The sequence below is a fragment of the Staurois parvus genome, unplaced genomic scaffold (genome assembly GCF_062004578.1).
Source record: "Staurois parvus isolate SC_StPar_1 unplaced genomic scaffold, SC_StPar_1.0 ptg000254l, whole genome shotgun sequence".
Lineage (NCBI taxonomy): Eukaryota > Metazoa > Chordata > Amphibia > Anura > Ranidae > Staurois > Staurois parvus.
The window spans coordinates 2133506-2356571 of record NW_028318050.1 but is presented as its reverse complement, the minus strand read 5'-3'; the positions used below and the strand labels follow the sequence as shown (position 1 = coordinate 2356571).

The 223066-nt window shown below is 45.6% G+C and overlaps 1 protein-coding gene across 1 annotated transcript; it reads left to right on the top strand.

Moving 5' to 3' along the window:
- Window positions 1–98116: 98116 nt before the first annotated feature.
- LOC149459582 (uncharacterized) lies at window positions 98117–210465 on the top strand. The gene is made up of 4 exons (XM_089680967.1): window positions 98117–98597; window positions 161509–161777; window positions 210113–210337; window positions 210449–210465. The coding sequence occupies exons 1-4, from the start codon at window positions 98125–98127 to the stop codon at window positions 210463–210465; spliced, it is 984 nt and encodes a 327-aa protein (XP_089537093.1). The 5' UTR covers window positions 98117–98124.
- Window positions 210466–223066: the final 12601 nt, after the last annotated feature.

Below are 223066 nucleotides of genomic sequence, written 5' to 3'. Positions count from 1 at the left end.
CCTCGACCATTACACAGTGCTGGCTGGCTGGCTGCTGATTGGCTGATGCGATCACATGTCGTTGAGGAATGCATTATGGGGCAGCGCGCCTTGTCTGCGCGCCTTCCCCGACATCCCCGCTCCGTCGCCGCACATGTCAGCCGCCATTTTCGGAAAAATTTCGATTTGCGCGTCCAAATTAGGCTGTTTTTCGGATTCGGCACGAATCGAAATTTTTCCGATATTCGACTCGAATTCCACTTCGGATACTTCGATTCGCTCATCTCTAGTATCCACCATCAAGCAAAAACAACAAAGATTCAGCCTCCTGGCTTATACTCAATTTGATGTCTGTCTCCTGCAGACTTATCCCAAATTATGGCTCTCGCACACAGCTGGCCTCTAGCACACAGCTAGTCTGGCTTCCACCTCTCCTTGGTGGAGCCCTCCTGACTCCTGTCTGCTGTGGTGGAGCCCAAAACCCTGGTCCTGACTCTATGAAAAGGCCCGCACACACCTGTGCAATCAGTCTCCTGGCCATTTCCAAAACCTGGTCCCAGGATTGAAGATTTCATCCCTCCCAGATCTCTTTGAAGTCTCCAGACTCCAGATCCCAAAACGGACTTAATAAACAAAAGGAGGAAACCGAAAAGCCAGTTTCCTCTGCAATACATCAACCCTCTGGAGCCCCTCAACCTGCCTGGTTGAGAATCCTGGGTGAAATAACTTTTCCACATTGTGACAGATCACCACACTGTCACATATCCCCCCCCCCACTTTGTTTTGATCCCGTAGGGGGCAGAACACACAAGCCCAAATGCTTTAATTTGGCACCTCTGTGCCACCCTTCACCCATATGAGCCCATTCCTGACTGACATTGCTTTCAAGGGAAACTTTCCTTCCTGTCTTATGAGGTGACTTTCCCTGTGATCTCCTACTACATGGACTTGGGCCCTATAAAGACACTGTGCCTTTTTACGGGTACGCTTCCAAAGCGTTGCCTCTCTATTTTCCTTGCGGCCACCCAAGTCACCTTCCCATTAAGGAACTTCCAAAACTTGGTACCTTTCTGAGGATGAGGTTGACGCCTGAGTTTTAGGTGTCGGATAATATTAAAGCTACGCTGCACTTTCGACAGACGGTTTCTCTTTACCTTTGAAGGGGTCACGCTTTTAAACACAAAGTGTGGGCTTTTTTATTGGGGTTACCTTAGTCCCTCTCTGCATTCTATGTACAGGCATCTTCTTACTGACAAAACCTAGCTCTGTTTGTTTCCCTCCGTACACTGCATGCTTCCTTTTGTCACTGACATTCTCAGAAGACAGCAATGTCCTACTCTCCTTCTGAAGGACACACAGATTGTCTTGCACTTCAGATGTTTTTATGTCAGGGGACCTCTTTACATATTCCACTTCCTCCAAGTTTTCCCTTGGGGAAGATATGCCATTTAAAGTTTCCCTTGCCAGACTTCCCTCCTGAATCTGTAGGGGGCCTAATTCTACTGCAGCTTTTAGCTCAGATGTGTCTACCACATCCATTACCCACCACATCACATGTTTCAGGGTTATCCGCACACATGACCTTCAGGTCCATCATTAGGTTTATGGTCACCCACAGAAACTAAATGATCGACATTTACCAGTGCCTTGCACCTTTCCTCATCAGTTTCATAAATAACATTTACAAGGGCCTTGCATTTTTCCTCATGGTCAGAAACATCCACACCTTTGTCAGAACTCATTTCAGTATTTGGCAGGGCAGTGGCTGGAGACCAAGAGCACACAGCGGAGTGGTTGTCTCCCATGGCAACGTCACTATTCACCAGCTCCACTGGCACATGAACCTCTTCCAGCAACTGTCCTGACACCTGACCGTCATAACATAATTCCACATTTTGGTTACTGACCCCAATCACTTGATTTGTGCCATCTGACCCTTCCACCAACACCAGCTCATTTGGTATCACACTATTCATTCCCACACCATTGGATCCTTTGTGGTTTGTGGGCACGATCTCTGCTATGTGCTCAATCTCACTTGGCCCTTCCATATTGGGAGGGAGACCATCTGCAGCAACAGCAAGTGTGCCCTTGTCTATAAGCTGCTCTACAGTCCCTCCATTTAGCACAGCAGAAGTCGTGTCCACTCCATTGTTGGCAACAGAGGTCCCTTTCAACAAAGCCAACAGGTTTTCAGCCCATCTGTCCCAGTCTACTTTCTCTGCCCTCAAATCAGAGGTACTACGCAGTACTCCAACTGCCGGAGGAGACACAGGACAGAGTGGCTCAGCAGACACATCACATATCTCACTTTTGTTCAAACCAAACTGTGGCACTAAATTTTTAACCTCAACAGGTTGCAATACCACACCCTCCCCACCGTGCTCTGATGGCGCTTCATTCACCTCAGGAACACTTCCAAACATTCTATTGTCAGTACTGACAGACTCCGTTCACCCATTATCATCATGAGCATTTTCAAATATTTCAGTTTTAGCATTTAACTTATCACTTGGTTAAAGTACGTTCTTGTCCAGAGCAGCACCATAGTTGTCCAAGGCAACCTCTGGCTCCAACACACAGAGCTCCCAGGAGGTTTCCATGGACACCTTTGCAGCCTTGGATACCATTGCCAAGGGCAATAACATATCTTTAATCATATTCACATCAACACTGTTATCCTTAGTGAGCTGTGCTAGCCCATCACCAACCACAACATTACATTTACCAACAGTAACCCTTTTGTCGGCATAACCATCAGCATTCTCACTGCATATAGACATGACTATGGCTGTTGCGGGTAGTCCCTGGCTATTACCCAGCTGTGCAGCCTGTAAGCCATGCCTCACAGCACTCCCTCTCTTTAAAGGGACACTATTTTCAGTTTTAGCAGCTCCATAGCTGACCTGGGAAATCCTCTGCTCCGTCACTGAGGGCTCCTGGGAGGTTTCCCTGGACATCTCTGCAGCACCTGGCACTAGGGAACACGGTGCCATGACAGTTTTGGTCACCCCTAGTCTAACTTCCCCAGCCATCTGCTGGATTATAGCAGGTACATGCAGAGTCCCCATGTCCTTTTCCATATTTAGTCCTGCTAATCATTGGGCTGTTCCCTGTGCCTCCCCACTACTCAGGGTGGCACACAGCAGCCAGTCCATGTCCATCTGTATTGTGGAACTCCCTGAAGGACACACTCTCACTTCCTTGGACTCAGTCCCACAAACTGAAACAGTCTTACCATTTCCTGAAGCAGGTGTCATAGCCTTCATTTGAGTGCGTAGTCTCTCCTCTGTGGTGTCTCCACAGGATGACTTCCCCATGTGGTAACGGGGCAACACTGCAGCCATTCCGGACCAACTTACACCCCCTGCAGGTAACACCAGATCCCTGTTGCTAGGGGTAACAGACTCGCTCTCAAAAGGCAATTGGCTATACCTCACGTCGGATGCAGACTGTTGTGCCCTCTGTTCAGGGCTGACCACTTCACCTAAGCGGCTGTAACACAAAACCTTGCATTTCTTGGGCTTTCTGATCTCTTGGCCTTCCAGTGACACCTCTCCCAACCTAGAGCATTGCTGGCCAGCCATGACACGCCAAACTTCCCTTCGAAGAAGGATTTCCTCTTTAAAGGTGCAGTAGTCATCCTGGTCCCAATCCATCAAATGGTAAATCTACCGGAACTCCCTCGGTAATAAGGATTGCAGCAACTCTGGCCACTGGTCCCTAGGTCAATTTCTCTGTGTAGCGCCGTTTTCAAATCTTTCAAGGAAGTCCCCAACCTCCTCTGTAGGTAGCATGGGTTGCATGTAATCAGAGGCCCAGAACTCAGCACCTCTTACCGTAGACTTTACATTGCAGCTATTGCTACGAGCAACCACACTTCTCTCAAACTTGTGGTCAGCCTGTTGCTCATTCCTTGAGCTCAGAGCTGGCTTGCCAAACACAGATGTAGTCCTTTGCTTTGATATGCAAATTTGCAATGGAAGCTGAGACAAAGGGCATTTGGAGACAGCGTGCCCCCACTCCCTGCACCACAAGCATCGCTCTTGCCAGCGTGTCTTGTCCAGGCTCCCCACATTGCAGCCTTTTTCCAGCTTAGGACTCTGCACATTCATAGCTGGTCTCCTTTCACCAGTGTTGCCAGTGGCAACAACATGCACTTCCCACTGTGGCAAACTCTGTTCATCCATGTATGGGGCTCGTTCTGGGGATAACAACCCCTCCAGCCTCAGGGCTCTGTCTCTCATTTCTGCTAATCTTGCTTCTTTTCTTTGCTTTGACCGCCCCATCTTCACAGTCACTTCACAACACTTTTGCACAGTCCAGCAACCGAGAAATGAAGCACTGTCCCTTTAAGGCAGGTTCTCTTTACTTGCACACACACCAATTGTGCTGTCCATTGCACAGAAACACAGTTCATATAACTGATGAGCTTACTTCTTTTGCAGGGATCTCCAATTCTGCCCACTGCATCTGCCACCATATGTGGGAACTCGCTTCAAAGTGGTAGAGCTTTTCTTTTAAAGCACACAGCAACTCGCTTCTTTTTAAGGGCCTTTTTTGCCCAATTTTATTTAAACGAATGTCCCGTAACATAAAGCTTCCCATGCAGGCGTATTCACCATCAAGAAAAAACCAACAAAGATTCAGCCTCCTGGCTTATACTCAGTTTGATGTCTGTCTCCTGCAGACTTATCCCAAATTATGGCTCTCGCACACAGCTGGCCTCTAGCACACAGCTAGTCTGGCTTCCACCTCTCCTTGGTGGAGCCCTCCTGACTCCGTCTGTCAGGGTGGAGCCCAGAACCCTGGTCCTGACTCTATGAAAAGGCCCGCACACACCTGTGCAATCAGTCTCCTAGCCATTTCCAAAACCTGGTCCCAGGATTGAAGATTTCATCCCTCCCAGATCTCTTTGAAGTCTCCAGACTTCAGATCCCAAAACGGACTTAATGAACAAAGGAGGAAACCGAAAAGCCAGTTTCCTCTGCAATACATCAACCCTCTGGGGCCCCTCAACCTGCCTGGTTGAGAATCCTGGGTGAAATAACTTTTCCACATCGTGACAGATCGCCACACTGTCACAGTACACAGAAAAGAAGCTGACTACTAATCAAATATCACAAAATATAAAGGACATAATAATACTCAAAAAGAATGATGTTACAATATAAAAATACAGTATATTACCAATACATAGAGACAACTACAGGAAAGAAAGTTACAGGAAAGAAACATAGAACAATGATGGTACATTACGCAGACATCGAGAGAGAGAGAGAGAGAGAGAGAGAGAGACTGGGGGTCTTATTTTGGTGTTATATACTCTTTGAAAAGACCATTCCTAGACTCACCCACCCAGGTAAAGTCATACCCTTCTACGTATCTTAAACTTTTCACGCAAATGTGCAGCCTCCCGGTGTCTGGGCCTAGACACCAAGCGGCCGCACATTTGCGTTCTATTAAAAAAGAACATATGTGCTGAGAGCACACGCCCTGCGCGCTCCCAGCACACTTGTCTGGTACTCACGGAAAGGTCCCAATCTCCTCTTGCGATAGGGACCTTTGCCGATCATGTGACCGCCATGACGGCGTGTCAGGGTGGTCACAGGACCCTAAACCCTGCCCTACCTCCTGGCTTCTGAAACCCTTAAAGGGCCAGGAGGTGCCGGTTTGTAGGGGTTAACCTCTAATGGGTGGGCTCAACACACTGGTCAGGTTAGGTCACCTGTTTTAAAAGACAGGAAGTCCCAGCTGCCTTACTTCCCCCTCACCTCAATCGAATCAGAGTTATTTGTCCTTTTATTACAGCAGTTCCTGTATTTTGCATGAACTGAGACTTAGATGAATACATCAAAATAGATTCTGAGCAAACAAAGAAGTCCTGGTGCCTCTGAGACATCACATTCGTACCATGAATGCCTGTACTTTGATGTTTCCTCGCCCCTCTGCCTTGGAAGGACGGAATTACACCATCGATAGTGGGATCTTGGTCTCTTTAGTCCCATAGCTTGGGAACACTGTGCGATGTTTGCAAAGATTGGATCAGACTGCCAGATGGCAAAGTTCAGCATGGTGAAAGATAGTTAAGGAAGGTCTAGTTGTTGCACCATTGTGTCAAGAGATGGCATGGTGGTTGTTCTTGTTTCTTCAGGTGGTGGTAGGGCAGGCCTCTGGACAATTATATATAGATACAAATAGAAGGAGAATGTCAATGTGTGGTTATTGGGGAAGTCAAGAGTGAAGCAGCTGTTTGGCCATTAAAGGTTATTAAGCATAGGGGTCCTAATGTGAGCATGTAAAGTGGGATCCCCACAGGATGCAGAGTCTGAGCAACAGCCAGTATTTACCAGAGCCCCTGAGGGTAGGGATGGATGATGCTGCATGCTATTGCAAGGTCTCAGTCCCTGGGTTCTCCCCACTCACTTACAGGGCTCGGGTTGAAGCCGTAGGCAGATTGAGGGATGTCCGCAGGAAGCAATTACAAGCCAATGGATTTCCTCCAGACTCTTGAAACTGAGTCAGGCCAGAACACCAAAGCCTTATAATTCTAAAGCTCATTTAACTTCTAGTTTTAAATTATGCAAAAAGAATGGAAGAATATTAAACAAGGAAAAAATGAGGGAACAGTAAAGATAATAAAAGGGACAGATTTAATGCTGCTCCAACTACTACTTTTATGTATTTCACTTTAAAGAGCAATCTGTATTCATAAATCAAAATTAAAATGTAAAATGAGGAAAAAAAAAATACATAGCTGCCCTGAAAACTATTGCTACTGTTTTAAAATCCCCAAAAAAAAAAAAAAAAAACATAAAGAACATTGCAGCAGTTACTTGACAAAAGGCAACTGGAGAGAGTAAAAAAAAATTGATTGAAAAATGTTTAGAATTTAGATAAACCTGACTACATTTTATAACTTCAATTTAGAGGCTTCTCCCTAAAACGCCGCATGCGCGGTTTAGCGGCAGTTGGTAGGCGTTTGTCGAGCGTTAAAAACGCCCCACAAACGCCTATAATGCAGTTTGAATGGTGTTACCGCTCCGCAAATGCCCCGCAACCACGTTGCAACCGCACCGTAAACGCCGGCCGGTCATTTGCGGAGTGGCACCATAGACTAGAATAGGAGGCTTCAACGCCTCCTGACTCGACCAGAGGCGTCCGTTTTGCCGTGACGCAACGTGACGCAAACGCTCCCGTTAGAACAGCACCATGTGCTGCAATGTGCAGAATTGGCAGAGGCGTTTGGGAAGCGGTAAAAATGCTTCCCAAAGGCCTCTCTGCTGCCTGCACACAACGCTAGTGTGAACGTAAACTTAAACAAAACAAGGCAAAAACAATAAAAAGGGGGAAAAAGGAAATAAAGAAGAACAAGAGTTTCCTTTTCCTTTAACCTTATGTTGTTTTAGAGTCCTCTCTTGAATGTGCAAATTCTTTTGTACTGGTCTGGGTTGAATCAGGCTCTTCATAGAGTAGTTTCTGAGTTATTGGCCTCTCTGTCCCTCAAGAGGAGATACCTCATTGAGGTACACATTCTCATAGCTTTTGCATTCATTCTCCTGATAGCGATGAACATTATTAATTGCATCAGGAAGAGCAACAGGGTTACACAAATCAGGAGAACAACAGGGTGGAGTAAGATGTTTAGGAAAGCTGTGGCTCTCGGACTGTACCTGAATAAACCTTCTCACCAGCATACTAAGGTATGCCTCTATTATATAATAGTGGGGGTTCAGTGAGCGCTAACTAATACAGCAGCTGATACACTAAAAAGGAAAACCATAAAACCTTAAAAATTACAAAACATAACAGATGGTTATCCATATAGACAGTGGCCCACTCATTCACTTAAGGGTGATCATTTTTTTGCACATAAGGGCATACACCATAAATGGGCATATTGAGGAACCACATAGGACTCTTTTAACTAAGGATGATGTATAGTTTTTATAATTTTCATAACATACGAACCATGGCTTTCCTCTAGGTGAGTGAGATGTCTCACAGACCTAGAATACATTTCCAACGGGTCCTTATATAAATTTTTCCTGCTCCTGCACCTATGCAAGCATAGTGAATGTGTACCATCTAAATCAGACCACACAAATATGGTGATTCTGTTCGCGCATGCGCACTCGTGCACCGACCCATGGCAATATGGCGCCGATCCGATGTTTTCAGTTCGCACATGCGCACTCACGCACCGGCCTACGGCAATATGGCGCCGACCCGTAGTGATCGGTGCTTCTCTCCTTTATCCAGGAGATATCACTTGCAGACATAGTATGTAGGAGGAGGAGGTAAGCTCCCCAACATCTGTTCACCGCACACCCCTGTTTATTAAGTTCCACCGCGGTTGCGCATGCGCGGTGGACTTAGACATGATTTTGAGCACAAGAAAATGGCGCCCGTACGCCCGCGCATGCGCAGTATGCGCCGGACCCCGGCAAAATGGCGCCCAATCACTTTTAATTCAGGCACATATAACACTATATATATAGCTTCTGTGACGTCCGGACAGCTATGGCTCTTATCCCTTCTGATGATGTACGTGTGATACGAAACACGCGTCAAGGAGGAGCCCCTGCTAGCCGTGACGTCAAGCCGCCGGATCAAGGAGGTCCGGCGGCCACTCATCTATACCAGCTGGTCAGTGTGCATTTTATCACATCCTTTGTGCACAAGGATTGATTTTACTACGATATTCATGTTAAGTGTTTCCTGTTCTAATTTCTAATAAATTCATTTAATATTTGACCTAAATACTACACTATGGGTACTCCTTTCTGCTCTATATCGAGCACTTAACTCTTCAGGACCACAAGGTGATTATCCCAGGGCCCTGAGTAACATTCAGCTGATCCTGTTTGGAGCCAGGTCTACTACAAGGGACCCCCAGATGCGGCACCCCCATCACGGAGTCATTCGATCCGAGCTTCTTTCCATCCACAACTGGAGTGACCTTTGGTGTACATGACACAAATGCGCAATTAAATTGTGCTTCTGGTGAGTGCGCAATGTACTCATTTTTCTGCATAACGCCGGACTATATTTATTACGGGGATCTTATCAAGCCTTTCTCAACTCATCTGTGGCCTTTTTGATCACTAAACTTTCATTGGACTATCATTTTATTGTTTATTGTGCATTTTTATTGTGCGTTTATATAGGGAAGTGAAGGCATGTGTGGTACACGCCTTTACTGCATCTTTATTGGGAAGGTCATACACATCATATGTGGCCTATACCGCTTGCCAAGATCTAAAGAACTTTGCACCACAAATACTGGTTCAACCATACGTTTATATCATTCTCTAGTGCTGCACTATCTGTTATGTTATGCCTCTATTATACATCTTCCTCTAATAGGTGCATTACTTGGATTAATCAATTTTGATCCCAAGATAACATCCAAATCTACCACTCCACTCCACTCCTAAGACATCCTGATCTCCAGCTCCCTTGTTACCTCCTCCCATGCTCAACATCAGGACTGCACCAGAACCTCTAGAACCCCCCCCCCCCCCCCCCGTATTTTCAGCTAGCTCATTCCATATTCACCACTAGGTGATTTTAGAAAACTAAGTTATTTATGGGAGCCTCATCTGCCTCCACCTAAAAACTATACCTCAGCCAGCTCCATCAGATCATTCTCCCGCAGCTATTACCTTTTGTACCACCCCCTCCCTTTAGGTTATAAGCCCCCTGAGCTAGGCCCTCCTATTAACACATTGCACAAACTGTTGGCACTATCTAAAACCTGTTGCCTAAAGTCTAACAACCAAACTTTTAACTCCTCCCCAAATCCCAAAGAAAGTTTATGTATTTTTATGGGGGTGTCAGGTTTGAGACCAAGCCTTTCTCTGAGGTAATAGGGGTACATCCCTGTGTCTCCACTATACCTATGCCAAGGACAGGAATGATGTGGAGTAGACTCCCTAAGGTAGTGTACCCCCCTGAGTACAGTGTTACCCATATACAGAATATAAGGCATCACCAGACATTTAATACCGGCACCAATACCCTTGCCAAGTATCCTAAATAAGGTTGGGACAATTCCTCAACATCTATTAGACATGACCTCTCTTTGTGCCAGCATTGCTGTCTCCTGATCCTGCCCTGTTTTCCTTGGCATAACACAGCATTCTCCATTCTCCAGCACCCATCAGTATCAATCATCTGAGGATGTCTAGACTCATAAACCATCAAAACATGATGGATTTGGGGGTGTAATATGGTAGAGTCTGATAGGCTAGTACCCAAACTGACTGTTTACCAGATGAAGGGGCAGCTTTACAAGTGCTTCTACCATCCAGTGATTTACTGATATTGGCACATACATGAGGGGCGGATGATTTCCCACTGAGCTCAGAAATACCCAAATCAGTCTTTATCATCTACTCTGGAAAATCATCGAGCTGCTTCGGGCAGCCGACAGACAATTGCTTCAGTTCACTTTCTGCATTCTTCAACTTTTGTGTCAACTGATCAATTTCCTCCTGTAATCTTTTGTTATCTCTTGTTAGCTGTTGGCGTCTAGCATCAGAATTAGTAACAGAGATTTTAAAGTACTCATGTCACTTTTGGATATTTCAAAAGCTTCCTTTAAGGATTTGTTTTGCAACTTTAATTCATATTGCTTAGCCATCCAACAGGCAGCAAAGATCAGTGGAGTCTTTCCCGCGTGCTTACAACTTTTCCTGCTAGGCTTTGATTTCCTATCCTCTTCTAACTCCAGTCTGGCCTTTCCCTGCCTTGCTGCTCTGCTTTCCTCTTTCTGTAATTCATCTGGGGGTTTTACTGGGTATCAGACTTGGCATTATCTTGTGGCTCTCCCTTTTTGTCAACTGCTGAAAGATAACAGTCCATATCAGCACTTATGCAGTTACCCCGGTCCTGGTCTGTGAAATGCTCAAGGCCCCAGTCCTGACAATTGCTCATTGTCCCCCAGTTCATCACTGCCACAACTCCGGGGTTTTGACTTTTGTGACTGTTTCTGCATGTATCTACATTCAATTGTTGTGTGGAATGATTTCTCCTTAAATTCCATTGACTCTAACAGCCATATACTCTGTCACGGAGCTGGTCCCCCCCCCCCATCCTACAGGTTTGCTGCTTGCCACCCCCCACCCCTCTCCTGTCCAGTCCATGCTGGGACTTCTGGTCCTCACTGTCAATAATACAGTCACCCCCAGTGGCCCCTCACCCGCCTGTTGCCGACAATGTGGCCCCCTGCCATGGGAGCATTCGTCTCCCCTGGCTGAGCGCCAGAAAGTCAGCCCCCCTGCTGTGGGAATCCACATGCAGGGTCCCTCCTGTCAACCCCCTCCCCTGTCCCTCCGTGCAGGTCTTACAGCGTTCCGTGCCTGACAGGGACAAAGGCCACGTTCCCTGTGCGGGTCAGGAGGGGGAGGGGCCCATTGCCATGGAAACCCAATGCTAAGTCTCGGGTTAACGCAGCAACGCGCCTCTGTACTTAGACAGAGCTAGGCCCCGGTCCTGGGGTGTTCTTCTGGCTTCTGTTAGTGAGTGAGGTCTGAGCTGCGGCCAGCCTCCTCATTGCTCCAATCTTTCTCCTTTCCTCTCATTGGCTCCACTGCCTGCCAGTCTGCTGCTGGATCCCTCCCGTGTGGGGATAACTCTTTGCTGCCTGGAGCTCCTCACTGTGGATGAACCCTCTAATGCCGGTGAGCCTGCTGCCTGGTTCTCTCCCCCGTGTGGACTTAACTCATGCGCCTGGCGGACTTAACCCTTTGCCCGCAAACCCGGCAGACTTAACCCTTTGCTGCCCATGAGCCTGGCGAATTTAACCCTTTGCTTCCCGTGAGCCTGGCCGACTTAACCCTTTGTTGCCTGGAGCTGCCTGTGTGGATTGACCCTGTGTTGGCTGTGTGGATTGTAACCCTCCATGTCCAGCTTCCCGCATCCAGTAAGAGGACTAACCCCATGCTGCCCGAAAGACTGAGCCCAATTCTCCCCATGAACCCCAATTCTCACAGAACTTCCACCCCACTGTCCTATTGAACCCTGTGGACTATCGGCCCCCTGTTGTTCCGTATTGCCTTCCAGAGAACTTTACTGTGTTGCTGTGTCTAGTGTTGATCTGTGGACTAACGGATCTATTGTCTGTACCCCAAAAACCTCTCCAATAAATGCCTGCACATTGGGTTCCGTGCAGTCTGTCTCTGTGTGCTCTCTCTCTGCGCTCCTGGTACTTGACATACTCCAAGAATCTCTTTCATTTGGGCATGTCATCTTTCTATGATGGTCATACCAGAGACCCTCTTAAACCTTAAGACTAAAAATACCTCTTTCAGAAAACTTCATTCCAGTCCAGCGCTCCCAATTTTACAACCCAGGGTCCATATTTGCTGGTCATCTCTTCCTTTCGGGTCAGTTGGCAGAGTTTACCACACTTAGAAGCCCTCCTTGAGTTGATACTGTTACCCATCCTTACAGATACTGGACCCTGGAATAATTTCCCAACCTTAAGTGGTTGCCCCCAGAGGTAGCTAATCTCAGGCCACTGATTGGGTTGACAGGTACCGCCCCTGTCACCATTGCTGCTTTTCACTACTTGTCAGAACAAACTTTTAATTTTTCCCTGTTCTGACTATAGCGCTTCAAACAGCCTGGGGATCTCCCAAATGTGTCAATAGTTCAATCCCCCCCCATGGACTTTTCTGAAGTATTCTGAAAGATTTTTTCCTAAATTGCTCCTATTATCCCAAGAAGGATTAGATCAAACTTGAATAATCAGAATGTGAGTGCTTGGAGTACAGCAGGCAGGTAATTGAGGCACAAATATTTGCAGTATGGTTTGTAGCAGTTACAATATAGCTGTTGCTCACAAATCTAACTAAACTCAGCAGTTAGGATGTTTCCTCATTCACAATTTTATTTCAATTATACTGTTCATAGTCAGTCTCATCAAAATATTAGTAAAGACAAAAGGTAAAAATGACATTGGACAAAGCTTACTAGTCCAGGTATTTCAGACAGACATGAAAGATAGACATGAAAACAAAGAAAGATGTAAATAATGCTCTGTATTCCACACAAGAACTAACATTTACCTAAACGTTCAGACTTCCTCACCAAGGGGCACCATTTGTTTTAGCGGTTTTGCCACCTCACTTATACCCTTGATGATAAATATAATAGGTGATTACAACCTTTTGTCTATACATGAATCTCACCAATCCTGATGTGGCTAATACTAGAGATGAGCGGATCGAACATGGCGAAGTGGAATTTGTTTCGAAGATTGGGAAATATTCGATTCGCGACGAATCCGAAGATTAGCCAACTTCGGATGCGCGAATCGAATTTTCCCAAAAATGGCGGCGACATGTGTGGTGACGGAGCGGGGATCTCTGGGAAGGCGCGCAGACAAGGCGCGCTGACCCATAATGCATTCATTCATGACATGTGATCGCATTAGCCAATCAGCAGCCAGCCAGCCAGCACTGTGTAATGGTGGAGCTATAAATCGCGGCCATCTTAGAATTCTCCATTACCCTCCGGTCATTCAAGAGAGACAGACCTGTCTGTATGAAGGGACAGAGTTAGGGCCACAGAGACTTTAGGGCCACAGAATCGTTACTCAGGGACACAGAATCGTTACTCAGGGACACAGAATTGTTACTCAGGGACACAGAATCGTTACTGAGGGACACAGAATTGTTACTCAGGGACACAGAATTGTTACTCAGGGACACAGAATCGTTACTCAGGGACAGACACAAAATTGTTACTCAGGGACACAGAATTGTTACTCAGGGACACAGAATCGTTACTCAGGGACACAGAATTGTTACTCAGGGACACAGAATCATTACTCAGGGACACAGAATTGTTACTCAGGGACACAGAATTGTTACTGAGGGACAGACACAGAATTGTTACTCAGGGACACAGAATTGTTACTGAGGGACACATAATCGTTACTCAGGGACACAGAATTGTTACTCAGGGACACAGAATTGTTACTCAAGGACACAGAATTGTTACTGAGGGACACATAATTGTTACTCAGGGACACAGAATTGTTACTCAGGGACACAGAATCGTTACTCAGGGACACAGAATCGTTACTGAGGGACACATAATCGTTACTGAGGGACACAGAATCGTTACTGAGGGACACAGAATCGTTACTCAGGGACACAGAATCGTTACTCAGGGACACAGAATTGTTACTCAGGGACACAGAATTGTTACTCAGGGACACAGAATCGTTACTCAGGGACACAGAATTGTTACTCAGGGACACAGAATCGTTACTCAGGGACAGACACAGAATTGTTACTCAGGGACAAAGAATTGTTAATCAGGGACACAGAATTGTTACTCAGGGACACAGAATCGTTACTCAGGGACACAGAATCGTTACTGAGGGACACAGAATCGTTACTCAGGGACACAGAATTGTTACTCAGGGACAGACACAGAATTGTTACTCAGGGACACAGAATTGTTACTCAGGGACACAGAATCGTTACTCAGGGACACAGAATTGTTACTCAGGGACACAGAATCGTTACTGAGGGACACAGAATCGTTACTCAGGGACACATAATTGTTACTCAGGGACACAGAATTGTTACTCAGGGACACAGAATTGTTACTGAGGGACACAGAATCGTTACTCAGGGACACAGAATCGTTACTCAGGGACACAGAATCGTTACTCAGGGACACAGAATCGTTACTGAGGGACACAGAATCGTTACTCAGGGACACAGAATCGTTACTCAGGGACACAGAATCGTTACTCAGGGACACAGAATCGTTACTCAGGGACACAGAATCGTTACTCAGGGACACAGAATTGTTACTCAGGGACACAGAATCGTTACTGAGGGACACAGAATCGTTACTCAGGGACACAGAATCGTTACTCAGGGACACAGAATCGTTACTGAGGGACACAGAATCGTTACTGAGGGACACAGAATCGTTACTGAGGGACACAGAATCGTTACTCAGGGACACAGAATCGTTACTCAGGGACACAGAATCGTTACTGAGGGACACAGAATCGTTACTGAGGGACACAGAATCGTTACTCAGGGACACAGAATCGTTACTCAGGGACACGGAATCATTACTCAGGGACACAGAATCGTTACGTTATTTTTGGGGTGCTTATAGAATTAAAGAGTATGTCAGACAACACGCAGAGGAGTGGCAGAGGAGGCAATGTTTCAGGAGCGAGCAGACGTGGCAGCAGAGGAAGGGGTCGAGGCAGCACTAGTCGCAGCCAGAGGCCAGTGCTCCCGGTGTCATCCAGCGGTCGTGTCTCCACCGACAACCCTGCCGTCATCGATTGGTTGGCTCGGTCGTCTTCCTCTTCCCAGGTCACCTCTGACACCTACAGCCAACGGTCGGTGTGTACGTCAGACACAACCGTTAGTTGGCATGGCCCGGGAGCAAGCCCACTGAAATCATGTGTCCTCTACCTGCCCCTGTCCTTTGGTGTTCCCTCACCAAGCGAAGTATCGCATGCTGTGGGCTCAGCCCCACTGTACAGTGAGGAAGAGCTAACAGAGGGCGGTCAGGAACGGGGGGAGACATCCGCCTCTTCAGCAGCCAGGCAAAGAAGTACTGGCGAGGAGAGTGGCTCGGTAGCCGGTCTAGAGACAGGTCTGTCTCCTGACCCACACGCAGCCGAGGGGGCTAGTAGTGAGGCGGAGACCCTAATTGATGATGATGAGGCTGATCGCACTTGGCAGCCTCGTCGTCATCAGGCTATTGCTTCCGCATCATCAGGAGAAGAGGGTGCCAGCTTGGCAGCGAGCAAAACAGTCGGTGGGTTGCCCAGGAGGCAGCAGGGTCGCAGCAGTGTCAGTGGAGCCAAACGGCCACGGAGTAGAGCACCAGCTCCACTGCAGCCTACCACCACGGCCAGTAGTGGTGCCGGTGTGCACGGAGGAAGTAGCAGTCAGCCAGTGAGGAGTAGCGGGGGCAAAGTTTCCTACTCGGCGGTGTGGCAATTTTTCGTCAAGCCGCCCGAGGAAGTAAACGTAGCCGTATGTCGACTATGTGGCCAGAAAGTCAAGCGTGGCCAGGGGGCCCATGTTGGGACTACAGCGTTCCGTCAGCATATGCAGCGTCGCCATTCGGTGGCCTGGGAAAACCGTGATAAAGATATGGCGGTTCTGCCTGCCCCAGCCCCCGCTCCATCACCCGCTCCGTTACTTGCTCCGTCACCCGACGTCGTCAATCGCCCTCTATCAGCCAGTCAAGGCTCCAACACCTCTGCTGAGGGGAGTTGTCGCTCGTTGGCATCTTCCGCTCGTTCAGATGCTCCTTCTCCTGCTACTCCTCTTCACGGATTCCGTCAGCAGTCTTTCTTGGAATCCGTTTCCAAGAGACAACAGTTTGTGAGCACGCACCCGACGGTGCAGAAGCTGAACGTCCTCCTGTCCAAGTTGCTGGTGCTGCAGTCCCTCCCTTTCCAAGTGGTGGACTCAGCACCTTTCCGAGAAATGATGGCTTGTGCCAAGCCGCGGTGGAGAGTGCCAAGCCAGCATTTCTTCGCCAAAAAGGCAGTGCCAGCCCTGCATTCACATGTAGAAGAGATGGTGGGCCAGTCTTTGAGCATGTCGGTCTCTGCCAAAGTGCGCGGCAGCGCCGACGTGTGGAGCTGTAACTACGGTCAGGGACAGTACATGTCATTTACGGCCCACTGGGTGAACGTGGTGCTGGCACAGCCGCACCAGCAACTTGGACAGGTCACACCGCTTTTGCCTCCACGTTTGCACGTCCTTGGTCCAGCAAAGATGTCCGCCTCTACCACCTATTCTTCCGCCGTGTCCTCAGCCACCACCCCCGTGCCAAGTCCCATTACCCGACCGGCATATCACATGTGCAGGGCGCAACGGTGTCACGCTGTGCTGCACCTGGTATGCCTTGGCGAACGTAGTCACACAGGGGAGGAACTTCTGAGTGTAATGAACAGAGAAATCGACAGATGGCTGTCTCCGCGCAAACTGAAAATCGGAACCATGTTGACCGACAACGGAAAGAACATGGTGTCTGCTCTGCGTCAAGGAAGGTTGTGCCATGCGCCATGCATGGCTCACGTGTTCAATCTGGTTGTCAAGCGGTTCCTAAAATCCACCATCCCACTGCAAGACATCCTTAAAATGTCACGTAAACTTTGCATGCATTTCAGCCATTCCTACACCGCAAAGCACACCCTCCTTGAGCTGCAGCGGCAGAACGGAATTGCACAGCATCGCCTGATCTGCGACGTTGCAACAAGGTGGAATTCAACCCTACATATGTTAGACCGCCTTTACGAACAGCGAAAGGCCATCACCGATTTCCTGATGTTACAAGCGGATAAAGGTACTCCCCTGTGTAACTTCGATGTCAGCCATTGGCAGCTCATGCGTGACACCTGCCGCTTGCTCAGGCCCTTTGAGGAGGCCACGCTATTCGTGAGTCGGCAGGACTATGGGATGAACGACGTCATTCCTCTGTTGCACGTCCTGGAACAAATGCTGTTAACAATGGCTGGTCAGGGTGCGGTAGACGTGGCGCACAGATCTCAACGCCACATGACCCCTGTGGGGGCAGGACAGGAAGAAGAGGAGGAGGTAGAGGAGGACATTGGTGCTCAGGAATTATTGAGTGAAATGGGTGGTTTTTCCACTCAGCGGACAGGAGTGGAGGAGCAGGAGCATCTGGTAGAGGAGGAGGAGGAGACAGAGGACCCAGACGCACCGTGGCAGTATGCTGTGGAGATGGAGGCAGGGAGTCCCTCGCATTCCTTGGCACAAATGGCCCATAGCATGCTCGGTTGCTTGCGTAGCGACAGCCGAATAATAACCATCAGACAGAGGGATGACTTTTGGCTGTCCACCTTGTTGGACCCTTGCTACCGTTCAAAAATGGTGGCCTTTTTCACACCTGCTGAGAGGGAGGCCAAAATTACGTACTATAAAAACCACCTATGTAGTCAGTTGGTCTCTGCCTTTCTGCGCCAACGTCCATCCTCAGACACTGTGGGCCCTGTGCGCTCGCGTTCCGCTGCCATGGCAGCAGGGGAGGGGTGGGGTGGTAGGAGCAGTGGCAGCTCCACCAGCAGCGGCTGCCTCAGTCTGCAGTCGATGATGAGTAGCTTTCTTCACCAGCGCAGTGAGGAAACTACTAACCAGCCGCAGCAGCAGCAGCATCAGGTGGACCTGGAGCAGGACCTCAAACAACAGGCTCGGGCCTACTTGGACAGCACCCTGCCAACCGAGGTAGACAATCCCCTTGACTACTGGGCAACGAAACTTGACCTTTGGCCCCAACTAGCTGAATTTGCCCTTGAAAGGCTGTCATGCCCGGCCAGTAGCGTGGCATCGGAGCGCGTGTTTAGTGCGGCAGGTGGTATTGTAACTCCGCGGAGGACACAATTGTCCACCCAAAGTGTGGAGAGACTCACGTTTGTGAAAATGAATCAGGCGTGGATTAGTCTGGGTTTCAAACCACCAGTTCATGACACAACTGACTAAATCCGCCATGAATCATGCCCCACACATGTTATTATTTTTAACATAGGCCTCTGTATGGCCTTCAATTTAAGCTGCTTACGCTTTGCCACTCTGCCATGGACCCCTGTACCGCCTCCTCTTGCTGCTGCCAGGTCCAGAGTGTGTCATGGGTCCCTGTATGGCCTCCCATTGCTGCTGACTTCATCGCCAGACTCTGCCATGTGCCACTTTCAGGTCTCCTTACACTGTTGGTGGGTTCCATTTTGTGATAGGGTGCTGTATGGCCTTCCATTGCTGCTGCCTCCACCGCCACCCTGCGCCATGTGCCTCTGTCGTCTGCTCACGCTGCTGACGGCTTCCGCTTTTTAACCGAGGCCTGTGTTTGGCTTCCGAATACTGCTGCCTACACCGCCACCCTGCGCCATGTGCCTCTGTCGTCTGCTCACGCTGCTGCCAGGTCCATACTGATTCATGGCCCCCTGTACCGGCTCCTCATCAAGAGTCCAATGGCAGAGTGGCGGAGCAGAAGCAGCTTCAATTGAAGGCCATACACAGGCCTAGGTTTAAAAGTCCCTCACAGTTAATTCCAATAACGAACTCTACTCCTCCGTGCAATCTACTTACGAGACCCTGGGCAGGTCTGGGTCCAATTTGTGGTAGAGACTGGTTTTGTTCAGCCATGCTTGAGCGAGTAATAACAGGTCTGTGCTGCCCTTTGGTGTCTGGCTTAATGCGCACAACACTGAACGTCCCAGCGTTTGTCAACGATTTGCCGTTAAGTGATGCAAACCCGCTGAACCACGTTCATGAGGAGCCGGTACAGGGGGCCATGAATCAGTATGGACCTGGCAGCAGCGTGAGCAGACGACAGAGGCACATGGCGCAGGGTGGCGGTGTAGGCAGCATTATTCTGAAGCCATACACAGGCCTAGGTTAAAAAGCGGAAGCCGTCAGCAGCGTGAGCAGACGACAGAGACACATGGCGCAGGGTGGCGGTGGAGGCAGCAGCAATGGAAGGCTATACAGCACCCTATCACAAAATGGAACCCACCAGCAGTGTAAGGAGACCTGAAAGTGGCACATGGCAGAGTCTGGCGATGAAGTCAGCAGCAATGGGAGGCCGTACAGGGACCCATGACACACTCTGGACCTGGCAGCAGCAAGAGGAGGCGGTACAGGGGCCCATGGCAGAGTGGCGAAGCGTAAGCAGCTTAAATTGAAGGCCATACAGAGGCCTATGTTAAAAAGTCCCCCCAGCAGCAGCGTGGGGAGACGACTATTAGTCGTCTCCCCACGCTGCTGCTGGGGGGACTTTTTAACATAGGCCTCTGTATGGCCTTCAATTTTAGCTGCTTACGCTCCGCCACTCTGCCATGGGCCCCTGTACCGCCTCCTCATGCTGCTGCCAGGCCCGTAATCTGCCATGGGCCCCTGTAACGCCTCCTCATGCTGCTGCCAGGTCCAGAGTGTGTCATGGGTCCCTGTACGGCCTCCCATTGCTGCTGTCTCCATCGCCACACTCTGCCATGTGCCACTTTCAGGTCTCCTCACACTGCTGGTGGGTTCCATTTTGTCATAGGGTGCTGTATGGCCTCCCATTGCTGCTGCCAGGCCCGTAATCTGCCATGGGCCCCCGTACCGACTCCTCATGCTGCTGCCAGGCCTGTAATCTGTCATGGGCCCCTGTACCGCCTCCTCATGCTGCTGCCAGGTCCAGAGTGTGTCATGGGTCCCTGTACGGCCTCCCATTGCTGCTGTCTCCATCGCCACACTCTGCCATGTGCCACTTTCAGGTCTCCTCACACTGCTGGTGGGTTCCATTTTGTCATAGGGTGCTGTATGGCCTCCCATTGCTGCTGCCTCCACCGCCACACTGTGGCTCCACACTCTGGTTTTGGCCCCGTGACTGCCCAAATGAGTGAAGTGTGCGGTGATTCTAAGATCGACGGCACTCATCTGCATGTCATACTGACTGACAGTATTATTTCTCTTCCCCAGCAGACTCCAAGGGCATTTAAATTAAAGGTACAGTGTTCTGCACTAATATAAAGGCTCTCTGAAGCCTAGAAACACCCTTTTTATAAGTTAAATTCGCAGCGAATATATTCGACTCAAATCAAATTTATTCCGCGAATTCGGCGAATAAGCCGAATCAAATTTTTGAATACTTCGCTCATCTCTAGCTAATACCAATAAAGTTAATACCAAATGAGCAAAAAATAAAGATCTATAACTGATTAAGCTGACTCCTAATCAATTATAACAAAATATAATGTAGACGGTAAAACTTCAAAAGCAGTGATATTACAATGCAAATACAGAATGTTACCAATACATAGAGACAACTACAGGAAAGAAACATAGAACAATGATGTCACATTGCGCAGACATCCTGATGACTGGGCTTCAAGAGAGAGAGAGAGTGGGTGTTCTATACTCTTTGAAAAGGCTACTCCTAGACTCCCCCACCCAGGTAAAGGCTATGTTCACACTAGCGTTGTGTGCAGGTGGCAGAGAGGCGTTTGGGAAGCGTTTTTACCGCTTCCCAAATGCCTCTGCAAATTCTGCACATTACAGCACATGGTGCTGTTCTAACGGGAGCGTTTGCGTCGCGTCGCGTTGCGTCACTGCAAAACAGACGCCTCTGGTCGAGTCAGGAGGCGTTGAAGCCTCCTATTCTCGTCTATGGTGCCGCTCTGCAAACGCCCGGCCGGCGTTTGCGGTGCGGTTGCGACGCGGTTGCAGGGCGTTTGCGGAGCGGTAACACCACTCAAACTGCATTATAGGCATTTGTGGGGCGTTATTAACGCTCGGCAAACGCCTAGCAACTGCTGATAAACCGCGCATGCAGCGTTTGCAGAGCGTTTGCCGAGCGTTAAAAAACGCTCCGCAAACTCCGGACCAACGCTTTCCAAACGCTATAGGGGCATTTGGCAAGCGTTGGTAAAACAGCCAAGTGTGAACGAGCCCAAAGTCACACCCTTCTGCGTATCTTAACCTCTAATGGGTGGGCTCAACACACTGGTCAGTTTAGGTCATCAGCTATTAAAAAAGACAGGAAGTCCCAGCTGCCTTCCTTCCCCCTCACCTCAATCGAGTCCTTTTAAGTGGCATCCCCCACAGTTGTTTGTCACATACCCCTGTAGTGCTATTTAACATGACAGCCAGAGAATTCCAAGGCTGGCTTTTACTTAGACCCCTATCAATAGTTCACAATAATGTTCATGAAGGTAAAAATATCCATTACAGTTATTATAGTGCAAACAATAAAAAACCCAGCGGTGAACAAATACCACCAAAAGAAAGCTCTATTTGTGTGCAAAAAAATAATTTATATTTCTTGAGTACTGTGTTGCATGACAAGGCAACTGTCAGTTAAAGTAGTGCAGTGCCGTATAGCAAAAAATGGCCTGTTCATGAAGGGGAGTAAAATCTTCCGGAGGGCAAGTGGTTAAAGTGTCACTAAACCCCCAACAGTACAATCAGTCTGTAGATGCAGTAAAGCATGCTTGTTATACTCACTGTGGAACCTAAGGGGGTAATCCTCTGCATTGTGTAAAAGGGCTGTTTGATCCTGTCTTCTCTGATCCTCCCCTTCTTCCAGTGTCCCCCTCTTATCTCCTGATAAGACATAACGTGAGGAGACACTCTGCACATGCTCAGTTTTCTGTGGATTGCTAAAGAGGTTTTTTGCTTTTTCTTGGGAAAGTGCATGTGATCAGCACAGGGCCAATCAGCACTGTCCAGACAGAAATCAGGGGTTCTGCACCCTCCTAGAGCAGAAAGAAAACTCCTCCTACAAGCTTTATCCAGTGCTCTGATGGCCAGTTATAGAAGTCACAAGACTGCTATATACTGCTGATGAGAAAAGGTATATAGCAGTTTATATTTACTAAAATAATTGCATTTCCCTGTTCTATGTACTGTGGGAGAGAGGATATAGTGAATGCGGGGTCCGGGGAGAGCGGATATAGTGAATGCGGGGTCCGGAGAGAGCGGATATAGTGAATGCGGGGTCCGGGGAGAGCGGATATAGTGAATGCGGGGTCCGGGGAGAGCGGATATAGTGAATGTGGGGTCCAGGGAGAGCGGATATAGTGAATGCGGGGTTTGGGGTTGAGCAGCACTTTAAGTCACAGCCGATACTCAGCGTATTGAGAACCACACCCACTATTTACAGCAACATACTGCGCATGCCGCACTCTCTTCTTCACAGGCCGGAGACTTATGATCTTGCAGGGAGCAGCTAAATATCACTGGGGTTTACGTCTACAATGATTGTACAGTGTATGCCAATGTATACTCGTTTCATCCATCACATTGACAGTCTTAATACCAGTTCACACTCCATGCATTTCAGTTGCTTTTTTCTGCATCCAAAACACACAGAAAGTATGTGATATGGTTGTCAATGTCATTGATCACATCAGTGCTCACAGTTCCAGTGAATTCCGGATGCAGGAAAAAAAGTTGAACAGGCTGCATTTACCGCACAGAACTGTACTGGAACTAAAATGCATCAGAAACACACCAAAAACGCACTGGAACCCACATGTCCCTGTTTAAATTGTAGAAAAAGAGAGGGGAAAAATTAACTAGAAAACATGAAAAACACACTGCAATGCGTCCAAAACGTGTATGCGGAAACATCCGGAACACATCTGGACTGCCTTTCTATAGTGTGAACCGTCCCTTACAGGCTTGATTGTGATTAGACGTGATTGATTTGCCGCCAGGTGATTGGCTGATTAGCAATTTGTGTTACCATTCAATTGAACAGGTGGACCTAATAAAGTGGCCAGTGAGTGTACAGTGAAGGAAATGCGTATTTGCTCTCCGGCTGATGTTGAATGTTCGCCCCTCACAAAGAAATGATCGGTCTAACAATGGAATGTTCGGTGTAACACTGAGAGACCGAATACAACAACAAATTCAGCAGAAATGCGTCTAACAAATGATGACTGATCTGCATGTTCATGAGGGAAAGAAGGATTTGATCCCCTGATTTCTCACTGTTCTCATGATCATTGACACTCCACGAGGTGAGATCTTGCATGGTGCACCAGACCTAGGGAGACTGACACTTGTTTTGTGTTTCTTCCATTTGTGAATGATTGCACCAACTGTTGTCACCTTCTCACCAAGCTGCTTGGCCATAGTTTGGTCGCCCAGTCCAGCCTTGTGTAGGTCTACAATCTTGTCCCTGACATCCTTGGACAGCTCTTTGGTCTTTGCCATGGTGGAGAGTTTGGAATCTGATTGTTTGATTGCTCCTGTGGACAGGTGTCTTTTTATACAGGTAACACAATGAGATTAGCAGCACTCCCTTTAAGAGACTGCTTCTAATCTCAGCTTGTTACCTGTATGAGAGACACCTGGTAGCCAGAAATCCTGCTGAATGATAGGGGATCAAATCCTTCTTTCCCTCATGAACATGCAGATCAGTCATCATTTGTTAGACGCATTTCTGCTGAATTTGTTGTTGCTATTCTGTCTCTCAGTGTTACAATACACCGAACATTCGATTTTTAGACCGATCATTTCTTTCTGAGGGACGAACACTCAACATCAGCAGCGGAGCAAATACGCATTTTCTCCACTGTATGTGGGTGCAAGTCCCCAAACACAGACAGTGTGGATTCGGGGACCCATACCCACACGGATGTAAGATGGGGAGCGCAGCTGTGTCTGTGCAGTGGCTGCATCCTAACTGACATGAAGGGGTATGCCTGCATGAGGATGTACTGAACACCCATACATCTCCTGCCCCTGGAGCAAGCATGGCCCTCACACTGGTGTATGCTTACGAATGCTCATGTGAACAAAGTCTAACAGTAACATACAGACATACATACAGTTGTGGCCAAAATTATTCAACCCCCACTGAAATTGAGTGTTTTGGCCAGTTTGACATTGCTTTTGATCATTCAGTCATCTTGCTTACATTTACATTAAAGAGGCACTTGTAGGTCAGACAAATATAACATAACAGTTATAATGAAATAACCACAAATGTCTTTTCTGTGCTCACAGCATTATCAGTTTTATTCAACCCCCAAGTGACATTCAATCTTAGTACTTAGTACAGCATCCTTTTACAGTTATAACAGCTTTTAAACGTGAAGCATAGCTTGACACAAGTGTCTTGCAGCGATCTACGGGTATCTTCGCCCATTCTTCATGGGCAAAGGCCTCCAGTTCAGTCACATTCTTAGGCTTGCGCACTGCAACTGCTTTCTTTAAGTCCCACCAGAGGTTCTCAATCGGATTTAAGTCTGGTGACTGCGATGGCCACTCCAAAATGTTCCAGCCTTTCCTCTGCAACCATGCTCTAGTGGACTTGGAGGTATGCTTGGGATCATTGTCCTGTTGAAAGGTCCAACGTCTCCCAAGCCTCAGGTGTGTGACGGACTGCATCACGTTTCCATCCAATATCTCCTGGTACTGAAGAGAATTCATGGTACCTTGCACACGCTGAAGCTTCCCTGTACCTGCAGAAGCAAAACAGCCCCAAAGCATGATTGACCCTCCACCATGCTTCACAGTAGGCAAGGTGTTCTTTTCATCATAGGCCTTGTTCTTCCTCCTCCAAACATAGCGTTGATCCATGGGCCCAAACAGTTCTAATTTTGTTTCATCAGTCCACAGAACACTATCCCACAACTTTTGTGGTTTGTCCACATGGCTTTTGGCATACTGCAGTCGACTCTTCTTATTCTTTGGAGACAGCAAGGGGGTACGCCTGGGAGTTCTGGCACGGAGGCCTTCATTACGCAGTGTGCGTCTTATTGTCTGGGCTGAAACTTCTGTACCCACATCTGACAAATCTTTTCTCAGTTCCTCAGCAGTCACACGGGGACTTCTCTCCACTCTACGCTTCAGGTAGCGCACAGCAGTCGAAGTCAGCATCTTCTTTCTGCCACGACCAGGTAGCGTTTCAACAGTGCCCTTTGCCTTGAATTTGCGAATGATGCTTCCTAAGGTGTCTCTTGGTATGTTTAACATCTTTGCAATCTTCTTATAGCCATTGCCCTTCCTGTGAAGAGAAATCACCTCTTCTCTTGTCTTCCTGGACCATTCTCTTGCCTTCACCATGTTTGTAACCACACCAGTAAATGTCTAGAAGGAGCTGAGTATCACAGTCATTTTAAAGCTGCCTAATTGGTGCTTATTATGCTTGATTGCTGCTCGGTGACATCCACAGGTGTTTTCAATACCTGATGGAAAGCACCTGTATGAACCTCTGTTCTTCAGAGTGGTAGTCTTTAAGGGGTTGAATAATTGTGGCAATGAAGAAACCACATAAGAACCATTTACTACTGTATTACATAAACAATTGATGTCATTTTAGTTGCATTTGGGTAGTTACAACGTCCTTGTAGGATTTGATTCTGAATACAATTCCAAATGTACACTATAGTCCCTAAACCCCTTTACAGCATTGGGGGTTGAATAATTTTGGCCACAACTGTAAATACAGTGGCAGTGAGTGGAGGATGATGGATCCACATTCCGACAGATCCCAGGCTGTAATTCCCCAGGAAATGGGGGGAGGTAAAACACTGACAGCAGGCAGCTCAACCTACACACACAGAGAACATGTGAACTGAGCAATCCCACACAGTGACAGATCTGACACACCACCACCACCAACAGATCAGCAGACTCAGCAGGCACTAGAAGAGCAGGCTTTGGGATCATGAGGATGTCATCACTCACCGACACATTGCACATGTGGTGGATAAATGGCCGGCTGGGTCACACTCACACAGACACGAGACATCAGAATCAGACATTATCTTCCTCCGCAGGTGCAGCTCCACCTCCACTGATGAATGGGAAGAGAAGAGCTGGAACTCCACAGTGATCAGCAGCCACTAACCGTCTTGCAGTAAGGGACTGCATCTGAGAGGAACACTGGAAGGAGCAGCAGCTCAGCTGCTACACTGGCCCCAGACACCTGACATCTTCCTCTGTCCTTCCTTCCTTCCTCTTTGCTGCCCCCTCCCCTCAGCTGGAGGATCATTCATGACGTGGTGGCATCCCACACAGAGAGAGTGCTGGCCTGTGCTGTGCTAAGGTGCCCCTAGGTAGCAGTACGCCCTAGGTGGATGCCTAGTTTGCCTAGTGTTAGCACTGGCCCTGGGGGCGGAGTGTACAGGGAGGGGGATAGTGTAAAACAGGAATAGGAGGTGTGTGTACAGGGGAAAAGGGGGTCAATGTACACAGGAGGGCAGTGTCTAGAAAGGGTGGGACAATGTGCACAAGGGGGGGGATTATAATTTGGGATAATTCCCTGGTTGTGTTTGCTGTTTCTAAGTAGACTAAAAAGCCACGCCCAATATCTAGCATAATCTAGCCACACTCACTTTTTGCTGTGGCACGCTAGGCACGACGCAGGCTTCCATCTCCCTGGTAGGGGTCCCAGTGCATTACTTTGTCCAGGGTTCCATGATACTATTATGACAGCCCTGTCCCTCCATGCACTAGATGCCCATCAAAGATCACCCTAGACCAGGAGTCTCAAAATGTTTAAAACAAAGGGCCAGTTTACTGCCCTTTAAACTTTAGGGGGGCAATATTGTAGCCAGTGGGAGTAGAAAATGCCCTGGCATCAGTGGGAGAAAACAATACTCTAGGCTTGGTGGTCATTGGGAGGAACAATGCCGATCGATGGTGCCAGTGGGGTAAATAGTTCCCCATTTCTGGTGTCAGTGGGAGGAACAGTGCCCCGTCACTGGTGCCAGTGGGAGGAACAGTGCCTCATCACTGGTGTCAGTGGGAGGAACAGTGCCCGTCACTGGGATCAGTGGGAGAAACAGAGCTCTGCAATTGGAATCAGTGGAAGGAACAGTGCCACATCGCTGGAGTCAGTGGGAGGAATAGTGCCCCATCATTGGTATCAGTCGGAGGAATAGTGCCCCATTATTGGTATCAGTGGGAGGAATAGTGCCCCATCATTGGTGTCAGTGGAAGGAATAGCGCCCCATCATTGGTGTCAGTGGAAGGAATAGCGCCCCATCATTGGTGTCAGTGGAAGGAATAGCGCCCCATCATTGGTGTCAGTGGGAGTTACAGTGCCCTGTCACTGGTGCCAGTGGGAGGAAGAGTGCCCCGTCACTGGTGTCAGTGGGAGGAACAGAGCTCTGTCATTGGAATCAGTGGAAGGAACAGTGCCACATTGGTGGAGTCAATGGGAGGAACAGAGCCCTGTTGTTGGGATCACTGGGAGGAACAGAGCCCCGCTATTGGGGTCAGTGGGAGGAACGGTGCCATGTCATTGGTGTCAGTGAGAGGAACAGTGCCCATCATTGGTGTCAGTGGGAGGAATAGTGCCCCATCATTGGTGTCAATGGAAGGAATAGTGCTTTGTGTCAGTTGAAGGAAAAGTGCCCCAAGGGCTGGATAAAAGCAAGCAAAGGGCCACATCCGGCCCGTGGGCCACAGTTTGGAGACCTCTGCCCTAGACCGTTCCTGCTTTCTTCATCAATTTTTTTGGACTTATCCAGCTTTTCCCCTCGGAGAAACAAGAAGAGCATCAGAGACTTTTTTTTTAGATTTGCACAGCTATAAACAACATACGATTCATTTGGCACAAATCTATAAACACCGGAGTGCTCCCAGAATCACTCTAATGATTTTATACTGTTTTATAAAAATTTCCTAAAAACTTCTACAATACATTTAAACCAAGACGATGGATTTAACCGTGAGAACTGGTCACCTCCCCATTCTGAGAGATCCAAATTATGATTGATGATATCATGCTTGGAAATATTTATCCAAATCATAACTGCCACCTCGTATGTAAGTACTGTATAGCATTTTTATCCAATTGCTTTGCACAGACCTCATTGTGCAGCAAACAAGATGTCCAATCCCATGTGATCTGCAATTATGTATCTTTGGTTTTCTGTCAGCACCTCTGCCTCTTCTTTTATTGATTCCAACACATGTCCTACCATGAGATTAGTTGTGTTAGTATAATCTTTCAATCTGTTCCCTAACTCAGAGTTTGTCTACCTTTTATCAGTCAGAACGCCCTTTTATTCTCAGTTCTGAGACACCGCAGTCTAAGGTTTGGTTCATGTTACTGAATGTTGGGGAACATGGTCAAAAATCGTTCAGGTAATGCATACATGCATGAATGCCATTCATCCCTGATGGTACCGCTACACACTGGCAAACGTGGTCCGTTCTCATGCAGGGCAATTTAAACAAAATGGGTCGGGGACTTCTTATCACATGGAAGTGAACCAAGGAATCGTTCATATGTCAGGTTGAAGGATGGTAAAACTACGTGGTTCAGCAGTATTTTTATCACTATGAGGAGGGTGGTATGCAGCAGCCATAGAGGCAGCAGGAAGACAACACTCCCAAACCAAAAATAAATGTTCTGTTCAGCATTCAAAACAAGTTAGTAGAACAAGAAAAGGAACATAGTTTCAAACATCCATAATAAAGAATGTGTCTCCTTTCAACAACAACAAACACCAAACTGGTTCTTCTAAAGAATAATAATAAAGATGTGAAAAATATACAAATCACAAATAATAGCGCAAACCAAATCACACAACTAAATATAACCACCACCAAATAAATGCATATTAATAGTGCAAACAAAGAATCAATAAATAGGGAATCTCAATATAGTCCATTCAGAAAAGTCCATATAAAAATGATCCTCAGTAAATGAAGTAATGAGATCCTCCTTCATAAACAATGTGGTATTCAGTGCTCAAAAACACCCCATCAAAATGCACACTCACCATGTGCTAGTAATAAACCAGCATGTTAGTATATATCCAGCATTCACCAAACAGACTTCAAAGGATGATCCTCATGTGTTGGTAATTACTCAGCATGAAGGAGGATCTCATTACTTAATTTACTGAGGATCATTTTCATATGGACTTTTTTGAATGGACTGAATTTTAGTGATTGTTTGTACAGTGATTGTATTCTACAGTGAAATCTGATGAGGCTCAGTTTCCCAACATACCTTTGCCTAAGAAAGGGCCTAATGTTGATAAAGCCAAAATGGAAATTATTAATTATAAAAAAAAGGTTGTAAATAAAAATAATAAAGCTCAAACTGTGAAGGAAAATGCACCTAATATTGAAACAAATTCTCCAAGATTTGCATTTTATATTCCAACGAGTAATCGTTTTGAACCATTGTACGATCATAGAGATCCACCTTTTTACCCCCCCAGACCTTTTTTTCGGAATTGGAGGAGAGGAAGGGGGAGAGGAAGGGGTTGGGGTTATTGTCCTTATGTGAACCCCCAATTGCACCCATATCCACCTTATTATCACCAGCAAGGGGGAGTGAACTTTCCACAAGAGAGGAGACTTTTAGATATAAGAAGAGAAGAAGGGGATGCAGGGCAGGAATACAATGTCAGAAAAATGTTTTATAAGTGATTTATGATTAATTTGTTCATGTTATGATTTATTATATAAGTTGTATGTTCTGTTTTTTTATTGATTTATATTTATATTATTTTAATCTTTATTGTAATATTATTTATGTAATTTTGGAATGTATTTATATAATTGTTTTTGATTATTTAGTTTAATTTTGAATATATGTTTTAATTATGTTTATATTGGTGCTATAATTATTCATTTAGATTGAATTCTACCTAGTGATAATGATGCACCCTCAGGTGTTTTTTGTGATTGGGCCAATTAGGAGATATTTGGGTCTATATAAGTGCTCTTTATGGAGAGCACACCATTCCCTCGGAAGAAGTCATTGGACGAAACGCGTCAGGTTGTGGCCTTCCTGTGATGTTACTACTCATGCTGATGCACGTGTCCGGATCACGTGATCGCGCTATTACCATCTTGAATGCGGGCTGGCTAATGAGACACAGGATGCAGAGACTGGAGCTCTGATATAACAAAACGCCTTGTTTTTATTTGCTCATTGTGAGTGTGATTTTAAGGGGGGTTTGTTTGGCAATAAATTTGTTGGATGATATTGCGCTATGGCGAGTATTTTCTTTACCCACATGTGCTAATCTGGATATGAGAGGATCTGCTCTGGAGTTTGTTTGGTGATATGCTGGATACATAGTAGTATGCTGAGTAATTACCAACACATGAGGATCGTCCTTTGAAGTCTGTTTGGTGAATGCTGGATATATACTAACATGCTGGTAAATTACTAGCACATGGTGAGTGTGCATTTTGATGGGGTGTTTTTGAGCACTGAATACCACATTGTTTGTGAAGGAGGATCTCATTACTTCATTTACTGAGGATCATTTTTATATGGACTTTTCTGAATGGACTATATTGAGATTCCCTATTTATTGATTTTTTTTTTGTTTGCACTATTAATATGCACTTATTTGGTGGTGGTTATATTTAGTTGTGTGATTTGGTTTGCGCTATTATTTGTGATTTGTATATTTTTCACATCTTTATTATTATTTTGAGTTTTTTTATAATAGCAGCATCCAGTCGTGTATTTCCTCTCTTTATTACATTGGCTCAATGATGTTAGTATAATAGAAGTGTTGTAATTATTGGAACATTTCTTTGGTAACTAACTTTTTAGTGATTGGTTCCTCTAAAGCACGCAGAATAAAAACCTTTTTTCTTACCTGGTTAAAGTGTTTTTCTTAGTTTTGCAGAGGGGAGAAGGATTACATGTGTACAGTATATGAAAAGGAAATAATGGCGCAGCTGAGTCCCTAGTGCAGGAGTATTGAATTATAAAATGCACCGAGGTCCGGGCAGTAACATTAGCATGTATCAGAGGCTAAGCGCTCACGCAAAAATGCTAAAAAACGCAGAAAAACTCACTTTTTTAACACAAATTTACACAGCTAATGCTATCAGCGTTATTAGAATGCCCCGTGTGCATGGAGCCCCGTGTGCATGGAGCCCGGTGTGCATGGATACCCTGAGGAAGTCACGTGCAAGCGTGACGCAACACGTCGGTACGCGGGGAGGAACTTCCGGTTACGCGGTGACCTCATTTCCGGCGTGGGGGCCATATTGGAACACCTTTCCAGATACCCATGCAGTACACCCATAGCATGTGGTAGAAAAGCGATTATGTACAGTTTACATGTGAGTGGGCATTTTATATTTATTTATTTATGCTGGATTAAACAGTTTGCACTATGGAGGATCTTTTTTGTCTCATTATGATCCTGGGAGATGCTTGCTGATAGCTGTGTGGAGGCTTGGGATTGAAGGACACATACCACCACTGAGGGGAAGCCTGTGAGTAGTCTGTCCTTAGTAGGATCGGGGTGATCCATAAAGCGAGCTGGCCCTTTGGGGTCGATGTAAGGAGGTGAGGGGGCATTTTGGCCACTGAGGATAGTCACCTATTGATCACCTACACATCACCAGTTGCATGAGAGTGGAGTTGGAGCACCATTTTATGTTTTGGGACGTTTTAGTTTTGATCATTTGTTTGTTGTTGGCTCTGGATATTTGTTAATGTTATTCAAATATTTGTTGTGTGTTGTATGACATGTAACACTGGTTGCACAGTTTATGTTCCCAAGAAGAGGGAATTCACGTGTTGCACTTATTAGTATATTTTTTTGGATCCCTCTAGTGTGGTTTTTTAGGGGGGATTAATTGTGCACTTATATCTATGTTGATCACATATGGATTATTGATACTATTATTTTGTTTGTTTTTAGCGCTACACTGTGTTATTCATTATAGTGGATATAGTGAATGCAGGGTCCGGGGAGAGCGGATATAGTGAATGCGGGGTCCGGGGAGAGCAGATATAGTGAATGTGTGGTCCGGGGAGAGCGGATATAGTGAATGCGGGGTCCGGGGAGAGCGGATATAGTGAATGCGGGGTCCGGGGAGAGCGGATATAGTGAATGCGGGGTCCGGGGAGAGCGGATATAGTGAATGCGGGGTCCGGGGAGAGCGGATATAGTGAATGCGGGGTCCGGGGAGAGCGGATATAGTGAATGCGGGGTCCGGGGAGAGCGGATATAGTGAATGCCGGGTCCGGGGAGAGCGGATATAGTGAATGCGGGGTCGGCGGAGAGGGGATATAGTGAATGCGGGGTCCGGGGAGAGCGGATATAGTGAATGCGGGGTCCGGGGAGAGCGGATATAGTGAATGCGGGGTCCGGGGTTGAGCAGCACTTTAAGTCACAGCCGATACTCAGCGTATTGAGAACCACACCCACCATTTGCAGCAACATACTGCGCATGCCGCACTCTCTTCTTCACAGGCCGGAGACTTATGATCTTGCACACAGACCCACTGCTCAACCTCACTGAGCATGTGCAAGCGGCACCATCTTGTGTCACTCTTGCAGTTTGAGAGATTTGACCCCACAAAGTAAAACAATGATCTATGTCCCTGGTTGTCTGTTACTGTACAGTAGGTGTGATATCAATTGAGGAGGATTCTGCTCTGTGGATACAAATGCCTTTCAGAGTCCTAAATGGATCGATAACATAAGGAGTGACCAGATGTCCTAATTACACCTGAAACTACAAAGAGTGATTTGAGTCATCTGCTGATGTTGAATGTTCGCCCCTCACACAGAAATGATCGGTCTAACAATGGAATGTTCGGTGTAACACTGAGAGACAGAATACAACAACAAATTCAGCAGAAATGCGTCTAACAAATGATGACGGATCTGCATGTTCATGAGGGAAAGAAGGATTTAATCCCCTTCACAAAATATGACTTAGTACTTGGTGGCAAATCCCTTGTTGGCAATCACAGAGGTTAGATGTTTCCTGGAGTTGGCCCCCAGGTTCGCACACATCTCAGGAGGGATTTGGGCCCACTGCTCTTGGCAATAAGGTTTGGTGGCTGACATTTGAAAACTCGAACTTTCAGCTCCTCCACAGATTTTCAATCGGATGAAGGTCTGGAGACTGGCTAGGCCACTCCAGGACCTTAATGTGCTTCTTCTTGAGCCGCTCCTTTGTTGCCTTGGCCGTGTGTTTTGGGTCATTGTCATGCTGGAACACCCATCCACGACCCATTTTCAATGCCCTGGCTGAGGGAAGAAGGTTCTCACCCAAGATTTGATGGTACATTGCCCCTTCCATGGCCCCTTGATGCGGTGCAGTTGTCCTGTCCCCTTAGCAGAAAAACAACCCCAAAGCAGAATGTTTCCACCACCATGTTTCACAGTTGGGATGGTGTTCTTGGGGTCATAGGCAGCATTCCTCCTCCAAATATGGCGAGTTGAGTTGATGACAAAGAGCTCTATTTTGGTCTCATTGCTATTCTGTCTCTCAGTGTTACAATACCCCTGTGACGGAGCATAGGCAGGACAGAACACACAGAGTAGATGGCAAACACACAAAGCTTTATTGAGGCAAACAGATGACAGTCACCGAATAGAGGAGTTTGTGGGGAGGGTGAATACGCCAGTCCAGGGTGACACGGAAGGACCAACACACTTAAAGTCCAACACCGAGAACCAAGGGAAAGTCTCTGCACCAAGTACTCCAACAGGGAGTTCGGTGTGAGTCTGGATCTGTGGAGTCTAGCAATCAGTCTTTCCCAGCTCTGGGAGAAGGGGGATCCTAGGCAGAATTGGGTCTCTGCCAAGCCTGGCCACGAAGGTCCCGGCCGCAGCTATCGGGCTCCTTCCGTCATCTACCCCGCGGTGAATGCTTCGGGAGCTCTGCATCAGCTTCTTAAAACTGGTCGGACCCCCCTAGTCACCTAGGCAACCGGGGGGGGGGGGAAGGTAGCATGGTTCAAGCTGGCCTTACGAATGCCTTTCATCTTTGCAGGAGGGGCACGGATGAGAGACTGCAGAGATAGAGCAGGGACAGAGCAAGGGCTGAGGGGGGGGGGCAGCTGTGACAACACCGAACATTCGATTTTTAGACCGATCATTTCTTTGTGAGGGGCAAACATTCAAAATCAGCAGGGGAGCAAATATGCATTTCCTTCACTGTATGTGGGTGCAGGTCCCCAAACACAGACAGTGTGGATTCTGGGACTCATACCCACACGGATGTAAGATGGGGAGCGCAGCTGTGTCTGTGCAGTGGCTGCATCCTAACTGACATGAAGGGGTATGCCTGCATGAGGATGTACTGAACACCCATACATCTCCTGCCCCTGGAGCAAGCATGGCCCTCACACTGGTGTATGCTTACAAATGCTCATGTGAACAAAGTCTAACAGTAACATACAGACATAAATACAGTGACATTGAGTGGAGGATGATGGATCCACATTCTTACAGATCCCAGGCTGGAATTCTCCAGGCAATGGGGGGGAGGTAAAACACTGTGACAGCAGGCAGCCCAACCTACACACACACAGAGAACACGTGAACTGAGCGATCCCACACAGTGACAGATCTGACACAACACATCACCACCAACACTGACACAGATCAGCAGGCCCAGCAGGCACTAGAAGAGCAGGCTGTGGGATCATGAGGATGTCATCACTCACTGACACATTGCACATGTGATGGATAAATGGCCGGCTGGGTCACACTCACAGAGACACGAGACATCAGAGTCAGACATTACCTTCCTCCGCATGTGCAGCTCCACCTCCACTGATGAATGAGAAGAGAAGAGCTGGAACTCCACAGTGATGAGCAGCCACTAACCGTCTTACAGTAAGGGACTGCATCTGAGAGGAACACTGGAAGGAGCGAAAGCTCAGCTGCTACATTGGCCACAGTCACCTGACATCTTCCTCTGCCCATTTGTTGGAATCAGTGGAAGGAACAGAGCCACATCACTGGATTCATTGGGAGGAACAGTGTCCCATCGTTGGTATCAGTGGGAGGAATAGTGCCCCATCATTGGTATCAGTGGGAGGAATAGTGCCCATCATTGGTATCAGTGGGAGGAATAGTGCCCCATCATTGGTATCAGTGGGAGGAATAGTGCCCTATCATTGGTGTCAGTGGGAGGAATAGTGCCCCATCATTGGTGTCAGTGGGAGGAATAGTGCCCCATCATTGGTGTCAGTGGGAGGAATAGTGCCCTATCATTGGTATCAGTGGGAGGAATAGTGCCCCATCATTGGGATCAGTGGGAGGAACAGAGCTCTATTGTTGAGATCACTGGGAGGAACAGAGCCCTGCCATTGGGGTCAGTGGGAGGAACAGTGCCACGTCATTTGGGTCAGTGGGAGGAATAGTTCCCCGCCATTGGTGTCAGTGGGAGGAACAGTGCGCCATCATTGGTGTCAGTGGGAGGAATAGTGCCCTATAAATGTTGTCATGGGAAGAACAGTGCCCCATTGTTGGTGTCAATGGAAGGAATAGTGCTTCATATCAGTCGAAGGAAAAGTGCCCCAAGTGCTGGATAAAAGTAAGCAAAGGGCCACATCCGGCCCGTGGGCCACAGTTTGGAGACCTCTGCCCTAGACCGTTCCTGCTTTCTCAATTTTCATCAATTTTTTTGGACTTATCCAGCTTTTCCCCTCGGAGAAACAAGAAGAGCATCAGAGACTTTTTTTGTAGATTTGCACAGCTATAAACAACATACGATTCATTTGGCACAAATCTATAAACACCGGAGTGCTCCCAGAATCACTCTAATGATTTTATACTGTTTTATAAAAATTTCCTGAAAACTTCTACGATACCTTTAAACCAAGACAATGGATTTACCGTGAGAACTGGTCACCTCTCCGTTCTCAGAGATCCAAATTATGATTGATGATATCATGCTTGGAAATATTTATCCAAATCATAACTGCCACCTCGTATGTAAGTACTGTATAGCATTTTTATCCAATTGCTTTGCACAGACCTCATTGTGCAGCAAACAAGATGTCCAATCCCATGTGATCTGCAATTATGTACCTTTGGTTTTCTGTCAGCACCTCTGCCTCTTCTTTTATTGATTCCAACACATGTCCTACCATGAGATTAGTTGTGTTAGTATAATCTTTCAATCTGTTCCCTAACTCAGTGTTTGTCTACCTTTTATCAGTCATAACGCCCTTTTATTTTCAGTTCTGAGACACCGCAGTCTAAGGTTTGGTTCATGTTCCTGAATGTTGGGGAACATGGTCAAAAATCGTTCAGGTCACGCATACATGAAGGAATGCCATTCATCCCTGATGGTACCGCTACACACTGGCAAACACGGTCCGTTCTCATGCAGGGCAATTTAAACAAAATGGGTCGGGGAATTCTTATCACATGGAAGTGAACCAAGGAATCGTTCATATGTCAGGTTGAAGGATGGTAAAACTACGTGGTTCAGCAGGATTTTTATCACTATGAGGAGGGTGGTATGCAGCAGCCATAGAGGCAGAAGGAAGACAACACTCCCAAACTGAAAATAAAATGTTCCGTTCAGCATTCAAAGCAAGTTAGTAGAACAAGAAAAGGAACATAGTTTCAATCATCCATAATAAAGAATGTGTCTCCTTTCAACAACAACAAACACCAAACTGGTTCCTCTAAAGCACGCAGAATAAAAACCTTTTTTCTTACCTGGTTAAAGTGTTTTTCTTAGTTTTGCAGAGGGGAGAAGGATTAGATGTGTACAGTATATGAAAAGGAAATAATGGCGCAACTGGGTCCCTAGTGCAGGAGTATTGAATTATAAAATGCACCGAGGTCCGGGCAGTAACATTAGCATGTATCAGAGGCTAAGCGCTCACGCAAAAACGCTAAAAACCGCCAAAAAACTCATGTTTTTAAAACAAATTTACACAGCTAATGCTATCAGTGTTATTAAAATGCCCCGTGTGCATGGAGCCTTGTGTGCATGGAGCCTTGTGTGCATGGAGCCTGGTGTGCATGGAGCCTTGTGTGCATGGAGCCCCGTGTGCATGGAGCCCGGTGTGCATGGAGCCTTGTGTGCATGGAGCCCCGTGTGCATGGAGCCCGGTGTGCATGGAGCCTTGTGTGCATGGAGCCCGGTGTGCATGGAGCCCGGTGTGCATGGAGCCTTGTGTGCATGGAGCCCGGTGTGCATGGAGCCTGGTGTGCATGGAGCCTTGTGTGCATGGAGCCCCGTGTGCATGGAGCCTTGTGCAAAAGTCGGATGCAAACATTCACTATATAAACTGAGAAATGTTTGAAGATTTTGCTTTCCTTTGAATGACTTCATGAATATTTGGTTGTAGTCGCACTGTTTCTGAGAACTGCTGTACATCTGTGTTGCATGGAGTCACCCAACTTCTGGCCCCTGTGATCAGGTATTCCAGCCCAGGATGATTGGACCACATTCCACAGTTCTTCTCTATTTCTTGGTTTTGCCTCAGAAACGGCATTTTTGATGTCACCCCACAAGTTTTCTATTGGATGAAGATCCGGGGATTGGGCTGGCCACTCCATAACATCCATCTTGTTGGTCTGGAACCAAGATGTTGCACGTTTACTGGTGTGTTTGGGGTCGTTGTCTTGTTGAAACCCCCATTTCAAGGGCATTTCCTCTTCAGCATAAGGCAGCATGACCTCTTCAAGTATTCTGATGTATTCAAACTGATCCATGATCCCTGAATGCAGTGTTCGGGTATACTGGATATAGTGAATGCGGGGTCCAAGGAGAGCAGATATAGTGAATGCGGGGTTCGAGGAGAGTGGATATAGTGAATGCGGGGTCCGGGGAGAGCGGATATAGTGAATGCGGGGTCTGGGGAGAGCGGATATAGTGAATGCGTGGTCCTGGGAGAGCGGATATAGTGAATGCGGGGTCCGGGGACAGCGGATATAGTGAATGCGGGGTCCGGGGAGAGTGGATATAGTGAATGCGAGGTCCGGGGAGAGCGGATATAGTGAATGCGGGGTCCGGGGAGAGCGGATATAGTGAATGCAGGGTCCGGGGAGAGCGGATATAGTGATTGCGGGGTCCGGGGAGAGAGGATATAGTGAATGCGGGGTCTGGGGAGAGCGGATATAGTGAATGCGGGGTCCGGGGAGAGCAGATATAATGAATTCAGGGTCCGGGGAGAGCGGATATAGTGAATGCGGGGTCCGGGGAGAGCGGATATAGTGAATGCAGGGTCCGGGGAGAGCAGATATAATGAATTCAGGGTCCAGGGAGAGCAGATATAGTGAATGCGGGGTCCGGGGAGAGCGGATATAGTGAATGCAGGGTCCGGGGAGAGCGGATATAGTGAATGCGGGGTCCGGGGAGAGAGGATATAGTGAATGCGGGGTTCGGGGAGAGCGGATATAGTGAATGCGGGGTCCGGGGAGAGCGAATATAGTGAATGCGGGGTCCAGGGAGAGCGGATATAGTGAATGCGGGGTTCGAGGAGTGCGGATATAGGGAATGCGGGGTTCGAGGAGAGTGGATATAGTGAATGCGGGGTCCGGGAAGAGCGGATATAGTGACTGCGGGGTCCGGGAAGAGCGGATATAGTGAATGCGGGGTCCTGGGAGAGCGGATATAGTGAATGCAGGGTCCGGGGAGAGCGGATATAGTGAATGCGGGGTCCGGGGAGAGCGGATATAGTGAATGCGGGGTCCGGGGAGAGCGGATATAGTGAATGCGGGGTCCGGGGAGAGCGGATATAGTGAATGCGGGGTCCGGGGAGAGCGGATATAGTGAATGCGGGGTCCGGGGAGAGCGGATATAGTGAATGCGGGGTCCGGGGAGAGCGGATATAGTGAATGCGGGGTCCGGGGAGAGCGGATATAGTGAATGCGGGGTCCGGGGAGAGCGGATATAGTGAATGCGGGGTCCGGGGAGAGCGGATATAGTGAATGCGGGGTCCGGGGAGAGCGGATATAGTGAATGCGGGGTCCGGGGAGAGCGGATATAGTGATTGCGGGGTCCGGGGAGAGAGGATATAGTGAATGCGGGGTCCGGGGAGAGCGGATATAGTGAATGCGGGGTCTGGGGAGAGCGGATATAATGAATTCAGGGTCCGGGGAGAGCGGATATAGTGAATGCGGGGTCCAGGGAGAGCGGATATAGTGAATGCGGGGTCCGGGGAGAGCAGATATAATGAATTCAGGGTCCGGGGAGAGCGGATATAGTGAATGCGGGGTCCGGGGAGAGCAGATATAATGAATTCAGAGTCCAGGGAGGGCAGATATACTGAATGCGGGGTCCGGGGAGAGCGGATATAGTGAATGCAGGGTCCGGGGAGAGCGGATATAGTGAATGCAGGGTCCGGGGAGAGAGGATATAGTGAATGCGGGGTCCGGGGAGAGCGGATATTGTGAATGCAGGGTCCGGGGAGAGCCGATATAGTGAATGCGGGGTCCGGGGAGATAGGATATAGTGAATGCGGGATCCGGGGAGAGCGGATATAGTGAATGCAGGGTCCATGGAGACCAGATATAGTGAATGCAGGGTCCAGGGAGAGCGGATATAGTGAATGCGGGGTCCGGGGAGAGCGGATATAGTGAATGCGGGGTCCGGGGAGAGCGGATATAGTGAATGCGGGGTCCGGGAGGAGCGGATATATTGAACGCGGGGTCCGGGGAGAGCGGATATAGTGAATACGGGGTCCGGGGAGAGCGGATATAGTGAATGCGGGGTCCGGGGAGAGCGGATATAGTGAATGCGGGGTCCGGGGAGAGCGGATATAGTGAATGTGGGGTCCGGGGAGAGCGGATATAGTGAATGCGGGGTCCGGGGAGAGCGGATATATTGAATGAAGGGTCCGGGGAGAGCAGATATAGAGAATGCAGGGTCCGGGGGGACCTGTTATAGTGAATGCAGTGTCCAGGGACAGCAGATATAGTGAATGCAGGGTCTCGGGAGACCAGATATAGTGAACGCAGAGTCCAGGAAGAACAGACATAGTGAATGAAGGGTCCGGGGAGAGCAGATATAGTGAATGCGGGGTCCGGTGAGAGCGGATATAGTGAATGCGGGGTCCGGGGAGAGCGGATATAGTGAATGCGGGGTCCGGGGAGAGCGGATATAGTGAATGCAGGGTCCGGGGAGAGCGGATATAGTGAATGCGGGGTCTGGGGAGAGCGCATATAGTGAATGCGGAGTGCGGGGAGAGCGGGTATAGTGAATGCAGGGTCTGGGGAGAGCAGATATAGTGAATGCGGGGTCCGGGGAGAGCGGATATAGTGAATGCAGGGTCCGGGGAGACCGGATACAGTGAATGCAGGGTCCGGGGAGAGTAGATATAGTAAATGCAGGGTCCGGGGAGAGCGGATATAGTGAATGCGGGGTCCGGGGAGAGTAGATATAGTGAATGCGGGGTCCGGGGAGAGCGGATATAGTGAATGCGGGGTCCGGGGAGAGCGGATATAGTGAATGCGGAGTGCGGGGAGAGCGGGTATAGTGAATGCAGGGTCTGGGGAGAGCAGATATAGTGAATGCGGGGTCCGGGGAGAGCGGATATAGTGAATGCAGGGTCCGGGGAGACCGGATACAGTGAATGCAGGGTCCGGGGAGAGTAGATATAGTAAATGCAGGGTCCGGGGAGAGCGGATATAGTGAATGCGGGGTCCGGGGAGAGTAGATATAGTGAATGCGGGGTCCGGGGAGAGCGGATATAGTGAATGCGGGGTCCGGGGAGAGCGGATATAGTGAATGCGGGGTCCGGGGAGAGCGGATATAGTGAATGCGGGGTCTGGGGAGAGCGGATATAGTGAATGCGGAGTGCGGGGAGAGCGGGTATAGTGAATGCAGGGTCTGGGGAGAGCAGATATAGTGAATGCGGGGTCCGCGGAGAGCGGATATAGTGAATGCGGTGTCCGGGGAGAGCGGATATAGTGAATGCGGGGTCCGGGGAGAGCGGATATAGTGAATGCGGGGTCCGGGGAGAGCGGATATAGTGAATGCGGGGTCCGGGGAGAGCGGATATAGTGAATGCGGGGTCCGGGGAGAGCGGATATAGTGAATGCGGGGTCCGGGGAGAGTGGATATAGTGAATGCGGGGTCCGGGGAGAGCGGATATAGTGAATGCGGGGTCCGGGGAGAGCGGATATAGTGAATGCCGGGTCCGGGGAGAGCGGATTCCAGTGAATTCCGGATGCAGGAAAAAAAGTTGAACAGGCTGCAATTTTACTGCACAGAACTGTACTGGAACTAAAATGCATCAGAAACGCACCAAAAACGCACTGGAACACACATGTCCCTGTTTAAATTGTAGAAAAAGAGAGGGGAAAAATTAACTAGAAAACATGAAAAACACACTGCAATGCGTCCAAAACGTGTATGCGGAAAACATCTGGACTGCCTTTCTATAGTGGGAACCGTCCCTTACAGGCTTGATTGTGATTAGACGTGATTGAGTTGCCGCCATGTGATTAGCTGATTAGCAATTTGTGTTACCATTGAATTGAACAGGTGGACCTAATAAAGTGGCCAGTGAGTGTACAGTGAAGGAAATACGTATTTGCTCCCCTGCTGATGTTGAATGTTCGCCCCTCACACAGAAATGATCGGTCTAACAATGGAATGTTCGGTGTAACACTGAGAGACAGAATACAACAACAAATTCAGCAGAAATGCATCTAACAAATGATGACTGATCTGCATGTTCATGAGGGAAAGAAGGATTTGATCCCCTTCACAAAACATGACTTAGTACTTGGTGGCAAATCCCTTGTTGGCAATCACAGAGGTCAGATATTTCCTGGAGTTGGCCCCCAGGTTCGCACACATCTCAGGAGGGATTTTGGCCCACTCCTCTTGGCATTAAGGTTTGGTGGCTGACATTTGGAAACTCGAACTTTCAGCTCCTCCACAGATTTTCAATTGGATGAAAGTCTGGAGACTGGCTAGGCCACTCCAGGACCTTAATGTGCTTCTTCTTGAGCCGCTCCTTTGTTGCCTTGGCTGTGTGTTTTGGGTCATTGTCATGCTGGAACACCCATCCACCACCCATTTTCAATGCCCTGACTGAGGGAAGAAGGTTCTCACCCAAGATTTGATGGTACATCGCCTCGTCCATCGTCCCTTTGATGCAGTGCAGTTGTCCTGTCCCCTTAGCAGAAAAACACCCCCAAAGCAGAATGTTTCCACCACCATGTTTCACAGTTGGGATGGTGTTCTTGGGGTCATAGGCAGCATTCCTTCTCCTCCAAACACGGTGAGTTGAGTTGATGCCAAAGAGCTCTATTTTGGTCTCATTGCTATTCTGTCTCTCAGTGTTACAATACACCGAACATTCGATTTTTAGACCGATCATTTCTTTGTGAGGGGCAAACACTCAACATCAGCAGGGGAGGAAATACGCATTTCCTTCACTGTATGTGGGTGCAGGTCCCCAAACACAGACAGTGTGGATTCGGGGACCCATACCCACACGGATGTAAGATGGGGAGCACAGCTGTGTCTGTGCAGTGGCTGCATCCTAACTGACATGAAGGGGTATGCCTGCATGAGGGTGTACTGAACACCCATACATCTCCTGCCCCTGGGGCAAGCATGGCCCCCACACTGGTGTATGCTTACGAATGCTCATGTGAACAAGGTCTAACAGTAACATACAGACATATATAAATACAGTGGCATTGAGTGGAGGATGATGGATCCACATTCTTACAGATCCCAGGCTGGAAATCTCCAGGCAATGGGGGGAGGTAAAACACTGTGACAGCAGGCAGCCCAACCTACACACACAGAGAACACGTGAACTGAGCGATTCCACACAGTGACAGATCTGACACAACACACCACCACCAACAGATCAGCAGACTCAGCAGGCACTAGAAGAGCAGGCTGTGGGATCATGAGGATGTCATCACTCACCGACACATTGCACATGTGGTGGATAAATGGCCGGCTGGGTCACACTCACACAGACACGAGACATCAGAGCCAGACATTACCTTCCTCCGCAGGCGCAGCTCCACCTCCACTGATGAATGGGAAGAGAAGGGCTGGAACTCCACAGTGATCAGCAGCCACTAGCCGTCTTTCAGTACGGGACTGCGTCTGAGAGGAACACTGGAAGGAGCGAAAGCTTAGCTGCTACACTGGCCCCAGACACCTGACATCTTCCTCTGTCCTTCCTTCCTCTCTGCTGCCCCCTCCCCTCAGCTGGAGGATCATTCATGACGTGCTGGCATCCCACACAGAGAGAGTGCAGGCCTGTGCTGTGCCAAGGCTTCCCTATGTAGTAGTACGCCCTAGGTGGATGCCTAGTTTGCCAAGTGGAAGCACCGGCCCTGGGGGCAGAGTGTACAGGGAGGGGGATAGTGTAAAACAGGAATAGGAGGTGTGTGTACAGGGGAAAAGGGGGTCAGTGTACACAGGAGGGCAGTGTGTATAAAGGGTGGGACAATGTGCACAGGGGGTGAATATAATTTGGGATAATTCCCTGGTTGTGTTTGTTGTTTCTAAGCAGACTAAAAAGCCACGCCCAATATCTAGCATAATCTAGCCACGCACTTTTGCTGTGGGACGCTAGGCACGACGCAGGCTTCCATCTCCCTGGTAGGGGTCCCAGTGCATTACTTTGTCCAGGGTCCCATGATACTATTATGACAGCCCTACCCCTCCATGCACTAGATGCCCTTCAAAGATCACCCTAGACCAGGGGTCTCCAAACTATTGAAATAAAGGGCCAGTTTACTGACCTTCAAACTTTAGGGGGGCCAGATTGTGGCCAGTGGGAGTAGAAAATGCCCTGGCATCAGTGGGAGAAAACAATACTCTAGGCTTGGTGGTCAGTGGGAGGAACAATGCCCCATCATTGAGATCAGTGGAAGGAACAAAGCCCATTTGTTGGAATCAGTGGAAGGAACAGAGCCCTGTTGTTGAGATCACTGGGAGGAAGAGAGCCCCGCCATTGGGGTCAGTGGGAAGAACAGTGCCACGTCATTGGGGTCAGTGGGAGGAACAGTTCCCTGTGATTGTTGTCAGTGGGAGGAACAGTGCCCCGTTGTTGGGGTTAGTGGGAGGAACAGTGCCCCATCATTTGTGTCAGTGGGAGGAGAAGCACCACATTGTTGGTGTCAGTGGGAGGAATAGTGCCCCATCATTGGTGTCAGTGGGAGGAATAGTGCCCCATCATTGGTATCAGTGGGAGGATTAGTGCCCCATCATTGGTATCAGTGGGAGGAATAGTGCCCCATCATTGGTGTCAGTGGGAGGATTAGTGCCCCATCATTGGTGTCAGCGGGAGGAATAGTGTCCCATCATTGGTGTCAGTGGGAGGAATAGTGCCCCATCATTGGTATCAGTGGGAGGAATAGTGCCCCATCGTTGGTATCAGTAGGAGGAATAGTGCCCCATCATTGGTGTCAGTGGGAGGAATAGTGCCCCATCATTAGTGTCAGTGGGAGGAATAGTGCCCCATCGTTGGTGTCAGTAGGAGGAATAGTGTCCCATCATTGGTGTCAGTGGGAGGAATAGTGCCCCATCATTGGTGTCAGTGGGAGTAATAGTGCCCCATCATTGGTATCAGTGGGAGGAATAGTGCCCCATCATTGGTGTCAGTGGGAGGAATAGTGCCCCATCATTGGTATTAGTGGGAGGAATAGTGCCCCATCATTAGTGTCAGTGGGAGGAATAGTGCCCCATCATTGGTGTCAGTGGGAGGAATAGTGCCCCATCATTGGTATCAGTGGGAGGAATAGTGCCCCATCATTGGTGTCAGTGGGAGGAATAGTGCCCCATCATTGGTATTAGTGGGAGGAATAGTGCCCCATCATTGGTATTAGTGGGAGGAATAGTGCCCCATCATTGGTATCAGTGGGAGGAATAGTGCCCCATCATTGGTATTAGTGGGAGGAATAGTGCCCCATCATTGGTGTCAGTGGGAGGAATAGTGCCCCATCATTGGTATTAGTGGGAGGAATAGTGCCCCATCATTGGTATCAGTGGGAGGAATAGTGCCCCATCATTGGTGTCAGTGGGAGGAATAGTGCCCCATCATTGGTATTAGTGGGAGGAATAGTGCCCCATCATTGGTATTAGTGGGAGGAATAGTGCCCCATCATTGGTATCAGTGGGAGGAATAGTGCCCCATCATTGGTGTCAGTGGGAGGAATAGTGCCCCATCATTGGTATTAGTGGGAGGAATAGTGCCCCATCATTGGTATCAGTGGGAGGAATAGTGCCCCATCATTGGTATCAGTGGGAGGAATAGTGCCCCATCATTGGTATTAGTGGGAGGAATAGTGCCCCATCATTAGTGTCAGTGGGAGGAATAGTGCCCCCTCATTGGTGTCAGTGGGAGGAATAGTGCCCCATCATTAGTGTCAGTGGGGAGGAATAGTGCCCCATCATTGGTGTCAGTGGGAGGAATAGTGCCCCATCATTGGTATCAGTGGGAGGAATAGTGCCCCATCATTGGTGTCAGTGGGAGGAATAGTGCCTTATCATTGGTATTAGTGGGAGGAATAGTGCCCCATCATTAGTGTCAGTGGGAGGAATAGTGCCCCATCATTGGTGTCAGTGGGGAGGAATAGTGCCCCATATTGGTATCAGTGGGAGGAATAGTGCCCCATCATTGGTGTCAGTGGGGAGGAATAGTGCCCCATCATTGGTGTCAGTGGGAGGAATAGTGCCCCATCATTAGTGTCAGTGGGGAGGAATAGTGCCCCATCATTGGTGTCAGTGGGAGGAATAGTGCCCCATCATTAGTGTCAGTGGGAGGAATAGTGCCCCATCATTGGTATCAGTGGGAGGAATAGTGCCCCATCATTGGTGTCAGTGGGAGGAATAGTGCCCCATCATTGGTATCAGTGGGAGGAATAGTGCCCCATCATTGGTGTCAGTGGGAGGAATAGTGCCCCATCATTCTTGTCAGTGGGAGGAATAGTGCCCCATCATTGGTGTCAGTGGGAGGAATAGTGCCCCATCATTGGTGTCAGTGGGAGGAATAGTGCCTTATCATTGGTATTAGTGGGAGGAATAGTGCTTTGTATCAGTGGAAGGAAAAGTGCCCGAAGTGCTGGATAAAAGTAAGCAAAGGGCCACATCCGGCCCGTGGGCCACAGTTTGGAGACCTCTGCCCTAGACTGTTCCTGCTTTCTTCATCTATTTTTTTTTCACTTATCCAGCTTTTCCCCTCGGAGAAACAAGCAGATCATCAGAGACATTTTCTTTATATTTGCACAGCTATAAACAACATACGATTCCTTTGGCACAAATCTATAAACACCGGAGTGCTCCCAGAATCACTCTAATGATTTTATACTTTTTTATAAACAATTTCCTGAAAACTTCTACGATACCTTTAAACCAAGACGATGGATTTAACCGTGAGAACTGATCACCTCTCCGTTCTCAGAGATCCAAATTATGATTGATGATATCATGCTTGGAAATATTTATCCAAATCATAACTGCCACCTCGTATGTAAGTACTGTATAGCATTTTTATCCAATTGCTTTGCACAGACCTCATTGTACAGCAAACAAGATGTCCAATCCCATGTGATCTGCAATTATGTACCTTTGGTTTTCTGTCAGCACCTCTGCCTCTTCTTTTATTGATTCCAACACATGTCCTACCATGAGATTAGTTGTGTTCAGGGGCAGACTGACCATTTGGAAACTTGGGCACTGCCCGAGGGCCGGGGTCAGTAGGGGGCCCCATGAGATGCCCCTGGTAACTTATTCAAAGGCTTTTTTGAGTTTGGGCAAGGATACAGGGGCCCCATGGTCCCCTATTGCCTGGGGGCCCCATGAGTTGTCAGTCCGCCCCTGGTTGTGTTAGTATAATCTTTCAATCTGTTCCCTAACTCAGTGTTTGTCTACCTTTTATCAGTCATAACGCCCTTTTATTCTCAGTTCTTAGACACCGCAGTCTAAGGTTTGGTTCATGTTACTGAATGTTGGGGAACATGGTCAAAAATCGTTCAGGTCACGCATACATGCATGAATGCCATTCATCCCTGATGGTACCCCTATGCACTGGCAAACACGGTCCGTTCTCATGCAGGGCAATTTAAACAAAATGGGTCGGGGACTTCTTATCACATGGAAGTGAACCAAGGAATCGTTCATATATCAGGTTGGAGGATGGTAAAACTACGTGGTTCAGCAGGATTTGTATCACTATGAGGAGGGTGGTATGCAGCAGCCATAGAGGCAGCAGGAAGACAACACTGTTCAGCATTCAAAACAAGTTAGTAGAACAAGAAAAGGAACATAGTTTCAATCATCCATAATAAAGAATGTGTCTCCTTTCAACAACAACAAACACCAAACTGGTTCCTCTAAAGCACGCAGAATAAAAACCTTTTTTCTTACCTGGTTAAAGTGTTTTTCTTAGTTTTGCAGAGGGGAGAAGGATTAGATGTGTACAGTATATGAAAAGGAAATAATGGCGCAGCTGAGTCCCTAGTGCAGGAGTATTGAATTATAAAATGCACCGAGGTCCGGGCAGTAACATTATCATGTATCAGAGGCTAAGCGCTCACGCAAAACCGCTAAAAACCGCCGAAAAACTCATGTTTTTAACACAAATTTACACAGCTAATGCTATCAGTGTTATTAAAATGCCCCGTGTGCATGGAGCCTTGTGTGCATGGAGCCCGGAGTGCATGGAGCCTTGTGTGCATGGAGCCCCGTTTGCATGGAGCCTGGTGTGCATGGAGCCTTGTGTGCATGGAGCCCTGTGTGCATGGAGCCCGGTGTGCATGGAGCCTTGTGTGCATGGAGCCTGGTGTGCATGGAGCCTTGTGTGCATGGAGCCTGGTGTGCATGGAGCCTGGTGTGCATGGAGCCTGGTGTGCATGGAGTCTTGTGTGCATGGAGCCTGGTGTGCATGGAGCCTGGTGTGCATGGAGCCCCGTGTGCATGGAGCCCCGTGTGCATGGAGCCTCGTGTGCATGGAGCCTCGTGTGCATGGAGCCTCGTGTGCATGGAGCCTGGTGTGCATGGAGCCTTGTGCAAAAGTCGGATGCAAACATTCACTATATAAACTGAGAAATGTTTGAAGATTTTGCTTTCCTTTGAATGACTTCATGAATATTTGGTTGTAGTCGCACTGTTTCTGAGAACTGCTGTACATCTGTGTTGCATGGAGTCACCCAACTTCTGGCCCCTGTGATCAGGTATTCCAGCCCAGGATGATTGGACCACATTCCACAGTTCTTCTCTATTTCTTGGTTTTGCCTCAGAAACGGCATTTTTCATGTCACCCCACAAGTTTTCTATTGGATGAAGATCCGGGGATTGGACTGGCCACTCCATAACGTCCATCTTGTTGGTCTGGAACCAAGATGTTGCACGTTTACTGGTGTGTTTGGGGTGGTTGTCTTGTTGGAACCCCCATTTCAAGGGCATTTCCTCTTCAGCATAAGGCAGCATGACCTCTTCAAGTATTCTGATGTATTCAAACTGATCCATGATCCCTGGTATGCGATAAATAGGCCCAACACCGTAGTATGAGAAACATCCCCATATCATGAGGCTTGCACCACCATGCTTCACGGTCTTCACAGTGTACTGTGGCTTGAATTCAGTGTTTGGGGGTCGTCTGACAAACTGTCTCCGGCCACTAGACCCAAAAAGAACAATCTTACTTCCATCAGTCCACAAAATGTTGCGTCATTTCTCTTTAGGCCGGTCAATGTGCTCTTTGGCAGATTGTAACCTCTTCAGCACACGTCTTTTTTCCAACAGTGGGACTTTGCGGGGGCTTCTTGCAGATAGCTTGGCTTCACATCGGCGTCTTCTCATTGTAACAGTCCTCACAGGGAACGTCACACCTTCTTTCATCTTCCTGGAGCTGATTGTTGGCTGAGTCCGCGCCATTTTGGCTATTCTTCTATCCATTCCAATGGTAGTTTTTTGCTTTCTTCCGCGTCTTTCAGGTTTTGGTTGCCATTATAAAGCATTTGCGGTCATTTTAGCTGAGCAGCCGATCATTTTCTGCACTTCTTTATATGTTTTCCCCTCCAATCAACTTTTTAATCAAGGTACGCTGTTCTTCTGAACAATGTCTGGAACGACCCATTTTCCTCAGAATTTCAGAGAGAAATGCACTGTAACCAGCATGTACAACATTTGCTGCCTTCCTTCCTTAAATAAGGGCAATAATTGCCATCTGTTTGTCAAAGAATGAATGACCTCACTAATAGAACTCCACACGGCTATTATATTGAACACGCCCCTTTCAATGAGTGATTCAATGACACAGAATCAGCAGCATGAATGTCATGACTGTTGGATTTCTATTACTCTGCTACACCTGCTAGGAAATTATCTGCCATGTAGAAATATCATTTCCACCAAAAACAGCGATTGATCCGGTTAGTGATGTCTGACTGCTATTATTTTGAACACAACTGTATATACATTTCTTGAGTACAGTGTTACACGGCAATTGTCAGTTAAAGTAGCGCAGTGCCGTATAGCAAAAACTGGCCTGGTCATGAAGGGGAGTAAAATCTTCCGGAGGGCAAGTGGTTAAAGTGTCACTAAACCAACAGCAGTACAATCAGTCTGTAGATGCAGTAAAGCATGCTTGTTATACTCACTGTGGAATCTAAGGGGGTAATCCTCTGCATTGTGTAAAAGGGCTGTTTGATCCTGTCTTCTCTGATCCTCCCCTTCTTCCAGTGTCCCCCTCTTATCTCCTGATAAGACATAACGTGAGGAGACACTCTGCACATGCTCAGTTTTGTGTGGATTGCTAAAGAGGTTTTTTGCTTTTTCTTGGGAGAGTGCATGTGATCAGCACAGGGCCAATCAGCACTGCCCAAACAGAGGTCATGGGTTCTGCATCCTCCTAGAGCAGAAAGAAAACTCCTCCTACAAGCTTTAACCTGTGCTCTGCTGGACACTAATAGAAGTCACAAGGCTGCTATATACTGCTGATAAGAAAAGGTATATAGCAGTTTATATTTACTAAAATAATTGCATTTCCCTGTTCTATGTACTGTGAGAGACCAGATATAATGAATTCAGGGTCCGGGGAGAGCGGATATAGTGAATGCAGGGTCCGGGGAGAGCGGATACAGTGAATGCGGGGTCCGGGGAGACCGGATATAGTGAATGCGGGGTCCGGGGAGAGCAGATATAGTGAATGCGGGGTCCGGGGAGAGCGGATATAGTGAATGCGGGGTCCGGGGAGAGCGGATATAGTGAATGCAGGGTCCGGGGAGAGCGGATACAGTGAATGCGGGGTCCGGGGAGACCGGATATAGTGAATGCGGGGTCCGGGGAGAGCAGATATAGTGAATGCGGGGTCCGGGGAGAGCGGATATAGTGAATGCGGGGTCCGGGGAGAGCGGATATAGTGAATGCAGGGTCCGGGGAGAGCGGATACAGTGAATGCGGGGTCCGGGGAGAGCGGATATAGTGAATGCAGGGTCCGGGGAGAGCGGATACAGTGAATGCGGGGTCCGGGGAGAGCGGATATAGTAAATGCGGGGTCCGGGGGACCTGTTATAGAGAATGCAGGGTCCAGGGGGACCTGTTATAGTGAACGCAGGGTCCAGGAAGAACAGACATAGTGAATGAAGGGTCTGGGGAGAGCGAATATAGTGACTGCAGGGTCCAGGGAGAGCGAATATAGTGAATGCAGGGTCCGGGGAGAGCGGATATAGTGAATGCAGGGTCCGGGGAGAGCGGATATAGTGAATGCAGGGTCCGGGGAAAGCGCATCTAGTGAATGCAGGGTTCGGGGAGAGCGGATATAGTGAATGCGGGGTCCAAGGAGAGCAGATATAGTGAATGCGGGGTCCGGGGAGAGAGGATATAGTGAATGCGGGGTCCAGGGAGAGCGGATATAGTGAATGCGGGGTTCGAGGAGTGAGGATATAGGGAATGCGGGGTCCGGGGAGAGCGGATATAGTGAATGCGGGGTCCGGGGAGAGCAAATATAGTGAATGCGGGGTCTGGGGAGAGCGGATATAGTGAATGCGGGGTCCAGGGAGAGCGGATATAGTGAATGCGGGGTCCGGGGAGAGCGGATATAGTGAATGCAGGGTCCAGGGAGAGAGGATATAGTGAATGCGGGGTCTGGGGAGAGCGGATATAATGAATGCGGGGTCTGGGGAGAGCGGATATAGTGAATGCGGGGTCCGGGGAGAGCGGATATAGTGAATGCGGGGTCTGGGGAGAGCGGATATAGTGAATGCAGGGTCTGGGGAGAGCAGATATAGAGAATGCAGGGTCCAGGGGGACCTGTTATAGAGAATGCAGGGTCCAGGGACACCAGATATAGTGAACGCAGAGTCCAGGAAGAACAGACATAGTGAATGAAGGGTCTGGGGAGAGCGAATATAGTGAATGCAGGGTCCGGGGAGAGCGGATATAGTGAATGCAGGGTCCGGGGAAAGCGCATCTAGTGAATGCAGGGTCCGGGGAGAGCAGATATAGTGAATGCAGGGTCCAGGGACACCAGATATAGTGAACGCAAAGTCCAGGAAGAACAGACATAGTGAATGAAGGGTCTGGGGAGAGCGAATATAGTGAATGCAGGGACCAGGGAGAGCGAATATAGTGAATGCAGGGTCCGGGGATAGTGGATATAGTGAATGCAGGGTCCGGGGAAAGCGCATCTAGTGAATGCAGGGTCCGGGGAGAGCAGATATAGTGAATGCAGGGTCCGGGGAGAGCGGATATAGTGAATGCAGGGTCCGGGGAGAGCGGATATAGTGAATGCAGGGTTCGGGTATACTTGATATAGTGAATGTGGGGTCCAAGGAGAGCAGATATAGTGAATGCGAGGTCCGGGAAGAGCGGATATAGTGAATGCAGTGTCCGGGAAGAGCAGATATAGTGAATGCTGGGATTGGGGAGAGAGGATATAGTGAATGCGGGGTCCAGGAAGAGAGGATATAGGGAATGCGGGGTCCGGGGAGAGTGGATATATTGAATGCGGGGTCCGGGGAGAGCGGATATAGTGAATGCGGGGTTCGGGGAGAGCAGATATAGTGAATGCGAGGTCCGGGGAGAGTGGATATATTGAATGCGGGGTCCGGGGAGAGCGGATATAGTGAATGCAAGGTCCGGGGAGAGCGGATATAGTGAATGCAGGGTCCGGGGAGAGCGGATATAGTGAATGCAAGGTCCGGGGAGAGCGGATATAGTGAATGCAGGGTCTGTGGAGAGCGGATATAGTGAATGCGGGGTCCGGGGAGAGCGGATATAGTGAATGCGGGGTCCGGAGAGAGCGGATATAGTGAATGCGGGGTCCGGGGTTAAGCAGCACTTTAAGTCACAGCCGATACTCAGCGTATTGAGAACCACACCCACCATCTGCAGCAACATACTGCGCATGCCGCACTCTCTTCTTCACAGGCCGGAGACTTATGATCTTGCACACAGACCCACTGCTCAACCTCACTGAGCATGTGCAAGGGGCACCATCTTGTGTCACTCTTGCAGTTTGAGTGATTTGACCCCACAAAGTAAAACAATGATCTATGTCCCTGGTTGTCTGTTACTGTACAGTAGGTGTGATATCAATTGAGGAAGATTCTGCTCTGTGGATACAAATGCCTTTCAGAGTCCTAAATGGATCGATAACATAAGGAGTGACCAGATGTCCTAATTACACCTGAAACTACAAAGAGTGATTTGATACTCTAAGTGGATTGGTGTTGCAAATCTATAAATCATTTGTATGATGCGGGAGCAGCTAAATATCACTGGGGTTTACGTCTACAATGATTGTACAGTGTATGCCAATGTATACTCGTTTCATCCATCACATTGACAGTCTTAATACCAGTTCACACTCCATGCATTTCAGTTGCTTTTTTCTGCATCCAAAACACACAGAAAGTATGTGATATGGTTGTCAATGTCATCGATCACATCAGTGCTCACAGTTCCAGTGAATTCCGGATGCAGGGAAAAAAGTTGAACAGGCTGCAATTACCGCACAGAACTGTACTGGAACTAAAATGCATCAGAAACGCACCAAAAACGCACTGGAACCCACATGTCCCTGTTTAAATTGTAGAAAAAGAGAGGGGAAAAATTAACTAGAAAGTATGAAAAACACACTGCAATGCGTCCAAAACGTGTATGCGGAAACATCCGGAACACATCTGGACTGCCTTTCTATAGTGGGAACCGTCCCTTACAGGCTTGATTGTGATTAGACGTGATTGATTTGCTGCCAGGTGATTGGCTGATTAGCAATTTGTGTTACCAGGTGGGCCTAATAAAGTGGCCAGTGAGTGTACAATGAAGGAAATGCGTATTTGCTCCCCCCTGATGCTGAATGTTCGCCCCTCACACAGAAATGATCGGTCTAACAATGGAATGTTCGGTGTAACACTGAGAGACAGAATACAACAACAAATTCAGCAGAAATGCGTCTAACAAATGATGACTGATCTGCATGTTCATGAGGGAAAGAAGGATTTGATCCCCTTCACAAAACATGACTTAGTACTTGGTGGCAAATCCCTTGTTGGTAATCACAGAGGTCAGATGTTTCCTGTAGTTGGCCCCCAGGTTCGCACACATCTCAGGAGGGATTTTGGCCCACTCCTCTTGGCATTAAGGTTTGGTGGCTGACATTTGGAAACTCGAACTTTCAGCTCCTCCACAGATTTTCAATCGGATTAAGGTCTGGAGACTCTAGGCCACTCCAGGACCTTAATGTGCTTCTTCTTGAGCCGCTCCTTTGTTGCCTTGGCTGTGTGTTTTGGGTCATTGTAATGCTGGAACATCCATCCACCACCCATTTTCAATGCCCTGACTGAGGGAAGAAGGTTCTCACACAAGATTTGATGGTACATTGCCCCGTCTATCGTCCCTTTGATGCGGTGCAGTTGTCCTGTCCTCTTAGCAGAAAAAACCCCCCAGAGAAGAATGTTTCCACCACCACGTTTCACAGTTGGGATGGTGTTCTTGGGGTCATAGGCAGCATTCCTTCTCCTCCAAACACGGTGAGTTGAGTTGATGCCAAAGAGCTCTATTTTGGTCTCATTGCTATTCTGTCTCTCAGTGTTACAATACACCGAACATTCGATTTTTAGACCGATCATTTCTTTGTGAGGGGCAAACACTCAACATCAGCAGGGGAGCAAATACGCATTTCCTTCACTGTATGTGGGTGCAGGTCCCCAAACACAGACAGTGTGGATTCGGGGACCCATACCCACACGGATGTAAGATGGGGAGCGCAGCTGTGTCTGTGCAGTGGCTGCATCCTAACTGACATGAAGGGGTATGCCTGCATGAGGATGTACTGAACACCCATACATCTCCTGCCCCTGGAGCAAGCATGGCCCTCACACTGGTGTATGCTTACGAATGCTCATGTGAACATGGTCTAACAGTAACATACAGACTGTGACGGAGGAGTAGGTAGGACAGAACACACAAAGAAGATGGGGAACACACAAATCTTTATTAAGACAACAAAATGACAGTCACTCGACGGGGAAATGGCAGGGAGAGTGATCTATGCGCACACTAGGGACGAGTCCTGGCACGGGTGGACTGGCCAATAGGGGGGTGACAGCGAGGAGGGGCTAAGATACTGGTAGCCCAGCACCAAGGGCAAAGGAAGAGTCTCTGTGGCGGATGGTAATTCCCACAAGGGGCAAGGGTCATCACAGGAACAGTTCGGGTAAAACAGGGGATCGTCCCAGAAGCAGTTCATGTAAAACAGGGGAAGGCATGTGTCCACGGATCCGACAGGGTGTCTGGTCCCCCAGGGATAAGGAAGTAAGACACAGATACCTGTTGGAAGTCCAGGACAGGCGGGGGGTCTCCAGCCGGCTGGCTTGTGCGGTCTTCCCCTCCTTTGGACTGGGGTCTTCGGCAGCAGACAAACAATCTCCCCTCCTAGGCTGAGGTCTCTGGCAACAAGCAGGCAGTCCACCCCTGGACTGGGGTCTTGGGCACCAGGCAGGCGATCTGCTCTGGGCTGGGGTCTCGGGCAGAGCCTGGTCACGAGGGTCCGCCTCAGCTGGGCTCCCTCCATGGCTGCACAGCGGACTGAGGTCTCGGGGAACAGGTAGCAACCTACCCCTGGACAGGGGTCTCGGGGAACAGGTGGCAACCTACCCCTGGGCAGGGGTCTCGGGCAACAGGCGGCAACCTACCCCTGGGTGGGGTCTCGGACAACAGGCGGCAACCTACCCCTGGACAGGGGTCTCGGGCAACAGGCGGCAACTTACCCCTGGACAGGGGTCTCGGACAACAGGCAGGCTATCTCCCCCCTAAGCTTGGGGGGCCCCAGGCAGAGCCTGGTCACGAGGGTCCCGCCTCACCTGGGCTCCCTCCGTGACTGCACAGCGGACTGGGGTCTCGGGCAAGAGGTAGCAACCTACCCCTGGACAGGGGTCTCGGGGAACAGGTGGCAACCTACCCCTGGGCAGGGGTCTCGGGCAACAGGCGCAACCTACCCCTGGGTGGGGTCTCGGACAACAGGTGGCAACCTACCCCTGGACAGGGGTCTCGGGCAACAGGCGGCAACTTACCCCTGGACAGGGGTCTCGGGCAACAGGCGGCAACATACCCCTGGACAGGGGTCTCGGGCAACAGGCGGCAACATACCCCTGGACAGGGGTCTCGGGCAACAGGTGGCAACATACCCCTGAACAGGGGTCTCGGGCAAAAGGCGGCCACCTACCCCTGGACAGGGGTCTCGGGGAACAGGCAGGCGATCTCTCCCCTAGGCTTGGAGGTCTCGGGTAGCAGGCAGGCGGCCTCCCCTTAGCTTGGGGGTCTCAGGTAGCGGACAGGCAGTTTCCCCTTGGCTGGAGGGTCTCATGTAGGGCCAGGCTGTCTCCCCTTAGCTTGGGGGTTTCAAGTAGCAGGCAGGGGGCAGCAGTGGGAGACTGACCTGTGGTGAGGGGTTCATGCAGAGCGTGCAGCGGGGATGCCTGCAGAGGCCCAGGCCCCACCCGATTGTTGGTGCCATGAGAACTGATCACCTCCCCGTTCTCAGATATCCAAATTATGATTGATGATATCATGCTTGGAAATATTTATCCAAATCATAACTGCCACCTCGTATGTAAGTACTGTATAGCATTTTTATCCAATTGCTTTGCACAGACCTCATTGTGCAGCAAACAAGATGTCCAATCCCATGTGATCTGCAATTATGTACCTTTGGTTTTCTGTCAGCACCTCTGCCTCTTCTTTTATTGATTCCAACACATGTCCTACCATGAGATTAGTTGTGTTAGTATAATCTTTCAATCTGTTCCCTAACTCAGAGTTTGTCTACCTTTTATCAGTCATAACGCCCTTTTATTTTCATTTCCGAGACACCGCAGTCTAAGGTTTGGTTCATGTTACTGAATGTTGGGGAACATGGTCAAAAATCATTCCCTGAATGCAGACATCAATCCCTGATGGTACCCCTACGCACTAGCAAACGTGATCCGTTTTCATGCAGGACAATTTAAACAAAATGGGTTGGGGAATTCTTATTACATGGATGTGAACCAAGGAATCGTTCATATATCAGGTTGAAGGATGGTAAAACTACATGGTTCAGCAGTATGTTTATCACTATGAGGATGGTGGTATGCAACAGCCATAGAGGCAGCAGGAAGACCTTTGATTTTCTATCAGCACCTCTGCCTCTTCTTTTATTAAATCCAACAAATGTCCTATGTATGCTGGTATTGGCAGAGCTCAGCTAAGAAGCATTTTGATGGAGGATAGAGAGGATCACTGCTGTGCTTACAGATGGGGGTGCAAGTTGTCACACAGTGCTTCCAGCTTCCTGAGGTCCTCAGCTGGCTTGGATTCAATGGTGGAAAGTGTGACTTCAGTACATTCAAGGGGGCATAATTATGCATGTTGGGGCTTTATCCCTTTGTCAACCCGGTCAAGAGCTTGATGAGGTTATAACCCTCCCATGCTCTATCCATTATGAAAAAAGTATTGCCTTTAGAGCCCTTATGCAACTTGTCATGTGACTTTGGGGTTCAAAGTCTCATGACAAGCCACCCCCCCCATGTTTCCCAATGGGCATCATTCATATCTGTGCAAACTCAAGTCACAGCATCTTCAAAGTAGTTCCTGCACTACTTTGGTCCGACTTTCATGTGACTTGAGGGTCATAAACTTTAATGTAAACCTTCCAAAGTCGCATGAAAGTTGCACCTGAATGTTGTACATGCAATTTGTGTGCTACTTTGTACAGCAGAAACAACTATCCTTGGTCAAAGCCAAAGTCACACCAAAGTTGCACTCATCCAAAGTCGTGTTAAAGTCGCACTGTAAAGCCACTTTGGAAATCGCAGGAGTGTGAATGGATCCTTAGTTACACTTGAATGCTATGTGTGATGTTCCACTCATATGCAAGTTGCTCCATCATACATTCCATTAACGTCCAATAGGTTACTCTTCAGAAAGGAGGACATAAAATCATAAACCTGTCAGGGTCTCGGCGTCTGATTAGCTGGCAGGTAGCAGTGAGAATGGAAAAGCAGGAAGCCTCATGTGACTTTAAAGCTGCCTGAACTCTGATGCATTTCATTTGTACCAGCAACCTTTATCAAGGACAGACACAAGAGCGGGACAGATCTTTATAAAGCCAACCACTATAAAGTTCAACCTCAAAGTTGCTGCATGAACAATGTCATCTTAAAAACTCTTTATGCAAAAGCCTATAAGATGAAATGAACATAAGAAAGAAAAAAGTATCAAAATAAAAAACTTTGATCAAATTTATTAAAAATATATATAATCTAAAAATTGTTGTTTAACCACTTAACCTCCAGAAGGTTTTACCCCCTTCCCTTTTTTGCTATTTTGCACTGCACTACTTTAAAGTGTTACTAAACCCTCAACAATACAATCAGTCTGTATATGCAGTAAAGCATGCTTGTTATACTCACTATGGAACCTATGGGGTTCTGCATTGTGTAAAAAGGCTGTTTGATTCTGTCTTCTCTGATCCTCCCCTTCTTCCAGTGCCCCCCTCCTATCTCCTGATAAGACAAATTGTGTGGAGACACTCTGCACATGCTCAGTGTGGTGTGTATTGCTAGACAGGGTTTTTTTTTTATCTTGGGAGAGTTCATGTGAGCAGCACAGGGCCAATTAACACTGTTCAGAGAAAGGTCAGGGGTTCTGCATCCTCCTAGAGCAGAAAGAAAATTCCTCCTACAAGCTTTAATCGGTGCTCTGCTGGACACTGATAGAGGTCACAAGACTGCTATATACTGCTGATGAGAAAAGGGCAAAAAAGAAAGCCAGAAGGAAGAAGTTGGTGGGAAAGAGTCCAGCTGTCCAAAGGTGGTGTGAGTCTATGTCTCCCTCACTAGGAAGAGCCTGGTGGATATTGGCAGGAGGCAACTGATAATCCTGTGAATACAAGACACCATTGCTGAAAATTTAGCGGGACTTTCATTTTTGTAGCGTGCAGCCAGGAAGTCAAGGAGTCCTCAAGCCAGGGCTGACTGACCATTTGGAAACTCGGGCACTGCCCGAGGGCCCGGGGTCAGTAGGAGGCCCCATGAGATGCCCCTGGTACCATTTTCATAGGCTTTTTTGAGTTTGGGCAAAGACACAGGGGCCCCATGATCCTCTATTGCCCGGGGGCCCCATGAGTTGTCAGTCCGCCCCTGCCTCAAGCTATTCAGTTCTACAGTTTTCTGGGCTATCCCATGCTCCCTATCCTCATCCAAGCTCATTGTTTCCAATATAACCCCCCTATTGCCAAAAGGAATCCCATAGACTGTTCTTTGGAACCATTGGAGGCATGCAGGAATTGCTGTGTGCCTGGCTGTGTGTGTTCTAAGAGGGAAATAGGACCACAATTCACCAGCGGCTCTTTGGGGTAGGTGTTCTACATAGAGATAAGCCCAGGAGATGTCATGCAGCTCCTTGGATTTAAAGTGGTATTAAACACATTTTTAAAAAATAAAAGAACAAGCATCCTCCTCCTCTCCAATCCTCCTCTTCTTGGGTTCACCAACGATGTTCCTTCCTGCTAAGTGCCTCCACAGCATGTAGCTTACAATGGGGGCACCCAATCAGGCATGCTCCTGAACTACTGCTCTGAGTGTCCATTCACACACAGAGCTGTGGCTCAACCCTGCCCCTTCTCTCACCTCATTGGTTAACTGGCTGTGATTGACAGTCTCAGCCAATGACGAGGGAGAGTCCCCACCAAGGCAAGACACTTGTGCGCCTTGTGACGGAACGCAGCGTATGAATTCAGTCCTTTATACCATGCTGTGACCGAAGGACCAGCCAATTTTGCACCGTGCTGTCACTTGTGTAACAATGCCACTCTCAGCTGCACCCTGCACAAAGATATTCCAGCTCACGAGACCACAGTCTTTGTGCCAGCAGCCTGAGAGCGATTCTTACTGGGTCAGGTTAATTACGCAATTAACCCTTCACACTGCCACCACCACCTTTTTACAGAGAAGGAGGAAACTCACAAATCTTAGCAGTAACATCATGATATTAGTATAAGCATCTGTAATCACCACAGACAGGGATATTCAGAGCATTATAACATACAGTATCACTCTTCAAGAGACAGGGATTCTTTAGTTTGCATTAAAAGCTTTAGAGCCAGTTCAACGCTTTTCAGAAAATAGGATTTATTACTAAAAAGGTGAAAAAGGTGCAATTAAAATATTTACAGAAAAAAAGATGTAACAAAGATATAAAGAGAACAATAAAACAGATAAATAAAAGAAAGGAGTTTGGAAGGCAGAATATTTGCAATGGCCTTGGTTTGAAGAGAGACCAATCGTCCGAACAAAAAGGTTGCCTTGGCTCTCAAGTCTCTTAGATGGTTCCTGATTGATGTTAAAAGGGAGAGCTCTCTTTCTCCAGGCCTGTCAGTCTTTTTCTATCATATCAAAGGGGTGTCTCCTGAGAACAAATGACCAATCATCCAGTTTGGGGGTGGGTGTTAGGCGGTAACCAAGGTTATGACCAAATTATTTATTATTATTATACAGGATTTATGGCGTTAACAGTTTGCTCAGCGCTTTACAATATAATGGGAGACAATACAGCAACAATACAGTTCAATACAAGAGGGTTAGGAGGGCCCTGATCCTGGGAGCTTACAATCTAGGAGGGAGGGGCTAGTGGCACAAAAAGGTAATAACTGTGCGGGATGGACTGGTAGGAGGAGTAAAAGATTCCATTATTAGCTGAGGGCAGGATAGGCTTCCCTGAAGAGATCGGTTTTCAGAGATCGCATAAAAGTGAGCAGAGTAGGCAATAGTCTGATAAATTGGGGTAGAGAGTTCCAGAGGATGAGGGAAGCTCTAGAGAAGTCCTGGAGATGAGCCTGGGAGGAGGAGACAAGGGAGCTAGAGAGCAGGAGGTCTTGCGAGGAGCGGAGAGTACGGTTTTGGTGATACTTAGAGACAAGATCGGTGATGTAATTTGGGGCGGAGTTACAAATGGTTTTATATGTTATTGTTAATGTTTTAAATTTTATCTGATGGGCAATGGGAAGCCAGTGGAGGGATTGGCAGAGAGGGGTGGAGGACACTGAGTGAAGGCCAGTGGAGGGATTGGCAGAGAGGGGTGGAGGACACTGAGTGGAGGCCAGTGGAGGGATTGGCAGAGAGGGGTGGAGGACACTGAGTGGAGGCCAGCGAAGGGATTGGCAGAGAGGGGTGGAGGACACTGAGTGGAGGCCAGTGGAGGGATTGGCAGAGAGGGGTGGCAGATATGGAATGGTTAGTAAGGTGGATGAGTCTGGCAGCAGCATTCATGATAGACTGAAGAGGGGGCACGGGCTGGGGGAATACTAAGAGCTCATTTTTGGAAAGATTGAGTTTGAGGAAGTGGAGTGACATCCATGCCGATATGTCACTTAGTAGGTTAGTAATGCGAGAGAAGACTGAAGGGGTGAGGTGAGGAGTAGAAAGATAGATTTGTGTGTCATCAGCAGTGGTGTATTTTGGTTTTGTGCTGCCCTAGGCAAGACTAAAATTGGGCACCCCCTGCATCTAAATTTGTCCCACCCTTTCATCTGCAAACTCCACCCCTTCCTCTTTAGGTTCCACCTCTTCCTATTAGAGCTCGGACCACTGACAACGATGGGGCGCTATTCCTTCCACTGACACCAATGATGTGGCACTATTCCTCCCACTGACTCCAATGATGGGGCACTATTCCTCCCACTGACGGGGCACTATTCCTCCCACTGACACCAATGATGGGGCACTATTCCTCCCACTGACACCAATGATGGGGCACTATTCCTCCCACTGACACCAATGATGGGGCACTATTCCTCCCACTGATACCAATGATGGGGCACTATTCCTCCCACTGACACCAATGATGGGGCACTATTCCTCCCACTGACACCAATGATGGGGCACTATTCCTCCCACTGACACCAATGATGGGGCACTATTTTTCCCACTGATACCAATGATGGGGCACTATTCCTCCCACTGACACCAATGAGGGGGCACTATTCCTCCCACTGACACCAATGATGGGGCACTATTCCTCCCACTGACACCAATGAGGGGGCACTATTCCTCCCACACTGACACTAATGATGGGGCACTATTACTCCCACTGACACCAATTATACTTACATCGCTGTGCTGACCCACGTTCCAGCCCGGGCTCCCTCCTTCAGGCACAGACACTTACCCATCAGCTGTCTTCCTTATCCAGCCATGCTCCTCCTCTTTACTGACTCCACCTGCTCCCTCACTCGATCTTCAATCTTCGCGCTGCCGCTCGGCTCCTCCTATCCAAGCTCCGCCTCCTCACCTGTGATTGTCTGCCTGTGTGCCTTTTCTGAGCTACAGATCTGGCGTCCACTCACCGGCGAGGAGGTGGAGCTTGCAGAGGGAGGGACAGGCTGCCATAGGCTGCTCAGTGATCCCAGGGGTGTGGCCAGATTCAAGGGGCGGCTTGTCATCCCGCCCACATTGTGATCAAGATCCAGGAAGATGAAAACACCGGACGGAAACCCTCTGCACCCCTCCTCCAGCAGCGCCTTGTGGACTGGATCGACGTGGGACACAAAGTCAGGTAAGACACAGCAGCCCCTGTCCCTTTCCCATGGAAGTGTCCCTTCCATGGGAAAGCGGGGGGCGGCACTGCCGCCATGCCGCCCCCCTGAAAAGTGCCGCCCCAGGCAAATGCCTTGTTTGCCTTGCGGCAAATATGCCCCTGGGACAAGTGAGGGGCAGTGGGACAGGAGGAGCGCAGTGGGACAAGTGAGGGTCAGTGGGACAGGAGAAGCGCTGAGGGACAGATAGGGGGCAGCGTGATGGGGAGGCATGGGACAGGATCGGGGCAGCGGAACAGGAGAAGCGCAGTAGGATAGGAGACACGCAGAAGGATAGGTGAGGGGCAGTGGGACAGGAGGAGCACAGAGGGACAGGTGGGCGGCAGCATAACAGGGGACATTGGACAAGATCGGGGCAGTGGGACAGGAGGAGCACAAAGGGACAGGTGAGGGGCAGTGGGACAGGAGGAGCTGAGAGGGACAGGTGAGGGGCAGTGGGACAGGAGAAGCATAGAGGGACAGGTGGGGGGCAGCGTGACGGGGGGCATGGGACAGGATCGGGGCAGTGGGACAGGAGTAGTGCAGTGGGACAGGTGAGGGGCAGTGGGACAGGAGGAGTGCAGTGGGACAGGTGAGGGGCAGTGGGACAGGAGAAGGAGCACAGAGGGACAGGAGGAGTGCAGAGGGATAGGTGGGGGGCAATGTGACAGGGGGCATGGGACAGGATCGGGGCAGAGGGACAGGAGGAATGCAAAGGGACAGGTGAGGGGCAGTGGGACACGAGGAACGCAGAAGGACAGGTGAGGGGCAGTGGGACAGGAGAAGCATAGAGGGACAGGTGGGGGACAACGTGACGGGGGGCATGGGACAGAATTGGGGCAGTGGGACAGGAGTAGCCCAGTGGGACAGGTGAGGGGCAGCGGGACAGGAGAAGGAGCACAGAGGGACAGGAGGAGTGCAGAAGGATAGGTGAGGGTCAGTGGGACAGGGGGCATGGGACAGGATCGGGGCAGCTGGACAGGAGCACAGAGGGACAGGTGAGGGGCAGTGGGGGACAGATGGAGGGTAGTGGGACAATGTGGGGGACAGGAGGGGGGGAAGTGGAACAGGTGGGGGGTAGTGTATTGGGGGGACAGTGAGACAGGAGTGGGAAAGCACCAGTCCTCCAAGCACTTACCTGTCCAGCAGTGGCTCCTCCAGATGGTGTCAGGATCACTACAGGAGGAGCGCCTGTGTCCCTTCTCCCCGAGGATCTCCGGCGGCGGCTGTAAAAGAGCGGGAGGGCTCCTCCACCCTGACCCTTGTCCTCTTCTTCTTCCTCCTTCGCTGGCACCTTCTGGCCTTCCTGCACATCTTGGCGTGCACTGACAGCGATCCCCGGCTCTCACGCGCTTCCAGCGCACACCGATGATCCGCCCATTACTCCGTTCTCCTCTGCACCCCTCCTCCGGCAGCGCCTAGTGGACCGGGTTGACATGGGATACAAAGTCAGGTAAGACACAGCAGCCCCTGTACCACGGAAGTGTCCCTTCCATGGGAAAGGGGGGGGGGCAGCTCTGTCACCGAGGAAAGCAACCCCAACACCAGCTTTTGTCACAACAGAATTTTACTTAGATGTGGCAAATAAACACAACCACAAATGCTGGAATATACAATAAATTTACATACACCCAGCCCAAAGGCTGAGACCCTTGTGCTGCACAGCACAGCGCCTTCTGATGGATGAAGGTAAAAAGTGTAATAATTTACCTACTGGGGGGCACAACTAAGCTGCCACACCTTACCTGTTATTACCCTAATAGAGCAGGAATCAGTGTATGGGTGTACGGTATGGGCTAGCCTGCGGTGCAGCACAACAGCTTACAATCTTACACAAATCTACAGTATTCCCCCTCCCATAACTGGTCCTGTAGCACGTGCCTGAGTATTCCTTCTGAGCAAAACGCCAGTCCGGCTTGAGTTGTGGGATTTTATCAGCTCTCCAATGTGAAATGTCACTTTAAGTTGTGGAGTCCTTCCAATGATCAGTAACAACACTTGTGGCCTGACACAAACAAAGACCCTAACTAACTATAGGCCTGTCTCAGTCCTATAGGGGCCAACACTGAAATGAGGTGCGTGCACGATCTTACCGACCCGGGTCTGTTTTGCATCCGCTGATGACTCTGAACAGAACAAATGTCTCTCCACTAAACGTGCGATATCACAGTATATATATTGCTTAGTTCCTCAGCTTCCCATCAGCTTACTGGCAGCAATCTTCCTTTCTTTGAACAGGGTTAGCGTCTTGAACACCCTCAGCTTCACTCAACTGAATTTCTGATTACGAGGGCTGTCCTCACACCTGGATGGCATCGGATTCTCAGATTACACAGCCCCTCTTCTCTCTCTCAAGCATGGCTGCTTTCCTCTCCTTTTCCTGTTCACTCTCCAAGTGTAAAACCCCACCCCTTCATGAATATAGAAATCTCTATGCAGTCTGAGGCTGTGTTAGAAAAAACAGTGACATCTTGTGGCTAAACTGCAGAATGTCAGTCAGAACATTTTGAATTTACTTCAATCAGTGTTCAATCAATGAAAGCTGTTTCCCCATCTCACAAATACGCCCCTGGTCATCAGCATAGAGATGGTACTTAAAGCCATGGGAGTTTATCAAGTGACCAAGGGAGGAGGTGTAGATGGAGAAGAGAATGGGTCCAAAGACAGAACCTTGAGGGACCCCAACAGAAAGAGGGAGTAAAGAGGAGGAGGCAGCATTATAAGTAATGCTGAAGGAGCACTGCGATAGGTAGGAGGAGAACCAGGAGAGAGCAGAGTCTCTGAGGCAAACAGAGTGGAGTTTTCATACTAAGGTCAATAACCCCCAATAGGTACAGGTAGCATCCTAACAACTGGCAGAGTAATATTTAGGATTATATTCCTAATGCAAAGATATCAAACATAGCATATCTTGCCACTCTGGATAAAAAAGACTGTTTTCTTCTCTCTTGTAGGGACTAACATAGTCATGTAAGGTGTCATGTGACTCATATTAAAATTATCTACCCAAATATATACTTCATATTAATGTGCCCAGTTCCAGCTGAAGTGTATGAATTTGTATGAAAAATGTCTCATGTGGAATGTACGTTTTATGGCACGCTTGAGCTCTAATGGCCTAACAGGTCATGACTGAGTTATTGTTTTACGATTGAGCAGAAGAAATTGTTTTTTCAAAGAAGACCCCCTGGAACTAGACTAATTAGTAAATAAAAATCAAAACAATGCAGCGCTGAAATTAAAATTGTGAAAATACCCATATACAGTGCATATTCATCAAACTTGTCAGTTCATGGTATAAATATATGAGAAGTCCTGTAATCAAAAAGGTGCTAAAATTGTAGAATTCACAAAGTTGTGGCAAACTCCTGGCTGTTCCGTGAGGAAATAGTACAATAATGCACTTACCAGAAGTACATACAAACTGAGCGTTGTATGTAAATATTCCACATGGACATCAGGATCTGGTCATCAGAATGGCGTCATCTAGGGCTGCAGCAGACTCCCAGGGATGGTGTCACTCACTCATGGGGGTCATCAAAGGCTCACCAGAAGGGTCCAACGCCGTCCAGATTCCTTAGACTCCTCCACCTTAGGTGGCTCAGAATAAAACGAGCCTAGATAAGGATGACATATTCTTTATACCCTCCTGCTGCCTCCTGGTATACCTACGTCAGCTATCCCAGAAGATTGTAGTTTCTATTGCCCAGGATGCTCTGTTCCTGCAGCATAAACGGAATGACGTAGCACCAGATCTCCATATGCTCATGCACAAGATTTTGGACCAGCTCTCAGAAGATGGAGGCACGGGATGGGTTCATTACTTATATGTGATAGCTGCATTCGTTTTTTTCTCCTTTTCCTTTTCACAATTTTAATTTCAGCGCTGCATTGTTTTGATTTTTATTTACTACAGAGGTGCTGAGGTATACCTTTCATGCTAGCGGCTTTGTATCATCTTATCAACTTTTTATAAGCATACATCTTTATTTGCGCTCGTTCATTTTACTCATTTAGACTAATTAGTGGTTTACAGCCATGGAGCTCATGTAGCTGTGTTTATTTAGGATAAGAGGCCCTTTTGGCCTCTGTTCACTTACAGCCTCACATTCCATTCAAAAGGAAGGAGGGAGGGCAGGAGAGAACACAGCTGAGACCTAACAAGATGGCTGTCACATACAGCATCCATGTCTCTAGAGCGCACAATCGTCACACGCATCGCTGGAACGCAATTGGGCTCAGGCATTAGGCTGCTGCACACAGAAGGCTTTCTAGAATACATGAAGGTAAAAATCTTGAGTCTTTAGAACCACTTTAACTCATAGGGGTTAATTTACTAAAGGAAAATAGACTATGCACCTTGAAAAGTGCAGTTGCTCCGAAGCTTTGTAAATGAGGTCAAGATTCACTTTGCAAGGAACACCCAATCATGTGCAAGGAAAACAACATTTATGCTTGCATATGATTGGATGATGTAAGTCAGCAGAGCTTCTCATCATTTACTAAGCTCTGGAGCAACTGCATTTGCAAAGTGCACAGTCTATTTGCTTTTAATAAATATACCGAATAGTGGAGTTAATTTACTAAAGGCAAATAAACTGTGCACTTTGCAAATGCAGTTGCTCCACAGATTAGTAAATTAGGTTACATAGTTAGTCTGGCTCAAAAAAGTCGATCCAGTTCAACCATTAAAAAAAAAAGTTATAATCCTACACTCACAATTGATTCAGAGGAAGGCAAAAAAAAAAGCAAAGCATGATCCAGTTTGCTCCTGCAGGGGATAAAATTCATTCCTGATCCCCCGAGAGGCAATCGGATATTCCCTGGATCAACTTTCCCTATAAATGTTATATCCAGTTATATTCTGTGTATCCAAGAAAGAATCCAGGACTTTCCTACAGCAATCCACTGAGCTGGCCACAACCAACTCTTGAGGGAGTCTATTCCACATTCTCACAGCTCTTACTGTGAAGAAATCTTTCCGTGTTTGGAGATTAAATCTCTTTTCCTCCAGACCTAAAGAGTGCCCCCTTGTCCTCTGTGATGACCTCAGGGGGAATAACTACACCGAGTTCACTATATGAACCACTGATGTATTATACATGGAGATCATATCCCCCCTTATGTATTACACATGGAGATCATATCCCCCCTTATGTATTATACATGGAGATCATATCCCCCCTTATGTATTATACATGGAGATCATATCCCCTCTTATGTATTATACATGGAGATCATATCCCCCTTATGTATTATACATGGAGATCATATCCCCCCTTATGTATTATACATGGAGATCATATCCCCCCTTATGTATTATACATGGAGATCATATCCCCCCTTATGTATTATACATGGAAATCATATCCCCTCTTATGTATTATACATGGAGATCATATCCCCCCCTTATGTATTATACATGGTGATCATATCCCCCTTATGTATTATACATGGAGATCATATCCCCCTTATGTATTATACATGGAGATCATATCCCCTCTTATGTATTATACATGGTGATCATATCCCCCCTTATGTATTATACATGGAGATCATATCCCCCCTTATGTATTATACATGGTGATCATACCCCCCCCCCTTATGTATTATACATGGAGATCATATCCCCCCTTATGTATTATACATGGTGATCATACCCCCCCTTATGTATTATACATGGTGATCATATCCCCCTTATGTATTATACATGGAGATCATATCCCCCCTTATGTATTATACATGGAGATCATATCCCCCCCTATGTATTATACATGGAGATCATATCCCCCCTTATGTATTATACATGGAGATCATATCCCCCTTATGTATTATACATGGAGATCATATCCCCCTTATGTATTATACATGGTGATCATATCCCCCCCATGTATTATACATGGAGATCATATCCCCCTCATGTATTATACATGGAGATAATATCCCCCCCATGTATTATACATGGAGATCATATCCCCTCTTTATGTATTATACATGGAGATCATATCCCCCTTATGTATTATACATAGAGATCATATCCCCCTTATGTATTATACATGGAGATCATATCCCCCTTATGTATTATACATAGAGATCATATCCCCCTTATGTATTATACATGGAGATCATATCCCCCTTATGTATTGTACATGGTGATCATATCCCCCTTATGTATTATACATGGAGATCATATCCCCCTTATGTATTATACATGGAGATCATATCCCCCCTTATGTATTATACATGGAGATCATATCCCCCCTTATGTATTATACATGGAGATCATATCCCCCCTTATGTATTATACATGGAGATCATATCACCCCCCCCCCTTATGTATTATACACGGAGATCATATCCCCCCTTATGTATTATACATGGAGATCATATCCCCCCTGATGTATTATACATGGAGATCATATCCCCCTTATGTATTATACATGGAGATCATATCCCCCTTTTTGTATTATACATGGAGATCATACCCCCCCTTATGTATTATACATGGAGATCATATCCCCCCTTATGTATTATACATGGAGATCATATCCCCCCTTATATATTATACATGGAGATCATATCCCCCTTATGTATTATACATGGAGATCATATCCCCCCTTATGTATTATACATGGAGATCATATCACCCCCCCCCCTTATGTATTATACACGGAGATCATATCCCCCCTTATGTATTATACATGGAGATCGTGTCCCCCTTATGTATTATACATGGTGATCATATCCCCCCTTATGTATTATACATGGAGATCATATCCCCCCTTATGTATTATACATGGAGATCATATCCCCCCTTATGTATTATACATGGAGATCATATCCCCCCTTATGTATTATACATGGAGATCATATCCCCCCTTATGTATTATACATGGAGATCATACCCCCCCTTATGTATTATACATGGAGATCGTATCACCCCCTTATGTATTATACGTGGAGATCATATCCCCCCTTATGTATTATACACGGAGATCATATCCCCCCTTATGTATTATACATGGAGATCATATCCCCCTTATGTATTATACACGAAGATCATATCCCCCCTTATGTATTATACATGGTGATCATATCCCCCCTTATGTATTATACATGGAGATCATATCCCCCCTTATGTATTATACATGGTGATCATATCCCCCCCTTATGTATTATACATGGAGATCATATCCCCCCTTATGTATTATACATGGAGATCATATCCCCCTTATGTATTATACATGGAGATCATATCCCCCTTATGTATTATACATGGAGATCATATCCCCCCTTATGTATTATACATGGAGATCATATCCCCCTTATGTATTATACATGGAGATCGTATCCCCCCTTATGTATTATACATGGAGATCATATCCCCCCTTATGTATTATACATGGAGATCATATCCCCCTTATGTATTATACATGGTAATTAGAGATGAGCGAATCGAACATGACAAAGTGGAATTCGTTCCGAAGATTTGGAAAAATTCGATTCGCGACGAATCCGAAGATTAGCAAACTTCGGATGCACGAATCGAATTTTCCCAAAAATGGCGGCAACATGTGTGGCGACGGAGAAAATGGACAGAGAAGATGGGGCGGGGATCTCTGGGAAGGCGCGCAGACAAGGCGCGCTGACCCATAATGCATTCATGACATGTGATCGCATTAGCCAATCAGCAGCCAGCCAGCACTGTGTAATGGTGAAGCTATAAATCGCGGCCATCTTAGAATTCTCCATTAGCCTCCGGTCATTCAAGAGAGACAGACCTGTGTGTATTAAGGGACAGAGTTAGGGCCACAGAGACTTTAGGGCCACAGAATCGTTACTCAGGGACACAGAATCGTTACTCAGGGACACAGAATCGTTACTTAGGGCCACAGCTATCAAAGAATCTAAAATTTAAAGTGACATACACCCTTTTTTTTTTTGGTGGCTGTCGTGCACAGTTGGTGCTGCAGTTTGCCGATTGTGCAAAATAAACTGAGTTTCTGCTTCACAACCACTATTGTACGTTCAAGGAGTTAAATCCATTTACACGCCGGGTGGCGGTAATATTTTTTGGGTGATTAGTGCATTCCAGTGACATAAACGTACAGTTTACAGCCAACGGCAAGCTGCAATTGACCGATTGTGCTAAATAAACTGACTTTCTGCTTCACAACCACTATTGTACGTTCAAAGAGTCCCTGTACGGCCTCCCATTGCTGCTGTCTCCATCGCCACACTCTGCCATGTGCCACTTTCAGGTCTCCTCACACTGCTGGTGGGTTCCATTTTGTCATAGGGTGCTGTATGGCCTCCCATTGCTGCTGCCTCCACCGCCACACTGTGGCTCCACACTCTGGTTTTGGCCCCGTGACTGCCCAAATGAGTGAAGTGTGCGGTGATTCTAAGATCGACGGCACTCATCTGCATGTCATACTGACTGACAGTATTATTTCTCTTCCCCAGCAGACTCCAAGGGCATTTAAATTAAAGGTACAGTGTTCTGCACTAATATAAAGGCTCTCTGAAGCCTAGAAACACCCTTTTTATAAGTTAAATTCGCAGCGAATATATTCGGCTCGAAGCGAATTTATTCGGCGAATTCGGCGAATCAGCCGAACCGAATTTTTGAATAATTCGCTCATCTCTAATGGTAATCATATCCCCCTTTATGTATTATACATGGAGATCATATCCCCCCTTATGTATTATACATAGAGATCATATCCCCCCTTATGTATTATACACGGAGATCATATCCCCCCTTATGTATTATACATGGAGATCATATCCCCCCTTATGTATTATACACGGAGATCATATCCCCCCTTATGTATTATACATGGAGATCTTATCCCCCCCTTATGTATTAATGTATTATACATAGATATCATATCTCCCTTATGTATTATACATGGAGATCATATCCTCCCTTATGTATTATACATGGAGATCATATCCCCCTTATGTATTATACATGGAGATCGTATCACCCCCTTATGTATTATACATGGGGATCATATCCCCCCTTATGTATTATACATGGAGATTGTGTCCCCCCTTATGTATTATACATGGAGATCATATCCCCCTTATGTATTATACATGGAGATCATATCCCCCTTATGTATTATACATGGTAATAATATCCCCCTTTATGTATTATACATGGAGATCGTATCCCCCTTATGTATTATACATGGTGATCATATCCCCCCTTATGTATTATACATGGAGATCATATCCCCCCTTATGTATTGTACATGGAGATCATATCCCCCCTTATGTATTATACATGGAGATCATATCCCCCCTTATGTATTATACATGGTAATCATATCCCCCTTTATGTATTATACATGGAGATCATATCCCCCTCATGTATTATACATGGAGATAATATCCCCCCTATGTATTATACATGGAGATCATATCCCCCCCTATGTATTATACATGGAGATCATTTACCCCCTTATGAATTATACATGGAGATCATATCCCCCCCTATGTATTATACATGGAGATCATTTCCCCCCCTATGTATTATACATGGAGATCATATCTGCTCCTTATGTATTATACATGGAGATCATATCCCCCTTATGTATTATACATGGAGATCATATCTCCCTTATGTATTGTACATGGTGATCATATCCCCCCCTTATGTATTATACATGGAGATCATATCCCCCTTATGTATTATACATGGTGATCATATCCCCCCTTATGTATTATACATGGAGATCATATCCCCCCTTATGTATTATACATGGAGATCATATCCCCCCTTATGTATTATACATGGAGATCATATCCCCCCTATGTATTATACATGGAGATCATATCCGCTCCTTATGTATTATACATGGAGATCATATCCCCCCTTATGTATTATACATGGAGATCATATCCCCCCCCTTATGTATTATACATGGAGATCATATCCCCCCTTATGTATTATACATGGAGATCATATCCCCCTTATGTATTATACATGGAGATCATACCCCCCCTTATGTATTATACATGGAGATCATATCTCCCTTATGTATTGTACATGGAGATCATATCCCCCCCTTATGTATTATACATGGTGATCATATCCCCCTTATGTATTATACATGGAGATCATATCCCCCCTTATGTATTATACATGGAGATCATATCCCCCCTTATGTATTATACATAGAGATCATATCTCCCTTATGTATTATACATGGAGATCATATCCCCCCTTATGTATTATACATGGAGATCATATCCCCCCTTATGTATTATACATGGAGATCATATCCCCCCTTATGTATTATACATGGATATCATATACCCCCTTATGTATTATACATGGAGATCATATCCCCCCTTATGTATTATACATGGAGATCATATCCCCCTTATGTATTATACATGGAGACCATATCCCCCCTTATGTATTATACATGGAGATCATATCCCCCCTTATGTATTATACATGGAGATCATATCCCCCCTTATGTATTATACATGGAGATCATATCCCCCCTTATGTATTATACATGGAGATCATATCCCCCCATATGTATTATACATGGAGATCATATCCCCCTTATGTATTATACATGGAGATTATATCCCCCTTATGTATTATACATGGAGATCATATCCCCCCTTATGTATTATACATGGAGATCATATCCCCCCTTATGTATTATACATGGAGATCATATCCCCCCCCTTATGTATTATACATGGAGATCATATCCCCCCTTATGTATTATACATGGAGATCATATCCCCCTTATGTATTATACATGGAGATCATATCCCCCTTATGTATTATACATGGAGATCATATCCCCCCTTAATCTCCTCTTCTCAAGAGAGAATAAATTCAGTTCCTCTAATCTTTCCTCATAGCTGATCTCCTCCATGCCTCATATCAGTTTGGTTGCCCTTCTCTGTACTTTCTCCAGTTCCCCAATGTTCTTTTTGTGAATTGGAGCCCAAAACTGAACTTCATATTCGAGATGAGGTCTTACTAATGATTTTACCAGGGGGGGGGGGATTTTCCTTGCTTTAGAATTGCATGCCATTATTAATGATTTGATCTAACAGAACCACATATCCTTCTGCACCACTGATTCCCCCAGTTGTACCCCCCTAGTATGATGCATGCATATTCTTAGCCCCAAGTACATAACCTTACATTTATCAACATTTATAACCCTCATTGGCCCCATAGTCTCCCAATTACACAGAGCATTGAGGCTGGCTTGTAAGTTGGAGACATTATTCCATGACACAGGACGTTATTCCATGGCACAGCTTGGTGTCATCTGCGAAGACTGAAATCCCCGACCCCATATTGTTTATAAATATATTAAAAATTAAGGGTCCCAACACTGAACCCTGGGGTACCCCACTAATAACACTGAACCCTGGGGTACACCACTGACACCCTAGACCATTCAGAGTATGAATCATTAACCACAACTCTTTGAATACGATCTTTTAGTCATTTTTCTATCCATTTACATACAGATTTTTCCTGACTTTACCTTACACATTAGCCGTGTGTGGGGAACTGTGTCAAAAGCTTTTGCAAAATCCAAGTATACCACGTCCACCACCACCCCTCTGTCCAGGTATACCACGTCCACCGTCACCCCTCTGTCCAAGTATACCACGTCCACAGCCACCCCTCTGTCCAAGTATACCACGTCCACCACCACTCCTCTGTCCAAATATACCACGTCCACCGCCACCTCTCTGTCAAAGTATACCACGTCCACTGCCACCTCTCTATCCCAGTATACCACGTCCACAGAAACCCCTCTGTCCAAATACACCACGTCCACCGCCACCCCTCTGTTCAAGTATACCACGTCCACCACCACCTCTCTGTCAAAGTATACCACGTCCACCGCCACCCCTCTGTCCAAATATACCACGTCCACCGCCACCTCTCTGTCAAAGTATACCACATCCACCGCCACCCCTCTGTCCAAGTAAACCACGTCCACAGCCACCTCTCTGTCCAAGCATACCACGTCCACCATCCCTCTGTCCAAGGTTTTGCTCACCCCCTCATAAAAAGAAATCATTTTTGTTTGACAACTTCTGTCTTTCATGAATCCATGCTGTCTGTTGCTTAATAATTTTTTTTCCAGCAAGAACTCCTCTCTGTGGTCTTTTATTAAACTCTCCAGTATCTTCCCAACTATAGAAGTTACACTACCAGGTCTATAATTACTTGGTAAAGATTTTGACCCCTTTTTAAATATTGGCCCCACATTGGCCTTACACCAATCCAGTGGTACTATGCCAGTCATTAAAGAGTCCCTAAAAATGAGAAACAATGGCTTTGAAATGACAGAGCTGAATCCTTTAAGGACCCGTGGGTGTATCCCATCCGGTCCAGGGGCTTTATTCACCTTTATTCTGTCTAAATATTTCTGGATCATATCAATTGTGAGCCAATGTGGATCATCTGGGGGGTGTCAGTACCACCCCCCATTATGGACAAGAGCTCCCCCATGCTCCTCTGTATACACAGAGCTGAAGAAGGGATTTCATACATTGTCCTTCTCTTTGTCCCCAGTCACCCCCTCTAGATGGTTCTGTAAAGGGCCTACATTCTCAGACCAGACATTTTTACTATTAAGATATTTGAAGAATTTTTTAGGGTTGGTCCTGCTATCTTTTGCAATCTGTCATTTGTTTTCAATGTTTGCGCCTTTATTTACTTTTTGCATATTTTGTTATATTTTTTTTATGTTTAAACAATGATAGCATTCCTTCGTTTTTATATTTAATAAAAGCTCTTTTCCTATTATTTTTTAGCTTTTGTAACTTTGGCTGCAAGCCACATAGGTTTGATTTTCATACTTGTTGCCCATGAGAATATATTTTGCAGTGTGTTCACGTACAGTCTTTATGAAGAACTCCCATTTCTCTGCTGTATTCATCAATGCCAATATTCCCTCCCAGTCTAAGTCTTGGAGAGCAGCTCTCAGCCTTTGAAAATTAGGTCTCTTAAAATTGTTTCAACAAAATCCTCCTGCGCTTAAAGGAAGTGAAGCCTGAAAAATAGCTGCTGACACTCTAGACTGATACCTTAACAGTGTTCAACAAATTTTAAAAAAGAATGCAGCGCTTAACTAAAATAAACCTCAAAATAATAAAAACAATAAGTAAATTGTGATAAAGTTACATATAGTGTCCAAAATAATGTGACCTATGGTCACCTAGGTGACCTATTAAAGTGATATACCACAATATGAACTGATCAGTAAAATAACATAACAAAGACCCCTATATATTAGGGGATAAAATACAAACGTGATAAGTGCCAAATGTGACCACACTACAAATCACATACATATATACAAAAAATCTCTAATTGTCCATGAATAAAAAAGTGAGTGCTTCAAATAATCAATAATCATGCAACGTGAAGATGGTGTTGAAATCCGTGAAAGTGTCAGCACACTTTATCCACAGTGGAATGCCTTCTTTAGGCGACCCAAAGGGCCAAATAGCTTTCAGGATCACACCTTGATCCTACTCCAATCCTGGCTGGTATTAATTCACCTGTAGTTCCTCTCCTACAATACTCCAGGTCTCTCAGGAAGGATAATTCTGTTAAATATGTATCTCACCAATAAACATGGTGAGCAAAAAAGAGATCTTCCATAGTGTAGTAATTAATGTAATAAATCTCCTTTATTAAGTATGAGAAAAATCCCACTCACATTTATGCAGTAAAACTCCTCACTGATATCCTTATGCTTGGGTGTACTGCATGGGTATGGGGTTTTCAGGGTGTGCAAAGATGGCGTCCAATGCTGGAAGTACGTCACCACGCACCAGAAGCTGCGTCTCGGTGTACCTACACGTTACATCACTAAACCTCGTGACTTCCTCGGGGTATCACCATAGGAACACAGCATATTATTTTTATAGGGAGCCTAACTGATGACGCTAGGGATAACACACCTCCATTCCTTCAGACTGGAGACCACGGCCATGTTATTGAAGTCCAACTATCGTTGGCCATATAAAGAGAGCTCCATTTGTCTACTATGCATTATGAATGAGGGAAATAAATTAATATAGCTCGACAATCTCGATAACCTGGTCCCGCTTAACCATAATATGCACACACTATTAAAGGAGAAAAGGCCCCATTAAGACCATAAAAATATGAAATTAAAAAACCTTTTAATATTATTAAACAAATATAAAATAGGGCATCAATAGTGTAATAAAAAATAGTTTTTATATGAAAATTTATTTATATAGAAAATAATAAATGGATAAAACAAAACTAACAAAAAAAACCTAAAAATAAATATAAAAAGGGGGATATGTCAAGGGGAGAACCTAATGGACATGGATAAAAGCGAATTCAATAAGAATAATATAATTTAATTTATAAATAGGTGTATCAAATATGGAATTTAACTGACCCTACTCATGAAGTATACCCACACATTTACAACAGATCACTGTACCATAATAAAATAAATATTAGTAAATGACAATATAAAATATATATATATAATAAAATATATATATATATTAATAGCCATATATATATAACATATCAATACAAAAAAAGGTAAGAAATACCATAAAAAACAGCCATAAAATTCAATAACAATCACTGATAAAACAATTGAGGTCGAACTCAACATTCAACCCCCGAGGAACATGCGTTCCCATGTGGTAAATCCATCTGGACTCTGCTTTACTTAAGGACCTAATTTTATTACTGTCTCTCCAATGTCGCTTGAATTTCTCTATACCCCAGAATTTCATCTTAGAGGAGTCTTTATTATGATGTGTAGCAAAATGTCTGGACACACTGGCCCTGATTTACTAAGACTTGCGTCTACCAGCAAACTCTGAACATTCAGGCAGACTCAGTTAAATCAATCAAGACCTGTCAGTCTTCTGAGCTGCGTCTAGCAATCTCATTGACGAAAGTCTACTTTACTATTAGTAAATGTGGAATCGCGTCTGGCACATTTTTAGGTGCAATACCAGATATGTTTGCTAGATGGCGCACAAGCGTGGGCTTTGTACCATAGGCGTTTTCCTGTTAGCATAAGAGAATACTTAGAATGTAACATAAAAACTACACCTATACTATAATTTTTTTTTTTTTTTTGCTGTTTCTCCAAAATGATCAGACAACTAATGCATTTACTAATGAATGTCATACATTCTATTTTCAAATGTTAAACATTTTCACACTTATATCTCAAATAATTGGGAATGTCTAGTTCTAAGTTCCCAATATAATGATATATCTTCCTTCTCTTTAATCATGTAACTATTCTATGTTAAGGTATTAATGCGCATGGGTTATACACATCACACATCTGGGGGTGCAGTGGTATGCTGGCAGCTATGGGTTAGTCATCCAGCTCCATCCATCCATCCATCCATCCATCCATCCATCCATCCATCCATCCAGGTGGGTGGCAAAATGGTAAGGGGAGGAATTAGCTCAGCCACAGGAGCCAGAAAGGTGCTTAATAATGTAATACACACATCCCAAGGGTGGTTTACCTTTCACGAGTTCATGCACTACTGTTCGTCATGGATAAACCACACGTGCCATTCATAGGCACTCTCTGAGTTGGTACTCTCACACGAAGGACATTCCATTATTCAGGAATAATTATAGGAACTTTTTTTTAGCACAATTTACCACTTTACATCATCATTAATGGGCAGCACAGTGGCTTAATGGTTAGCACATCTGCCTTGCAGTAAATGGGTCATGGGTTCGATTCCTGACTATGGCACCTCCTGCATGGAGTTTGTATGTTCTGCCTGTGCTTGCATGGGTTTCCTCTGAGTACTCCAGTTTCCTTCCACACTCCAAAGACATGCTGGTGTGTGTTTTGATTCCTGTCCGAATTGGCCCTAGTGTATGAATGTGAGTTAGGGACCTTAGATTGTACACCCCTCAAGGGTTAGGGACTGATGTGAATGTACAATATATGTGTAAAGCACTGCATAAATTGACAGCACTGTAAAAGTACCTAAAATAAATAAATTATTGCACTTTTTGGATTTTACATGCGTTGATGATTGATAACATGCATTTATAGCGCTACACTATTACTGTAACATATTTCTATTCTGGGACTGTTGCCAATACCCTGAGTGCTAGCTGCTACCTTCATATCTATACCTAGATTTATATAGATCTTGTGTAATACCATTTTAGTAGTCTATATAATTTGACCTGCGCTCGCTTTATCATTATTTTTAAACAATGTAACTATTCTACATTGCAGCTCAAACTGTGTCTCCTACAGTGGCTGAGTGGTTAGAGCTTAGAACTTACAGCACTTGTGTCATGGGTTCTAATCCCAGTCATGGCTGCATCTCAGTTTGCATGCTTTCTCTGCACGGGTGTGTTTCTGCCAACACTCCAAAGACATGTTGTTAGGTTAATTGGGCCTAGTATATGTGAAAAAACAAAAAATTAGTTGTTCAATTGGCTGACGTTACCACCAACAGCAAAAAAATTGTCTGATTTTCATCCTGTCTACGGCCGGCATTTTTACTTCTGTCTCTTGCAGAGAGCGCTGCTATTATATTTTACATGAAAAGTATTGCGGTTGCAACTTTGTATCCATTTCGGATAAAGATGTTGTTATTCGGATACAAATAGATATATTGTTGCAACCGCAAGACTTTTCATGTAAAATATAATAGCAGACTGGAATTCTTCTTCTTCTTCCCAACTTTACCAATAGAAAAAAAAAAATGTGCCAAAACCCCGATTAAACGGCCGACCAATTAACCCACTAACGGTGCAAAAATGGCCGATTTTTTTTTTCAGCTGATTTTCGACACATCTATGGCCTGCATTAGATTGTAAGCTCCTTGACATTTGTGAATGCCCAAAATATGGAGATCAATTTCCAGGGTTCTGTCAGTGCCAGGAATTTCGATCAATTAAGATTTTGGCTACTGACTAGAAAGTGGAAAGGGAGTGAATCTTACCTTGTCTTCTGACAAGTTTGAATTTTTCAATTTTCCTTCTGTTTATATTACATTACAACTTTATTTTCTCTAAGGCTGCGTTCACACTAGCTTTGTCAGCAGGCATCAGACAGGCATTTGGGAAGCGTTTTTTACGCTTCTCAAATGCCTATGAAAATTCTGCACATGGCAGCACACAGTGCTGTTCACACTGAAGCGTTAGCATTGCATCACAGCAAAACTGGCGCCTCATGTCGAGTCAGGAGGAGTTGAAGCCTCCCATTCAAGTCTATGGTGCCGCTCCTCAAACACCTGGCAGACGTTTGCGGTGCGGTTGCGAGGCGTTTTCGGAGCGTCAATACTATTTAACTTCATTACAGGCATTTGTGGTGCAGTTTTAACTCTTGGCAAATGCTTATCACATGCCTCAAAACCGCACATAGAGCGTTTCAGGAGCATTTGAGGAGCGTAAAAACCGCTTCCCAAACACCTGTCAAACACTATAGGGGCGTATGGCAAGAGTTAGAAATAAAGTCATGTGTGAACGAACCCTTGAACCTCTCTCCTTATACAACTTGACCCCTCCCCCACCCCCCCCTGTCATCACCTGTTCCCCACCCCCGTCATCACCTGTTCCCCTCTCCCACCCCCCCTGTCATCACCTGTCCCCCCCCGTCATCACCTGTTCCATCTGCAAATCTATGTATCCCCGCCCCACTCTTTTTATTTAACTATTTATTTATTGATCATGTTAATGTGTCTCATTTCCTATCACCTCCAGCTCAGATCTCATATTATTATACGATTCCTGATTGTATTTCACCTCTAGTCTGATGGAATTCACAATTCCTGGTCAGTCCCGTTCCCTGACCTATAATAACTTTTAAGACCAGTTCACACTACATGTGTTTCAGTTGCTTTTTTTGCATCCAAAACGCACAGAAAGAAGGTTATATGGTTGTCAATGTCATAGTTCACATCAGCGCTTGCAGTTCCAGTGCGTTGCAGGTGCTGCCAAAAATGTCGAACAGGCTGCATTGTTTATGCATAGAACTGTACTGGAACGTGGTAAAATGCCCTGGAACACATAAAAAACGCATCCAAAATGCACTGGAACACATCAAAAACGCATCCAAGATGCTCTGGAACACGCTAAACATGCATCAAAAAAGTGCATGCAAAAACGCATCTGGAATACATCTAGACTGTTTCTATAGTGTGAACTGGCCCTTAGGACTTGTTCTCGCCATTTGTGGTGCAGAAACACATGCAAGAGCATGTTTTTTCCAGCACAGCAAAGAAATTCAATGGCCTCTGCAGATGTGCGCAGGTACCATGATGAAAACTTAACTGCACTTCCACACGTCTAGTAAACACAGATGCATTCACAGCCACCAAAACGCATGGCACCACACTACTGTGCGGTTAGCTGCAACACACTTTTACAATAACATGCCTGCAGTATTTTTGCATGTTCCCACACGTTAGGCAGCCCATTGAAGTTAATGAGCTGAGGAAAAAAAGTAAAAAATGCCCCATTCACACAGGTCCTCTGTCCTGTACAGCATGAATGAGGGGGTTGTTTATGTGTCTGGAGCCACCTGTTACACTATGGGGACACAGCAGCTGTATGAACACAGGTTGTCATCTGACAGGTGTGCAGGCGTGGGGAAGTGGCCCTGAATGCTCACTGTCTGTGTTCAGGGCTGTACACCTGCACCCATATGCTTGTCAAATTATGACCTGCAGCAATTCCATAGTGTAACATAGGTTGCCTGCAAACGGCGACAGCCACAAAAACAAACCACTGATTCCCACTCTACAGGCCACAGCACCCATGTAAATGAGCCCCAAGACCTCCATTACACACACAGCTTTATTTATGAACTCAGTACAGTTTTATCATTTAGATTTCACAGGAATATGGTTGGGATTATGTCCATTAATAATGTTTTTAGTGTATTTTTACCATAAATATAATTTGGATATTTTCTCTGGCGGTGGGGGGCTGTCAGGTATGCTGTACGGGGCCCCATGACATCTAACAGTGGCCCTGGGTGTATGCTTGTGTCTGTGCCACCTGTATAGTTAGGAAGAACCTTGAACCTCTGCTATATACCGCAATGGATCTAGGAATTGGACATGTTTTCAACTGAAAATACAATTATTAGTAATGTTTCCCCAGCAAATGAGGATCAGCTCCTCGGTGGAGAACAGCGATCTCGCCATGTCCAGATGTGGTCTGGGATTCTACAAAAGAACAATTCACAAAACTAAAAAATAGACTTGTAAATTACCACTAAACTCTCCTAACTACGCTCCCATCCACTCACACTCCCCACTACCACTTCCGGGTGTGTGCAAAGGTCCTTCCGCCAACATCATGACATATTTCCGGTATGACAGCTGCTCTAGCGTCTCCTCCAACAGCCATCTTAGCGTTGATTTGTGCACCATAGCAGTTTTACATGCGGCTCCATTGTGTATATGACATTCGCAAATATATGTTTGCAGTTCTATTGTGGATTTGGCATTGGTGAATGTATGCTTGCAGCTATACTGTGTATATGACATTGGTGAATGTATGCTTGCAGCTATACTGTGTATATGACATTGGTGAATGTATGCTTGCAGCTATACTGTGTATATGACATTGGTGAATGTATGCTTGCAGCTATACTGTGTGTATATGACATTGGCGAATATATATTTGCCAGTAAAGGCCCAAAGTCAACATAAATTGGGGGCCCAATTTATTACTGTTAAGAGGATTGTAGGAAAAGAATAGCTAGCTGCACATTGAATACGACCTATTCATTGGTACATAACATGGTCTTGTGGTACAATAGAGGGCTTTTTGGTTTGTTATTTAGGACATACTTGCACATGTGCGCTCTAACAAGGAAGATTTGGGCATATTATATAGCTAGCAAAAATAAGTATTAGGGGTGCTAGTACATTTCAGATACTTATATAGCGCTGTCAATCTACACAGCGCTTTACATATATATGTGGTAAATTCACATCAGTCCCTAACCCTCAAGCGGCGTAATATCTAAGAGCCCTAACTTACATTCATACATATACTAGGGCCAATTTTGACAGGATCCAATTAACCTACCAGCATGTCTTTAGAGTGTGGGAGGAAACCAGAGTACCTGGAGGAAACAGGCACAGGGAGAACATGCAAACTCCAAGCAGGAGGTGCTGTGGTTGGGATTCAAACCAATGACCCTAATACTGCCAGGTGGAAGTGCTAACCATTTAGCCACTGTGCAACATTCAACTAGAGCATGAAATAATCCCCCTCAAAAAATACATAGTACAAATGTTTATTGATCAAATACACATTCCACATTTATTTGGACAGCAACAAAAAGCTACATTCAATATCTTGGTGTGAAAAAAAAAAAAACACAGGATTGATGTTGCTAAAATAGAACGGTCCTGCTCATAAGAGCTTACAATCTAAAAGATTATACTTGTAATGAACTGTGCTTTCACAGGGTACAGCAGGAAACCAATGGTTAATATCACTTGGGCTTAACCACAAGACAAGCTGAAGATCGAAATATCAATATAAAAATACATACATGCCAAAATAACACCTCCCACACATACATTTCTCACCATGTTTGTCTGAAAACTGCATTTCAGTCTAAATAAAGCAAACTTGGAAGAGCAGAGCAATGGGCATGTGTTAGGATTGCAATGCAAAGATAATAAACACAATCATTGTACAATAACACACAAACACACCTTAGAAGGAAGAACATGCAAAACATTTACAGCCCACATCAAAACACAGCGTGAGCGTGGTCTGGGGCAATTCACCACAATATCTCTTCTCCCCCCCCAAACACAGCGTGAGTGTGGCCTGGGGCAATTCACCACAATATCTCTTCCTCCCCCAAACCACCACAGACAAGGACTTGCAGAAATAATGTGCCTGTATAAGGCAAAAATCACCCACTACTGCAACTCTTTATAAAAGGTAGGCCACACTCACCACTGTCATTCATTTGGTCAGAGAAAGTGTTTGCACCTGATGAATCCTCTTCCCACCTGCGTTAACCCTTGGTATACAGGCCCCACAAATCAGAGTCAGAAAGAAAGCCACAGTGACGTGTACCTGTACAGCATACAACAGAACATTGAACAGGGATGTGAAAGGGAACGCTATTGGCAATATTTCTTGGCCCTATGGGCACAATTCACTCCAGATTATCGCATGAGTTAAGGCAGTCACATGACCACATCTCGCATGCAATACTGAAAATGTCAATTCACTTTTGCTAGTATGCGGCATTTCCCATAAATCGGAAAAACACTCAGGAAATCAAACATAAAAAGGCCTTACACCGCGGTCACATCAAAGCCGATTTAGAAATTGTGCGACGTACAGTGAAGATGCTGATTTCCTTACGATTTGCAAGACATCTGACACAGATATCTATGCAAATCGTCACAAAAGTAGTACATGTACTACTTCAGAAATCAGTGTCAGAAACGCACCCATGTGACTGCTCTAATAGCAGACAATTGGGTGTGACTTGGCATACGATTTGCAAGTCGCATGCTATGCAAATCACATGCCAAGTCGCATCCAGGGTGCACGATTTCAGGTGCAATTTGGGAATTGAAATTGTACCTAATATCCGATCTAATGAATGTGGATGTGAGTGTCTTAACGTAAGCAATTTGCTGCAGCACAATTTCAAAAGTAGTTCTCGTCTAACGTTTTCAGCATTTTGTAGTGATTTCACATATAGACTACAATAGAAATCACAATGCAAAACACAATTGAAAATGCAATTACTCAATGGTAAATCTACAGAAAACACGGTGAAATTGCCAACAAAAAGCACAATTTTAAATCACATCTAGTGTGAACCAAGCAGGCAATTCAACAAAGGAAATAAATCTTTGAAGGCATGCAGTACCTGCATGCTCAGATAAGGGTCTGTTATGGATTTGGGGGGGAACAAAAATGCCGTTATTTAATTTTTTTTTTTAATCCATTTCTTTCGCTCACTCTTCAAACTTTCCCAAAAGGAGGTGGAGTGCAAACCAGCATTATCCAATCAATCATTAGTCCAGGCCCTTATCTCATCCCATCGTTTGACATTCACATAAGGTGCTACTTTAAAGGTGTTTGAACAGACAAGGCCTCATTCTAATTCACATTCTAGGGATCATTTAAACAGAAAGCAAAGATGCTGCCACCAGCACATGTATGTTAGGGTAAAAACAGAAATGAAGAAAAAAGATGGATTGCATTCTATTTGTGACTTTTCAATTATCATTAATATTTATTAATACCATACAGTGCTGCATTATTCATATCTGAATGTCAGGCAGTCACACAGAGATCATGCAAATTCATTGCTGTGGTTGGGATTCAAACTTACAACCCTAGCGTTGTGAGGCAGTAGTGCTAACCACTAATCCACGGAGCTGTTGAATACTAATCCAGCCTGTATTTCTGTGGTGTGAATCAATCCTAAATCCCTGGGTAAGGTCAGTGTAACTAGCCAGATATCTCCAATGTGACACAAATGTTGTGCTATGTTGCCAATTCAGATGTATGTTGGTTCTATGTATCCCAATACAAAGGATTGCAATAGTATACAGGCGTACCTCAGTTTACCAACACCTCGGTTAATGTAATTTTCGGTTTATGAATGAAAATCCATTGAAAATAATGCCTCGGTTTACACAATTGCTAATAATTTTTTTCGCAATACAACGTGTATGTCGGCGCCGATTTTCAAATGCAAATGCCAGCGTTTTTTTTTTCTTCACTATAGTTCACAAGCTTAGAAGTCACTTTCCCTGAAGTTACAGAAAACTTTGTATCTTTTAATAAACTCAAAGTAAACATTGTTTCCTTTAGGGATATAAATTCCAAGAAAACTTTCTCTTTTAGCCGGAGGAAGTGACAGGTGAATTTCTGAGCTATAGTGAAGAAAAAAAAAGGGAAAATTACATTTAAAAACCAGCACCATAATAAATAAAAAACGGCATGGGGTCCCCCCTCCCATCCACACCAAGTCCTTCGGGTCTGGTATGGATATTAAGGGGTAACTCCACGCTAAAATTAAATAAAAAACAGCTTGGGGATCCCCCAAAATCCATACCAGACCCTTATCCGAGCATGCAGCCCGGCAGGTCAGGAAAGGGGGGACGACAAGCGAGCGCCCCCCCCTACTGAACCATACCAGGCCACATGCCCTCAACATGGGGGGGTGCTTTGGGGCAGGGGGGGCTCCCCCCCCAAAGCACCTTGTCCCCATGTTAATGGGGACAAGGGCCTCTTCCGTTAGTGGGATAATTGGTCGGCCATTTTTCGGGATTTTAGCATATTTTGTTTATCAGTAAAGTTGGAAATTTTTTTTTTCAAATTTACTAATAAAAAAAATGTGCCAAAATCCCGAAAAACAGCCGACCAATTAACCCACTAATGGCCGGAAAATCATTCGATTTTTTTTTTTGGCAGAAAAATCGGTCAATTTTAGACCCATCTATGGCCTGCTTTAGATGGGTCTAAAATCGGCTGAAAAAAAAATCGGCTGATTTTCGGGCCGTTAGTGGGTTAATTGGTCAGCCATTTTTTGGGATTTTGCCACTTTTTTTAATGGGTAAATTTGGATAAAAATCGTCCGATTTTGCAGATCGGCCAATTTTAGCGCCAATGATCGGCAAATTGGCTTTATACAGATAAAAAAATCTGCGCATGAGCCATGACCTGCAAAAAAAAGAAGAAAAAGAAGAAAAAAATTAAAAAGAAGAAGAAAAAAAAGAAAAAGAAGAAAAAAAAAGAAAAATGAAGGCCATAGATGGGGCGAAAGCTGACCGTTTATTTAAAAAAAAAAAAAACGAAAAATCGGTTGTTCAATGGGCCGACGTTACCAGCAATGGTAAAAAAAATTGTCCGATTATCGCCCCGTCTATGGCCGACAAATATAATAGCGAAGTAATTACTTCTGTCCCTACAGAGAGCTGCGCTATTATATTTGACATTAAAAAGTATAAAGGTTGCAACATTGTATCTATATGTATCCGAATAAAAACATCTATATCCAAAATGGATACAAATAGATACAATGTTGCAACCTTTATACTTTTTAATGTCAAATATAATAGCGGAGCTCTCTGCAGGGACAGAAGGAATGTTTCAGCTGTCATCGGGGTTTCCCACTGACAGCTGAATTTTAAATTATTTCCGTGAATTAAATAAATAATAAAAAAAACAGCGTGGGTCCCCCCCTCTCATCCATACCAAGCCCTTCGGGTCTGGTATGCATGTTAAGGGGTAACTCCACGCTGAAAATTAAAAAAAAAACAGCGTGGAGTACCCCCCAATATCCATACCAGACCCTTATCCGAGCATGCAGCCCAGCAGGTCAGGAAAGGGGGGGGACGAGCGAGCACCCCTCCCCTCCTGAACCATACCAGGCCACATGCCCTCAACATGGGGGGAGTGCTTTGGGGCAGGGGGGGCTCCCCCACCCCAAAGCACCTTGTCCCCATGTCCGCAGAGTAAGCCAAACACTGGCAGGCAGACCAGCAATGTCTATGGCCGCAGAACAAGGATAGCCAGCTGTCAGATTCTGACTGTTATGTCTGGTGTAGGTGGACAGCTATGCTTTTCGGGGGCCCTGCCCTGCCCCCTTTTATCAAGCAGCTCAGGGGAGGGGAGAAGACGGTATTTGTACAGAGCCAACACTAATAGGCAGTAATTGGGGGGAGAGGAGAGGGGACGTGGTAAAAGTTCATCCATTGTTACCTATGGTCCTTCCTTGGCTACCTTAGTCAGATACCAAGATTCCTCAGTGTACGTGAGCCTTTTTTTAATAAATGGTGTTTTTATGATCCAACACCTTATTTGTGCTCTTTTGTGTGGAGATCCATTCCAGATCTGTCCTAGGAGTTGAAGGAGTTTCCCCGATCCTCTCTTCCCATTCTTCTCTTCGACCTTTGACATATGTGCTTATGGCCATTATAACAATCTGAGGAGCACTGAGGACTGAGAATATGCAACAATGGATAGTTTTTTTCTTTTGGAAACATTACGGCTCACTAAGGTTGCTCTCCTAATATGGGTCAGTAAGGTCGCTGGCCCACTATGGCTCAGTAGGGTCACTCTCCCATTATGGCTGAGTAAGGTCGCTCTCCCAATATGGGTCAGTAAGGTTGCTCTCCTAATATGGGTCAGTAAGGTCGCTCTCCCAATATAGGTCAGAAAGGTCGCTCTCCTAATATGAGTCCGTAAGGTCGCTCGCCCAATGTGGCTCAGTAGGTTCACTCTCCCAATATGGGTCACTAAGGTTGCTTTCCCAGTATGAATTAGTAAGGTTGCTTGCCCAATATGGGTCAGTAGGGTTGCAGTCCCAGTATGGGTCAGTAAGGTCGCTCTCCCAACATGGGTCAGTAAGGTCGCTCTCCCAATATGGGAAAGTAAGGTCGCTCTCCCAATATGGGTCAGTAAGGTCGCTCTCCCAATATAGCTCAATAATGTCGCTCTCCTAATATGGGTCAGTAAGGTCGCTCTCCCAATGTAGCTCAATAATGTCGCTCTCCTAATATGGGTCAGTAAGGTTGATCTCCCAGTATGGTTTAGAAGGGATTGCTTGCACAATATAGGTCAGTAGGGTTGCTCTCCCAGTATGGGTCAGTAAGGTCGCTCTCCCAATATGGGTCAGTAAGGTCGCTCTCCCAATATGGGTCAGTAAGGTCGCTCTCCCAATATGGGTCAGTAAGGTCGCTCTCCAAATATGGGTCAGGAAGGTAACTCTCCCAATATGGGTCAGTAAGGTCGCTCTCCCAATATGGGTCAGTAAGTTAACTCTCGCAATATGGGTCAGTAAGGTTGCTCTCCCAGTATGGGTCAGTAAGGTTGCTTGCCCAATATGGGTCAGTAGAGTTGAAGTCCCAGTATGGGTCAGAAAGGTCGCTCTCCCAATATGGGTCAGTAAGGTTGCTCTCCCAATATGGGTCAGTAAGGTCTCTCTCCGAATATGGCTCAGTAAGGTCGCTCTCCTAATATGGGTCAGTAAGGTTGCTCTCCCAGTATGGATTAGTAAGGATGCTTGCCCAATATAGGTCAGTAGGGTTGCTCTCCCAGTATGGGTCAGTAAGGTCGCTCTCCTAATATGGGTCAGTAAGGTTGCTCTCCCAGAATTAATTAGTAAGGTTGCTTGCCCAATATGGGTCAGTAGGGTTGCAGTCCCAGTATGGGTCAGTAAGGTCGCTCTTTCAATATGGGTCAGTAAGGTCGCTCTCCCAATATGGGTCATGAAGGTCACTCTCCCAATATGGATCAGTAAGGTCGCTCTCCCAGAGTGGGTCAGTAAGGTTGCTTGACCAATATGGGTCAGTAAGGTTGCTCTCCCAGTATGAATTAGTAAGGTTGCTTGCCCAATATGGGTCAGTAGGGTTGCAGTCCCAGTATGGGTCAGTAAGGTCGCTCTCCCAATATGGGTCAGTAAGGTCGCTCTCCCAATATGGCTCAGTAAGGTCACTCTCCCAATATGAATCAGTAAGGTCGCTCTCCCAATATGGGTCAGTAAGGTCGCTCTCCCAATACGGGTCAGTGAGGTCGCTCTCCTAATATTGCTCAGTAAGGTCGCTCCCCTAATATGGGTCAGTAAGGTTGCTCTCCCAGTATGGATTAGTAAGGTTGCTCTCCCAATATGGCTCAGTAAGGTTGCTCTCCCAATATGGGTCAGTAAGGTCGCTCTCCTAATATTGCTCAGTAAGGTCGCTCGCCTAATATGGGTCAGTAAGGTTGCTCTCCCAGTATGGTTTAGTAAGGTCGCTCTCCCAATATGGGTCAGTAAGGTCGCTCTCCCAGTATGGATTAGTAAGGTCGGTCTCCCAATGTGGGTCAGTAAGGTTGCTCTCCCAATATGGGTCAGTAAGGTCACTCTCCCAATGTGGGTCAGTAAGGTTGCTCTCCCAATATGGGTCAGTAAGGTCGCTCTCCCAATATGGGTCAGTAAGGTCGCTTTCCCAATATGGGTCAGTAAGGTCGCTCTCCCAATATGGATCAGGAAGGTAACTCTCCCAAAATGGATCAGTAAGGTCCCTCTCCCAATATGGGTCAGTAAGTAAACTCTCACAATATGGGTCAGTAAGGTTGCTCTCCCAGTATGGGTCAGTAGAATTGAAGTCCCAGTATGGGTCAGAAAGGTCGCTCTCCCAATATGGGTCAGTAAGGTCTCTCTCCGAATATGGCTCAGTAAGGTCGCTCTCCTAATATGGGTCAGTAAGGTTGCTCTCCCAGTATGGATTAGTAAGGATGCTTGCCCAATATAGGTCAGTAGGGTTGCTCTCCCAGTATGAATTAGTAAGGTTGCTTGCCCAATATGGGTCAGTAGGGTTGCAGTCCCAGTATGGGTCAGTAAGGTCGCTCTCCCAATATGGGTCAGTAAGGTCGCTCTCCCAATATGGCTCAGTAAGGTCACTCTCCCAATATGAATCAGTAAGGTCGCTCTCCCAATATGGGTCAGTAAGGTCGCTCTCCCAATACGGGTCGGTGAGGTCGCTCTCCTAATATTGCTCAGTAAGGTCGCTCGCCTAATATGGGTCAGTAAGGTTGCTCTCCCAGTATGGATTAGTAAGGTTGCTCTCCCAATATGGCTCAGTAAGGTCACTCTCCCAATATGAGTCAGTAAGGTCGCTCGCCCAATATGGGTCAGTAAGGACTCTCTCCCAATATGGGTCAGTAAGGACTCTCTCCCAATATGGGTCAGTAAAGTCGCTCTCCCAATATGGGTCAGTAAGGTCGCTCTCCCAATATGGGTAAGTAAGGTCACTCTCCCAATATGGGTCAGTAAGGTCGCTCTCCCAATATGGGTCAGTAAGGTCGCTCTCCCAATATGGCTTAGTAAGGTCACTCTCCCAATATGGGTCAGTAAGGTCGCTCTCCCAATATGGGTCAGTAAGGTCGCTCTCCCAATATGGCTCAGTAAGGTCACTCTCCCAATATGGGTCAGTAAGGTCGCTCTCCTAATATTGCTCAGTAAGGTCGCTCGCCTAATATGGTTTAGTAAGGTTGCTTACCCAATATAGGTCAGTAGGGTTGCTCTCCCAGTATGGGTCAGTAAGGTCGCTCTCCCAAAATGGGTCAGTAAGGTTGCTCTCCCAATATGGATCAGTAAGGTTGCTCTCCCAATATGGGTCAGTAAGGTCGCTCTCCTAATATGGGCCGGTAAGGTCACTCTCCCAATATGGCCCAGTAAGGTCGCTCTCCTAATATGGGTCAGTAAGGTCGCTCTCCCCATATGGGTCAGTAAAGTCGTTCTCTCAATATGGATCAGTAAGGTCGCTCTCCCAATATGGGTCAGTAAGGTCACTCTCCCAATATGGGTCAGTAAGGTCGCTCTCCCAATATGGGTCAGTAAGGTCGCTCTCTCAATATGGATCAGTAAGGTCGCTCTCCAAATATGGGTCAGTAAGGTCACTCTCCCAATATGGGTCAGTAAGGTTGCTCTCCCAGTATGGATTAGTAAGGTCGCTCTCCCAATATGGCTCAGTAAGGTTGCTCTCCCAATATGGGTCAGTAAGGTCACTCTCCTAATATGGATCAGTACGGTTGCTCTCCCAATATGGGTCAGTAAGGTCGCTCTCCTAATATGGGTCAGTAAGGTTGCTCTCCCAATATGGGTCAGTAAGGTTGCTCTCCCAATATGGGTCAGTAAGGTCACTCTCCCAATATGGGTCAGTAAGGTTGCTCTCCCAATATGGCTTAGTAAGGTCGCTCTCCTAATATGGGTCAGTAAGATTGCTCTCCCAATATGGGTCAGGAAGGTTGCTCTCCCAATATGGCTTAGTAAGGTCGCTCTCCCAATATGGGTCAGTAAGGATGCTCTCCCAATATGGGTCAGTAAGGTCACTCTCCCAATATGGGTCAGTAAGGTCGCTCTCCCAATATGGCTTAGTAAGGTCGCTCTCCTAATATGGGTCAGTAAGATTGCTCTCCCAATATGGGTCAGGAAGGTTGCTCTCCCAATATGGCTTAGTAAGGTCGCTCTCCCAATATGGGTCAGTAAGGTCACTCTCCCAATATGGATCAGTAAGGTCGCTCTCCCAATTTGGGTCAGTAGGGTCACTCTCCCAGTATGGGTCATAAGGTTGCATGCCCAATATGAGTCAGTAAGGTTGCTCTCCCAATATGGGTCAGTAAGGTCACTCTCCCAATATGGCTCCGTAAGGTTGCTCTCCCAATATGGCTTAGTAAGGTCGCTCTCCCAATATGGGTCAGTAAGGATGCTCTCCCAATATGGGCCAGGAAGGTCACTCTCCCAATATGGATCAGTAAGGTCGCTCTCCCAATTTGGGTCAGTAGGGTCACTCTCCCAGTATTGGTCATAAGGTTGCATGCCCAATATGAGTCAGTAAGGTTGCTCTTCCAATATGGATCAGTAAGGTCGCTCTCCCAATATGGGTCAGTAAGGTCGCTCTCCCAATATGGCTTAGTAAGGTTGCTCTCCCAATATGGCTTAGTAAGGTCGCTCTCCCAATATGGCTTAGTAAGGTCGCTCTCCCAATATTGGTCAGTAAGGTCGCTCTCCCAATATGGCTCAGTAAGGTCGCTCTCCCAATATGGGTCAGTAAGGTCGCTCTCCCAATATTGGTCAGTAAGGTCGCTCTCCCAATTTGGGTCAGTAGGGTCACTCTCCCAGTATGGGTCATAAGGTTGCATGCCCAATATGAGTCAGTAAGGTCACTCTCCCAATATGGGTCAGTGAGGTTACTCTCCCAATATGGATCAGTAAGGTCACTCTCCCAATATGGGTTAGTAAGGTCGCTCTCCGAATATGGGTCAGTGAAGTCACTCTCCCAATATGGATCAGTAAGGTCGCTCTCCCAATATGGGTCAGTAAGGTCGCTCTCGCAATATGGGTCAGTAAGGTTGCTCTCCATATATGGGTCAGTAAGGTCGCTCTCCCAATAAGGGTCAGTAATTTCGTTCTCCTAATATGGGTCAGGAAGGTCACTCTCCCAATATGGGTCAGTAAGGTCGCTCTCCTAATATCTGTCAGTAAGGTCACTCTCCCAATATGGGTCAGTAAGGTCGCTCTCCCAATATGGGTCAGTAAGGTTGCTCTCCAAATATGGGTCAGTGAGGTCGCTCTCCCAATATGGGTCAGTAAGGTCGCTCTCCCAATATGGGTCAGTGAGGTCGCTCTCCCAATATGGGTCAGTAAGGTCGCTCTCCCAATATGGGTCAGTAAGGTCGCTCTCCCAGTATGGCTCAGTAAGGTTGCTCTCCCAGTATGGCTCAGTAAGGTCGCTCTCCCAATATGGGTCAGTAAGGTCTCTCTCCCAATATGGGTCAGTAAGGTCTCTCTCCCAATATGGGTCAGTAAGGTTGCTTGCCCAATTTTTTTTTTGTAGCAGCCATTGCAATTAAAATACTCCAACCCACATTGTAGTAAGTTATTGGGACCTAAATCGTAACATGACCGCCTGTCAAACATCCCAACTCTCTCCACATCTGCCGTCCTCCCAGTCTGATCCTCCTCTCTTCCCCGAATATTACCATCTTTTTGGCACAAGCATACATCTGCTATCTCTACAGTCAGTGACCTGACAAGCATGCAGCCCAATTCTGGGACTCGCCAGCAACAGGATCACAACGGGTAAAAACACTGGTCTTCTTGTGTGCATCACACATGAAACACATGATAACCCAACTGAAATATCGGTTCATCAAAAGAAAATATTTGAAAAGTCCTACAGTTAGTTTTATTAGAAATCAGCTCCAACATGCATAGATAAGAATGTCCCCTGCCAGCATGCTGCAAAGAAGGACCTTTGTTCTCTGTGTGGAAGCAGTGATCTCTCCACAGAGGGCCCATCCACCGCCTGCTGAGTCAGAGCTTTGAAATCAGCAGGGTGCATGAGCTTTACTGATTAGAGAGTTCTGGTTTTACTCAGCAGGGGGAGTGTTGGACTTCTGCAGAGAGACCACTGCTTCAGCACACAAAGCAAGAGTTCTTCTTTGCAGCATGCTGGCAGGGGGCATGTGCACCAAATCCCACTGACCATCAATGATAGAGGATGGGGCTTAAATTGCCATTGACTACTAATGATAGAAGGTGGGGTGGGGGGTTAAAATACCACTGACCACCAAGGATAGAGGGTGGAGAGGGAGTTACAATGTTGTTGACCACCAATGAAAAAGGGTAGGGTGGGGTTATAATGTTGTTGACCACCAATGATAAAGTGCAGGGTGGGGTTAAAATTCCACTGACCACAAATGATAGAGGGTGGGTCTTTAAATGCCACTGGCCATATATATATATATATATATGACATCTGGCCATTGCACACAATGCAATTTCAACTGCTCATTCCTTCAACTTTCTTCCACTTATAAGCGTGTCTTGGCTTTCATTGACCGACTTTTAAAGGGTAAGCACGCCTTTTTTTTTTTATCTTTTAACCACTTCAATGCCAAGACGTTTCTTCATTTCTGAAAGATTGTGGCTAGAAATGAAATCTCTCTGATGTCCAGTTACCAAAAAGGAGTCATTTTGAAGATCACTTTTTAAAATATGTTTTATAACAGAAAGTATCATCAGAAGCCGTCACACAATATCTTCCTCATTGAGACAAGAACAGGGCTGGAGAAAAAGAAATATTGTAAGGAAAGGAAATTCCTTTGATACTTCGTCCCATCCACTCGCCAAATCAATGATTTGCATTCAAACTCCATGGGCATCGCCTATTTACATTTGCTTTTTGCCTCATTCACACAGAACAAATGTACATGCACTTTTGCCGGGTGAACGACAGTGCAAATTTTTTAAAAATCAACCCCAAAGTGTATACCAGGGAAATTTTTTTTTGCCTTCTCTAAAAAATCAACGCATAACAAACACTCCTAATAATATAACAGATCAATAGGCCACACTTTAAAACTTGCACTTATCTTTAACCCTGTCACTGCCAGGCCTGGCTCTCCGCTTTTAAACTCAGGTGGACAAGCCGTTTTTGCAAATTTTCCATTGTTTTTTTATTTTTCAGAGTTTGTGCAAGACCAAAACCATCCCTCCCCCAAACCATATATTTTCTGAAAGTGAAGGACTGGTAAAATTAAAGGAAGGTACTGCTGATTATTTAGAGCCTGTGATATTTGCGCAAATGTTTCTCAAAACAATATTTTTGCTAAAAATACACTAAAATCACAATTGGTGGATACATACATAGCAAAAGTGACAAAATTCCTACTAAATATAAAGGCTAAAAGCTGTATTGAGGTAATAACAAATACTTGTAAATTTTAAATTGCGCTTCTTTGTGAAATGATGAAAATAGGAATGTGGGCAAAAGTGTAAATAAAAACAATTTAGTGTCAAAATCTGGAGGTTACCATATGTCACTTACAGCTTTCAGAATTTGAAAAGACCCCCCCCCCCCAAAACCATATACACTGCTCAAAAAATTGAAAAGAAGATTTTGAAAACCCATCAGATCTCAATGGGGAAGAATCATCTGCTGGATATCTATACTGACATGGATGGGGTGATGTGTTAGGAATGTAAGGACGCCCCATAATTTGATGGAAATGAAGATGATCGACCTACAGAGGACTGAATTCAAAGACACCCCGAAAATCAAAGTAAAAAAATGATGCAACAGGCAAGTCCATTTTGCTGAAATGTCATTGCAGCAACTCAGAATGGTCCTCAGTAGTTTGTATGGCCCCCACGTGCTTGTATGCATGCCTGACAACGTCGGGGGAGGCTCCTAATGAGACGATGGATGGTGTCCTGGGGGATTTCCTCCCAGATCTGGACCAGGGTATCACTGAGCTCCTGGACAGTCTGAGGTGCAACCTGGCGGCATCGGATGGACAAAAACATGACATCCCAGAGACGTTCTATTGGATTTAGGTAAGGCGAGTGTGGGGGGCCATTCAATACTATCAAATCCCTCATCCTCCAGGAACTGCCTGCATACTCTCCCCACATGAGGCCGGGTATTGTCGTACACCAGGACGAATCCAGGACCCACTGCACCAGGAGGAACCCAGGACCCACTGCACTAGGAGGAATCCAGGACCCACTGCACCAGCGTAGGGTCTGACATTGGGTCCTACGATTTCATCCAAATACCTAATGGCAGTCAGGGTGCCATTGTCTAGCCTGTAGAGGTCTGTGTGTCCCTCCATGGAGATGCCTCCCCAGACCATCACTGACCCACCACCAAAACGGTCATGCTGAACCATGTTACAGGCAGCAGAATGATCTCCACGGCTTCTCCAGACCCTTTCACGTCTGTCACATGTGCTCAGGGTGAACCTGCTCTCATCTGAAAAGCACAGGGTGCCAGTGGTGGACCTGCCAATTCTGGGGTTCAATGGCCAATGCCAATCCAGCTCTATAGTGCCAGGTAGTGAGCACAGGGCCCACTAGAGGACGTCGGGCCCTCAGGCCACCCTAATGAAGTCTGTTTCTGATTGTTTGGTCAGAGACATTCATACCAGTGGCCTGCTGGAGGTCATTTTGTAGGGCTCTGGCAGTTCTCATCCTGTTCCTTCTTGCACAAAGGAGCAGATACCGGTCCTGCTGATGGGTTAAGGACCTTCTACGGCCCTGTTCACCTCTCCTAGAGTACCTGCCTGTCTCCTGCAATCTCCTCCATGCTCTTGAGAGTGTGCTGGGAGACACAGCAAACCTTCTAGCAATGGCACGTATTGATGTGCCATCCTGGAGGAGTTGGACTGCCTGTACAACCTCTGTAGGGTCCAGGTATGGCCTCATGCTACCAGTAGTGACACTGACCCTAGCCAAATGCAAAACTAGAGAGAAACAGTCAGAAAAAATGAGTAGGGAATAAATGTCAGTGGCCTCCACCTGTAAAACTATTCCTGTTTTGGGGGTTGTCTCATTGTTGCCCATCTAGTTGCTAATTTCATGAACACCAAAGCAGCTGAAACAGATGAACAACCCCCTCTGCTACTTACCTGACCAGATCAATATCCCAGGAGTTTCATTGACGGGATGTTATACTCAGACTTAAAAGTCTTCCTTTCGTTTTTTTTAGAAGTGAATTTTCTGAAAGCTCATTTCCTGTAGAAAAAATAAAGTGCTACTAATTTTTTAGGCCCAGCAGTAGTTACGCAAAGGTTCATCAAATCGCTTTTTTACCAAAAATACAGTAAAATCATTAGTGCACACAAACACAACATTCCTGCTATATTGCTCTGAAGGTCTTGTTCACATGGGGCGTACTAATGTGTATGGTGGTAGAGGGCCATGTATACCCTCAAGGGGATGCCCATGTGTTCCATGCATCCCCATGCAGGCAGTCCCATTCATGTCTATTGGGATACATAGCCGCTGCTCCCAATCTGACATCTGTGTGGGGGTTTGGGTGTAGGACCCCGACCGCAGGCAGCATGAGCTCAGGGACATGGAACCAGACCTACATGGATGTCAAATTGGGAGCAACGGCTGTGTTCATGCAGTCACTACATCCCAAATGACATGAGTGGGACTCCCAGCACAGAACTGAGTGCTAGTAAAAATGATCCTGATACCCAAAACTGATACTTTGTGGTACAATTTACATCATACAAAATGACTGAGCGCAAATCACACTGCAAAGAATGGCATGTGGTATGAACAGAAATGCGGTGTGATTCCTGTCCAAATCTCATGCAGTTTCCCGCACCCCTCCTGTGTGAACCCCGGCTGAAATCACTATGACATTCCTGGATTCACATAGGATGTGGTGGGGGAAACTGCATGCAATTTTTACGGGAATCGCACTGCTTTCTTGTTCAAATTGCATGCCATTGTTTACAGTGTGATTTGCGCCCAGTCATTTTGTATGGACGCAAATTACGCTGTAAATTATTGGTGCATCCCTACTTACTATGTTTTTTTTATTATTATGATTATTATTTTTTGACAATTTTATTTTTAAATATTTTTTATTTTTTGGGGGGAGGGGGGGCTTTGGTGAGATATCAGGGGTGAAAACAGACCCCTGATATCTCTTTTTTGAGGCCAAGAAAGGGACTGGAGGCAGTCCCTTTCTCTGAAGCCTAAGCTGCATATTACATGAATGAATGAGGAGTCTGTATAGAGACACAGTTTACTATGCTGCGTTATCATTGGATATAGAAGTGATCATTAGTACTTCTAGGTATGGTAAACCTCTCACAGAGCTCACAGAACTCCCCCTGACAATATTGCCATCTGCGTTTTTCTCTAGGTGGGCAGCACCATCATTATTCAGGGTCACCATCCACTTCCTGGACTGAGATGCCAGCTCACAGACGACACATTCATAGACATCTGTGCAGTTCTTGGTTGTGTTCACAAATGTTTGTCACAGATCAGCCCCTTGCTGCAGCCTCTCACCTTTTGATTTGCTACAATGTTACAATGTTGCAATCTGATCAAGTGCGGGAGAGGAGACTAGGGGAATGCTCCCTCCTGACTGCAGCAGACTAAAGACATCAAGGCTGGATTTTTAGTGATAAAAGGTGGAGCTTTTCTGAACAATGACCCTGTCGCTGTACATTGTGACATATCAGGAATTATTCATACAGTCTGGTGCAGTTACTGACAGGTCCTCTTTACTTTTTACAAGTTTTTTACATGGATTTAAACATGACTGTCAGGTTTCCTCTGACACAAAACGAACATCTGCGTCTCTTCTAAATAACATGAAGGAATAGGTCTGCTTGATGTAAAAGTGAAAGCAATCGCACATATTTCTGGAAGGTGGAGCGACATTTCCACCCCCTCCCCTGTATACAGACATTATCCCAGGGAGAGGAGAAGACGAGAATACAACCATTACTAACCAGAGACCGGCTGTGATCAGACAGAGAAAAGGAGACAGAAGGAAATGGCAGCATCAGGGGAAGAGGGGGCAGCACCGAATGTGCAGGGAGCGGCACCAAAGGATTGGGGAGCAGCACTGAATGATCGGGAAGCGGCAGCGAATGATCGGGGAGCAGCAACAAATGATCAGGGAGCAGCATTGAATGATCAGGAAGTGGCAGCGAATGATCAGGGAGCAGCATTGAATGATCAGGAAGAGGCACCGAATGATCAGGGAGCAGCACCGAATGATCAGGGAGCAGCACCGAATGATCAGGGAGCAGCACCGAATGATCAGGGAGCAGCACCGAATGATCAGGAAGCAGCACCGAGTGATCAGGAAGCGGCAGCGAGTGATCAGGGAGCAGCACCGAGTGATCAGGGAGCAGCACTGAGTGATCAGGGAGCAGCACTGAGTGATCAGGGAGCAGTACTGAGTGATCAGGGAGCAGCAGCGAATGATCAGGGAGCGGCAGCGAATGATCAGGGAGCAGAACGGTAAGATGATCCAAGTCCGTTCTAAACATCTGTCTATACTTTGTAACATAAAGGCCCAGCAATCATTTCTATATGTACTGAGGAGTGCAGAAGAGTCTCTTTAAGGATGAGATAAGATCAGCCAGAAATTGTCAGCGGCCCAATCAGCTGCAGCCGTTGAATTTTGTTTTATGTGGCTGGGGGGGGCCCCGTGGTCACATTTGGAGAATGTCCTGGACCAAGTCTAACCATGTGGCCTTTTTAGGTTGATGATATCACCAGCCTCCCCGCTCCTTTTGTGAACACTCACAAATGAAGTCAAGGGACAGATGTTCTCTGGCACCCACAGATCGTCAGTCAGGAGAAAGAATAGAACTCTTTCTTTGTAAACAAGGCAGAGATCAGTTCTGACAGGGGGGAATTATTGACCCTGTGTCCCTGCACAGCAGGGAACATGATTCTTCACTTCCCATAGTACCAGCACCACCCAGTGTACACCAAGTACATAGCTAACCCTTTGATCCAGGGGAGCATTTACCAGGAGGTGGAATTTTTAAGGAAGCGTCGCCACTCCCCCTTTCCCGGAAGAAGGGACTCATGTGGCAGGTGACCAGGGTCGGTGCCAGGGCCAATCTTCAGAGAGAGTGGAGAGTCCACCTGAAGGGAGATAGGGCAGGCAGTCAGGCGAGGGGTGATGATCTGATAGCAGACAGCTGACCACGGCAGGGAGAGCTCACATACACACAATGGTGAAGTGCGGGAATTCCAGCACACAATATCTGCTGATCTCTATCTGATCCTTTGTGTATGCCTCCCAGCTGTCACTTGTCCTCCACTCCTCTCCCCCTGGATGATTGGTGTTTTTTTCCCCCCCAATGGCTGCCCCATGCTCCAGCCCCACCCCAACTGCCTCTGGGTCTGCTTGCAGTGAGATCACCAAGGAGCCGGTAAGCAGAAATCCGGGAAAGCACAGCTCCTAGGACAGGAGTGTAAGAAGAGGCTGCTGCTGAAGGAGAGGAACCTGGATCTCTCCCCCCTCTCTCTCTCCCCCCACTCTCTCTCCACCCTTTCTCCCCCCCCCCTCTCTCTCTCACAAATTTAAATTCAAATTAGCTTTATTGGCAGAACCAAATAACATGTTAGCATTGCCAAAGCAGTTTGTATGGGAAGGGGAGGGGATAAGGGGTAATATAACGAGGGATGGGGAAAGGTCCATGTAAAGGTTTTTAAGTCCTCAGTGTTTCATGTCCCTCTATTTTCACCATTGGCTCCTCTTCTCTAAGTAGAATTTAGAGTTTCCTCCTCTCTTCTATAGATGTGAAGTTAGGGATGAGAGCAGAGAGTCTCTGGAAGTGAGTGTCCCTCACTTATGAGTACTTGAGGCACAGTAGCAAGCAATGGTCCTCATCCTCCAGGACCCCCTGGTCACATTCCTGGCACAGTCTACTCTCCCTGGGTGTATAGGTCTGTCTGTGCCATCCTGATTTGATTTCCAGGCTGTGGGCACTCAGTCTGTACCGGCTCAGGGTCTGTCTGTCTTTGGGGTCTTGTAGGACCTCCAGGTAAAGGGCCAGTTTGTAGTCTCTGCAGTAATTGGTAACAGTTTCAGTTCTCCATTTCTCAACATATTTTTCTTGGGAATCATTCATTATGTTTTTTATTTGAGATTTTGTCAGACCAGGTTGTTGGGCATTTGGGATACACAAGGCGCTGATGAGTTGTTGCAGACCATATGGCTTTGACTAGTCCTTATTGGTTAGTAGGGCCTTATGGTGGTATGAGTTAGGACTGCTGTTTTGTAGATGGCCCCAGTATGATAGCACCCTCCTCTGTACTGCGAGAAGCAAAGGAAGTCTGCCCAGCTCAGACTGGCAAGCACTGTTGGTGGTGCTCCAATGGACTTGGAGGACGTGCTTGAAAAATTCCAGATGAAATATTTCTGGTGGGCTGGAGTCCCATTTGGATTGGTCTGGGTAGGTGACAGGACCACAAATTTCACTGCCATAAAGATAGCGCTTTATGGTGATAGCGCTATCAAAGTTCCTAAGCCAGACTTTTACTGGTGGTGTTAGGTGGTCCATCTGTCTCCTGATGGCGTAGAAGGCTCTGCATGCCTTGTCTTTCAGGACCTCTATGGCTGGCTTGAAACGTCCTGATTGGTTAATTTCTAGGCGGAGGTATGTGTAGGATGGAGGTATGTGTAGGATGGAGGTATGTGTAGGATGGAGGTATGTGTAGCTGTGGGATTCATCAAGAGTGCATTTGTTTAATGTAAAGGACGGGCTCTTAGTTTGTTTCGTGTTCTTCCTTTGGAACAGAATGATTTTTATTTTCTCTCTCTCTCTCTCTTTCCTCTCTTAATGTGGGGGTACAATTTTTGCATTGCCTATAACAGCACAAAAACAAAATACACCACTTTTTTGATCACCCTAGATGTTAACCCCTTCCCGATCAGTGTCATCTGTACAGTGATGGGGCACATTTATAGCACTGATAAATATAATAATATCACTGTCCCGTTACATGTCGCTGATCACCTCCAATACTAGTATAAAACAAAATAAAAATTCCAGTATATTTGTAGACGCTAAACTAATCAGTATACGCTTATTGGGATTTTGTTTACCAATAATAAGTAGCAGAATACATTTTGGCCTAAATGTATTTTTACATTGTTTTATAGCAAAAAGTAAAAAAAAATCTATATATATATACACACATACATACATATACACATATAAATACACACATATACATATATACATACATACACACACATATACACATATATATATATTGTGACAGTACGAAAGGCGAGGTGATTGATGGACGCTATGACCCTGATTTACTATTGTGCCTAGGTGAATATTCGTGGGCGAACGTCTAATTTTTATGAGCGACCGTCTACTTTTAACCCGCTAAGAGATTCACTACTGAGCAGCGTCAACAAGTAGACGCCCAATCGAATTTACTAACGAGACACACACCAGGAACAAGAGGCACGTCTAACACCATGAAAAATCACTTCAGAGACGTTCACTTTGAAATTTGTTTTGCCAAATATCAGGAATTCACTTTAAACAATATCTGTCATTTAAAAAAAAATTAAAATGTGTTAAAAAGTTTTTTTTTTAAGCAAAACGACACAGTGAAAAACTAGACGCTCGGGCAGTTTATTTGGCTGATACAAATGCGCATGTGCAGAACACATTTTAGACGTCCTCTGTGGGTGCTTGCTTTTTAGCCACTGTTCAATAGTAAATCTCTGTGTGGATTCCTCTGACAGCCGGCACTCGGTCGCGTCTCCTGTGTGTGGAGTCCTCTGACAGCCAACACTCGGTCGCGTCTCCTGTGTGTGGAGTCCTCTGACAGCCGGCACTCGGTCACGTCTCCTGTGTGTGGAGTCCTCTGACAGCCGGCACTCGGTCGTGTCTCCTGTGTGTGGAGTCCTCTGACAGCCGGCACTCGGTCACGTCTCCTGTGTGTGGAGTCCTCTGACAGCCGGCACTCGGTCACGTCTCCTGTGTGTGGAGTCCTCTGACAGCGGGCACTCGGTCGCGTCTCCTGTGTTTAACAAACAGCACTTGGCATATCTTTATGTATTCTAATTTGATTTCCTTAGTTCTATTGATTCTATTTTTGTTTCTTATCCTTTATAAGTATTTCTGTAATGATTTTACTTATTTCAAAGGTCTAGATAATATTTATTTTGACAGCTGAATGTAAATATAAAGGTCCGTAATAAAAAAAAAAAAAAAAACAGCGTGGGTCCCCCTCAATATCCATACCAGACCCTTATCCGAGCATGCAGCCTGGCAGGTCAGGAAAGGGGGGGGGAAAGCGAGCGGCCCCCCTCCTGAACCATCCCAGGCCACATGCCCTCAACATGGGGGAGTGCTTTGGGGCAGGGGGGCTCCCCCCCAAAGCACCTTGTCCCCATGTCAATGCGGACAAGGGCCTCTTCCCCACAACCCTGTCCGGTGGTTGTGGGGGTCTGCGGGCGGGAGGCTTATCAGAATCTGGAAGCCCCCTTTAACAAGGGGGCCCCCAGATCCTGCCCCCCCCCCCTACGTGAATGAGTCTGCGGTACATGGTACCGCTACTAATTCACAAAAAAAGCAAAAGTGTAGTGTAAAAAAACACAGTACAGGGTCTTTGACAAGTCCTTTAATAAAACAATGTCCCCCAAAGTAGATCCAGCGTCAATCACGGCGACCCGAAAAAAAAAAAAAAGCTCCACTCTAGACAGAGGCTACCAGCCTTATGCAGTGAGTCACTCTCTGACAGTTCTTATATAGGTAAGGGGCGGGTCCAGCCGGGGACATCATCCGAGTGACCCCGCCCCATGTCACATGCTTGCCGAGTGACCCTGCCCCATGTGACATCGTTGATGTCACATGGGGTAGGATCACATGCTTGATGTCCCCGGCTGGCCCCACCCCTTACCTATTTAAGAACTGTCAGCGAGCGACTCACCGCATAAGGCTAGTAAGCCTCGTCGAGTGCGGAATGGGTTTTCGGGTTTTTTCTTTTTTTTGGTCGCCGGTGCGTGACACCGTGATTGATGTTGGATCTACTTCGGGTGACATTGTTTTAATAAAGGACTTGTCAAAGACCCTGTACTGTGTTTTTTTTACACAACACTTTGTTTTTTTGTAAATAAGTAGCGGGACCATGTACTGCAGACTTATTCACGTAGGGGGGGGGGCGGGATCTGGGGGCCCCCTTGTTAAAGGGGCTTCCAGATTCTGATAAGCCCCCCGCCCGCAGACCCCCACAACCACCAGCCAGGGTTGTGGGGAGGAGGCCTTTGTCCCATCAACATGGGGACAAGGTGCTTTGGGGGGGGAGCCCCCCCTGCCCCAAATCACCCCCCCATGTTGAGGGCATGTGGCCTGGTATGGTTCAGGAGGGGGGGCGCTCACTCGTCCCCCCCTTTCCTGACCTGCCAGGCTGCATGCTCGGATAAGGGTCTGGTATGGATTTTGGGGGGGACCACATGCAGTTTTTTTTTTAATTTCAGCATGGAGTTACCCCTTAATATCCATGCCAAACCCAAAGGGCTTGGTGTGGATGGGACCCCATGCCTTTTTTTTTTTACATTTTGGTGTGGAGTTACCCCTTAAGATACATACCAGACCCGAAGGGCTTGGTGTGGATGGGAGGGGGGACCCCATGCCGTTTTTTATTTATTATGGTGCTGGTTTTTAAATGTAATTTCCCTTTTTTTTTCTTCCCTATAGCTCAGAAATTCACCTGTCACTTCCCCCAGCTAAAAGAGAAAGTTTTCTTGGAATTTATATCCCTAAAGGAAACAATGTTTACTTTGCGTTTATTAAAAGATACAAAGTTTACTGTAACTTCAGGGAAAGTGACTTCTAAGCTTGTGCACTATAGTGAAGAAAAAAAAAGGCGGCATTTGCATTTGAAAATCAGCGCCGACATACACTTTGTATTGCGAAAAAAAATTATTAACAATTGTGTAAACCGAGGCATTATTTTCAATGGATTTTCATTCGTAAACCGAAAGTTCCGTTCCCCGAGGTGTTGGTAAACCGAGGTACGCCTGTATAGTATTGTAATCCTTTGTATTGGGCTACATAGAACCAACATACATCTGAATTGGCAACATAGCACAACATTTGTGTCACATTGGAGATATCTGGCTAGTTACACTGACCTTACCCAGGGACTTAGGGTGGATTCACACCACAGAAATACAGGCAGGATTAGTATTCAACAGCTCCGTGGATTAGTGGTTAGCACTACTGTCTTACAATGCTAGGGTTGTTGGTTTGAATCCCAACCACAGCAATGAATTTGCATGATCTCCGTGTGACTATCCTAACATACAGATATAAATAATGCAGTGCTGTATGGTATTAATAAATATTAATGATAATTGAAAAGTCACAAATTAGAATGCAATCCTGTATAGGTGCTCGCTGTTTTTACAGTGCAAGTGATAGAAATGCGCACTAACCAGAAGCGTATTGATAATACGCAGGTATGTCAATATCCTGAAGAATCCCCTCTCTTTTCTGGTCAAAGTGCAGATTGGAACTGGAAAATGTAAGGATGAAGCACCCTCGTGTGGTAAAGATGAGATCCAACAGGCCAGAAGTATCCTTGCAGAGATATATGGAATGCAACATTCCCCCTTTCTGGAACTGATGTTAGGATCACACTGGGGCTGTAAAATTTGTAAAACTCCTCAGTTTTTAATGCAGCATTCTACAGCTAATGCTACTAGCGTTTTAGAACGTCCTGTGTGCATGAGGTCAAAGATGCGCAGCATCTTTTGGCGTGTTTTTTACACATAGGGCATCCATTCACAAGAATAGCCTGTACTTTGCTGACATACATTAGGACAATGTACAGGGGTGAATGAGGCCAGAGTCAGTCACACTGTGGACTGTCATGTGGGAGAGGAGAGCTGTATGGGACGTGTGAGAAGTGTCTCCTTTTCTCTGGCCTCATTCACCCCTGTACATTGTCCTAATGTATGTCAGCAAAGTACAGGCTATTCTTCATTTTTTTTTTTTTACCCTATCTTTTTTCTTCATTTCTGTTTTTACCCTAACATACATGTGCTGGTGGCAGCATCTTTGCTTTCTGTCTAAATGATCCCTAGAATGTGAATAGAGTGAGGCCTTGTCTGTTCAAACACCTTCAATGCTGCACCTTATGTGAATGTCAAACGATGGGATGAGATAAGGGCCTGGACTAATGATTGATTGGATAATGCTGGTTTGTACTCCACCTCTTTTTGGGAAAGTTTGTCAAACCAAGAGAAGAGTGAGCGAAAGAAAAGTGAGAGAAAAGGATTTAAAAAAAAAATAATGGCATGGAGTCCCCCCCCCCAAATGGATAACAGACCCTTATCTGAGCATGCAGATACCGCATGCCTTCAAAGATTTATTTCCTTTGTTGAATTGCCTGCTTGGTTCACACTCGATGCGATTTAAATTTTGCTTTTTTTTCACCGTATTTTCTGTACCAATGAGTTATTGCATTTTCAATTGTGTTTTGCATTCCGATTTCTATTGTAGGCTATATGTGAAATTGCTATAAAATGCTGAAAAGTTAGACAAGAACTACTTGTGCTGCAGCAAATCGCTTACGTTAAGACACTCACATCCACATTCATTAGATCCGATATTAGGTACAATTTCAATTCCCAATCGCACCTGAAATCATGCACCCTGGATGCGACTTGGCATTTGATTTGCATGCCCTGCGACTTGCAAATCGCATGCCAAATTGCACCCGATGTGACTGGGGGCTAATACCACAGTCACATCAAAGTGGATTTTGAAGTGGTGCGACTTACACTACGGTCACATCATGGGACTTACAGTGAAGTCACATGATTTCAAAGTCGGGGGACATGCTGATTTAAAGTGCGATATGCAACACATCTGACACAGATCTCTCTGCAAATTGCATGAAAAGTAGTGTATTCATTACTTTAGAAATTGTTGCGGCTCCAACCAAGTTTGAACCACACCAATATGAACGCTCCAATAGCGGTCACATTGAGTGTGACTTGGCATGTTATTTGCATGACATGTGAGTTGCAAATCATATGCCAAGTCGCACCCTATTGTCTGCTATTAGAGCAGTCACATGGGTGCATTTCCGACACTGATTTCTATAGTAGTACATGTACTACTTTTGTGGTGATTTGCATAGATATCTGTGTCGGATGTCTTGCAAATCACAAGGAAATCGGCATCTTCACTGTACGTCGCACAATTTCTAAATCGGCTTTGATGTGACCGCGGTGTAAGGCCTTTTTATGTTTGATTTCCTGAGTGTTTTTCCGATTTATGGGAAATGCTGCATACTAGCAAAAGTGAATTGACATTTTCAGTATTGCATGCGAGATGTGGTCATGTGACTGCCTTAACTCATGCGATAATCTGGAGTGAATTGTGCCCATAGGGCCAAGAAATATTGCCAATAGGGTTCCCTTTCACATCCCTGTTCAATGTTCTGTTGTATGCTGCACAGGTACACTTCACTGTGGCTTTCTTTCTGACTCTGATTTGTGGGGCCTGTATACCAAGGGTTACCGCAGGTGGGAAGAGGATTCATCAGGTGCAAACACTTTCTCTGACCAAATGAATGACAGTGGTGGGTGTGGCCTACCTTATATAAAGAGTAGCAGTAGTGGCTGATTTTTTGCCTTGTACAGGCACATTATTTCTGCAAGTCCTTGTCTGTGGTGGTTTGGGGGAGGAAGAGATATTGTAGTGAATTGCCCCAGGCCACACTCACGCTGTGTTTGGGGGAGGGGAAGAGATATTGTGGTGAATTGCCCCAGACCACACTCACGCTGTGTTTTGATGTGGGCTGTAAATGTTTTGCATTTTTTTCCTTCTAAGGTGTGTTTGTGTGTTATTGTACAATGATTGTGTTTATTATCTTTGTATTGTAACCCTAACACATGTCCATTGCTCTGCTCTTCCAAGTTTGCTTTATTTAGACTGAAATGCAGTTTTCAGACAAACCTGATGAGAAATGTATGTGTGGGGGATTTGGGAAGGTGGGAGGTGTTTTTATTTGGCACGTATGTATTTTTATATTGTTATTTTGATCTGCAGCTTGTTTTGTGGATAGATAAGCCTACTACGTAATTTATATTATTTGTTTCCTGCTGTAACCTGTGAAAGCACAGTTCATTAGAAGTATAATCTTTTAGATTGTAAGCTCTTATGAGCAGGACCGTTCTATTTTAGCAACATCAAACCTGTGTTTTTTTTTTTTTTAACCAAGAAATTTAATGTACCTACTTGTTGCTGTCCAAATAAATGTGGAATGTGTATTTGATGAATAAACATTTGGACTATGTATTTTTGGGGGATTATTTCATGTTCTGGTTGAATGTACTACCATCCCTAACACTTATTTTTTGCGAGCTATATAATATGCCCAAATCTTCCTGAGCGCACATATGCAAGTATGTCCAAACTAACAAACCAAAAGCCCCCTATTGCACCACAAGACCATGTTATGTACCAATGAATAGGTCGTGTTCAATGTGCAGTTAGCTATTCTTTTGCTATAATCCTTTTAACAGTAATACATTAGGCCCCCAATTTATGTTGCCTTTGGGCCTTTACTGCCAAATATATACTCGCCAATGTCATATAGAGCTGCAAACCTACATTTACCAATGCCAAATCCACAATAGAACTGCAGACATATTTGTGAATGTCATATACACAATGGAGCCACATGGGAAATTGCTATGGTGCACAAATAAATGCTAAGATGGGTGTTGGAGGAGGCGCTAGAGCAGCTGTCATACTGTAAATACATCATGATGTTGGCGGAAGGACGTTTGCACACACCCAGAAGTGGTAGTGGGGAGTGTTAGTGGATGGTAGTGTAGTTAGCGGAGTTTAGTGGTAATTTACAAGTCTATTTTTTAGCTTTGTGAATTGTTCTTTTGTGGAATTCCAGACCACATCTGAACATGGCGAGATCGCTGTTCTCCACCGAGGAGCTGATCCTCATTTGCCGGGGAAACATTACTAATTGTTGTATTTTTCAGCTGAAAACATGTCCAATTCCTAGATCCATTGAGGTACATAGCAGAGGGTCAAGGTATTCCATAGAAGTTATTTTTCTTCCTAACTATACAGGTGGCACAGACACAAGCATACACCCAGGGCCACTGTTAGATATCACGGGGCCCCATACAGCATACCTGACAGCCCCCCACCGCCAGAGAAAATATCCAAATTATATTTATGGTAAAAATACACTAAAAACATTAATGGACAACCATATTCCAACCAACCATATTCCTGTGAAATCTAAATGATAAAACTGTACTGAGTTCATAAATAAAGCTGTGTGTGTAATGGAGGTCTTGGGGCTCATTCACATGGGTGCTGTGGCCTGTAGAGTGGGAATCAGTGGTTGGTTTTTGTGGCTTTCGCCGTTTGCAGGCAACCTATGTTACACTATGGAAATGTTGCAGGTCATAATTTGACAAGCATATGGGTGCAGGTGTGCAGCGCTGAACACAGGCAGTGAGCATTCAGGGCCACTTCCCCACGCCTGACAACCTGTCAGATTAAAAACTGTGTTCATACAGCTGCTGTGTCCCCATAGTGTAACAGGTGGCTCCAGCCACATAAACAACCCCCTCATTCATGCTGTACAGGCCAGGGGCCCTGTTTGAATTTTTTTTTGAATTTTGTGGGTTTTTTTTGTTTTTTTTCCTCAGCCCATTAAATTCAATGGGCTGCCTAACGTGTGGGAACATGCCAAAATACTGCAGGCATATTATTTTCAAATTGTGTTTCACCTAACCGCACAGTAGTGTGGTGCCATGCATTTTTGTGGCTGTGAATGGGTCTGTTTTTAATAGACGTTTGTAGGTGCAATTACATTTTCAGCATGGTACCTGCACACATCTACAGAGGGCATTGCATTTCTTTGCTGTGCTGGAAAATGTGTGTTCTTGCATGCGTTTCTGCACCACCAATGGTGTGAACAAGTCCTAAGGGCCAGTTCACACTATAGAAACATAGTCTAGATGTGTTCCTGATGCGTTTTTGCATGTCCTTTTGGCATGCATGTTTTAGTGTGTTCCAGTACATTTTGGATGCGTTTTGGACACGTTGCATTGCATTTTTGTATCCCTTCCAGTTAGTTTTTTCTACTTTCTTTTTATTCAATTTAATTAGGGACATGTGCGTTTTAGTACATTCAAGGACGTTTCAATGTGTTCCAGTACAGTTCTGTGCAGAAACAATGCAGCATGGTCATCTTTGTTTACAGCACCTGCAATTCACTGAAAATGCAAGTGCTGATGTGAACTATGACATTGACAACCATATAACCTTCTTTCTGTATGTTTGTGATGCTGAAAAAGCAACTGAAACACATGTAGTGTGAACTGGCCCTAAAGATTATTAGAGGTCAGGGAACGGGACTGACCAGGGATTGTGAATTCAATCAGACTAGTGGTGAGATACAATCAGCAATCGTATAATAATGAGAGATCTGAGCTGTAGCTGATAGAAAATGAGACACATTCACTTGATCAGTAAATAAATAGTTAAAAAGAGTGGGGCGTGATCCATAGATTTGCATATGGGACAGGTGATGATGGGGTGGGGGAGGGGGTCAAGTTGTATAAGGAGACAGATTTAAAACAAGAGAAAAAAGTTACAATGAAATATACACAGCATGAAACTTGCACATTTCCTAATTGGCAGAAGAACAGGACGCAGGTAACATTCATCCACTTTCTAGTCATTAGGCAAAATCATAATTGATTGATCAATATTCCTGGCACTGATACAACCCAGAAAATTGATCTCCATTTTTTTTTAACGTTCATAAATGTCAAGGAGCTTATAATCTAAGGGCAGAAACTCAACCATGTAACTAGGTCCAACGAACCTAACAGCATGTCTTTTGAGTGTTGGCAGAAACACATTCATACAGGGAAAGCATGCAAACTGGGATGCAGTCATGACTGGAATTAGAACCCATGACCCAAGTGCTGTAAATTCTGATCTCTAACCACTAAGCCACTGTGGGAGACACAGTTTGAGCTACAATGTAGAATAGTTACATTGTTTAAAAATGATAAAGCGAGCGCAGGTCAAATGATATAGACTACTAAAATGGTATTACACAAGATAAATATAACCACGAACAGTAGTGCATGAACTCGTGAAAGGTCATCCACCCCTGTGACAGTGTACTACACTATTAAGCACCTTTCTGGCTCCTATGGCTGAGCTAATTCCTCCCCAGGACCATTTGGGCACCCACCCTGATGGATGGATGGATGGTTGGAGCTGGATGACTAACCCATAGCTGCCAGCATACCGCTGCACCCCCAGATGTGTGATGTGTATAACCCATGTGCATTAATACTTTTGTTCTGGTGAGTGTAGACCAGTCCCAAGGGTGGTTTATCTTTCACGAGTTCATGCACTACTGTCCGTCACGGAGAGACCACATGTGCCATTCATAGGCACTCACTGAGTTGGTACTCTCACACCAAGGACATTCCATTATTCAGGAATGATTATATGAACTTATTTTAGCACCATTTACCATTTTACATCATTATTGCAATTCTTTGCACTTTTTGGTTTTTACATGCGTTCATTATTGATCACATGCATTTATAGCGCTGCACTTGTCTTTAACATAGAATAGTTACATGATTAAAGAGAATGAAGATATATATTATATTGGGAACTTAGAACTAGACATTCCAAATTATTTAAGATATAAGTGTGAAAATGTTTAACATTTGAAAATAGAATGTATGACATTCATTAGTAAATGCATTAGTTGTCTGATCATTTTGGAGAAACAGCAAAAAAAAAAAAAAAAATTTGAATATAGGTGTACTATTTATGTTACATTCTAAGTCAGTGGTTCTTAACCTTGTTGGAGGTACTGAACCCCACCAGTTTCATATGCGCATTTACCGAACCCTTCTTAATTGGAAAAATAAAATATGATTTTTAAAATTCAAAACATAGGTATATATTTAGGTATATATCTATACATAGGTGCACAAAATGAACAAAACCGTTAAGAACAAAGAACAAAACCATTAAAACATGATTTTCACACAAAAACAAAAACATAATAATGAATATTTACTGCACGAATCATATGAGTCGGGTGTGGGTCTTCACCTCCGCTGAACCCACGAGACTGACTCACCGAACCCCTGGGGTTCGATCGAACCCAGGTTAAGAACCACTGTTCTAAGTATTCTCTTATGCTAACAGGAAAACATCAACACTACAATGCCTGCGCTTGTGCGCCATCTAGCAAACATAGCCAGTATTGCACCTAAAAATGTGCCAGATGCGATTCCACATTTACTAATAGCATAGTAGACGTTTGTCAATGAGATTGCTAGACACCGCTCAGAAGACTGACAGGTCTTCATTGATTTAAATGAGTCTGCCTGAATGTTCAGAGTCTGCTGGTAGACTCAAGTCTTAGTAAATCAGGGCCTATGTGTCACCTCGCATGCAATCATACTTGGGAGTTTAACCACCTCCCGCCCGCCATATAAGGAAATGACAGAAGCAAGGTGGTTCTCTTGCTCTGGGACGACGTCATATGACGTGATCCCATTCAAATCACGCATGCGCGGCTCCGGGAGCATGCAGCGCGGTGATCAGCAGTGCACTGTGTCCATCGGACACAGCGGATCACCAATCCACAGAAAGAGACGAAGATGTCGGCTTGGTCATGTGATCAGTTGTGTCCAATCACAGCTGATTGCATGTAAACAGGGAAATGCCGGTTATCGGCATTTCTGTCCTCACGAGCTGTCACTCTGACAGAGTAGAGGAGAGGAGAGCCGGTAATCATCATTCCTCGAAGGAGACATGGGCATATAATGGGTGGACACTTGGGTGTAGAGAAAACTAAGGAGAGGATAATCCAGAGATTCTTCTGGCAAGGCTTACATGCAGATGTCAAAGTGTATTGCCCAGAATGTCAGTATTTTGCACCTTCGCCCCATTTTTGCAATCCACTGGTACCTTTACCCATAATTGAAGTACTTTTTGAAAGGGTGGGCATGGATCTAGTGAGTCCAGTAGTAAAGTCTGCCTGGAGCCATCAGCACATACTGCTGATACTTGACTATGCCACCCGGTAGCCATGCCCTTGCGTAATACCTCTGCTAAGACTATTGCCAGAGAACTTGTCCGGGTATTTGGTCATGTAGGTATTCCAAAAGGGATATTAATGGATCAGGGCACGCCATTTATGTCCAGGGTCATGAAAGAATTATGCAAGTTGTTCAAAATTTCCCATCTCCGTACCTCGGTCTACCACCCCCAAACCGATGGTCTTGTGGAGAGATTTAACAAGACACTTAAGAATATGTTAAAAAAGGTGGTGGACAAAGATGGGAGAAATTGGGATTTTTTGTTACCATACCTCATGTTTGCTATACGAGAAGTACCTCAGGCGTCTACAGGTTACTCGCCTTTTGAACTACTGTATAGTAGACATCCCAGGGGGTTGCTAGATGTCCCAAAGGAAACCTGGTAGGGAGAGACCACGCCCTATAGAAGCATTACTGAGCATATTGCACAGATGCAGGATAGAATCGCAGCTGTCATGCCACTTGTACAGGAACATATGGAGCAAGCCTAGGAGGCCCAGAGAAGGATTTATAACTGGGGTGCCAGGATCCGTACCTTCAACCCTGGGGATAGAGTGCTAGTGCTAGTTCCCACCGTGGAAAGAAAATTCCTCGCCAAGTGGCAAGGTCCCTTTGAAATTAGGGAGAATGTAGGTGAAGTAAACTATTAAGTTTACCAGCCAGGGAAAAGGAAACCCAAGCAAATATATCATGTTAATCTCTTAAAACCTTGGAAGGACAGAGAGTTTACTGGCAGTACCAAGCCCCCAAAAGGACGTAATCCCCGTGGCCCCTCATGTACCTATAACTGAAACCTTGTCAGTAGTCCAACAGAATGACGTTAAGGAGTTTGTGAGAAAGAATGGAGATTTTTTTCTCTCACCTACCTGGACTGACTACAGTAATACAGCATGACATAGTTACCCAGCCCGGTGTCCGGGTAAATGTAAAGCCCTAAGGAATACCCGAGGCCAGGCGGGAAGCAGTGACAAAGGAAATAAAGGACATGTTAGAGTTGGGAGTGATTGAGGAATCTCACAGTGAGTGGTCAAGTCCCATAGTGTTGGTCCCAAAGCCAGATGGAACAATTTGATTTTGTAATGATTTCAGGAAACTGAACAGTGTATCTAAATTCGATGCGTACCCGATGCCTCGGGTGAATGAGCTCATTGACAGTTTGGGAACGGCTCGTTACATAACTACCTCAGATTTGACTAAAGGCTATTGGCAGATCCCCCTAACAGAATCTGCAAAAGAAAAGACGGCATTCTCTACCCCTGAGGGGTCCTTCCAATATAAGCGGTTTGGTTTGCATGGTGCTCCTGCCTCATTCCAAAGAATGATGGACCACATCACCGATATGCAGCTGCCTATTTGGACAATGCCGTCATCCACAGTCCAGACTGGGTGTCTCATTTGTCCCACTTGCAATCGGTAGTAAATTCGCTTAGGAAAGCAGGTCTTATCGCCAACCCCAAAAAGTGTGCCATAGGCTTGGAGGAGGCCAAATATCTTGGATACATTATTGGTCAAGGTCGCATTAGGCCTCATATCAATAAAATTGAGGCGATTCAAAAGTGGCCCCAACCTGTAAATAAAAAGCAAGTCCGGGCATTTCTTGGGATCACAGGATACTACAGGCGGTTTATTCCCAATTTTGCCACCATTGTAGCCTCACTGATCTGAGAAAAGGTAGGGGGTCGGTCATGATTGAGTGGAATCCTGAGGCGGAGACAGCATTTCAAAGGTTGAAACAAGCTCTCTGTGCCCAACCTGTACTTGTGACCCCAGATTTAACAACTGACTTTGTGGTACAGACTGATGCCTCTGATGTGGGACTTGGTGCTGTACTGTCCCAAATCAGAGAAGGAGAGGAGCACCCCGTGGTCTTCCTGAGTAGAAAGCTTAACAAACATGAGAGAAATTATGCAAATATTGAGAAGGAATGTTTGGCCATCAAATAGGCCTTGGAGGCCCTGAAATATTACCTGTTGGGAAGACAGTTCAAATTGGTTACTGATCATGCCCCGCTCAAATGGATGTGTGATGACAAGGAGAAAAACAGTCGAGTGACGAGATGGTTTCTTGCACTACAAGTGTTTAAAATTACAGTGGAGCACAGAGCGGGGAAACTGCAGAATAATATAGATGCCCTCTCCCTGGTTGGGGCAGTTGCTCAGCCGCAGTGGCTTGAGCGGGGAGGGGGGGTATGTGACAGTATGAAAGGTGAGGTGATCAATGTGTAACCTCGCATGCAATCATACTTGGGATTTTAAGGTGGAGTCCACTCCGGGTTTTCTGGGCCACAATGGCAGAGGTGGTTCCGGACCGGATTTTGTGCTCCACTGATGACCACCAGCAGGTGGTATAAATCAGGCAAGGCTGCAGCAAGGAGCTGCTTGTGGCCTGGAACTCAGAGAGCCATTCCTGAGGGAGCTGTGCATGAAAGTGTGTGTTATACCAATGAGGAAATAGTTTGCTTATTGTTTCATTTTTTTTGTTTTTGACAGGGAGAAGCCCTTCACCAGTGAGAGAGGAAAACTTCTATGTTTAGTTAGTGCCTGGATGGCAAGGGTTTATTTTCTGTTTATTTTTGATCTGTTGCAACCTTTGAATAAAATTGAAGACTAGTCGGATTTTAAAGCCTGCTGTGCGGTCTACCTTTTTCCCCAGAGAAGGTGATCCCCCACCTGAGCTAACCCCAATATAAATATATATATATATATATATATATATATATATATATATATATATTCATGTCCCTGTACAGTAGTTATGTCTTTAAAGTGCACTTTATAAAAAGTTTTGAACAGATAAAAGACTTTTTTCTTTTTCTGACCTCGAACGGATTAACTGGTTTTCAATGCATTCCTATGGGAAGCCGCATTTCGGTTTCCACATTTTTTTCAATACGAAAAGTCCCAGAGAACACATTAAATTCTTAAACCAAGGTACACCTGTATATAATTTGCTTTCTTTTAAATTGTCGATCTTTTACTGTTTATAACACAGAGTAGAAATCCCATTTGGTAATTAAATAACACTAAAAGAAAGCTCTATTTGTGGGTTAAAAAGGACATACATTTAATTTATGAAATAAACGAATGACCACGCATTGCAAAAAATGTCCTGGTCAGGAAGGGGGATAAATCTTCTGGAGGGCAAGTGGTTAAAGTATAACTAAAGACAAACTTTTTTTTTTTATAGTTTTGGATGGAGTGGAGATGAATTAGCACACCTGTCAGGTTATTATTGCTGTCCTTGTCCCCATTAGGGAGATTATCTCTCTCTATTTGTCCTGTTTACCATTATCGCTGAGAGTGAAAGTACAGGAAAATCCCAAATTGTGGATTGTCACCAGAACAGGAATAGAGGAGAAATCTTCCAATGAGGACTAGTTCTAGACAACCAGATTCTCTCACTTTGGAGGGATTTCCTCTCAATTCCTGTTTTGGCTATGGGACAGGAAAAAAAAACCCTGACAGGGGTTCTAACCCTCCATTATACTATACAAAATGAAAGAAAAACAAGGTTTCCCTCTATTTCTACTTAAGGTCACATAAAGGGGCTCTGGGAGATTATGTGAAGGGGTTAATAGAGGAGTTACTTATAAAGACACGGGGCCCGATGTACTAAAGACTGAGGTCGATATCCCATCATTTGATGGAGGAGATTTTAAAGTGAATTTTTCTTTTGTTTCATTTTGGTTTGTTAAAGCCCAACTCCGGGCAAAGAATGAACCCCTCCCCCACCCCCCTGTAACCTGCATGTAGTGTTTATCACCTTGTAAAGGAATGTATACTCTCCAAAGTTTGGGGACTCTCGCCAAAACCATTTCTTGATATGTGGAATGCTAATCCAGCGCTGCATATGTGCCCATACTGACAGTTCCCACTGACATCGCTCCTCTTCTGGATCCTGAGAGAACCCTGTCGCTGGACAGTCAATAGGAAGTGTCCATGTACACAGGCATTGACCTGGACACCAAAATAAAGGACCCTGCCTCCTGTAAACAGGAAAGAAGACTATATAAGTGAATATATCGGTGTACCAATAGTGTCTACAAAAACCCAAACGCCAAAATAATACACTTTCTCCCCTGAAAGTCCAAGGTGTGTTGTTGGCAGACCTATCGCAGCAATAGACCGAAATACACCCCTTCTTGTATCAGTGATTCAGGCTGGTGGTGGGGGGTGGAATGGTATGGGAGGAGATTTTCTTGGTACTAGCAAGGTGGACCTAATAAAGTGGCCAGTGAGTGTAGTTCACACACACATCTGATCTTGCTCATGGTTGGATATTTAATTGAACGAAGATTTAATTTATAAGGTTGGGCTCCTGAAAGAAGGGGGGGGGGAGGATAGAGAGCAAGCAAGAGATCTTAACAGAGATTGTTGCATAAGGAGTGAGATTTCCTTGCTCCGGCTTCCTAGGCACAGATATCAGTGCACCAAGGCACCAGTCTAAGGGGCTGGAGGCGCTGTCTGCCCTCCTGGGCTAGCTGCTGAGGCCTGCAGGAGGTTCATTGAGGCTCCAGCTCAGGGAGAACTGAGGGGCCTACTGCTAAAGTGTGGAGAACAGTCTGTCAAGAATCTGGCCTGTAGACTCATGGGGCAGGTTCTGTCTGATACTGGAAGGTGTATCTATGTACACAGGGACACAGTGAGAAGAGACCTGAGAGTGAGAGAACCTGGAGAGAAAACACTACTTTACTTCTTCCTTTGAGGGACTGTTCCAGATTGCTGGCTCCGGGCTGTTTTCAAAAGTGGATCTCCCTGAAAATGTACAGTTGTTAAAAATAATAGCAGTCAGACATCACTAACCGGATCAGTCACTGTTTTTTGGTAGAAATGATATCTCTACATGGCAAATAATTTCCTAGCAGGTGTAGTAGTGTAATAGAAATCCAACAGACCCAACAGTCATGACATGCATGCTGCTGATTCTGTGTCATTGAGACACTCATTGAAAGGGGCGTGTTCAAAATAATAGCAGTGTGGAGTTCTATTAGTGAGGTCATTCATTCTTTGAAAAACAGGTGGCAATTATTGCCCTTATTTAAGGAAGGAAGGCAGCAAATGTTGGGCATGCTGGTTACAGTGCATTTCTCTCTGAAATTCTGAGGAAAATGGGTCGTTCCAGACATTGTTCAGAAGAACAGCGTACCTTGATTAAAAAGTTGATTGGAGAGGGGAAAACATATAAAGAAGTGCAGAAAATGATCGGCTGCTCAGCTAAAATGATCGCAAATGCTTTAAAATGGCAACCAAATCCTGAAAGACGTGGAAGAAAGCGAAAAACTACCATTCAAATGGATAGAAGAATAGCCAAAATGGCGCGGACTCAGCCAACAATCATCTCCAGGAATATCAAAGAAGGTGTGATGTTCCCTGTGAGGACTGTTACAATTAGAAGACGTCTATGTGAAGCCAAGCTATCTGCAAGAAGTCCCCGCAAAATCCCACTGTTGGGAAAAAGACGTGTGCTGAAGAGGTTACAATTTGCCAAAAAGCACATTGACTGGCCTAAAGAGACATTTTGTGGACTGATGAAAGTAAGATTGTTCTTTTTGGGTCTAATGGGCGGAGACAGTTTGTCAGACGACCCCCAAACACTGAATTGTGGGGTGACATCAAAAATGCCATTTCTGAGGCAAAACCAAGAAATAGAGAAGAACTGTGGAATGTCGTCCAATCATCCTGGGCTGGAATACCTGATCACAGGGGCCAGAAGTTGGGTGACTCCATGCAACACAGATGTACAGCAGTTCTCAGAAACAGTGCGACTACAACCAAATATTCATGAAGTCATTCAAAGGAAAGGAAAATCTTCAAACATTTCTCAGTTTATATAGTGAATGTTTGAGTTTGTAAAGAAGAATACAAACACTGCGATTTTTTTTGAACCGTCTAATATTCACTTTTCTTCAGTTTTTTTAGAGGAACAACACAAAATTGATCTATTTTTCTTCATGTTTTGATTTGGAATAGAATGTGTCGTGTTCCCAATGCATTTGTGTTGATGTAAATAAAAGTATTAGAAGGATTTTCAGCTTTATTCACTTTTTTCAACACACTGCTATTGTTTTGAACATAACTGTATGTCTACATTTTCTGCTCTAGAGACCTCTCTGGAGAAGGGTAACTGCTACTACGAAGAATCCTTTCTTAAAGTGGTTGTAAATCTCAGACATGACATATGAACAAAGCATATCCCTCTATAGTGTGTACTTGTCTCAATTAAGAGCACTAAGTGTCATTTCTATCTGCTTCATCGTTCTTCTGCTATCAGCATGAACCACTTCTGACAAGTTTTCCTGACACCAAGAGAAAAATGCTGACAGAGTAGGTTGGTCCAGCACACAGCTTGTGATTGACAGCCTCAGCTCTTTTCCTGTGTGCTGTGTGGAGGGGGTGTGTACCTTCCCTCCAATAATCTCTTAGATCTCTCACTCACTGAGCCCTTGTTAAATATCGCGACACTTATATTATTTAAGTGTCTGTCTTAGGCGTTTGAGGTAAAGTGTTCTAGTGCCTGGCTGATTTAAAACAGTGTGACTTTTATTTAATTCACACTTGGCATCAACATAAAATGAATACAAAAGATAAAATAAAATACAGAGTAAAATATAACAAAAGTTGTAGATTATGGAAAAAGAAATAAGCTTTGGAGAAATGTCTAATCTCTTGCCTGTTCTATGACAAGTGTTTCAGTCTCGGCAAGGAAGACAACAGGTGTATCAAGGCTTTGTAGGCCTTAAGAAAACAAAAATGTCAGTGCGTGTCAGCTGTATAATGTATCGATGTGTGTCTGTGAGTGAGTGTATGTGCCTCTCTATCTCTAAGGCACATCTTATATATATTTTACCAGACCAACCCACTAAACAGTTATTTCCTAATTCAGTGTGAGCTAAATAAGTAAAAGCCTTTTTTGTACTTCTTCTATACTTATAACTCTTAGGGTGACGTTATCTTCAAACCTCTTAGACAACAGAAATACATGATACTGTTACATGATATACAATGGCTTCACATATCTTTAGAAAGGGACAATTGATCACATAAATGCATAAATATAACCAACAATAATTGATACTAAACTTATCACACACTATTCCTAAATAATAAATTGATTATATGAAATAATTATCCAACTAACTATATTATAGATTAGACATGATTTTCTTTATAAAATACATATACTTTCTTTGCTCTACTGCATACCAATATCTTTTTACATTCCAATTTGCTATTCTTAAAACAAGCTTATGACCTGCTGACCTCTTAGACATGAATATACCATGGTTCATCTTTAACACCTGTTTTCCAAAGCTTTCATACACACGCAAAGTTAAAAATTACTTTACTTGTCATTTTAGAGGAGACACTGATATGAAAAGATACAGACGTCTGTTTTATGGTGAATTCATTTCTTACAATATTCCCCCTAAATATAATTTATCATATAATATTATATATACATTCATACTTCATTCATGGCCCAACTATACACGCTCTGAATCAGTTGTTCCAGATGCACCATTTTCCATAACCAGGTCAGTTAGATCAGAGGTAACCTTCCTTCTAATAATACCTGACAGGATTTTTTCACCTTCTTTCATTTGTTTCTTAATCAATTTGTAAAATTGTTTCATTCTAACCATAATACAGATTTGAAATAAAATACATAAAATCATAATAATAAATATAATAATTAATGGGTGTAATAATATATTTCCAACAGCTGCTGTTACTGAGGTTTTTCCCCACATTGATACAGTATTTTTAAATTTTGACCACCATGAACGACCTGAAAATTCAGACCAATCATGTTCTATCTCTAGTAGATTTCCTTGTTCATGCTTAAATATTATTTCTGCTTTCTGAAGTTCTTCAGACAAAGCAATTAATAATCCCTTATCCTTTTGTATGATCTCTGCCCATTCCATGGAAACTCATCTACTTGAGATATATTATATTGTATAGGTAGAACACTCACATTTTTCATAAGTATATTAGTTAAATTTACTCTAATTCCATTTAAACTAATTCCTGTAAGATCTCCTTCTATACAATACAAGACTCGACTCAGGATATCTGTATGTGTGCAGGATAGGAAGAAAGCTTTAACTGTTTCAATGTCTGTCATGACTTGAAAACAGACTTTCCTCTTTCCTACGACAGTGACTAGGTCAAATTAAGTTTTTACTTTTTCTATTCTTGCTGTACATAATGAATGATTATGAAAATAAGAATGAAAAATACTTTTGTCCTGATTAGGCAAACATATTACTTTTGATTGAAAATGTAAACAAGAAGATAAATCTAGTTGTTCTGGTTCAGATGTATTCGTATCCAAAGCAAAATCTACAAACTGTAATTGATAATATAACAACTAGTACTAACTGGCAATCCTAAGACTGTAACTGGAACTAACATTTGTTCTTTCCCAGCTATGGGAATCATTGAGGTACCAAAGCATTCATGTTGATTACATCCTACCCATTTATTTACCCATAAATCTATATGATCTTTTGCAAATACATATTCATTAGGTAAACTTTGCAAAAGACTTAGAGTAGTTATTCCACTTTGGAATGCTTGTGCAATTATTTTAAAATTGGTAGAATACTCTGTCTGTATTTCTAGACATGTTCTGGCTATGTGGGAATGTTGTTCTCTGTCCATTAAATTCAAAGTAACATCTTGTAAGTGGATTACAGCTGGGCCTATAACCTTAGCTGTCTTCATTAACATATTTTCTAATATTTGATTTACATTTCTTTGAACTTTAATACTTTTACTACCCACTAAGCCCGCTGTTTCCAGATCAGACTTTAATGTATTAATATCCATACTATTGGTAATACTTCCAATAGTACCAACTCCTCCAAGAATTCCTTCTACGATACCTCGTTTATTCCTGTTGTTATTTTTATTATTAGCTCTAAACCATTTATCCATACCCAATTCCATATTAATTAAGTATTCTTGGCATTGAGGATACTTTGATGAAATTTTCCATTCGGAAACATTAAATTTCCAAAGTATAATCACAAAATGTCCTTCTCTTAAGAGATGTCTGGGTTGGAAATGATTAATTTGAAATGTACTAGAAGGAATACATTTTTCATCAGTACACTTAATGTTCTCAGGAGATGAAATTATAACATTTGCAGTATCACATTTCATTGGATTATTTTCTAATGATATGCAACATTCATATATGCCTCTGTCATTAAGATTTGGACTACTGTGTTGATAAATAAAGTTATTGTTAGTCCAATCTACATTTCCAAGATTACTCTTACGAATTATATTAGTAGAGCTATGGAAAAGACTACCCAAAAATTCACCATTTCTTTTCCAAGTTAATAGGGAATTTTGAGGTAAATATATTTGTGTAGTACATATCAAATTTAAATCATCCTTTCCTTCAATAATTTTAACAGCTTGAGGAGATACTTTTATATCTGGAATAATCAGGTCTACAATGGAAATAGTCACTCTCACTTTAACGTGAGCTGAACCTCTTGCTATTTGAAAATCCCATACTCAAAGTACATCTCCTTCTTCATCTCCTGTAATCTTTAAGTGTTCAGGATCCATAAACTGTAAATAATATTGGGTCAAAAACCAAATATCTGTTTTGGATCCTCCTACAGAAGAAGAACCTACTCTATCTCCAGTTACATCGCCAGTCCAAATTGTAGACTCATTTCCTTTTAAAACTATGGACCAGAATCCCATCTCAATTAAATTACATTCATATGTACCAGTTTTATTATTATGTACATATGATCCTTGCATTTTTGTAAACTTTGTTTTAGATTCTATTCTAGTTTGTATTTCAATAGAGTTACTATGAAGAAAATAAAATTGCATACAACAAGTAGCTCCATGACCTATACAAGCAAGTCCATACAAGTCTACGGCTGTGTCAATGTCACTGTATCTTGGAAAATGTCTCTTGTTTCTGGATAAAGGCAATTCTCTTATATGCAGGGTCTCAGACTTGTTCTTCTCTGCTGGGCTGGAAAAAGTCATATAAGTTTTTAGGAATAAAAATGTCATTAATGAGAAAAGGAGTCCTGTGATGACGCATTTTCTCCTTTTAATGTTCTTTCTTTCTTTCCAATTTTCTGATGTTGTCAGTATTTCTTTTTGGAGTTTGATGTTCCTCCATATTTGATTATCAGATGTCATTTCTGCAAAAGAAATGCAGTATCATTATCTTGGCATAAACAACTTGCATTGATCAGTGTGAACCCATATTTTTTGTTGTCTCCGTGCATTTTTAACAGAATTGAGAGGTCTTTGGACTTGTATCATTACACCAAGTGTGTCCAAAATTTCAAAAGGACCTTTCCAATTACTTTGCCACGGCCCACGTTTTCTAAATGTTTTAATCATGACTTGTCCATCTTTCTCAAATTTTGAGGAGTGTGGAGGGATCATTTTCTGCATGTGAGTAGCTGCATGTGGCAAAATGGCGTTTAGATTGTCTTGCAACATCTGTAACCATTTGGTTTTCTCAATTGCTTCTTTTGCGGAGTCGACAAAAACGGTTCATGTGGAAAAACAAGCGGCATTTTTCTACCTGTCATCCGTTCAAATGGACTGTATTGTGTAGATGAAGATGTTGTACTTCTGATACTCATCAGAACAAAAGGTACGGCATCTACCCATGTATGTCCTTTGTCTAACAACATTTTAGCAATTCTGGATTTGATAGTCCTGTTCATTCTTTCCACAATACCTGCAGATTGCGGATGGTATGGAACATGAAATCTTTGCTGGATTCCCAAAATTTTACACATTGCCTGCATTACTTTACCTGTGAAATGAGTTCCACGATCTGAACTGATGTTAATTGGGATCCCCCAAGTTGGAAAAACATGATTTATTAACATTCTTGCAGTTGTTAGTGCATCGTCTGTGCGTACAGGTAAAATCTCAACCCATTTTGAGAAAACATCAACAATTATGAGAGCATATTTGAAACCGTTTTTTCCTGTTGGTAATGGTCCTATATAGTCAAGTTGTAATGTGGACCATGGACCATTAGCTGGAGGAGTTCTTTGTAATGGAGGTTTCTGTCCTTTTGGCCTGGGGTTCACTTGAGCACAAATAAGACAAGATTGAATTATATTGTCTGCAGTTTCATCCATTTTTTCCCAGAAAAATTTATCTTTGAGAACCTCTAGCAATCTCTGCTTACCTACATGGCCTAAACTTTCATGATTGTATTTTGTGAAGTCCACTTGTAAATGTTTTGGTATGACAGGATGCAGAACCCCATTTAAGTCATGAAACAAAATCTCGTTTTCAAAAACAAAGGAAGATTCTGTATCAACCTGAGAAGCAGAAAGGGACGGGTCCTTTTTCTGTTCTTCTGCAAATGAAGGGATCTGTGTATCTGTTTTTCTGACTGTGTTTACTGAAACTACTTCAGATGGAGTCTCTGACTGTTCATTAACAGCTGCTTCTTTTGCTAATGTGTCAGCTATCATATTTCCTATGCTCAGTTCATCATTGTCTTTCCTATGCGCTGGTACTTTAACAATTGCATAGGCACAAGGGTTTATCCCTGCTAGTGCAAAAATTGACTCTAGTATTTCTCCGTGTGCTAAAGCTTTGTTTGAAGCATCTACAAAACCTCGTCTTTTCCAAATTGGAAGATAATCAGTAAGAGAACGCACAACATATGAACTGTCACTATAAATCACTAGTGGACCTTGATTCTCTTCTTTGTCTACAGTTAACACTGTCTGAATGGCTATCAGTTCTGCTTTTTGTGCTGAAAAGTGTCCTGGAAGTCTGTGTTGTATGGCATATCCTCTCTTTGGAAACCAGATTGCATAACCTGAAAAATACTCCCCTGAGACACAATAACGTGAACCATCCACAAACACAGGTTCATCAGTCTTCTCTGCTTCTCTGCAAAACAGAGGAGAGTGAGTGTCTTGGACTTCACATGAACATTCATGTTCTGATCCATTATATTCCATCAATTGAGGGAGTACATATTTGGCATTATGTTCAACCTGGATCTGTTTGGGTGATAAAGCCAACAACCATTGTGAAAATCTTTGATTGGAAACACCTGGGATGTTTTTTTCAAGGAGAAATTTCAGGGTGGAATGAGGTGTTTGTAAAATAATTTTGTTGAATCCTACAATGTGCTCAGTTGCTTTTACTGCATAGTGAACTCCTACCAATTGTTTAACACATGTGTCAAAACCTTCCTCAACAGGTGTTAAAAGCCTAGAGAAATATGCTAGGATCCTCCAATTTCCTCCTTGTAGCTGAAGCAACACCGAAGAAATAGCAGTTTCAGATGTATGTACCTGCAAAGCAAACGGTGCTTGCTTTTCTACTGTAGTTAGGGCTGGTGCTGTCTGCAAATCTTTTTTCAAAGATTCAAAGGCCTTTTGCTGAACTTCTGTCCAAGGACCAAAACCATTTTCCTCATTATTCTTTAGAAGTTCATACAGAGGTTTTGCTTTATCAGCAAATGACTCAATGAACTCTCTAGAAAAATTCACTAATCCTAGGAATTGTCTTAGTGCTTTGAATGTTGTTGGTACAGGAAGTGCAGTAATAGCATTAACCCTTTCTTGCAAAGGTTGGCATTTACCCGGACTGATCTGAATACCGAGAAACTTGACCTCGCGTTTCATGAGCTGAACCTTATGAGTATTCAGCTTGAGACCTGCATCTTGCAGCAGATCAAACAATTCTGCCAAAAGGGTTAAATGTTCTTGCTCATTTTCTGTTGACAACAAGATATGGTCCACATGTTGTAGGATACATTCTGGCCTAGAAAATGTAGATAGGACATCTGCTAAAGCTTGATGAAATATGCTTGGACTCAAATGTAGGCTTTTCACAAGACGTGTGAAGGTATACTGCACTTTTTCAAAGCAGAAGGCAAATTTATATTGACAGCTTTTAAATAAGGAGATTGAGAAAAATCCATTTGCAATGTCAATCACAGAGAACACTTTTGCTTTTGCATCAATTCGGGACATTATATCTGGTGTATCTGCCACTATTGGAGCGCAGCTTGGGGTATATTTATTCAGCATTCTGAGATCTACCAGAAGCCTGAATGATTTAGGGTCATCACGTTTAGGTACTACCCATAATGGATTGTTTGTTACAGAATTTGTTTTTCTGATAATACCTTGTTGCAGAAGCTCCTGTATGACTATTGATACTGGTTCAATAGATTCTGGTGGCAATTTGTATTGCTTCTGTGGGGGCGGATCCTTGCCTTGCACGTCTACTTCTATGTTTTTAAATAGACCTGCTTCATTTTTGCCTTGGCTCCAAAGATTTTTGTATGATTTGACCAATTGTTCTAATTGTTGATTGTCACCACTATCTGGCCATTTATGGTCTGCAGCAAGCACTTCTGTTAAACAGATGCTGCCGACCTCACAGTAATCTGCTGGGTCAATTACCACAGGCTTACGATTAATGGAACCTTTCCATACAATGCCATTACCAAGGTCAATTATCCAACCTCTTCGTTGAAGGATATCTGTCCCAATGATATTCTCTGCACCTTGACAATACCAAATATCAATCTCAGTATCCAAATAATCAGGGATTTCAAATGAAACATTTTTACACATTGAAGCTTTCGAATTACCTGATCCATTAAATCCAACAACTGTACATACTGTTGCATCTGTCAAAAGAGGCAATCTTACATCAGTAATAGAGATTTCAGCACCTGTATCAATTAGAAACTTGAGCTTTTGTCCATTCAATTTTGCTTTAATGTAAGGGCGTCCACATTTATCTAGACATATTGGTGTTACATATTCTAGATCATGAGACTTTATTTCCTTTTTATTGTCTAGTCACGGAGTAGGCAATAATGGAGCTGAATTAACAGTGGTTGACTGCAAGTTCTTTTCAGTCAAACCGCTGCTGACCGATAACTCTCTGATTTGTTTTATCAGAGGAGCATAGGGAGAAGAAGATTGAGTTTCCTTCTGACTAGGAGGAGCAGATGGTTCAAGAGAAATAAGTCCATTTTCTTTACCTAAATTTCTTGAATCCTTTATCTGCATATCCTTTAAGAATTTTTTACACTTCCATTTTAAATGTCCAGGTTTTTGACAGTAGTAACAAGTTATTGGCTCTCTCTGTCTCACCTGCTTGTATCTGTCACTTTTACTAGGAGCAGTCATTCCTGTCTTGGCTGCAGTTTGACCATTCCTATTTAAAGTTTCATTTTGAACTAGAGCTATCTTAGACTTGAGATAGTTCTGTTTCATTTGTCTTCTGATTTTATCAATGAATGAACAAGCATCTGTAATCAAATTTTTATCTTGAACAATGGCCAAAGAAGTTGGATCAAGATATTTAAATTTTTTTACAAATGCTTTTATCATACCTGTATCATTTTCATCATCTACGCCCAAGACCATTTTGTATGCCTTTGTGAATTTAATTTTAAATTCATAAGGGTCCTCTCTAACTGAAGTCTGTAATGAGTCTAGTACTTCTAAAGATGGTACTTCCTCACCTGTGGTACATAACAACAATTGTCGTAATCTGTCTGATGCGTCACTATGTATCTCCTGTCTGTCATCATCAATAACAGGTGATTGCACAAGTCGTCTAGCAAAATGAGCAGGTATCCAAAGATAATAGATACGGTTACGCTGTTAGTCAGTCAAGTGATAACGATCTGTATAAGACTCGAAGATGTCCGCATTATAAAAGGCATCGGCCTTTGAGTCATACGCTGGAATATCTTTTAAAATTTTAATTAATTGATCATGAATTTGTAATTTTAATTTAGCTGCACGGTCTAGTAGTTTTTTCTTTCTGACTTCGGTTTCGTCATCTGCGTCATCTTCCCCCATTTCAGGAATGCAGGAAGCTTGAGGCTTTGACTGTTTAGAATCAGTCTTTTTACCACCTTTTGTTAATACAGCAACCTCTTTTCTGTCGTTCTGTAGTTTTAACAAAAGATTTGTTTTAGAATCAATTTGCTCCTCAAGATTTTCTATGTAGTTACAAAGAATGTCACAATTTGGACAATTAAGAGGATCTTGAGACAAATTTTCATGCATTTCTGTGTTCTGTACAGTGCTACATTCTGTCTGCTTTAGTGTAGAAACACTTTTAGCAGGTAAGTCAATATTCAAAATCATTTTGTTGAATATTCTTACCAACTTTAAGATATTAGATATCTTCTTAGGCTGTTTGTTTACAGTAAATCTAGATTTATCTATCTGAACATTGGCCTGTAAACATTCCTTGTACATGTACTGCCATAATTTACCATCATCAGGATATAAAGAAATATCCTTAAACTCTAACTTGCTTTCTATAGCTAGTTTATCAATAAATTCCATGACTTTTACTCACCGTAATCAGATGATTTTCTTTTTTGCAGCCGGTGGCTCAGTCACTGGACCTCTCGTCCACGTCTGACGAAACACAAACGCCTTCACGTCTAGGTTCTTTTCACCGTGTTTTTCCCAAGACTTGATCAGTCTGTGCTTTCTCCCCTTTATCAAGGAATGAAAAACCGGAAATTGTGGCGGTGGCTGGCTTAGCCAAATGTTAAATATCGTGACACTTATATTATTTAAGTGTCTGTCTTAGGCGTTTGAGGTAAAGTGTTCTAGTGCCTGGCTGATTTAAAACAGTGTGACTTTTATTTAATTCACACTTGGCATCAACATAAAATGAATACAAAAGATAAAATAAAATACAGAGTAAAATATAACAAAAGTTGTAGATTATGGAAAAAGAAATAAGCTTTGGAGAAATGTCTAATCTCTTGCCTGTTCTATGACAAGTGTTTCAGTCTTGGCAGGGAAGACAACAGGTGTATCAAGGCTTTGTAGGCCTTAAGAAAACAAAAATGTCAGTGCATGTCAGCTGTATAATGTATCGATGTGTGTCTGTGAGTGAGTGTATGTGACTCTCTATCTCTAAGGCACATCTTATATATATTTTACCAGACCAACCCACTAAACAGTTATTTCCTAATTCAGTGTTAGCTAAATAAGTAAAAGTCTTTTTTGTACTTCTTCTATACTTATAACTCTTAGGGTGACATTATCTTCAAACCTCTTAGACGACAGAAATACATGATACTGTTACATGATATACAATGGCTTCACATATCTTTAGAAAGGGACAATTGATCACATAAATGCATAAATATAACCAACAATAATTGATACTAAACTTATCACACACTATTCCTAACTAATAAATTAATTATATGAAATAATTATCCAACTAACTATATTATAGATTAGACATGATTTTCTTTATAAAAGACATATACGTTCTTTGCTCTACTGCATACCAATATCTTTTTACATTCCAATTTTCTATTCTTAAAACAAGCTTATGACCTGCTGACCTCTTAGACATGAATATACCATGGTTCATCTTTAACACCTGTTTTCCAAAGCTTTCATACACACGCAAAGTTAAAAATTACTTTACTTGTCATTTTAGAGGAGACACTGATATGAAAAGATACAGACGTCTGTTTTATGGTGAATTAATTTCTTACAGCCCTGCAGAGTGGAATTTCAGATCTATGTCCCCTTTATTCTGAGCTTTAGGAGAAGCTTTAAATTTCAGCACTTTGATTGGCTGTAGAGACAAGAAGACTGCAGATAAACATGTACAACTTGTGATGGAGTGTAGCACCCTCTAGTGTACGGTTAGGTAAATGTATGTTTACTCACGGTAAATATGTGAGTCTGGGTAATTATTGTGTGGTTAGTTTGTGGTAAGACCGGAGGATTCTTTTGAAACCATGGTCCATGGAAACTTCTATACAAAGGCAAGGATCTGAATGTTTATGGGAATTTGACCAATCCCCAGACAGCCTGGCCAGTTGGTGGTTGTTGTTAGGTGGAAGATGGAGTTCTGAAGATTATGAGGCCTGGGAGGGGACCCTGGGGAAGGGGGGGGGGGGTTCTGCCTCCAGACTGGAGCTGTGGAAAGAAGGAGAGGAAGATGGAGAGATGTATCTTCAATACCCTGCAGTCTTTTCTGGGAGACATCCTGCCTAGCATGGGGAGACTAGCAGAGCAGAAGGCCTGAACAGCAGTCTTATTCAAAGCAGCAGGATACAAGGGACAGTGTCAGGACCTCTACACCCCACGGGGCCTACAAGGGAGAAGGCAGCCAGATGTAATATCCAGCATGCTTTCATTGGCACAGTGCTACAGCTAACCTAATCCCTTGCTCTGGGACACTTTACAAGGCAGCCAGGTGGGCTGGTATTTTCTGCAAAGCATTGGGACTTTGTGAGTTCCACCAAGGCGACATAGAGCTCCTAGAAGAGGAACCTTTGCTATTGATTCATTGGAGACTGTGGTTATTCCGGAGGGTGAACAGTCCAGGATTTGCATTTTTTGTGTACATAGAGAAGGAAGTTTGTCCTCAAATTGTTTTTCCAAGTCACGTTGGGCATCCCATATTCCCTTATCCCCATCCAAGTTGTTTTCCCTCAATAAAATAACAAAAACAACGCCATGTACTGATTACTGACTACTTGAGAAAGTTGGAAAAATGTGTGTTGCCTGGCTGTACAGGAATAGGGGGACCAAAAAATCCAGCAGCCCTCTAGGGGGAAGCGTTGCAGGAGGATTTCTTTCATCTCTGTGTATCACCTGAGGCCAATCACTTCACTGGGTATATGGAGGGTTTACAACCATAACGTTGCACTAGTCCTGGAGTATCCCAAGGCTCACCCTATATTCTATCCAAGTTTTCCTGAGCATTGCATTTCAAAAAGACATGATCTGCCTGGTTCTTTGAACAGATTGAGAGGCAGCTGTGTGCCTCCCTGCCATGCATCCAAGAGGAAACTGTGCTACACCAACAGCAGAACCCAAACTAGCTGCAGCTGTAATCTCAATGTATTATTACTCCGTAGAGCTGATAACCAGACAAATACAAATTAGTAGGCAATACAGCATAAATGATGGCTAGGCAATGAGGGCTAGATGTCAGAGGCATTGGCCACCCAGTCCATCACATACAGTATTGGTGCCATCCAAATTGCGATGGTGAACGGCAGTGAGGCTTGATCTTCCAATACAGTGGTGCTGTTATAGAAACCCAGGGGGCAGACTGCTATTATACTTTCTGTTGATGGTGAAAACCCCTGTGAAGGATACTGACTGCTGTGAACTTTTTTTGTTGTATTTAATAAAACTGGGCCAACAAGTCTTTAAAGGTATACCTGGTGTGGACTTTAACTCAAATGTAGTGCTCACCAGTGAGTAAAGTGGTTGTAAAGGCTCAAGGTTTTTTACCTTCATGCATTCTATGCATAAAGGTAAAAAACCTTCTGTGTGCAGCAGTTCCCCCACCCCGCCTAATAATTACCTGCGCTCCATCAAAATCCAGCAATGTCATCAAGAACTTCAGCTGTCCCAGGTCTCTGCCTCCTCATTGACTGAGACAGCAGCAAGAGCCATTGGTTCCCACTGCTGTCAATCACAGCCAGTGAGTCGAACCAATGAGGAGACAGAAGGGGTAGGGCTGAGCTATAATGGAGTGGGAGCTTGCATGCTCAGGTGTCCAACAGGAAGAAGCCAGGAGCAACGGCGGGGGTCCTGAGAAGAGGAGGATCTGAGCTGCTCTGTGCAAAACTACTGCACAAAGCAAATAAATATAGTTTGTTATTAAAAAAAAAATAGTGAACTTTTAGTATCTGTAATGTAAATGTAAAATTCATGTAGTTGAGATGTTATCTGTAGAAACATATCATTGTAGATTTAGTTTCATTTCATGTTATTAAAGATGTATTCAGTCACCAATTAGCATCTGAAAGGACAGAGCATCTTCTAGGCTGGAGGTGACACCCAGATGCCAATAAGACTTGTCACCTACATAGTCAGACTTTGTCGCCTTGTAGAAATCTAAAAAGAAAAACTGTAGACATTTCAGCTTCAGAGGCATCGGGAGACCAAGAGAGGGCTGCGATGTGTCTAGGAGCTCTGACATACATCAGCAGATCAAAGGAACATATTTCATATCTCACAAAAGCTAAAATATTATTTGCAGAGAGATGAAAATACTTCCTTCTGATTGGACACACTGTAAGCTACATCTGCATGTAAAACTGTATTTGTAGCCTATGTAGAATAACAGAGAAATGCAGAAAACTGTTATATTGCGCCTGATTGTGATAGCTGAACAGAGATTGATACTGTCGCGATCGGACTGATGCGCTGGTGTCAGAAATTCTGTCCCTGACTTGGCGATTCAAACCGTTCTTGGTCCAATTGACTTTGGGCATTTCAGTACCCAGAATGTCCTGTGGACTGGTACAGGAACACCCCCAGAGTTGATTGGCCAAGGGCTAATGCCCAGCCTACGTCCATATTCCCATAAATGGAGGACTCTGAGATATGAACGTTGTGATTCGTACGGAGCCCGTTCTATTGCCTGGCGGATCGTGGACTTTCTCTGACTTGCTCCAGGATAACTCCTGGTAAAAGTTCTATTCCTGCTTTTATCCCCTTTTATTTTATAGTGAATAGCCAATTGTGTGTCTTTTTGTATTATTTGTAACTCTTTATTCTTTATACATATTTTATGCACTGCCCACTTTCGGGATATTAAATCATAAAATTAATAAGTGACTTCTGGGTACTTAAGCACGGGCTCATATCTTTGGAGAGATTAGATTGTATTGTATTTTAGTGTCTTTATATGCTCTGTCAAGTTAATTGCCTATCTGTATGCAATTGCACTGTGTGTTGGCAGATGGCATGCAGATTGTAAGATAGCACATCTGCTAGACGGAGATCTGTGGGTATGTGGTGGCCCAGCAGACTAGTCTGCGGACAAGCTACCTTTTGTGGTGTGTCTGGTGTGGGGGGGTGTGGACAGTGGAAGAGTATTTAACACCGGGGTTCTAGCTTGTAGGATAGCTGGAAATATTTTTATTCAAAATAGATCTTGCAACCAGCATACAATTTTACACAAAAGTAAAAAAATACACAAAATAAATAACATAAGCCATAATACTGGTAATAAACAAAATAGAAACTGGATACCTCTCCAAGGCACAATGCAGTAACAGAAACACAAAAACTGGTCTTTACGACCGTAGCATAAAGGCATATAATTTTAAACCCTATAAAGGGCGGCCTACTTGCAAAAAAAAAAATGGCCTACTTTTTTAAAAGGAAAAACAATATACTAAGGCATTAACAACCTTGTAAATTACTCACATCTTCACGCCATTACAGCACAAATTAACTCCCATTCAGGGAAAATCACACTTATTCAAGTGTACAGGCCTTTAAGGCCCACCAGCATTCTTAACACTGCACTCCTTATGAGGGGGAATCACACTCAAAAATATCAGCCTATACGGCTCTAATACACGCAAAATTCTAATATGTGACCCAACAAAGGCTAAGAAACCTAGAACTTCAGGTCACCTATCCCTGACCATTCTCAAAAAAGAAATCTTCACACAAAATCTAAGGGGGGTGAAAGGAGAGGAGAAAAGCAGGACAGCAACCACACCAATAGATCAACAGGTTCCAGCTACAGGCCTGATATTCCTCCACACCTCTATCCAGACCCTTCGCCGCAACCTGTCTTTCTCAAGACCCCAAATTTTCCCAACCTCACCAAGGATGTCACTCACCGCCACCTGAACAGGAATGACCTTCTGCCGCAAGGAGACCTGACACCGTGCATTCCATGTGTAGTAACGGACAACTAGACAAACTAGAAACAGTGTATTCAAATCAAAGCCAGCATGACTTTCCAAAGCCCCATACACCCACTCTGCATAAGACATGCAGTGCAGGAAGGGGAACCCCACCTCTTTATACACCTCTACATTGAAGGGACATCGAAGTAAGAAGTGGTCCATACACTCCACTTCACCCCCACACTCCGTCTTCGGACAACCACGGTCATCCAAAGGATGGTACTTCAGATTTCCCCTCGCGTAGAGCCTGCCGTGGAACGCAAGCCAGGCATGGTCCCTAAATTTTAAGGGAATCCTCTCCATATTTAATAAATGCAGGCCCTCTTTCATAATCTGGCCTGGGCAATCCTTCAAGGCCAGCGGCGCATGAAACGCAGTGGCCAAGATCCTCTCCCTCAGGAGTCTCCCAGGGAGCGACCTGATCTCCTCCGCAGTCACACACCACCGCCTAAGAATCCTCAAGCACGGGGCGACGTAAGCCAGGAGCTTACCATGCTTGACCCACAAGCTTCTCACTGGCCCGCCTCTCTCCCAGCAGCCCAGAAAAGGTCTATACCAGATTTGAAAAAGGCCTACCCATGCAGGCGGGTTCTCTTTTAGCATACTACCAACATTATGTTTTATAAACATCAAAGAGAAAAAAACAATCGGGTTGACCATACCTAGGCCACCCTCCCACCTGGATCGGTAAGTCACATCCCGCTTTACAAGGTTCAGTCTGTTTCCCCCTAACAGCTGGAAGAAACAACTGTAAACTCTCGTATAGAGAGACTCTGGCAAGAGACAGACGAAACTGACGTACAAGAAAATGTTGACCAAGTAAGTTTCAATTAGGTCAACCCTTTCCCTTAGGGACAACCGCCATCCCTTCCAGCATCTCACTTTGACATCAGCATCTGACAACCTGGATTCCCAATTTGCTTTACTGTAATCGTCAGGTCCAAATTCGATGCCTAACACTTTGATCTTCTGACGGGGCTCTGGGAAGGCATCCGGAAGCTCGAAGCCCTCACCTTCCCTACCCATCTAGAAAACTTCACATTTATCATGATTAGAGATGAGCGAATTATTCAAAAATTCGATTCGACTGATTCGGCGAATTCGTGGAAAAAATTTTATTCGAGTCGAATATATTCGCTGCGAATTTAACTTATAAAAGGGTGTTTCTAGGCTTCAGAGAGCCTTTATATTAGTGCAGAACACTGTACCTTTAATTTAAATGCCCTTGGAGTCTGCTGGGGAAGAGAAATAATACTGTCAGTCAGTATGACATGCAGATGAGTGCCGTCGATCTTAGAATCACCGCACACTTCACTCATTTGGGCAGTCACGGGGCCAAAACCAGAGTGTGGAGCCACAGTGTGGCGGTGGAGGCAGCAGCAATGGGAGGCCATACAGCACCCTATGACAAAATGGAACCCACCAGCAGTGTGAGGAGACCTGAAAGTGGCACATGGCAGAGTGTGGCGATGGAGACAGCAGCAATGGGAGGCCGTACAGGGACCCATGACACACTCTGGACCTGGCAGCAGCATGAGGAGGCGGTACAGGGGCCCATGACAGATTACGGGCCTGGCAGCAGCATGAGGAGTCGGTACGGGGGCCAATGGCAGATTACGGGCCTGGCAGCAGCATGAGGAGTCGGTACGGGGGCCCATGGCAGATTACGGGCCTGGCAGCAGCAATGGGAGGCCGTACAGGGACCCATGACACACTCTGGACCTGGCAGCAGCATGAGGAGGCGGTACAGGGGCCCATGACAGATTACGGGCCTGGCAGCAGCATGAGGAGTCGGTACGGGGGCCCATGGCAGATTACGGGCCTGGCAGCAGCAATGGGAGGCCATACAGCACCCTATGACAAAATGGAACCCACCAGCAGTGTGAGGAGACCTGAAAGTGGCACATGGCAGAGTGTGGCGATGGAGACAGCAGCAATGGGAGGCCGTACAGGGACCCATGACACACTCTGGACCTGGCAGCAGCATGAGGAGGCGGTACAGGGGCCCATGACAGATTACGGGCCTGGCAGCAGCATGAGGAGTCGGTACGGGGGCCCATGGCAGATTACGGGCCTGGCAGCAGCAATGGGAGGCCGTACAGGGACCCATGACACACTCTGGACCTGGCAGCAGCATGAGGAGGCGGTACAGGGGCCCATGGCAGATTACGGGCCTGGCAGCAGCAATGGGAGGCCCGTAATCTGCCAGCACCCTATGACAAAATGGAATCCACCAGCAGTGTGAGGAGACCTGAAAGTGGCACATGGCAGAGTGTGGCGATGGAGACAGCAGCAATGGGAGGCCGTACAGGGACCCATGACACACTCTGGACCTGGCAGCAGCATGAGGAGGCAGTACAGGGGCCCATGACAGATTACGGGCCTGGCAGCAGCATGAGGAGGCGGTACGGGGGCCCATGGCAGATTACGGGCCTGGCAGCAGCAATGGGAGGCCCGTAATCTGCCAGCACCCTATGACAAAATGGAACCCTGGGCTGGGGCAGGCAGAACCGCCGTATCTTTATCACGGTTTTCCCAGGCCACCGAATGGCGACGCTGCATATGCTGACGCAACGCTGTAGTCCCAACATGGGCCCCCTGGCCACGCTTGACTTTCTGGCCACATAGTCGACATACGGCTACGTTTACTTCCTCGGGCGGCTTGACGAAAAATTGCCACACCACCGAGTAGGAAACTTTGCCCCCGCTACTCCTCACTGGCTGACTGCTACTTCCTCCGTGCACACCGGCACCACTACTGGCCATGGTGGTAGGCTGCAGTGGAGCTGGTGCTCTACTCCGTGGCCGTTTGCCTCCACTGACACTGCTGCGACCCTGCTGCCTCCTGGCAGCAGCAATGGGAGGCCGTACAGGGACCCATGACACACTCTGGACCTGGCAGCAGCATGAGGAGGCGGTACAGGGGCCCATGACAGATTACGGGCCTGGCAGCAGCATGAGGAGTCGGTACGGGGGCCCATGGCAGATTACGGGCCTGGCAGCAGCAATGGGAGGCCGTACAGGGACCCATGACACACTCTGGACCAGGCAGCAGCATGAGGAGGCGGTACAGGGGCCCATGACAGATTACAGACCTGGCAGCAGCATGAGGAGGCGGTACAGGGGCCCATGGCAGATTAGGGGCCTGGCAGCAGCAATGGGAGGCCCGTAATCTGCCAGCACCCTATGACAAAATGGAACCCACCAGCAGTGTGAGGAGACCTGAAAGTGGCACATGGCAGAGTGTGGCGATGGAGACAGCAGCAATGGGAGGCCGTACAGGGACCCATGAGACACTCTGGACCTGGCAGCAGCATGAGGAGGTGGTACAGGGGCCCATGGCAGATTAGGGGCCTGGCAGCAGCAATGGGAGGCCCGTAATCTGCCAGCACCCTATGACAAAATGGAACCCAGCAGCAGTGTGAGGAGACCTGAAAGTGGCACATGGCAGAGTGTGGCGATGGAGACAGCAGCAATGGGAGGCCATACAGGGACCCATGAGACACTCTGGACCTGGCAGCAGCATGAGGAGGCGGTACAGGGGCCCATGGCAGATTAGGGACCTGGCAGCAGCAATGGGAGGCCCGTAATCTGCCAGCACCCTATGACAAAATGGAACCCACCAGCAGTGGAGCTGGTGCTCTACTCCGTGGCCGTTTGCCTCCACTGACACTGCTGCGACCCTGCTGCCTCCTGGGCAACCCACCGACTGTTTTGCTCGCTGCCAAGCTGGCACCCTCTTCTCCTGATGATGCGGAAGCAATAGCCTGATGACGACGAGGCTGCCAAGTGCGATCAGCCTCATCATCATCAATTAGGGTCTCCGCCTCACTACTAGCCCCCTCGGCTGCATGTGGGTCAGGAGACATACCTGCCTCTAGACCGGCTACCGAGCCACTCTCCTCGCCAGTACTTCTTCGCCTGGCTGCTGAAGAGGCGGATGTCTCCCCCCGTTCCTGACCGCCCTCTGTTAGCTCTTCCTCACTGTACAGTGGGGCTGAGCCCACAGCATGCGATACTTCGCTTGGTGAGGGAACAGCAAAGGACAGGGGCAGGTAGAGGACACGTAATTTCAGTGGGCTTGCTCCCGGGCCATGCCAACTAACGGTTGTGTCTGACGTACCCACCGACCGTTGGCTGTAGGTGTCAGAGGTGACCTGGGAAGAGGAAGACGACCGAGCCAACCAATCGATGACGGCAGGATTGTTGGTGGAGACACGACCGCTGGATGACACCGGGAGCACTGGCCTCTGGCTGCGACTAGTGCTGCCTCGACATCTTCCTCTGCTGCCACGTCTGCTCGCTCCTGAAACATTGCCTCCTCTGCCACTCCTCTGCGTGTTGTCTGACATACTCTTTAATTCAACGATTCTGTGTCCCTGAGTAACGATTCTGTGTCCCTGAGTAACAATTTTGTGTCCCTGAGTAACAATTCTGTGTCCCTGAGTAACAATTCTGTGTCCCTGAGTAACAGTTCTGTGTCCCTGAGTAACAATTCTGTGTCTGTCCCTGAGTAACAATTCTGTGTCCCTGAGTAACAATTCTGTGTCTGTCCCTGAGTAACAATTCTGTGTCACTCAGTAACAGTTCTGTGTCCCTCAGTAACAATTCTGTGTCTGTCCCTGAGTAACAATTCTGTGTCCCTGAGTAACAGTTCTGTGTCCCTGAGTAACAGTTCTGTGTCCCTCAGTAACAATTATGTGTCCCTCAGTAACAATTCTGTGTCTGTCCCTGAGTAACAATTCTGTGTCCCTGAGTAACAGTTCTGTGTCCCTGAGTAACAATTCTGTGTCCCTGAGTAACAGTTCTGTGTCCCTGAGTAACAATTTTGTGTCCCTCAGTAACAATTCTGTGTCCCTCAGTAACAATTCTGTGTCCCTCAGTAACAATTCTGTGTCCCTCAGTAACAATTCTGTGTCTGTCCCTGAGTAACAATTCTGTGTCCCTGAGTAACAGTTCTGTGTCCCTGAGTAACAGTTCTGTGTCCCTGAGTAACAATTCTGTGTCCCTGAGTAACAATTCTGTGTCTGTCCCTGAGTAACAATTCTGTGTCCCTCAGTAACGATTCTGTGTCCCTCAGTAACAATTCTGTGTCCTTGAGTAACAATTCTGTGTCCCTGAGTAACAATTCTGTATCTGTCCCTGAGTAACGATTCTGTGTCCCTGAGTAACGATTCTGTGTCCCTGAGTAACAGTTCTGTGTCCCTGAGTAACAGTTCTGTGTCCCTCAGTAACAATTCTGTGTCTGTCCCTGAGTAACAATTCTGTGTCCCTGAGTAACAGTTCTGTGTCCCTGAGTAACAGTTCTGTGTCCCTCAGTAACAATTCTGTGTCCCTCAGTAACAATTCTGTGTCTGTCCCTGAGTAACAATTCTGTGTCCCTGAGTAACAGTTCTGTGTCCCTGAGTAACAATTCTGTGACCCTGAGTAACAGTTCTGTGTCCCTGAGTAACAGTTCTGTGTCCCTGAGTAACAGTGCTGTGTCCCTGAGTAACAATTCTGTGTCTGTTCCTGAGTAACAATTCTGTGTCTGTTCCTGAGTAACAATTATGTGTCCCTGAGTAACAATTCTGTGTCTATCCCTGAGTAACAATTCTGTGTCCCTGAGTAACGATTCTGTGTCCCTGAGTAACGATTCTGTGTCCCTGAGTAACAGTTCTGTGTCCCTGAGTAACAGTTCTGTGTCCCTGAGTAACAATTCTGTGTCTGTCCCTGAGTAACAATTCTGTGTCTGTCCCTGAGTAACAATTTTGTGTCCCTCAGTAACAATTCTGTGTCTGTCCCTGAGTAACAGTTCTGTGTCCCTGAGTAACAGTTCTGTGTCCCTGAGTAACAGTTCTGTGTCCCTGAGTAACAGTTCTGTGTCCCTCAGTAACAATTCTGTGTCTGTCCCTGAGTAACAATTATGTGTCCCTCAGTAACAATTCTGTGTCCCTCAGTAACAATTCTGTGTCCCTCAGTAACAATTATGTGTCTGTCCCTGAGTAACAATTCTGCGTCCCTGAGTAACAGTTCTGTGTCCCTGAGTAACAGTTCTGTGTCCCTGAGTAACAATTCTGTGTCTGTCCCTGAGTAACAATTCTGTGTCCCTGAGTAACAATTCTGTGTCCCTGAGTAACAATTCTGTGTCTGTCCCTGAGTAACGATTCTGTGTCCCTCAGTAACAATTCTGTGTCCCTGAGTAACAATTCTGTGTCCCTGAGTAACAATTCTGTGTCCCTGAGTAACAGTTCTGTGTCCCTGAGTAACAATTCTGTGTCCCTCAGTAACAATTCTGTGTCTGTCCCTGAGTAACAATTCTGTGTCCCTGAGTAACAGTTCTGTGTCCCTGAGTAACAGTTCTGTGTCCCTCAGTAACAATTCTGTGTCCCTCAGTAACAATTCTGTGTTCCTCAGTAACAATTCTGTGTCTGTCCCTGAGTAACAATTCTGTGTCCCTGAGTAACAGTTCTGTGTCCCTGAGTAACAATTCTGTGTCTCTGAGTAACAGTTCTGTGTCCCTGAGTAACAGTTCTGTGTCCCTGAGTAACAATTCTGTGTCTGTCCCTGAGTAACAATTCTGTGTCCCTGAGTAACAATTCTGTGTCTGTCCCTGAGTAACAATTCTGTGTCCCTGAGTAACGATTCTGTGTCCCTGAGTAACAATTCTGTGTCCCTCAGTAACAATTCTGTGTCTGTCCCTGAGTAACAGTTCTGTGTCCCTGAGTAACAGTTCTGTGTCCCTGAGTAACAATTCTGTGTCCCTCAGTAACAATTCTGTGTCCCTCAGTAACAATTCTGTGTCCCTCAGTAACAATTCTGTGCCTGTCCCTGAGTAACAGTTCTGTGTCCCTGAGTAACAGTTATGTGTCCCTGAGTAACAATTCTGTGTACCTGAGTAACAATTCTGTGTCTGTCCCTGAGTAACAATTCTGTGTCCCTCAGTAACAATTCTGTGTCCCTCAGTAACAATTCTGTGTCTGTCCCTGAGTAACAGTTCTGTGTCCCTGAGTAACAGTTCTGTGTCCCTGAGTAACAGTTCTGTGTCCCTCAGTAACAATTCTTTGTCTGTCCCTGAGTAACAATTCTGTGTCCCTCAGTAACAATTCTGTGTCCCTCAGTAACAATTCTGTGTCCCTCAGTAACAATTCTGTGTCTGTCCCTGAGTAACAATTCTGTGTCCCTGAGTAACAGTTCTGTGTCCCTGAGTAACAGTTCTGTGTCCCTGAGTAACAGTTCTGTGTCCCTCAGTAACAATTCTGTGTCCCTCAGTAACAATTCTGTGTCCCTCAGTAACAATTCTGTGTCTGTCCCTGAGTAACAATTCTGTGTCCCTGAGTAACAGTTCTGTGTCCCTGAGTAACAATTCTGTGTCCCTGAGTAACAGTTCTGTGTCCCTGAGTAACAATTCTGTGTCTGTCCCTGAGTAACAATTCTGTGTCCCTGAGTAACAATTCTGTGTCTGTCCCTCAGTAACAATTCTGTGTCCCTCAGTAACGATTCTGTGTCCCTCAGTAACAATTCTGTGTCCCTGAGTAACAATTCTGTGTCTGTCCCTGAGTAACAATTCTGTGTCTGTCCCTGAGTAACAATTCTGTGTCCCTGAGTAACAGTTCTGTGTCCCTGAGTAACAGTTCTGTGTCCCTGAGTAACAGTTCTCTGTCCCTGAGTAACAGTTCTCTGTCCCTGAGTAACAGTTCTGTGTCCCTCAGTAACAATTCTGTGTCTGTCCCTGAGTAACAATTCTGTGTCCCTCAGTAACAATTCTGTGTCCCTCAGTAACAATTCTGTGTCTGTCCCTGAGTAACAGTTCTGTGTCCCTGAGTAACAGTTCTGTGTCCCTGAGTAACAATTCTGTGTCCCTAAAGTATCTGTGGCCCTAACTCTGTCCCTAATACAGAGAGGTCTGTCTCTCTTGAATGACCGGAGGCAAATGGAGAATTGTAAGATGGCCGCAATTTATAGCTCCACCATTACACAGTGCTGGCTGGCTGGCTGCTGATTGGCTAATGCGATCACATGTCATGAATGAATGCATTATGGGTCAGCGCGCCTTGTCTGCGCGCCTTCCCAGAGATCCCCGCTCCGTCGCCACACATGTCGCCGCCATTTTAGGAAAAATTTCGATTCGCGCATCCGAAGTCTGCTAATTTTCGGATTCGGCGCGAATCAAATTTTTCCTAATATTCGAAACGAATTCCACTTCGCCAAGTTCGATTCGCTCATCTCTAATCATGATTAATCTTGGAGCCTGATGCCTCCACATACCTCTCCATCACCGAGACCACCTCCTGCACCTCACCGGTCCCAGAGATGAAGACAGACACATCATCAGCATAGGCCACGACCCTCAAAGGCGGCTCACCAGTAGTGCCCACCGGCACCCCGCCCAACACCCCACCATCTAGCCTCCTAACAAAGGTGTCAATGGCAAAGGCATAGAGCAGAGGGCTCAGCGGACACCCCTGGTGCACCCCTGAGCCGACCTCGAAGGGCCGCCCAACCCAACCATTGACTAACATGAAGCTCTCAGCCCCCTTGTACAATGTCTGCAACCAGCCAATGAACTTCCCCTCCAGGCTGTACCTGTCAAGGAGATGCCAGAGGTACTTGTGGTCGACCCGATCAAAAGTGTTAGCTTGATCCAACGCCAGCAAGTACTTCCCACAACCGTCAGCCCTGCATTGCTCCAGAGCCTCCCGAACAGCTAACACCGCTGAGAAGGTGATCCTGCACCGAGCAGTGCTGCTGCTGTGAAAGTAAACCGTCTGCCACTGACGGCAAGCGCCAGAAAAGGATCTTGGCCAGGATCTTTCTATCGACATTGAGCAGGCTAATGGGGCACCAATTCTCAATCATCGTAGAGTCCTTACCCTTTGACAGCAAAATCACAGCTGACTTCTTTATGGAGGGAGGGAGCAAACCCTCATCCAGACAGCAATTAAACACCTCCACTAGGTGAGGTGCCAAGCGGGATTTAAAGGTCTTAAAGAACTCCCCTGTCAAACCGTCTGGCCCTGGTGTCTTTTTAACGGCCAGACTGTCTATCGCTTTGGCAACCTCTTCAGCTGTAATCTCACTTGTCAAACTTATAGGCGGAGTGTTATTCTCCAAACACGGTGTAGAATCCAGGAAGCTCGACATCCCTGCCCGGTCAAGGTGCTTCTCCTTCAGAAGATCTTCAAAAAAGGCTCTGGAGACCTCCGAGATCCCTAACCTGGATTTTGTCAAGGATCCCATACTATCTCTCAGACCACTAATCATTTTAACTTCTATGCTCTGTTTGCAGTTCTGGTAAGGGTCGGGTGAATGATATTTCCCGTAGTCCCTCTCCAGAACCAAAGAGGCATGCCGATCGTACTGATACTTCTTCAAGAGTAGCTTCACCTCCTGAGATTGCCCCAGAATCTCCACCCTCTGAGACAAGGCGGTCAAGCTTCCTCTGTAACTGCTGATAGGCAATGTATTTCTCAAGTTGTTTTCTCTTACCTAGGGCCTGGAAATCCGCACCCGCATCCGCACTTTGGTAAGCTCCCACCACTCCGACTTACTGCCGCAGAAATCCAGGATGGTCTCCTGTGCTTGAAGAAAATCCTCAAAGGATCGTCTCACCTCTTTGTCCTCCAGCAGAGCCGAATTCATCCTCCAGACACCCCTTCCCTTCAGTGGCGTATCTGAAGCATTCAAAGTCACAGTCAATAAAAGGTGGTCGGAAAACTCCACCGCCTGACACTCAGGTGTCGAGAAGGCGGAGTCCCCCTTTAAAAAAAACCTATCCTACTCTCACTTCTACCTCGCCTAAAAGTGAATCCTGTGCTGTCTGGGCTGCACTTAATCAAGGCATCCACCAGGCCTGCTTCCCTGACTATCACATTTAAAAAAACACTGTCATATCCCAGCCTGTCAGTGGAGCCTTTCCTGTCTTTGAGCCTAGTGATGGTGTTAAAATCACCTCCAAAGACAACCTGCCGGGACGTAAAAAGGAAAGGCTTAATCTTTGTGAAAAGGCATTTCCTATCCTAGGAAGACTGGGGACCGTATATATTAATAAGACGTAATTCCTGCCCCTTCACAAGGATGTCTAGGACCAAACACCTTCCAATCTCCACCTCAAGGACCCGCCGACACGTTACCATGCGGGAAAAAAGCAACTCTGCTGTAAGGCTCAGCCGCAAGAGACCAAAAAGAGGGGCCACATCTCCACTCTTTTTGCCAGATGTAAATCAGCCAGGCAATTAAGCCGGGTCTCTTGCAAAAACAAAACATCAGCTTCAATCTTACTGAGCAAAAATAAGGCTGTACTACGAGCACTTACAGATTTAATGCTGGCAACATTAATGGTTGCCACCTTTATCGGAGCGGGAACTGCCATTAGGATACTTGAGATGACCGTTTCTTAACCTTAGTTTTCCCACCCTTTCCTGGAGGCCTAGACCTTTTTAAGGAACCCCCAGCATCCTCATCCTCCATCGGGGAAAGGGGCTCACCAATGTCCCCCTCATCACCCGACAGGGTCCCAAACCTATTAGTCAGAGGCACTTCCTCCACATCCAAGGAAGAGACAGATGAAGCAGCGGAGAGCATAGTTTTATTCTTACCTGCCCTCCCCACCACAGACCACCCTTCCCCTTTATCCTCCCCCCCTGATCCCCCAACCCCCGAGCCTAGATCCAAACTCTCCTGCCTACACCCTGAAGTCTCCGTACTCTTCACCCACTCTCTATGGCGGCGGGGAAGCAATACTGGTGGGGGAGGCAACGAAGGCTTTCCAGCACCTGCCCCCTTAGCAGCCTCCCTGATTTTTGACTGGCTAGAGGGGGGAGACACATGAGGGGGGGCAGACAACACCTGGGAGGACACCAAACCAGGGGGACACACTACAACAGAGGGGGGGACAGACACAACTGGGGATGAACTTGATGCCCCTGGAGCAGGAACAGCATCACTCGATGGCTCAACAGAGGCCTGAGCTGCTTCTGCCTCCCTAGCCTCCTCAGCCTCCATACTTGCCAGCTCCTCTACTACCCCTGGCAGGTTATGTAAAGCTTCTGGGCAGTTGGCATAGGAGTGGCCAAGTTCCTGACATAGATTGCACCTAATTCTATTACAATACAATCTTTGGTCTTGTGGCCAATTTCCTGGCACAAAGAACATTTTAGTATGCTACAAGATGAGGAAAAGTGCCCTTTACTACCACATCTGTCGCACACCCTGGGCTGGCACGCATAAAAAATGACCAACCTGTCTTTGCCAATAAAGGCAGAAGACGGGATATGGCTTACCACATTCCCTTGTATCCGCAGCTTCATTACAGCAGCCCAACCCCCTGTTCATATGCCCCTATCGTCCAGTTGTTTCCTGAGGGGACTCAGGATCTCCCTGTAATGATTTAACCATATCATGAGATCCGCCGCCGGTATGGATTTGTTCCTCACTAATATTGTGACATTCTTCACTAGTGATTGTCTGGATACCACTTTTGGTATCAATCCTTCCCACCTGGGGGTATCCTTCCACCCACCTTCATACCTCTGCCAGAAGAGGTCCAAGCTCTCCGGTCTCATAAAAGACACATCATATTCCACGGTACCTATGGGCGCTATAAAGGCAAATATGTCTTTAGCTACAAAGCCCATGTCTAAGATGCGATCAATCACTTCCCTCCTACTGGGAGGGGAACTTCCCCCAAACCATTTTATCTGCACCACATTAAGTCTTGTAACCACAGACCCTGAACCCCCAGCCTGCACCACGGGTGGTCCCCCTACATTCTGACAACCTCTCAGAGCTGCGGAGTAGCTTACAATCCGCCTTGGAGCAGGGATCGGTGCTGGGATGGATGCAGGGCCAGGAGCAGAGGTGGATGCAGGGGCGGTCACCCGGATAGGTGCAGAGACAGACGCCTGAGTGGGACCAGAGGCAGGTGCCTGGGCGGGGCCAGAGGCGGGTGCCAGAACAGTAACAGAGGCGGGTTCCTGGGAGGGGCAAGAGGCGGATGCCTGCGCGGGACCAGAGGTGGGTGCCTGGGTGGTGCCAGAGGTGGGAGCCTGCACAGGAACAGAGACGGATACCTGGGCGGGGCCAGAGGCGGATGCCTGCTCAGTACCAAAGGCGGGTGCCTGAACGGTAACAGAGGCGGGTGCCTGGGTGGGGCAAGAGGCGGATGCCTGCACGGGAACAGAGGCGGGTGCCTGGGCAGGGCCAGAGGTGGGAGCCTGCACAGAAACAGAGAAAGATACCTGGGCGGGGCCAGAGGCAGATGCCTGCTCGGTACCAAAGGAGGGTGCCTGAACGGTAACAGAGGTGGGTGCCTGTATGGGAGCAGGGGCAGTAGCAGGGGTGGGTGCAGGGGTGGATACAGGGACGGAAGCAGAGACGGATCTGGGATGGAGGGAGGGAGGGATAACCCCGAGCTCAGCTTCAGCTGGGCTGGGCACAGACCGGGCATCAGACACTGCAGCAGACATGTTGACATTAACATTACCATTGTCCATAGCCATCACAACACTGTCCATCACCTCACTTACAGTTCCATCGGGCACACCTCTTTCCTGCGGCTTCACCGCTGCATAGCACACCTCCCCAAGGCTGGCTGCTTTCTCCACCGCCGCAGAGATCCTTTCCAGACGGACAAAAGCAGCCCTCTCTCTTCTCCTGGGTCTCACTGGCTTGGAAACTTTGTCCTCCCCGGGGTCAGTATCCCCAGAGCAAAAGGAGAGCTGCCTCCCCTGCAGAGGAGACTCCAACTCCTCAATAAACTCCATTACTGCCACTCCTGCTGCAGCTTTCTCCAGCTCCTGGGATGCCCAATCCAGCTCTGGCTGCTGGGGAGGGATGGATCCCTGCTCCTCCTCTACTGCCCTAATGATCATGGACTCCTCCACCTGCTGGTTCTCTGCTGCGGGATCAGAGGACTCCTCAGATGACAGGACCACCTCCGTGTGGCCTCTCACCGCCGTAATGGATTTGTCTCGGGCAGACTTAAACCTCTCCTCGTTTGTGTACCTCTCTCTCAGCACGCCACTTGCCGCCTTCAGTGTGGCCACAAGCACTGCCTGCAGGCGGACAGCCCGCTCCAATCTTTTCAGTTCCGGCCGCATGGCTTGGCATTTGGTGCTCCACACACGGTCAAATGTCACCTTGAAGCGTTTTAGCTCCATTCTCATGCCACCGAGCTTCTCTTCCTCCTTCCCAATCTTCCTGATGTGGGATGTCACTCTCGCTCTATACTCGGTATAGGATTCCCCTGCTTTAGGGCCCTTTCCCAGGTCCTCCACAGGTGGTATACTGGGACCGGTACTAGGTGCCCTGGGTGAGGGTCCACCATCCAGATCATGGCCGGGCTCCACCATGGTTCAAGGGCATAAGCCCAAAATAAGGCCTGTTGGAACTTCCAGAGAGCTCTTGCACAGCACACTGTCTGCTTCAGCAGCCCCTCCTACTTCCTCTCACTAAGGCTGATGGGACAGCTGGAGGAATCCTAGAAGGGTGTGTGATTTCTAGGCTGCTCCTCAACCCTAAATGGTGCACCAGATTGCATATAAGATTTGTATCTGCCCGTGTGTGGTCAGCCAGCTGGATTGGAGTGGAGTCTCCCTCTAGTGGTGGCCAGAGGTAGTGCAGGCTGTGAAAATATCACGGCCTGACTTGCACGCCTCGGTTAGCTAGTCACTGTGGGCATGTGGTGTGTGGGTGGACTGTGACAGATTGGCGGCAGCGAGCGGGATCTGCTTAGTACATTAGTGCATGGTTTATTCATTTAACCCGTGTACTAAAGGTTGGAAGCTTGCTAGTAGTGACTGACCTACAGAAGTTCACTCAGTGCATAATTTTTGTTTTGTAGAAGACATACTTGGCTATTTGCTCCCCCCCTTCTTTGTTTTTCTTTTCTATCTTTTATTTTGGCAAAATGGCTGAGACAGTAATTACCTACATGAAGCAAAGTCGAGATGACCTGATGAATCTGTGCGAGTCCAGAGGCATCCCGACCAGGAGCAGATGATATGTGCTCTGGCCGAGAAAGACAAGGAGGAGCAAGCCTTGGTTATGTAGCCACAGGATGTGGCCCTTGATGCCCCAGAGGAACAGCAGCCTTCCCCGCCACCGGATGTGGATTGTGGTGACATCTGGGAGGGCCAATTGGAAGCCCTTTCGTTGTCCCTGCAGGCTGATCTACAGCTCCTGGGCCCAATCAATGAAACATTACGCTTCCAGTTCATTACGCAGTGCCGGAAAGCAGAGGACAGGCGAGCAGCCTCAGAGCAGGAAGCAGAGGACAGACAAGCAGAGCGGGAAGCAGAGGACAGGCGGGCAGAACGGCAACATGAACTGGAGCTAGCAAAACTCCAGCTGCAGCAGAACAGGTCTGCTGGTAACACTGAGTCCAGGGAAGAACGAGTACACAATTTCCCTGGACAAATTCCCCACCATGGACCTAGATGGTGATATGGACACTTTCTTACAAGGCTTTGAGAGGACTTGTTGTCAGTACCTCCTGCCTAAGGAGCAATGGGCACAGTACCTCATACCAGGGCTGAAAGGCAAGGCCCTGGATGTGCTTGTGAGTCTTCCAGAGGGCCAAGAAAGGGACTATGAGGCTCTTAAACAGGCCATTATTAAACGGTACCAGCTCATGCCAGAGGTGTACCGCAAGCGTTTCAGGACATTGTATCGAGGTCCTAATGACAGCTACACGGACCTCGTCTGCAGTCTGCTTTCCAGCAATTGCTAAAGGGACTGTCCATAAGCACCTTTGACGCCCTAAAGGAGCTAATGATTAAGGACCGGTTCCTACAGACATGTCCTTTTGAGGTCCGGCAGTTTTTACTGGACCGAGATCCCAAGACAGTAGATCAAGCAGCAGAAACAGCCGACTCCTATGTGGCTAACAGAAGAACTATCACCAGGAGGACTACTGCACCCAGCTGGAAAGGAGGAAAAGCAACCAGCCCCTCTTCTAAGGACATCCAGAGGACCAAAGCACCCAGACCTTTAGGAGCCACCCCAACAACTGTGGATACCTGGAGATGTTTTTTGTGCCACCAGATAGGTCATCTTAGTGTATCCTGCCCTGAGAAAAAGAAGGCAGTCCCACCATCTACCAAGACAACCTGCCCAGAGTCTACTGTTTTGTGCGCTTCCAGGAATGCTGGAGGGCTCTTCGATAACCTGCAGCCTGTCACTGTGGGTGACAAAGTTACTACCGGTCTAAGGGACAGTGGAGCGGAGGTGACTTTAGTGCACCCAGAACTGGTGAGCCCTGAGGATCTTCTTCCTGGTAAGACCATGACTGTAAAAGGTATTGGGGGCATCAACCCAGCTGTCCCCATGGCCTGTGTTTATCTAGACTGGGGATCTGGGAGAGGAATGAGAGAAGTGGGTGTAACAGATGCCATTCCCACTAATGTATTATTGGGTACTGACCTGGGACGGTTGGTAGCCCATTATGAGCCATATCAAGGTCCCCTAGAACCTACATCGCCACCTGAGACCCTGGACTCATGTAAACTACTGTTTGAAGACTCTGTGAACATTGGGGATCCTGGGAAGGGTCAGGGGGTGAATGACTGTGTAACAGGTCCTGGCTCTAGTGGCTCTCTGGAGTCAAGGCCTGGAGAAGAGCTTAAAGTCACAGGGGACTCTGCACCTGACAATGTGTTATGTGATGCCAAATGTAATGACCTGCAAGGCAGACCTTCCCTCTGCTGCAGTGGTGACTTTGGGGTGCCCACCAGTTGGCCCTGGACCAGTCATTGCCCACTGCTACAGAGGAACTGTCTGTGGAAGGGCCCAATCTAGCTGGGTTGGACCCTTGTGAACCTGGTCCAGAGGGCCTAAGGTCCCCTCAGACTGTTGTCCACCTGGCACCTGTGGCAGATAGTTCTGAGTCCCCTGAAGCTGTAAAAATTGATATCAGCCCAGAGGATCTCAGGGGTCTGGCTGAAAAACCGCCAGCGGTGAATGGCAGGATGAGGTTGTATGGGCAAAAGGAATTTGGTTTTGTACTCATATGTAAAGAAATAGAATGTTCTTCTGAAGTTCTCGGTGAAAAGGCACATTGTGTTTTAGTAAGTCCTGGTAAAGACCAGTGTTGTGTGCCTCTATTCCCTTGTGGGATGAAGTTTTTTCTTTTGTCTGCTCCCCTGTCACCACAGATACCAGTAATGCACTTTTGGATCCTGGGCTGTAGGGCACAGAGGAGGGACTACAGGGTGAGGGTTTAAATCGGACCCAATCTGGCTCTACTCCCTCAGTAGCTGTGGCTGATGTCATGGAGTTTCCAGAGGCTGTTACATTTGGGGCCAGCCCAGAGGAACTCAGGTGTGCCAACAGATGCTCTGCTGAGGACGGGGTAGAAGTTTGTGACGTGGGTCAGAGGACAACCCCTAGTGAAATCGTTTCTCCACACCACAGTCGTGGGTGCTGGCAGTGCAGACTCATTTCTGTGTGTTGCAGAGGGAAGTCTACAGGATGTTGGGCCAAATTCAGCCCATTCAGTGTCTTCCACCTCAGCAGCTGCAGCTGACATCACTGAGTACTTCCAGGCTGATGGGTTTGATGCTGGTCCAGAGGAGCTCCAGTGTTGTGCTGACAGGTGTTCTGTTGAGGAAGACAGGGTAAAAGGGTGTGGCACGGGTCAGAGGATGACCCCTGGTGGAATAAAGTCTTCTGTGGATATATCCTTTGTCCCCATAGCTATGAGTATCATGATTGAGGATTCATTGCTGTGCACAGCAAAGGAATGATCACAGGATGATAGGGGGACAATGACCCCATCTGAATCTGCTTTCTCAGAGACTATATCTGACAACCCTGCATTCTTGCAGGCTGATAGGTTTGATGTCAGCCCGGAGGAACTCAGCGGTTGTGCTGACCAGTCTCTGGCTGAAGCAGAAAGAGCAGAATCGTGGGAGACAGGTCAGAGGGTGGAGGCCCTGGTAGCCAAGCCATGGAACCAGGTCCAGATCACCCAGGAATAACTTTATGCCAGGCTCAAGCATCTGGGTGTTGCAGCTAATAGAGAACCACCAGATGACCATGGCCAGTGGCTGAAAATGATGACAGCACACAATGACATGTTTGCGTGTACCCTTCCAGTAGGTAGTCAGCGGCCAGTGGATGAAGTGGATACGCAGGGTGATCTGCTGGCCAGTTGTGATCCAGACCCTTTAGAATCATTCAGAGAGCTGTACAGTAGCCCTCTCCTATATGCAGGGGGACAAGCTAAAATGTCAGCGGTGCCAAGCTTTAGTTGAGAGAACTCCCCCTCCCATTTAGGCTTAGCTATGTGTCATCTAGAAGGGGGGAGATGTAACATAAATGTAAGATTCAAGTAGTTGAGATGTGATCTGTAGAAACATATCATTGTAGATTTAGTTTTATTCCATGTTATTAAAGATGTATTCCATCAGAGACAGATGGTCACCAATTAGCATCTGAAAGGACAAAGCATCTTCTAGGCTGGAGGTGACACCTGGATGCCAATAAGACTTGTCACCTACATAGTCAGACTTTGTCACCTTCTAGAAACCAAAAAAAAAAACTAGACATTTCAGTTCAGAGGCAGTGGGAGACCAAGAGAGGGCTCCGATGTGTCTAGGAGCTCTGATGTATATCAGCAGATCAAAGGAATATATTTAATCTCTCACAAAAGATAAATATTGCAGAGAGATGAAAATACTTCCTTCTGATTGGACACACTGTAAGCTACATCTGCATGTAAAACTGTATTTGTAGCCTATGTAGAATCCCAGAAAAGCGCAGAAAACTGTTGTATGGCGCCTGATTTCGACAGCTGAACAGTGATTGGTACTGTCGCAATCGGACTGATGTGCTGATGTCAGAAATTCTGTCCCTGACTTGGTGATTCAAACTGTTCCTGGTCCAATCGACTTTGGGCATTTCAGTACCCAGAATGTCCTGTGGGCTGGAACAGGAACACCCCCCAAAGTTGATTGGCCAAGGACTAATGCCCAGCCTACATCCATATTCCCATAAATTGAGGACAAGAGATATGGACAGGGTGATTCGTACGGAGCCCATTCTATTGAATGGCGGATAGCGGATTTTCTCTGACGTGCTCCAGTCGCAGGATAACTCTTGGTAAAAGTTTTATTCCTGTTTTTATCCCCTTTTATTTTATAGTGAATAGACAATTGTGTGCCTTTTTGTATTTATTTTATACAAATTTATTTGTACATATTTTATGCACTGCCCACTTTCTGGATATTAAATCATAAAATGAATGTGACAGTGCGCATGCGCGGTCAGCGGTGACTGTCATGTCTCCCTGAGGCTCCTCTGCACCGTAGGGAAGACAGCCGCTCGACCCGCCATCATATAAACGGCCCTGGTTGCCATAGCGACCCCCCTGCCATACGCTATTATGGTCAGGGGAGCGTCCCGGCACCAGGCCCCGCCGCCCGGCAAGACGATCAAAGAGGCCCTTGCTCTTGCCTCCTCCAAGATGGCCATTGCACCCTCTCACAGCAGCAAGCTAGCAGCATTAAAATATGCAGCCCTGCACATGGAGCAGCCAAGCCATCCCTGTACTTCTGAGGGTGAGTCTGTTGCTGAGACAGAGACCCCCATACATGCTTTAACACCTGATCTTACTACTCCTGACCTTCTCACACGTTTTGAAAAAATGCTACACAAAGCCCTGAAACAGACCTCTGACCGCATCACAAACAAGCTGTCCAGAGAAATCCGCAAATTAGGGCAACACACTGCTGACCTGGAACAGAGGGTGGATGACCTCGATGCCTCATTTCAAACACAAGCAGACGAACTCAACCTTTTGCATGACGAAAACGCTACACTACAAACATGCTTAGAGGACTTTGAGACTCAGGCTAGGCGCTCAAACGTGTGAATTAGTGGCCTTCCTGAGTCGATAATTGATGTCCAATCCACTGTCACTGCGTTATTTCAGGAGCTTGCCCCTGCTTTTCCTATAGAACACCTAGAAATAGATAGGGTTCACAGGGCACTGGCTCCAAAATGCACCGACGGCCCACCATGGGATATCATAGCCAAGCTCCACTTATTTTGCACTAAAGAACAACTTCTACAAGCAGCCGTAACGCAGAATCCCTCACATTCCAGGGTCACGCTTACCAGCTATTCCAAGACCTCTGTCCGACTACCATCGCCAAACGAAGGGCCATGAAGCCACATTTGCAAGCGCTTCAAGAGCATGGCATACCGTATAAATGGTGCTTCCCCTTAGCAGTGCGTTTCCAGTACCAGGCCCGAGACCATATCTGCAAGACCCCTGATGAGCTTCAAGACACCCTGCGGAACCTCCAGATGCACCCTCATACAACGCCATCAGAAAGCTCCAGACAATGATCAGCATCATGCTCACCGCAGAAATCTCACCCGCCACACCTCACCAACGGTCAATTCAACACTCACAAATAAGGGAGTTTTTCATCACCTGCTCCATCTCCACAAGATTCCATGGACTGAATCTCATCAGTTTACAGCCTACATTCAACGATGTGGAACTCTGCCACCTCCGTAGTTGACACCCATGGCGTCTGTTCCTCTCATTTCTCACCTGCAGACGCTAGGCATCCATATCCTTATGTTATCCCCCAGGGCACATACTGTCTTTCTGACTTCCTCCTCTGTCCCCCCCCCTTTTTTTTCTTAAAACAATGTTATAACTTGTATTGAGGAAAATTTCTTGCTGCCCCGTATATCACGGGCCATCCTACTCTCTCTCCTCTATCGTTAAGAGCTTGTTGTGCCTTGTATATTACTTGTTGTTTTAATCGTTCATCGATTTATACCTGTATTTTATGTATAGGATCTTCGGTTCTGGCAGCATGGAAGATTTTGTCCCATCCCCCCCCCATCTCTGCAGGCTTACCTGGACGACCGATGCCGCCCGACCCTAGGATCCCTTGACTTTCCTGTATGCCAATCCTGATGTTCTTACTCCCTCCAGGATCGCACTACTACATTCATGTTTATATGCTGTCTTCCCCGCGGCCAGCGTGCCTGCACACTCACCACTAGCCCCTTTTGGTATTGCGTTTTTGATACCATTTGGGCTATTACCGCTCCCCAGACCACCCAAGTCCTGGGTCATCCCGGGGATCACTTCTTTGCCTAATTATGGCCCCCTATATCCCTCGCCTTATACCCTTCCTTAGCCCTATCCTCCTTCCCTCTCCCCTACACGACTCCACATCTTTGCCTAACTCCTTCTCCCACACAACAATCTTACAACTAGACTGCCAGATTCTCTCCCAGTTGGTACCACTCTATTATCTGAATCACCACACGCTCTCCCCATGGGTTCCCTAAACATTCTCACCCTGAATGTTCAGGGTCTTAACATACCGCAGATGTGCAACAAGGAATTCCGCTCATTCGCATCATACAATGCCCGTATAGTTTGCTTCCAGGAGACGCACTATACTCCTATCTCCACTCCCAAATTCTTTGGCCCCCGCTACTCACAGGTCTACAAAGCCTCTGCCGCTATCAAACGTAGGAGTACTCATTGCCTTCAACCGTACGACGCCCTTCACATTGCATACTGAGATTAAAGACCCTGTAGGTCGTTATCTGCTGCTCCCCGGGCAACTTCTGGACTTTGAAGTCACCATCGCCATGTATTACGCCCCAAACCAAGGTCCCTTACCATTTTTTTCCCACCTACTATCCGATATTGACCATCACAAATGTGGCACGTTGTTAGTCTCTGGGATTTCAAATTGTACAATATACCCCTTCTTAGATAAGTCCCCTCAACCCCCTCCTCCGCCCACCTCTAAACAAACCTTCCAAACCATATTACAACGTTACTCATTGATAGATACATGGAGAGAACTCAATCCGATAAAATGCCAATATACCTTCTATTCCCATCCCCATAAGACATTTTCAAGGATATATCATATCTTTATGACTGCTAGCTCTTCCCCCCAAGTACTGGGCTCTGACATCCTTTCAATTCCCTGGTCGGATCACTGTGCTGTGCTTACTTCCATTGCCTCTCTGGCCCCATCCCCCCTGATCCCTCTTGGACCATCAACGAGAACCTCCTAGCGAACTCGACACATTGCCCTGAATATTGAAACGGCGCTCAAAAATTATCTATCTCTAAACCAAACTCCAGAAATCTTCCCTCTCCTTCTTTGGGAAGCGCATAAACCTGTACTCCACAGGTTTTGCATTAGTAAAACATCCTTCCTAAACAAAGAAAAGAGACGGCAACTCCTTCTTCTAGAACAAACCTATGACCAATCTCATCAAGCTTTCCAAGCGACCCCCTTCCCCTGCTAATCGAGAAGCCCAAGAACAATTCCGACAGGCCCTTGATCTTCTCCTTACGGACCAAGCTGAGCTCTCCCTTCATAGATCCCGACATTAATATTATACAAAAGCCACTAAACATGGCACCTTTCTTGCACTCTCAATCCGTAGGCTTGATCAGATCACCAAACCCATTCGACTACGCACTTCATCTGATAATCTCACCAGTAATCCAGAATGGATCCTACAAGTTTTCCACAAGCATCTCTCACGTCTCTATTATTCTTCCACACCCTTCGACTCTTCCCAGGCCGACACCCTCTTAGCCTCTCTCCCATTCCCGAAACTCTCAGAACATCATCTAACAGAATTAGAACGCCCTATCTCCACAGCTGAAACTCTAAACTCTATTAAACTCCTAAAGCACCATAAACGTCCAGGACCCGACGGTTTTTCTGCCACATACTACAAAAGTTTACCCACCTACTCACGCCTGTTTTTACTAACACATTCAATGCCATATTATCAGGCCAAACTTTCAATCCGGATACAGTACAAACCAAAATCTCGATGATCCCAAAGCTGAATTCAGACGACACGCAATGGTCCAATTATAGGCCAATTTCCCTCCTCAACATAGATATCAAATTGATAGCTAAAATTTTATCTACACACCTCAACACGTGTATAGGATCCCTAATTCATAATGACCAAGTGGGCTTTATACCAACTCGGCAAGCTGGAGACAACGTCCGACGCGCAACTCTTCTGGCACACATAGCTAAATCCCGCAATATTCCCCAACCTGTTTCCTGTCTCTGGACATACGGAAGGCATTTAACAAAGTCTCATGACCATACCTGCATTACATTCTGCGCCGATGGGGCTTTGGCTCTCATTTTTTAACCTGGATGTTCTCTCTCTATCGTGAACCCTCGGCCAGAATCAAATACTTAGGTCATCGGTCTGCTCGATTCCCAATTTCACGTGGCACTAGACAGGGTTGCCCCCTGTTCCCTCTACTCTTTGCCCTAGCCATAGAACCGCTGGCCCTTCTGATCAGGACCAACCCGAATGTTCATGGACTTGAGATAGGAGGCACCTTCCATTAACTGTATCTATTCGCAGATGACGTCTTACTTTTCCTCACCTCCCCCTTGACATCCTCTCCTACTCTCCTCCGGCTCTTTGATAGGTTTGGCTCACTCTCCGGCCTCCAAATTAACCCCCAGAAGTCATTAGCACTCAATATTTCACTCCCCCCTAATGATATGACCCACCTGAAACAGATACTTCCGTTCTCATGGTCCCAAAGCTCTATTCCCTTCTTGGGTATAAAACTAACTCCAAATATTTTGGTTCTCTACATCGCCAATTACAGCCCTATGTTAGCTCATCTAACAGCACTTATGACCAAATGGTCCTCTCTTCCACTGGTATGGCTAGGCGGAATAGCAGTCATGAAGATGTCAATCCTCCCCAAAATTCTATACCTCTTCAGAGTTCTCCCAATCTCAGTACCCGCTCATTACCTTCATGTCTTACAACACTGCATTTTTTCCTATGTCTGGGGCAAGGTTCGCCCCCGTGTTCCCCGCTCCACTCTTTATTGCCCCAAACTTAATGGTGGAGTCGGTCTCCCAGATATTAGTAAATACTACCAAGCGGCGCACACAGCACAATTGCCAAAATATCACGCTACGTACAAAACCCCACATCCTTGAATCTATAGAGTGTGACCCGTTATCTACAGCTAACCTTCTCTGGTTAAGACCTATTGATCGTTCGTTAACAAATCCCATTACTTCTCACTTCTTGCTTCTTTGGGATAAATTGAAATCCCGCTATCCCCTTCAGTCACCACATAACCCCCTTCTCTCATATCTCCATAACCCAGCCTTCCCCCCGGCCTGGTCCTTGCCACACACATTTAAACACTGGTCCTCAGCCGACCTTATCCGCACCTATCACTTCGTGCTCAGGAACAAGTTTAGACCCTTTACCTCATTATGTGAAACCCATGAACTCCCAACTTCCGAAATATTTCAGTATCTACAATTGAAACATTTCTACGCTCCATACACTGCAGCTACCAATCCAGTAAACACCATGTCCCCTTTTGAACAGGCTTGCCACAAAAACCCCCATAGGCGAGGCCTCATATCATACCTGTACTCCCTCTTCACAACCTCGACCAATACACCACTCCCCTCATACATACGTGAATGGGAAACTGACCTTGGCTGGCCATTCAACAATTCTGATTGGGACCACATCTGGTCCAATACTAAAGCGTCATCGCAAAATATGGTGGCCTTGGAAACCAACTACAAAGTCCTGACTCACTGGTACCTAGTCCCAGCAAGAATAGCGAAGTACACCCCTAATTACCCCTCAACTTGCTTCAGAGGCTATGTAGACCTGGGCACACATTTCCATATATGGTGGGCTTGCCCAACTGCCCAAGTCTTCTAGGCGGAAGTCTTTAAAATGCTTTCTACACTAAGCGCAAAAATCCTCCAACTGAACCCATTAACTGCGCTGTTTAACCTACGACCCCCTGACATCACAAATTCACAATTCAAACTTATCCTGCAAGTTACTACAGCTGCCAAGCAGATCATAGCCAAATCTTGGAAATCTCCCTCGCTATGCATCGCAGTAATTAAAAATAAAGTTACCCAGGTTATGATTCATGCAAAAGTAGAAGCCACAATTTTAGATACCATCCCTAAATTCAAGAAGGTATGGAACCCCTGGGTAGAACATTTCCTTCTGCCTAACTTTGATGACTCACTTCTTAACCCGTAACAAATTCTTTAAGCTACATTGGTACCACCCCCCACCAATCTCACGTTCTTCTTCATCTATTGCTTCTAACTGTGGTGTCACCTACCTCTCCTTATCCCTCCCCTCTTTCTCTTCCCTTTGCTATAAGGTCTCATTTGTTATTGATACCTAATTTTGTACCTATGCATTTTTTGTATGAGAATTGTATACCTCCACTGTCCCGTTTATCCTTTCCTGTTAAAATCAATAAAATCTTTGAACAAGAAAATTAATAAGTGACTTCTGGGCACCTAAGCTCAGGCTCATATCTCCAGAGAGATTAGATTGTATTGTATTGTAGTCTTTATATGCTCATTCAAGTTCATTGCCTATCTGTATACAATTGCACTGTGTGTTGGCAGATTGCACGCAGATTGTAAGGTAGCAGATCTGCCAGACGGAGATCTGTGGGTGTGTGGTGGCCCAGCAGACCAGTCTGCGGACAAACTGTTGGGTGGTGGCAAGCTACCGTTTGTGGTGTGTCTGGTGTGGGGGTGTGTGGACAGTGGAAGAGTGATTAACACCGGGGTTCTAGCTTGTAGGATAGCTGGAGGAATCCTAGCAGGGTGTGTGATTGCTAAGCTGCTCCTCAACCCTTAGTGTGCACCAGATTGCATATAAGATTTGTATCTGCCCATGTGTGGTCAGCCAGCTGGATTGGAGTGGAGTCTCCCTCTAGTGGTGGCCAGTGGTAGTGCGGGCTGTAAAAGTGTATCACGGACGGATGTGCACGCCTCGGTTAGCTAGTTGCTGTGGGCGTGTGTGGGTGGATCCGTGACAGTATCGCTTTAAAGAATGACCAAATATCAAAATTGCTGAAGAATGCATTGGGCAGCAGTCCTGGAGTTTTAGCTCCAACCGCTCCAGTGTGAAGCAGGTGGTGTACCTGCAAGGAACTGTGTAAACATTCATTGTAAGCCTGACTGCATGGAAGGGGTGGTCAAAATGCAAAAACAATGCAATCTTTGCTGAGAAAATAGAAAAGACTGCTATGTATAGAGGGGATCTTACCCAAGCAAGCCCCAAAGAGGTCAGAGAGTCCACCAATGTTTGAATCTGCTGTGGACTGGTGCAAACGGCATATGGCAGCATTAAATCAAGCTAAAGAGGACAGCAAGCCATCCCTTAGAGCCTCTAGCAGAGGGATATTTAGAAATATGGACAGCGCCACTGGGAACAATACTCCGAAGAATTGTATGAAAATTATGAAAAAGATATACCGGTATTAGGAAGAGCAGCATTCTGACCCTTGAAGAACAATAAATCACTCAAGACAGCACTCCTCAAGCAGAATATATCTCTGAAAATGTCAACTCAGCAGATTGGTGCAAAAATAAAATAATACACCAAATAATACCATACAAAACAAACAAAGACAAAAAAATGTGACTATTAACTCTGTGATTACACAAATCAATTAATGTCCAACAAAAATGTCCATTTAAATCATAGTGTTCATGAAAATTAATAATGAATCAATACATATTCTTCAATAATTCTTATAGTGAACTTCTGTGTAATGTGACCAAATAACGCAGCGATCACGTGGTACATGCATCTGACAGGCTCAACTCCATTCATCACCACTGCACATCATCCCCGAGCGCCCCGACCCAGGCACTTCCCCCAAGACACAGGCTCCAGTGTTTTATGTTCCATTGCTTATTCCAATAAAGGTACTCCCCTAGTGGGGTTTTTATATTACTGCCACCACCGCGCTGTTTTTTCTATGGAGCGTCTGGATTCATCTATCTGATGGTAACAGCAGCAGTGGTAACTCTCCTGGGTAATGCACCATTTACTGTGATCCTTATGGTACTGGGCCTCCTCTTGTGCTTCAGAATATTGGATTTCCAGAATAAAGATGGCCAATGTTGGAATTGTTTGATGCATTGTTTGTGGGTAATGTTAAAAATTGTCTCTCAATACATTGCTAGGTTGCTTCCTAGTGCTGTGTATGGGGGGTACTCTGGAGCATTGTTGGACAGGTCAGAGGTATTAGTTAAAGTAACAGAAGGCACAGGAGACGCTAAAGAGGTTGGGGTCACCAACCTGAAAGTAGTTGTGTTGGAAAATGTTAGTTGGTAGGGCAGTTGCTTGTGAAGAGTTGGACAACAGGAAGCATGAAACTTTGAGAAGGTCCCGTGGGGAATAACTACTTGCCTGTGTATGGTCCCACCTAAGACCCGGTCCTAACAGACATGGGGGGAAAGAGGTCCTAATGACACTGACAATAATGAGGTGTGTATTCCATTGTGGAATGTTGCTGCTGGTGATAAATGTGGTGTTAATCGCTGACTACTCAGTTGCCAGGAGTAACAGGGAAGGGGTTGGTAACCCTAAAGCGTCAGGAAAATCCAGCAGGTCAGCAAATCCAGGAACCTGAAACAAGGAAGCAGACGGGGATAGAAAGTCCAGGGGGACCCCGGTAATATTTAAGAGGAAGTGCTTGTGGAAGCACAGCCGAAAAAAGACGGGAGGAGGTATCATTAAAGCCCATAGCAGAGTTTGAGTGGGGTGTAGAGAGGGACACCTATGGAGGCAGTGAGTAGAGTTCTAATGCTATGTACCGTGCTGATGGAAAACACTGAGGTGCACATGAGCACAGCTGCTATTACACCGCCTTTTATCTCTCTGAAACAGGGACTTAAATGTCAACCAATATCTTACAATTTGTTGTAGCACTACAATACACCTCCCTCTATTTGTCTACAAAATAAAAAGGTGTACAAAATAATTCTTACATATGAACGTGTGCAGTGTTCCCCTTGTACTTTAATATTAAGTTATTACTTTGGTACTACACAACACCTCCCTCTTTCCTGCATGTAAATAATATTACACACTGTCCATTAGTTTGTGTTAATGTAAAATATCAAAACATACCTTCATATGACTATATAAACACATTGTGCAATCCTACAACACAATGCGTGATTTGCATCAAGTGCTTTCAGTAGTGCAATCCTTATACAAAGTGCTTTACATGGTGCAGTCCTTTACAAGTGCTTCAAGCAGTGCAGTTCTTCATAATATGTGCTCCAAACATAAAGTGACATTTTCCTTCCAATTGCTGTGACTCTCGTGCTCCCCCTCTCTGTGGACCCCACTCACCGGAGTTCCAGGACTCCTTATTGAAAAGTGGGTCACTAGCACTTTAACCACTGCTCCCCTCCAGGTGTATGTACTCCGCCAGTGCTGGGTCTCTTATCCACTCCTCCACACCACCAGAACAATATATAGAAGGAACCAGAGAGCAATCTCACATATTTAATAAAAATGACTCTTACAATTAAAATCACACTTACAAAATGTATCGTCTTGCATGCCAGTGCCAGCAACCGCACTCAATCTGTGTGTCCGGGACACTCCTCCATTCCACGGAGCGGACACGAGGTACCCCAAGCGGGATATTTGAATTGTATCGGATGTATCGGGAGATCATTCAGTACAATGGTTGTCAGGAAGCAGCCTGTGTTAGACTGATTGCTGTACAGCGGGGGGATGAGATATCACAGAGAAGACCACCAACACCAACAAATATCTTCCACTGACCATGAGCAAAACATTTACTGACAGGACTGTCATACTGTTTACTGACAACTGTCATGTGATTATTTTGGCAAAATACCATCAGAATGAAGTGTTGGAGGAAGCCTGGGATCATATATATTTGCAGAGACACGTTTTCATGTTACTTGAACTGTAATGAGTCTTGTGACTCATCCTAATATCCCCTCTACTGCCTTCCATGAGTGATTATCTTGCTGAACTTAACCACAAATGTCCAGATTTATTTATTTTATTTATTTATTTCAGGTACTTATATAGCACTGTCAATTTACGCAGCACTTTACATAATATATATATTCTACATTCACATCAGTCCCTAACCCTCAAGGAGCGTACAATCTAAGGTCCCTAACTCACATTCATACATACACATACTAGGGACAATTTAGACAGGAGACAATTCACCTACCAGCATGTCTTTTGGAAGGTTGGAGGAAACCAGAATACCCGGAGGAAACCCACACAGGCACAGGGAGAACATGCAAACTCCAGGCAGGTGGTGCCATGGTTGGGATTCGAAGCAATGACCCGAGTACTGCCAGGCAGAAGTGCTAACCATTTAGCCACTGTGCTGCCCAATGAAAACAGAAGAGGGAAGCAAAGTAATAAGAGAACACATCACATGTCATGTCCTGGACTTACCCCTCTAACCTGCTGCCCTAGGCAGTGGCCCATGAGTGCCCCTATGGCACATTCAGGACTGGCGGTCCTCAGTCCCATAAATAGACATCATGACGGTTACAGAGAGAGGTCCGTCCTGAATGTCACCCAGGATCTGTATACAGCATTTCTTTATATCACTTTTATATGTATACTGTATATAACAAATCACATCGATCTTCTCACTTCTCCTCCTCTGTGTTGTTTCAGTGATATGACGAGTGGGGAGGAGAGCAGAGCGTGGCTGACTGTCTTCACACAGGACCCCGACACCAATGTGTCACAGATATTATCGCTTCTATCAGACACTTCATCCTTTCAGTGTGGGTCTGTGTTCTACACATCTTATCTCACAGAAGAAATCTGGGAATCTTTCCTTGATAAAGTCATTGTTCTCTATCACCCATACTCTGCAGAGACCCCTCTGCCGGATCTGTCTGATATGAAGGGTTTCCTGGATTACTACAGAAGTAAACGTGGTAAGTGAGTCATACGGAGTCCCAGATGAGAAAGGGATCTCCTGGATTCTGGATCCACTCTGAACGGCTCCACAGATCAGAGCCCATTGTAGGATCATATGATAGCTGATGTATAAATATTGTGATATGCAGAGTCTCCTTTCACATCAGAGATCCCGGATTGTATGAGATGTATGTGTGAGGAAAACTTCATTGTGATATATTACTATTATACAGGATTTATGGCGCCAACAGTTTGCTCAGCAATGTACAATATAACGGGAGACAATACAGCAACAATACAGTTCAATGCAAGAGAGTTAGGAGGGCCCTGATCCTGGGAGCTTACAATCTAAGGCTCCATTCACATATTTACGTAGCGCTTTTCAGCGTTTTTAGGGTGATTTTCCGTGCATAGTTTACCGTGATTTTTTCAAATTTTTTCACATTTTTATACAGTGTTTTTAGCCATTTTTTGAGCTTTGGCGGATTTTTTGTAAGTAGCTCCAATGTCAATCATGATGCCCGCTTCCGCCGCCACCCGAAAAAAGAAAAAAAAAAGACCTCACTCCCGACGCTGGCTCCCGGCTGTATGACTGCTCTGCTGGCTTGACAGTTCTTAAATATGTAAAGGGAGGGGCCATCACGTATGTGACTTGGCCCCTGTATAACATCATTCACCCAGCATGCCCCAGTCGATGATGTCACATAGGGGCGGGGGTCACATAGGTGATGTCACCAGGTTTCCCCGCCACTAACTTATTTAAGAACTAAATATCAAGCGTAAGCGAGTGCTGGAACTATATAAGCAGCTAGCACAAAGGTATAGGTAACAGCTCCTTATAGATACAGTGGGGCAAAAAAGTATTTAGTCCGCCACCAATTGTGCAAGTTCTCCCACTTACAAAGATGAGAGCGGCCTGTAATTGGCATCATAGGGAGACCTCAACTATGAGAGACAAAATGAGAAAACAAATCCAGACAATCACATTGGCTGATCTGGAAAGAATTTATTTGCAAATTATGGTGGAAAATAAGTATTTGGTGAATATCAAAAGTTCATCTCAATACTTTGTTATATATCCTTTGTTGGCAATGACAGAGGTCAGACGTTTCCTGTAAGTCTTCACAAGGTTGGCACACACTGTTGCTGGTATGTTGGCCCATCCTCCATGCAGATCTCCTCTAGAGCAGTGATGTTGACATGTACTGGCTTAAGCAGGGGGACACGTCTGGCACTGCAGGATCTGAGTCCCTGGCGGTGTAGTGTGTTACTGATGGTAGCCTTTGTTACGTTGGTCCCAGCTCTCTGCAGGTCATTCACTAGGTCCCCCCGGGTGGTCCTGGGATTTTTGCTCACCGTTCTTGTGATCATTTTGACCCAACGGGGTGAGATCTTGCGTGGAGCCCCAGATCGAGGGAGATTATCAGTGGTCTTATATGTCTTCCATTTTCTAATTATTGCTCCCACAGTTGATTTGTTCACACCAAGTTGCTTGTCTATTGCAGATTCAGTCTCCCCAGCCTGGTGCAGGTCTACAATTTTGTTTCTGGTGTCCTTCGACAGCTCTTTGGTCTTCACCATAGTGGAGTTTGGAGTGTGACTGTTTGAGGTTGTGGACAGGTGTCTTTTATACTGATAACAAGTTCAAACAGGTGCCATTGATACAGGTAATGAGTGCAGGACAGAGGAGCCTCTTAAAGAAGAAGGTACAGGTCTGTGAGAGCCAGAAATCTTGCTTGTTTGTAGGAGACCAAATACTTATTTTCCTCCATAATTTGCAAATAAATTTTTTCCAGATCAGCCAATGTGATTGTCTGGATTTTTTTTCTCATTTTGTCTCTCATAGTTGAGGTCTCCCTATGATGCCAATTACAGGCCTCTCTCATCTTTGTAAGTGGGAGAACTTGTACAATTGGTGGCTGACTAAATACTTTTTTGCCCCACTGTAAGTGTATAGAAAGTGCAGCTAAAATAAGTGAATAATACTAATGTGAAAGTAAAGTGCAAATATCAAGCTGAAAAATAAAACTGCTCAACGGAACAGTCAAGTACAGCATATAAAAAATATATAAAAAATGTTATATTAATAAATGTTGAAATTAGTTCAAGAAGTCATTCGATCAATGTGGAACAATAAAGTGCAGCATAAAGGTGATAATATATCAATTCCATTAACCACTTCCAGTCTGGATACATTTTCACCCCCTTCCTGTCCAGGCCAATTTTCAGCTTTCAGCGCTATCACACTTTGAATGTCAGTTGCACGGTCATGCAACACTATACCCATATGAATGTTTTTTAGCATTTTTTTTGAGACAGATAAAACTTTATTTTGGTGGTATTTATTCACCACTGAATTTATTTTTTTTGCTATATAAATGAAAAAATCCCAAAAAAATTTTAAAAAGTGTTTTTTAAAATTTTTCAAATAAATAATCTTTCCTCATAAATATTGACCAAAATGTATTCAGTTATCTTTTTAGAAAAAAAAGAAAAACAAATTAGTGTATAACCAAAAATTATAATTTTTCAAAATGTGTTTTTTTTAATTTATTTTCAACATACTGTCACCCTAGCAGTACAGTGTCACCATAGTGACACTGTACTACTTGTGGGGGGTGATCAAGATTTTTTTTTTTTACACTGTGGCATGACGCGTTTCGTGCACATGAACTTCTTCAGGAGTACACCTGAAGACGTGCATGCACACGAAAGGTGTTGGTTGGAGCCACTTGCTGACATCATGCCGTCATTGCTGAAGGTCGGAATGGCGGCCATCTTGGTACATGAGTTATATAAAATTTTACTGTATTTCCACGTGGATTGTTTTTTATTCATGTTACAATAAAATACTACACTATATACAAGTTTTGTCTCCTGTGGTGAGCTATTCCTCATAGGGGAGGGTCCACCTGCGTTTTGTGCCATTGGCTGAGCATCCCCTGCAGAAGCTTCATTGCTGTTACCTGTTGTCCAGATGAGATGAGCTTACATGCTGTTTACCATCTGACAGGGATGGTGGATCCCATTTGGATCACTTCACAGTATTTCACCGTGATTGCCGTACCTATATTCTTACAGACAATTTTACCGCTTATATTTAACGGACTTCATATATTTTCATCTTTATGCTGCACTTTATTGTTCCACATTGATTGAATAACTTCTTGAACTAATTTCAACATTTATTAATATAATATGTTATTTATATATATATATATATATATATATATATATATTTTTTTTTTTTTTTACGCTGTACTTGACTGTTCCGTTGAGCAGTTTTATTTTTCAGATTGATATTTGCTCTTTACTTTCACAGGGTTGTGGGGAAGAGGCGCTTGTTCCCATCAACATGGGGACAAGGTGATTTGGGGATGGGGGGTGAACCCCTCTCACCCCAAAGCACCCCCCCCATGTTGAGGGCATGTGGCCTGGTATGGTTCGGGGGGGGGGGTGCTCGCTAGTTCCCCTCCCCCCATTTCCTGACCTGCTGGTCTGCATGCTTAGATAAGGGTCTGGTATAGCTTTTGGGGTGCAGAACATTTTTTTATTTTGCGTGTGGGTTCCCCTCCAAATCCATACCAGATCCAAGGGCTTGTTATGGATGCCATTTTTTTTACATTTATTTTTTAATTGCCGGAAATTCTTTAATTTACATTCAGTTGTCAGTGGGGAACCCCGATGACAGCTGAAACATTAACGCATGGCTTCCACTACTAAAATACCACATGACTTGATAACATAACTCATGCAGTATTTTAGCATTGTTTTTTAGTGTATTCAAACTTTTTTTTTAAAAATGCTATGTGGTATTCTACAGTATACTCGGATATAGTAAGATACCATTTAATGAATTGTGCCCAATATCTATTGCATCATTTGTTGCTAAACTTGCCAAAAATGTGTAAATCTGCCCAATTTGAGATACAAAAGTATCTCAAACTTTTTGGAGCTTCAGGGGTTCTGTTTCAGGCGACTTGGAGTGGAGATGTGAACCATCTCTGTCAAAGATCACCTTGTCACATGTCCACCCACACACCACGCCTACAGCGACTAGCTAACCGCGACGCACAACAGCGGCCGCGACAGGGAGCTCAAAGAGGGGATAAAGGGGATTTAACTTGAATATCTCAAACCGTATGTAAGATCAGCCGTGATACCTTTCACAGCCCACACTACCTCTGGCCACCAGCAGATGGAGACTCCACTCCAATCCAGCTAGCTGACCACACGTACTGGCAGATACGAATCTTACATACAATCTGGTGCACGGATTAGAGTCGAGGACCAGTTAGTAATTACACACCCTTCTAGGATTCCTCCAGCTATTCCACAAGCCAGAACCCCGGTACTAATCACTCTTCCGCTGTCCACACTCCCCCACACCAGACACACCACAAAAGGTAGCTTGCCATCACCCAACAGTTTATCCGCAGAACGGTCTGTTGAGACACCCCACACACACAGATCCATGTCTGGCAGATCTGTTACCTTTGCAATCTGCATACAATCTGCCCACTTGCAGTGCAGTTGCATACAGATGGCAATGAGCTTAACCAAGCATTTTAAAGGCACTAAAATACAATACAATCTAACCCAATCTAAACTCTCCAATCTAAACTCTCCGATCTAGTCTCTCCGAAGATATGAGCATGAGCTTAAATACACAGAAGTTCACTAATTAATTTTAAGATTTAATTTCCCAAAGTGGGCAGTGCATAAAATATGTACAAAAGATAAAAAGTTACAGAAATACAAAAGATATAAGACACACAAATGACTAATTACTATAAAATAAAAAGACAGAATAACACTTTAGCAGTATTTACGCTGCGACTAGAGCAAGTCAGAAAATTCAGAAATCCGTCAGTCAAATCCAGCTGGCTCCATACGAATCACAAATGTCCCAATGTCCGGGTACTCCTTTTATGGGATATGGATGTAGGTGGGACATTAGTCCTCGGCCAATCGACCATTGGGACGGCTCCTGCATCCGCCCACAATATGCTGTGGATGCTGACCTGCCCAAGTCCAATTGGGCCAAGACTGGCCTGAACATCAAGTCGGGGATTGGATTTCCGACACCAGCGCAGCAGCCCGATTGTGACAGTACCAAACACTGTTCGACTGTCGCGACCCAGCGCCACCTAACCATTCCATGCATTTTTCTGCCTTCCTCCCCAAACCACAAATATGATTCTTATATGCAAATGCAGCGCACAGCAGACCCTGCACAAAGGAAGCATGTCCATATCTCTCCAACTAATATTTCAGCTTTTATAAGAGATTAAACATACTCCTTTGATGAATGCATATAGCTAGCCGTCCTGTCTCGTCTCATTAGCTCCAAACAGGTTTTTCCAGAAAGTGATAACCTGATTGACACACAAAAGGTGTCACATCCAGAAACCTGGCTTTAGACTAATTAATGCTAAATGATGATTGAGTCTGTAAGGCCTATTGAGTCATTGTGTATACATACACATCTGTATCCCAGATCAATTGATGACCATTGTTTGTACCATCTATTCATTTCCTGTCAGGGCTCCCAGGTATGACCAGAGATGTGTGACTGAAGCAGGGAAACGCAGACTTCAGATATGTGATAAACAATATAATTTATTAACACTAACAATACAAACATAAACGCAGTGCAATACTAAACATAATACAGTGCAAACAAACCCAACCAACCACCCACAGATAACAGTACATACAAGCAAGCGTCGTCAGGCAGGCCGGGTCAATATCAATTGGGCAGGTAGGTACAGGGGGAGCAAGCGGAGAATGGTCGGGGTCACAGGCCAGGTTCAGCAGGTAGCAAGCAGCGTAGTACAGAGGGTCAGGCAGAGGGATGGTCAGGGTCACAAGCCAGGGATCAGAACAGGTAGCAAGCAGCGTAGTACAGAGGGTCAGGCAGAGGGATGGTCAGGGTCACAAGCCAGGGATCAGAACAGGTAGCAAGCAGCGTAGTACAGAGGGTCAGGCAGAGGGATGGTCAGGGTCACAAGCCAGGATCAGAGCAGGAGAAGTCAGCAGAAGTTCAGATCAGGCAGGGTCAGCAAAGGAACAGAAACAGGATGCAGGACAGATACAGGGCCCAGGACAAACACAACACCAAGGCAGAGTCTGTGGGTCTGGCCATCCCTTAAATACCCCAGCATGATCAGTTCCAGGTGTTAGCTGGCTGCAAAGTTGAGTCTCTGATTGCTGGGAGCATCCGCTGGCCAGCCCTGGTACTGCAGATCAAAAGGCAGGTGAGTCCCACCATTGCTGGCCAGTGCATTCCTGACATTTCCCTACTGCCCAGGTGCTCAATATACATCCTTAATGAACAGACTGTTCCTGAACACATCTTTGCAATGAAAGGGCCTGGCCTCATCTCATCTACTCAACCTGTCATGGCTTATGATTCGATATTTACACTGATCAAATCTTTATCCACTCAAATCTTACATGTCTGTTACGTTACAATCTCAATAGAATAATATTGATTTTTTTCCCTGAGCATTTTGGAGCGTCGAGGTTCACACTACAAAATGCTCAGGGGTGAATGAAGCCTAAGAGGGAGGAGCTGGTGGTACAAAAGGTAATAACTGTGGGGGTTGAACTGATAGGAGAAAAAGAAGATTCGGTTATTAGCTGAAGGGAGGATAGGCTTCCCTGAAGAGAGGTTTTCAGGGATTGCCTGAAAGATGGCGATAGTCAGACAGATTGGGGTAGAGAGTTCCAGAGGATGGGGAGGCTCTGGAGAAGTCCTGGAGACAAGCATGGGAGGAGACAAGGGAGCTAAAGAGCAGGAGGTCAGAGAAGGGTTAGCTCCTCTGCTGAGTATTCTTGCTGCCTGTGTCCCCACTGAGGAGATTCACCCTCTCTCTTTGTCCTGGTGACCATTGACAATGAGATAGAAAGGCAAAGAAAAATCTAAAAATGAATGATCCTACCAGGTACCACTCAAAACTGAACACCAAAAATCTCTCACATAAAAGGTATGAATTTGGCTCAACACCTCAACCCTATCAAAATGTTAAATCATACCGTATTTGCCGGCGTATAAGATGACTGGGCGTATAAGACAACCCCTACTTTTCCTGTTAAAATATAGGGTTTGAGCTATACTCGCCGTATAAGACTACCCCCCTTCCAACACACACCAAATAAAAATGAAAAAACATCAGATTTGATTTCAATATGGTATGGTATTTCAGTATGGTATTCCAACGATGGGGTGCTATTCCTCCCACTGACACCAATGATGGGGCATGATTCCTCCCACTGATACAAATGATGGGGCACTATTCCTCCCACTGACACTAATGATGGGGCACTATTTCATCCACTGACACCAATGATGGGGCACTATTCCTCCCACTGATACCAATGATGGGGCACTATTCCTCCCACTGATACCAATGATGGGGCACTATTCCTCCCACTGATACCAATGATGGTGCCCCATCATTAGTGTCAGTGTGTGAGGAATAGTGTCCCATCATTGGTATCAGTAGGAGGAATAGTGCCCCATCATTGGTATCAGTGGGAGGAATAGTGCCCCATCATTGGTGTCAGTGGGGGAGGAATAGTGCCCCATCATTGGTGTCAGTGGGGAAGAGGAATAGTGCCCCATCGTTGGTGTCAGTGGGGGAGGAACAGTGCCTCATCGTTGGTGTCAGTGTGGAGGAGGAATAGAGCCCCATCGTTAGTGTCAGTGGGGGAGAGGAGCGGCTGCTCCTTCTTTCAGTTCGGCCGCTTGATTTTCGCGGGGCCGTTCGGCTCTGCCTCCTCGCCGGTGATTGGTTGCCTGTGTGCCTTTCCAGTGCTGGCGCCCAATCACCGGTGAGGAGGCGGAGTCGAGCGGGCGGCGGGACCATAGAGCGGCCGAACTGAAAGAAGGAGCAGCCGCGCTTCCTGGACCGGATCGTCGTGGGACCGGGCCCGGAGCCAGGTAAGGTACAGCAGCCCCTCTGTCCACCCCTGTACTTGGTGTCCGTTGGAGGAGGAGGGGGGGCGGCGCCGCCCCTCGAAAATGTGCCGCCCTGACACCGGCTCGCCGTATACCGGCGTATAAGACGACCCCCGACTTTTCAAAAGATTTTCACGGGTTGAAAAGTCGTCTTATACGCCGGCAAATACGGTATATAAAAAATGGAAAAATTATAAACAAAATTCTCTGTACCGACAAATATAATTACCTAACAATAAATGTTATTGATTGATTAGTTAAAAACAAATATACATTAATCACATAGACACATTCATTAAAAGTGTCAAGGGTCACGGCTAGAGATCAATAAGATATCTTGGATCAAAGTGATACATACTGTATATATGTTAGTTAACGTATCTTTATTTTATATAAATTAGATAACATTCAAAGCTGAGAGCTCTCAGAACAAAGGGACAGTCATAGAGGACAGATGAGGATAGAAAGAGTGGCCTCTAAGTGTTTAAATTGATGCACAGCATGCTGGACTAATATTAATCCCTGGTCAGTCCCACACACAGTTGACAAGTATATGTAATAGGTAAATTCCTAAATCTCCAGAATTGTTGGCATATGAAATATAAAGGTGAATGGACATAGTCCGGATATATTTTTCTGGAGATTATATCAAGTATGGTTCCATTTTCAATCCTGTTAACAGACAGTAATGGTAATGTATAAGGTGTGGCCACAAAATATCCAAACCAGAGGAGTATTAACCATGAGTGGTCCAGAGGAGGAAAAGAATATTAGTGTAGAGTAATTTTATAGGTATGAGTTACCCAAGAGCACCTTCTGTGTGCGTCAATCTTCCTCTCACCAGAACCGCTACTTTGTAGCCTGTATATCCTCCGGTTTTGTTGCCTGGTATTGATATCCTGGGCATATATTGGCTCCAACACAAATGCTTGATCCTGGGCAGAATGACAGTGAAAAAACCTTGAGGACTTCTTCAAACTGAACAATATATATAAATGGATAATGTCCCTTTTAAGGTGTATGTTGGATTGGTATACTGATCAGTCCATTCTTAGTCAAATATAGATCCAGACATGGCCGGTGACTTAGCTGACCAGTTTTGCCGATCCCTCCAGGCTGTTTCAGAGGCTTTTATTACACAAAATAAAAAGCCCTTACATATGAACTGCGCATGTGTGATGCACTGTCAGGTCGTGACGTAAGCACATACAATGTGCGCAACATCTCAACGCCACTTCGTCGTCGCCATCTTGAAAAATAAGGAAGGGAAGGATGAAAACAGAGGGATGGAAAAACCACATAATACTGAAAAAGCATTGAGAACCTCAAGTGTCACTAAATAGATCTCCATAACAGGGAAAAATAAAACAAATACCTTGGACAACTCATGTAGTGGCGGCATTAAACCACAAGATGGCCCCAAAAAGGAACCACCCCCGATCTAGCAAAATACATGACGATTCCTTGGTTCAAACTGTATGAATGTTATATATGAGTAGAATATTATGGACTTAATAAGTCAATTATAACAATGTAATTATCACAAAAGGAGAGCAAAAAAATGAAACAAAATGAGATAGAAAGCTATTGTAAATCCAAAATGTTGAAGAGCAAGAGGTGGGGGTGGGGGGGATGCCTCCAATGGGGGCCAATGTTCTAATGACAAGTGTCTAATGGAAAATCCCCTCATTTGGGGAGATTTGTTCTCATTCCCTGTGTCACCGTCCACCTCACACGCCACGCCCACAGCGACTAGCTAACCGAGGCGCGCACGAGCAACCGTGACTTGGGGTAAGAGGGAATAAGGGGGACTTAATCTGAATATATATACGTACATAAGACCGGCCGTGATATACTTTCACAGCCCGCACTACCTCTGGCCACCACTAGAGAGAGACTCCACTCCAATCCAGCTAGCTGACCACACACACAGTTATCCTGCAACTGGAGCAAGGCAGAGAAAGTCCGCAATCCGTCAGTCAATAGGATGGGCTCCATACGAATCACAATGTCCATACCTCAAGTCCTCAATTTATGGGACTATGGACGTTGGCTGGACATTAGTCCTTGGCCAATCAACCCTGGGGGGTGTTCCTGTACCAGCCCACAGGACGTTCTGGGTGATGAAATGCCCAAAGTCGATTGGACCAGGAACGGTTTGGATCACCAAGTCAGGGATTGAATTTTCAATCCAAGTGCATCATTCCAATCACAACAGTACCAATCACTGTTCAGCTGTTGCAATCCGGGGCCACATACCCATTTCTTGCATTCTACATAGGCCACAAATACAGTTTTTACATGCAGATGTAACCCACAGAGTGCCCAATCAGAAGGAAGTATTTTAATCTCTCTGCAACTAATATTTAAGCTTTTATGAGAGATGAAATCTATTCCTTTGATCTATGTATACACTTTAAAGCTACCAAACAGATCTGGTCCCCCGCTGTGTCATGAAGCCAAAACATCTAGAACTCCTTTCCTTCCAGATTTCCAGAAGGTGACAAATCTTATTGGCACCCAGGTGTCGCCTCCTTCCAGAGGAAGATCTGTCCCTTTCAGATGCTAATTGGTGACCATGTGCCTCTGCTTTAATTCTGAACACATCTTATATTAGCATGGAATGAGCTAAATCTACATTGTCATATTTTCTACAGATCACATCTCAGCTACTCAAATCTTCATATTTATGTCACATCTTAGCTATTCAAATCTTACATGTATGTTACACGATAAAGAAGAAATCTGGGAAAAAAATTTATTTTCCCATGTGGTGGGGCTGTGCCAGCACTACATGGGTTAAATGCTTGTTTTTGTTTAAGGGCGCTGAAAGTAAGGATATACTATTCCGCCGATCCTCCAAGCACAAGACTGATCCCTGCTGCTGCAGCCCCCCCACACTAGCAGTCTTGTGAATGGGCTGTTCCTGACATCATCATGCCCATAGACCAACTTCGGATGTGAGGATGGCAGGAACAATCCACTGCTGGATGTGGGGGAGGACAGGGTAAGTATAGTTTATCCTTGAACCCCTAGACAAAGTAAGCACTTAACCCATACAGTGCGGGCACAGCCCCACTACATGGGAACATACAAAATTTAGAGTGATGCTTTAAGACAAGAAGTGAAGGGAAATCCCCATAGCAGGGCACAGATAGAAAACCTTAACCCAATGGGGTGTTTAACACTTCTCTACTCTACTAGAAACTTAAAAAAAACCTTCTGACTATACACACACTATACAAACATAAAGAAAGATTGTTTAAATCTGCTTTGCAGATAATTGTCCTCCGTGCAGAGCAGGCATGACTCCCCCATACATAATCCAGCTGCACAATTTGAAAATGAGAAGGAAAGTCTGATTGTATGATAATTTAATCTTCCAATGTGTATGTAGCTCTTGTGATTTTTCTTTTGTTCCCCCGAGTGATCTTAAAGTATATTTACACCCAAGAACTAAAATATCATATACTGAAGATCACCAGTCCTTAGATGTGATGGCTTCATTCGTTTTCTGTTTTCAGGCTAAGATCACTTTCAATTCAGAAAGGCAAGACAGAAGCTGAAAGGAAATCCAACATTTTATAGTTGGCACTGAAACAGGCATGAATGGTAAATTATTCGATGGGTGCACAGCCTAGAAATACATGAGAAGTCATCCAATGGGTGCACAGTATAGAAATAAATGAGAAGTCATCCAATGGGTGCACAATATAGAAATAAATGATAAGTCATCTAATGGGTGCACAGCATAGAAATACATGATAAGTCATCTAATGGGTGCACAGTATAGAAATAAATGAGAAGTCATCCAATGGGTGCACAGTATAGAAATAAATGAGAAGTCATCCAATGGGTGCACAGTATAGAAATACACAAGAAGTCATCCAATGGGTACACAGTATAGAAATAAATGAGAAGTCATCCAATGGGTGCACAGTATCAAAGTCATTCAATGGGTGCACAGTAGAGAAATACATGAGAAGTCATCCAATGGGTGCACAGTATCAAAGTCATTCAATGGGTGCACAGTAGAGAAATACATGAGAAGTCATCCAATGGGAGCACAGTACAGACATACATGAGAAGTCATCCAATGGGAGCACAGTACAGAAATATATGAGAAGTCATCCAATGGGTGTATAGTACAGACATACATGAGAAGTCATCCAATGGGTGCACAGTCAGTTTGGCTGGTTGACCATGATGAAGGGGCTTATGCTTATCTGACGATATTGTATCTTTCTTGCGATATTCCAAAAATGGAAGAATAAATGAGCAAATTATGCGCTTACCAGAAGCGCATGGATCATGCGCATTATGATATCCAAAGCCAGGGGCATCAAGGTGGATGGTGTGTGTTCCAGAGGCCTCCTTTAAGGTTCAGAGTAATATTGCACGTGTTGCCATTCCTCTGAAGAGGTGCGATCGCACGAAAGGCCTAAGGAGTCAACACACTGTAGCATTTAGCCGCCGGAGCCTTTTACTGGTGTCAGGGATCGCGGCGTCCTGTCGGCCGGCGTATGCGCGCTGGCAACGGCTCACGCCGGGATACAAGCACTAGGACTCGGGAGCTACTGCAGCGCTCATTCTGGTGGCCAAACATGGTCAAAGACTGCGAGCGCTACGTCCAGTCCTGTCCCACCTGCCAAAGGAACAAACCCTCCCGAAGCAAGGCCTGGGGATTACTGCGTCCATTACCGGTTCCCAAACGGGCCTGGCAAATGATTGCCATGGATTTTGTAGTTGAACTCCCACCGTCTCAAGGCTACACAGCTATAATGGTGATCGTGGATCGCTTTTCAAAAATGGCCCATTTCGTGCCCCTGGGGAGGACCCCGTCGGCGCCGGAGACTGCCCGGATATTCATTAAGGAAGTAGTGAGGCTACATGGGATTCCCGAGGACATAGTGTCGGATCGGGGAGTCCAGTTCACATCGAGATTCTGGAAAGCCTTATGTGAAGCATTAGGAATCAAACTGTCACTGTCATCCGCTTACCATCCACAGACCAACGGGCAAACGGAAAGGACCAATCAAACGTTGGAACAGTACCTAAGATGCTACACCTCCTACCTTCGGGACGACTGGCTAACACTGTTGCCTTCTGCAGAGTTCGCCTATAATAACTCGATCCACTCAGCTACGGGGCAATCACCATTTTTTAACAATTTCGGATATTATCTTACATTTCTCCTCGACCTAATGCCTGAAAATCCGGTACCCGCATCTCAAGATGTTTTGCATTTCTTTTCTGTCAATAACAAGACTATTCAGGAGGCCATCACTAAAGCCCAAGAAGACAGTAAGAAGGCGTTCGACAGAAAGAGAAGAGGAGAGCTGTTGCTCCAGCCAGGGGATCAGGTTTGGTTGGCTACGACCAACGTGAAAATGCTGTGTCCTTCGAGGAAGTTAGGACCGAAGTACCTTGGCCCGTTTCCAATTAAACGGGTAATCAACAAAGTGGCCTACGAACTCGGGCTCCCGGAATCCTTCAAAATACACCCTGTGTTCCATGTCTCTCTCCTGAAACCGTCCAGACCGGATTCCTTCCCAGATCGCCAATCCAGACCTCCCGAGGCAGTCACCATAGGTGAACAAGAGGAATATGAGGTGGAATCTATTCTCAGTTGCCGAAAGAGGGGGGGCCAGACGCAGTTCCTAATAAAATTGAAGGGTTATGGCCCTGAGGAGAACTCTTGGGAACCCCTCCAGAATGTGCACGCCCCCAGGCTTATCCGGGAGTTTTTTCGTGGCCATCCGCGGTGGAGAGATCAGTGGGGCTCCCGGAGGGTGCCCGTAGGGGGGGGGGCAATGTCAGGGATCGCGGCGTCCTGTCGGCCGGCGCATGCGCGCTGGCAACGGCTCACGCCGGGATACAAGCACTAGGTCCCGGCGAGCCGCGGATGACAGGACGCCGCGCATGCGCAGTGGGAGCCGAGGGCGCGCCTTGGGCGGCCAATGACAGCCCGGGGGCGCGTCCTGGGCGGCCAATGATAGTGCAGGGCGCGATATTTAAAGATGCCCTGCACTGTCACTGATTGCCGCAAGGTCTTCTGAGTTCCTGAATCCTGTACCTGTGTTTTTGATCCTGATTGACCCTGACTACTCTACTCTCTCCTGCATTTTGACCCGGATTGTCCTGACTACTCTACTCTCTCCCGCATTTTGACCCGGATTGTCCTGACTACTCTACTCTCTCCCATCCTGACCCCCGGCTTGTTAAACCTATCTACGGACTGACTTCTCCTGCTGACCCTGCGAGTGACCTGACGATTCTCCGCCTGCCGATTCTGTACCACGCCTCTCCCACGGGACCACTGCTCGCAATCTATCCTGCTGGGCCCTGCCGTCCTCCTCACATCTGGCTCTTCCGGTACCAATACATCCCCAGAGGTTCCCCCTGCCACTGGTGGGCCTGCTCAGAGGTCGTGACCTGGTCCTGGTCTGTTTCAAGTCCATCCCCACCATCAGGGGCCCTGGTGAAAGCACAGACCGGGACTTAGACTCCATGCTTTGGGTAGGTCTGTCAAGTGGGCAGCCAGCAGCACCACCTGGCGGATCATAACAACTGGTTTGGTGGCTGTCTGGATTTATTGGTCAGTGTACCTCTTTTATTGTCATTTTTTTTCTTAATAAATTGAATATTTTATTGGCAATATTACGCTATGGGCACTTTCTTTATGGCTCCTTCATGGATCTTCTAAGTATGCAGACCCTGGGAAGTACCTCACCATCCAGAGAAGGGGAATTCCTGTAATCAGGTGGCTGACCCTGCTGATCCTTAAAGGAGGCCTCTGAAACACACACCATCCAGTTACTGCTGAGCTGTCCACTTGGAGACGGATGCCCCGGATGCATACCTTATTACCTTGATGCCCCTGGCTTTGGATATCATAATGCGCATGATCCATGCTCTTCTTGTAAGCGCATAATTTGGTCATTTATTCTTCCATTTTTGGAATATCGCAAGAAAGATACATTTACTGGTACTATGAACTGTTTTAACTACATAGTGCATCTGACTGTGTTTTTAATTTGATTTTACCTATTTAGCGCTGCACTTTACTACTGTTTACTTTATACAAAAGGTTTCTATATGGTTGCCTGAGTGTTCTAGCTGCTATTATAGAGAAGCACTCACTACCACTATTTTATCTGACGATATACTGTAAACTGTATATGCCGCCATAACCTTTGACACTGGACCTCGCCACATGGCAAATAAATTGATCATAGAGGGACCAGCTAAGCGGCACCAACAATTTGCCCTCTTTGAAGCTCAGTAAGCTCTGACATTACTAGAACCGCATGCAGTGAATGAGGAAAGTGAGGCTTCCCACCTGTTAGCTAGGTGTCTCATCACACAGTGGAAGCAAAAGACAGTTACATCACTTCCACTTTCACTGAAAAACACGTCACTCACAGCTGCAAATCATGTAGTGTTTCCATTTTTTTTGTCCAACCCCTGTAGGTGGGAGCTAGGCAGATGAACAGCATGAATATGGATATGGATACAGCTCCAGCCAATTACAGGGGGAGGAGAGCTCCATTGCATGCTGGGAGCTGGTATTTATACTCTGGGAGCACATGCGCTCTTCGTCCTTCATGGAGTGGATTGCATGTGTGGCCTTGGCTCTCCTAAAAGCTGACTGGGGGGTATGCTGCTGGTATCACAGAGAGAGACCACCGGTTGTTCTACAAAGGCCTCTGAGCACAGACATTGTTCAGCGATGGAATTGGCCTTTTATTTTGCGGTTGCACATGTTACCTTGTGTATTACACTGTCTCTATATCCTGAGCATGGAGTAGGGGAGATCCAATATTTCTTGTTTATACTTTTGTTGCCTCTGGTTGGCCTCTGCAACAAGTAAGGCCCCTTTCACATGGACAGACTGGTGGGTCCCCCTGTTGTTTTTCAGACAGACCTGCCCGGACCATCTATTGCTCTCTATGGAGCTGTAGATGTAAACAGACTTGTGTTTTCTTACACCTGCCTGTATCTCATCAGATCCACTAAAAATAGATGGATGGAGATCCCTTCCTCATTCATCTAGTGAATTGGATTAGATGACAGTTGGTCCATTTACATCTGACCGGCCATAGAGGAGAGTGGGCCGTGTCTGTGTCTGCTCTGCATAAGCGGAGTGGACACAGCCCTGTCATTCACCTGCTCAGCGGGGGTCAGTGGACAGATTCCCCGCTGAGCAAGCGGAACCACTGGCAGAGTCCCTTTGTGTGAAGGGGGCCTAGGAAAAAATGGATGCAAAAGTAGATGCAGACTGATGTAAACTGAACTGAATTGAAGACGAATGTACAAACTGATGTAAACTGTTACTGAAAAGATGACGTTCGTTGAAAGGATCCTAAGCAGGTTACATTGTTTAGATTTGCTCCACTGTTGAGTTGTAAACAGAGGTTTTGGATACAATATGCCAAATTGTTACATTGGATCTTTGCCACCCTATATCCTCTGTAAAATGAAGTTTATTGTAACCCATATTGTTGTGGGGTTTAACTTTAGAAACACAAGTGTGTAGGTATTGTGGGAACTCGCTTCAAGTGGTAGAGCTTCTTCAAAGCACACGGCAACTCGCTTATTTTTTAAGGGCCTGTTTGCCCACTTTTATTTAAATGTCAGTTCCATAACATAAAGGTTTCCCACGCAGGGGTATCCACCATCACACGAATTCAAATGAACAGTATTCAGCCTCCTGGCTTGTACGCAGTTTTAAGTCTGCCTCCTGCAGACTCTTCCCAAAGTATGGCACTAGCACACAGCTAGTCTGGCTTCCACCTCTCCTAGGTGTAGCCCACCTGACTCCACGGCAGAGACCTCCTGCCTGCTGGGGTGGAATCCTCCTGACTCCTGTCTGCCGGGGTGGAGCCCAGAATCATGGCCTGGCTTCCCCTAAAAGGCCTGCACACACCTGTGCAATCAGCACGCTGGCTGCTCCCAAAATATGGGCCCAGGATTGGAGATTTCATCCCTCCCAAATCTCTAAGAAATCTCCAGGCTACAGGTCCCAAAACAGGCTTTACAAACCAAAGAGGAAACTTATAAATCAGTTTCCTCTGCATTGTGAGAACTGCCTGGAGCCCCTCAACCTGTATAGTTGAGAATCCTGGGTCTCCATCGTGATTTCCACCATGGCAGGATACCGTACTGCCACATATCCCCCCCCCCTTTGTTTTGATCCCGTAGGGGGCAGAACACACAAGCCCAAACTCTTTACTTTGGCACCTCTGTGCCAGCTTTCACCTATATGAGCCCATTCCTGACTGACATCACTTTCAAAGGGAAACTTTCCTTCCTGTCTTACGAGGCAACTTTCCCTGTGTTCTCCTACTACACGGACTTGGGCTCTAAAAAGACACTGAGCCTTTTTACGGGTTCGTTTCCAAAAGCGTTGCCTCTCTATTTTCCTTGGGGCCACCCAAGTCACCTTCCCATTAAGGACCTTCCAAAACTTAGGACCTGGCTGAGGTTGACGCCTGAGCTTTAGGTGCCTGATAACATTAAAGCTATGCTGCACTTTCAACAGCCGGTTACCCTTTACCTTTGAAGGGGTCACGCTTTTAAACACAAAAAGTGTGGGCTCTTTTATTGGGGTTCCCTTAGTCCCTCTCTGCATTCTATGTACATGCATCCTCTTACTGACTAAACTTAGCTCGGTTGGTTTCCCCCCGTACACTGCATGCTTCCTTTTGTCACTCACATTCTCAGACGACAGCAATGTCCTACTCTCCTTCTGAAGGACAGACCGCTTGTCTTGCACTTCAGATGTTTTTATGTACGGGGACCTCTTTAAATAATCCACTTCCTTAATGTTTTCCTTCAGGGCAGATATGCCATTTAAAGTTTCTCTTCCCAGAGCACCCTCCTGAACCTGTAGGGGGCCTAATTCAACTGCAGCTTTTAGCTCAGCTGTGTCTACCACATCATTATCCCCCACATCACATGTTTCAGGGTTATCAGCATGCATGTCCTCATGACCTTCAGGTGCATCATTAGGCTTATGGTCACCCACAGAAACTAACTGATTGACATTTACCCGTGCCTCACACTTTTCCTCATCATCATAAATAACATTTACGAGGGCCTTGCACTTTTCCTCATGGTCAGAAACATCCACACCTTTGTCAGAATTAATTTCAATGTTTGGCAGGGCAGTGTCTGGAAACCAAGTGCACAGCGTGGAGTGATTGTCTCCCATGGCAACGTCACTATCCACCAGCTCCACTGGCACATGAACCTCTTCCAGAAACTGTCCTGACACCTGACCGTCATCACATAATTCCACATTTGGTTTACTGACCCTAATCACTTGATTTGTGCCATCTGACACTTCCACCAACACCAGCTCATTTGGTATCACACTATTCATTACTAGACCATTGGATCCTTTGTGGTTTGTGGGCACGATCTCTGCTATGTGCTCAATCTCACTTGGCCCGTCCATATTGGGAGGGAGATCATCTGCAGCAACAGCAAGTGTGCCCTTGTCTATAAGCTGCTCTGCAGTCCCTCCATTTAGCACAGCAGAAGTCGTGTCCACTCCACTGTTGGAAACAGAGGTCCCTTTCAACAAAGCCAACAGGTTTTCAGCCCATCTGTCCCAGTCTACTTTCTCTGCGCTCCAATCAGAGGTACTACGCAGTACTCCATCAACTGCAGGAGGAGACACAGGACAGAGTGGCTCAGCAGACACATCACATATATCACTTTTGTTCAAGCAAAACTGTGGCACTAAATTTTTAACCTCAACAGGTTGCAATACCACACCTTCACCACCGTACTCTGATGGCGCTTCATTCACCTCAGGAACACTTCCATGCATTCTATGGTCAGTACTGACAGACTCAGTTAACCCATTATCACCATGAGCATTTTCAAATATTTCAGTTTTAGCATTTAAATCATTTGGTTCAAGTACCCCCTTGTCCAGAGCAGCACCATAGTTGTCCCAGGTAACCTCTGGCTCCAACACACAGAGCTCCCAGGAAGTTTCCATGGACACCTTTGCAGCTTTGGATACGGTTGCCAAGGGCAACAACATATTTTTACTCATATTCACATCAACACTGTTATCCTTAGTGAGCTGTACTAGCCCATCACCAACCATAACATTACATTTAACAGTAACACTTTTGTCGGCATGACCATCAGCATTCTCATTGCATATAGACATGACTGTGGTTTTTGCAGGTAATCCCTGGCTATTACCCAGCTGAGCAGCCTGTGAGCCATGCTTCACAGCACTCTCTCTCTTTAAAGGGGCACTATTTTCAGCAGCTCCATAGCTGACCTGGGAAATCCTCTGCTCCGTCACTGCGGGCTCCTGGGAGGTTTCCCTGGGCATCTCTGCAGCACCTGGCACTAGGGAACACTGTGCCATGACAGTTTTGGTCACCCCTAGTTTAACTTCACCAGCCATCTGCTGGATTATAGCAGGCACCTGCAGAGTCCCCATGTCCTTTTCCATATTTAGTCCTACTGATCGTTGGGCTTCTCCCTGCGCCTCCCCAACTACTCAGGGTAGCACACAGCAGCCAGTCCATGTCCATCTGTATTGTGGAACTCCCTGAAGGACACACTCTCACTTCCTTGGAATCAGTCCCACAAACTGAAACAGTCTTACCATTTCCTGAAGCAGGTGTCATAGCCTTCACTTGAGTACGTAGTCTCTCCTCTGCTTGGCTTTGGCCACCCAGTTCATCCATGCAGCTATAGGATGATACTGTGGCAGGCACTTCTGACTCCTTGGTACCCCCTGCAGGCACAACAGGTACTTTTTCACTGTTGCCAGAGGTGGCTGCCAACATTTTTAAAAACGAATCTGGGCTTGCAGATGAAGAATTTTGCTCAGTAGCACCCTCATCAGTGGTATTCCATAATCTGGGGCAGGAAAAGATACCATGCCCAAACTGACCACATTCCAGGCAGGGTATGGTTCCACCGATAAGCTTCTTTGGATAAGGAACCACATCTCCCTTGTAACCCCTTCTCCTGGTTGGCAGGCTTTCTCCTGTTGCTATGGGAGATGGCACTCTCCCCGCTGAACTTTGTGGATTCCTCCAGATGCGCTGAACTCTCATCTCTGCGTTGCCACAATCCTCTGCAGACGACTCTTCTCTCACAGGGTCCGCAGGCCTGAAGTCACACGTGTTGCTATGGGCAACCACATTCTTCTGAAACTTTTGGGGAGCCGGCTGCTCCTTCCTGGAACTCCAAGCAGGCTTCCCAATTGCATACCCAGACCTTTGTCTGGTTGTGTCACCTTGCACTGGAAGCTGGGATAATGGGCACTTGGAGACAGTGTGCCCCCATTCACTGCACCGCAAACAGCGCTCTTGCGGCAGTATCTTGGCCAAACTTCCAACACTGCAGCCTTTTTCCAGCTTAGGACTCTGCACATTCATAGCTGGTCTCCTTTCACCAGTGTTGCCAGCGGCAACAACATGCACTTCCCACTTTGGCAAACACTGTTCATCCATGTATGGGGCTCGTTCTGGGGATAACAACCCTTCCAGCCACAGGGCTCTGTCTCTCATTTCTGCAAATCTTGCTTCTTTACTTTGCTTTGACCGCCCCATCTTCACAGTCCAGCAACAAAGAAATGAAGTACTGTCTCTTTAAGGCAGGTTCTCCTCACCTGCACACACACCAAATTGTGCTGTCCATTGCACAGAAACACAGTTCATATAACTGATGAACTTACTTTTGCAGGGATCTCCAATTCTGCCCGCATCCTCCACCATATGTGGGAACTCGCTTCAAGTGGTAGAGCTTCTTCAAAGCACACGGCAACTCGCTTATTTTTTAAGGGCCTGTTTGCCCACTTTTATTTAAATGTCAGTTCCATAACATAAAGGTTTCCCATGCAGGGGTATCCACCATCACACGAATTCAAATGAACAGTATTCAGCCTCCTGGCTTGTACGCAGTTTTAAGTCTGCCTCCTGCAGACTCTTCCCAAAGTATGGCACTAGCACACAGCTAGTCTGGCTTCCACCTCTCCTAGGTGTAGCCCACCTGACTCCACGGCAGAGACCTCCTGCCTGCCGGGGTGGAATCCTCCTGACTCCTGTCTGCCGGGGTGGAGCCCAGAATCATGGCCTGGCTTCCCCTAAAAGGCCTGCACACACCTGTGCAATCAGCACGCTGGCTGCTCCCAAAATATGGGCCCAGGATTGGAGATTTCATCCCTCCCAAATCTCTAAGAAATCTCCAGGCTACAGGTCCCAAAACAGGCTTTACAAACCAAAGAGGAAACTTATAAATCAGTTTCCTCTGCATTGTGAGAACTGCCTGGAGCCCCTCAACCTGTATAGTTGAGAATCCTGGGTCTCCATCGTGATTTCCACCATGGCAGGATACCGTACTGCCACAGTATGCATATGTGTTTCAGTATGTATACGTTCACTAAGCATGCATATACATGTACAGTATATTTATATGTGTCATATGGAATTGTAAATGCGCGCGTGTGTGTGTGTGTGTATATACAGTTATGTTCAAAATAATTGCAGTGTGTTGAAAAAAGTGAATAAAGCTGAAAATCCTTCTAATAGCTTTTATTTCCATCCACACAAATGCATTGGGAACACGACACATTCTATTCCAAATCACAACATGAAGAAAAATACATCAAATTTGTGTTGTTCCTCTAAAAAATGGAAGAAAAGTGAATATTAGACGGTTCAAAAAAATGGCAGTGTTTGTATTCTTCTTTATAAACTCAAACATTCACTATATAAACTGAGAAATATTTGAAGATTTTGCTTTCCTTTGAATGACTTCATGAATATTTGGTTGTAGTCGCACTGTTTCTGAGAACTGCTGTACATCTGTGTTGCATGGAGTCACCCAACTTCTGGCCCCTGTGATCAGGTATTCCAGCCCAGGATGATTGGACGACATTCCACAGTTCTTCTCTATTTCTTGGTTTTGCCTCAGAAACGGCATTTTTGATGTCACCCCACAAGTTTTCTATTGAATGAAGATCCGGGGATTTGGCTGGCCACTCCATAACGTCCATCTTGTTGGTCTGGAACCAAGATGTTGCACGTTTACTGGTGTGTTTGGGGTCGTTGTCTTGTTGGAACACCCATTTCAAGGGCATTTCCTCTTCCGCATAAGGCAGCATGACCTCTTCAAGTATTTTGATGTATTCAAACTGATCCATGATCCCTGGTATGTGATAAATAGGCCCAACACCGTAGTATGAGAAACATCCCCATATCATGATGCTTGCACCACCATGCTTCACTGTCTTCACAGTGTACTGTGGCTTGAATTCAGGGTTTGGGGGTCGTCTGACAAACTGTCTCCGCCCACTAGACCCAAAAAGAACAATCTTACTGTCATCAGTCCACAAAATGTTGCGCCATTTCTCTTTAGGCCAGTCAATGTGCTCTTTGGCAAATTGTAACCTCTTCAGCACACGTCTTTTTTCCAACAGTGGGACTTTGCGGGGACTTCTTGCAGATAGCTTGGCTTCACATCGGCGTCTTCTAATTGTAACAGTCCTCACAGGGAACGTCACACCTTCTTTCGTCTTCCTGGAGCTGATTGTTGGCTGAGTCCGCCCCATGTTGGCTATTCTTCTATCCATTCCAATGGTAGTTTTTCGCTTTCTTCCACGTCTTTCAGGTTTCGGTTGCCATTTTAAAGCATTTGCGATCATTTTAGCTGAGCAGCCGATCATTTTCTGCACTTCTTTATATGTTTTCCCCTCTCCAATCAACTTTTTAATCAAGGTACGCTGTTCTTCTGAACAATGTCTGGAACGACCCATTTTCCTCAGAATTTCAGAGAGAAATGCACTGTAACCAGCATGTACAGCATTTGCTGCCTTCCTTCCTTTAAATAAGGGCAATAATTGCCACCTGTTTGTCAAAGAAAGAATAACCTCACTAACAGAACTCCACACGGCTATTATATTGAACACGCCCCTTTCAATGAGTGATTCAGTGACACAGAATCAGCAGCATGCATGTCATGACTGTTGGGTCTGTTGGATTTCTATTACTCTACTACACCTGCTAGGAAATTATCTGCCATGTAGAAATATCATTTCCACCAAAAACAGTGATTGATCCGGTTAGTGATGTCTGACTGCTATTATTTTGAACATAACTGTATGTATATATATATATATATATATATATATATATATATATATATACACACACACACTATATTGCTAAACGTATTGGACCCACCCTCCAAATCATTAGATTCAGATGTTCCAATCACCTCCATGGCCACAGGTGTATAAAATCAAGCACCTTGGCATGCAGACTGCTTCTACAATCATTGGTGAAAGGAATGGGTTGCTCTCAGGAGCTCAGTGACTCCAAGCGTGGTCCCGTGATAGGTGGCCACCTGTGCAATAAGTCCATCTGTGACATTTCCTGGCTACTAAATATTCCACGCTCAACTGTTAGTGGGATTATAACAAAGTGGAAGCAACTGGGAACAACAGCAACTCAACCACCAAGTGGTAGGCCACAGAAAACAACACAACATAAAATGCACAACAATAGTGCATAGAGAGCTTCCTGGGATGGGTTTCCATGGCTGAGCAGCTGCAACCAAGCCTTACATCACCAAGGACTCTAGAGCAGTGGAGACGTGTTCTCTGGAGTAACCAATTACGCTTCTCTGTCTGGCAATCCAATGGACATGTCTGGGTTTGGCGGTTGCCAGGATAATGATACTTGCCTGACTGCATTGTGCCAAGTGTAAAGTTAGGTGAAGGGGGGATTATAGTGTGGGTTTTTTTTCAGGAGTTGGGCTTGGCCCCCTAGTTATGGAGAAGGGAACTCTTAAGGCATCAGCATACCAAGATATTTTGGACAAATTCATGCTCCCAACTTTGTGGGAAGAGTTTGGGGATGGCCCCTTCCTGTTCCAACATGACTGCCCACCAGTGCACAAAGCAAGGTCCAAAAAGACATGGATGAGCAAGTCTGGGATGGAGGAACTTGACTGGCCTGCACAGAGTCCTGGCCTCAACCCCATAGATCACCTTTGGGATGAATTAGAGTGGAGACTGTGAGCGAGGCCTTCTTGTCCAACATCAGTGCCTGACCTCACAAATGTGATTCTGGAAGAATGGTCAAACCTTCCCATAGACACCCTCCTAAACCTTGTGGACAGCCTTCCCAGAAGAGTTGAAGCTGCAAAGGGCGGAACCAACTCAATATTGAACCCTACGGACTAAGACTGGGATGCCATTAAAGTTCATGTGCGTGGAAAGGCCGGATGCCCAATACTTTTGGCAATATAGTGTATACAGTCCTGGCCAAAAATATTCTCCCCTGCATTTTTGTAAGATAATGCACCACTTCACCTAGAAAATGTTTGCAATTACAAAATTTTTAGCATTCTCATGTTTATGTATTTTGTTCGTATTGGTATGACACAAAAAAGCAGCAAAACAAAAAGCCAAATCTGACACATTCCACTCAAAACCCCAAAAAACAGACTGGACAAAATGATTGGCACCCTCCATGTAATATTTGGTAGCACACCCCTTGGATACAATAACTGAAATCAATCACTTTCTGTAACCATCAATGGATTTCTTCCACCTCTCTACTGGAATTTTGGAGCACTCTTCTGTCACCAACTTATCCAGGTCTCTCAGACTGGAAGGGTTCCTTTTCCCAACTGCTCTTTAGAGATCTCTCCACAGGAGCTCTATTGGATTGAGATCTGGATCTGGTCTCATTTCTGATCAGTTCAGTACTTTCTAATGCTTTGTCTGAAACCATTTTTGGGTGCTTTTTGACATGTGATTTGGGTTATTGTCCTGCTGTAAGTCCCATGACCTCCGACTTAGACCCAAATTTCTGACACTAGGCCTTACATTGCACCCCAGAATTCTTTGTTAGTCTTCAGATTTCATAATTCCATGCACACAGTCAAGAAATCCAGTGCTTGAAGAAGCAAAGCAACCCCAAAACATCAATGACCCTTCCACCATATGTGACTGTAGGGACTGGATTATTTTCTTTAACCTCTTACCTACTGCGCTATAGCCGAAAGACGGACACAGCTGATCACGTGACACGGTAAACAGAAAATCACAGCAGCCTTTTACCACATGATCAGCTGTGTCCAATGACACAGCAGTTCACCGGGTGTAATATTCATTTTTAATATCTAAATTTTAATTCGGTCTTTAGTAAGTTCTGAAATATGCCTGGCAGAAAATATATACCCTCTTAATTGGATGTGAATGCGAGGTTTTGAAATTGATTAGTAACAGATGTGAATTATTTGTGTCTGGGTTAGGTAATTAGGAAAGGTTTAAATTCATGTTTTCTTTAAGAATAGTATGTAATATATACCTTATTTTGAATTCATATAATGAGTCTGAGAGTTTAAATTGTATTCATAAATCATGTATTCAGACAGTTGTATGTAACATAAGAACGTCAGAGTTCTCTTCTAGAGTATTCATGTCAGTCATGTTAATTGATTTAGTTGATTGAACAAGAAACACATGTGTTGCTACACTGGGAGGTGACTAGGGGAGTGGTTAAGGAGCCCGCAAATTTGAAACAAAGGATAATGAGAGGACTTAGTTCCTTGTGCATTTTAAGTACATAAGCCCATTCAAGGAACAGGGTCATTTGCTCACTTCTTCTCTTCACTTCACTTCATTCCAGCATACATACATTTCAGACACTTACACAAAGGAGCACATGGCATGTTTGAACAAAGGAAAGCACATGGCCATTTCTTGAGAGCACATGTCTAGGCCAGGATCCTTTCTAAGCTACACAAAGGAACTACATTTTCTTCTTATATCCAAGGAACAAGCAATGAATATTCTTTATTTTTATTTCATTTTAAGCTACATATATTTTTGTATCTGAATTTACTGTTTTATATTGACTTTGTATCTTTTGGTGTGTGATCAAATAAAGTCACACTGATTTTTCTTAACTGGCTTTGAAAAGGATTTCTTCCCACAACCATCTACAAGTACAGGAATACTAATAGAGTTTTTTCACAACTCTTAAATTCCAACATTATTGGCGAGTGCAAGCCATTTTCAATTTTTTCCGAGTTTTTTGCCTTTGTCCTTGCTTATTCAGAGGGGATTGAGATGAACTATTTATTGATTAAGCTTTGGAAAGATTGCAGAACCTAGAACGGAAAATGTTGGTTGTGGAGACCTGAGGATCCAAGTGAGGCGAGACAAGTCCCTAAGCCAGGACAAAAGAGAAAACTTACTAAATTCGGTGAGTAGCAAAAATGGAATTTATTGATTCATTAGCTAATGAAAGTAAGTTGGAATTTCAAGGTTTAGCTTGCCATGCTTCTGATACTGGTTTGTGGAAATCTATGTATGATCAATGTTTGCAGGCTAATGTTGATATTGATAGATCTAGATTTTCGTTTAATAAGATGAAAAGAAAATTGCGCAACATTATGAAGCTAGTTAGAGTTTTCAATTCTATGGTGTTTGAATTTCCAGAGAAAAATGTGGTTTGTGTTATAAATAAGACAGATAGCAAAAATGTCTTACAGACTACAGACATGCATGATACTGTTGAATCCAATTGTACAAACTGTGAAACTTTTTGTAACTATATTGAACATCTTGAGCAAGAAATTGAATCTCAAAATGTTGCAATATTAAGAAATACGCAAATAGCTGTGGTGTCTAAAAAAAAGCAATCAGATAATGCTCAAGCCCCATATATTCCAGATTCACCCAGAGGTACAGATGAGAGCAGTGAGGCAAATATACAGAGAGAAAAATTACTTGCTAGGGCATCTAAGTTGAAGTTACAGATTCAGGATCAGTTAATGAAAATATTGAAGGATATACCAGCATATGACATGAAAGAAAATTCTTTTCATAATTCAGATGTTTTTGAGAATTTTTGTGATAGGTTTCAATTAACTGATGAGCAAAGAAATCGTATTTTTGGATTGTGGATCCCAAGTTTTATGGCTCGCAGGTTAATCAAAACTCCTTATATTGATGAGGATGATATTGAAATACATAGTAATGCAACTGACCGATTGCGGCAGTCACTGTTATTCACTACTGGAGAGGAGACACCTAGTTTGGAAATTTTAGACTCCTTAAGAGCTACTATTAATGATGATCCTTTTGATTTTAGAATTCAATTTTCTAAAGCATACAGGATGATATTTAATTTACAAGAAGAGACTCCTGCTATTGTCAAGGATTTTGTAAAAAAATGTAAGTATCTTGATCCGGCATCTTTGTTGATTGCCAATGGGAATGATAATTTGGATGATGCAGCTTATGTTATAGACAAAGTAAGAAGGCAATTAAAGCAAAGTAATTTAAGACCAAAGATTGCCTTAATTCAGAATAGTTATCCTAGACGTAAAAATCAGGATAAATTCAAGACAGGAAATGCTGCAGGAATGACAGAGCAAGACAAGGGAATCAAAGACCACTCAATTGCTACTATTGTGCAAAACCAGGGCATTTTAAGTGGCAGTGTAAGAAATTATTGAAAGACATTCAGATGAGAAATGTGGGAAAAGAAAATGGACTTATTTCTCCTGAACCGTCTGCTCCACTTCGTTCACAGGAAGTTAAGTCATCTTCACCCTACGCTCCTCTGATAAGAGAGATCAGTGAAATGTCAATTGGTAATGGAGGAAATGTGAACAACTCACATTCATCCAATACCTCAAGACAGCCACTATTACCTTCACCATGACTGTTGAAGGAAAGGGAGGTTGAGCTTCATTGTCTGGATTATGTAGCTCCAATTTTCTTAGACAAGGGTGGGCGTCCCTATGTAAAAGCCAAAATTAACGGCCAGAAATCAAAATGTCTTTTAGATACAGGAGCTCAGATTAGCGTCACAGGTTTGAAATTACCTATTCCATTTAATGCAGCAGTTTGTACAGTTGTAGGATTTAATGGAAAAGGTGATGTTCAAGCTAAAAAATGTAAAAATGTGTCTTTTGAAATTCCAGGATGTTTGCAAACGGAAATAGACTTTTGGTTATGTCAAGGATCAGAGAACATTATTGGTACTGATGTTTTGTCTCAAAGAGGGTGGATACTTGATTTAGCCAATGGCATTGTTTGGCAAGGCCCTGCTAATCGTGAGCCTATGGCAATTAACCCAGCAGATTATTGTGAAGTCGTCAGCATCTGTTTGACAGAAGCAATTGATGCTGACTATAAATGGCCAGATACTGGAGATAATTTGGAATTGAAAAAGTTAGTACAATTACACAAAAAACATTGGAGTCAAGGTAAAAATGAAGCAGGACTGTTTAAAGATGTTGAAGTGAATATACAAGGCAAAGACCATCCCCCATTAAAACAATACAAGTTGCCGCCAGAATCTGATGAACCTGTATCAGTAATCATACAAGAACTTTTGGAATAGGGTATCATCAGGAAAGCCAATTCAGTTACAAATAATCCCTTGTGGGTAGTGGCAAAGCGTGATGACTAGAGATCAGCGAATTATTCAAAAATTCGATTTGACTGATTCGGCGAATTCGTGAAAAAAATTTGAATCGAGTCGAATATATTCGCTGCGAATTTAACTTATAAAAGGGTGTTTCTAGGCTTCAGAGAGCCTTTATATTAGTGCAGAACACTGTACCTTTAATTTAAATGCCCTTGGAGTCTGCTGGGGAAGAGAAATAATACTGTCAGTCAGTATGACATGCAGATGAGTGCCGTCGATCTTAGAATCACCGCACACTTCACTCATTTGGGCAGTCACGGGGCCAAAACCAGAGTGTGGAGCCACAGTGTGGCGGTGGAGGCAGCAGCAATGGTAGGCCATACAGCACCCTATGACAAAATGGAACCCAGCAGCAGTGTGAGGAGACCTGAAAGTGGCACATGGCAGAGTGTGGCGATGGAGACAGCAGCAATGGGAGGCCGTACAGGGACCCATGACACACTCTGGACCTGGCAGCAGCATGAGGAGGCGGTACAGGGGCCCATGGCAGATTACGGGCCTGGCAGCAGCAATGGGAGGCCCGTAATCTGCCAGCACCCTATGACAAAATGGAACCCAGCAGCAGTGTGAGGAGACCTGAAAGTGGCACATGGCAGAGTGTGGCGATGGAGACAGCAGCAATGGGAGGCCGTACAGGGACCCATGACACACTCTGGACCTGGCAGCAGCATGAGGAGGCGGTACAGGGGCCCATGACAGATTACGGGCCTGGCAGCAGCATGAGGAGTCGGTACGGGGGCCCATGGCAGATTACGGGCCTGGCAGCAGCAATGGGAGGCCCGTAATCTGCCAGCACCCTATGACAAAATGGAACCCACCAGCAGTGTGAGGAGACCTGAAAGTGGCACATGGCAGAGTGTGGCGATGGAGACAGCAGCAATGGGAGGCCGTACAGGGACCCATGACACACTCTGGACCTGGCAGCAGCATGAGGAGGCGGTACAGGGGCCCATGACAGATTACGGGCCTGGCAGCAGCATGAGGAGGCGGTACGGGGGCCCATGACAGATTACGGGCCTGGCAGCAGCAATGGGAGGCCCGTAATCTGCCAGCACCCTATGACAAAATGGAACCCACCAGCAGTGTGAGGAGACCTGAAAGTGGCACATGGCAGAGTGTGGCGATGGAGACAGCAGCAATGGGAGGCCGTACAGGGACCCATGACACACTCTGGACCTGGCAGCAGCATGAGGAGGCGGTACAGGGGCCCATGACAGATTACGGGCCTGGCAGCAGCATGAGGAGGCGGTACAGGGGCCCATGGCAGATTACGGGCCTGGCAGCAGCAATGGTAGGCCCGTAATCTGCCAGCACCCTATGACAAAATGGAACCCACCAGCAATGTGAGGAGACCTGAAAGTGGCACATGGCAGAGTGTGGCGATGGAGACAGCAGCAATGGGAGGCCGTACAGGGACCCATGACACACTCTGGACCTGGCAGCAGCATGAGGAGGCGGTACAGGGGCCCATGACAGATTACGGGCCTGGCAGCAGCATGAGGAGGCGGTACGGGGGCCCATGGCAGATTACGGGCCTGGCAGCAGCAATGGGAGGCCCGTAATCTGCCAGCACCCTATGACAAAATGGAACCCACCAGCAGTGTGAGGAGACCTGAAAGTGGCACATGGCAGAGTGTGGCGATGGAGACAGCAGCAATGGGAGGCCGTACAGGGACCCATGAGACACTGTGGACCTGGCAGCAGCATGAGGAGGCGGTACAGGGGCCCATGGCAGATTAGGGGCCTGGCAGCAGCAATGGGAGGCCCGTAATCTGCCAGCACCCTATGACAAAATGGAACCCAGCAGCAGTGTGAGGAGACCTGAAAGTGGCACATGGCAGAATGTGGCGATGGAGACAGCAGCAATGGGAGGCGGTACAGGGACCCATGACACACTATGGACCTGGCAGCAGCGTGAGGAGGCGGTACAGGGGCCCATGGCAGATTAGGGGCCTGGCAGCAGCAATGGGAGGCCCGTAATCTGCCAGCACCCTATGACAAAATGGAACCCAGCAGCAGTGTGAGGAGACCTGAAAGTGGCACATGTTTGGGGCATGATTCATGGCGGATTTAGTCAGTTGTGTCAGGAACTGGTGGTTTGAAATCCAGACTAATCCACGCCTGATTCATTTTCACACTTTGGGTGGACAGTCGTGTCCTCCGCAGAGTTACAATACCTCCTGCCGCACTAAACACGCGCTCCGATGCCACGCTACTGGCCGGGCATGACAGCCTTTCAAGGGCAAATTCAGCTAGTTGGGGCCAAAGGTCAAGTTTCGTTGCCCAGTAGTCAAGGGGATTGTCTACCTCGGTTGGCAGGGTGCTGTCCAAGTAGGCCCAAGCCTGTTGTTTGAGTTCCTGCTCCAGGTCCACCTGATGCTGCTGCTGCTGCGGCTGGTTAGTAGTTTCCTCACTGCGCTGGTGAAGAAAGCTACTCATCATCGACTGCAGACTGAGGCAGCCGCTGCTGGTGGAGCTGCCACTGCTCCTACCACCCCACCCCTCCCCTGCTGCCATGGCAGCGGAACGCGAGCGCACAGGGCCCACAGTGTCCGAGGATGGACGTTGGCGCACAAAGGCAGAGACCAACTGACTACATAGGTGGTTTTTATAGTACGTTATTTTGGCCTCCCTCTCAGCAGGTGTGAAAAAGGCCACCATTTTTGAACGGTAGCGAGGGTCCAACAAGGTGGACAGCCAAAAGTCATCCCTCTGTCTGATGGTTATTATTCGGCTGTCGCTACGCAAGCAACCGAGCATGCTATGGGCCATTTGTGCCAAGGATTGCGAGGGACTCCCTGCCTCCATCTCCACAGCATACTGCCACGGTGCGTCTGGGTCCTCTGTCTCCTCCTCCTCCTCCTCTACCAGATGCTCCTGCTTCTCCACTCCTGTCCGCTGAGTGGAAAAACCACCCATTTCACTCAATAATTCCTGAACACCAATGTCCTCCTCTACCTCCTCCTCTTCTTCCTGTCCTGCCCCCACAGGGGTCATGTGGCGTTGAGATCTGTGCGCCACGTCTACCGCACCCTGACCAGCCATTGTTAACAGCATTTGTTCCAGGACGTGCAACAGAGGAATGACGTCGTTCATCCCATAGTCCTGCCGACTCACGAATAGCGTGGCCTCCTCAAAGGGCCTGAGCAAGCGGCAGGTGTCACGCATGAGCTGCCAATGGCTGACATCGAAGTTACACAGGGGAGTACCTTTATCCGCTTGTAACATCAGGAAATCGGTGATGGCCTTTCGCTGTTCGTAAAGGCGGTCTAACATGTGTAGGGTTGAATTCCACCTTGTTGCAACGTCGCAGATCAGGCGATTCTGTGGAATTCCGTTCTGCCGCTGCAGCTCAAGGAGGGTGTGCTTTGCGGTGTAGGAATGGCTGAAATGCATGCAAAGTTTACGTGACATTTTAAGGATGTCTTGCAGTGGGATGGTGGATTTTAGGAACCGCTTGACAACCAGATTGAACACGTGAGCCATGCATGGCGCATGGCACAACCTTCCTTGACGCAGAGCAGACACCATGTTCTTTCCGTTGTCGGTCAACATGGTTCCGATTTTCAGTTTGCGCGGAGACAGCCATCTGTCGATTTCTCTGTTCATTACACTCAGAAGTTCCTCCCCTGTGTGACTACGTTCGCCAAGGCATACCAGGTGCAGCACAGCGTGACACCGTTGCGCCCTGCACATGTGATATGCCGGTCGGGTAATGGGACTTGGCACGGGGGTGGCGGCTGAGGACACGGCGGAAGAAGAGGTGGTAGAGGCGGACATCTTTGCTGGACCAAGGACGTGCAAACGTGGAGGCAAAAGCGTCGTGACCTGTCCCTGACCGTAGTTACAGCTCCCCACGTCGGCGCTGCCGTGCACTTTGGCAGAGACCGACATGCTCAAAGACTGGCCCACCATCTCTTCTACATGTGAATGCAGGGCTGGCACTGCCTGTTTGGCGAAGAAATGCCGGCTTGGCACTCTCCACCGCGGCGCGGCACAAGCCATCATTTCTCGGAAAGGTGCTGAGTCCACCACTTGGAAAGGGAGGGACTGCAGCACCAGCAACTTGGACAGGAGGACGTTCAGCTTCTGCACCGTCGGGTGCGTGCTCGCAAACTGTTGTCTCTTGGAAACGGATTCCAAGAAAGACTGCTGACGGAATCCGTGAAGAGGAGTAGCAGGAGAAGGAGCATCTGAACGAGCGGAAGATGCCAACGAGCGACAACTCCCCTCAGCAGAGGTGTTGGAGCCTTGACTGGCTGATAGAGGGCGATTGACGTCGGGTGACGGAGCAAGTAACGGAGCGGGTGATGGAGCGTGGGCTGGGGCAGGCAGAACCGCCGTATCTTTATCACGGTTTTCCCAGGCCACCAAATGGCGACGCTGCATATGCTGACGCAACGCTGTAGTCCCAACATGGGCCCCCTGGCCACGCTTGACTTTCTGGCCACATAGTCGACATACGGCTACGTTTACTTCCTCGGGCGGCTTGACGAAAAATTGCCACACCGCCGAGTAGGAAACTTTGCCCCCGCTACTCCTCACTGGCTGACTGCTACTTCCTCCGTGCACACCGGCACCACTACTGGCTGTGGTGGTAGGCTGCAGTGGAGCTGGTGCTCTACTCCGTGGCCGTTTGCCTCCACTGACACTGCTGCAACCCTGCTGCCTCCTGGGCAACCCACCGACTGTTTTGCTCGCTGCCAAGCTGGCACCCTCTTCTCCTGATGATGCAGAAGCAATAGCCTGATGACGACGAGGCTGCCAAGTGCGATCAGCCTCATCATCATCAATTAGGGTCTCCGCCTCACTACTAGCCCCCTCGGCTGCGTCTGGGTCAGGAGACAGACCTGTCTCTAGACCGGCTACCGAGCCACTCTCCTCGCCAGTACTTCTTCGCCTGGCTGCTGAAGAGGCGGATGTCTCCCCCCGTTCCTGACCGCCCTCTGTTAGCTCTTCCTCACTGTACAGTGGAGCTGAGCCCACAGCATGCGATACTTCGCTTGGTGAGGGAACAGCAAAGGACAGGGGCAGGTAGAGGACACGTGATTTCAGTGGGCTTGCTCCCGGGCCATGCCAACTAATGGTTGTGTCTGACGTACACACCGACCATTGGCTGTAGGTGTCAGAGGTGACCTGGGAAGAGGAAGACGACCGAGCCAACCAATCGATGACGGCAGGGTTGTCGGTGGAGACACGACCGCTGGATGACACCGGGAGCACTGGCCTCTGGCTGCGACTAGTGCTGCCTCGACCCCTTCCTCTGCTGCCACGTCTGCTCGCTCCTAAAACATTGCCTCCTCTGCCACTCCTCTGCGTGTTGTCTGACATACTCTTTAATTCAACGATTCTGTGTCCCTGAGTAACAATTCTGTGTCCCTCAGTAACAATTCTGTGTCCCTCAGTAACAATTCTGTGTCCCTCAGTAACAATTCTGTGTCCCTCAGTAACAATTCTGTGTCTGTCCCTGAGTAACAATTCTGTGTCCCTGAGTAACAATTCTGTGTCCCTCAGTAACAATTCTGTGTCCCTCAGTAACAATTCTGTGTCCCTCAGTAACAATTATGTGTCTGTCCCTGAGTAACAATTCTGTGTCCCTGAGTAACAATTCTGTGTCTGTCCCTGAGTAACAATTCTGTGTCCCTCAGTAACAATTCTGTGTCTTTCCCTGAGTAACAATTCTGTGTCTTTCCCTGAGTAACAATTCTGTGTCCCTGAGTAACAATTGTGTCCCTGAGTAACAATTCTGTGTCCCTCAGTAACAATTCTGTGTCTGTCCCTGAGTAACAATTCTGTGTCCCTCAGTAACAATTCTGTGTCCCTCAGTAACAATTCTGTGTCCCTCAGTAACAATTCTGTGTCCCTCAGTAACAATTCTGTGTCCCTGAGTAACAATTCTGTGTCCCTCAGTAACAATTCTGTGTCCCTCAGTAACAATTCTGTGTCTGTCCCAGAGTAACAATTCTGTGTCCCTGAGTAACAATTCTGTGTCCCTCAGTAACAATTCTGTGTCCCTCAGTAACAATTCTGTGTCCCTCAGTAACAATTCTGTGTCTGTCCCTGAGTAACAATTCTGTGTCCCTGAGTAACAATTCTGTGTCCCTCAGTAACAATTCTGTGTCCCTCAGTAACAATTCTGTGTCCCTCAGTAACAATTCTGTGTCTGTCCCTGAGTAACAATTCTGTGTCCCTGAGTAACAATTCTGTGTCCCTGAGTAACAATTCTGTCCCTGAGTAACAATTATGTGTCCCTCAGTAACAATTCTGTGTCCCTCAGTAACAATTCTGTGTCTGTCCCTGAGTAACAATTCTGTGTCCCTCAGTAACAATTCTGTGTCCCTCAGTAACAATTATGTGTTTGTCCCTGAGTAACAATTCTGTGTCCCTGAGTAACAATTCTGTGTCCCTCAGTAACAATTCTGTGTCTGTCCCTGAGTAACAATTCTGTGTCCCTGAGTAACAATTCTGTGTCCCTCAGTAACAATTCTGTGTCCCTCAGTAACAATTCTGTGTCCCTCAGTAACAATTATGTGTCTGTCCCTGAGTAACAATTCTGTGTCCCTGAGTAACAATTCTGTGTCCCTGAGTAACAATTCTGTGTCCCTCAGTAACAATTCTGTGTCCCTCAGTAACAATTCTGTGTCTGTCCCTGAGTAACAATTCTGTGTCCCTGAGTAACAATTCTGTGTCCCTCGGTAACAATTCTGTGTCCCTCAGTAACAATTCTGTGTCTGTCCCTGAGTAACAATTCTGTGTCCCTGAGTAACAATTCTGTGTCCCTGAGTAACAATTCTGTGTCCCTCAGTAACAATTCTGTGTCTGTCCCTGAGTAACAATTCTGTGTCCCTCAGTAACAATTCTGTGTCTGTCCCTGAGTAACAATTTTGTGTCCCTCAGTAACAATTCTGTGTCCCTCAGTAACAATTCTGTGTCTGTCCCTGAGTAACAATTCTGTGTCCCTGAGTAACAATTCTGTGTCCCTCAGTAACAATTCTGTGTCTGTCCCTGAGTAACAATTCTGTGTCCCTGAGTAACAATTCTGTGTCCCTCAGTAACAATTTTGTGTCCCTCAGTAACAATTCTGTGTCCCTCAGTAACAATTCTGTGTCTGTCCCTGAGTAACAATTCTGTGTCCCTCAGTAACAATTCTGTGTCCCTCAGTAACAATTCTGTGTCTGTCCCTGAGTAACAATTCTGTGTCCCTGAGTAACAATTCTGTGTCCCTCAGTAACAATTCTGTGTCCCTGAGTAACAATTCTGTGTCCCTGAGTAACAATTCTGTGTCCCTGAGTAACAATTCTGTGTCCCTCAGTAACAATTCTGTGTCCCTCAGTAACAATTCTGTGTCTGTCCCTCAGTAACAATTCTGTGTCCCTGAGTAACAATTCTGTGTCCCTGAGTAACAATTCTGTGTCCCTCAGTAACAATTCTGTGTCTGTCCCTGAGTAACATTTCTGTGTCCCTGAGTAACAATTCTGTGTCCCTCAGTAACAATTCTGTGTCCCTCAGTAACAATTCTGTGTCCCTCAGTAACAATTATGTGTCTGTCCCTGAGTAACAATTCTGTGTCCCTGAGTAACAATTCTGTGTCCCTGAGTAACAATTCTGTGTCCCTCAGTAACAATTCTGTGTCCCTCAGTAACAATTATGTGTCCCTCAGTAACAATTCTGTGTCTGTCCCTGAGTAACAATTCTGTGTCCCTGAGTAACAATTCTGTGTCCCTGAGTAACAATTCTGTGTCCCTCAGTAACAATTATGTGTCCCTCAGTAACAATTCTGTGTCCCTGAGTAACAATTCTGTGTCTGTCCCTGAATAACAATTCTGTGTCTGTCCCTGAGTAACAATTCTGTGTCTGTCCCTGAGTAACAATTCTGTGTCTGTCCCTCAGTAACAATTCTGTGTCTGTCCCTGAGTAACAATTATGTGTCTGTCCCTGAGTAACAATTCTGTGTCTGTGTCTGAGTAACAATTCTGTGTCCCTCAGTAACAATTCTGTGTCTGTCCCTCAGTAACAATTCTGTGTCTGTCCCTGAGTAACAATTCTGTGTCTGTCCCTGAGTAACAATTCTGTGTCTGTCCCTGAGTAACAATTCTGTGTCTGTCCCTGAGTAATAATTCTGTGTCCCTAAGTAACGGTTCTGTGTCCCTAAGTAACGGTTCTGTGTCCCTAAGTAACGATTGTGTGTCCCTAAGTAACGGTTCTTTGTCCCTAAGTAACGGTTCTGTGTCCCTATGTAACGGTTCTGTGGCCCTAAGTAATGGTTCTGTGTCCCTAAGTAACGGTTCTGTGTCCCTAAGTAACGATTCTGTGTCCCTAAGTAACGATTCTGTGGCCCTAAGTAACGGTTCTGTGTCCCTAAGTAACGATTCTGTTACACAGACAGGTCTGCCTCTCTTGAATGACTGGAGGCTAATGGAGAATTCTAAAATGGCCGCAATTTATAGCTCGACCATTACACAGTGCTGGCTGGCTGCTGATTGGCTAATGCGATCACATGTCATGAATGAATGCATTATGGGTCAGCGCGCCTTGTCTGTGCGCCTTCCCAGAGATCCCCGCTCCGTCGCCGCACATGTCGCCGCCATTTTAGGAAAAATTTTGATTCGCGCATCCGAAGTCTGCTAATTTTTGGATTCGGCGCGAATCGAAATTTTCCTAATATTCGAAACGAATTCCACTTCACCTAGTTCGATTCGCTCATCTCTAGTGATGACCCTAGTGCATATAGATTATTAATAGATCTAAGAATGCTAAACAAATACACTCCAAGTTGTACACCCATTGTGGCGGAAACACCAGACATCATGTCACAAATAAATGCCAATGCAAAAGTGTTCTCTGTACTTGACATTGCAAATGGATTTTTTAGTATGAAATTGTCTGAGAGCTGCCAATACAAATTTTACTTTGTCCACAGAAATGTTCAATATTGTCTCAGGCATCTTCCAAAAGGATATCATTCTTCTAAGTTTATATTACATCAGGCATTAGCAAAAGTTTTGTCTAAATTCTCTAGACCTGATTGTTTAATCCAATATGTAGATGATATCTTGCTTATGATGGATTCTGAGATTGAACACATGACCCTCTTGGCAGAATTGTTTACACTTCTGCAAGATGAAGGTCTCAAGCTGAATACACGCAAAGTTCAGCTCATGAAAAATGAAGCAAAATTTCTTGGAGTTCTGATTGGTCCAGGAAAGAGACAGCCTTTACAGGAACGAATTGAGTCTATTGCGTCACTTCCTGTACCAACAACATTCAAAGCACTGAGACAGTTTCTGGGTTTGGTAAATTTTTCTAGAGATTTTATAGAATCATTTGCAGAAAAAGCCAAACCATTGTATGATTTGTTGAAGTACAATGAGGAAAATGTATCTGGTCCCTGGACAGAAATCCAGCAAAAGGCTTTTGAAATGTTGAAAAATGATTTACAAACAGCTCCAGCTTTGGCTACTGTTGATAAGCAAGCACCATTTGCTTTGCAGGGGCATGCTTCAGAAACTGCAATCTCAGCTGTCTTGATTCAGAAACAGGGAGGAGTCTGGAGAAGTCTTGGATACTTTTCACGTCTTCTTACCCCAGTAGAGAGAGGTTTTGATGATTGTGTCAGACAACTTGTGGGAGTACATTATGCAGTAAAAGCAACAGAGCATATTGTAGGATTCAACAAAATTATTCTACAAACTCCACATAGCACATTGAAGTTCCTTTTTGAGAAAAATGTTCCTGGAGTTTCCAACCAAAGATTTTCTCAAAGGCTGTTGGCTCTATCACCTAAGCAAATACAGGTTGAACATAATGCCAAGTATGTCCTACCTCAGTTGATGGAATACAACGGGTTAGAACATGAATGTTTATGTGAAGTCCAAGAGACTTCCTCTCCTCTTTTCTGTAGAGAGGCAGAGAAAATTGATGAACATGTATTTGTTGATGGTTCTAGATACTGTATGTCAGGTAATTATTACAGTGGATATTCAATTTGGTATCCAGAGCGTAATTATTCCATACAGCACAAATTGCCAGGACATTTTTCAGCTCAAAGGGCAGAACTTGAAGCAGTAAAAACTGTGATGACATTAGACAAGGAAGAGAACAGAAATCCATCTACAGTGACAGTTCATATGTTGTACATTCCCTGACAGATTATTTACCAATTTGGAACCATAGAGGTTTTGTAGATGCATCCAATAAAGTCCTAGTGCACAAAGAGACACTTTAATCAATTTTTAAGCTAGCAGAGGAAAATCCTTTTGCGTATGCAATTGTTAAAATTCCATCTCATAGGAAGGACAATGATGAGATGAGTGTAGGCAATAGAACAGCTGATCTCTTAGCAAAAGAAGCAGCTTTACACGGAGAACCAGTGATTCAGTCTGAACCAGTCCCAGTTAATGTTGTTAGGAAGACAGACACACAGATTCCCTCCTTTGCAGAAGAACAGAAAAGGGATCCATCTCTTTCTGCTTCTCAGGTTGACCCAAAATTTCCCTTTGTATGTGAATACGGAATTTTGTGTCATGACTTAAACGGGTTTCTGCGTCCTGTTATACCACAGCATCTACAGGTAGAATTTACAAAATACAATCATGAAAGCCTAGGTCACATAGGTAAAGAAAGATTGCTTGAAATTCTCAAGGAAAAATTTTACTGGGACAAAATGGAAGAATCAGTAGACAGTGTAGTTCAATCTTGTCTAATCTGTGCTCAAGTGAATCCTCGACCAAACGGTCAAAAACCTTCATTACAAAGAACTCCTCCAGCAGATGGACCATGGTCCACATTACAACTAGATTATATAGGACTATTACCTACAGGTAAAAATGGGTACAGATATGCTTTAGTTGTAGTTGATGTTTTCTCAAAATGGATTGAAATTTTGCCTGTTCGCAAAGATGATGCATTAACAACTGCTAAAATGCTAATTAATCATGTTTTTCCAGTCTGGTGTATACCAACAAACCTCAGTAGTGACAGAGGAACCCATTTCACAGGTAAAATTATGCAGGCAATGTGTAAAATCTTAGGTATACAACAGAGATTTCATGTGCCATATCATCCACAATCTGCAGGTATTGTGGAAAGAATGAATAGGACTGTCAAATCAAGGATTGCAAAAATTTTATTGGACAGAGGAAATACTTGGGTTGATGTTGTACCATTGGTTCTGATGAGTGTCAGAAGTACAACATCTTCTGCAACACAGTATTCTCCTTTTGAGTTAATGACAGGAAGGAAAATGCGGCTTGTATTTTCTCATGAACCGCTCTTGTCTACACCGCAAAGAGAGGCAATAGAAAAAACAAAGTGGTTACAGATGTTGCAAGATAATCTGAACACTATTGTACCACATGCAGCTACTCGCATGCAAAAAATGGTTCCTCCACATTCTTCTAAGTTTGAAAAAGGAGGACAAGTAATGGTAAAAACTTGCAGAAAAACTGGACCATGGCAAAGCAACTGGGAAGGTCCATTTGATATTTTGGATGTTCAAGGAGTAATGGTACAAGTTCAAAGACCTCTAAATTCATTAAAAAATGCTCGTAGACAACAAAAAATGTGGGTGCACAGTGACCAATGTAAATTGTTTATACCGAGATAATGATACTGCATTTCCTTTGCAGAAATGGATTTCAAAAATCTGGAAAAGTCAAAGAATCGCAGATTCCAGAAAAAAGTAAAAATTACAACAAAAGAACATAAGGAAAATCAAAGCATTAGAAAGGAAAGACTTATCTTCACAGGATTGATTTTTTTCCTAGTGACATTTACATCATTGGTAATCTACATCATAAACTTTTTCAGCAATGCAGAAGTTAACAACATTGAAGCCCTACATAAGAAAGACATTACACTTATTAGAAACAAAAGATTTTTTCCTAAGGACAGTGACATTAATACAGCTGAAGACTTGTTAGGATATGTGTGCATAGGCTATGGAAGAACTTGTTGTATGGAATTGTATTTCGTTCATAGTATTGATATTGAAGTAAGAGCTAAAATAGAGTCTAAATCAGAATTTGTTAAAATGCAAGGATCTTATATTATCAATAACAAAACTAGTAACTTTGAATGTAATCTATCAGATATGGGATACTGGTTAATAGTTTTAAAGGGAAATGAGCCTATTATTTGGTCAGGAGATATTACAATAGACATGTTAAATACTGGGATTTTTATTTTTATTTCATTTTAAGCTACATATCTTTTTGTATCTGAATTTACTGTTTTTGTATTGACTTTGTATCTTTTGGTGTGTGATCAAATAAAGTCACACTGATTTTTCTTAACTGGCTTAGAAAAGGATTTCTTCCCACAACCATCTACAAGTACAGGAATACTAATAGAGTTTTTTCACAACTCTTAAATTCCAACACCGGGTAAATACAGTTGCCGGTTATCGGCTGCACTGATCATCAGGACTGCCTATCAGTGGCACCTATCAGTACCCATGAGTGCAGCATCATCAGTGCCAGCTCATCAGTGCTGCCTATCAATACCTCCTATCAGTACCCATGAGTGTTGCATCATCAGTACCAGCTCATCAGTGCTGCCTATCAGTGCCCATCAGTGCTGCCTATCAGTGCAGCCTCATCAACGCACATCAGTGAGAGAAATTACCTGTTTTAAAGTTTTATAATCGAAACAAAGAAAAACTTTTTTTTCAAATTGTGTTTATAGTGCAAGAAAAAACACATCCAGTGGTGATCAAATACCACCAAAAGAAAGCTCAATTTGTGTAAAAAAAATGCTAAAAATTTCAGGGTACAGTGTTACATGACTGCTCAATTGTCAAAGTGTGAGAGCGCTGAAAGCAGAACATTGGCTTGGGCAGGAAGGGGGTATAAGTGCCCGGCAGGCGAGGGGTTAAAGGCCTCATTGCTTTTTATGAATACAGTAGAATGATGGGCTTTAACCAAAAGCTGTAATTTTGTTTCGTCTGTCCAAACTCCAATCTGGCTTTTTGATGTTTCTGAGTCAGCACTGAGGTCCTCCTGGGTCTCCTACCATGTTTCTGTGTCAGCAGTGGGGTCTCCTACCATAGTGTCCCTTTTCATTCAGATGGTGATGTATAGTGCGAGCTGACACAGGTGTACCCGGTGCCTGAAGGTCAGCTTGAATTTGTCTGGAAGTTGATCGAGGTTGATCCTTCATTGCAATCTTTGATCAGTTTTTCTCTTTTGTCCACATCCAGGGAGATTAGCTGCAGTGCCATGGGCTGTAAACATCTTCACAATGTTGTGCACAGTGGACACAGGAACATTGAGATCTCTGGAGATGGACTTGTAACCTTAAGGTTGTCCATGCTATTCCACAATGTTTTGTTCTCCAATCATCAGACAATTCTTTGCTCCTCTTTCATTTCTTCATGTTCCATGTGACACACAGAAACACACAACAGAAAGGTGGAGTCCATTTTTCACCATTTTAACTGTTAGCTGGTGTGATTTCTATATTGTCAGCACCTGGTCATTGATACAGGGGAGTTTAACGACAAATTACAGGAGCATCACAAACGTGGAATGCTATTATTTCTTACAATTTTCAGAAGGTGCCAATAATTTTGTCCAGCCCATTTTTGGAGTTTTGCGTAGAATGTGTCAGATTTGGCTTTTTGTTTCTCCACATTTTTGTGTCATTCCAATACAAACAAAATATATAATCATGAGAGTGCCAAAACATTTGTAATTGCAACAATTTTCAGGGAGAGATGGTGCATTATCTGACAGGAAAAAAATATATAAATAATAATAGTAAAAAAAAAAAAAAAAATATATATATATATATATATATACAAATACACGGCTCAAAAAATTAATGGAACACTTTTTAATCAGAGTCTAGCATCAAATCAGTGAAACTTCTGGGATATTGATCTGGTCAATTAAGTAGCAGAGGGGGTTGTTCATCAGTTTCAGCTGCTTTGGTGCTAATGAAATTAGCAACAGGTGTGCTAGATGGGCAAAAATGAGACGACCCCCAAAACAGGAATGGTTTTACAGGTGGAGGCCACTGACGGTTTTTTCCCTACAAATATTTTCTGACAGTTTTTCACTAGTTTTGCATTTGGCTAGGGTCAGTGTCACTACTGGTAGCATGAGGTCATACCTAGACCTTACAGAGGTTGCACAGGCAGTCCAACTCCTCCAGGATGGCACATCAATACGTACCATTGCCAGAAGGTTTGCTGTGTTTCCCAGCACAGTCTCAAGAGCATGGAGGAGATTCCAGGAGACAGGCAGTTATTCTAGTAGAGCTGGACAGGGCCGTAGAAGGTCCTTAACCCATCAACAGGACCGGTATATGCTCCTTTGTGCAAGGAGGAACAGGATGAGCACTGCGAGAGCCCTACAAAATTATCTCGAGCAGGCCACTGGTGTGAATGTTTCTAACCATAAAATCAGAAACAGACTTCATGAGGGTGGCCTAAGGGTCCGACATCCTCTAGTGGGCCCTGTGCTCACTGCCGGCACCATAAAGCTCGATTGGCATTTGCCATTGAACACCAGAATTGGCAGGTCCACCACTGGCACCCTGTGCTTTTTCACAGATGAGAGCAGGTTCACCCTGAGCACATGTGACAGACGTGAAAGGGTCTGGAGAAGCCGTGGAGAACGTTCTGCTGCCTGTAACATCGTTCAGCATGTCCGTTTTGGTGGTGGGTCAGTGATGGTCTGGGGAGGAATATCCATAGAGATATTATCTGGAGATGGTCTGGAGAGGAATATCCACAGACCTCTACAGGCTATACAATGGCACCCTGACTGCCATTAGGTATGGGGATGAAATCCTTGGACCCATTGTCAGACCCTACACTGGTGCAGTGGGTCCTGGGTTCCTCCTGATGCACACCAATGCCCGGCCTCATGTGGTGAGAGTATGCAGGCATTTCCTGGAGGATGAAGGAATTGATACCATTGAATGACCCCCAAGCTCGCCTGATCTAAATCCAATGACATCTGGGATGTCATGTTTCAGTCCACCCGACACCACCAGGTTGCACCTCAGACTGTCCAGGAGCTCAGTGATGCCCTGGTCCAGATCTGGGAGGAAATCCCCCAGGACACCATCTGTCATCTCATTAGTAGCATGCCTTGACGTTGTCAGGCATGCATACAAACACGTGGAGGCCATACAAACTACTGAGGACCATTCTGAGTTGCTGCAATGACATTTCAGCAAAATGTACTTGCCTGCTGCATCATTTTTTCACTTTGATTTTCGGGGTGTCTGAATTCAGTCCTCGATCATTTTCATTTCCATCAAATGATGGGGCGTCCTTACGTTCCTCACACATTACCCCGTCCATGTCAGTATAGAGATCCAGCAGGAGATTCTTCCCCATTGAGATCTGATGGGTTCCTTTAATTTTTTGAGCAGAATGAGTATATTTATATATATATATATATATATATATATTGGCAGTATGTACAGTGTTTCTTTGTTGTTTGTAGTATATACGTAATGCAGAAAAAAACACTTATAAAACAATGCTGTAAATCTATAAAATGGTGATAATTGATAGAAGAATGAATTGAAAATAATGTATAGTAGTAGCATATGTATATCATTGTATATATGAGTTTTTATTATCGTGATGTTAGTTAGGTTGTAGGGGAGAATAGTGTATTTGTTAATAGCTTTGTTTATATTGATTAGATGTATTATTAATTTATTGTATTTTTTCGTTGTTTTATAATTGTTTTCTATATATAAACCAAGAATGTATAGTGCGCTAACTTCTCATCCAGACATATAAATGAAATAAAATAATCCTCCAGTGATCCCGTACATGATAAATCCACACTACAATAAATGTCCAACTCCCAAATCACAGAATGTCCAAATTAGTGTGTTTAGCAGTCACTTCCCAGAAGACATGCTTGTGCCAAGATACTCTCCCTGCTCACCTTTAAGTTTGACCTACAAATACAGAAGTGAATCCTTTCATGTGGCAACTAATCTAGAATTTCTTCACTCAATCACGACTCCAAAAACGTGTATGTAAAAAACAAAGATAGATATCATAGTGCAACATCATTTAAATTAAAGCTAATGATTGTGTGCATACGACATATGCGCTCACATTAGAACAAAACACACCGTACTCCACAACAGTGTTGTAAAGTGTTCACTTCATCCAACATATACATACGTGCTTCCATCACCAATGAGTGTGCCATGCACTCACCTTCTTCCTTGATCCATGTATTATATAGGTCATAAGCACTATAAATATTGATAAATCTTTTGCTTGTCCACCGCTATCCCTTAGCTAGCTATTTCCTTGCTACTGGCCCTTTAAGAGACCGGATTTCTGCTTCCCACCGGGATGGTAAATGCTCCGGGGAAAAGAGGACAAATCATAGTGCAACCCCATAAAAAAGATTTCCTTTATGAAGCTATTAACTACTTGCCAACCGCAGATAGCTGAATGATGGCTACACTGCGGCCGGCCAGTTCTGGGTGGGCATCATATGACGTCCTCCCAGAACACGCTCTCCTGCGTGCCCCCGGGGGCGCTCACCCAGCGATCTCCATGATTGCTGCGTCCTACGGACACAGCTGATCACGTGATGTGGTAAAAGGCCAATCACAGCGGCCTTTTACCACGTGATCAGCCGTGCCCAATGACACGCTGATCACCGGGAAATGCAATTGCTGGTTCTCGGCTGCACTTTCCTCACGCTGTCAGATCATGAGGAAAGTACTGCCGAGAACCGGCAGTTGTTAGAGCGGGGATCGGCACCGATCTTCAGGGCATTGATGATCAGTGCACTGATGATCAGTGCCCAGCAGTGCCACCCAAAGGTTCCGCCCACCTGTGCCCAGCAGTGCGCCCACTAGCTCCGCCCACCTGTGCCCAGCAGTGCACCCACCTGTGCCACCCAGCAGTGTCACACACCTGTGCCCAGAAGTGCCACCTACCTGTGCCCAGCAGTGCCACCCACCTGTGCCCACCAGTGCCACCCACCTGTGCGTGCCCACCAGTGCCACCCACCAGTGCCCATCAATGCAGCCCAGCAGTGCTGCCAGTCAGTGCCACCAGTCAGTGCCCAGTGGTTGTGCCAGTCAATGCCCAGCAGTGCCGCCAGTCAGTGCCACCTATCAGTGTTGTCTATCAGTACCCATCATCAGTGCCGCCTATCAGTGCCGCCTATCCGTGCCACCTCATTAGTGCTGCCTATCAGTGCTGCCTATCAGTGCCCATCAGTGCCGCCTATTAGTGCAGCCTCATCAACGCACATCAGTGAAGGAGAAAAATTACCTGTTTGAAAAATTTTATAACAGAAACAAAGAAACTTTTTTTTTCAAATTTTTTGCAATTTTTGTTTATAGCGCAAAAAGTAAAGCGCCCAGTGGCGATTAAATACCACCAAAAGAAAGCTCTATTTGTGAGAAAAAAAATGATAATTTTTCATATGGGTACAATCTTGCATGACCGTGCAATTGTCAATCAAAGTGTGAGTGCTGAAAGCTGAAAATTGGCCTGGTAAAGAAGGGGGTATAAGTGCCCGGTAGGCAAGTGGTTAAAATCCACTCCCAAAGTGCAAAACAGTGAAGGCGTGTATTTGCAATGACAAAAATGGTTCCTCTCACCACACTTCCTGGTCTGTGCAATATCAGAAGTGACGTCACTAGGCTCCAACCGCGTGCTATGTCACTGGTCATGTGACTTCCTCAGGGTGAGGAAGCCACAAGAACACTGACTCGGAGACAATACGCAGATACACATCCCAACAACTCAGACGGGTCCCTACAATTTACCTTTTTTACCCGTCCCAACCCAAAAGGACCTTGTACCCCGCATGCCACATGCCAAAGCAAACCACAACCACCAACATACCCCAGCACCCAAAGACCCAATGTAGGGCAGAATGGTGGGAAGTTTTCCCCAACACAGCAGACCTCCGACTAAAGACCACCCCAGACCAAGTTCCAGACAACCCCCTGCAGCTCTATGCTTCCTTGACTTTGACTCAATCAGATATTTTTTGCCACCCACTTTACTTTTAAATTCTTCAACCAACCACCTAGCCCAAGCCCCTTTAACCCCTGACATGCCCTCCGTCTATTTCCTGTATCATTTTTCTCCAGACATCCCCCCCCCTGTACTGATCTCATCCTCTCTCCTTCCAATCCTTGCATCTGTGCCAGATATCTCCCTGAACTTGTCAGTCACACAGAAGGGAAGATCAGTTAATGAACCCCTGTGCCTGTCAGCTCCCTGCTTTTACCAGCCTGCCTTACACCAACATTCTGACCAGCAGATCAGCAGTGGGGAATTCTCCTCTGCTGCGTCTAATAATGGTGAGTGTGCACACCTTTCCATGAGCAGTTGTGTCTATTATTCCTCATACCAGGTCTTTGTTTTCTATAATGGTTACATACTAATGGACCTTCCCAGTCCAATGTTGTCCACTTAAAGCTGCCAGTTTATTCAAAATATTTTTTTACTATACACTAAACTTTGGTTCGGCCCTCCACAACAGTCCCAGTCTCTCATGTGGCCCCTTGGAAAAATGAATTGCCCTCCCTTGGAATATAGTAAGCTTCCAGTTTTTTCTAGAACTGTACCACTTGGTCCTAAGTCGTCCCCTTTTACTTATAACTAGGAGAACATTAGAGGGGAACTTGGCTAATCAAGCGCTGCGGCTGCTGCACATAAAACTCTTCCACAGGCAGACTGTACACAGAGAACAGCCATACTGCAATCGGTCTTACAACCCGACCTGGCAACAACTTACTGTGTGGTAACAGCCACCTGAACACGTGAGAAGATTTCATCCTTCATCCTATAGCTGGTTTTAGTTGCTTCTCTTACCCCTGGTTCACATATATGCGGCCGTGCGGGCTGCGTTTTGCACAGGCATGACAGCCCATTCATTTGAATGGACTCCCATGCCCTGTGACACATAGGGAAAAAGTCCCTGCACTTCCTCTGAAACGCAGCCCACACAGGAACCTCAGTTCCCAGTACGGTTGCATTTTCCAGTGCAGGCGGTGTGCCATTTGAACTATTGGCACCCGCTCACAGATCCGCATTCCTCTGTGCGGGTGGTGCGGGCGGTGCGGCTGCACGGAATTTCATGAGAATCCGCAGTGGTACCACCCATACAGATGTGAACCAAGCCTTAGAAGGGCTCCCCTCTTTTTATTTTAGTTTAACTCCTCATTGGGGGATATCCCTGGGTGCAACTGCCTACTATTGAGAGCTGTTTACTGTATATAAGATATTTTGTATATGACTCGGTACTTGGTATTTGGTACACATAGTAAAAAAACTTGCTTGGCTGTTAAAAAAAGGCTTAAATCTTTCCCTATCTTTAAATGAGTTTATTATTAGTTTTATTAATGCAATTGTACCTGACAGTTACACTATTGAATATATATCACTGCATATAAATAGTTCAGCGCAAAGGTGGCATCTGCTGGCTGAAAGCTTTCTATTTATCATTGGGGTCTCCAACCTGCATGTAATGACTAAGTCACAGCTGATATAGTGGTCACATGATCAGGAGCTACTCTGATTGGCTCCTGATCATCAGTGGAGACCCAGACTGCTGGGATTGAGAGCCTCCTGCCATGCAAAGTGTAACCTTCAAGATTTCAACGGGGAAAATGTTTAATAATGTATTCACGGCATTGTGCTGAGGAATAATACAAAACAAAATGATTGCAGAAAGGAAGGGATAACACATTTGTGAATGGAGAGTACAGCCAGACACACACATTTCAGTCTGATTGTACAATCTACTATGTTTTTACTATAAAAGTTGAATGTAGGAATTGTGTTTTGTTGACCATCTCCTTAGAGCTACAGTATGCTTGGAAGGTTTTTACATGTATTGTCTAGTATATAGTCTTGTCTACTCTGTAGGTCCAGGAAACATAAAAGTTGTGATAAGTGATGTGAAAAATATAAATTCGGAGAGACAGATTATAGCCCGATGGATGGAGGGGAGACACCGGGACTGTGAACTCCTGACCCTGAGCAAAGAAGAAATGGAATATCTGATTAAACATAAAATAAACCCTCTATCAGTGGAGAGAAGAATGGCCAATAAACTCCGACACATCCACCACATCCTAAAGGAGGCTTCAGGTAATGGAGACATTTCAGTTATTTATTCCTCTGTTATCCTCCTATAAATACAACTTGTTTTTATGAATATTAAGTAGCACGATTATGATTGCTTCCTCTTGCCTCTGAAAGGTGTTTACAGAGCTTAGGTTGAGAGATTCAAATCAACTAGTCTGAATATCTATTGTGTTCCAGCCAATCGCTGGGGAGGAGTGCTGTCACATACCTGATTGGAGATTGAAATGACGAGGTCGGCCTCACTTGTGTCACTAGCCCTGACCATACTGGAAGTGGAACAGAGGGTGTCTAGGGACCAGGCGGACAAGAGCGCCAGCAGATGTTGTTTTCAGCTCTTGCAGTTGGAGAGTTTGGAAGACTGATGAACCTCTGATTCAGGCACCATAGTAATATGCAGAGCTGGTATGGTAGATCGCCAGGTGTGCAAGGCAGGAAGCAGGGATAGGAGACAGGAGCAGTGTCAAAGGAATAGCCAGGGTCATCAACTGGCCGACAGCGAGGTACCAAATCATAAACAAGCCAAAGTCAGGAGCAGAGCCGAAGTCAGGAACCAGTATCAAGCAGGAGAGGAATCAGAGTCAGGTCAGGAACAAGCCAGGTCAGCAACAAGGAAATCAAACAGGAACGAGCAGGAAACAGGGAACAGCTGAAGACCAGTCAGCACTCAGCACAGGCAGAAGCACCATTTAAATAGTCCGTCTGGCGCCAATCTTCACCGTGCATGTGCGTGATCGTGCATTTCTGTGCATATGCGCACGTCTATTCACCAGCCGTCTCACGGGAATTCCCTTACAAGTGCCCATTAGGGGTTGGAATTGAGATAAATAGTCTGAGACACTGGAGAGCAGGGTTCCTTCTCCCCAGGAGGGTTCCAGAGGTGCAGGAACTTCTGCTGCCAGTGGACTGACAGCTGCTCTAGGAGGCCTTGGAGGTACCAGGATTATAGAATTAAATTGACTTTGCCTAGAATTTCCTGCAGGACCACACCATTAAGGTATCTGGTCCTGAGAGGTGCTATCTCATTCACTGAGTTGTGCCTGGAGGAAGCTGGGAGGTGACATCTGTCCTGGGGACTTGTGAGTAGTAACCCTAAATTCATCCTTGAGACTGTGTACTGGATGATGCACTGGGTACCAGTAACTGTGCATGGGCGCAAAGTAACCAGATGGCCAAAAACTTTCCTTGTGGTCCCCAGCTGTGAGGCCTTAGACTGTTCAATATTCACAATTACAAAGGAGAAGATTGAATGCCAAAGCAACTTACCTCATGGTCCCCAGCTGTGAGGCTGTGAGTGATTGTAAAGGTACAATTTTATTTATTTAAATATTACAACTAGAGATGAGCGAATTATTCAAAAATTTGGTTCGGCTGATTCGCCGAATTCGCCGAATAAATTCGCTTCGAGCCGAATGTATTCGCTGCGAATTTAACTTATAAAAAGGGTGTTTCTAGGCTTCAGAGAGCCTTTATATTAGTGCAGAACACTGTACCTTTAATTTAAATGCCCTTGGAGTCTGCTGGGGAAGAGAAATAATACTGTCAGTCAGTATGACATGCAGATGAGTGCCGTCGATCTTAGAATCACCGCACACTTCACTCATTTGGGCAGTCACGGGGCCAAAACCAGAGTGTGGAGCCACAGTGTGGCGGTGGAGGCAGCAGCAATGGGAGGCCATACAGCACCCTATGACAAAATGGAACCCACCAGCAGTGTGAGGAGACCTGAAAGTGGCACATGGCAGAGTGTGGCGATGGAGACAGTAGCAATGGGAGGCCGTACAGGGACCCATGACACACTCTGGACCTGGCAGCAGCATGAGGAGGCGGTACAGGGGCCCATGACAGATTACGGGCCTGGCAGCAGCATGAGGAGTCGGTACGGGGGCCCATGGCAGATTACGGGCCTGGCAGCAGCATGAGGAGGCGGTACAGGGGCCCATGGCAGAGTGGCGGAGCAGCTAAAATTGAAGGCCATACAGAGGCCTATGTTAAAAAGTCCCCCCAGCAGCAGCGTGGGGAGACGACTATCAAGAGTCCAATGGCAGAGTGGCGGAGCAGAAGCAGCTTCAATTGAAGGCCATACACAGGCCTAGGTTTAAAAGTCCCTCACAGTTAATTCCAATAACGAACTCTACTCCTCCGTGCAATCTACTTACGAGACCCTGGGCAGGTCTGGGTCCAATTTGTGGTAGAGACTGGTTTTGTTCAGCCATGCTTGAGTGAGTAATAACAGGTCTGTGCTGCCCTTTGGTGTCTGGCTTAATGCGCACAACACTGAACGTCCCAGCATTTGTCAACGATTTGCCGTTAAGTGATGCAAACCCGCTGAACCACGTTCATGAGGAGCCGGTACAGGGGGCCATGAATCAGTATGGACCTGGCAGCAGCGTGAGCAGACGACAGAGGCACATGGCGCAGGGTGGCGGTGTAGGCAGCATTATTCTGAAGCCATACACAGGCCTAGGTTAAAAAGCGGAAGCCGTCAGCAGCGTGAGCAGACGACAGAGGCACATGGCGCAGGGTGGCGGTGGAGGCAGCAGCAATGGAAGGCCATACAGCACCCTATCACAAAATGGAACCCACCAACAGTGTAAGGAGACCTGAAAGTGGCACATGGCAGAGTCTGGCGATGAAGTCAGCAGCAATGGGAGGCCGTACAGGGACCCATGACACACTCTGGACCTGGCAGCAGCAAGAGGAGGCGGTACAGGGGCCCATGGCAGAGTGGCGAAGCGTAAGCAGCTTAAATTGAAGGCCATACAGAGGCCTATGTTAAAAAGTCCCCCCAGCAGCAGTGTGGGGAGACGACTATCAAGAGTCCAATGGCAGAGTGGCGGAGCAGAAGCAGCTTCAATTGAAGGCCATACACAGGCCTAGGTTAAAAAGTCCCCCCAGCAGCAGCGTGGGGAGACGACTATCAAGAGTCCAATGGCAGAGTGGCGGAGCGGAAGCAGCTTCAATTGAAGGCCATACACAGGCCTAGGTTAAAAAGTCCCCCCAGCAGCAGTGTGGGGAGACGACTATCAAGAGTCCAATGGCTGAGTGGCGATCCGGGAAGTCAGCGTTGTGATTGCAGATGCAATGCAGAAATTCTACGAAGTAATGCCGTGGGTGCGAAGAAGATCATATACCGTCGTACTTCCATCCATAAGATGGAACAACCTGCGAACCGGGAGCTTTATTGCCCTGACCCGCTGAGCAGCTTCTGGGATACCCAAGAGGCCCATGGCAGAGTGACGGAGCATAAGCAGCTTCAATTAAAGGCCATACAGCGGCCTATGTTAAAAAGTCCCCCCAGCAGCAGCGTGGGGAGACGACTATCAAGAGTCCAATGGCAGAGTGGCGGAGCGGAAGCAGCTTCAATTGAAGGCCATACACAGGCCTAGGTTAAAAAGTCCCCCCAGCAGCAGTGTGGGGAGACGACTATCAAGAGTCCAATGGCTGAGTGGCGATCCGGGAAGTCAGCGTTGTGATTGCAGATGCAATGCAGAGATTCTATGAGGTGATGCCGTGGGTGCGAAGAAGATCATATACCGTCGTACTTCCATCCATAAGACGGAACAACCTGCGAACCGGGAGCTTTATTGCCCTGACCCGCTGAGCAGCTTCTGGGATACCCAAGAGGCCCATGGCAGAGTGGCGGAGCGTAAGCAGCTTCAATTAAAGGCCATACAGAGGCCTATGTTAAAAAGTCCCCCCAGCAGCAGCGTGGGGAGACGACTATCAAGAGTCCAATGGCAGAGTGGCGGAGCGGAAGCAGCTTCAATTGAAGGCCATACACAGGCCTAGGTTAAAAAGTCCCCCCAGCAGCAGTGTGGGGAGACGACTATCAAGAGTCCAATGGCTGAGTGGCGATCCAGGAAGTCAGCGTTGTGATTGCAGATGCAATGCAGAAATTTTATGAGGTAATGCCGTGGGTGCGAAGAAGATCATATACCGTCGTACTTCCATCCATAAGACGGAACAACCTGCGAACCGGGATCTTTATTGCCCTGACCCGCTGAGCAGCTTCTGGGATACCCAAGAGTTTGGCTTCTGTGGGGAATATGGTTGAAAACTGAAACTTAAAGGCATGTTGACGGAAGAGCACCAGTGTCAGTGCTCCGGAGGGAATATAGCTTCAAAGCTGACACTTAAAGGTATATCGACGGTCAGAGACCACAGGAAGTGGAGCTTGCATCTTAAATCGACTGAATGTGGCAGACGTGAAACGTCTATGGGCCGTATATGAAATGGGTTGTTCCTCTTTCTGGAATAAGTGTTGGAAATGGCCACTCTTTTTGGTGTGGCGTTTTGTCTATTTAATTCCGATAACGGACTCTACTCCTCCGTGCAATCTAGTTACGAGACCCTGGGCAGGTCTGGGTCCAATTTGTGGTAGAGACTGGTTTTGTTCAGCCATGCTTGAGCGAGTAATAACAGGTCTGTGCTGCCCTTTGGTGTCTGGCTTAATGCGCACAACACTGAACGTCCCAGCATTTGTCAACCGACATGCTCAAAGACTGGCCCACCATCTCTTCTACATGTGAATGCAGGGCTGGCACTGCTTTTTTGGCGAAGAAATGCCGGCTTGGCACTCTCCACCGCGGCGCGGCACAAGCCATCATTTCTCGGAAAGGTGCTGAGTCCACCACTTGGAAAGGGAGGGACTGCAGCACCAGCAACTTGGACAGGAGGACGTTCAGCTTCTGCACCGTCGGGTGCGTGCTCGCAAACTGTTGTCTCTTGGAAACGGATTCCAAGAAAGACTGCTGACGGAATCCGTGAAGAGGAGTAGCAGGAGAAGGAGCATCTGAACGAGCGGAAGATGCCAACGAGCGACAACTCCCCTCAGCAGAGGTGTTGGAGCCTTGACTGGCGATTGACGTCGGGTGACGGAGCAAGTAACGGAGCGGGTGATGGAGCGGGGGCTGGGGCAGGCAGAACCGCCGTATCTTTATCACGGTTTTCCCAGGCCACCGAATGGCGACGCTGCATATGCTGACGCAACGCTGTAGTCCCAACATTGGCCCCCTGGCCACGCTTGACTTTCTGGCCACATAGTCAACATACGGCTACGTTTACTTCCTCGGGCGGCTTGACGAAAAATTGCCACACCGCCGAGTAGGAAACTTTGCCCCCGCTACTCCTCACTGGCTGACTGCTACTTCCTCCGTGCGCACCGGCACCACTACTGGCCGTGGTGGTAGGCTGCAGTGGAGCTGGTGCTCTACTCCGTGGCCGTTTGGCTCCACTGACACTGCTGCGACCCTGCTGCCTCCTGGGCAACCCACCGACTGTTTTGCTCGCTGCCAAGCTGGCACCCTCTTCTCCTGATGATGCGGAAGCAAAAGCCTGATGACGACGAGGCTGCCAAGTGCGATCAGCCTCATCATCATCAATTAGGGTCTCCGCGTCACTACTAGCCCCCTCGGCTGCGTGTGGGTCAGGAGACAGACCTGTCTCTAGACCGGCTACCGAGCCACTCTCCTCGCCAGTACTTCTTTGCCTGGCTGCTGAAGAGGCGGTTGTCTCCCCCCGTTCCTGACCGCCCTCTGTTAGCTCTTCCTCACTGTACAGTGGGGCTGAGCCCACAGCATGCGATACTTCCCTTGGTGAGGGAACACCAAAGGACAGGGGCAGGTCGAGGACACGTGATTTCAGTGGGCTTGCTCCCGGGCCATGCCAACTAACGGTTGTGTCTGACGTACACACCAACCGTTGGCTGTAGGTGTCAGAGGTGACCTGGGAAGAGGAAGATGACCGAGTCAACCAATCGATGACGGCAGGGTTGTCGGTGGAGACACGACCGCTGGATGACACCGGGAGCACTGGCCTCTGGCTGCGACTAGTGCTGCCTCGACCCCTTCCTCTGCTGCCACGTCTGCTCGCTCCTGAAACATTGCCTCCTCTGCCACTCCTCTGCGTGTTGTCTGACATACTCTTTAATTCAATAAGCACCCCAAAAATAAAACCGGATTTAACTCTTTGAACGTACAATAGTGGTTGTGAAGCAGAAAGTCAGTTTATTTAGCACAATCGGTCAATTGCAGCTTGCCGTTGGCTGGAAACTGTACGTTTAGGTCACTGGAATGCACTAATCACCCAAAAAATATTACCGCCACCCGGCGTGTATATGGATTTAACTCTTTGAACGTACAATAGTGGTTGTGAAGCAGAAAGTCAATTTATTTAGCACAATCGGTCAATTGCAGCTTGCCGTTGGCTGGAAACTGTACGTTTATGTCACTGGAATGCACTAATCACCCAAAAAATATTACCGCCACCCGGCGTGTAAATGGATCTAACTCTTTGAACGTACAATAGTGGTTGTGAAGCAGAAAGTCAGTTTATTTAGCACAATCGGTCAATTGCAGCTTGCCGTTGGCTGGAAACTGTACGTTTATGTCACTGGAATGCACTAATCACCCAAAAAATATTACCGCGACCCGGCGTGTAAATGGATCTAACTCTTTGAACGTACAATAGTGGTTGTGAAGCAGAAAGTCAGTTTATTGTACACAATCGGTCAATTGCAGCTTGCCGTTGGCTGGAAACTGTACGTTTATGTCACTGGAATGCACTAATCACCCAAAAAATATTACCGCGACCTGGCGTGTAAATGGATCTAACTCTTTGAACGTACAATAGTGGTTGTGAAGCAGAAAGTCAGTTTATTGTACACAATCGGTCAATTGCAGCTTGCCGTTGGCTGGAAACTGTACGTTTGTGTCACTGGAATGCACTAATCACCCTAAAAATATTACCGCCAGCCGGCGTGTAAATGGATTTAACTCTTTGAACGTACAATAGTGGTTGTGAAGCAGAAAGTCAGTTTATTTAGCACAATCGGTCAATTGCAGCTTGCCGTTGGCTGGAAACTGTACGTTTATGTCACTGGAATGCACTAATCACCCAAAAAATATTACCGCCAGCCGGCGTGTAAATGGATCTAACTCTTTGAACGTACAATAGTGGTTGTGAAGCAGAAAGTCAGTTTATTTAGCACAATCGGTCAATTGCAGCTTGCCGTTGGCTGGAAACTGTACGTTTATGTCACTGGAATGCACTAATCACCCAAAAAATATTACCGCCACCCGGCGTGTAAATGGATCTAACTCTTTGAACGTACAATAGTGGTTGTGAAGCAGAAAGTCAGTTTATTGTACACAATCGGTCAATTTCAGCTTGCCGTTGGCTGGAAACTGTACGTTTGTGTCACTGGAATGCACTAATCACCCTAAAAATATTACCGCCAGCCGGCGTGTAAATGGATTTAACTCTTTGAACGTACAATAGTGGTTGTGAAGCAGAAAGTCAGTTTATTTAGCACAATCGGTCAATTGCAGCTTGCCGTTGGCTGGAAACTGTACGTTTATGTTACTGGAATGCACTAATCACCCAAAAAATATTACCGCCAGCCGGCGTGTAAATGGATCTAAATCTTGAACGTACAATAGTGGTTGTGAAGCAGAAAGTCAGTTTATTTAGCACAATCGGTCAATTGCAGCTTGCCGTTGGCTGGAAACTGTACATTTATGGCACTGGAATGCACTAATCACCCAAAAAATATTACCGCCACCCGGCGTGTAAATGGATTTAACTCTTTGAACGTACAATAGTGGTTGTGAAGCAGAAAGTCAGTTTATTTAGCACAATCGGTCAATTGCAGCTTGCCGTTGGCTGGAAACTGTACGTTTATGTCACTGGAATGCACTAATCACCCAAAAAATATTACCGCCAGCCGGCGTGTAAATGGATCTAACTCTTTGAACGTACAATAGTGGTTGTGAAGCAGAAAGTCAGTTTATTTAGCACAATCGGTCAATTGCAGCTTGCCGTTGGCTGTAAACTGTACGTTTATGTCACTGGAATGCACTAATCACCCAAAAAATATTACCGCCACCCGGCGTGTAAATGGATCTAACTCTTTGAACGTACAATAGTGGTTGTGAAGCAGAAAGTCAGTTTATTGTACACAATCGGTCAATTGCAGCTTGCCGTTGGCTGTAAACTGTACGTTTATGTCACTGGAATGCACTAATCACCCAAAAAATATTACCGCCACCCGGCGTGTAAATGGATCTAACTCTTTGAACGTACAATAGTGGATGTGAAGCAGAAAGTCAGTTTATTGTACACAATCGGTCAATTGCAGCTTGCCGTTGGCTGGAAACTGTACGTTTGTGTCACTGGAATGCACTAATCAACCAAAAAATATTACCGCCAGCCGGCGTGTAAATGGATTTAACTCTTTGAACGTACAATAGTGGTTGTGAAGCAGAAAGTCAGTTTATTTAGCACAATCGGTCAATTGCAGCTTGCCGTTGGCTGTAAACTGTACGTTTATGTCACTGGAATGCACTAATCACCCAAAAAATATTACCGCCAGCCGGCATGTAAATGGATCTAACTCTTGAACGTACAATAGTGGTTGTGAAGCAGAAAGTCAGTTTATTTAGCACAATCGGTCAATTGCAGCTTGCCGTTGGCTGGAAACTGTACGTTTATGGCACTGGAATGCACTAATCACCCTAAAAATATTACCGCCACCCGGCGTGTAAATGGATTTAACTCTTTGAACGTACAATAGTGGTTGTGAAGCAGAAAGTCAGTTTATTTAGCACAATCGGTCAATTGCAGCTTGCCGTTGGCTGGAAACTGTACGTTTATGTCACTGGAATGCACTAATCACCCAAAAAATATTACCGCCAGCCGGCGTGTAAATGGATCTAACTCTTTGAACGTACAATAGTGGTTGTGAAGCAGAAAGTCAGTTTATTTAGCACAATCGGTCAATTGCAGCTTGCCGTTGGCTGGAAACTGTACGTTTATGGCACTGGAATGCACTAATCACCCTAAAAATATTACCGCCACCCGGCGTGTAAATGGATTTAACTCTTTGAACGTACAATAGTGGTTGTGAAGCAGAAAGTCAGTTTATTTAGCACAATCGGTCAATTGCAGCTTGCCGTTGGCTGGAAACTGTACGTTTATGTCACTGGAATGCACTAATCACCCAAAAAATATTACCGCCAGCCGGCGTGTAAATGGATCTAACTCTTTGAACGTACAATAGTGGTTGTGAAGCAGAAAGTCAGTTTATTTAGCACAATCGGTCAATTGCAGCTTGCCGTTGGCTGGAAACTGTACGTTTATGTCACTGGAATGCACTAATCACCCAAAAAATATTACCGCCACCCGGCGTGTAAATGGATCTAACTCTTTGAACGTACAATAGTGGTTGTGAAGCAGAAAGTCAGTTTATTTAGCACAATCGGTCAATTGCAGCTTGCCGTTGGCTGTAAACTGTACGTTTATGTCACTGGAATGCACTAAGCACCCAAAAAATATTACCGCCACCCGGCGTGTAAATGGATCTAACTCTTTGAACGTACAATAGTGGTTGTGAAGCAGAAAGTCAGTTTATTGTACACAATCGGTCAACTGCAGCTTGCCGTTCTCTGGAAACTGTACGTTTATGTCACTGAAATGCACTAATCACCCAAAAAATATTACCGCCACCCGGCGTGTATATGGAGTAACTCTTTGAACGTACAATAGTGGTTGTGAAGCAGAAAGTCAGTTTATTTAGCACAATCGGTCAATTGCAGCTTGCCGTTGGCTTGAAACTGTACGTTTATGTCACTGGAATGCACTAATCACCCTAAAAATATTACCGCCAGCCGGCGTGTAAATGGATTTAACTCTTTGAACGTACAATAGTGGTTGTGAAGCAGAAAGTCAGTTTATTTAGCACAATCGGTCAATTGCAGCTTGCCGTTGGCTGGAAACTGTACGTTTATGTCACTGGAATGCACTAATCACCCAAAAAATATTACCGCCACCCGGCGTGTAAATGGATCTAACTCTTTGAACGTACAATAGTGGTTGTGAAGCAGAAAGTCAGTTTATTTAGCACAATCGGTCAATTGCAGCTTGCCGTTGGCTGGAAACTGTACGTTTATGTCACTGGAATGCACTAATCACCCAAAAAATATTACCGCCACCCGGCGTGTATATGGATTTAACTCTTTGAACGTACAATAGTGGTTGTGAAGCAGAAAGTCAGTTTATTTAGCACAATCGTTCAATTGCAGCTTGCCGTTGGCTGGAAACTGTACGTTTATGTCACTGGAATGCACTAATCACCCAAAAAATATTACCGCCACCCGGCGTGTAAATGGATCTAACTCTTTGAACGTACAATAGTGGTTGTGAAGCAGAAAGTCAGTTTATTTAGCACAATCGGTCAATTGCAGCTTGCCGTTGGCTGGAAACTGTACGTTTAGGTCACTGGAATGCACTAATTAGAGATGAGCGAATCGAACATGGCGAAGTGGAATTCGTTTTGAATATTGGGAAATATTCGATTCGCAACGAATCCGAAGATTAGCCAACTTCGGATGCGCGAATCAAAATTTTCCCAAAAATGGCGGCGACATGTGTGGCGACGGAGAGGGGATCTCTGGGAAGGCGCGCAGACAAGGCGCACTGACCCATAATGCATTCATGACATGTGATCGCATTAGCCAATCAGCAGCCAGCCAGCCAGCACTGTGTAATGGTGGAGCTATAAATTGCGGCCGTCTTACAATTCTCCATTTGCCTCCGGTCATTCAAGAGAGACAGACCTCTCTGTATTAGGGACAGAGTTAGGGCCACAGATACTTTAGGGACACAGAATCGTTACTTAGGGACACAGAATTGTTACTCAGGGACACAGAACTGTTACTCAGGGACACAGAACTGTTACTCAGGGACAGACACAGAATTGTTACTGAGGGACACAGAATTGTTACTGAGGGACACAGAATTGTTACTGAGGGACACAGAATTGTTACTCAGGGACAGACACAGAATTGTTACTGAGGGACACAGAACTGTTACTCAGTGACACAGAACTGTTACTCAGGGACACAGAACTGTTACTCAGGGACACAGAACTGTTACTCAGGGACACAGAATTGTTACTCAGGGACAGACACAGAATTGTTACTGAGGGACACAGAATTGTTACTGAGGGACACAGAATTGTTACTGAGGGACACAGAATTGTTACCGAGGGACACAGAGTTGTTACTCAGGGACACAGAACTGTTACTCAGGGACACAGAACTGTTACTCAGGGACAGACACAGAATTGTTACTGAGGGACACAGAATTGTTACTGAGGGACACAGAATTGTTAGTCAGGGACAGACACAGAATTGTTACTGAGGGACACAGAACTGTTACTCAGGGACACAGAACTGTTACTCAGGGACACAGAACTGTTACTCAGGGACAGACACAGAATTGTTACTGAGGGACACAGAATTGTTACTGAGGGACACAGAATTGTTACTGAGGGACACAGAATTGTTACTGAGGGACACAGAATTGTTACTCAGGGACACAGAACTGTTACTCAGGGACACAGAATTGTTACTGAGGGACACAGAATTGTTACTCAGGGACACAGAACTGTTACTCAGGGACACAGAACTGTTACTCAGGGACAGACACAGAATTGTTACTGAGGGACACAGAATTGTTACTGAGGGACACAGAATTGTTACTGAGGGACACAGAATTGTTACTCAGGGACAGACACAGAATTGTTACTGAGGGACACAGAACTGTTACTCAGTGACACAGAACTGTTACTCAGGGACACAGAACTGTTACTCAGGGACACAGAACTGTTACTCAGGGACACAGAATTGTTACTCAGGGACAGACACAGAATTGTTACTGAGGGACACAGAATTGTTACTGAGGGACACAGAATTGTTACTCAGGGACAGACACAGAATTGTTACCGAGGGACACAGAGTTGTTACTCAGGGACACAGAACTGTTACTCAGGGACACAGAACTGTTACTCAGGGACAGACACAGAATTGTTACTGAGGGACACAGAATTGTTACTGAGGGACACAGAATTGTTACTCAGGGACAGACACAGAATTGTTACTGAGGGACACAGAACTGTTCCTCAGGGACACAGAACTGTTACTCAGGGACACAGAACTGTTACTCAGGGACAGACACAGAATTGTTACTGAGGGACACAGAATTGTTACTGAGGGACACAGAATTGTTACTGAGGGACACAGAATTGTTACTCAGGGACAGACACAGAATTTTTACTGAGGGACACAGAATTGTTACTGAGGGACACAGAATTGTTACTGAGGGACACAGAATTGTTACTCAGGGACAGACACAGAATTGTTACTGAGGGACACAGAACTGTTACTCAGGGACACAGAACTGTTACTCAGGGACACAGAACTGTTACTCAGGGACAGACACAGAATTGTTACTGAGGGACACAGAATTGTTACTGAGGGACACAGAATTGTTACTGAGGGACACAGAATTGTTACTCAGGGACAGACACAGAATTGTTACTGAGGGACACAGAATTGTTACTGAGGGACACAGAATTGTTACTGAGGGACACAGAATTGTTACTCAGGGACACAGAATTGTTACTGAGGGACACATAATTGTTACTCAGGGACACAGAATTGTTACTCAGGGACACAGAACTGTTACTCAGGGACACAGAACTGTTACTCAGGGACACAGAATTGTTACTGAGGGACACAGAATTGTTACTGAGGGACACAGAATTGTTACTCAGGGACACAGAATTGTTACTGAGGGACACAGAATTGTTACTCAGGGACACAGAACTGTTACTCAGGGACACAGAACTGTTACTCAGGGACACAGAATTGTTACTGAGGGACACAGAATTGT

Bases quoted from the DNA above. Each gene is read 5' to 3' on its own strand.
- LOC149459582 (XM_089680967.1), top strand. From the start codon at position 98,125: ATGGCAGCATCAGGGGAAGAGGGGGCAGCACCGAATGTGCAGGGAGCG. The intron at 98,598-161,508 runs GTAAGATGATCC...GTGTTGTTTCAG, and splicing joins AATGATCAGGGAGCAGAACG to TGATATGACGAGTGGGGAGG. The intron at 161,778-210,112 runs GTAAGTGAGTCA...TCTACTCTGTAG, and splicing joins TTACTACAGAAGTAAACGTG to GTCCAGGAAACATAAAAGTT.